We start from the raw sequence: 283,710 nt of genomic DNA on the forward strand, positions 1-283,710 counted from the left end.
CAACAGATATCATGTCTGACCATTGGTAACTGGTTGTAATTTGACAATGAGAACTACAATGAAGAGTAATGGCAAGTCACCTTTCCATGGCGAGCCGAGGTCTTCTGAAAGAGGCTAGAGCTTGAAATGGGATCACAATATGATGATCCTAAAAGCTTACAGCCATGCATTATTTTCCATCTTTATACACTAACAATGTATACAGGCGACTGCAAAAAAATATTTGCTTTAATGGTCTAGAAAAAGATTTATATGTGCATGTTCATATTCGAATCTAACACTTGCATGCCAAATCTGGGAATTGTCTAATTTGAAGCCTCACCAATTTGTGAAAAGAAGGAAGTGAGATCAGTATTTAAAGGCATGATAGAAAAATCTAAGAGCTCTTTTCCCATAACTAGTCAGAGGATCCACTTTTAGTTTGAGTTGAGAGCTAGCTATCTACCTTCAATTTCTTGTCGCTTCGAAGTTCATATCCCTCTTTAACTCCATAGCTGCTAATCTTGGGTTATTAGTTCAAATGTTGCATCCTTTGATCAATTTTTATGGTACTTTTGTGCTATTATTTATTAAATCTCTCTTGGATGGTTGTTCTACCTTACTAGTTGTTGAGGGGCCTCTTGCTCTAATTAGCTCTCTTGTTCCTTTAAAAGCTTCACAAAAGTGTTGGTCCCCTGGGGTTGTTGCCCATATTGTATTCGAACATAATGATATGTTTTGTAATTAGGCACCTTGCACGCTCATTGCAATACAATCTCTGGGGTAATGATATTTTTTGTAATTAGGCACCTTGCACGCTCATTGCAATACAATCTCTGGGGTAATCTAGACACTTGCATTCTTTGGAAGCAATTCTTCTGAGGGCAGTTCTAAATACACCCCCCCTATTGCTCAGGACACCCCCCAAAAATTAAAAAAAAATTAAATACTCTCTACACCCCCCCATTTGCTAAGGACACCCCTAAAAAATTAAAAATTCCTAAATTACCCCCACCCTCCCCACCCCCCACCTCCCCACCCCCCGCCTCTGCCTCCTCCTCCTCCCCCCTCCTCATCCTCCTCCTCCCCCTCCCCCTCTTCCCGCCCACCTCTGCCTCCCCCTCATCCCTCTCCCCTCCTCCTCCGCCCCGCCTCTGCCTCCTCCTCCTCCCCCCTCCTCATCCTCCTCCTCCCCCTCCCCCTCTTCCCGCCCACCTCTGCCTCCCCCTCATCCCTCTCCCCTCCTCCTCCGCCTATTCACCCTCCTCCTCCTCCTCCCTCCTCCCTCCTCCTACTCCTCCACCCCTCTACCTCCGCCCCCCGTCCCCATCCCCTCTTACTCTGCATCCCCCTCCGCCTTCTCCCCCTTCTTTGCCTCCTCCTCCACCCCCTATTCCTCCCTGCTCCCATTCCTCCTCCTCCTCCTACCCCTCCTCCCCCTTCTCCTCCACCTCCCCCTCCTCCTCCTCCTCCTCCACCTCCCCCTCCTCCAACTACCCCTCCTACCCCTCCCCCCTCCGCCGCCTCCTCCCCACCCTCCTACCCCTCCTCCCCTTCCCTCCGCCGAACAGAAGGATTCTGTTCGGTTGAGGGTTGCCGAACAGAAGCCTTCTGTTCGACACTGGATCGCCGAACAGAAGCCTTCTGTTCGGCACCGTTCAGCCGAACAGAAGCATTTTGTTCGGCGATCCAGTGCCGAACGGAGCACGAAACGGAGGAGGAGGAAGGGGGGTGTACTGAGAAAATTTCAAGGGCAATATGGTAATTACACTAAAGGTTAGTTTGGGTATTTTTTTTTTAATTTTTGGGGGGTGTCCTGAGCAATAGGGGGGGTGTATTTAGAACTACCCTTCTTCTGACTGCATCCTGATGCCACTTCAATGGCCTTGGCTCAGTCTAAATTAAGGTACGATGTATCAAAACAGGTAGATGTACCGGTCGCTTATCGGACCAGGATGGGACTGTTTTGGACCGGTATCGAACTGACGAATAGAGAAGCGCTGCGGAAGGGGGTAAAAAAAAGAATCCGCGAGCATGCGCGGCCGCGTTAGATGCCACTGAGTGGTTTAAGTGCCACTTTGTGGCATTAAAGGCCCTGCGGGAACCCCCCGTGTTGCCCTGTGCGGAGAATCGCACGCGAGCGGAATCATGCGCGGAAACCGCGCGCCCCTGTGGGCGTGCTGCTCAGCGTGGAGAACCACACGCAGGCGCGCTGTCCTGGTGCGAACCGGGCGATTCGATTTAGTTCTCCGGTACTGGGCTTGTACCGGTGCAAACCGGTATGGTTTGCACGGGTACAGTGGATTTATCGCTCAGTTCCGGCCTCTTCGGGGTCGAAACCGTTTTTCACAGTCAAACTAGACGAGTCAGAGATCAGACTGGTCCGGTACGGGCTGAACGGGCTGGTATAGGCCAGTTCAGCATATCATGGTCTAAACAAATAAATTTGGCTTAGGATTGGAATTGGCTTTGGCTTATGACGGAAATTAGCATTGATTCACTTGGAGTTCAAACCAATCAAACATCCAAAATGACAAGTATTCTAGTGAAAGCCAATTCTCGCTGCCCACTTCCAGGTAACCAAAGAGGACAACTAATAATAAAACTCAAGTGGGTTGAGTCAGATCAAGAGAATGAAACCTCCACCAAATTTGTTTAATAAACTACCTACTTTGATGCAACCCAATCCAAGATAAACCTTAACGAACCTAACCTAAACTTTCCTCAAGTATATAATCTCCATATTTCCAATCCAAATGTAGTTTGGATCAAGTTAGGTTAAGCCGAGCTCAGTTTGGTCGACATCTTGCGAGCTTAGGGTACAGGATGGGTGAGCTGGAAGATGTATGGATCAAATTTGGTTTAGTTTTAGGTGGGGTCGGATTGAAGGAACTTTTAACCAAACCCAATTTGACTTTTGATCAGATTGATGGGTAACAATCGGACCCAGTCTGAACCCATAGTACAGATCTGTGAGGTTGGTTTGGATTAACTTGGCCCTGGTTGCACCCACAAGAATCAAACAGCCCTAGACTGAACCACAAATCCATAGATAAGGGAGAGCATTTGTGACCTAGGTGGCTAGGTTGGTGTTCTTAGGGGAGTTGGGTAGGCCCTTGGTGGCGGCATCCTACTGGGAGAGAGTGAGGATATAAGAGAGGTTTATACATATCTCTAATCTTCGTATTCCACTATATTTTCGCTGTGCAACTTTGATTTAAACTCACCAAAATTCTCTAGGTTCACTAAGTGATTTCCGACCAAGTTGAAATTGAGAAGATCCAAAAGTTCAAATTTTTTAGGTAGAACTAGAGCAAAATTTTCTCTATCCTTTCTTTGCCTCGAGCACATCCAATCAAAATTAACCCTCGAGCCAATTTTCATATTTGAAGCCATTGCATATATAGAACCCTAGCCAATTGTCACAATTCTTAGTGATTTTAAACCTAAATTTTGATACTGATCATAAACCTAAGCTCTGGTACCATTTCTGCCATACCTTAGCATATGGTTGGTCAGCCGATCGATTGGATCAAGCCAGTGTAGATGGACTAGATCTCACAATATACATACATACATGTGTGTATATGTATGCGTGTATATAAACCCTTCATACTTGTTGAAGAAATTTGGAGTGATCATGGACTTGGGTCAAGCCTTTGTCCGGACATTTATTTGACCATTCTAGAGACTGCTACAGTGTTAGCTGCAGATCATGCACAATGATAAGAAGATACACGCTGCTATTTGCATATCAAGTGAGCATAAGAGCACATAAATGTCATCTTGCTTGAAATGATGCACAATTTGCCGCTAATGTTGCATTGGATTTGGAATATCAAATGTTATATTCTCTCTCTCAAAAAACTCGTAAGAAGTATCAAGTATCTAAAAACCCTAGATTAAAGAAACCAAAAGCAATTGTATGGTAACTCATAATCTCTATCCAAAAAGTCACTCAAGAGGTGACACACTTCTTGGTACCATTTCAAAATGAACAATGAAATAACAACACACCAGCTGAGCGATATTTCTTACTAATCAAAGCAATTTCACAGATTTGTAATTTACTACCGTGTAAAAATGCAATACCAATTTTCCTCAAGAATCACAGAAGACATGGTACCAATCTTGCCTTTTCCATGAGATCTGTACCACTTGATCAGGAGCCTGACTTGAAGCCTAAATACATGGCAAGAGTGAAATGAAAGCAATAGGAATAGTTCTTAAAAGAGCTACCCTCAACTCTTTTGTGATATCGTGCATTCATCATCCATACAAACGTGATTCATGGCCATAGCCAGCAATAAACTGCAAAAAAAGACACCATCTGAGATCCACTACATCAATAGCTGAACCACATTTTTCTTCTTCGAGCTGCGCTTCACCTTGATCAAATGGTTCAACACCTTCGCATACCGGGTCACCAATCCAGCCATTTTGGCTCCTTCCATGCCCTCGCCTTGCTTTCTTACTATGGGGAGGCTCTTCTCTCCTCCTCCTCCTGCTGCCGCTGCCGCCGCTGCCATGAGCTTCATACCATCCACATTATCTCGAACAGTTCCACTCTCAGCCTCAGTTCCATTCTCAGCCTTCTCTGCATTGCTTTCTTTCATCAGCTCCTTCAACGAAACACGATGGAAGCCATCGTTGTTCTTCTTCTGCAGCTCCTTGTCTTCATCCTGAGAGCTCTTGGTGGTGGTTGTGGAAGTGGGCTTCCTAGTTCTTCTGGACATGCTTGGGTCGTATCGGCGTTGCTTGATTGGTTCGCATTGGCTCGCCATTGTCCTCGATGCAAGAAGACCACCTGAGCATCTGCTTGTGTGCTCTTTCAGGAGGGCAGGAGCTATAGAATGCTTTATGTGTAACTTAAAGCTTAGGTGAGGTGGGGCAAGTTGCTTCACAAAAGGTCGGGTGTCTGTTTCAAATGGTCAAGTTAAATGAAAGATCAACATCTCTTTAGAGCTGTTGGCTGAATTAAGAGTGAGACTGAAGTATCCTAGATACAGATGGGACATACTTTGGTGCATGAGAAATATTATAAACTTAACCATTTCATCCACTTAAAGAGTATTATCAAGTCATTTATTCTATTCACCTACAGCTTTATATAGTCATTCGTCACAAGATTGGAATTTCTGAATAATTTGGCAAGAAGGAATTTGAAATTTGGGTACATGCAGAAAGTAGTCAAAGTTGGGGGACACCCCCCCCCCCCCCCCCCACAAAAAAAAAAGAACAGAAGATTAGGTGGGGGAATAGAAAATGGATCCATAAAGCATGTAAGACATTAATGACAACAATTAAAAAATCATCGACCAATAATCTTATCAGTCTACTATACTTCAAAAAAAAAAAAAAGCCACGACATATGTAAATTTTTGAACAATCTGTGAATAATTTGTTTGCAGAAATAGTTACAGCAATCGTTAAGCTATGATACATTCAATCACCTGAAGAAATATAGTGACCGTTGTTGTGTGCAATTTTTCCTCAAAAGAATCTAACAACCCAATCCTTCTATATATGTAGATCAACTTTAAAAGGTTTCTTGTCATCTGATGGCAGTTACAGTACTCAATTTTCGACAAACTTTATTTCAGAAATTCTTGATTCTAATGTGTTGTGATGCTAATAATGGTACTAAGGATATAGGATCCACCCTCTCTGTTTCTTATTTAGAAGCACAGAAGATTATATACTGACCGATATGACCATATTTGAACTATGGCCCCCAAAGAGGGTGAACCAAGGGCTAGAAACATGAACATTAGAATCAAATTAAAGGCCAAAAACTGAAAAACAATCCTTGTCACTCTCCCAAATTTGATGTTCACCTGTCCATTCTTTTTCACAAAAACTAAGATCTACTCGACTCCTCCCCCACCTTCCAGATTGTTGCATCTGATTTAACAATGACTTTGGAGTTCTTTTCTTGCTTTTCCACTCAAATAGAAATGGAGACTTAAAATGCAATCTTGAATCTGATAGTTTATTCCTGATGTTTCAAGAAACATCATATATTTGAGGGTCTAAGATCCAATGCAACACCACCAGCCAATGTCCATCTTGTACGAATAGGAATATGACCTTCAATTGACCGTAAAGGTAATGTGAAAATACAAAAACTCTTCATTGTCTATAAATGAAACCATTATCAATTCCAAGAACAAGAGAACTAAGCACAATTGTTTAATTGCTGCAGTTTGAAAAGAAATTTAAATGCTTTAGGATGCTAGCTGATTTATTATGCATCTGGTCTATCATCTTTTTTTCCTTGTGGAAAAGATTATCTTCAAATAACGAAGTTTAGAAACTGTTTCAATTTGTAGACAATCAACACTCAAGACATCAAAAATTTAACATCATGACAGTCATAGTTCTCAGAGACGAGTAATGGAGGAAAATTTAAGGAAATTGGCTAGTCCAAATAGCTGAAGTACCATGGTGCCTTTGAACCAATCATATGCTTGAATTCATTCTTGACCATGGTGTGTCCAGTTACTAATATCATAATCAATAAATTTTTCGATTTCTGACACTGGTCCTAGGTTCCTGATGAGGGTCTTCTATCATCCTCTACTCAAACAATATATTTCACAAAGAATATAGAAACCAATCTTAAGCACAACTGTAAAAGTTTAAAGTCCTCAAACATGATGTTGAGCTCAAATAATGCAAGCACACATTCGGAAGTTTGTGTGCCACTTATAGAATGTTTAGCTCATCAAGAAAACAAGTTCACAACAAAAGCAAGGCCATTCTGATACATTTTAATAGCACATAGACATTGTTTTCTGATTCTCTCTTGCAATAGTCATGCTACAAGTCAGAGTCCTTACCTGGAAAAACATAAAGGAACAAACTATTTACAGCTAAAAACAAATTCGGTTGCTTATCATAGATGTATGATGTAATGATCATCAGAAGGGCTGTATCCAGCTTCTCAAACTATTGCAGGAAATTTTCTTTCTATGATCATAAATTTCGCCAAATTCTCTGCATTAGCTTTCTGGTTATCAGGAAGCTGATAACTTTATCTGGCAAAACGCATAGTCCACTCAGCAGCTATTTCATCATGTTTAGCTCTATCTGACAAATACAAACAAGCAATGCTTGATACTAACGGGTTATCTGCAAGGATGGAACACAATGTTTTAAAAGAGAATATCCAAATCCAAGATTCTTCATATGACTAAAGGATACACTCAAAATCAAAGATCAGAGACTAAAAGAAAACAATAGCACATACATGGATCAGGATTGGTGATGATTGATTTAATGGCCAGCAGCACCTTTGAAATTGTCAGAGCAGGACTCCAACCATCTTTCAAGATGTCCAGATTTAGATTTCCAGCAGAGTTGACATTACAGTGGTATATCCGAGTTTTAAATGTAACCTGAAAAAGCAAAATGATCAAATTGGGATCACAATCAAAAGATGAAAGAAAGTTAATGAATGGCATGAAGAATGTGATAGAAAGTCTCCAATGCAATTACAGATAAAATGAAAACTATTAGAAATAGCCCACTATTAGAAATGACAGGTTTCACTCTATTTACTCCCTTGAGTAACATGGCACTAAAGCAGAAGATCTTTATTCTATCCTTTGCCACTAAATCAAGATGCTAACAACATGCAATCTATATACTGCTCCGGCATTCAATCTCTCACTTTCTTATTTCTCTGCACAGGGAGAAGATTCCTACCAGCTCGGGTCTATTCAATTTTATCTTATTCCTGCTAGCCAAGGATAAGCAAGAAAAGTAAACACCAGTCTCTAAATGGCAAAGTCATGAGTAAAAAATGCAGCCAAGAATAAGCTATACCCTGAATTATGGTAGATCTTTGTTTCTAGTGAAATATCAACCTTGTTGAACTTCTTTCTCGGAGAAAGAAACGTGAAGATAAAGAGAGCTGAAGAAAACTTTGATCCTCTGACACCTGGCCAACTCCTCTGACTGAATAATTCACCAGAATGATCATGCATTTAAAATCATGGAACCAACCACTAATAACGGTGAACTGATTAGAATTTTTGACTCCAAAGTAAAAGCTAAAATCTATTTCATCTTGCTGACAGGCATTTCAACTGAGAGGTCCATCCTACTGCTTTTTCAACCAATTACTTCTCCTAGGCTTTGATAGAATGAGGTGGAGAAGTCAACAGCCAGAAACTTCTCAGATTTTACTGCTGCAAATCATTGCAGAAGCACCGAAACATTTCCATTTCATCTTCTTTTAATCGACGATATCTGAAGGACTTTTCTATGTGCTTTAAGAACTTCCAATATTAGAAAATGATTTGGAACAGAAACTGCAGTACAGAGTTTTCTTAAATATGGTAAAGGATATCAACCAAACAAAGAATAAAATAAGGCTGCACTCAACCTGAAGGTTGAAAAACTTAATATTGGGATTCAAGAAGCACTTTCTAAAACTAATATGACTTTCTTTGACTGAGAAACCTAACAAAACTTCATCAGACATCCTTTAAAGTGGTAGATTAACCCAACAAACACCCAAAAATTTGAAACAACCATACACCTATAAAACTTTCAATCCTAAAAATTGCTGATCTACAAGAATTCATTAATATTATGTTGATGCATCATATACGATCAGCAAATCACTAGGTAGGGGAAACAAAAGAGAGATAAATGCTATGTTGTTAAATCCAAGTAGATCTATTTTTTGAAATGAGAATTGAAGAAATTCAGATGATACAATATGACAACATCATATTAAAGTACTGTTATATAACCAAAAATTTTTAAGATATCATTATATGACATGACTTTCATGGAAGTGAAAACACGTTGTTTAGTTTCCAGTTCAATTTTCTCATACCTTGGGGGGATTGAATGGATAATCAGGTGGAAACATGATGTCAAGAAAAAATATTCCACCTTCATATGGAGAACCTACATACAAGAACAATACCAGCTAAATAACCCATAGTTGAATCCTTCTAATATTTCATTTTCTTATATAATATTTTTATATAAATCACAAGCGAAAGCAAACATAGAGTAGAGATTAGATGATATTAATGCATTTCATGGTATACATAAAAAAACAAAAAAAAAAGTTAAAAGAACCAAACTATGTAAAACTGACAACAACTCATCCATTGTGCAAAGCTTAGGAATACCATATTAACTGATTTTGTTGCCAAGGTTAATGAAGCAGTCAGCAGGGCGGGTCGACATCGAGCATCCTCGAATCAACATCAACATCACTGGTGGCCATAAGTGCACTCCTCTACTTGCTCCCCACTTCCCAATGTCATCCTCTTGCTCGGTATTGTCAACGGCTATGGTGCTTAGGAAGCCGGTGGAAGAAGACATCCCCTCACTTATGGCTCACCATTGCCCTCTTTCTCGTCTTGATCATTCTTTGTAATGGAAGAATTTGTCCAAAAAGTTGGCATTTTTAGGTGTTCTAAACCCACTCTCTAATATCATAACATCCATATCTTTGCAAACAAATAGATCCCTTGTAGCATTCTTCAGCCTTTATCTTCTTCTTCCATTCCCCTTTTCTTCCTCATTTTCTTCCCCTTTTCCTTTCCTCTTTTGCTTTTCCTTTCTTTCCACTGCTTCTGCCGTCATTATGTTTGGGTCTTCATACTCCTACTTTGTCTTTTCCGTTATATTTAGTCCAGTGCTGATCATGGGCCGGGCTTGGGCACAAAGAAGATCAAATTTTAAATAGGCCTGGCCAGAAGCCCGACTAAAAATAAATAGAATTTAGGCCTGAGGTCTGGCCGGTGATCAGCTATAATTTAGTCGTTATTTTCCTTCTTTTATTTGATTCTACACTCCTTTTCTTACTTTATATGTTTCCTCCTTTACCCAACCTTCCCTTCCTGCACAGGAACACATATTTCACAGTTTGCATACTCCTTTTTGTTTTAATTGTCCTGATTTGTGTTTTCCTCAATTCTCTATTTATAAATTAATGTCACGAAATCATAAGTTCATATTGATTCATCTCAGCTTCTATCATGTTAGAATGGTTTATTTAGTTATTTATAAATTCCCCACCCCACTCCCTTTTTTGGTGAAGTAAGATGGCATATGTCACCAACCAGGAAAGCGTCCCCACCAACTAGAGAACATCTAGACACCTCGACAATCTTGCAAGCTACAAACTGTAAAGTTTAGTTTCCTGGTAGAAATACATCCATGAATAGACATGAAGCAAGCAAAACATTAATTGAATTGTGATGCAGGAAACATTTTAGGTAGAATGAATCACCTTGTTCTTCACGTTTTCAACTATCCTTGCCAAAAGGTGAAAGTGTGAAGTAAAATGTGGTAAATTCCTGGTAATAAAAAAAAATAAAGAAAACCTTATTTCCTTAAATAGAGTCAGCTATAGGGGTTCTGCTTCAGCATTTTTTTTCATATCGAAACCCACGTATAGATAAAAGAAGTATAGGGCATTTTAAGGCATCATTTACTGCAAATGGCAACACCCATCTTAGGTTTTATAGCCAATAAATCATGCTTTAACTAGTACACGAATAATTCCCCAGATCAAAACAGATAAATAGTCTGAAGTAATACCCATAACCCATAAATTAAGCAAAAAACTAAGGAATAAAAATATTTTCCTATGGAAATGAACATACTAAGTTGAAATACATTCAAGCCATAACTAATATAAGCCATCAAAAACCCTAGTCCCATTCTTCTATGGGGAGGGGAGTTAGCTTAAAAGACTGTATTTTGGGACTAAAATTGCAGCTTTAACTCCAAAATTCGAGTGCACTAATTCATCGAAATATTCGAGGGTGCGGGGGTCCTCAATTGAAGAAGAGGCGGAGGTGAGAAAGGGGTTAGAGTACAATAGAATACCTTGAGGTCCGATCATGGTGGAGACCCAGTGGTAGAGATTGTCGCCCTTGGGCCCGGCGGAGCAATCGGCGGGGGGATCGGCGTTGAGCTCCAGCATCTCCTTCTGAATCCTCTTCCCCGACGATGTCACCGACGTCATCGACGGCCACGGCCCGCCGCCTCCTCCGACGCCGGAGCTCGGGAGGCTAGTGGAAGAAGACATCCGTCGCTCCCCACTGCCCCACCGGAACCACCTCCCTGATACCTTCGCAGATAAAAAAAGATGGAGCGAGTCATAACGGTGGAGGAAAAATGGTTTATAATTCTAAAGATTAGGGGTTTACGTGTAATAATGTAGCTATTAAGTTTTAACTAGTGCCGGCACGTCACCTGCCGAGACTAGTACAAATTTGGACAGCAGCCTGGGACTTATCTGTAATTATAGTAAGGTTTTGAGGTTAAGTGTAAGAAATGCAAATGCGAGTTTGAACTGGCACAGGCTGTGGCAGGAGCAGACAAGCAAAAGACATTTCTAATTATGATACATTATAGATGGATAAACAAGGATACAAACTTTGAGTTTAAGGTAGTCCTTGGCACGCCGCTTAAGGAATCCAATTCAATTATTGAGTTCGAATTGGATTCGGCATGTTGCTCGAGGGGATTAGTTAAATTTTTGACAGAAGTGATTTCACAAATGATCACTTACTTGTTTTGGCGACATCGAATAATACCTCAAATCAACTTAGTATAAGGAATGAGTTCCTGTATTGTGTGCGCCCTGATTTCTCGCAGATGACCTCCTCCCATCTGCTTTCCTGATATCAGGAGGAAACAATGGCAATGAAGATTTTATAAATAAAAATGAAAGTTTGTTTATCAGGTTTCATAAATAAATAAATAAATAATGGGAGCAAATTCTTCACCAAATGGAGAAAATGACCATTTAAGTTCTTCTCTTATTGCACTGAGAGAGAGCACATTTATCATGTTTTTATGTCATTGGCACTCATGCATGTGAGGTCGCAAATCTTGCTTATAAAAGTGGAATATAATTATATTCATGTTAGATGGAAAAACTACATGTACTTTAATGAAACTATTCTGAGTTCTGAAAATGTATGAAATTGCTCTCCAGCTTCTCTTTCAGGGTCAGACTAAATGATACATTCATCTCAGTGAATCTGTTCTTAGTTACCTTCCCTGATACATTTCTCTCCAGTAGGAGATTTATTTAGGTGATGCAGAATTGATACAAGCATTATTTGAGCAAGCAACATATGTCTAGGTCTTCCATCAAAAAAATTGAATGTATGGTGCCCCTTAGCACATCTCTTGCTGATATATTTTGTCATTCTTTGTAACGTAACTCATTTTAAGAAGATCTCAAAATGTTCAAATACCTTTTTTTCCAAATATAATATTGCATGTGTCTTAGAAGCTTTTTACAAGATCATAGGAATAACTGAATTTTTAAACAGTATTCGGCATACGCACTACACTAGATTGTCATCGAATCAACCAGTGAAATGCTTTTTATTGAATTTTTTGTTTGTGATATTTTTTCCTTAATTCAGATTGATGAATATGCTAGCATTTTTTAATGCATGTGCCTCTTGTTTCTCTCCCTCTCTACTAAAAGCATTAATGGAGAGTCAATTGGGTGAGCCATGCAGCTCTATGCACTTGGACTTTCTCTATTGCATTCTTCATATTTCTGTTAACTTTGAAGCTATGGAGTGCAACTATAAGAAAAAAAGGGTCAAGCTGTCTTTCTTTTAAAGAATGATTGAACTTAGTATAGCGTACTTTGGCAGCAGTTGAGAAAAAGGTGGAATTGCACCTTGAACTGTAAGTCCATAGCTCTCTGATTTGTTGGTTCACTTGGTTTGTGCTTGTTATTCATAGTTCGTTCTTTCTAAATGATCTGGTTTCTCTTGCAGTAGGATGAACACCTCCGGATTTTACTTATAGAACTTAAGATGAAAAATTATATATATTTATCAAAAGTTCTATCAAAGTATTCAAGCTAAATAATACACAAACATCTGAGCATAAAGTTAGGGCACATAAATTAAATGAACAAATCTTCATGCAGAAATCTAATCCTCGTCCTTTCATGTTCGACCAAACTCCATTGTGAAGCGTGTCTCGGTCGTCCCAATTTGCAAGTCACTTGTAATTAGAGAGTCATGTAAACTATATTCTTGAATTTGTTTTATAGTTGACAGTTGATGCCTTTTCCTATTTTATTTAATTTCTCCCAGTAAACTTTAAACTACAAAAAATTTACTGCTGTCTCATAATTTTCTTGAGAATGCACTACCATGGTTTTTTTTCTGGAGACCACAATGACTTTTTTGCATTGCCTTATATATTCTTGCTAAATAGTTAATAATATTTACACTGTCCTCTTCTTCTATATTTGCAGTTCATGTTTAAGTGGTATCTAGAGTATGAGAAGACTCATGTTTAAGGAAAGCTTTGGAGTATAGAGAATAGTGGTGATGGAAAATACTTGTTTCTCGAGCTGAAATAACAGTTGCTACTTCATGAATCAAAAAATGAGTTTGCAGCTAATCATCATTTTGTGAAGCCCATCCCATGAGCTTAAACTGGAATTTCTCATAAGATTCTGTAGGACCGTCCTCCCATACTTGGCCATGTCTAACAAATAGCAGTTTTTCTTGTTGTATATGGCCAATATAACCAATCATCCGAGACACGAATTTGAAGTGGAAATATTATAATCCAGTGCTGTCTTCAGGTATAATTTCCACACCAACTTGTACCTCCTACAGCACCTAAAGCAAATAGCAACAAGGAGTCAACATCTTGAGTCTTCTCCGTGTATTTTTTTAATGCTTATGGCACTCATCTTTTCGTCAGTGGGGTTACTGCTTGATCTTGTTTACAGTCTAACACCAGCATCAATCCTGAGTACTCATTAGATTAAGAATTAGAGTCAGACTTTCTCTTGCTTATATGACCAAATGATATTGATAGGCTTCACCTAGCCATTAAAATGACCCCTCTTATTTCATATGGTAAAATATGATATTTCAACCTGGATTTATCTTGATGCAACTGTTGCCGAAGACAGCTTCCAAAATGCTTTAAGAGCAATGTCAGGAGGATCAGAGTCCAAACCGATCCCAGGAACAGTTCAAACTCTAAATGACAATTTGAGTGACAGAAAGTAGAAAGAAAGTTTAAGTGCTTGGACAGTGAATACAGGTGCAAATGCTTGGAGAGTTGGATATAACAACAGCATTTAATGTATACATAGAGATAAAAGGATAACAAATCATACGTAGTGATGCAGGTTCTCTGCAATGCCCTAGCTTCTAAAAGGTCACCCAACAGTAGAGGCACCTGCCCAAGGATGCTCTACTGCCCTTCTAGTTTTGCAAGGCTTCCTCCTGGATCCAAGGCTTCTAGAAATAATCTGGCTCACTTTTGTATATGAATGTCGCATGAAAATCCACTGCAGATGAAGATACTTCCATGCGCCAGCTGCACTGGAGGCCCTTATTTCTAGGATACGCAGTTGAGCTGCATGAGCCCATTTTAAGTGGGACTCTGATGTGTGCTCATATAGTCGTCCAGTCCAATGCAGGAGAAAGGACTCAAAACGGGACAGCTTAGTTAAGGGCACAATGAACTCGCTCCAGCAGCCGAACAACCCGATTGACAGAGATAAACAAATGCTGCGTCTCTGAAGTTGAAGCTCTCGTACTCTGCAAGCCAGATGATGCAAGCACAGCTTCTTGCTGCATGCTAGTTAGCTCCAAGAACTGGGCAAGCATGTCTCCATCAAGCATGGTTGGCACTCCCACCTGCATTGCAGCATTAAATATTGATGACATATAAATCAAATACATGATGGGATTGTAGATGCTAAGCCACAGGAAATAATAAAGCAACCATATCAGAAAGAAACAGGAAGCATTCGGAGTCTAGTACAGTCTTGTAATCATACCGGTAACCCACGCCCACGGAATTCCTTGTGGTCATTTCCTAGGATTGGAGCAGTCAATGGATGAACTGCAAGTCTAGCTTGAACAGCTTCTAACAATTCGTGCTCCTCACTGCATGATCACATCATACTATCAGGGATTGACATAAGCAGATCAGAAACGAAAACCCAAGTCCTCAATGAGGAATTGTCTTTTATGTAAGTTATCATCAAAAAGTTATCTAGGATAAGAAAACAGAAAATAGCAGCCACTTCCAACAAAACTACAGCACAATGACAACCCCCTAAAACAAGGAGATTTTTTGATGAACTTAAAAGCAACAAGATGTGCAATACTTATTTCATACGGTTATCATGCCTTATTATACCTCATTCTCCAACCGTTCTATTATGCTATGATGGTGGACATGCATACTTTTTACAGGCATAAATGCCCTTCATTATGTGGATCGAGTCCCTATTGAACTCAAATAGACAAGAGTCCTTTACCTTCTTTAACATGATCACATCCCCCTCATCTTTGCTACGGCTGACAACCTTCTTCCTTCCTTCTGGCCAACTAACAAGACCTAGCTTTTATCGAGCTTCTCAATAGCACTAACAATCTCTTAGGCTTATAAGCAACCCTTTCCCACTATGCTATAACATTAAATAAATGCATGATTTTTTCCAATATATTTCCCACTCTAAACATGTCAAGGAAATGAAAACTAATGTCTAATTCTATGGCAAATGTGCATCAAATTTTAAACAGTCTGTCATTTATTTGAGAACGTGGTGTACGCATTGAAGAAAACCCTTTGCTCTTGCCATGCTATATACAAAATAACAAAAGTAAAACCAACTGAGCAACTAATGAGGGTACAAGGAACAAATGCCCATATTATCCATCATGTTTAACACTTAAATAAACTCTGATGCCTATGACAAAACTAAGATCTTAACTGAAATAGTGCAAAGCATATACTGGTTGGACACGTTATGTTATTTTCAAAGCATGCATTTAAAAATATTTTTTCCTGGTATGATAATGGAGATACACGAAAACTAGGAATAATTAATTTTACCTCGTAATAGGAATGAGGATCCATACACTTCCAAGCAATGAACTTGCCACAACACTGTTGTAGGCAGATTCTAAGACTACCTCCGCACCGTCACAACCATTCAATACATCATCCACTGGAAGTTTGTACGAAAATGAAGCCTATAACCAATTAAGAAATTAAGTATTAAGAACATAATTTTGAAAATAAAGAGGATAAAGATACAAACACCCAACTCCTCACCAAAGTACAAATGAAATTATGCCTATTCCCCCTTTCAGCATTTCTTTATTGCAAATCACTGACAGTTAATACACAAGCTATTACAAAGACCCCACAGAGCTACAAGGACAATAAATGAAGCCTTGCAGAAACATGCCAGCTTTGTTTCATACAAATGCCAAACGAGTTGGGGGGGGATAATTTTTTTAATTTCACATCGATTTTGTTTCATTTTCAAGTGTGGCCAGGTATATCACTGGAGAAAGCTATCACCATCCAAGAACATCAAGTAGAAAGATAAGCAAGTGCAGACCAGGTAGCTTCTGCTATTTCTCACAGTACCGAGGTTAGATATGTATTAAATTGAATTCATATTTCTACCCTGGCATATCCACTAACACAAAATTATATCCTCTCTTATTGCCAGTGATGGTTAATCATGCTCAGAACCATGTAGCTGTTTTTTCCCATTTCCTTGTCACCCAGCAATAGTTATCTCACTTTGTTTTTGCTTGGTGGAAAGATAGAGCAATTGTTCTGCAGAAACGTTAACAATTCAGAGAAGAACTTCATATAACATTTTATTCGGGAACTTCGGTCCAGTTTTAGGTAATATGCCACATTTAGAAACCAAGAGAACTTGCAAAAGTCAGTGAAAGAAATATTTCTGTACACGAAAACCATAATGATCAACTCAAATATTAATTCTTAAGACCAAACTGAGAAATTTTTATATAACAAATTATGAAGAAGGTTAGCAATTGACTTAAGCCACTTCTAATGGCTCAATTATAGGCTAAATCAAGCTTAAATCAAATGAAAAACAAATTCCCGTTGATCCCTGTTATTGCAAAAAAACTTACGAAGAAGATTGGCCATTGACGTAGCCACTCCCAACAGCTCAATTATGGCTCAACCAAGCTTAAAACAAATAAACAACAAACTGTGGTTGATCCCTGTTATTGGGTCAAAATTAATTTTACCGAGTCTAAGCAAGCCCTAGCTCAATCAGGTTCATCTCTCGGAGTGTGCGTGCATGCGGCACACCTACACACACATAGTCAGCCATTGAAACCAATTATTAGGCCCTGATTTGAATCTAGCACAATTTAAGGGTATCAAGCTGTTTGAGATAGGCCTGTGCTCAGCTCAGCTCGCAATTAGATGATTAAGATCAATCAAATAGGAAGCAGCCCAAGCTTGTCCGGCACATTTCAACCAGCTAAACTATAAGCCCCTGTGGATCTCTAAATGCAATTTCTTTTGGAAGAGTGGATAGAAAGAGGAGATGTTTGCTCTATCTCCCCTGTGGTCCCTTGTTGGGGGTGGGGGTGGGGGGGGGGGGGGGGGGGGGGGGGGTGTTCTTTATAAGCAAAGCTTGATCAAGCACAGCTTGATACATCCCTAATTATGAACCTCAGTTAATTACATCCCTAACAATGGCCGAATATTCCACTTCTACGGGTCCCCAAGTAGAAGACATTGAACCTCAACTATTCTTATTTGGATTCTGTTGTCATTTTATGAATGCCACATCATGCTATATCAGATGGATGAAGCTAGTAAGGTCTCCTAGAAGAAACAGGTTGAAATGAATGCGACTCAGCCAACCACTTCAAACACTCAATATGAGCGTAATTGAGATGGTTCAGAGACACTGCAATATCTGTTCTAAACAAAATAGTTTGGTCTTGACCAAACCTACAAAACTCACACGAATTCAGCACACACAGACACGTATGTGTATACACATACACATTTATATAAACAATATACATACACACACACATATATATATACACAGAAAGGCATATATACACATATATACAGATACACACAAACAGATGGATGGACAGACTCATGGCTGCGATATTATTAATACCTGGATTTCTCCAAAAAGATAGTATATAATTACTAATTTCTTGTGATTTGTGAAATAGTGAATCTGGTCTTAGATGGAAAAATTGATTTTAGTTCTTATTTCTGATAAGAGCATGGGCAGTTCTTATATTGTTTAAAAGTTATTCTGCGATATGGTAAGTTAAAAAAATCTTTTAATAAGTTTGGTTCATTTTTCCTTATTTATCTTTTGGACTCCTTGGAATCCCCTCTCTCAGGACTCTTCCTTGGAAAAGGCAACATCATAGGGAGAAAAAAATGATACAGGAATTAAATGAAAAAAATGAATGAGAAAAACAGCATCTTGATTCCCTAACTCAATAAAAACTCGCATTCTCGACTATGTTGGGTTCACAGTCACTTATTTTTATTTTATTTATTTTTTGATATTTTCTGAAACTCCAATTCCAAAGTCTCAATCAATCAATTAAAAAACTCTGGGTGGAGTTAAAAATAGAAATATATCATGAATCCAAAAAAAAGAGAGAAAAATATATATTACACAAACCATTCAAGTTAAAACCAGAACTTAAAAAATAAACCAGATCCCAAAAAAATGGAATTACGTTCATTTTATAGTGTTTCCCCTTTTAGTTCTTCTATTTTCCAATCAGAGTGAATTATTAGTTGTTTGCGTTTTTTCTTTTTTCTTTTTTAACTTTCCTCTTGCAATACTGGCCGGTATTTTGGTTGTTTATGCCTTGTATATATCTTGGTCCTTTCCTTCTATATCCATCATTATTGGAGTCTGAATTCTTTTTATTTTGTTGTTTATGATATTTATTTTCCTTTCCCATTCATCTGATTAGGAGTTTTTTTTATTTTCTTTTTATTTCCACTCATGCCACTTAGGAGCCTGATGTGTTTTTTGCCCTGTGAACCCAGAAGCTTTCCGTTTCCCATCTCATGTGATAACATGTAACAGAAAAATTGCAATGGACGGTCACAGCTATTGGGGAAGAGTTTCCATTATATATGTATCTACATATACACATACATATGTGCATATATATGCGTATACATGGACACACACACACATGATCTTTTTAATTATACACCTAACAGGCAAATCATTTCTTCTAAACGGAAATATAGCTTAAAAATCTATAAAAATCACGAAAGAAGTTACTTGCCCAACCTGTATGAATTTTCAAACCGACACAATTAGTAGTAAAAATCCCCAGACTAAAATTATAAGAAAATGTGCAGATTCTACTAGGCTACTGTTACTTCCAACTTATGCAAGACTTCAAAAAAAATCCAGGCTATTCCATTCCAGTCAAAATGAGAAAAATTCTACTGAAACTCAAGCACACCTGAAGATATCTAAGACATTTCCATCAATTCCAGATAATATATGGAACTAATAGTTACTAGTCAAAATTATACTAAATTTTTCTTCATGGCAAAAAAGGATAATGCTCAATAGAATAATGTATCACTAATCCATATGCTGTAAGCTGTGAAGAAACATAGGAGATGCATGTCATCTAACAACATAAAAGTAACATACTAGAGTGGGCAAGATTTTTTTAATGAAACAAAATGGTCATCAAATATACCATTCAAGGTGGATTTCCATCTAGTTTGCATTATACGTACCACAGCAGCTCAAGCATGGCTTCCAAACAGCACGACCATTGTATATGCAAACAGCACAAAATCTCTAAAAATGTTTCCTAAATCTTTGACAATATAAATGTAACTATATAACTTTCCTGGCCTTCGGATCTCTGATATTTCTCGAAAACAAAAGTAGCATTAAATCCAAGCTCTAAATTAATTCATCAAAATCACCCTGAATTCTAGCTCTTTTTAATTCTACTTGGTCGAAGATTTAAGTTGATTGAAAAAACTAAGAGATATACATACATAAATACATACATATATATGTGTGTGTGCTTGTTTATATATCCATCATTTTCATTTTATACAAAGCCAATTCATTTATCAAAATTCAAGAGAACCAATAATAAGATGCAAGGGATTGGATTACCTTCTGGATGCTCATAACAGTCTCTCCCATGTAAAATGAACAATTTAGCGCTAGGTTTTTTTCTGGGCTTCCATTCACTGCAATATAAAACCAAAATAAGCATCAGCATGACGTTGTCACCAAGTATGATATGCCCAACATGTAAACAATAAACTTCGCGAGTAGCTGAGGATTAACAAAACCAGAATGGAAAGTTACACTTACGCATTATTATGCAAAAAGGGCATTACAAAGTAATTAGATGGCAATGGAATGCAAAGGAACAAAAAAAACAATTGTAGCTTCTATCAATATTTTACAGACTCATCCTTACTCGCATAATTCAGCATTTGGCTTAGATTTCGTAGAACACCTTTAATTATAATATGCTACACTGCAAACTCTTGGATTCGGGCCATGAGAGGCCCACTCCAAATCCTAAAGACATCCTCCTCTTAGAAAATATAGAAAGAAGAACATATTCCACTTATCATAAATAATTTCTTTAAATTTTTAATTATTATTGAAGTCCGTAGTGAGAACACTACAAGCAGAGACATCTGGGTAGAGAATTTTCACTTTATTGTGTTTGTTAGGAATCATAGTCTCAGAGAATTTCCCATAGAAACAAGAAAATCAAAGCAGCAGTCTGCAAAAGCAATTTTTCCATAAGGATAATTAAGGTGAAGTAAAAGTTTTGGTGACTCATGCAAAGATAGTTACCTGGGAGGGTCAGATGTACGCAGCCCCACCAAAGATCCAAGCATTGCATGAGTCACCTGGGAAAATTTTTACATTTATCTCTTGCTTGGGATCATAAGGATTCACCTGAGATCAAGTTATCTTCTAAGGTCGAGAAAGCAGTTCTGGTTTATTGATTGTACTGATATATGCTCATATGTATAACTTGCAAACACATAATGTTCATTTAATGCTGCTTACAGAATCAGAGGATACAGTGGTTTGTGTGTTAGAAGAGTGGACTCTGGCATGTGTTATGCGCATGATGGAGAGGATGTTTTGATGGAAGGAGAGGATGCGTACATCTGACCCTCCCTAGACCCCATACGTAGTGGGAGCCTCGTGCACTAGGATGCCCATTTTTCAGAGACTTTCTGCTTGTGAGAACTTTACAAAGCAAAAGGTCATGTTTAATTGTGGATTATATTTAGCCCTGGATACAGGTAAAGTAAGGGACAAAAAGGGGGTCAAATGGAGGAATAATGAGGAATAAGTCTATTTTACAATTTTCACAGAATAAACCTATTCTATTTCAAGGGATAAACGAGCAACAACACGAAAAGTTACCCTGCACCAACTTTTCTTATTCCAGCACCAAGTAATGGTGTTTAGCAGGACAGGACATAATAAAATGGAAGAAGAAGTCACGCTCACGCCCAACCATTCCAGTTTATTTTGCAACCAAATGTTGCCAAAGAGAATGCTGGTCCTGGGTTACGTTAGGCCTCCTGAATTCAGAGATCCATGAGATCTGACCTTAATTTTCCCCTATTTTCCAAAACCAAAATATATTTCTCAAACCACTTTCTATTTGGTTTTATAAATTAATCATCTTCGTCTGCAAATCTAATTGATCTAGTACAAGGAATTTGAACTTCAGGTGAAAATTCTAGCAATTTTTCATAAAGTTGTGGAGTTATATTTTGTCTTGGTTCTTTAGAAACATGCTTTGCAGTTTTCGCACACCCCTGCATTTGTCAACTTTTAGAATTCAGATTGTCATGTGTTAGATTGCTTTTCACATTGAAAATGATGAATCACACATTACAACATTTTTACATTTCCATGTTTCTTTTAGAATTTTTAAATAGTCTTAACAAAAACAACAAACTTTATATAACTCCGATCTCAAGCAATATAAAATGCTTTAACATGTTTTTATTTTCTTTACTTTTGTTTATCTTTATATCCAATAATCAACTAATATTATCTTGTAATTTTTTTATTTATTTTTCAGCATCGCACAGAGAGAAGAGAGAGAAAATACCATTTATATGCATCCGAAGGAAACAATAACACCAATGCAGAGAATGAAAAGAACAAGAGAATATATGACATCATTATGAGTAGTTTTCAACAGAAGCATTTTTATCTGCTCGAGTCAACAAGTAGAAGCATTTTGGGGAGGAAAAAAAAAGCAAGCAAACTTTTCATTTTATTGCACATGTATTTTCAAGGATAACAAAGACAATTTTATTGCACATGTATTTTCAAGGATAACAAAGACAATTTTATAGCACAAACTGACAAGACCAGTTTAAAAAATTGCATGAGACACAAAGGTGTAAAGCATCATATACCTTCTAAGTTATTTGTGCATGACAGAACAGATATATTCCCTCTACGATCTGATACTACAGCAGTGTCACAATCCATAAGAGCACAATCAGCAACCAACCTCTGAACAGGATCAGAATATAATAGCTCCAGTTTCTTAAGATCCTAAAAAAAAGAACCGACATGGCAAAGCTTGTTTAACCCAAGGAGCCAGAACCTAGACTAAAAATGGACCCAAAAAAAAAATCCAAACCTTGAAAACATTTTAATTATGAAAGGGAAAAGTAAATTATGTTGTAGGACACAAGAAAACATGTCTTAATGAAAATTTCAGAAGATACAGCATACCTCATGATAAGAATAGAAAAGGATACCATCACGACAGTCACCAACTGCTATTCTAGTAAAATGAGTCTTCAAACAAGTTATAGTAAAGCGTGTCCTTGCCAAAGAAAACCTTCTCAACCGCTGAGGATTGTCATTCACAAAACCATAAACAAAGAGCTGTTGAAGGAAAGGTTATCCATTAGCTAAACTCATATAAGTTGAGAGAGAGTGTGTGCGTTTGTCATATTCACTGCCCTTAACAACAAAACTACATGGTTCCTCACATGAGCTGCAAAATTAATATCAGTCCAGTTACAGGTGAGAACTTATCCCGACAGCTATTACCTTAGTATTCAAATTAAAACTTTCTCTAATCATCTATCATCTTGAAAATGATATCTTACAATATTACCCGCAGATGCCACGACATATCGGTCAAGATATGGACAAACAGAGAGTACAGCACCAGATAATGTATTTTGAAAAATTAACCGCAACTGCACTGCTCCCATTTCTTCAAGTTGAATTCCTTCACAGCAAGTATCATTCGGACTGCTGCAAAGACTGCTGCTTGATAACTGTTCAGTTGCATAACCAACAATTTCATGGAATGGTGAACCAACTCGGGATGAAGAATTCAAAGTTGAACAGTAGATCAACGAGCTGCCTTCTGAAGAACTTTGTGCACTATCCAAGCTCAGCACAATCAAGCGTCCCTTGGCACTGTTGCAAGCACAGTAAGGTTAATCAACTGATTAAATGTTATAAAACTGCATTCGCTCGATAATAATATTTCATGAAGGTAAAAAAGTCTTAATGGTAACGGAGGAGGATTAGCACTAGCAACAAATATTACCAAATATATCATACAAATTATGAACTCTTCTGATGAAACTTATAACACAGCTGTGTAAATGATCTAAATTTACATAAAAAGGTGTCAAAAAAAATGCTGGGAAAGAAATAAGAAATGATGGCAGGTGAACAGCAGCTGCCATCTAATATTTTCTCATGTCAATTACAGTTGCCTGTGCAATACACTCCCAAGCAAGCAGCAGCAGCAGTTGGCATGAGAAAAAAAGCATAAACTGGACCTTGCACACCAGCATACAACCTGTCAAGATGACCACATTGCCCCTGTTTTTAAAGGGTACCAAGTGCATAAGTGTATAGTGGCTCTACATGCTGATGAACATGCATTTTTTGCAGCTGGAAGAGGAAAGGACAAATGAGAAGAAACAGTCCTGGAAACCAACCTTTCAGCTTCACCACTAGGCATAATAGTCCTGCCAGCAGACTGACTGGTCCCAACAACCAACACTTGCTCATTTCCTACCCTCACTATTTGCATGCATTTTGCTGTTTCCCCATGTTCACACTTAAATTTTGAAAGCAGTGTCCCACTGAGAGGATCTACACGGCATATGTCTGACGAGCATGTAGCATCAGTTAGTCCAGTCCTCATCACCAACAATGTTTTACTTTCACTATGATATAAAACTTTCCGTGGTGTGCCCCCAATGGGGAACTTCTGCACATTTAGTCTCTTGCTATGAACCATTTCAACCTGCAAAACAAAGAAATCAACAATAGAAACATAATATTGCTTCTATGAGAATATAGGTCGAAAACACAAAGGTACAGTAATAACTAAGAAGTGATCGGCAATAAGACCAGTCTGTGTCTTCAATAATGAATGACAAGCAGCTTGTGCTTTAATACTAGAATAGTTACTTCAGAAGATGATATTATTCTTCTGCCACAGATCTGGTTAATATATATACATAATATCTGACAACACAATGATATGTCAGCAACTTTCATTTGGAAAAGTTCTATTTATTGTATGGATTTATTTTAGGATCTGTGATTAAATTTCCTTTTGGGGATTTTTTCAAGATTTAGTAATAATATTTTTCATGATATGTGTGTCTTGCTTGAGTAGTACACAGTTGTGCATAATTTCCTAAACTTGAGCAATACATTTATATAAGAGTAGGACTTCACACAAAAGCACAAGTCCAACACTACCCTATAATCCCCCCTATCATCTCTAGCCACTATTCACTATACCCAGCCCCTGAGGGGAAACCTTTTTCAAAACATGGGATGAAAGGAGGTGCATCCTAATGAGGTTTGGAGGATAAGAGCTCACTTTTCCACATTTGTGATCTTGCAAAGCCTCTATTAAATGCTCTACTACCCTGAAATTGTCAGAGAAAACATGTATTTTTCTATCTCATGAATTAACATTAATTGCATTCTTGTGTTTACATTGATCCATTGCACATGCATGTTCACCGCAGGCAAGCCATGCCAGATATGCAGGGGGGGAACCTACTTTTGTTTCTTTGCTCACAAGGAAACAAACCCTTGATTTTCAGCACAGTCTACACTTGATTCCTGACACTTCTAACTATTCTTATTTTAAGCATGATTAACGACAAAAAAAATATTATTCTAAAATCAACCTTGATGCAGTGACAGAACATTTGTGAATTACTCACTTGGAGGACCATGTCAGAGATGCCAGGAGGAAATCCAAATTCTTTTCTTCCAAGCATAAGGAGCCAAGTTCTCAATCCCATACCTACACCTGCTTCTAATGCTTCTTACTGCTGAAATATTCTTCTAAAACCAAACTTAGCGCAATAAAGACTATGGTACATAACCCACCTGTGGGACACCACGTACTATTGGTAGTAAAAACAAAATCACCTAAATTGCAAAAAAAGGCAATTGTTACAAATTTGGCATGTATTTTTTTAGTTACTTCCAGTAAATATACATACAAGAAGCTCCTCCTTCAATGCACTTTTTTTAAAAAAAAAAATAACATTGATTCCCTATTCTTGCAGAAACTGCTCCAATGTATGGTTGGGTTCAGGCTACCAGATGTTACTAAAATCTTAGATTTTCACACAGAATTAAGCCAACATAACAAGGACATACAAAAGGACTAGAAGAGAAATGAAAAATGGAAGTCTCACAATCACAACGTAAATTGTTAACCATTTGTATTTAAGTAACTTAAAGGATGTTTAATGAATTAAAGATAATTTCCAGTTATTTGGTCAAGACATATTTGGTTTTCAACCCATGCTAGGTGAGAATGTACCATTTCCTGTGGTTAGCTATTCCATGCACTTCCATATTTATCTAACGATATCTAAGATAATTGTGCCTAGAATGGTTTTTTTTTCATCAAGCTCTATTTATCAACGACAGAACTCCCGGTTTTTCGGAGGTGACTATGTACCAACAAAACTGAGAAAGTGGAGGAGCGGCGCCTCAGCTTTCGAACGGTTTTTACATAAAGCAAGAGGAAAACATTTTCCCATAATAAAGTTGCTCAAATACAATACAAAAAATCCCAAGAGGCTATGGAGATGCATTTGGATGAATACATGGTTATTATATGAATCATTCAACAAAAACATGACAGCGTATGAATAGGTTCTAAACTAGTTGCATTACAAAGCATTCAACAAAAACAGCGTGCTGAGGAATGTGGGTTGTACCATGTACTGTGTTCCCATGATATGAATGCTCTTATATACTCAAAACCTTGATCAAAAATATGTTACCTACATCCTCATAGATTCTTTAAAATGGTGAAACCAGATTGCTCCAAAATCCAACATATTAAACAGGGGGGAAAAATAAGGAAACAAAGGAAATGAAATCTAGTTATACCTATTAGCTAACTACAAACTGTCTAAGAAGCATCACATGTACTTGGAAAAACCTTTGCATTGTTACCAAACTTAGATGAGCTTGATTTTCTAAGTTAGAGGCCTAAAGGCAGTTCATTTGTCTACTCTATTACAATTGAAATTCTTGTGGTTGGACACATCCTAGGCTCAGTTCCACTTTCTTTTATTGTTACTGTGTTTGTCTTTCGAATAGTGTCTTTGCTCCCTGTCTCCCACTTCACTAGTTCCTTCAACATACCCACCATGGGTGGTCAATACATGCCCCAATCTAGAGTACATGATATGAAGTATATCCTGCAGCAAACTAAGTTAGCCGAAGCATCAAGAATCAAGATTATTGACTATAATAGGTCATTTCATAGAGTACGAGAAATTTAGAACCTCTTTAGCTACCCAAGACGGTCTTACTTCAAGTTCATATTATATCGATACATGCATTTGGTTTGAACAATTGCATTTATAAAATATGCTACCTTTTTTTTTACTTTTCGTATATGATCTTGACAGATGTCTTACAGATTTGTGCAATCGTTTTTTAAGTATTATATATAAACAGCATTGATGCATCATTAACTTTGATTACTAATGAAACTCAAAGTATGCATACATTCACACCATGTCCAAATCTATACAGCCATGTTGTTACATCGTATTTGTAGAGTTCACAGAATCCAACACCCTAATCAAGTGGCAAGCCCTGACACTGCTGCAGCCATGCAGCATGGCAAACAATATGCATTAGATGGAACTAATAAAAATATGACATCAAATAGTATTCCAGTACCAACCCTTTAATTGTTGGAAAAAAAAACAAAATTACAATTTCTGAATCTTCCAAATTTCATTTACATATATGATACCACCAAATGATGTATATTTACCATGTATTAGACAGAACTAATAAATTTACAACATCAAATACTACTAGTTGTTTGCATGTTCCGTTGTGCTCGTAGCAACCAAGAAGATAATTTGGCACTCAGCAGGGAAAACTGTACCAACCAATCAATACCTAAGTGTCACGCTTATGGAGTTAATGAAGAGGGATCTAGATGGAGTTCAGAAGGCCTACAAATGAGCAGAAATAATCTCAAATGTATATTTTGCCAGTTCGTAGATATACATTATATGTAATGATAGGGTAAGGACAAGCATATAGCTCAAAAGGAAATGAAAAAGGCCTATTCTTAGCAATTTAAAACAAAATTAAAATTAGTACATAGGGTTCTCACCAAATGTAAGCTGTTCTCTGCAACAAATAAAATTCCCTTGGGGCAGTCGACAGAACACACCGGGGTCACATGAGTTGCAGGCTGAAACGAAATAGATGTATATGCAAGGCTGTGTCGTGCGGAATGCAATAACCAAGGCCTATCACTGAGAATAATAATGTCTGCATCAAGTGAATCATGCAGAGATACCAAAAATACAGGAGTAATCCCAATGCGACGGATGGCAATCAATTGTAAAGGAACTGGCACAGGGTTTTCAGCATTCTCCATCATCTTACCAAGTGAATATGTAGACATGGTTTTCAGTAAGGAACTTTCAACTTCCCTAAAGCAAGAACTACCAAATTGGCCCTGTCTGTTTGATTCTAACTGGGAAAATGTAGAGATTGCAGGCCACTCAAACCGAAGTAGCATTCCATTTCTCAGACCTGAAAGAACATAGGGCCGATCAATTGATACAAGTCTAACATCTTCAGGGATGCAACCACTAATAGGGCTTCCCAGTATATTATTTATTGAGATGCTTCCAATAGCAAGGACTCTGAAGGCTCCTTCAGGGGAAAATGAAAGAATTTCCACTGACGGTTTATGTGTACCAATGACAAAAAGCTTCCTGATTTCAACTTTACTTGAGAGACTGGCCTCATGATCCTTGTGAGACAATCTAACTTGTGAAGCTAAAAGCTCATGGTTGACATGTCCTCTTGGTATAGATATGCAAGATACTTCATGCTGCAGTCTCACATGCTGAATCTCAAATATTTCATAATGATAAGCTGAAAGTGATCTGACCCCAAGGATATATAGAAAGCAAGGATTAGAAGTAGCTAAAATTATCAGATTGCATCCAACTGCACCCATGCTGATGGTCACATTATCCGGATACCAATAGGTGCAAATTGGTGCAGAAAGAGGGATACCTTCAGAATGAGCAAATGTAGTGGGCAAACAAAGTCTTACACCAGTCCTGTGAATTTGCACAAGCAACCCATCAGCCACCATACCGCAGGCCAAAGTGCAAACATCAGACTGAAAACCAATAGCATCACTGACATCAATAAAGCTTAAACCAACTGACAGTACTCTAGTTTCTTCAACAAAAGACAACACAAGAAAAGAATGGTAAGAATCACTTTCTTTCATCCTCAGTGTCCATGTACCAGTTACTCCTTGATAAATCGGGGCAGTCCTTAAAAGCTTTTCTACACTAATACCACTTCGAATAATTCTTAATGATCCCTCAGGACTCATTCCACAACAGGCAAACATTTGATCCTGTTTTTCATCATGGTAATCAGCAACAGATAAATCCAGAATTGGTGCTATGTTTTGAATGGGACTTCTGTAAAGCAACCTACCATGCTCCAACTTGAGGACCATCCCATCTCCCATCTCTACAAGCCCTGCAATTAATCCACCATTGACCCATAGCAGCGCCTTGCAAGGCAAACCCTTGTAGAGACAGTCAGATAAATTAACTCTGACTCCCTCGGTGTCGACATTAATTTCAATTATATACAGTTCCCCTGTGTCCAAACAAAAGATCAACTTTGAACTCATTGACTCACCAGGTTCCCAACTCCATGAACACACATGCTTGCGATATAAATTTCCTTTACCACTTCCACTATCAATGCTCATAGGGTCATCATCCTTGACCATACAATCAGCAGAATCTCTCAATTCTAGCAAAGCACAAGCAGCTACATTAAACATACCTTCATCATCAACATCAAGTCCTCTACATGATTCCTCGATAGAATTTCGCTCTTCAATAACACTAGGTAAATTTAAGTTAATCCTGTGAATACATAAGATATTTTCTGGGTCTCTAAAATCCATTAAAAGCACATCACCGGTCCTAAACAGAAATGCAAAGCCAGAAAGATGAGGCACCGCAGATATACTAAGTGCAAGAGGTCCAGGTTCTGGAAATCGAGATAGAAAATGAATAGTATGCGTCCGAGAGTTACATCCAAACAACATCAAGTCATTCATGGCAGAGACTTTCCTGCAGTGAAAATTTCAAAACCTTCTGCAGTCAGATATGTTCAACTCTTAATGTAGACATTGTATCAATAACATTGAAACAGTAGACAAACTCCTACAAAGGCAATCTCACACAATGTCAGCGGAAAAATGGCACCCAGAAACACAATGCAACCAAACCACACCTGTGCATTATTATTGCCAATACAGGATCATATCCTTCCATGCTTAGATGACTGGTGCCATTTGAAATGAAGCTCATGCTCCAAATTGTACCACGGATGCTAGTCATTGATGTATCCCTTGTAGTGCTCATCTCTCCTTCATTTTCTGGTGGATAGAAGATTTTCTGAAATTATGACATGAGATCTTCAAAATCTGAAATGAGTACTATAACATATTAGATGGACCAGACTTAAGAAATTGTTCAGTCTACACATAATACACCATTTAGGTTGATCAACTGATTCACAATTACTGACCTCACCAACAACATTGCTTTCAGCAGATTTAGACACAGAAAACAGGGCAAATCGGTCTTCATATGCACTAACAGCAACAAAAGAACCTCTGAAAAACGAAAATGAAAGCTAAGTGATTTCCAGTATCGACTTGAGGCGCTGAAAAAGGGATGCCATTAACCTAAACCTAAGAAATGAAGAGAAAAACATTGTCTTTTTTAACATGAGTAGACATCCTATTTCCAAAGATAAGTACCTACCACAACTACCAAGATTGAAATACTTCACCATGCTTGTTCAGCATTAAAACAACAAATATGAAGACACTGTGAAATGAAAACATTGCTATTGGAAATTAGAGTCCAACATTTTCAGAATACTTAAACAAAAAATGTATGAAGTTTTTAAAACCGAATTAAATACCATTAAGTTTATTTCATCAAAAAGAAGAAAAAAAATAACATGTCTACGAATACATTGCTACAGGACCTGAGCTTGAATAATGTCATTTCCAAAATACCCTTTGCATATACAGCTAGATACTCTGCTAACACAGTTACTGGTTGCTAGTTATATAGCAGAGGAGCCAAAAAGCTTATAGAGACTCATTAGAGAGTATCCTTGTGCCTTAGTCATTGCTAGCCAAATTCGTAACTGTACCATTCAACAGTGACAATTTATAAAATATTTTATTATTTATCTGACATCCTTGATTGATTCAAGCTCAGCAAGCAATTTATGTCTAGCTTCCCACCTCCATTCCTACCCCCAAAACACAAATTCAAGTTTCACCTTTTTTATTTCAGTTGTCCCTCATCATTTTATCCTATGTTAGGGCAAGTTTTTATTCTAGCTGATGACACTGTTCTTGATATGTTATGATATTTTTCCCTGCTCATACCGCTTTAAAAGTTACATCATACACATGGTGTCCTACTTGCACCGTTCAAATGCACTTACTTGCTCATACATGGAACCGACCCCGATGAAATCATTCATTCATCTCAGCAATTATGACTCATGCTTCTAAATATTGGAGCCAGAGATTGTATCCCATACCTATGTAAACTTATGGAGACTTAATACGTATGATCAGCCCACACATGTTCAACACAGAGAGGTAAATTCAGTTACCATTTATCCCTCTCCATGTCAGTAACCTTTGCTACTCCTTGCAGAACCCAACAACATATTGTTGATCTGGAAGTTCATACAATAGCAATGAATCATGGGATTATTGCTGTCACCTTGAGGAGGTTTAAAATATAGTTTATGCTATGTTATAATGGATAAATAATGCTAATACATCATAATTAGACTGGGAATAATTAAACACATGTTAATAGTCAGTTAATGCAGAGTGAAATCCAATACAAGTCATTTGACCACCTCGTTATGAAGGAGTTCAACTAGAATGTGCCAAGTCTTCCCCGTACGAAATGCCTACTGCCGAGTATTTTAGAAAACTGATTTCCAAAGAGAAAATAAAACAGAAGAAAGGTCGGGAAGAAACTTACTCAGGATGAACCGCTAACATTCTTCCCAATTGATGTCTCGAGTTTCCTGGTTTGGATAATTCAATGTGCGTCATCGCAAAGAACCTATACCAAATCAGCGTACACCAATAATTAATTATAGTTCACCTTATGAAAGAAATTTAGTGGAAGTGCACACACCTCAAGATAATAAAGATATATCTCGTAGCAAAATGGATTAACAATCACATTTGAAGAATATAGTGCAAGCTAACCTGTGCATCTCCGAACAAAAGGTAAGAAAAGAAAGCTTTCCAGAATCTGAAAGAACAACTAAAAGGTCTTTCCCTTGTTCCTGTAAGACATAAGCAGTATTTTATCAAGACAATGGATAGAATTCTTTATACACAAATAAAATATTGTGTATGATAATGTATTTATATGTTAACGCCTCAAAACAAAGCCGCTAGTTCATAAAATAAATGCTATGGAGCATAAATTACAACGAAACCTGAGGCATAGCGTCACGAAATTTCTCATTCCACCGCAGTACAGCAAGATCTTTTATCGTGCCAAATACACTTTGCTCGCAGATTGATTGCACAATTCCATCTTCGCCGACTACTACCAATTCAAGTGATGTCTCCTGAAAACATTTGTACATTACAAAGAATGGTCACTATAAGCATCAATAATGCTTTCTCTTACAATCAAAACTTACAGAGGAAAGAGGGCATTGAATGGGCTATGTTTCTTTTAGCAACACACAATTTCATAATAAACATTCATTTGCTTAAGTTGGTCATCGAAGTGCCTGGTGAGTTGTGACAATTTCAGTCTTTAAAACTTCTGTAATACAGTTCTGTGAGTGAACTATGGCAAAAAAAGACATTTGCATGCGTGCAATTATAATATCACATGGCACTCAGCAATCAAAGTCCAATAACTAACACCAATAGCCAGTTTTACACTGGACCAGATATTGTTGGCTGAAATAAATAGCACCGCCCAGGGGGGTTACATATCCTTTTGGAAAAATGAACGGTTTACATATCCCCATCGTACAAATAATTAACCTACATAAAACCAGCATCACACCCTATGTTTCTATATCTTGTGAGCAAAAAGGGGCAGCAACAAGACAGTTCCTGGTTTAGGCAGCAAGGAGTAAATTATACTGTGCTTGGATTTTCATCTCAAGTCAAATTTCGAAGATTTTATGCCTTTAAGAGTCTGAATACCCTCACCTTCTTCAGCAACTTGGTTCAACGTTATAAGAAACGAACAAATTACAATGGCACAACAACATAAGAGGGGCAAACAGAATTAATTAAGGCGGCATATACAATTATTCATGAAATAAAACCAAAGTAAAACGAATCAAAGTGAATAGAGAGCAGATAAAGATAACTGCTAGCGGGGCTTTGTGAATCAAGGATTCATGAAGAAACAACCGCTAGTACACATTAAGAACATGACCGAAGGAGAAACTGGTATGAAGAGGACCATGGTTGAGTTCGAGAAAATCGAAGATCTAGATCAAAAAGGGGGGAAGGAGGCACCTTTCCGAAGACGACGTCGAAGGAGGAGGGGGAGCGGAGGTGGCCTTGAACGGCCTGGAGGACGGCGCTTCCCCTGAGGACGCACTTGGCCAGGTAGTGGACGCCGCCGCCGCCGACCGGGGCCTGCGGCCGCGACTGGCTTCCGGCTGGCAACTCCTCTTCCTCCATCCTCGCCATCTCCTCTCTCGATAGATCAATTGATCTCCGGAGGAGGGGAGGGTTTCGATGGAATGAGAGTTAGGGTTCGGTTGGTAAGAAGCTGGAAACAAACTTCGGGCGAAAGAAATACCGGCTTGGACTGGTAGGAGGCCCCCGTTGCTGTCCACTTAGATCACGCTGTCCATCGAAATCATCATCCGTCCATTCGGACGGGCCCCGTGATGCTGGATTACTTCGGGTCCCAACGTACAGGCGTAGTCACAGTCACGGTGAGTCGCGCGGATTCCCTCATCGCGGCTTCAAGTTCTCACCTATTTGCGTCCGATTAAAAATCATCCACCGTCCATTTACAGCAGTTCATGTACATACCGTCCGCTAAGAAATGGGAAGAGTTGATCGGTTCATGCCCATAAGAATTTCTCGTGCTACATGGCAAGGGGATTGATGCAACCGATCAAAGCATGTTCAATGTCTATTAGACAAGAGAGGAAATCAAATAACCCCATATTTCTGAAACTGCCTTGGCCTCAGTGAGTTGTATCTCACCCAGTAATTTTCAATTATATTTAAGCTTCTTTCTAAATGATAGAAATTAACTGCTTATTGGGTTACCTTTTTGTTGGAATGATAAAAATGAGTAAGAACAATTTTCTACTTCTAAATTTAGAGTTTCGCCCCTTTTCCCAGTATCATCTTTCCAATGATTGCTTTAAGTTTTAGTTTCACATTTTTTACATTTTTAGTGTTGATTTTTTCTTAATGCACTGTAATCTTTTCCATACAGACTGATCATTTTTCATATACATATACAAAGCCTGATCAATTTGACAGAACTATTCAATTGTCCATGGCAGCAATCATTTTAACATAGCAAAGTGATTAACATCAATATATGCTAAGAGAAATTAACAGATAATGAACTGTGGGTTCTTAACTAGGAAAATTGTAACATTCTTTAGGCACCAACACATTCCAAGCAATGGTTAAGCCGGTCCTGCGCATGCAATATATGGCAGTTTTTGAAATTATTAGGCTCTTCACTAATATAGCCACAAGTAGCAGGTATAAAACAAGTAAAAATGAGTTGTGATTAGGTTGAAGTATGTCTTGACAAGATCCTCTGCTCTTGCCCGGTCCATTCCTAGCAGCGAACCATGCTCATTAAAGATTGTTTTACGCCAACGATCTTGGGTCATCAGTTTTTGACTGCGCTTCTACTATGTGTGGATGAATCTCAAGCTGCCAAGGGAAACAAACTCATAATCGCTCATTGTATCCAGATGTGGCAGAAAATGTAATTCCTACAATAAACTAAATAACTTTTACTTGGCTATATAAGCGGAAATATAATGTACTCAGCGTAGAAGAGGTTCCAAATAAACCGATAGAATTGCGAAATTGCTTCCTGCAAAACAGAAAAAAAGAATTACATCGTATGGCGAGATGATAGTATATATGTTAGGTTTTGACTGTCTAGCGAATAATGAAACTATCTGGAATTTAATTGTGTATGGTAACTATGTAGTATGCACTTACAATCAAGAGCATCACCCAGCTAACTTTGTCCAGTAATTAGACAAGCAGTAAACCCAAGAAAAGGCAAAAACCATGCATGTACACCCGAATGTCTTTTGTTGGGAAGGCTTCCTTAGTATATTTTACGCATTGTTGGACTGACATATTTGTTCAATCGAATATAGGAAATATGTGATCAGAATTTGGATTCTCATATCCTTCAAATTTTCAAAAGAAAAAAGTCAGATACATATTGATCCTATACTCATGCTTTTCAGATCTTTCACTTCAACCTACAGTACGTAAATGATATTGATAAAAGATTTCATGGCCCAAATCAGATTTTGTAACACAGATTACAGTCAAGAAAATTTTTTTTAAAAAAAAGAAGTCTTCTAGAGTATAAAGGCCCGCTTAAGGAGTGTTTGTAAATTACAGGACTTCATTTTTTTTGTTGGTTATGCTTGTACAAAAAAATCACATGCCTCCTGAATAGCACAGCTCAAATGGAAGAGTTTAATGCTGCAGTATCACTATCCCATTAAAATAACTAATTTTGTATAGTCTTATATCTTCTACAGGAAAAACACTGGGAGAAACAAGACATCAAATGACAAGGATTCAATCTGGGAATCTCCATCAAGTGGTGAAAACCATATGAAGTTGGAGATTACCTGTCATTTCTCTGTCCATCAAAAGATCACTTTCTAGGGTCTGAAGGGGAAATAAAAAAAAAAACTCTTTTCTTAGCGACTACTGTTGCTTCTCCACTGATGCAAGATGGGAATCAGTTGCCAATAACTACTGACCTTTATGTTCTTTCTTTCTGCTAGCAATTTATTTAGCTAATGAAAGAGAGAGAGAGAGAGAGAGAGAGAGAGAGATCTTAGCATGCTTTACCATGCTTCTCTTCTACTGAATTTATAGGTAAAATCGAGATATTTGCACTTCTTGTGATGCATTAAAATGTTAATCCCTAATGCAGTCCCACATAAATAACATCACAGTAACACATAAATAATACCATTATTCCAATTCTTCATAAAACACAGCATATATAGGTAACTGAGAAAATGCACCTATCATGGAAAAAAAAAAAAAACTGTACCTTTGTATACTTCGCTTGTTCCAGAACCCATGCCTGAAACCATATGCACCAAGAAAAATAAAGTTAGTCCATTAAAAGATTGCCAACTGTTATTTAATAAAAGAAGGATACCCTTGAGCATATACAAATGCCACGTGAGTTATCAGGATGTATGCTGATTTTTCATAAGTAGGGGTTGCTGTGGTTTCAACATGAATAATTTACAGTGTGCATCATGGGAGCATTGGCCATGACAAGAACCAAGTAATTCTGTTATTACTTAATGTGGTTGAAAGTAGCAAAAACAGTGTTGCAATCATTACATCCACGGATGATCTCCAGCATTAGCTTCAGAACTTTTTTTTCAAAGGGTTTTTTGTTGTTTCGATTGTTGGATCCACTTTGTGCAGATATTTGTTTTTGCAGATTGATAAGGTTGCAAAAGCATTAATTCTGAAGGATTTGTACTTTCTATACATATTATTATGTTTCTCATTTGGCATTAATATAGTTCATCATTTCTTGCTAGTATGCTGGTTACCAACAAAAAAATAGCATGAAAATTTTAATTAGCAGCAATCCTTTTTAATTTTAAGAATCTCTTTTGCCATTCCTAAATTAATTTTTGATCAAATAATTTCAAATATTAATATATAAGCCTTTTTGTCCTGGATGAGAAAAGAGAAGAAATTTGTTCTTTACTCATGGAAAAGCAATAAGAAAAATTAGCACTGTTGATTATTGCCCTCGCCACTTCACTACATCAACTCTCATACAATGTATGCACTAAATAGAAAAAGTCGCAGGAAGCAAATCATGCAGATCCTGGGGCATAGTGAGGCACTACTCAGGGAAATATATATGTAATGTATGTATGCACTAAAGTTAATAAAACATTCAAGAAAAGACCTGGAAAATCAACCCTAATGCAAAGATAGCGTGCGCCGGCACCATGATGCTGCGCCTGAAAACCTGCAATGCAAAAGGACAGCTTTCAAGCCATGATTTTGAAAAGGGATGGTTGTTTAATTCAGTTTGCATATCTCCAGAATAAAATATCACAAAGTGTTCAGCTTCAAGCACCGGACCTGATCCAATAAAAAAACTGACAACCGAGGAAATCACTTCTTATGTTAACTTTGTCATCTATTACTCTTACATGGACAAAAACTCCCAGATTCTAGACCATTTGAAGAAAAACCATCCCGATATTAGGTACTAGAACAATTAAATAGATCAAGGAGAAATCAGAACCCACAATAAAGGGTTCAAAAAGAAATATGTTCACCTGAGGCATATAAATTGCCACAAGAATAGCACCCAAATAATTTGCCAGCAAAAGCCCAGAACCAAGAAATGCAATATTTCTGACTCCAAGCCTTGTTGCCAAGGTTGATATTTGAAATCTACAAGAAGAATGAAAAGCATGAAGCCAGAAAAAAAAACACTTAAAGTATATACAACCACAGCAAACATAAAATTGCATGGTACAAATATTCAATATACAACAGACAGTATCTTGAATTCTTGATTGTTTATAATCAAAAGAAAGAAATATGGAAATATTGCTGAAGCACCGTCTACCTGGTATGCCACATGTGGCATTTTAAGTTGCAGGAAGCCTAAATTATTGGGAGTGCAAATGGTATTTTGTTCTAGAAAATAACTTGTCCACATGGGTGAATGTTAGATGTGGTTGGCTTCCAACCAATTTAGGTTGATGAGTTGAGATGGTATTTTCTAAGCATGCAACAGATCTTTGTCTCGCCCAGCATAATCAAAGACAAAGCTTTCAATTGCATTTAAGCTCAATCAATAAACCAAAATCACCTAGCTTAATAAATAGAATGGATTCATGGCACCACATTCTGCACTATAAAAGATGAAATGACAATCCAAAAGGCAAAAACAGGATTTTACTCTATATCACGAAAGAATTAATCAGGAAGATTCAAGGTGCGGACACTAAAGATATTATAAAAAAATAAGATGGGGAGAAAGAAGCATGAAAACATGAACAATCAAGCAGGCAACAGCATCTGTTATCAAGGAAAAAACTTGAAATTTAAGGTTAAGGACCAAGAAGTAAGAACTTACTGGGACATGCAGGCAACATATACAATAATGGTATGCAAACCTAAAGAGCATGTGCCCACACTAGGTGCACATGAATATACAAGCATAATGCATATCAAATGATGAAAAAGTAGATAAATAAAAGAATTCAACAACGACAACATAACAAACATATCTAATGCATGTATATCTGTAATAGGCTATTATGCTAATATCTGTCACTGCCACATAAGTCAAGCAGGACAAAGACCAAATACTGACTTTTATATAAATTTTCTGTTCTTAATGAAAATTTGGCAAGGATCTATCAAGTGACCCGTTAATAGGCACTGCAAGAGAACTATTCTAAAACAGGAAAATGGTTGCTTTATCAATTTGATAACAAGACTGGACTTTGAGAAATTTATGAGGGCAGAAATGCAACACAGCTGCAAAATGACATGAACAAGCAGGCATCTCATGCAATCCACGACTACAGGGCATTCCAAGTGACTCACTTGCGGTCCCCCTCGACATCTGGAAGATCCTTGGTTATAGCAATAACCAAAGCAAATACCGTGACAAAGGTTGTGATGAAAGCAACAGGTGAGCTGCAGATAGAAAGACATTACATGGAGTTAGACATCACCATGATCTCTAGATGCATCTGCAGTGAGATGCACAAGCTACTTTTACCTGTTTGTTTGATAATATATGGGTATTAATTTGAGTATGTTATACATTTAAATTTGAACTTATAATATAGGTTACCTAGCAATATTTCAAAACAACGAACAGATTTTTACCTCCATTTGAATGTAAGACCCAATGCAGCTCTAGTAGCATAATATACACCAAAATTCAGAAGAAAACCACGTACCTATGAAAACATGATTAGCAAAAATACGGAAAAAAATGATCAGGATAAGCATTGTTCAGGTGATACTAATAAATCAAGTCAAATCCTAAAAAACAAATTATTAGAATATAACAGGCAAATACATCCATAAGGAAGTGGAATGGCATTTCTTTTGTACTTCGTCCAAGAATTCTCTCATATAATTTCAATTTTACCAATTCATGAATCAAAATAAAGGGCTAAATTACTTTTTCATGCATAATACATTGCAAATTTCTCAAATGGTTCTGCTGTTTTTATCACTTGTCGCATTTATGAGGTTAAAAATGGATAAAAACCACTTGATGTAAGACAAAAGCTACGCAAGTTTGAAAAAAAAGTGATATGCTAAAAGGTTTTATTAAAATCAAGTAACTAAGAAAGAAAGATTTTAAAAATTCCAGTAATTCGAATTAGAACAGGTTCAGATAAACATTAGAAAAGCAAAAAAGAGACAAAAAGATAGAATAGACAATGACGGAAATCCAACAATATGCATCTACAAAAAGTAAGTAACAAAAACCCAGCATAACACCATTTCTAATATTGCTTTTAGGGGGAAAAGTCATCAAGTAGCTTGCAGATTCACAAGGCATTGTGGTTTTAGAACCAATGATGCAAAACTGTCAATCCACACTCCACCATATCAGGAGTTATAGATACCAACTGTACAGATTGCATGGTACACGTGCACAGTTGTATACATCCTTGTGTCGGATGTATCTGTTGTAATAAACTGTTTCACTATTTGCTCACTAACTGATTATTTCATCCATTTGCATTGACCCCAACACTTGTTCATCCAGTATCATTCTTTGATCATGTTAAAAAAATTGACTGCAGCTTTGTTGCACTCAGAACTTTAGAATGAATAAGAGTAAGCATACATTCAGGAGGAAACAAGAGAAAAATGAATTGCAAAGCATACCGTGGCAATAATAAGAAATGCCACAACAGGATATCTCTTTAATCTAAATGGAGGAACAGAATATATAGTGCCAAGGAAAAGTCCCAGACAGTAGAGAGAAGAAATGAATGACCCAAAGTTCCATCCAACGATCAGGAGGCCAGCAGCTGCAAAAAATAACACCAAAAACCACGCTGACTCAACTGAGAGGTCCCCTGCAGCTATAGGCAAATATGGCTTATTCACCCTGTAACAGCAAGAAAATGATAAGCATGCATATATGGATAAATATAGATTGTTGCATCAATTGAGGGCTTTCAGGAAGCGCATAGGAGAAACAGAAGGTATTTGCTAAAGCAGCATAAGGTCAAAACAGAAGATCTCATGCGAGTTCTTTGACTTACGAAGAGTACGACACATATATGGAGTTGAACAGCACTTATGCACATAAGGTAAAATGCACGAATATAGTTCAACATACTTGTCTATTCCAATATCATAAATCTGATTGATTCCAACAATATAACCATTGCCGCAGATAAGTGCTATAAGTCCGTAGAGTGCTTTGAATGTCAACCGCCAATTTATCAGCTCCGGGCTCTCTATCAGAGCTCTTGCAACCAAAGCTCTGTCATCAAGCAAAGATGTACAGGAGAGAAGGGTACAACAATCAGAACTAGAAAGAGCTGCAAGCAAGAATGATGTTAAAGAAATCAATGATTAAACGATATTAGCTCGGCCAAGATTTTAATTACTTACATGGAACCCAAAGCAGTCCCACGGATGGTATGAGGCCTTAAAAACCTCCAACATGAATCTCTCAATTCTGAAATTTTTTCTGACAATGGATTAGACCCAGCAGCACTAGCTTGAGAACACGCCTGACCACGATACCAAGTTAATTTGAGCTTTCTTCTTCCATTATAGGAATTCTTTTAACAAAAAGTTTATATAACTAATTTCATTACTTTCTTCCCCTTTTTTTATGTGTCACTAACAATAATTGGTAGTTGTATCCTGATTCTTCTCGGGGAAAAACATAAAAAGACTAACAATAATTGCAAGTTGGAACATCTATTCAGCATGCGGCAAAGTAATAATCCGTTCATCGATCCTCCAACCAAGTAAGAGCATGACCCGAGAATCGAGTACATGCTAGAAATTTGAATGTTCGAGGGCGAATGCGGGGTACCTTGATAGAGAAGCGCGTCTGGCGTCCGCCAGCATGGGCTTTGCTGAGAGAAACGGCGCGCGAAACGGAGAAAGGATTCGAGAGAGCGCGGAGAGAAGCGATTGCGCTGGCGGGGAGAAGAGGAGGCCGAGGGCGGTGGAAGCTGGCCAAGTGGCGCGCGGTAGTGAAGCGAGGACAGGAAACTGGACGAGAGCCGGGATGAGAGGAGGGAGAGGTCGGTGAGAAGGAGGAGGAGGAGAGAGCCATGGGGGAGAGCTTGGAGTACTCTCGTCTCGCCTTATAATTGCGTTGCTCTGCCTCTCATCCGCACAGCGGGAGCTGCCGCTCCTTTAGCGGACCTGATCTTAGTTGGGCGTTGGATGAAATGCTCTCTGTCCAAACGTGGATCCAATAACATGGCTTCATCATCAATCCGTTACAATATTATTTAATTTTTTTAATTGCGTAAAATAAAAGAAATAACAGGATCAACGCACTTTTTCTCGGTTCCTAAAGCAGGATAAACTGCCATAAATGCCTATAAAAAAAAAAAAAGTAACGAAAAGCGATCCATATGAAAATCCTATCATGCAGAGTTCAGGAATATTCGAGTTCTAGATTTAGTTCACTCACTCAGGACCAGAGAGTAGAACCATCTTGTCATCGAGTTAGATCAATTTTCAGTCAATGCACAAGATTTACTGTAAATCGACGCCTCGGAAAATTAGTATGGTACAAAGAACAAATTAAGTGAATTAACTCCTGATTTCAGTCATAAATAGAGTCCACCTGAGCTCAGAAGGAAGCATTCCAAGTTCAAATTAGCAATGGGATTAATTCGTTGTCATACAAACCCGATGCGTGCATCGAATTGATAGACGCTTTCTTCGTTTTACAAATTTGAGATGCCACCACCAAAAAGTATTGGAGCTTAACCTGAGAGACGCCACCCGTATGTCCAGTTTGAGAATTCAAAGCTGGAAAGGTATCAACATTTGCTCTTACTCAAAATTTACAGGCACTGTAGGAAGGCATTCAAGCCAGAGGAGAAACTGCATTCAGACATGCAAAGCCCTAAGAGTGTGAGGATGAAGGAAGAACTCACAGATGATGCTATTAGGAACCAAGTCCCCAAGGGAGGACTTTTCTACAGAGTCAGCGAAGGGGTTTTTATTGACTCAGTTTCCTGCCGAGTCTCATGCATTTCTGTACCAGGTCCAAACACTAGAACAAGCATATCAAATTCCAATTCCATATTGTTGCTTCGCATTCTACTCTGATTTCTACTTACATCATATCTTATTCCTGTAAACCATGTATGCCGTGAGATTCTCCATGATGGAACTGCAGCTTGTAGCATCAGGGATCAAAATCAACCGTGTCATAAGCATTTCTCAGGCGCTTCAACAATATTACTCTAAACACAACCTGAAGATGGCCAGGGATGATACCGGCCTAAAGTGCAGTTGTTCAATGCCAAAATATAACAGCAAGATCCCAATTACAGAGCACCAAATAATTTTGACTAGAGAGGGCAGCGATAAATCTTGGCCTAAGAAATATTTGCAAAGTCGTTGATCTGTCTCCCAACAAATTCATAAATTGAAGCCTGTGATTTGTAGCACAAATAGGAAACATAACATTTTTGTAGCACAGGGTCTAGTTTCAGAAACCTTCATAAGAGCAAAAACTAAGCTAAATCCAAAACAAGAAACAAGCGAACCATGTTGCACTTTGGCTTTGTAGCGACAGGCAAAATCCAAAAACCAGTGCTAGTACTAAATGGAAAACATAATAAAAGGCAACAAGATGCTCCATTTTAGAAACATCCCATGAATGTAGGCATGATTAGACCATGCAGTACCATCAGCGCAGCCTCCTAGCTTCCCTTTCGGACTCGAGAAGGGTAAGGACATCACCTTCCCTAACTGGGCCCTTCACGTTCCTCATGATAAGTCTATTTTGATCATCCAAAAACTTAACCCTGACCTGGGTCACCTGACCTCTTGATCCGGTCCGGCCCATCACTTTAACCACAACAGCAAGCTTAACTTGAGTATCCATGCTGCATACACACAGGTAACATGCAACACAATCAAATATAATTATAGCAGATAAAAATTTTCAAATGTGTTATATTAAAAAAATGAGAAATGGATTCCAATGATGAGAATAAATTAAAGAAAGAGGGGAGCTGAGCTGACCTGAACACGAATTTTAGTGAAATAATTTACAGTGACAGAAATATGTTCACGAAAGCTAGAAAGAAATAGAATAACAAGTAATACAAATGGGTCGTTATGAAAACATAGCAGGCAATGCACTATCAGATCTCGTGCTATTGGCATGAGCACTAATATTCAGTGGCCTTATGCAGCAGACAAATGTCATGCATGTTCGTGCAAATTTATAGGCAAATACATGGCTGGACTTTGCTTACTGACTACAGAATCATGACATATGATTTATCCAGCATGTCTAAATGGTCTTAACTACAATTTTCTATACTTAATGTGATTCTAAATGCAAATTCTACTTGCACCCATAGTCAATCTAAATGGTTTAAATATCTTGAAAAGCAAGCATTGCAATATCAAAATTATTAGACCATTGTTATAATGCGCACTACAATTTTCTTACATACTTGATCATTTTAGAGAATGCTTTAGACCATTTTGCACCCAATACCATCTAGTAATTCTAAAATAAAGACTGTAAATATTAACAGTATCTAAGATAGAAACAACAGAAGCAACAACAGATGGGGCTGCAAAAAAAGAAATATTGAATCTCTATCCTATTCTCCTGAAAAACTATACAATGTTCTAAAACATGTTACCTGTCAAAAGCCATGTTTCAATTCTTACAAAGAAATATTAGTAAATGTTGCATCCAGAATTATTCACACGTACCCTCACTTCTCTCCAGAGACTGTCCAATCATTAAAAGATATAAAGCAAACTTCTGAATGCCGGAAAATTCTAAAATTGTAGCTCTTAGTTTAGACAACGTATTTTCTGCTTAAAGTCTGGTCACATTTTGTTGGGCACAAAATGCTCGGGAAAATTATATATGATGGAGTTCAGAGAATTGCAGGAGGATGGTTTAAATTGATCTGACCAATCTAAAAGGAAATTGAAAGCCAGTGAAAAAATCATGGAAAAGCATACTAAGTCGGGAATTATATATGACGGCAACCAAAAGCTCTCCACATAAAAATTGCATGACAACAGATTGTTTCCTATTACATTAACTTTTAATTGTCTGGCACTACAATTATCAAGTTTCATCCATACAAAGAAAGCATGCCGCATCATGAATATATAGACATGCACGAAACCAAAATTAACGTTGCTACAAAAAAGAACCTGATCATTTTTTTAAACATGTAAATACGTATAGATATGGTGAAATAGTAATTCTTGAACCTAAAATTCATTTCATAGCAAGCAGTTCCCTGCATTAGCCCCTTTATAGGTGAGATTTTCAGCCTGAACAAAGCTACTACCTACAATGTTTGCAGCAACTCTTTACAGAAGTAAATTTATCCTTGGATCAACCCCGACACTCAAGATAGAAAAGGGAGGTAGAAAGTTTAAATTGTATTGCATAAGGTGAACCATGTTGATTATTCATGTAGTCAAGCAATGACTTGATCCAACAAGTGTTTGTTTTAGAAAAACACTGATTGGATGAATAGCATATTACATACCCACTAGCAAGCAATTGGCTAAAAAGGAAAAGTAGGCCAGAATCTAAAGTAGTTGGAAAATCCTAAGTAAAATAGGATGAACCTATTAACCTTTGATGACGTTTTTTTGGAAAAAAACTTTCCTCCTAGCTGAAAAGAAAATCGGAAATTTTTGATAAAGCAGAGACCCGGAGGAAGGCCAAATCTGCAATAATAAATCCTTCAAGCATCGATCTGTCTATACTCTAAATACTAGCAAGGAATCTACAATCATCAACACAAAGATACAAATTGGGCTATCACATAGGTCGATCCAAATTAAGCAAAGAGCAGAACTTTAATATATAATCGGTATCTACCATGGAGCCAATTGATTTCTAGCCTTGAAACAGTCCCTAACTCGTAAGCAAGTAATTAACCAATCATTATGTAAGCAATCCGATCCACCACCACCCAAGAAAAGAAAAACACACCGACCAAAACAAAATAAAAGAAAAAGAAAGTTGGGGAAAACTCATAAATCTGACTGTAAGATAATCTATAGATCCATACAAACACCAGAGCATTAAACACTATACATCCAGATCAACTGATCAGTTAAAAAAAAAAGAAGCAGCTAAAGTATCAAATTAATCTAAAATAAACTAGAAATGAATATGAGAAAAAACGAGAGATATTCCGAATCACGGCGATCAAAAAATTGTGTTTTGAGAGCAAAAACGAGGGTTTATTAGGGTTTAGAACGATCTACCAACCTCTCTAGTAGCGAGGAAGCGCCGAGGCGGTAGGGTGCTCGAGAGTTGCAAGGCGGCCACGAATAGGTGGAAAACCCTAGTTCCGGAGGCACATATGTACTGGATTTTCGAAGCCTTAACCTTCGATTTCCGAGAATTGACGAGTCTGCCCCTGCAACGCGGCACCAGCACGTGCCTGTCCGATGTGAGATCAGGCACATGAACCCCATAAATTGAGCGGTAGCCACCAAGATAGTAGCCTAGTGGTAAGAGGGCGATAATTCCGCCCAAGTTGCCCGGATTCGAAATGCATGGGCGTCGATTAAATTAGAAAACCGGATGCGGCACGCCCGGATGTCTTGCTGGCGGTTATGCTTTCCTTCCACTTGTACTAAGGTGGCGCTGGGGTGACGTACCCATACGTGTGGCGATGAGCCCAGTGGGATGAGCTCACGGGTCGGAGAAGGCACGCGAAACCTACGACCTGTATCGAACATTTCCTGGTGGAAGGGGGGCTCAGTGGGGGCTGCTACGCGGGTGGGCTGGTCCCTCCCCCTCCCCTCCTATTCATTTACCGAAAAAAAGAAAAAAAGAGCGGTATCCAAAAGAATTTGAAGTCTGAGTTGTTGGATATGTACAGATAAAATATTTTAGGACATAGGTTTTGAAACTTTGGCTTACTTGATGGGCCGCTTACTTGATGGGCCGGAATGTAAGCTCGAGATGGAAAATTGGCGACCCTACAGTCCTTTTATCTGTGGTCTAATACTTCTCTTGTGGTCTGACATAATTTGGACCTTCTTTGCTCTAATTTTTCTGTTTTGCTTGATGATATCCTTATATAATTCGACAAGTATAATGGTTGAGGAACCCATTATGATGTTGTTATTTAAAATTTTGGTGGGTGCATGAACTATGGATACAATTCTATTTATTTGGTTGATCGAGCCATCAGGATAGACTCGTTTTTAAAAAGATACTAACAAAATAGCTTCAAAATCAATAGTTTTTATTTTGCACGTAGAAATTTTTTCATGAAATAGGTTTTAAAATATTGACTTAATCATTATGGGCTAGAACTTCAATAACTTGATATAAGAAATTGGTAGACCGTATATAACAACTATAAAGAGTAAAAATAAATGTGCTACTTTTTTATTAGCTAGTCGATTTTATGATTTTATGAACTAGCGTGTCTTTTGTTTTGAAATTAAAAACAACAATAATGTTTCTGGGAAACAAGTTCAGCATTTTTTTTCTTTGAAAGAACGGGAAAAACTTCAAAAGAATGGTGGCACAAATTTAATCTATTTTATTTTTATCTTTATTTTGGTATTACCATTAATTATGATCCTATCATTACTATCGGATGTTTGCGGGCATGCAAGCATGTCAAGAATGATTGAGTTGAAGTTTGATCAAGCTTGGCTTGAAATCAATTTCAATCTTGTTTGTTTTATTTGTTATTTAATCAAGCTTACTTTGAGCTTAATTTGAATTAAGCAAAACTCCGGTATATCTCAATTAGTTTGGTAATATTTACCAAGTTAAAATAAACTTCTATAACACTTCAAAATTAGCTTAGTTAAAACTTAATTCAACCTAAGCTCAATTTAAGTTTGGCCCACACTTAAACTAAGTTGTGCTCAATTAAGCTTAGTTCAAGCTTGATTTAATAGTTGATTATCTGGTAATTGAACCAATGATCAGCTTCTGAATTAGATCTAATGATTAATTATATAATAATTAATATATTATAACATAATATAACAAATTCCAGTCGTGTCAATCTAAATCTAATTGAATTATATCCTAATCAAATTTGATTCGAGGATATTTGAAGTTGATCTCGTGCTAAATTTGAGCTACTTAGGTCATTTGATAGTTGTAGAGTTGATCAAGTCATCGTCAATCAAATCATCTCCAATGATTGGAGCTTTTGATTTTTTTTTGTTTTAAAAAGATATTGAAACAACTATGATGAAGATTTTCTCTGTCCTCCTGCCAAAGCAGTATGGAGATAGAGTACGGCCCTGTTTGGGGGAGCTGTTGACAGTAGAGCTGTTAGAAGTAGAGCTGTTGGAAGTAGAGCTGTCTGAAGTAGAGCTGTTATAAAAAGCTGTTTGCTATTTGGTAACTACATTCGTAAAGTGCTGTTGTACTTTGTTTTGTGTTTGGTAAACAAACTGAGAAAGTACTTTTGTATGATAAAATTACTATAAAGGACATTGCATAGTATTATACAACAGAACATAATAAAACATAACATAAATTAATACATAAATATACGATATAGTATAATATTATTGTAATATAAAATAATATTATGTTAATATAGCATAATAGTAATATAATTATTAGAGTAAATTAATATTTGGTAATATAACATAATATTAAATTATTTAACATAACATATTAATGTATTATGATATAATATAATATATATTATATTTATAGTATAATACAATAATAAAAGTATAAAATATTATAATTATTAGTATAAATTAATTTCTCATAATATAACATAATATTAAATTATTTAAAATAACATATTAATGTATTATAATGTAATGTAATATAATACAATATTTATAGTATAATACAATAATAAAGGTATAAAATATTATAATTATTATTATAAATTAATTTTCCATAATATAACATAATATTAAATTATTTAAAATAACATATTAATGTATTGTAATGTAATGTAATATAATATAATATTCATAGTATAATACAATAATAAAGTTATAAAATATTATAATTATTAGTATAAATTAATTTTTCATAATATAACATAATATTAAATTATTTAACATAACATATTAATGTATTATGATATAATATAATATGATATTATATTTATAGTATAATACAAAAATAAAGGTATAAAATATTATAATTATTAGTATAAATTAATTTTCCATAATATAACATAATATTAAATTATTTAACATAACATATTAATGTATTATGATATAATATAATATGATATTATATTTATAGTATAACACAAAAATAAAGGTATAAAATATTATAATTATTAGTATAAAATAATTTTTCATAATTTTCCATAAAATAATTTTTCGCAGTCCAGGGGCTCTTCTTCGTGGTCCACGCTCGAGGAGGACCTCAGCGTGGGCCACAAGGTTGATGATAAAAAAAAAAAAACAATAGATTGATTTTGGAAGGTATGGAAAAGGATTAAAAAAATTTTCTTATAAAATGTGGTTCAAGAGATGCATACAAAAATTGAAAAGAAAAATACCTTTTCTTATAGAAGGAAGTTTGACGGCTAGGGTTCTTGGCTCCAGCAGATTTTTAGGTTTATAAAGGGACAAACTATGTAATTATGTTATTTTAATATGGGTATTTTTGTCAAAAATACAGCTTTCCGAAAAAGCTGAAACAGCTTCCTCTCAAAAGCTCAAAATTGGAGCTTCCTCCCAAAAGCTGTTTTCAGCTTCCCGCAAAAGCTGAAACAGCTTTTTGAAAAATTTACCAAACACAGTTTTTCATCTAAAAGTACTTTTGGAGGGCCAGAAAGTGCTTTCTGGCCCTCCAAAAGCTCTCCCAAACATGGCCCGCAATGCGAGAATTCATCAATACGGGTTTAAATTCATTTCTTCCAATTCTTGCAAGCATCCGAGAGATAGATATTAATGGTTAGACATTTTCTAGGATAAAATGCCAAAGGCCTCTCTATTCATTGACGTTATGTGCCAAATTAAAACACTACTTTTTGTCCATTTGATTGCCTTTCGGGTGAGAATATGCTCACCATCCCACTCTTGGAACCAAAAATTGGTAACATGAGATAGGTAGAATTGGGTAGAGGTTCAATTAATTATTACGGACTCTTGCTTCTGCCACCTACTTAGGATGGTTAAAGTTGTGCTCTGTTTCCATAGAAGCTCTGTACATAGGAGTTTCCCTATGGAGCCAACTTAAGCCACAACCAACTGTAAAGCTTGAGCCACCCATACAAACGAGCCTAAAATAACATCTTCTTCAGTGCAAATAGAAATCACTTTATAGTTTGTTTCTTCCTTCCCTCGGCTATGCATCTTAATCTATCCTCTCCTTTCTATTTCCATCCATTCTGCTTCATAACAGCTATGACCTCTTCCTAATTATATCGGCAGTGTCTCTCCTCTTTCATAACCATTCCACTCTTTTGTCATATAATTTACATCATTCATACAATTGTGCCTATTTCTGTGTGCTGTTCGCTATCTTTTGTTTGACATTTTTTTCTCTAATACCCTACGAGGCTTTGTTAATTTTCACTCATATTGATGCTTATTTTTTAAGAAAGCATATGCACAAATCAGTACTCTCAGAACCAACTTTCTTATCGAGTACGTAGGTTTAAATGTGAAAGTCTAGTCAAATAATTGAAGTGTCAGACACGCCAGCAGCATCAATTTTAGCTTCTTTTTGTTTTTTTGTTTTTGGAGTAAATGAGGGAGTAAGGTTCTTCCCCAAGTATTATTATCGAAGCTTAATTAATTTGTTTTTGTTTCATTAGAAACCCATAAATATCTACATATTCCATGCATGATACATCCTTACAGTCCCCAACCCAATAAAGATAAACAATGACGATCGAGATAATTATAACAGCAATGATATATATCAAAGTACGCAGTAGAAATCCTAATTAACGTTCATCCGTGTACCAATTGCTCTTCATCTTTGGTCCTGTAGGCCCTTCCTCCCCTAGCACTTCATCAGGGAGTCTCTCGACCATCTTCCTCAGTGCAGCCTTGAGCTTCCCAGGTAGCAGCTTCGCCACCTTGTTGATCTCCTTCGCAACGTCGTAGGTGATCTTCGGACCCCACTCCCGCTCGTAGTTTAGCCATGGCGGCTCCGTGACCGCGGACCCCATGTATTCCGCCGCCACCACCTCAAACCTCTCCCCAGTGTCCATCCTATTCTTCCCTTTCGCAGTGTCATTCCTTATACCAATCCCAGACGTAGAATTCCCTTCTAGGACTAGTCCTGCCTTTGAATAATTAGCATGGCCATGCAGCGAAGAATAGACCACAGGCTTGTTCCCTCCTTCGAACTCTAGCTGTGAGGCCTCCACCCAAGTTCCAGCGCTGTGCTCCGAGAAGTAGACCCTCCATAGTTCCCCACTAAAATTGCTCACCCTCAAGGTGACATGCTCCCAATCACTCACATGCTCGCCTATCCTCCCTAATGAGAGGTTGATTGGCCCCACCTTAGCCTTTGCAGGCCCATTGAAGGGATAAAAGATCCATATAGCTATGTCTGTGAACGTCGCACCGAGCATCGGCTTGACATGGAGATAGACCTTCGAGCTCGGGATATCGCCTTTCTTAACTTCATCTTTCTGTCTGCTTTCGTCCGCGGGAAGGTCCATCCAGTAGGCGCCATCGTTCGAGCCTCCCTGGGGGAGGTTCGAGCCATTCGATGCGATTGGAGCGGGATTTGGGTTCCCTTTCTCGTAGAGCAGCGCGCCGTTGTCGAAGAACCAGCTTACCGAGGAGGGGAGAAACTCCTCATCCGGGTGCAAGTAGATCACTGGGGAGTAGGCTTGCATTATGGCTTGAATCTGGCCGAGGTTGGGCATGGAGTAGTCGAAGTTGGAGTCTTTGTTCTTCAGACAAGCTACGGTGGAAGAGCCGGGAGAACCATTGGCTTGGGCCTTGAACGTTCCCACCCACACGCCAAGGGCTTGGATGCCCCTTTCGGCTGGCCTCAGGCCACTGACACCGAATCCATCCTTGTCCCATATCAATTCCTCGTCCTCGCATGCGTCGGTGAGGTCGGCACGGACGCACCGGACTTCGTCTAGGGATGGCTTCTCCGACGAGTTTGTGACAAGGAGGCCAACGGCTTTATAGCCTTCGGGTGGTGCTGGTAGCCAGAAGTAGCCATTGCCATCTTGCTTAATGTTGGAAGACTCGCTGCTCCACAGGAGCGTGTAGTCCACGGGCTTCGCGAGGGTTCCTTCACAGCTCGTGTCCCTTCCGACGAGGACCCAGCCGAAGAGAGGCCGGTTGTTGGGTTGGGCGTAGCAGCCTAGAACAGAGAAGCCGGTGGGGATCGGCGAGGGCACGAAGAAGGTGGCCCCACTGTCATCTTGGCCTCCTTCGTGGGTAGCCCACACCTTTGTGAACGTAGAGACTTGGCAGACCTCTAGGCCTCCAAGATCTATGATCCCCTTGGCAAATCCGCCACCTGAAGCAATCCAAATTCCAATCGTATTACAAAAGAAAAAACAACGATGATCGAAGATGGCTTACAAACCAAATGCATGCAGTGCAGCTATATATAAGCTTATCATAGCTAGGTTTAATTTTTTACCTGGTGGCCAAGATGGTGGTGGAGAGGGTAGCTTGAAGGAAGAAGACTCAACGGGCAGAAACCTCGTTTCCAAGGAGGTGGTGGGGAGCGCAACGCAGTTTCCCATGGTCGGAGAAGTTGAGACTTCTGAAGGGGCATTAGTCATGGAAGGAAAGGATATAGGTGGGAACGGAAGCATATGCTTTCTTAAAGTTGTAGTTGATCTAATTATCGATTAGTTGCTCTTTCCATGGAAATTCGATATAAAGCTAATTAAGCTTGTGCTAGGACTGATTCATTCTATTTCTAAGAGTATAAGTAACAGAGAAGGTGGCTGTAACGTGCACGGAAGATTGCTTCCACGTCCTAAGTTGGTTGGGAGCTGGCCGAAGCTATTGCTCACTTGGAGCTTTTGGTTTTCTTGCCTTCCTAGCTACTTGTTAGGGAGTGCTTTTAAGCTTCGAGAGTTCTTCCTGAGCTTCTGTATTTGGATTATAGATTGAGTGATAACCAATATGTATGGCATAGCATAATCCTAAGGAACATCTTTGTTGAGATGGCGACAGCAGAGTATCGTCTATTTGACTATACTTGTTGAGAAGTTTAGGAATCTAGAAGTGTGGCTGGATGCGAAGCACTTGTTCCTTTAATGGTGCTTATTTACAGGATCTCCTTTACTGGTTTAGTGCTGGGGTCCTACTAAAAGGTCACCTTTGGGTGATGGGAGATTAATTAGCTGATAATAATGAACTTAAACATCTGCTAAAATTGCTTTATACCAAGAGAAAGTACGATTTTTGCTTTACTTTTTCTCTTTAGTGTTCTCAATTTTGAGCTTAGTTGGATCCACTGTAAGTCGTTTTCTAATTGCACGAACCATGTTGGGAATCTTGAGCTGGCCCTGATCACTTTACATTGACCTAGTTAACTTTGCAATGGTATTGTCCTTCATCAAAAAAAAAAAAAAACACTACGCAATGGTGTTGTCCCATGTTGTTTTGTCTATTAATTTGTCATGCTGTTTTCCAGTGCCACCGGGCTAGGAAGATCTGGAGTCGAGCAGGGTTTTCCTTGGAGCTCTGGTGTCATGCGGCGTCCTTTCTGGAGGCACTGGGACGTTTGGCGGGAGCCCCGCAGTTTAAACCGGAGGCGGTGAGGACGACCTATATTGCCTACCAAATATGGCTTGTGAGGAACTCATGGACGATCGGGGAGTCAAACCCCTCTCCGAGGGTGGTGATGGAGAGGGCGAGGCTGCTAGCAGTGGAGATCTGTCAGGCAGACCTTTCGGATAAACTTTTGATAGCTCGGAACATTTAGGGCTCTACTTTTGCTCGTAGAGTGCCCCGTATAGTGTTTTTCACCTGGGAGCCTCCACCTCCGAGTTTCCTCAAGGTCAACTTCGATGGTTGCGTTCTGCAGGACAGTGCGAGGGGGGGTGTGGGCTTTATGATTAGAGGCCCGGACTCCAGGGTGGTTGCTACTGGGGGCTGCCAGCTGTTTGACACTTCGGTGCCTGGGGCGGAGTTGAGAGTGACATGGGCCCTGTTTGGGAGAGCTGTTAGTAGTAGAGCTTTTGGAAATAGAGCTGTTGGAAGTAGAGCTGTTTGAAGCAGAGCGTTTATAAAAAGCTGTTTGCTGTTTGGTAACTACATTTCTAAAGTGCTGTGGCACTTTAACATATGTTTGGTAAACAAACTGAGAAAGTACTTTTGTGTGACAAAATGACCATAAAGGACATTACCAGTATTATACAACAAAGCATAATAAAATATAATATGTATTAATACATAAATATATGATATAGTATAATATTAATGTAATATAATATAATATTATTATAATATAGTACTATAACATTATGTATTATAGAATAATAATTTAATATAATATTAAATTATTTAACATAACATATCAATGTATTATGGTATAATGTAATATAATATTATATTTATAGTATAATACAATAATAAATATATAAAATATTATAATTATTAGTGTAAATTAATTTTTCATCCTTCTAATGACCATTTATCTCTCTAACAAATTTTCTAGCTAGGTGATAAAATTGGTTAAATAATTACTAATATTTTTATTTATTTATTTATTTAGGCCAGATTATTTGCCACTCACTCATTATTTTTCTATTTATTTATTTATTTATTATTTTATTTCATTGAAATATAGAGGGGTCGCCGGCCATGGGTGGTGGCCGGCATGGTGGCTGCCACCATGGGCAGCCACGAGCTCCCAAAAAAAAAAAAAAAAAAAGAAGATGAAGAAGGAACAGAGGCGGCAGAGTTGAGAGGAGGAAGAAGATAGAGAGGAAGAGGGAGAGGATGGATGAGAGAGGAAGAGGCGGGATGAGGGTTTTGGGGAAAAAAAGTGTGATTTAAATGGGGTATTTTGGTCCAAAAAACAGCTTCCCGACAAAGCTGAAAACAGCGTTTTCGGAAAGCTCCAAATTGGAGCTTCTCCCCAGAAGCTATTTTCAGCTTCCCGCAAAAGCTGAAACAGTTTTCCGAAAATTTTACCAAACACCATTTTTTATCTAAAAGTACTTTTGGAGGGTCAGAAAGTGCTTTTTGGCCCTCCAAAAGCTCCCCCAAACAGGGCCATGGTCTAGTTTGTGCTATGTGCGGCATGCTCTGCAGGTGAGGATGGTGATCTTAGAGGGCGACTCTGCGACGATCATTGGGTGGTTCAGCGGTCTTCAGGGGGGATTGGCGATTATCACCCATTGTTGAGAGATATCCGGGCCATGGTCCGAGATGGGATAGCCATTCAAGCAAAGCATATTTTCTGTGAGGCCAATGGGACGGCCGATCGGGTGTTTTTTTTGTTGCCAATCATTCTGGGGGACACCTATGGGTGGGTGAGGCGGAGTTGCTTAATGCTCTCCGAGATGTACTGCTTTTTGATTTTTTTTGCTGTAGTCGTACTCGTATAGTATGATTCTTTCGGTTTACCAAAAAAAAAAAAAAAAAAAAAAAGAAAAAGGGGGGGGGGGGGGGGGGGGGGAGCAAACGCTTTATGAACGACTTCCGTTCTTTATCTTCCCTCCAAGTGTTTTATTTGAAAAGATCCATGCCAAAACAACTAATGAAGATGACAGCTTATCTATATCCTGAATTGATTAGACAACATGCGAACAAATATGTCATGAAGTACAAGAAATGAACCGCTCCAAGGCACGCCATGGTGGACAGTTTGAGTGGAGCAAGTCGACCATTGACTTGACGCATAAGTCTTCTTGTTACGTTGATACCCTCGAGACACCATAAAACCTCATGGAGCCGTCTGAAATGCACTCATGTATATAGCTGGGTCTGTTTTTTTGACCTGAGCGCAAATCTTGTGCACCTAGTCATGGACCTTCTTAATTTCCCTCTCTCTCTCTCTCTCTCTCTCTCTCTCTCTCTCTCTCTCTCTCTCTATCTATCTCTCTCTCACACACACACACGCACATACACAGAATGAACATGGAACTTCTCCCAATCGCTGAGGAGGAGAGTGACCGGCAGCCAAAGCCCCCTTATTTGATGACCATGAACAAACTCTTCTTCTTGGTACTCAAACAATTGAACATGCAACCTCACCCAATTTCTAAGGAGTTACCATTGAGTAAAGTGACCATGAACAAATTAAATCCACCAACTCCCTGCGAAGACTTCTGAATGACCCAATAAGTGAGAAAATCTTCAAAAATTTCACCTCCTTAAACTTCCTTTAGATCATATTTGGTATCTTATGACCAAGATCTCTCTTTCTCTCTGAAAAGAATTCCTCCTTTTTAGTTGGCGTACAATTTCTTTCTCCTTTGGTAATAATTTAAAAAACGTAGTCCCCAAGGGCCGAAAACTTATCCTTCAGCTCCAACAACGACATATATATAGTATAACAACTCGGGATCTCATCCAAAAAAAGCTAACCGAAAGATATTATTTAGATTTCTTGATTCTGTATAAGTACCCAAGATCTACCCAGCGAATAACTGATGTGGGACTAGATACACGCCCGTACGAATACTCGTATACACCTTCCATTTAAGTCCTGACAGTTTAGTCAGGCTAAAAATTCAAAAACATTCAAATCTCATCAGAAGTATTACGATTGGCCTGTGGTCAATCCCAATAGATTCGTGCTGCAGTGTTTTCTAATCCATATAGGTTATGCGTTGAGTCCCCTTTGATACCATTTGTAATAACTCAGGATCTCGCCCAAAAAAAAACTAGTCGGAATGTATTATTTGGATTTTTGATTCTGTATAAATACCTGAGATCTACCTAGTGAATAACTAATGTGGGACTAAACACATGCTGCATGAGTCCTCACATGTAGGGCGCAACACAATATGAATTGGATATCGGTATGTCTAATAAAGCTACTACCTTCCAAATAATCTCTTTGGAAGGAGTTTAGATTTGATTTTTAGCATCATACATGAGAGTTAGGTTAGGTGAGACAAAGCACTTAGTTCCATTTAAACTCCATAACTGTGGCTATCCAATTTTTTCCTTATCGTGTTTAATCAATTATGGAATGCAATGAAGATTTCTTGTACTGGCTGCCAATTGTCAATCCAAAACATAAGTACGACTAGATATATCAAATTCATGGCTCCCCTTCCAAGAAAAGAAAAATCTTAGATAAACAAAGGTATGGAAAGAAGAAATCGACAATAAATTTTATCGGTCTAGTGTTTTAATCTCTCTAAAAATGTCCTTGTTTTTTTTGTTTTTATTTAATGGATTCTTTGTTGCATTGTGGCTCAAATATATATTACTTGCCTTCAAGTCTATATTGATATAATTTCGTATTTTTCCAATCAAATTTTTGGTTAATTGCATAACATAATAAAGTTCCACAAAAAGACCAAGCATATTCTGGATACCAGCTGTCAGCATATAATTCCAAAAATTTACATAAATTTTATTCAAAAATGCTAAAGATCATCCATTTATAATTTTGCTATATTATCAATTACATACTGAAGAGGTTGATTAGCTAAATAATACCCAAAACTTATATTGGATAGAAATTATATTCTACACAGCGTGCACCATATGCCGCCGATTACAGTTGTTTATTTCTGTGGACCTTATTCATTAAGCACTCTTCTCAATATACTGCTATAGAAACAAACAGTAATGATTGATGGCATGTATAGCCATATGATGCACACTGTGTAGGTTATAATTTCTCTATATTGACATCAGCTGCCTCTTGCACCATAGGCTTAGTGAATCGGATAAATAATATTTGAAAAGATTGATCGATTTCTAGTAGTACTGAATTTGGTGACCAAAGCAATTTGATACAAATAAAGACTTAGGAAGATTGAAAGTCAGTAGTTGGTTTATCACCGGCAATGAGGACAAATTTTCTCGCCATGACCTTAGCTACCTAAAGAGGCCGTCCTCAATTCGTTTTTGGAAAGAAACAACTCCCCTTTCCTATAAAGTTTTTGGCGAAACAAATCCTGAAAGCTTTGAAAGGCATGATCCTGATAAATAAAACCCAAAAAAGCCCAAACACATGGTCAACAGCTAATTTCCAGCGAGCCCAAACCCCGCGGACATCCCAGACCCAATCCAAAGCTGAAAAAGCCACCCGCCCCTTTTCCTTCCACTTCCCCTCCAAACTCCCATAATTTGCTCTCGAACCCTAACGATAAAAAGCCAAGAAACTACCCACTCCTCGACCGAGCGAGCGGGGCGAGCGAGAAAGCGAGCGGCCCGACGACGACCTCGACTCCTCTCCTCTCCTCTCCTATCCCCGTCCCCGTCCCCAAAACCCTAGCACCCGACCGCGTCCTCCGGCGATGGACCACCAGCAGCAGCAGCAGCTGGCGGCGATCCTCGGCGCCGACCCAGCGCCCTTCGAGGCTCTCATCGCCCGGCTGATGTCCTCCGCCAATGACCAGCGATCGCAGGCGGAGTCCCTCTTCCACCTCTGCCGCGACCTCCACCCCGACGCCCTCGCCGCCAAACTCGCTACCCTCCTCCACTCCTCCCCCCACCTCGAGATCCGCGCCATGTCCGCCATCCTTCTCCGGAAACTCCTCACCCGCGACTCCTCCCCCTCCCCCGCCGCCGGCGACTCCTCCTCGCCGTCCTACCTCTGGCCTCGCCTATCCCCGGCCTCCCAGGCCTCGCTTAAGTCCCTCCTTCTCGCTTCCGTCCAGCGAGAGGACGTCAAGTCCATCGCCAAGAAGCTCTGCGACACCGTCTCCGAGCTCGCCGCCGGCCTCCTCCCCGATGACGCCTGGCCCGAGCTCCTCCCCTTCATGTTCCAGTCCGTCACCTCCGACAACCCCCGCCTCCAGGAATCGGCCCTCCTCATCTTCTCCCAGCTCGCCCAGTACATTGGCGACACCCTCCTCCCCCACCTCCCCACCCTCCACTCCGTCCTCCTCTCCTCCCTCTCCCACCCCACCTCCGCCGATGTCCGGATCGCCGCCCTCGGCGCCGCCATCAATCTCGTCCAGTGCCTCCCCTCGGCTGCCGACCGCGACCGCTTCGGCGACCTCCTCCCCGCCATGATGCGCACCCTCACCGAGTCCCTCAACTCCGGTAAGGAGGCCACCGCCCAGGAGGCCCTCGAGCTCCTCATCGAGCTCGCCGGCTCCGAGCCGCGCTTCCTCCGCCGCCAGCTCCCGGACGTCGTCGGCGCCATGCTCCAGATCGCCGAGGCCGATCGCCTTGAGGAGGGCACTCGCCACCTTGCTGTCGAGTTTGTGATCACGCTTGCAGAGGCGCGGGAGCGCGCCCCAGGGATGATGCGCCGGCTCCCTCAGTTTATCGGGCGGCTGTTTGCCGTGCTGATGAAGATGCTGCTCGACATCGAGGACGAGCCCGCCTGGCACAGCGCGGATGCTGAGGATGAGGATGCTGGGGAGACCAGCAACTACAGCGTCGCCCAGGAGTGCCTCGACCGTCTCTCCATCGCCCTCGGAGGGAATACCATTGTGCCGGTCGCGTCTGAACTGCTCCCAGCGTACCTGGCCGCCCCCGAGTGGCAGAAGCACCATGCTGCCCTCATCACTCTTGCCCAGATTGCTGAAGGTTGCTCGAAGGTATCGTAACCTTCAAAAGAAGATATTTGATCTAAGTAAAAATAAACTTCTTTTATACGAGTAACTGGTGGCATAAAATGGAATGGTGCTCCAAGCTCTGAAAGCAGCATCTTTGTTTATTTCATTCCTTCGGGTATTTCTTTTCCTCTTTATGCAGGTGATGATTAAGAACCTGGAGCAAGTGGTGAACATGGTCCTCAATTCATTCCAAGATCCCCATCCCCGTGTGCGCTGGGCGGCCATAAATGCTATTGGGCAGTTGTCTACGGATTTGGGGCCAGATTTGCAAGTCCAATATCACCAGAGGGTGTTGCCTGCATTGGCATCGGCGATGGATGACTTCCAGAATCCCCGTGTTCAGGCAAGTAATTTAGCAAGCCTGATGAGCATAAAATATCTCTGCAGTATAGATTACAGGAAACTATCTTTATTGAATCAAATATTGCCTTAGTTAAATACTTCTAGTAGCTTGAGCTCAACAATATCATCAACAATTGTAATGTGACCACCTTGAGTCCCATTGGTCTACCAAGCTTACCTCTTGAATATGATAAAATTCATGTTAATTATCCGTTGCGTGCTAGCTTGAAAAGTGACTTATGAAGACATCATTTTTTTAGTTGTATTTTTTCATTTGGTTGAGAAATATTGGCGAATTGTATTTTGAATGTAACTTGGAAACTCGATCTTCCTTTCTTTGTTTCAAGTCTTCTCCCCAATGCTTTAAAAAGATAAGAGTGTGAAATCTTGAAACATGTTTTCCATGCTGGTTTTTGGTATATTTTGTTGGAAATAAGCTATAGAATCTTTGCAAGCGATGGAAAGCCTAAGAAAAAACTGTAATAGAATTTTTATTTCTGGCTATAAATCATTTGTCCACTTGGTGGTTCTTTTCAGGAAGAGCTCAAGTTCAGAAGCAGGTCAGTCACTGATTATTTATTAGCCTTGCTTGTTCCTCCTTGTCTTTCCGTTCCATTTTACTTGACCCTGCACAAACCATGTCTCTTGTGTATAATTTTCGCTGTTCCTCTGGCTTTTCTCAAAAATTTGGCTCCATGTTGCCCTTGTTGGATGTATTCATCATTGACGATAGTAATTGAGCTACAATGGTTTGTTACAAGCAATGATGAGGTAGCGTATTCCATGAAGCCAAGTATTGGATGATAGTGTATCGTATGGGCTGGTTTTGTTCTGGTTCCAGACACAAGTACACTCTGTATCCGTATGTAGTTGATTCACAGGGAACTCCCCACCCCTTGCACGGATCTTATAAGAATTGCTCTGCTATCCATGCAGTCTAATTCTGCTACTTAATTTTTTTGTCTTTATGTGCTTCTGTCTTTATTTATTGAATTTCAAATTCCAGGGATAATCTTTTTGTGCGAACCAGTTCTTAATAAACATGTGTTTGATTGATGCCACAGGCGCATGCTGCTTCAGCAGTCTTGAATTTCAGTGAGAATTGCACACCAGATATTTTGTCACCTTACTTGGATGGAATTGTTAGCAAGTTGCTTGTACTCTTGCAGGTTATTTTCATATTTGCTTTACTTTGTTCAACTTTGCATATGCATTTTGTTTTTGTTCTTCTGGAGTTGTTAGAAAAGGTTTGTAAAATGCAAAATGTTTTATTCAGAATGGGAAGCAGATGGTGCAAGAGGGAGCTTTGACAGCTTTAGCATCAGTTGCTGATTCGTCACAGGTATTTGCTGAAGGCACTTTTTATTAGATTGCCTATTCTATATATATTTTCTAAATGGTTTATTCTGACATGACATATTCCTGCAGGAACAATTCCAAAAATATTATGATGTTGTTATGCCTTATCTCAAAGCTATCTTAATGAATGCAACTGACAAGTCCAAACGGATGCTTCGTGCCAAGTCTATGGAGTGCATAAGTTTGGTTGGAATGGCTGTGGGCAAGGAGAAATTTAGGGATGATGCTAGACAGGTAGAAGACTTTTTTTCCTCTCTAAAAATTATTGCCTTCATGGATCATCCAATTCTAAAGGTGTCTGCAATTCATGGTATTGGTGACCACTTTTATGGACTGTAGCTCATTTGTTATCATTATATTTATACCTTAAATTATTTATATAATATTTTTCTCCTATAGATCGTCTAAAGTTGAACCCAGTCTCCAAGAAAAGTTATTCCCAACTTTTCTGTGGAGACAGCATGTTAGTGCTTAAGAATTTTGTGAATTGTGATATTTTGACTTTGAGAGGTATCTTATGTTTTAGAATGTAGCATTACCTGCAAGATGAACTTTAACAACTTTTCAACAAATTAAGGTGCTATAGCTTCTTGTTTGAAAATGTTGAGAAGATTAAAGCAAGACTGTCTTATTCTGCAATGGTGTAAAACTGCAGCCTTGTCTTGGCAGTGCAGTTGTTTACTAGCTCTTCTTATGGTTATTTTTCCAAAACATGTGAAAAATTTTAGTTCCTTGTTTTGTTTGATGCCTTGTTACTGCTATGAAGTTAATGATTTAGTAGTAATGCTAGAAAAGTTTACATGTACAAAGTAAAGCTAACATGTGGGCGCCTACACAACAGTTTAAATAAGGTCAATCTAGACTCGATAACTGAGTATCCGGCACCGATGATTTGAGCCATTGGATATGACCTACTATCTCTAAACTGTTTACTGTTAAAAAGTCATGTGATTTGGAAATCTTTAATCTATATCATTGTTATAATTCTTTTGTAGTTTTAGTTATGGATTTGTTGGTCATCCTTACCTCTTATCTTCATCCTTTTTCTGTTTTTAGAGTCTTATCCATGTCTTCAACTGTTGAATCTGCAAGTTCAGCTGATGATCTTATGGTATGTTAAGCATGATTATCGCACTCATTAAACTGAATATTTCATGCTAGGTAATGGAAGTGCTGATGACATTGCAAGGATCTCAAATGGAGACAGATGACCCAATAACAAGTTATATGCTGCAGGTATGTTTAAGACCCCATAGCTTGAAATAGTACATGGACAGCTCATATGTCCCATTGTTTATTCCTTGTTTTGTGTCATAGGCCTGGGCAAGACTATGCAAGTGCTTAGGACAGGATTTTCTTCCATACATGAGTGTTGTAATGCCTCCATTGCTTCAGTCTGCTCAGTTGAAGCCTGACGTAACCATTACCTCTGTGGATTCTGATGAGGATATAGAAGAATCAGATGATGAAAGGTTTGTTTTAAGTGCTGAAACTCCAGTTTAAATATTTATTTTGGAATTTTTGGCAGCTACTGCAGTAGATTTGCAAATTGGTCCATCTTTCTGTTATGAAAACTTTATTTCTGACCCTTCTTTTTGGAACTGGGCCCACTCAGACTGGTTACTGGTATAAAGCGTGTGGGGTTAGGACACCTATAAACACAATCAGTTTGTGGTACAACCACCCTGAAGTTAATACTTGAACTTTGCAATTTCCATGTAATGAAAAAACATACCTCACCTTCATTAGGGGGAGTTCGCCTAAGTAGTTATATCCCCCTGAAGGGGATATAACCTTAGGCTCATCCCCTTCGGTATAACACCTTTGGTGTTATACCTACGGGGCCCTCAGATTTGAAATCCTTCGGGTTTCTAATCTTCGGCTTCGGGAAAAGAAACCCTTCGGGTTTCTTATCGACTTCTGTTTTGCAAAACCAAGGAAGCATTTCTCGTAGTGCAACACCAGAGGTCTCGCATGCTTTTCCATGATGTAGCAGAGATCTCTGTGTTTGGAGAACACCACAATGCAGCAGCTGAATATTCTTGGAAAAGATCTTTCTAGTATAACATAGCAGCATACTCAACTGACTGTAAATGAAAACTAAAGGATGAAACTTTCTAACATTGTATGTGTTGAATGCTAAGCAATTATCATGCATGATGAAGCTCCAATTGAGGTAAAGCCTGTAGATACATTCCTTGCTTCTTTGGCTGTGACATAGTAGCTAAAGTTCCTCTTTGGAGAGACTCCAAGCTCAGACAGTAGGAACATATATATATATATATATATATATTAATTTTGCAATTCTGGCAAGCCCTTTGAGGTTATGTCACCTCTAATTAGTTCAGAACTTGAGCCAACCACTTCAGTGTTGGCTCTTTAATTAGATTCTGTCTGGATGAAGCCCTTGATCTATAAGTTCAAATGCAGCAAGTTTCAACTCTAAAATTCTTTTCAAACTTTGGGTATTGAATTTGGTATTGTCCCACATCACCAACCAATTGATAAAATATAGCAGCTAAAACCACATGTTTTAAAGTCCCTATATAACTAAAACATTTCACTTGGTGATCTAGTGCTTATAATACTGATGAATGATGATGATGATGTAATAATGTCGATCTAATTTCTCACTTCAAGACACAAACTCTTTAAAATTTTTTTTCTAATAGGTGCAGTTTTGCAGTTGTTATTGGTTTTAACTAATGTTTTTTTCCTTGCATTACAGAAATATTTGGTTTTTCTTTCTTTATATGTAATAGACAAATAACTTAGAATGACTCGTCATTTTGGTTAAATACATCAGGCATACATGTATAAGTGTTATAGTGGGTATATTAACTAATCATATACATATAATTGTATAGCTATTTGACATTGCATTTGGAATTTGAGTATTAGTGATTTTTTGAATCCCAACTGCATGCCGTCACTTGTCACGTGATGATGTGACACATGTTTCCATTTTAATCTATCATGCTTGCAAGGCAAGTGCTGACTTTTTTCCACATCAACTATATCTATCACATCTTATTGCCTAGTTCACCTGTTAATACCGATCAAATATACAACTTACACAAACTGTATGACCTGCACTTTGTCACTTTACTATGAGGATTCTTCTGGGCTTTCTTTTTTGGCTTTCTTGACACCACCCTGTTTCTGATTGGGTTGTATCAACATTTTGAAATTGGTCAAATGTGGGCATGACACAACTAGCCTCTTCCTCAACCAAAAATGTGCTAGCATGACTCCAAAACTTCATGCAGAAGAGTCATATAGTTGATACGAAACTGACTCGTTGCTCCTCAATTTACATTGTACAGGTTGCCCAATTGAGAAGCAACATGAGAATTATGCATCAGTCTGTAACTTCTGTGTTTGAGCTTATGGTGTAACCAAAGAATTTCTTACCATATGCTTTATCTGGTTATGGCAAACCTGTCCTTAGCAATCTGGTTTTCAATGAAACCATGATGATAATTTTGTATGAACTTGTTTTGCAAGAACTAGAACAGAAAATCCTTGTGGTTGTGTAGTAAATGGTGACCCTCAAAGTAATTTTTTGTATTGTGCAAATTTCAAAAGACATTGTGCATGCAGGTTGCATAGTGTGGTGCTGTGCAACCGAAAAAAACTAGAAAAGAAAATAAGATCACGATTAAAAATGACCTGATGAACATCTTAAATGTAATAAATCCATTCTCATCTATGCTATCTGTCTTAATAAGATATGCTGTTCATTGTATGCCATCCTTGTCTTGTAAGAACCTCCATACAGTATTGCAATGTGTACTTTTCCAAAACTCCCTTGACAACTTCCATTTTTTATAGCTTTAGTGTTATGAACCTCATGCTTTTCCTTAATTTACATTTGTTCTGCTATGATTCCCCTCTCTTCTACTAAGCTAGTTTCCTGTCATGCCCAACATGATCTGTGTGATATCCTAGGATATGGAATTTGCATGGTGTTATTTGATATTAAGATATGCGCAACACATTCACTTGACTCGTATATTAATGCAGCATCGAAACCATCACTCTTGGTGATAAAAGGATTGGTATTCGGACTAGTGTGCTGGAGGAGAAAGCCACAGCTTGTAACATGCTCTGTTGTTATGCTGATGAACTCAAGGAGGGTTTCTACCCATGGATCGATCAGGTTGGTTATGATCAGTGTTTATACATTTCCTTTATTAGGCCTTTATCTAATTGAATAAATGCGTCTATTTAAAAAGAAATGATCCTGTAACCTACAAATTAATCGCAGGTTGCTCCTACTTTAGTACCGCTTCTCAAATTTTATTTCCATGAAGAAGTCAGGAAGGCTGCTGTTTCTGGTATTACTGTACATTTGTTGTTTGCAATCTTATTTTGGCATAAGTTTTTCTTCTAATGATCCAATGTGATTTTATTTACCTCCAGCCATGCCAGAACTACTTCGCGCAGCAAAGCTAGCTGTGGAGAAAGGGCTGACTCAGGGTCGTAATGAATCATATGTTAAGCAGTTGTCTGACTATATAATTCCATCTCTCATTGAAGCTTTGCATAAGGTTATCCTACAACTCTCTATTTAACAACACCTCTGTATTTGCTGATGTCCGAGAATTTTATTTTATTTCTGTACTTATATTTGTCTTTTGGAATGATATCTTTGATTATAGGAGCCTGAAACAGAAATTTGTGCATGCATGTTGGATTCATTGAATGAGTGTTTACAGGTTTGTCTTCTACCTTAGCCTATTTCTTTCCATCAATTTTTTTTAAGAGCTTCCTCGCTATTTTGTTTTCTTAATACTGTAGTACAATTATTTGTATTGTCAACTTTGTCAGTATCCCCTAACTGCTTCAGTCAAGTCTATTATATTAACCAGATGTCTTATTTTTTGTGAGCAAGAAAGTTTTCTGTTCTAGGGAGAATTTAGTGCAAGTTGACTTGTTCTAAACTGCATGCTCTTGGGGCTGAAGAGTTCTGTTACTTGCATCTATTGCTAACATAGAAGTTCTTGTGTGATAAGAAGTTTACTAATTACGAACATTGTCTACTGAGGAAAGTTGGTAAATCAGTGTAAAACGTGGTTTATCTGAAGAAGGCCACTAGCTTTAAGCTATTTTTATGATCTGTGTTGATGTGTCATAGAAGCTTAGCTAGTTTTGGTCTTGTTACAATCTGTGTAGTTAAATATAATCATACTTCTACAGGTCATTTTGGCTTGAAGATGTGGAAAAACTTACATATAATCTAAGCTAATCCTTCCTTATCAATCCCTAGAGATGCTAGAACTTCTAATAAATGGAAAAAAGAAATTGGGCTGTTGTACCAGATCTTCCCTATCTGAAATTTGCTCTCCTTTAACTTATTATGCAGTGGGACGGTTTGTAGGAGATCGCAATGGGTTGAGCTACATATTAGAATTTAATACTTGTTTAGTGTGATCTGACCCATTGCTCATGGATGGGCATTGCCGCATTATTGCATGAGCATGGATGGGCTATACTTATGCAGTTATACCCACATTAAAGTGTTTGTTGACTTTGCTCAATGCATGATGTCATGGCCTTGGTAATACAAAGTGATTGGTTGGACTATTAATGCATTCTGTCATGGCTTTGGTTAAGTCATTATTCTCAAAAACAGATCCTTGGTAAAGCAAAAGAATTTTTTTTTTGGGTACATTTTTTTTTGTACAAGCAAAAGAATTTCAGTGGTAAGATTTTTGCCTTCTCTTTTTGGCTAAGAAAATATTTTGTACCTAACACAATATGTATGCCTTGCATTACCTTTGGATCAGTGAGTTATGGAGGCCTGTTTTAACTGGGAATTAAATGTTTTGGAATGGCTTAATTTGGATCTGGTACAGTATATGTAACTATTAATATTTGAAGTTTTGATGGCCATCCGACTTTGACCATTATTTTGCTATCAAGTAACCAATTTTGTTGCTGTTCCAAAAGCAATAAGAATGTACAAAGGACTGGATAAGGCTTCTAGGAACCTTAATTTGAAGCTTCTCGCATGCATTGGAGATTCTTAAAACAAACTTCAGCGAAGAGGTTATCACATTGGCTATGGTGATCTTAGTTTTTGTTCTAAGATGACACCTTTTTAAGATTGCAGATATGTCGGCATCTTAAGCTTTTTTATTGCAAAATATTTGAATTCCATGCTGTTGTTAAACTCCAAATGCCACTACTTCGTTGAACCTTTTATTTTAACAATCATTACTTGATCTTCGTGTTATGCTTTCTCTTAGATTATGTTCTCTTTCTCTTTCTGTCTGTTTCTCTCTCTCTCTCTCTCACATGCACACACAAATTTTGGAGCTTGTCAAATATGATAATGTCTTGATATTACTATAAAAAATTCAATTGCAACATGCAGTTTTATCCCCCCTTTTTTTGTTTTTTCAGCTCTCTGGACCACTTCTTGATGAAGGCCAGGTGAGAAGTATAGTGGATGAGATCAAGCATGTGGTTACAACAAGCACGACTAGGAAAAGAGAAAGGGCAGAAAGGACAAGGGCAGAGGACTTTGACGCTGAGGAAGGAGAATTACTTAAAGAGGAAAATGAACAAGAGGAAGAAGTCTTTGACCAGGTCTGCCATAACACAGTCATACTTCTGTGTATGCTTAGCAAATTACTCCTTGTGAGCTTTGCCCTTGACATGATCATTTATATATTGTGAAACTTGATCGTTGTCCTGTGTTTTTCTTCCTTTGTGATTTTTTCTTCAGGTTGGTGATTGCTTGGGCACTTTGATCAAAACATTCAAGGCTTCTTTTCTGCCATTCTTTGATGAACTTGCTATGTATATAACACCAATGTTGGTAAGTCCTGAAAAGCATGCCACTCGTATTTATATTAAAATTTTATATGTTGGGAAGATGGAAATGTTTTACTTGATCAGCCTCCTCTTTAAGGTCTGGGAATTACTTATTGTGGTGGACCTTTCTGTTATCATTTATGCTGTTAATTTGGATGCCAATAATAAATTGCAACCACTTTTGTGAAAAACATACAATTTGCTTTTCCTTGGCTATATCTTCATTCATGTTTATGCCAGCTGTGGTTATACTTATATTGCTCATAGAAGTTTTTTGACTGTTATGGGATCACTAGAATGCTTTATGATCAGTGATATGTAGACCATCACCATACACCCACATGCTAAGTCACCTGGAAACATCAAAAAAGCTAGCTCCATACGTTGACAACTTTTCATTTGCATATTTAACCAGCCTCTTTTTATCAGATTTATATAATTTGAGTGTATGCAGAAATTGGGACATCTCCAGTTCCTTTACATAGCGTGTCCTATATGTAAACTTGGATTTTCTTAATTCAATGTTATTATCCATTTGCGCTGAACCTGGTAGTCAAAAGCAGTACTTGCCGTTGGCTTGGTTATCTTTATGCTTGTGGCCATCCTAAGATATTTAGGTAGAAGATTCAATTTCCTGTACTTGTTATTTTATTCCTTTTCTATTTTGCTTTGGTACCTTTAAAATTCAATGCTGTTTGCAATGTTCTTAACCCTGTTTGTATGAAATAACCTTTAGTTATCAGATAAAAGAATGCTTCTGTTTCTGAATTCCTCAACCAATGGTTAGAACAGTAAATCAGTAAATTTCTTCAACAGGATTTTTTTTCATGGTCTGTATATATATGCAGGGAAAGGATAAAACAGCTGAGGAGAGAAGAATTGCCATTTGCATTTTTGATGACGTTGCAGAACAATGTCGAGAAGCCGCTCTGAGGTAAGTTTGTTTCTTGAACTCAACTGTTTGGAAAGTTAGGCTTTTAATCTAGTATTTTTTGTCTAATGTTTTCTTTTTTTTCATTGAGCAGATATTATGATACTTATCTTCCTTTTCTATTAGAAGCATGCAATGATGGGAATGCGGATGTTAGACAGGTTTGTAATCCCTTCGCTAACCCTATTCCTCTGCACTACCTTAGAGCCCACACGTGCATACATACATACAACTTTACTTTGATAAATCACCCATAGATATCCATCAGCGTTTCCAAGTTAGTAGGTTAATTTCAAGAAGTAATTGTCTTCAGGCTGCTGTTTATGGAGTTGGTGTTTGTGCTGAATTTGGTGGCTCTGTGTTCCGACCGCTTGTTGGAGGTATCCCAATAGAATTAAATTTGTGAATATTTTGCATGTCTGTTTGCTTCCCTTCGGTGCGGTATTATTAATATTGTTTGTATGATTTTCTTTTCCCTTCAACAGAAGCTCTCTCAAGGCTAAATAATGTTATTAGACATTCTAATGCACTGGATTCAGACAATGTGATGGCATATGACAATGCTGTTTCAGCTCTCGGAAAAATTTGTCAGTTCCACAGGGATGGTATTGATGCAGCTCAGGTATTTCTACTTTCAATTATTCTCTCTTCCCTATCCTCTCTCTCTCTCTCAACATAATTGAAAAGCTTGTTCTCACAAAGGATGTAGCCATTAATCAGAACAAACGACACTGAGTGATATAAATAAACTATCCTGCATATTCGAATAAGGTTTGTATTTGTCGTTCCAATAATGCAGTGACAAATTGTGATGGCTAATGACTAAATGAGATCTGACTCATTAACATCTTCTCTTGAAAATTTGCTGTTCGAGGCATCTATTTATGTTGAGGAAGGATCAAAATGCTTGTTTTATCTTAATGTTTTCTACTAAATTAATTTTCTTTTAGATTTTTAAAAATGGATATTTTTCGCAATGCTTTGATGTTTTATTAATGTCATTGTTATTATTTTTTTGAGTGTATTTAAGATTTCTAAGGTTGTTGGTTTGTACTGTGACTAAATCTTCCATGCTTGATCTTAAATTGTGATGGCTAATGACTAAATGAGATCTGACTCATTAACATCTTCTCTTGAAAATTTGCTGTTCGAGGCATCTTGCTATTTGCTATTTATGTTGAGGAAGGATCAAAATGCTTGTTTTATCCTAATGTTTTCTACTAAATTAATTTTCTTTTAGATTTTTAAAAATGGATATTTTGCGCAATGCTTTGATGTTTTATTAATGTCATTGTTATTATTTTTTTGAGTGTATTTAAGATTTCTAAGGTTGTTGGTTTGTACTGCGACTAAATCTTCCATGCTTGATCTTAAATTTTATCAAGATGTGATGGTGTTGGCACTGTTTGCTTGATACGTTGGAAATTGTTTGAATGACACCAAATAGATGTGATCATTTTGTTGAATCTTGCTATTAGTCAATTGACTAGGAGGCGATCTAGGACTAGATGTAAAGTTCAGTAGCTCGCCTGTAAAATAAATTGACTAAGATCATATGTAAAATTCAGTATCTAGCCTTGGAAAAAAATCTAATTAGGCCTGTCTGAAGGATTGCAGTGTTGTATAGACTTCATTTCTATCAGTGACCATATTTGCGGCATAGGTGACCATATTGTCATGACCTCTAGCTGAACTGTGTTTCCCATTCCACAATTTCTGGATTTGGCTGCAAGTGGATCAGGCCAGGTCAGGTTCAGGCTTGGGTTACTCAAGACCTGTATTGAAGTGGCTGCCTGCCCAAGATTTAGACCCAATTGCAAAGCATTCACTCGGTTGGTTGTGTTGGATCCAATTTCAGCTCAAGCCCAAGTCACATCTAACTTGATGAACTGCAGCTTGATTTTTGAATTAATTTTTGTTGATTTCGGCTGGGCTCCATTCATGTCCTGCTGGCCAAATTAATTCTGCATTATCCAAGCCTAATGTAAAAGAAGTTTCAGATCTTTACTTTAGGACCATACTCAATCCGAAGGTCTGAATTTGGTTCATAGGCAGGATAATGATCAGGGAAGGATCCAGGCTGGCTGACCCATTTTCAAACTAAAAGCATTTTGGTTATTGTATGTGAAGGGTTTTATCCTAATGAGCTTTGGCAGCATTTGATGTTTGATTTTTCTAGAGTTTTACCCAGAGAGGCATGTAACTACAGTCAATGTTGACCAGACCTTTTTAATTAAAAATAGTTGTCATTGTCTCTAGCTTTCTTTTGCTTTTGTCATGAGTAGAACCATAATTCTATATCTACATGTTCATTTTCTGTTCAAACTGTGCTCAGTTTTCCCTCCTCACTCTCTTATTTTTTTTCAGCATACAGGAGCACTATATTATAGTGCCACTTTAATTTACTCAAACTTTCTTTGTTAAAGTCCCTCTTTAAAATGTTTTTTCTTTTTCTTTTCCACCTCCTTTTTCTCTTATTTAGTCTAAACAAAGTCTGAGGTACTGGGTGGGGGCATTAAGGGAGAATATTCTGTGCAGATCAGCACACTGAAAAATTATTGGAATTATGTATATTGAGGCAATGGCAAGTCTTATGAGAAGTTGTGAAGAGGTGGATTTCTAGTCCTAGGAGAGTTTATGCTAAGGTTCAAAAAGAAACCTGTATGTTCTGATCTAATAAGTTGGGTAGTAAAAGGGGTCCAAAAGAAATGGATGGGTGCGACTAATATAAGAATGTTGATATGGATATATTGTAAAGTTAGGATGGATGAAGCAAGGCCAAGCAAACTAGAGGAGTTAAAGGGACACGAGTTTGAGCACAAAGTGGTGGGAACTGATTGTGATGGTATGAACATGCCCAATGAAGTTTTGAGAAAAACTCCAATTAGGAAAGGAGCTTGAATGGTGTTGAAGAGCCTAGGAGGATGAGCCTAGGATGCATGGATGGGAAAAATCTGAGAATATTGGTTAAAGAAGAATCATAGAATCAACACCAAATAATTAGGAAAAGGCTTGATGTTAATGGCTGTGCCTGTAAGTGCTGTTTTTAAATGTTTTTGAGGATGCATGCTTCGCGATGCTTCAAGTTTCTTGATAGCAAGTTTTGCTGAAATGCGAAGTTGATCAGGCCATTACTCTGTTTCAACCTTGTAAATAATAACACGTGCAAGCTGCTGTGCTTGTGTGCACACATTTTGCGGCCAAGATTGAGCATTTTAAAGGGCACAACTGACTAGTGTGATTGTTTGCAGAGTAAGGTTCTCGGCCTTGGAAATCAATATATTTTTCAGTCATTTTTCTGATTTCATTATTTCCTTTCATGACAACCCTTTATCCATGGGATGACTCACCTTTTTTTGTTTGACAATTTGTCTGTTGGAATGCAAAATAGGCAATACCACTATTGGTATCTTTTTTTTGTCATGACAACCTTTCATGCTTGCCAGGTTGTTCCTGCTTGGTTAAACTGCTTGCCAATAAAAGGTGATTTGATTGAGGCCAAAGTTGTACATGAGCAGCTTTGTTCAATGGTTGAAAGGTAAGTGCATGTATTTGCTTTGTTTATCTGACTTGTACAGGTTTTTATATGATAAATATTCTGTCATTTATTTTCTTGTGGTGAAAGTCTAATGATTGACAGGTCATGTCTTGTTCACAGGTCAGATAGGGAGCTTTTGGGTCCTAACAATCAATATCTTCCTAAAATCATTTCTGTATTTGCTGAGGTAATCTCCTTCCTCTGCTCTGCTATAAAGCCTTGGGTTTTGCTGCCACACTTATTAATTCATGAACTAATGATTATATATGTGATCCACCCATTGTTTGCTAACTTTGCTGGTGGTCCTCAATTTTGTTTAAAATTCTGTCTTTTTTTTTTAAAGTGCTAGTTATACTGCGCATTCAGATGCACGTTTCTGCTAAAGGTTTTAGATTTGGATAATTTAACTAAAAGCTGAATTCAGAAAAGATCTGAAAATAATTATCTGATAATTAACTTTTTTAAAATTTTCTATGCATTCTATCTCACCTTTGCTTCTTGGTTTAGAGATATCTTCCCTTGAAAGTTCTGAGGGTCCAAATGTACTGAGATATCCTTTTTAGATGTTTTTGGAGTCCCTTATGCTATAAAAATCTAGTGTGCTTTAAGCCTTTTAAAAGAGAAATTTATTTAGGGTTAGAATTGGAAAAATTTGAAAATTAAATTGCTTTTATATAGTTTTAACTTTCAAGGATTTGAATATGCAATAAAAGATGGAACACTAATTAGTTTTTGTTCTACATCAGCAAATGGTCAAGGTACTAACTGATTTGTTGAAGAATAAAGCTTGTTAATATCCCAATTCTCCCATCCCCCCCTGCCTCCCTCCCTGCATGTCCACACCCTGAAATTGGCTGTTCTGCCGTGTAGGTCTTATGTGCAGGAAGGGATCTGGCCACGGAACAAACTGCTGGCAGGATGATTAATCTTTTGAGGCAGCTCCAACAAACACTGCCACCATCTGTCCTTGCTTCAACCTGGTCTTCCTTGCAGCCTCAGCAGCAGCTTGCATTGCAGTCGGTCTTGTCATCATAGTTTTTCCTTTGAGTCGGTTGTCTGGTTATAGTACATCTTTTATCATTGCAATCCATTCTTTGTATGTCCTTAAATTTGTCAAGTCATGTCATCCATTAGCGTATTGTTTGCTTGCGGTTGATATATTATTGTTCGGCGAGAGATTTTGTGATTTTGGTGTAGAGTGTGTATATTATAGACCATAAAATGCATGTTTATATTATTGGCTAGAGTGGTAAAAGTGAGTGGCTATAGAATGCTCCTGGTGGAAAATAGTTCTGCAACAATTTTGGTGCTTGATCTTTTATTTCTCTATTGAAGTGTGAAAATCATCCTTCTGTATGTAATTGTAAGTTCTTCAGACTCTCCTGTATTTATGGGATTTGTATGTTAAGCAAAATTTTGGAAGCGTACCTTCTTTGGCAAGGAGGAATTGGTTGGTCATACAGAACGTTGCTTTATGGGGTCTTGCTGGTTAAAAAATTGGTTGCATTTTTTGGAACACTCGCGTTCGGGTGTGCATAGCCAGATGATATCAGGTTATCTATGGATGCTAAAACATCTGAAAGGATGAATGATTCTCATAAGAGATACGTTCGAAATTGGGCTTATGTTGGACGTGGAGAGCTCAAGTTATGACTTTTGTCATGCCTAGTTCGCTCTTTCCACGTATGGTGTTCCACAAGCCCGTTGTCTATCGCAAGGTGAAAGGCAGATGTTTGCCTGTGCTCTTTAATTTTACATTTGTTTACAGAGTCTTGTACTTAATAAAGCTTCTATCATTGCAGAGATTAGAAGTAGATTCATAAGATCAATGGCTTTGAGCTGCAACAGGTAAATAGTTTCGGACTAGGGAGGATAACATCTTTGCAATTAGAAAATGGAAGGTGCCAACTTATTCTGATTGTGGGGTTCCATGGTGGATGTACCAGAGATCTGAATTTGATTACCTACTTCATCGGATTTTGGTTTGTAAAAATAAGCGGAGGGGAGGGGATTTTGGTTTGTAAGTGTTTACATGTTAGTGAGGGCGATTCCTCTTGCTTTGTATGGTTCTACAAACTGAGAGTCATCAGAAAAAGGTTTTCCAAAGTTTGGAAGTTGCATCTTTACATGCTCAATTTGCTAAACCTGGAAGCCTTGCAAGTCGGCAGGCCGCTCCCATAACGTTTTATATTTGTTTCTATGCTCTCAGAATATTTGAAAATTTCACTCTGGGAATCTAGTCATATGTTGGAGTTGAGCAATCAGTGGTCAGCAAGGAAGGATTTAAGGCCATACTGGAGGTTGGTTGCCTTGACAGTAACGAGCATGCTAGATGAACTTGGTAGCCCTGAATAGTCCACATTCTATGGATTGTTTATGGTGCAGCAGACCTGAACAAGTTTAGTATCTTTCTACTTTGAATGCTCGAACCAGCATAGCGTTTCGCATCTATGATAATTCTTCGTTTCGATTATCTTCTCGGTGGAGCTATTCTAGTTATTCGCTAGGTATAATTCTTGTTAATAATATATTAGTTTCATGAACTCTTATCACATTTAAAATTTGAGAACATCTTCAGCTAATAGCTTCCTACGGTTCTAACGCCAATCCCCATATAATAAAAAAAATAGTGAATGTTCAGATTTTCCTCTGTCACGATGTGAACATATCCATCATCTGACTTTATGTATCAGTTCGGTTTGCTTGGAGCTTTTACTGCGTGTTGGTAGTATGGCTCGGTTCAATCAAGCATGGCAGATTGATACTATTTTCAGAAAATTAACCAATAAAGCAGATTCATTTTTAAGATTACTATTTCAGTCCACTTCTTTCTTCAATTTGGGGATAAAAAAAATAATAGATGCTGAGAGGGCTAGGATTCATCTATAGACTCCATCCCGGGAGTGGCGTTATTGAAGGCAACCCATTTATGGGCGCCCACATGGACAAAATTGAAAACAAACATGGTAATGAGAAATGGTCTTCTAGCCTACAATCCAAGAGGAATCTATTTCTTCGACTCACATGAGTCTACGAATGGAATTAGAAATACCGAGGCACAATGAAAGCAACGCATGGGGCCTTATTCTTCTATTTAGTCCATGCCTCGAAGAAGACCAAGCAGGAACCACCTCACCCTAAAATATATTATCATTAGATTAAACTATTCTTAATTATGGCGATTATAGTTTAAACAAAGCTCAGAGAGAATTAACAAATGCCACTCACGATGGTGGGAGAGGGTGGCATGTTCTAATAAACGAGGCGTGCACGATAGATTCGTAACAACTGCTGCAAGTTGCACCAGATGCTCAACGGCGACGTTCCACTGCCAATTTGAATAATAATGAGTTTGTCAGAGTTTGTCCTGAATAATTAAATTATTCAGCTATAATTTAAATATTATCATAGATATTTTTATTACTATTATTATTACTATTTTAAATTAAAATATCTTGAGTTTTTTCCCATGTTGTTCTTTTAATTTTCTTCTAATTTTATTATTTTATTTTTTTATGAGAGTGGAGTTATCTTGATGCTCATTTCGAAATATTCTGGAAAGAATTTAGATCCGACAATTTCGTAACACTTCTTCTCTTTTTTTTTTTTAAAAAAAAAAATAATAACAAAAGGTTCATTGATCGTCTCATAAAATTATTTCCATTGACTATCTTCTCAAAAAAATACTCTCAAGATTTGATCATAGGATCTTTTTGTACAGAAGGGTGATGTAAGCAACTATTTAGAATTTTTTATTACAAAAAAATAAAATACTATTTTTAGTTAAAAATAAATAAAGAAACATTATTTTATATGAAAAAAGTCAGACAAATAATTTAATCAAAAGTTACCATTTTATTTAAAGTTATTTATTTTAATTTTAAAAATTTCCTCTTTTTTTTGACCCAACAAACCTAACCCTAGGCGCATGGCTATTGGTGCGAGTCATTCATAACAGCGACGGCCGTTATTACGGCATCCACCCGCGTACCGCGCGGCAAAAGACGTTGTCCCTTTCTTCTTCGGTTCTTTAGGAATGTAGACCCTACCGTCCTTAGGTGCATCCATGTCGTCGGGTACCGTCGAGCGCTCCCATGTCGCCAGGTGGCAATTAATCGTGCTCCCATGACTTGGTTCCTGTTCCGGGTTGACCAGGCAATTAAAGCACTAGTGGAGTGGGAGAGACCAGCATCTTTGCTTAGATATCTCTTTTTTTCATTTGATTAATATATGGTAAATGGTTCTGGGTTTTGAAGCTGTCCATGGAGTGTGGGCTTTGATTTGAGATCCAAGTGTCGTAGTTGAAGGGTTCTTTGCCCGCTCACCGCCTAGATTCTGATCTAGTATTCAATTTGAGATTTGGAAAATTCAAAACATCAACTCAGTATCAGCTATAATGCGAGTTACGATGGAGGTTGTACATTAGCTTGTAGCTACCATGGTTTGAGTTTGAATAGCTCAAAATGATCAAATAGCTGAAATATAACTTCATTCGACTACAATTAATCAACAGATGCTGTACCATGTAGGTTATAATATCTACAACTACGGGAATTGATTTAGCTTTTATATTTGGTTCTCGTCTCAAATGCTCATCGTTAGCGTTTTTTTTATTTTTTTAAGAAATTAGCTACAACATAGAGCTCTAATGTAGATACATCGATAAGTATCCGACACAATCAAATCACGAATACGACGAATCCATATCATTCTGCCATATAAAGTGCCAACCAATTAACTGCACTATTGTCCTCTCTATAGGTACACTTGATCAAGCAACAGGTGCACCGAGCCATAAGTCCACAACCTTGATTCAAGGAACAAAAGAAAGTATACTTAAAAAAAAAAAAAGAAGATTACTTAGGAAATTTAGAAAGAGAACAGGAAATTAGAAAGTATCAAGTGGGACTAGAATGCATGCTGTTTCGTGAGAAGGACTACTTAAACCATCATACAAGCTATTCTTGAATGGACCACCAAAATATGATCTTCATTGCATGCAATGCTCCTAGTTAGGTCTTTGAGTTTTTTTATATACTGGGCAACGGCTCACCAAAAAATTGACGTGCATTCGATGTCATGCTTTTAACTAGACCTTAGAATTTCTATATTTACCTTTTTTCTTTTTGTTTTGGGTTTTGTTTGCTTGCTTGGGTCAAATAACACTCAGTCTCTTGCATGTATGACCAAGACCAAGCTAGGCTGCGAACATGTCCACCACAACATTCCTAAAAGGCATTGAAACAAACTCCTCCAAGTGACAAAATGCATCATTGTCTCCTTGAGAACTCAGTCATCCTAAAGCTCCATAAATTCCAAATTGCTACCAGACAGAGAGGTCAGAACAAGCCCTCTACTATCTTCCCGTTGGATATACTCCCCTCCTTCCCTCCCCTTCCCTTAAATTAAATCCTCCCCCCTCCCCTCTCTCCCTACAGCCAAAATCTTGTGCTAACAACCACTTCAATCATGGAGCCCCTATTCCAGCAACAAAGGCAGCATCAAGTCCCAGTCTCCAAGCCCACCAAGTTCAAGGGCAGGAGCGAGAGCAGCAGCAGCAGCACAAAATTCATCGGCGTCAGGCAAAGGCCCTCAGGGAGATGGGTGGCAGAGATCAAGGACACCACACAGAAGATTAGGATGTGGCTGGGGACCTTCGAGACCGCCGAGGAGGCGGCCCGAGCGTACGATGAGGCCGCCTGCCTCCTCCGAGGGTCCAACACCCGCACCAACTTCACCACCCACGTCCCCTCCGACTCCCCGCTGGCCACGAGGATTCGCAACCTCCTCGACCACAAGAAGCTCGGAAAAGCTGGATCTCATCCTCGACCCACCAAGCATTCTCCAAGCTATTCTACTGCTGTACCTACTGCTAGTCTCAGTACCAGCACTAGTTCATGCACCATCACTGCCGAAAGCAGCAGCAGCAACGGTGCTTCCGCTCTTGGCCATGATAAGAAACAAGTAAAACAAATAGCTGATGAAGTCTATAGGCCATACTTCAGCAACGGTGCAGAAGAGCTTGAATTGGGCTCTTCACCATCGGATAATTCATGGGCGTTCGAATCTGGATTCGACCACCTCCCTCCGTTCGATGGATTTGAGTTGCCCAATGGAAGCTCGGAGCTGTCAGAGTTTGATAGGATGAAGGTGGAGAGGCAGATATCGGCATCACTCTATGCAATGAATGGAGTTCAGGAGTACTTGGAGACAGTGCATGATCCCTCTGATTCTTTATGGGACCTTCCCCCTATATGTCACTTGAGTTGCAGGACTTGATGGTCTGGTCATCTACCTTCTCTTCTTCTTCTTCTTCTTCTCTCTCTTTTTCTTTTCTTTTTTTTTTCCCCCTATGAAAACACTTTTTGTGTTTTACATATATGGAGATATCTTGATGGGTAGGGGGTGTAATGCACAAAACAAAGTTTTTAGAATTGAGTACCCGAATTCATTTTGATGTGGAACTTCAGTTGTGCTGGGAACTTCCTTTCCTTTCATCTCATACATTTAGTAAGAAATTAGGTGTAAATGCTTGTCAGCATATTAGTTCCTTTTATTTCTTTATTCATCGGCGATGATCGGGGTTGACATCAGGTTGAGAGCTGATCAAATGTCATTTTAGAGCTCAGATCATATATTTGATTTATTAGCTGACATATAGATGGAATATGGATTGCTGGTAATTGGTCTTTCGGATGACTGACATCAGATTAATTCAGGCTAGTGGTGGCTATTAAATTGGCTGTAACTTTTGCTCAGCCAGACCAATATTTTGTTAATAAGATCCAGTATAGTTTGCAAGCCGAATGAATTAGCTTTTGTTAATGAGAACTTCTATATGATGCAGTAGTTAAGGCATGATGCAGAATGAGACATAGATGATCTGTCCTAAGAAGTGGTAGTTGGTAAGAACGCCAAACCACTGAGTCCTACTCACACCAACAGGACCTTCAGTGCTACATCATTCTGATTGCTAAATAAAGAGGATGTTATTGTGGAGGTAGTAGTGAAACAATTATCAGCCAAGGATTCTCTCAAAGTATTGTCAATCCAAGAACATGTTCATGTCCATTGTCTTAGATAAAGGATTAATGATGGAGGATTGCATGCTTCAAATTACTTCAACATGCTAATGTGGAGAGCGAATAAGATACAAATTTTGAGGTTTTTCTTTTTCCTGCGCTCTTAGAAACCTAGTTTCAGAAGCAAATGTTTATGAACACCAAATAATGGAACTCTCCTCACCTTCAGGTAGAAATCAGCATCCTACGGGTTTATAACTCAATTTTAGGAAAAAAATCTTCCTTGAAGGAAGAAGAGATGCCCCTTTTAACTTTGTAAGATCCCGGGCAAAATGGGGAAAAAAAAACATTGCATTACATAGATGATAGACATCCTTTGACAGCTCTCACCATAATTTTAGAGCTAATCTGAATGCAACCATTCTCTAAATTCCATAAATAAGAACTCCAACCCTACTCAAACTCCTGTTAAAATATATTTGGTATAAATAATAAGAAAATATTCTCTACATAAACTAAATTAATCTGATAAGTGTCCTCCTCTCCTAGAAGGCTGGTCCTCCTTTTCGAACTCTTTATATATGAGTGCGATATGAGAAGATCATGAAATACTGCCCTCTGTAATTAAAGCCGCTGCTCTTGGATTGGTACCAAGGCACAAAAACCATGCTTGAAGTTATTTTTGACCTTGTGGCATCCAATACGTTATGCGTTGAACTCCCTTGCTCTCGAACTAAACTGCTACATGATATTTTGAGTCTTGAATCTAGAAGCCCGTGAGCTACAAAAGATGCCTCCATGGTCTCTCTTGAGCTCATTTTTATAGCAAGTGGTCCTTTATGACTGTGGTCCTCAACTGCTTTTAATTTATTAAAAAAATTGGCTTTTGTGAGCTAAGTGACTTGCTTGATAGGATCTATTATTTTCATCCTTTTGCTATCTCACCTTTCTCGTCACATTGGGAGAGCTTCCAATGATTTTTACACTACTAGGGGTCACATTAGGAGAGCTTTCAATGATTTTACACTACTAGAGGTGGCAATCAGGTCGGATCGGATCAAATATAAAATAAGTAAAAAAAATCTATGAACACAAACCAAACCTGCTCATTAAATTCTAATGCCAACATGATCTTGCAAATAGGATTATAACCTAGTGCTTGCACCCCTCTTCCCTCCATAGAAGGTTTGATGTTTGAACATCAGAAAGTGCTTCACCAGGTGATTGATATGGCTAATTGTTCCGTGGCTTTGTCTAACGATAATGATGCTCGCAGCATGACATGGCTTGTTAGGATTGTCTCCAATACCACTTGATTAATAATCCAGAGAATTGCTACTCACCTGTATATAAGTATTTCAGAGAAAAGGCGGAATAAATCTCCCTTCATTGAGTAATATTATGGTCGCAATCACTTGTCTCAGCAGAGTAGATTTCTAAATAATTTAGTTGTCCAATAATTAAATTTTCACATTTCAGAACTCCACAATGGAAGATGGAGAATAGTCGGTTTAGTTTGGAAAACTGCTCCGAATTTGACCTGTCAGTCATCCCTTTCACTGGTCTTAGCTTAGCTTCAAGATTCTTTTTGCTGCCATTTTTTTCTCTCCAAGATGACCAACTTCTGACAATAAAACATAAATCATGAATAATGTTTCAAGAGCCGGATACAATTGCTATCGAGCCATATCCAATTGGATTTCCATCTATCTTACTTCAACAAGAAACTTACTGATTAAACACGGACTCCTTGAACTAGGAATTGGAGCTATTGCACAAAAATCCCAATGAGTCGGAGCATAATTTTTTCACTCATAATTTTTTTGCCCTCTTCTTGCTCTCTCTTGTTTGTTGCCAATTACATTGCATTAGCCAAATTTCAAGCTACAATTTAACTTCCCTTACAGCAGTCATTTATCCAATTCAGACCTGGTAATCCCCAAGTCAGCAATCACCAAGTCCTGGATCAGAATGATGGGAAAAATAAAAACACAGCATATCTCATAACACTGCTGAATCTGAAATAACTGAAGAATATAAAAGGCCACAGATAACTTCAAAAATAAAGAGAGCACAATACAAAGCAAGAAACCATATTAATCGTGTAAAACAAGAGTATAATGCACAAACAGCGAAGGACACAGATAAAAGCCACAAAAACACCACTCCCTAATTAACGATTCCAGCAAATCAATAATCTTCTCCGTCGTCCAAATCATCATCTGCACCCTCTGCCCCAACTTCCTCGTAGTCCTTCTCAAGGGCAGCCAAATCCTCTCGGGCTTCAGAAAACTCCCCTTCTTCCATCCCTTCTCCAACATACCAGTGAACAAATGCACGCTTGGCATACATGAGATCAAATTTGTGGTCAATTCGCGAAAACACCTCTGCCACCGCGGTGTTGTTGCTGATCATGCAAACAGCCCGCTGCACCTTGGCCAAATCGCCGCCCGGGACCACCGTGGGTGGCTGATAGTTGATTCCACACTTGAAACCAGTTGGGCACCTTGACAGTAAAACAATGTAGTCAGTTCCATAGTCCATGTAGTTGAATCTCGCAAAAACAGATCGACAAGAGGAAAGGGGAATGCAATTGTGGAAACTCACCAGTCGACAAATTGGATGGTTCTCTTGGTTTTAATTGTTGCTACAGCAGCATTGACGTCCTTGGGTACGACATCTCCACGGTACATCAAACAACAGGCCATGTACTTTCCATGCCTTGGGTCACACTTTGCCATCATGCTTGAAGGTTCAAACACCGCATTTGTGATTTCAGGCACTGAAAGCTGCTCATGGTATGCTTTCTCAGCAGAGATAACAGGGGCATATGAGGAGAGCATGAAATGGATCCGGGGATAGGGTACGAGATTGGTCTGGAACTCAGTTATATCAACGTTAATGGCTCCATCAAACCTTAGAGAAGTTGTCAAGGAGGATATGATCTGCGATATCAAACGGTTCAAGTTGGTGTAAGTTGGCCTTTCAATATCCAGGGACCTGCGGCAGATATCATAAATCGCTTCATTGTCCAAAAGAACTGCAACATCTGTGTGTTCGAGCAAGGAATGAGTAGAAAGAACACTGTTATATGGCTCGACGACTGCTGTAGAAACCTGCAATCAAAAATGACTACATTAAGAAGTCCGCTCTGCAAAGCCAAAGACGATGATAGCAATAACCACCAACCTAGTGGTAAGTAGCTACCGCCACAATGGCTCTACTCACCATACCCACACGTCCTTGTGCCCATAGATGGCCCCGAGTGCAGGTATGTGCATGCCCACAGGCATACGTTTTAACCTAAAATAATAAATATAACAATTTTATATTTGGAGGTCTTCCATTGGCAACTATCAAAGCTGATCCAAAGACAACTCAGAATTTGGAGGGTTTCAGTTTGGCAGCATGTTTTCCCATATGACACTAAAGCTCTGACAGCTAGACTCTGAAAAAGCTATAGATAAAATACTTTTTATTAGTTGTTACACCTACTGAGCTACAATATGTCACAACTGAAAAATCTTACCATCCCAGAGATTTTACTAATGAAAAAAAAAAAAAACTTTGCCAGTATGTTTCAGGTTTGGTAATACATTAAGCATTAAATTTTCAATAGTCTATTTCTAAACACCAAAAATGCATTTGTCAATTAATGGTAGACATTTTGGAAATCTGTTCTCTAATTTGTTCATGCACTTTAATGGCTCATGATATACCTCTAAGTCACTAACTAACATGTCGTTAATAAGCTCTCCTCAAGCAAGTCTTCCACCGCCACAGACTCTCACAAGATTATGGAGTTATAAAGCCTCAAAGGATGCATAACAAAAGACTATTGACAAAAAGGTACATCAGGATGAACAGCACAAGCTCCTCGATGGTATCATAAAGAAGAAGCTTACATAACAGGTCAAACATTTGATGAGACACCAACACTTAGAGAATTCAAACAACATATTATTACCTGTGGGGAAGGATAGATGGTGAAGCCAAGCTTCGACTTCTTCCCATAATCTACAGACAAACGTTCCAACAACAAGGAACCCAAGCCAGACCCAGTGCCACCACCAACAGCGCTGAAAACTAGAAAACCTTGCAAGCCAGTGCAGTTGTCTGCCAATTTCCTGACACGATCGAGGCAGAGATCTACAATTTCCTTCCCCACTGCAGCCCATAAACACAAACCAATAAAAGCCAGAATCAAGAGCAGACAAGACTTTCTTCTAATAGCATCTAAAAGATTACCAAGCTTATATATTCTACCTGTGTAGTGTCCTCGAGCAAAGTTATTAGCAGCATCCTCCTTCCCAGAAATGAGCTGCTCTGGATGGAAGAGTTGGCGATAAGCCCCAGCTCTAATTTCATCGATCACGGTGGGCTCCAGATCCACAAATATGGCCCTAGGCACATGCTTGCCGGCACCAGTCTCGCTGAAGAAGGTATTGAAGGCATCATGTGCAATGCCTACCGAAGTATCACTGCAGGGAACATCAAAGCTCAGAGCATCAGCCAAACCACCCAGTTCATAGAAAGAACACACCAGAGGATTCCAAGACACTCGATAGCATCTTCAAATCATTCACTATTAGCAAAACTTAAAACACTTCCACTCTACCCATGACCATCAAAATCTTTTTTTTTTTTTAATCAACGATGGCCAAATTGTTGTACCTCTGCGCTGTTATTTATTATGTCAATAAAAAAGCCTCCTTTGGGCAATAGATGATAATGATCTTTCAATATCACATCCTGAACCAAATTCCTCGCAGAGGAAACCAATAATAACCGCCAACATCTCATTCAACTCAGAAACTGAAGAGATTGGCAATATTCCTAAAATAGACGAATTTAACAACATATTTCTCAGCTAGCTTCGAGTAATTAGAGACCGACCGTTCTCCAATTGCAAAATAAAAAAAAGAAGAGGCTGAAATTGATGGTAAAAGATGCGGGAAATGTAACCCGCCCCCAACCCCGCGGACGCAAGGGAGAGTTTTGGGCCTCGTAACAATCCAAAATTAGCCTTCTCAACTCCTCATTAGATCCATTGGAGTAGACCGTGATCGAAGCAAATTAAACACAATCAAAGCACAGAACCATAAAGAAGAGAAGTTTAAAGGAGATATAGACGAAATTTCAACACAAAATAAACCTGGGCATCATGCCATCTGGCTGGATGCCATGCTCGAGACAGTAGAGCTCCCAGCAAGAATTCCCCACCTGAATCCCCGCCTGCCCTATATGGATGCTTATAATCTCCCTCATCTCTACCCTCCTCCTCCTCCCGAGATCTCACAAACCCTAACCCTAGATTTCCCTCTCCCTCTCCCTCTCCCTCTCCACCCGCGAGATAGATAAAAAAAAAGAGAAGAAGTTAAAAAAACGCGCCCGCGAGACTTTGTTTCGCTCGGAGAGGATTTTTAAAGAAGGAAACGACGAGAAAGATGAAAAGAACCGGGGCCCACTTATTATTAACCGGATTTCATTATTGCTTTGAAGTCCGCAACTGGCCCCACCGCGTTCGGTCGGCTCACCGCCGTACAGAAAAGACCACACCACAGCCCTTATTCCCAGGATCTTTTCAAGTCACATCATGGCAATTTTATCTTAGTATGGGGGCAGTTTGGGGAAATGAATGCCATGCTGGCGGTGAGCTGTTACCCCCTGTTTTCTTCGAAGAATTACGAGAATACCACCACCGTGGTGATATTTTCCGTTTGTATCTTTCCGTGAATCCACAATTGGATCACCCACCGCACAGATCTGAAAGCGATCGGAACTCCGTCATCCCTCCCGTGCACACATCTCAAATCGACGAGTGGGTGATCCAATGGTGGATGGTGAATCCTTTCAGAACCGCAGGATCGATGGACCATGGTACGGTATCGCACAACAGGTGTAAGTTGGGGAGCATGAGCTGGATGGCAGGCCATTGGTCTATCACGATGGATCGATCTGGGCCGTTTGTTTGGAGGGATCATCAGGACTGCGACCCACCTACCGCCTTTTGATTGGGGGACAAGGCGGAGCGTGAAATCAAGAGCGTAGCGACAAGATGAGCTCCGACTCACCCACCCAATCATCACGGTGGAATGTGGCCCGCCGGTGACTAATTAGAGTTTAATCATGCCCATAAGTTGGAATTTTACTTCACAATATGAGTCCAGATTAGGTTTTGATGCCGTGTGCCTGCAACAAAACATTTATTACTAGAAGTACATTAGATGAACCCTTTGGTGGCAAGGATGTCATTAAGTGGTTAGGCATACAATAATTATACTCCCCATTCTTTAGGGCACGGTGAAATTACCTTTTTTTAAGCTTTCAAAACCCCCTCCAAATATCTATTTTTATATAAATATTTTTCTAAATACCCTCATAAAATATTTATTTTGTTATTTTTTTCTTTTATTTTTGTTTTTACGGATGTACTGACGCCATGTAATACCATTAAAAATTAACGATTTCAAATTAAAATAATTAAAATATTCTTAATGAGTAGCTGTGCAAAAAAAATATTTATAAAACAATCGAAACGAAAAAATAATTTCAAATTTTATTTTATTTTTAATTAAAATAAATATAGTTTTTATTAAGGATGTTAGAAGAATAGTTATATTAGAATCGTTTTTTTAGAAAACAGTGATTTATGAGAGTATTCACATAAATTTAATTTTTTTATAAAAACATTTATGCAAAAAAAATCTAAAAAAAATAGTGCCGATGTACCAAGTAAAGCTAGGCATAGAAGTCCCACAAAATGTAGCACCACCTCTGCATGCTCTAAGATTGCACGACGGGAGTATCAAAAGTTGATACTCCTGCAAGTCAAGTTAGTTGCTGCAGAAGAGCATACACCATTCTTAGAATTGGTTCATAGCAGGAGAATAAAACAGGCCGCAGATCAAGCTTGCTCCTAAACCAAAAAGTCTAGTTCAGGATTAGGCAGCCATTAAATAACATGCTTTGTAGTGAGAGGCTGCCGTGTTCATCATTAAATGTAGTATTACAATTAGCATCGACATCAGCTCATTCTAGAGAATCAGTATCAGTATCATTCAGCAAATAAAGATAGCACGTCAACCAAGCACCTGATGCTGAAACACTAATTAGGTTTCCATATTAGGACCAGGCCTTACGAGTTCTACGATCAGTTGACATGAGTTTTAGGTTGCTGCCAGGCTTCCATTCATTAGATTGTTTCCTTCTTTTCCCCTCTCATTACATTTTGTTTCTCAAACAAATTAAACTAAAAAAAAAAATACAGGTTCGAACAGTTTATATAGAGGCAAGTTCATAAAGAAGCTAACAGACCTGCTAATTCTCCAGCAAAGAGGCTAGACATTTTGCTTGAGAGCATTTAATGATGGGTAGAAGGTCTTTTAACTAGGCAATGACTGAAATGATACAAGAACACCAGATATATCAATGGAGCTCCTTAAGAGGAGGCACATGGAACTGCCTCCAAGCCACTTAACCTGAGAGGGAAAAAGCACATAAAAGTCACGTCCATCGAGGGGCAGGTTGAGTGAAGTACAAATTTACTGTTCAACAACAAGAGGGGAGCAAAGACAACTAGCAAAACCAAATGAAGAAACAGTACTGTTTCAAGTGAGAAAATGCAAACAGCTCTTCACATGAAGATGATAGCAAACAAAAGAATAGCTAACTTGTAAAAAGGAAGCCACTGCATGGAGTAAGTGGACTCTATTTAATTATAAATAACAATTTCTGAGGTAATCTTAGAGTATTTTCAAGTTTCAACAGGTTAATGATTCTAGCGTGCTGATTATGCAAGTCTTCTGATTATTATTATTATTGATGTAACAGGCAAAAGAAAGCTAAAATCACAATTTTAAACAACTTTGATACAATGTGAAGAAAAATGCCTACTCTAGCACCTGATTGTCAGAGATTTTCATGGGTAGATTGCACTGCAATTACTTCAGCATTTTAGTTACATTTGACCCAACAGAATGGAAAATTGGCATGGTCGCACATCATCGCTACTTTCTATTATACAGTTGGTGAATAGTGATATATGGTCCAAGTGAAAATACTACTTCCTACTTAAGCTACTGCTGCTGCAGATGTTGCTGCTAATGTTCCTAATATTGCTGCTCCTACTACTGCCACTGCTGCTGCAATTGCCATTGCTATTGCTGTTTCTGCTGTTGCTGCTCCTACTCTTCAAGCTATTGCAAATGCTACTGCTGATGCTCCTGCTAGTCCTATTGCTATTCATGATATAGCGTCAAAGTTTTCATCTCAACCAATATCACAGCTTAAGATAGCTTGTATTAGTATCAGGCAGTCTCCAATATGATATAACCCATATTTCGCCCCATATTATATCGGCTAATATAGAGCAACGTATTTCAATATCAGCCGAAATGATATTTAAATATTGGCAAAGATTTCCTAATACGCATTTCTAGAATTTTAAATCAATATTCTAATTATTAATTATTCAATCACTTCGTTAAAATAGAAGCTATTCAGGGCTCACTCTCTTAACCTATATCTCAAAAATATTGGTTCCTGCAATACCAGCTGAGATCTCAAAAATCTCGTCACTTTTCTGTTCTTTCCAAATTTCCTATCCTGGCAAAAATAAACTAGGATCTTGGTCCATTTTGATATAGGACAACCTCTACAATGGCTGAGATCTCAGTAATTATAAACCTTGTATTGGATTCAATGCTGTTATAAAGTGCTCCTACGGCTCCTTCCTGTTGCTCCTACTGCTACTATTGATGCTCCTATTGCTAATGCTGCCTGCCAGTCCTGCTCCAGCAGCTGCTACTATTCCTAGGACCAGAGATGCGATCGAAATGCAGATTAATTCACTTCAGGAATAGGAAAGAACTTGTTCATACATTTCACTGATAAACCCCAATTAAGATAGGCAGAACTTCTGAAAAACATCTAACAAACTGCAACCATCGAAGATTATAGATATACTGCATTTTTGATGAGGCTCTTTCATACTCCTTGCGCGTGTCATAATTAGCATCTTACCAACTAGTACAACTTCCTATTAAGCGTTTTCTCTTAGTTACGTTCAAAGTTTCTCAGAATTTATGGGACGCCAAACTTACTATAGTCGTCGTGCAACATCTGAAATAGAGTGGAAAATGTATACCTTTAATTGAAATTGGAAGAGGCATTTAGAGTCTTCTAGTATTGGTAGCCAACCAAAAACTCACCTAGACCCACAGTAGGTGCAAGAACGTAAAACATGGGGAATGTTCTCATCTTCATGAGAATAAAGCTTACAGAATTCCATCCTTTCCTCCTTCTAAAGCATTCTAATAGATGAGAAGGTCTACCAGGATCAGAACCATATTGAAGGCTTGATTAAAACAAGCCAACAATTTTTAACCCACTTCTAGCTGACTCTGAAGGCATGCTTCACGATTTGCAATGATGGGAAAGGAACACTCCAAACAAAGAATATCTTAGCTTTGTATGCTGAAAAACTTCTATTGCAGATTGCATTGTTTTTAAGAGTGATAGCAAAGTGAGTGCTCCTCAAATTCCTTAAATAATAAATACCTTTTTCAAGAGCAGTAGACCAACCCAAAGTCTCAATCTCTCAACTGGGACATCCACCTTAAAAATGACAAGACTAGAGAGAATATTCTCAAGCTTAAGATTAATCCTTCTTATGCCATATTATCCCTTTACTGACCTCGAATCCCACTTCACTTCTGATGCTGTCACTTTATAAGATATGCCTCCAGAAGGGTTATCTAGTCGGAACCAGATGCGTTCTAGACCTATATATTTTACAATATCTAACTCTGAAAAACTTCTTCCATATGGGCTATACACTCCTTGATCACGCCACCATATACATTACCTAACGATCACTGTGACTAAATAATTGAAGGCCTCATTAACATATGAAGCTACTGTGGGTAACCATAACAGTGAATCATCACTACAATTTAAGTCATAACATATGAAGCTTTTGGAAAGCCTCACCTCACCACAAGGCGAGATGTGCATTGATTTAAGTCATTTTAAATGATGGATTCCTTCCTCTTGAACACAAGCAAATTCTCAACATTCAATAAGCACAACTTCTAAAAGAATAAATCCTGACCTTCTTTTTCTCGAGCTCCGATTTAATGCTTAAATCACAACAAATGTACGCAATCACAGTCATAAACATTAAATTGAGCTAAAAGTTTCGACAAAGCAATTATTAGTAATTCTACAAATTCCAATATAAAGACAAATTTCTGTCTTACCTCTCTTGGAAAAAATTTCTGTTGAACAAACCAGCCCACATAGTGTTGATCAACCCAAGACCCGCCATCAGTATCCCTCCAACCTCAGTTCATCAACAGCATCCAACTGCCTCAATTCCTCTTCTCCCGCCTCCGGCAGCCCCACCTCGTCGCTCGAATTCAACCTCACCACCTCGCTCGCATCCGACCTCAGCTGCTCGTTAGCATCTGGCCTTTCCCCCGGCTTCACTGGCATCGGCCCTCGCCTCCTTGCCGGAGTCCGGCCTCGCCTCGTCGCCACCGGAGTCCGGCCTGGTGAACTTCCCGTCGACTCGGGGCCTCAGGTCCAAATACACCTTCCGGGTCTCGTAGCTGACCGTCTTCTCGAACTTGCGGCTCTTCCGCTTCTCCTTGCGCCTCATCACGCTCGCCACCGGCCCACCGGTCGCCGCAAAGCCGGCCGACCGCCGCCTCCGCTTTCCCCCGCCGTAGCTGGAGCCGGCCGCCCCGTTGGCGCCGTCATCAGGATCACCGGCGGAGGGGGCCTCCTCATCGGACCACAGCTGCACGACGTGGTGAGGGTTGGCGTACGGGCAGGGATAGGCGTTGGAATTGGGGTTAGGGTTGGGGTTTGGGGGGACGGCAACGATCCAGTTGTGGCCGTGGACGAGGGCGGCGCAGCCGGTGCAGAGGAAGGACCACTCGACGCGGCAGAAGGGGATGCCGGGGACAGATCGGCAGGACTCGCACTCCCTCGGGGCAATCCGGCCGCCGAGCTCCGGCCGGATTCCGCCGCCGCCGCCGCTGGCCGCCATCCACCGGGGTCTCTTCTTCTCCGCTAGGCTCAGGTGGGCGTTTAGGGGACGCGAAAGGGTAAACTGGATACCCCCACACGCCTACGTGGAGCGCTATCAGACCACAGAAGGGGCGAGGGAGGAATGGGAGTTCGCTTTTATGAGTCCAATGCTTTTGGCGTCCGTAAAGCAGAGGAAGACGGCCATTCTCTTAAGTTTGTTTCTTTTCGTTAAGTTTTCTTCTTCCTCTTCTTTTCTTTTTTTTCTTTCTTTCTTCTTCTTCTTCTTCTTCTTCTTTTTGTTCTAACAATAATTTATATAACTCTAGCATAAGTGCATCCCGCCAAATTAAAAAAATATAAAAAATATAATAAAGACAGGAGCCCTAATGTGGGCGTCCATAAAAATAAGAATCTTGATCTCTGAGATACGATAGCGTATGTACAAATGGTTCGACTTGAATGACATAAACTAATGGGCTTCCATAATGACTAATTGCTTCCGGCCAAACCAACCACTTAATGTTTATTATTTCAAGGTTACCGTTATCTTGATCGTGCATATATTTATCGCTGCTGCGTACTAAATGTTTACTCAAATCTACCAGCAGGAAGTCACAGAATCAGATCTCACATTTTGTGCTTGTCTCATAGACCACAAGTATTTATTAACTCTATGTTAGTGTTTATTACTCAACACTAAATGTTTATTCCTTACTAACTTTTTCTTACCCTTCTGTATTGCTATTTGTTGTGAAGCATCCTTGACCTGACCATTATATTACCGAACTTTTGTTGCTTATTTGTATAAATTTAGTGCTTATTGTTTTAAACTTAATAGTTATCATTTCAAGGTTACTATTTACCCTGATCATGTAGGTATTTGTTGCTCCGTATTAAGTATTTACTCAAATTTGCAAAGAAGGATGTAGGAGATGAGGTCACTTTTTATGCTCATCTCGTAGACTACAAGTATTTCTTAGCTCCATGTTAGAGTATTTGTTTCCGAACACTAGTTATTTAATCCTTGATGAATTTCTTTTTATCCTTCTTCATTGCTATTTACGCTGAAGTAGGCCCAACCCAACCACCATGTTATGGGACTTTTGCTGCTTATTTGTACAGCTTTACGTTTACTATTCTAGACTTACTGTTTAAAATCATTTCAAGTTTATTGTTTTATCCTTGCCATGTAGATCTTGACCACTACATGCTTTGAGTCCTCTCAGATCTGCAAAATAGAAAATCAGAGATGAAACCTCACTTGTTTACTTATCTAGTAAATTGTAAGTCTTTACTTAATCTATGTTAGTATTGATTTCTCAGTACTGACTATTTATTCCTTGCTAGGTGAGGACAATATATATATATATATATATATATATATATATATATATATATATATATATATATATATATATATATATATATATATATTATATGTGTGTGCGTGTAGGTCTTGAAGAATATATTAAAGCTATCGATATTCTCAACATCCCGTTAGACATGAGAGAAATATGGAGACGATAAAAAAGAGAGCAGAATTATCTCGAAGAATTTTCTTTTGCTAGCTTAGGACTTTCTTCAAGGTTGGATCCAAAGTCAGAAGAAATCAACTATAAGAGAAAGAAGAAAAGAGTCCAGAGAAAAATACTGAGAGGAAAATAACTTAAGAAACGGATGAGAGAAATAGCATTTGTAGGGGCAAATGATAATAGGCACAAAGAAAAAAAATTTAAACATTTTAAACATTTCAATTTTCTCCAAAAATAATAATAATAAATTTTTTTATTTTTTACCTGAGAATTTTTATTTTTTACCTGAGAAGACCATAAATAAAAAAAAGTTTTAAAGGAAGGAGCTTACATTTGAAATCATGTTTTTTTTTTTGGTATTCTTCAAAATTTATAAAATTTCCAGCCATTGTGATTGTTGATGTGCCTACCAATGTCACAACAGTAGGGGTCTTGGCTAGGATAAGAGTGGGGGGAAGGGGCAAAACAAGAAATGAGAGGATAGAGAGAGGAGCTGAGAAGCAAGAGGAAGGGGTAGTTCTAAATACACCCCCCCTATTGCTCAGGACACCCCCCAAAAATTAAAAAAAAATTAAATACTCTCTACACCCCCCATTTGCTAAGGACACCCCTAAAAAATTAAAAATTCCTAAATTACCCCCACCCTCCCCACCCCCCCGCCTCTGCCTCCTCCTCCTCCCCCCTCCTCATCCTCCTCCTCCCCCTCCCCCTCTTCCCGCCCACCTCTGCCTCCCCCTCATCCCTCTCCCCTCCTCCTCCGCCCCGCCTCTGCCTCTTCCTCCTCCCCCCTCCTCATCCTCCCCCTCCCCCTCCCCCTCTTCCCGCCCACCTCTGCCTCCCCCTCATCCCTCTCCCCTCCTCCTCCGCCCCGCCTCTGCCTCCTCCTCCTCCCCCCTCCTCATCCTCCTCCTCCCCCTCCCCCTCTTCCCGCCCACCTCTGCCTCCCCCTCATCCCTCTCCCCTCCTCCTCCGCCTATTCACCCTCCTCCTCCTCCTCCCTCCTCCCTCCTCCTACTCCTCCACCCCTCTACCTCCGCCCCCCATCCCCATCCCCTCTTACTCTGCATCCCCCTCCGCCTTCTCCCCCTTCTTTGCCTCCTCCTCCACCCCCTATTCCTCCCTGCTCCCATTCCTCCTCCTCCTCCTACCCCTCCTCCCCCTTCTCCTCCACCTCCCCCTCCTCCTCCTCCTCCTCCACCTCCCCCTCCTCCAACTACCCCTCCTACCCCTCCCCCCTCCGCCGCCTCCTCCCCACCCTCCTACCCCTCCTCCCCTTCCCTCCGCCGAACAGAAGGATTCTGTTCGGTTGAGGGTTGCCGAACAGAAGCCTTCTGTTCGGCACTGGATCGCCGAACAGAAGCCTTCTGTTCGGCACCGTTCAGCCGAACAGAAGCATTTTGTTCGGCGATCCAGTGCCGAACGGAGCACGAAACGGAGGAGGAGGAAGGGGGGTGTACTGAGAAAATTTCAAGGGCAATATGGTAATTACACTAAAGGTTAGTTTGGGTATTTTTTTTTTAATTTTTGGGGGGTGTCCTGAGCAATAGGGGGGGTGTATTTAGAACTACCCAAGAGGAAGTCATGCATTAATGGGGGATGGAAGAGAGGGGAGTGGAGCGGAGGAAATAGCGTTGCCGGCAATATTGGAGGTGGAGCGCAGATTAAAGGTGGCGAATGGAAAAAGGAGAGAAGGAGACAAGGAGGCAAGGATTTTTAAAGAGAAATGGAGAGCATGATTTTTGAAGAGAAATGGATGGAGAGAGAGAGAGAGAGAGAGAGAGAGAGAGAGGAGAGCAAGATCCTGCATAGGGGCATCTATATGAGAATCTGTGCGGATGTGTGTTTAATCCCACATCGATTATTTACTTGGTAAATATTGGATATTTATTTAGAATCAAGAAATCTAAATAATAATTTCCGGCTAGATATTTTGGATGAGGTACTGGGTTGTTACAAATGGTATCAGAGCGGATCCAACTGTGGACTAGAAAACGAGGACATCAGAGCTTGAATGAAGGAAGTATGTGAGGATCCGTACAGTTTCCATCTATTTTATCCGTCTTATTTTCTGATTTATTGGGTGATATCGGTTGTGTGCGAGATGTCCCATATTCAGCAGGCCAAGTTTCCATGTAGTGCTAACATATACCATTATGTTCCCATGAAGGATTTGTGTGCAACATTTGGAAATCAAGGAACATCCAAGGGTTGCAATTTTTGCCGGCTACGGTCACATAGAAAGAGAGGGGAGGGCCATGCTCACATGCTCGAGCTACAAAAAGGCAGGAGAGGGCTCGGTGAGAGATCCAGATTGGCGAAGTAGAGAGAGAACGAAACCAGCGGTGCAAGAAGAAAAGACCACCGGAAAATAAAACCGGAACAAAACGAAGAGCCGCAATTAGAGAAAGAGAGAGAGAGAGAGAGAAAAAGAAAGCGCCTTCCTCTCTCTCGCCTCCACCCCCATCCCTCGCCTCCTCCCTTCCTCCCTTGCTCCATGGCCGTCTCGCCTTTCCCACTCCTCGTCTTCCTCTGCATCGCCTCCGTCTCCTGCCCCCGATCCTCCGCTGCGGCGTCGGCGACGGCGGCGCCTCTCTGCCCTCGATCGGACATTCCCGTCCTCGACGTCGTCAGATCGCAATGCCCTCTCTGGATCGAACCGTCTTCTTCTCTGGAGGTAGGGTTTTGCTTTCCTCCTTGTAGGTGCTTCTACGTATGCCTAAAATCCCCGCCTCTTGTGTATCGATTTCGATTCTCTTTCCGTGGGATTTTGTTTCTCCGAAAAATCGCGGCTTGGTCATGCTAGTTCGATTTCATCGTGGGTAGTTGTTGAAGGGTGGGAGCTTTTTGGAGATTCTTTGGGTTGTTCATATGGTTTTGATTTTGGGGCTTCTAGGAATTTGGCGTCACGAGGTTTCTTGGATTGAGGTCTTGGTTTCCGCATGAGTGGATTCTATTTCTATAGGTTCTAATTTTATTGGAGTGAATGGGCAAAAGAATCCCACTCCCGGCATGTGCGTATGCGGTTCTTGGTGTCTTAATACTTTTTTTTTGGTAAATATCTTAGTACTTTTCATGTTATAGTTTTAGATATTTGGAAAAATTTGGAGTTGGCCGGCAGGGAACATGGAAATCTTCTTGTTACGCCTGAAAACATAATATGGCATGCATTGCTTTAAAGTATAGCTGTTAGAGAAGCATCAAGATCATTCGTGGACTCACCAACCCCTTCTTAATTTTTGTCTCTATAAAAGAGTTTATTTTCATTCTATTTGAGATAGTTTTATTGGGAAGTACGTCTCCTAATAACTCTTGTTTCCCGGATTATGACTGATTTTCCTAATTGTGTTTTTGTATCCATATTCTTTGATACGTGTAATTCCCATGCATGCACAGAAAAAAAAAAAAAACTGAATATTTTGCATGAGTCTCATGCTCGCTGTTTAGTTAGCAAAATTTGAGCCTTTTGGATGCCATTATTAGCTATACAAGGATAAGGTGCTAAAACATTTAATTCTAAACTGGAAAATAACTGGCGACATGTTATAGTAGAGTTGAGAAGTGGAGGCTGAGGAAGGATGACAAAAAGACATGAAAAACCAAAGTGGCAACCTAGATTTCATGTCTTTCAGTTATTGAGGTACAAGCAACCAGAGACCGAAACATACTAACTTTAGTACTTTCCTTATATAAAAAAGTTGCAGCACCAGGAACCCCCAAATGGTCAAGATGCGTATGCTGCTGCTATCATGATCTGAAATTTCTTACAGCTTTTTCATGATCTTCTTTTCTAGTTGATCTTTATTTGCTGTTGTGATCAAGCCGGTTATGCACCACGTGCATCATTAGCTTGCCACAACCTCGACCAAATCCAGATTCATCATTATTAACAGCGATAACTTGCTTTCAGATATACATGGACATCATTCTATTGAGTTTTTTGGGAAAATATCTCATTAAATAAAAAGCCTTAGGGGGATTGGAGATTTGGAGTACAGGGCATAAGCCTCAGACAATGTGATTCTAGGGCATTAACTGTCACAGGATACTCCGTACCAGCAGCTATCTCTGCAGAGGGGCATGGAGCTGGACTCCTCTGGCTAAGAATCAAAATAGTCTGACTTCGAACTCTAGAGTTTGGAGAAGAAGAGAGGAATTTCATAGGTTAATATCTTTAAATAGTACACATTTGCCATTTCTTTCAATGCTTAATTTATTTAGGAGGGGTGTTTCTTATTTTCCAAAGGGATACTGAACACAAACATATAAAGCAATTGGTGTGTCAGAAATCAATGTGATGTTCACATTTCGCTTTGCAGAAGTTAAGTCTTAAGTCGGTGAACCCGGCCAAAAGAAAGCCATGAGGCTTTAAGGTCCGAGCTATTAAGATTGAAGACGTGCTTCTAAAACAAGATGAAACGCTTGTAAAAATATCGAGATTGTTCCACTGATTCTTTTGTTTATATTGTTTCTTTGTATTATACATGCATTTCTTTGTCACATGACCATATAATAGACTTCCCATGAATGAAAAGAGAAACAAACTACTTTTGTCACATTGCTCATTTTATTATGCTTTAAATCATATATGTAGTTAATAAACATACAAATGGTTTTCATGAATTTCCTTATTTAGACAAGGTTAATATGCTAAAACCAAGGTTTGCCAAATCGGTGCGTATCGCCCTGTCTTGGTACTAAACCGAAACTTAGTATGGAGGGCATACCAAGTCTCGTTACTCTGAACTGATCCCTATGCCATGCATATTGATACTATACTAGCATGATATTTGTACGGGGTTCGGTACCTAGATGGCAACCTTGGCTAAAATGTTCAATCCTCATTTAGAAACCACCGGCAGCATGCTCTTGTACAGTTGAGAAGAGATGATGGTGAAATAGAGATTTGGACAAAAATAGTACATTTTATTTCATCTTCCTCAAATATCATATTACCATTTTAATTTTCCATTTTAGTATTTATGAAGTTGGAGATTCAACTCCAGCTAAGTTATGACCTCCCCCAACAATGAGGTTCTTTTCTACTCTCAGAAATTTAAATCGGAGCTTTAATACCTTTGTCCTTTTATATCAAAGTTCAACATCCAAGCACCCCAAAGATGATCAGAACACTATGCTGCTGCCAGATTGACTTAAGGATGCTTTGGAGCCACCAAAGCTTATTTTAAGCATTATCATTGGTGTATTTGGATGCATTGTTTAATGTCATAATGACATGTTCGGGATGGATCATGCCTGAGCTTATAATAATTTGTTCTTGCTAATCTTAATAGGTGTTGCTATTGGGCTGACCATTTGCATTTCATATGAGTTGTTCAGGCATCAGCTGAGTCAAATTTCAAGTTAATGCATTATTAATAGTATGGATATTCTCTCTTTGTATGTAAATGGTTTCATTTTTTAAAAAAGATTTTTGAAAGATATCCTCCCAGCATTTTTGCACTACACCATTCATATCAAGTATTCTGGTGTTATATGTATTTTACTTTTTTGATGCAATTTGCTTTCAATAAGGAAAATATGAATTATTTGGCAGTACATGTTTCATTCATTAGTTATATCCAATGCTGTTAAGATCAGGATTGACTCATAAATCATGGAGGGGGCTAGGTCGGATTGGATTGGGCCGTGATTTGGACTGTAGATCATAAAATTTTTCTGATTTCTTTGAGAAAGTCTTAAATATAAAAGAAAACAAAATTTGAAATATGACTTAACTATAAAGTGGATGAATGAAGAATCAAAGGCATATATACAACAAGTCCAGTTCACTAATTTAGGTCTATATATTTAGTATTGATAATGAAACAAACATTCTGTTTGGTTTTTAAGGTATTTATACAATACACCATCATGATTTAATTATCCTTTTATGTAGAGTGCTATAGAATAAACAAGGATAGGCCTTTAACATATGGCTGTATTTTTTAACTGTAAACTCCAATAACAGACTTTTATTTCACTATCTTGGATTTATTAATGTTAAGTAATTTAAGAATCACGTAGTCAAAGAAAATCTAGAAAATGGACCTCCACATGATGTAAATGTAATAACATAATCATACTGGATCCTGTGATCCAGAAGAATGTATAGTTCTTCACTTGGATCTAAATCTTGTGATCCTAAACTAATCCTGATCCAAGGATAGGATCCGGTTCATTTAGGGCCATTTTGATTTGTATCATAATATCGGAATCATGAATTATAAGATTTTAACAACAATGGTTATATTTTACAAACAGAAATTTTATCACCACCAGAATGTAAGATTGTTGTCATAGTTTCTCAAATTGAAGGAATGATGCTTCATAGACTATGGTTTATAATTTCATTATCGGATCATTGGAAACACAAATATACAATATTCATTATTGTGTCACCGATACCAATAAATTCTTAATGTTGACCATTTCTTGCCTATTCTAGCTGATGTCCTGCACTGTTGCTATTGTTTGTTGATATTTTCAGCCTTAATTGGTCCGAGTGTAGATTGAATGGTTTGCCAGAACAGTTGTACTTTGGCGTTCTTTACCGTCTTGGGACTCTAATGTTACGTGATGCCTTGACCTGAACTTAGAGATTTTTTGCAATTTTCTACTCTTAATTTGGAAGATGCTTCCTTTTCATCTTCTGCTATATGTCAGATTTCTTCTTGTAATTTTGTTTATTTCTTTTATTTTCTTTCTATAAGTAATCTTCTGTTTCTTTTGTATAACAAATCTTATAATTTGAGATCTGGGTCAACCCACCACCAACAACATATAATCGATCAGGTCAACTCCAAACCTGTTATTCATAAAAACCCATCTGAACAGCTTGGGACAGAGATCGGATGGCCAGCAGGCAGCAGGTGAACTAGTTCCATATTTAAAGGCATACTCTCCATCTCGTAGCCCCCCAATCCTCAAGTGTGCGTCACAGATGTGAAAACAAATGGTTTCAATCATGTTATGTCATTGATCATGTTGTGAAGTGCCCTTTTATGGTCAAAGATGCTAAGCTAGCAACTTGGCACATTCGCTCTCACTTGGTTTATTTGCTCATTTGGCCTCTAGCTCCCCCAACTATGTACTAGAGCAGATTAACTATTTGTGTACCAATATTATAACAAACTTATGCATATTACATGCACATAGTCTTAGGAGCTATTATAAGAATGGAGCTCGATAATTTGATTTATCTATCTTTAAAGGAAAGGGCTTTGTGTTTCCCTACCTCTCTAACTCCAAGAGGCCAACATGCTCAACCTTTTTCTCTTCCTAAGCTATTTGTCTTTCTTTCCCAGTTTTACCCTTTTCAATGGTACAGCCTAATAAAACGAGAGCATATTTATTGCCAATCTATTTTATTCATAATTTGACGAGAGAGTTGGACTAAATATGTCTCCAATTAAATCATAGTAGAAGTCCATCATTTGATGCATCAGTCATTCATAATTCGCTCTAAACTAAGAAACTTCGTGCACTGATATCACAACCATCAGAAAGGAATCATGTGTGACATTGTTCAAATAAATAAAAGGAAATGGAATCTTCAGTGTTTTAAAAATGCGGTGCATAAGGCTGCATATGCGGCTGTAGATGCGGTTGCGGTCCCTTGACCATAGCGCACTGCGTATATGCGGTTACTACATGCAATCATTCTGCATAAAGGCCGAAGGGAGTCCACCTAATACTATGCTGCCGTACTTGTGGCTCATTTAGCATTTTATGGCTGCATATGTGGCCCACTTAGCATTATGGGGCCAACTGTGTAGCCCACTCTAATATGGTCTTGTTCGGATGGAGTATGTTCAGACTAATGATTAGGTTGGATTTAGGTTTCCATTATGTTATAATTATTGTTATTGGTATTAACTAATAGGCAGTAATTGTTAGTTGTTATTGCTATTAATATTGATATTGTTTGCCCCCAAAAAATATTGCTATTATTATTATTATTTTTATTGCCCTTAATATATTTTATTTATTTTATATAATTAAAAAAAATACTATCCATATATGCACTTGTATATGTGGCCTGTATAATGCATATGCACTTTATGGTCCCTTAACGCATCTGCTTTTTAAACTGGAGGTATAGAATGCAATTAATTAGTGGCAGTGCAGTCCAGAAAGTTTAGGTTATCCATTGGGGGAATGTTTTGACTTTCCAACTATTCAGGAAATAAATGAAGAACATTTTAAAGATACTTTCATGTCCACATTAGTTTGTCTATGGTTTCTCGTTGTTTTTGCTCTGTCTTGTTCCGTTGTTTCCGCTGAGATCCCCTCCAGTAGTCCTCAGAGAGTATACTTTTCTTTTGACATGGTTTGTTTGACTTGGTTAAAAATGAGATGGTTGTTTTTGAAGTGGTTTCTGTAAGTTAACTTTGAATGCTTGTTTTTCGGGGCAAGATCAACCATAAGCAGACTCATCTCTAAGCCTTGTTGTCATATTGTTAGATATTTCAAATATACAAAATATCTTTGTTTTGGTTATTCCTTATGTGCAATAATCACTTCAAGTTGCCTTGTTCTTGAGATTATCAGAGGACTGTCAAGTTTATACCAAACATCACAATGCAAACTGAAATGTAGTTGGCCTATAATCAACTTTTTTCCTTTTATTTCCTGTTTCCCTTTCATATAATAGGGAGTTGGTTTTGCAAGGCACCTTTCCATGGTATCTTTATCAACAGCAAGCTGCAGTTTTCATATTAATGATGATGAATTTATGTGCAAGGTTACTTTGCAACTCTTTTGTTGGTTATGGAGAGATCTGAAGTTACTCTTTTTTTGAAGGTGAATGGTGAGACACTTGAGCAAGAGTTGAGTCACAGCCAGAGAAGTGCGTATTACTCTGTTTTCTTCTACGCCTCATGGTGCCCATTCTCCAGCAACACTCGACCCATTTTTGATGCCCTCAGCTCCATTTTTCCTCAAATAAAACACTTAGCAGTTGAACAATCTTCTTCCATGCCAAGGTACGTGTAAAGTTATTGTACCTGTAATGTTTGTTGCATTAAAATATACATGATCGGTTTTCTGAGCACGACATTTTCTCACATGCCATGCAGTGTATTCTCAAGATATGGGATTCACAGTTTTCCAGCTATACTATTAGCCAATAGGACAGTGATGGTTCGATACCGTGGCTCAAAAGACCTCAACTCTCTTGTGAGTTTCTACAAGAAAACTACAGGTGGATCCCTTGTGCTTTTCTAAATTTCTTCCAATTGATTTGTCTTAATCCACATAATTCACGTCTGTTGTTTATGACTCTATAATCTGTATTCAAAAGTTACTTAAACTTGAAGGCAAACCAGAAGCAGATCTTTGAGTATGCCAACTGGCTCAGTTGGTAAAGTCACCGGTGTAGTCTGTCTTCAAGAGTTTTCAAAACTTGAAGGCAAACGAGAAGCTATATCTTTGAGTCCGCCAACTGGCTTGGTTGGTAAAGTCACTGGGTGTCGACACCCAGTGACCTGGGTTCTAGAGCTGCCCTTACATGATTTGTGGCAGGTTCTTGCAACCTTGCACTCAAGGCAGGGTTTTATCTCTCGTTTTGCTTAGGGTACAAGAGTGATTTGATTGGCCTGAAACAAACAGTGTCCTGGTTTAACTTAAGTTGTATTGGTGGTCATAGATAACCTGTTTCTGTTCTTCTTATACTCATAAACAGTCCGAGATTCAGAATTTTCTGGATCTTTATAACTTCCATGTGATGCACGCATCAGCTGATGGAAGAAAGGTCATCAGACTGTTTCTGAAACCCTTCCAGGTACATCTCATTCTTATCTGCACTTATACTCTTCTGCTTTCCGGATGCAGGTTTTGATCCTGTTTCATTTTTTGCTATTGAACCGCCCAGCAGTTCAAGAAATGCAAGATCCCTCTGGCCAGTGGAGGGATCTGCAAAGGAACTGATAGCCCACGAACCTTACATCGCAATTAGTTTTCTTTTTATCTGTCTAAAGGCAATCCTGCGGTTCTTCCCTGTGATCTTCATCCACCTCAGAGCTTTCTGGGTTTCACTCGCCTGGCATCTGAACTTGGGGATCCTGGGCGAATGGAGCCAGCTTTTGGAGCGAGCACAACATGTATTTGATATCAAGAAACTGTGGAGCAGGCTTAGGCTCTGCAATAAGTCAAAGAACTTTCAGAAGGGGGCGAACAATGCTCGGGCCTGGGCTTCATCCGTTGCTTCTGTCTCACTGGGCGACTCGTCTGCCTCAAGAGTGACCCCTCCAGGCTCATGATTTTATCCTCATTTAATCAAAGCAATGGGTGGTTGGAGTAGTCTTCATGTTCTCAAGGAGCAAATTAATCTCATCAGTTTCCTCGTGTTATGTATCACTGTTTGTACCTGTTCCTCTTCTGTTTTGGGATTAGGGACATGGGGAAGCATCATAGCATGTAAATCTTTGGGAACGTCATGTTTTTGTATATTAAATATATTGTGGAAAGAAAAAGCATTTAAAACAGTAATGAAGATTTATGAGCTATCATATGCTATATCATTCTTGTGTGGCTGAACTTTCATTGATGTTTGACGTACATACTTATATTAATTATATAAGCTTTTTGATAGTCGGTTTATGATTTCATGATATGTGCATCGATTTCTTGTGATTTTCAAATTCATATTACTATTGTATTGGTATGGATGTGTAGAGATTTTTACTGGGCTATAAATTTCACTTCCTTTTTTTTTTCTCTTTTCAGAGGCGCAGGACACATAGACTTGGAAGGATTGGGGGCAGAGTTCGAGTGTCAGAGTCATTAGTCAGTTAGATAGTTTACTTTGATATTGTTGAACATTAAAAGTTTTTGTAATTAAATCAAATTGATTATCTAAACATGTTAGATTTGTCTATTTAAATTAATTAAATTAATTGTGAAGTTATCAGATTTTTGTTCATCATAGGCCTTGCATGATCTTTAGGGTACTACTCTAGAGCTCATACGGCCGGTCGCATACCGGACTTGGGTGCTGGGTTTCAAGGCGTGACAATTCCTTGTTATGGGGACAATTCAATTTAAGTTGCTAGAGATGCATAAATTAAACCAATGTTTAGTGGATACGCTTATTGCATGAATGCAAGAGAGAGATCTATTTTTCCTTACGATGCCAAAAAGGAAAAGCTACTTAAATCAAATCAAGTCAAGCCAAACTGGCACAAATGGAAGCCAACGAGCCGCTACATGGGACAGCAGAAAGGATGAGGTTTTGGTTGATCTGGGGAGTAGGCATACAATTAGTATTCTTCCTTGACCGAAATCCGGCATTAACAACTTGTCTTTGTAACGGAGCCCGAGTTATTAATGTGGTAATTAAGTAGTACATATCAAGAGATAGAAATTTAGTGACCGCATTTTACTCTCTTCCGCACGACGCACGGTGCATTTTATCATTTAATAAGCAAAATACACATACTTTCGCAATCATGCAACTCGTGCCCACATTTGGGTCTAATTCTTCCAATGGTGGCGTCTGTCTCACACCGCACGTCCAGTTCGGGGTTTCTACGGACAATTGGGACTTTTCCCAGGACCCCCATAGAAGAAGTGAGTTCCCAAATCTTCGGAATTGGGGGCTCGGACCACATCATAGCAGTTGGGTGATTCAGCGATCGAGGTAATCTCTGGAGGTTGTTTTATATTTAAGGACTCGTCAAGTATGTGAATGTTCCCGCACAAACTCGCCTTGCGCAAACCTTCTTTTCCAAAATGGCCACTGCCCATCACTGTAGAGGTGTGCTCACTACTTATATTTAAGTTTATAGTCTCTGCTCAAATGCTTGACTAAGGAAGCAGGCCAGTAGCCGACGTCCAACTTGTTCCCAAATTGTAACCACCAATTCCCTGTTTTTTGATCCTGACAAATGCAGACCATATAAATATTTATTATTATGTATAGGTGAAAAGTAAAAATGTAATTGAATAAAACTACTGTAATTTTTCTACACTGTGATTTTGCCAGTGTGCACAAGAAATAACGAAGAACGAGTGGTATCCTTTGTTCCTTCCTGGTGTTTTCGTATAAAAATCATGCGAGCATTGTTTTTACCTTATAGACAACAACAAGAATACCATATTGCTGACCATCATAGTTAGAAACGGGCTTGAGGGAGGAGCCCAACGCTACCTTGTTGCTGACTTGAACAAACGCAGAGCAGAGCAGGTTGTAGCAGCCTGTTTGACGATACCGATCATTCTGAAATTTTATAGAACAGTATTAGAAGCCACCTAATTTTTATCAAAAAGAAGGATGTCCATGGCACCTCATTAATTAGCTTCATATAATTGAAGAAAACACAGCAAAAAAGCTCAAGAAAAAGACAGTCCAATTATTACTATTTTGTTTTAAAAAAAACTCATGGAAGGCAAGGTAGGAGAGAACAAGAACACGAGGAAAGAAGAAATTAATAGAAAGAACTCATAGAGGACAAGAAAAAATGAGGGAATATTTACTTACAGTCCAGTAAGTAAATAGTCTCGTTCTATTATCTCCATACAGATTTGGATATACCTGATATTTTTTCATACCAAAGAGCAGCCAGCTAAAGTTAATGCAGGAAGAGAAGAGAGGACTTTCATAATTCCACATAATTAAAACTGCATTCAGTTTAGTTAAAATTAAAACAATAGCATCCATGCCAGCCAGCTTCGACGGTATTGAGAAATTCCCAAGGCCCCCCAAACAACCAGAGCTGAGTATTGCTGAACTCGAGGGGATCATGGACGTATGGGTTCCACACACTCATGAATACCGACGTCCCATAGTGCTGTCCATTCGCAACAGCAAACGAATGCTGCTCAAAATGACCCACTAACAAACGTAAATGAGAAAGGCCAAGGAGCAGAGGAAGGAAATGGAAAAGTAACTAAGAGCTACTTCCAAAGCTGCTCATTTTTCATATATTTTCAGGAGTACATACCTCATGTATATAGCCATCATGCGATACAGAAACATCATTAGGTATTGCACCGTGGCTTTTCTTCCCATATCTTTCGATGGAGCTGGCCCTCAGCAAATCATCCTTTCTCGTCCTTCTAATAGGGATGGTGTCATTGGGGCACCTCCCATTTTGATGCCAAAGCTGAGTTATGGAGCTAGTTTCCTTTTCCACCTTGTTCGCGTCATATAGGCTAAATGGGTTGAAACTTGGTCTCATCTGAAAATTTTGCATAAAGTGGAGACAAAGTAAAGAGACCATCAGGTGTAAACATTAAGTGAAAGGGGTAGAATTTGCGGAGAAGAGAGAGTGAGGGGGGAAAGAGAGCACACCTGGATAGTGTGGTTTTTGAGTAAAGGATGATCAAAGGCAGGCTGATGAGAGATATGGACGCAGTCTATGATATCTCCATCTGGGCTCTTTTTTAAAGAATAAAACAAATTAACACTAAAACAAATTAAACCAGAAATTAAGACTCATTGTAGTGCAAATTGCTACACGTACATAAGTATAATAGAAGAGGAAGTTTATTAGATATTAATTAGGATTGTACCGAACGAATAAAGTACCAAAAGAACTTTTATTTTTTTATGTTTTTTTGGTACAATAGCGCCTTACACAACACGCGTATGAGTGCAGCCAATTTTTGATAAAATAGTGAGATAGAATAAAATAAAAACATAATTTTCTAAATTTTCGATAAGGGTCCTTTACTTGCAAATTTCAGTTGAAGAGAACTAATATGCAAAAGAAATAGGAGAACTAATTTGAGAATAAGAAATATCTAGGAAGAAAAGTAAAAACTATGAAAGAGGACTCGAGATCATACCAATAATAGAGAGCATAGCTCAAGAATTTTTAATTCCCAAAGAATTACAAGGAACAATTTTTCCTCTATAAATCGGATGACACTACTACGAGTAAACGAAAGATATCAACTTTTTTTTTAAAGGCGCACAACAAAATTCCTGATTAAAAAATAAATCAAAAGTTCTAATTTTGGGTTAAGAAATCATGCAAGCATTTTACAGAAATAGGTTTTGCTACACTGCTTTATAAAATGTTGTAATATTTTTATAAATTTTACCATTCATTGTACAGTAGATGATCCAAAATTTTCCTCGACGGGGAAGTTGCTATGAGTGGGCCCAGGGGGGGGGGGGAGAGAGAGAGAGAGAGAGAGAGAGGAAGCCATCCACATTCAACAAAAGATAATCGAAAATTAATTACTGATTAAGATAAATTTTTTCCACTAACAAGGAATGACTACGATGAGTCCCTATATTTTACAAAAAATTATAAAAAAAATACTGTAGCAATTCCTGAAAGCGGTTTTACTAATTATGTATAATATGGGAAGAAAACCACGTAAACCCATAAAAGATGAGGCAAAAGAGATCAAACCTTGATGCTCTTGATAGCAGGCTTATTTAATCGCTTGAGGTGTCGTTGCAACTCCTAATGCTGTCTTGTGGTGCGCACCTTAGCCTGGAACACAATAACAATGTCATTACTAAAAATAGCACCACCAAGCCATGGCTCATCCTAACATGTGTTGCCATGGTCCCTTTCTTCCAACTGCTTAATGAAGGTGGAAAATAAATATGCCATCCAATACTATAAAAGAAAGTTTCATTTCCCTACATCATTATATATCAAATAATATCTTACTTTATTTACATGCCCTGGATTCTCCTTTCACGAATTAATTGGAATGGTGTATCTTACCCTCAAATAAATAGTACATCAATTATCTCCCTTTTCTCCAACCAAACAGTTAAAATTTAAATATCTTTCCATTAGCAACAGAATCAAGATTGAAGAGACAATCATATGAAATATAGTCGGGCACTGCTTGCCAATGATATCAAATAATCTAGTATAATTTGTTTTTCTTAACAATTTATGATTAACTGGACTAAAATATCTTGGACCAATAAAATTTTATAAATACTATATTTGTGATTTTTAATAGTATTTGCCGCGCATATCATCTTTCCCTTGACATGATTATGGTCAGTTAATGCTTGGGGTTGATTTAGAATTTATAGTCATTTGTACTATTTTTAATAATGTTTAATCCTTGTTTGGGCCCATTTACTTTTGGATGCTGTACTACACTTTGTTCTTTTCAACATCGTATATGAAGTTGATAATATATGATTACGTAATTACGTAAAACAAATATGCACATGACATGTAATAGAAAAAGCCATTACCACTTCCACCAAATAGTTTTTTGCTAATAATGTGAAGGCCCACATTTGAGTTGGGCCAGCCTTTGAGCAAGGGCGGCCCAACACATGCAAAGGGGAGGGAGTCTCCCGATTGAAATTCCTCCCTCCCCTGTTTCGGAAGTTTTTCCTCTCCTCCCGAATCCACCGGAGGGAGTTATAGGGTGATAAAACCCTACCAAAATCTCCTCCCTCTCTTCCTAGGGCATCAACCGAGAGCCCTTCCACACACACAAAAAAAAAAAAGAAAAAAAAAGAAAAGGGAGATTGGAGTTCTTCCTTGCCGCGGGAGGAATCGACGCGGTTGCCGTCGATCCGGTCGGGAGGACCTCGCCGGAGGCAAGGTGAGCACCTTCTTCTCCTCCTTCTTCGTTTTTGGCCCTTGCTTCTTTGGGAATGAGGCCGGAAAGCCTCCGGAATGATGGAGAAGCCGAGCCGGTTCGGCCTTCTCCTCTTCCGTTCCGGCCGGCCCGCCGTCGCCGGGCGTGGCACCACCGGCACGCCACAGACCGACGACCATGGAGCGTCGCCGGCCGTGGGCCACCTACGGCCGAGCCCCCTTCTCCCCTTTCCATCAAGAAGGAAGGAAGAAAGAGAGAGAGAGAGAGAGCCAACTCTCTCTTCTTAATATTTTGTTGACGGGAGGAAGAAAGAAAGAGAGAGAGAGAGAACAATTGTTTGTTTTTCTCCCTCTCTAATTGCTCTCTTTTATTGCTTTGTTTTCAGGGAAATCATGGACTGATGGTTAATCCTGAGGTGTTAGATACTGGTGGACCCTTAAGAGGATCCATAGGGAGTTTTGGATTTTTATATGTCTTGGATAATTTTTAATGATAACTTGGTTCTGTAGGGGAACAATATGTTGGACGAGAGGACGTTGAGCAGGGTTCTGCGCATCTCGGTTCATAGATCGCCGTGAGGGCGGGTGATTAGTTGTCTGAGTTTTCAATAAAGGGTAAGAATCCTTGTACGCCAATCCTACATGATATAAATATTTTGCACTATATATATGTTTGATATGCTATGATCCAGACAAAGCAAAATGGTTTTTATATTTAAATTGTATTTTGATCGTCTTTGCTTGTGATTGGTATAATGATGGATGCATGCATGCGCATAACCTACACCTGCAAAAATTCGACTGATGGATGTGGTGCTCTAAACTAACTATGTGATATTGGTTGCCCCGTCACGGGCTGGAAACGTGACCGTGGTTAGTTTAAAGCCGGAAATAAATATAAAGAAATTGATGTGTGGATGTAAACTGGATTGTATGAAAAGGGACTTTGGGTTTATCTTGTTATTATGGCAGGCCCCGTCACAGGCTGAAAAATGTGGTACTTTGGTAGGCCCCCTCACAGGCTAGAAATGTGGAACTATAATGTGCAGGCTGTGGAGTGATTGATTAAAACCCTATTTGATTTTGATGAGCTCAAAGCATTTGAGTATATCTCTTGTTTACTAATGAATTCAATTAAGTGTTTCAGTGAAAATCTTGTCTAAGTGTCTCTAGACTTAGTTCATAATTGTTGGGGGGAATAAAGTTTCCCCCCAAATGATATAAATGCCCCTAAGAAGCCGTACAACCTCCGACCCCGGACAGCCGAAGTCAGCGTCCGACCTCGGAACGCTCGGCCACAAGACGACCGACCCCGAAACCTCCGACCTAAGAGAAACCCCGATGTCCGAGGACCGTACTCTAACACCCCTCCGGCATTTATTGCGCATGGCCGCTGTAATCTTCCGGCACACTCAACAATAAATGCGGATCTCCGGCTTACTCCACCATTAATGCGGATCTCCGGCTTACTCCATAATAAATGCGGATCTCCGACTTACTCCACAATAAATGCGCATGGCTCCTGACATCTACGGATCCCCAGCTCTCCACGGCAAATCGACCCAGCAGGGTCTAGTCGACTATGATAAGTCTCTGATCTCGGCCATACCGCCGACATCAGTGCAATGATTCGCCTGACCGAGCGCCGACCTGAACAACATGCCAAGCCGTACTACGGCCTCGCCCTGTTACATCACAGGTAAACCGACCCCCGCATATAAAAGGGAGCCTTGGCCTCTCAAGAGGGGATAGGAACATTCATACACCCAAAAATCACTGTTTATCTCCTTCTCCCCATTATTTGCCCCCTTCCTGACTTGAGCGTCGGAGGGCCGGCGCCGGAGAACCCGGCCACCGGTTCGTGTGCAGGCACCCGGACGGAGGACGCCGCCAGCCAACGGATCGCCGCCCCGCTGCGAGGACCTGCTGTTCCTTCTCTCCGACCGCCCCGGACGGAGGACGCCGCCCGCCGACAGACCGCCGCCCCGCCGTGAGGACTAACAGTCGCTCCCTCTCCTCGACCGAAGATTGCCCCCGGGTCCAATTTCCAGCAACAGTTGGCGCTAGAGAAAGGGCCCGAGTAGCAGTCATGAAGTTGAGAAGTAAGGAAGCCTCTAACGTCTCCCGGCGTCCCCCGCAAAGTCCTGGACACTCCGTCCAGAATTCTCCAACTCCGGCTGACCCAGCTCCTCAGGTCCAGCCGGAACAGTTCAATGCCTTGGTACAGCAAGTCCAGGCCCTGGCCGCCACCGTTCAGGGCCTGCGGCGCGTGGAGGCTTTACCGGCACTTCCCCCGCAGGCCCAGGCCCCGCCGGAGTGTCTCCCCAACGGCCCGGTTCTCCCCAGCCAAAATTTGCATGGCTCCTCCAGAGCCAACAATGGAGAACGAGCTTCTCCCCGGAGAGAGTTACCGGGAGAAGGTTTCGACCGGAGACCCCAACTTTTTGAGGCGGAGTCAGCCCCGGATCACCGTGAGCTGGCGCAAACCACAGCGACAATCCCACGGGTGGGGGAGCTCGACCGAAAAGTTGAGCATCTGGAGCGCCAGATTGCGGCACTCCACAGCAAGAAGGCAAGACAGGAAGGGGACTTTGAGTTCACTACCAAGTCCCCCTTCTCCCGCCAGATCGAGGACGAGCCAGTTCCCGCGAGGTTCAAAATGCCTCAGGTGGAGCCCTACAGCGGAATCACCGACCCCCTCGACCACTTGGAGAGTTATCGGGCCCTCATGGCCCTATAAGGGTCCTCGGAGGCCATACTCTGCAAGGCCTTCCCAGCAACCCTCCGAGGGACCGCTCGGCTTTGGTTCTCTGGTCTGAAGCCGAACACGGTGTCCTCTTTTGAGCAGCTCGGCAGGCAGTTCGCCACCAACTTTGCTGCCAGCCGGCGCCAGCGACGGACATCAGACTTCCTCCTGGACATCAAGCAGAAGGAGGGGGAGTCCCTCAAAGAGTACCTGGACCGCTTTACCGCCGCCACATGGGAGGTTCGCGAGCTAGACCAGTCGATAGCCATGTCGGCTCTGAAGACTGGGGTCCGCTCCTACCGATTCCTCTTCTCCATCGAGAAGAGCTTCCCGGCCGACTTCACCGAAATGCTGGCCCGAGCCCGGAAGTACGCCAAGGCCGAGGAGGCAGTCGCCTCCAGGCGGGGGGCAATCGAGCCCACCTCGAAGAAGCGGAAGAAGCGCCGCGAGGAGCGCGGTCGACAAAGGAGCCGGTCTCCCCGCCGAGAGAAGAATCTTCCCAGACTGAGGAGCCCGCCCCGTCAGCAGGGGCGACCTCAGCAGAGGACACCTCCTCGTCCGAGGTCTCCACCACGGCCCCGGACGTACCAGGCGAGGTACGAGAACTATACACCCGTCAATGCTCCTCGGGCCGAGATCCTGATGGAAATTGAGGGTCGGGACTTCTTCCGACCCCCGCCTCCTATGCGAGACACGGGATTTCCCCGAAATTTCAGGAAGTACTGCCGCTTCCACCGAGATCGCGGGCACGACACGGAGGACTGCTTCCAACTTCGGGACGAGATAGAAGCGCTCATCAGACGGGGAGTACTCAACCGGTTCGTGAGGAACCGACATGAGGAAAGGAGGCCAGCGGAGAATGTCGCACCAACCGAAAATCCTGGCGGCAACAGGCCTATCGCCGGCACCATCAACATGATTGGGCGGACCTCGGCAGGAACAGCCGCCCAGGGAGCACCCCCGAAGCGCCCACGCACTGATGAAGTCATCTCGTTCTCGGACGAGGACTTAGAAGGGGTCGAGACCCCTCACGATGACGCTGTGGTCATCTCAATGATTGTAAATAGGTTTGATGTAAAGCGTGTCCTAGTTGACAATGGAAGCTCAGCCAACATTTTGTACTACCATGCCTACCAAAAAATGGGGTTGACAAAAGGACACCTCCGGAGAATCAATGCCCCGCTGGTCGGGTTTACCGGAGATGCGGTCCCGGTTGAAGGTGAGGCTAGCTTCCTTGTCACAGTTGGCCTCGCCCCCCGGGAGAGCACTGTGAGGATGGACTTCCTGGTGGTCCGTCTGCCCTCGGTCTACAACGCCATCCTTGGGCGCCCAGGGTTAAACGCCCTTCGAGCCGTGGTTTCAACTCGTCATTTGCTCATGCGGTTCCCCACCGGCCAAGGAGTGGGCGAGGTCCGCGGAGACCAACTGGTCGCCAAGCAATGCTACATGGCGGCCCACACAGTAAAGCAACCAGCCGAGGCACCAGACCGCCCGATGGGCCCTTCACTGCCCATAGAAACCCTCGATGCGAGGGACACCCTCTGGAAGAAGCAAGTAGAGCCCGGTGAGCTCCTTATTCAAATCCCACTACAAGAAAATTTTTCCGAGCTAACCGTGCAGGTTGGCTCCGGCCTCGGCGCCCATGAGAGGAATCGCCTCGTCAGCTTCCTGCGGGACAACGCTGACGTCTTCGCCTGGTCGCCCGCGGACGTGCCAGGAATTGACCCCGAGGTCATGGTCCACCGACTCCAGGTGAGGCCAACCAGCAGGCCTGTAAAGCAGAAGAAAAGAGGCTCCGCCCCTGAGCGACAACGAGCTGCGGCCGAGGAGGTGGACAAACTCCTCGGAGCCGGCTTCATCCGGGAGGTCTCCTACCCGGATTGGCTCGCCAACGTAGTCCTCGTAAAGAAGGCCAACGGAAAATGGCGTATGTGCGTGGACTACACCGACCTGAACAAGGCCTGCCCAAAAGACAGCTTCCCTCTCCCGAGCATCGACCAGCTCGTCAACTCCACTTCAGGACACCAACTGCTAACTTTTATGGACGCCTTTTCAGGATACAACCAAATCCGAATGGCGCCAGAAGACGAGGAGAAGACGGCCTTCATCACCGACAAGGGCACCTACTGCTACAAGGTGATGCCCTTTGGCCTGAAAAACGCTGGGGCCACCTATCAGAGACTGGTCAGCCAAATCTTTAAAGACCAGATCGGCCGGAACATGGAAGTCTATGTGGACGACATGCTGGTAAAGAGCCAAGCGGCGGAACACCACATAGCCGATCTCAACGAGACATTCGCCAAGCTCAGAAAATACCAAATGAAACTCAATCCGGCGAAGTGCGCGTTCGGGGTCACCTCGGGCAAGTTCCTGGGTTTCATAGTGACCCAACGCGGAATTGAAGCCAACCCGGAGAAAATCCGGGCACTGCAAGAGATGTCGCCTCCAAAGACAGTTAAGGAGGTGCAGCGGCTCGCGGGGCGGGTAGCCGCCCTGGGAAGGTTTGTTTCTCGATCAGCCGAGCGTTGCCTCCCCTTCTTCAAGAGCCTCAAACGGCCGAAAGACTTCCGGTGGACAGAAGAATGCCAGCAAGCCTTTGAAGAGCTTCGGAGCCTTCTGGCCTCTCCCCCGCTGCTCACCAAGCCCCAGAAGGGCGAAATTCTTTACTTATATCTGGCCGTCTCCCCAGCTGCAGTAAGCTCGGTCCTCGTCCGGGAAGAAGACAAGCTCTAAAAGCCGGTCTATTACACCAGCCGGGTTCTCAGGGATGCTGAGACCCGATATTCTAAACTTGAGAAGACCATCTTCGCTCTCATCATCTCGGCTCGGAGACTCAGGCCTTACTTCCAAGCCCACACGATAGCTATATTAACCGACCAGCCTATGAAGCAGATATTGCAGAGGTCGGATCGTGCGGGGAGGATCGCCAAATGGGCGGTCGAGCTCGGGGAATTCGATCTAGAATATCGGCCCAGGCCGGCTATCAAAGCTCAGATACTCGCCGACTTCATCGTGGAGTGCACCCTTCCGGACGACCCCGAGCCGCCATCTGAGTCCGTGGAGGAGACCCCGAAGCAGCCATGGGTCCTGCACTCGGATGGGTCTTCGACCCCGGGGGGCAGCGGGGCCGGACTTATCCTCACCAGTCCAGATGGAGTGGTGGCCGAGCAAGCTCTGCGCCTCGAGTTCCCGGCCTCGAACAATGAGGCCGAGTATGAGGCTCTCATCGCCGGGCTCAAGCTGGCGAAAGAACTAAAAGTGGGAGACCTGACGGCCTTCAGCGACTCCCAGCTGGTGGTGAACCAGGTCCAAGGAGATTTTGAAGCTAAAGAGCCATCCATGCAAAAGTATCTCCAAAAGGTGCGGGAACTCACATCTGCCCTGAATTCTTTCAATATTCAGTATATTCCCAGAGCGGAAAACCTCAGGGCAGACCAGCTATCCAAACTGGCCACCTCCCGCATGAGCGAGCTTCCCAAGGGAACAGCGCTCGAGTATCTTCGGGTCCCCAGCACGGAGGAACCCGAGCCCACTATGTGCATCGACTCCGAGCCAAGCTGGATCGACGGGCTCGTCTGCTATCTTCAGGACGGAACTCTACCTCATGACGAGACGGAGGCTCGCCGAATCAAGCGCCAGGCTCCCCGGTATGTCTTGTACGAGAATAAACTCTATCGACAATCATTTACTTCTCCCCTTCTCAGATGCCTCCGCCCCTCCGAGGCGGACTACGCCCTCCGAGAGGTCCATGAAGGGATCTGCGGAAATCACCTGGGGGGTCGAGCCTTGGCCCATAAGATCCTGCGGCAGGGATACTACTGGCCCACACTCCAGAAGGATGCAACAGATTTCGTCCGCAAGTGCGATCGGTGCCAACGAAACGCCAATATCCAGCGCCGACCTTCAGCTCTGCGGACCTCCATCATCGCCCCCTGGCCATTTGCCCAATGGGGGATCGACATCCTGGGGCCCTTTCCCCTGGCCACCGGACAGAAAAAGTTCCTGGTCGTCTCCATCGACTACTTCACCAAATGGGTCGAGGCCGAACCTGTTGCCCGGATCACCGAGCAAAAGATGCGGGACTTCGTGTGGAAGTCTATAATCTGCCGATTCGGACTACCCCGTATCCTTATATCTGACAATGGTCGACAATTTGACAATGTTCATTTCAGGAAGTTTTGCTCTGAGCTCGGCATTGATCATCGCTTCACCTCGGTTGCCCATCCCCAGACAAACGGAGAAACTGAGGTAACTAACCGAACTATTTTGCAGGGACTCAAAGCTAGGCTTGATCGGTCCAAAGGACAGTGGGTCGAGGACTTGTACAATGTCCTTTGGGCGTACCGGACCACGTTCCGACTGCCCACGGGAGAGACCCCCTTCAACCTAGCATACGGCACTGAGGCCGTCATCCCATTGGAGATCGGCTTGCCTTCTCCGAGGGTGGAGCATTACGACCCCGATACCAATTCCTCCCAGCTCAGGAGCAATTTGGACCTCGTCGAAGAGACAAAAGAGGTCGCCCGGGTGCGCATGGCGAGATATCAACAGCGAACGGCCCAATACTACAACTCCAGAGTTAAGCCCAAGCTCTTCAAAGTAGGGGACCTCGTCCTCAGGAAAGCCGAGGCTTCTCAACCAACCGAGCAAGGAAAGCTCGCCCCAAACTGGGAAGGACCGTATCAAATCGTCCGGGTACAACGGCCAGGGGCGTACAAATTGAAGTTCCTGGAAGGGACTCTGATCCCACGAAGCTGGAACTCCGAGAATTTACGAATGTACTACCAGTGAAACCCCAAGGGGTTCAAGATAATCAGGATAATGGACTCAGCTCCTTTTTCTGCAAATATTTCTCTCATTTTGATGACTGTAATCCTCTTCTAATATTGGGTCGTCTGTGATCCTCAGATCCCCCGGCCAAAATCGGGATGCCTCGAGGCTCGACCGTAGAGTCCCAAACTCCCTCGACCTCGGAAAGAATCGCAGGACGGTGAAACGTCGACTGGTGCAAGATTCCTCGACTAAGGTCGAGATGCCCCGAGTGTCGACAGTGCGTGCCCAGACCCCTCGACACTTCGGAAAGACGGGGTAGTACCTTCGCAGTCCCCCGTGGCGCTCAACACCAACAACGGGGTAGTACCTTCGCGGCCCCCCGTAGCGCCTCCTCGACTAAGGTCGGGATGCCCCGAGGGTCGACCGTAGAGAACCGGACTCCCTCGACCTCGGGAAGGCGCCGTGAGGGGTGGAAAGGGTGGCTCCACCCGGGGCGCCACAAAGTGGACCCCCGGGAGCGGTCGACGATCTCCGATCCCCGAAGCGAGCGATCCCTCGACTAAGGTCGGGATGCCCCGAGGGTCGACCGTAGAGAACCAGACTCCCTCGACCTCGGGAAGCGTCGCCGGTCGGTAGAGCGTGCCCAGACCAGCCGACCTGACGAACGATCCCTCGACTAAGGTCGGGATGCCCCGAGGGTCGACCGTAGAGAACCAGACTCCCTCGACCTCGGGAAGGCGCCGTGAGGGGTGGAAAGGGTGGCTCCACCCGGGGCGCCACAAAGTGGACCCCCGGGAGCGGTCGACGATCCCCGATCCCCGATGCGAGCGATCCCTCGACTAAGGTCGGGATGCTCCGAGGGTCGACCGTAGAGAACCAGACTCCCTCGACCTCGGAAAGCGTCGCCGGTCGGTAGAGCGTGCCCAGACCAGCCGACCTGACGAACGATCCCTCGACTAAGGTCGGGATGCCCCGAGGGTCGACCGTAGAGAACCAGACTCCCTCGACCTCGGGAAGGCGCCGTGAGGGGTGGAAAGGGTGGCTCCACCCGGGGCGCCACAAAGTGGACCCCCGGGAGCGGTCGACGATCCCCGATCCCCGAAGCGAGCGATCCCTCGACTAAGGTCGGGATGCCCCGAGGGTCGACCGTAGAGAACCAGACTCCCTCGACCTCGGGAAGCGTCGCCGGTCGGTAGAGCGTGCCCAGACCAGCCGACCTGACGAACGATCCCTCGACTAAGGTCGGGATGCCCCGAGGGTCGACCGTAGAGAACCAGACTCCCTCGACCTCGGGAGGTATCACAGGTCAGCAAAGCGTCCACGAACCCGCCGACCTGACGTGAGATCCCTCGACCAAGGTTGAGGCGCTCCGAGGTCCGACCATAGGGTCTTAAGCCCCCTCGATCTCAAAAAGGGCTACAAATCAACAGAGCCTCCCAGATCCTCTCAACTCCGGCAGGAGTCGCCGGGTCCATGGGAAGCCCGAGCCCTTTTTACAAGTCAAAAATGACTCCGGAGGTCGACGAGGAAGGGAAGCGACCTACTCCACCATGCGAAGCATGACCCCGAGAATGCAAGAGGTACACCCAACTAGACGCCCTCCTTGTCAAATTTTATCTACATATTGCCGAGCGGGATCTCGTCCAATGTTGGAGTCTTATTTTGCCCCAAAGCCGGGCTTCTTCGCTGGGTCGGCTTAAGACCGACCTCCCAACCTCATTATGCCTGCTCTGTTCGTCAAGTCTCCGCAATCCGTACTAAGGCTTCATAAAGTAGGGCCCAACTTGGCTCTTCTAAGTAAACTCCGACGTCCAGCTGAAAAAGTGGTCCCGGCCACGAATGTACCAGCCAAGCACAGGTACCAAGGCAATCTTTGGGAATCCCAGCCTTGTTCACCGAAATCTCGGCAGGGTCCGAGAACGATAACTATGAAAACCTTCGGCAATAACTTGTTTATTAGCCCGCGCTCCCTATGAGAGGTTCGGAGTTGAGTTCGGAAACCCGACTAAACTCCCCGAATAGCGGCACGAATAGACCTATTCCGGTCCCACTTGAAGGGCTAAGGCCCGATCTCGGTGCCTTAAGATTTTCCTAAAGGCCAAACATGGCAACTCCCACGACTCTAAGATCCGAGTTATAGGACTTAGAGAAATTTTCTAGAAACCTAAGCTCGGAGCTCCCTTTGGTCGAGACGACTGGAATCCGAGAAGGCTAAGATATAGCTAGGGAAAAGGGCAGCTTCGTTAAGCAGCCCAAAGATTAAAATACGAAGTTAGAGGTCGTCGAGGCGGTTAGCTAAGGTTCTAGCCTCATCCACGACAACAGAGGGAAAGATGAACACAGAATGACAAAAACATTTCTTCATTAACAAAGGGCCGGAAGGCCAATTACAAAATTGGAAGTCGGCCACTCAAGGGCCGACCCCGGATACAATGAAAAAGAAAAGAAAAATATGCTAAGTCCTAAGCGGCGGGAGCCACATCCGGGGGGTCATCCGGCACATTGATGACCTCATGATCTTCCTCCGGAACAGGCTCGGGGCCGGGAGCAGGAGCTTCGGGCGCCGCCTCCGGGACAGCATCGATCTCGGCCGCCGGAGCCGCCTCCATGACACCGTCCGCCTCGGCTACCCCCGTCGAAGGCTCGGCGGGGTCCTGCTCGTATATTCCCGCCTCGGACGTCAGGATGGCAGGAAGGGCTTGCACGTCGGACCCCCAGCCCCGGTCCTCCCTCGGACGGACCGTCGAGAAGTCGTACTGAGGGCAGTACCGGCGCACCTGCTCCCGAAAGTTCTCGAAGCCTCGAAGGAAACCGTCGACCGTCTCCTCCTCCAACATGTCGCGGAACTCTTGCGACTCTTTGAAGAGTTCCACAGCATGCTCGGCTCGTTCGAGGGCCCTCCTCTCCCGGGCCTCAAGTTGCCCGAGTCGGAGGCGGAAGACCCCCTCCTTATACTCGAGGGCCGCGACCCTGGCCCGGACCTCCCCTAAGCGCGCCTCCGTGCCGCGCATGGTTGCCCTGGTCAGGGCATGAGCCGCCTTCTCCTCCTCGAGCGCCCCCACCATGGCAAGGCGCTCAGCCTCGGTGGCTGTCCACCGAGCCTCGGCCGCGGCCAACGCCGCCTCCAGCTCGGCGACTCTTTTCTTGGCCGGCTCCAGTTGCTGGCCGAGCTGTTGAACTTCTTCTCGATACCCATGGGCGATGAACGCCATGGTGTCGAGCTCGAGAATATGCTGAAAAGAAAGAAACGAGGGTATTGTGAGTTGAAAAGCACATATGTACGCTAAAAACTCGGGGAAATTAAGAAGGAAGCTTACCCGGGCGGTGTTGCAGTAAGCACTGCCGACGACCTCCTCCAGCGAAATACCCCGGAACACGGCCCGGTCCGCTGGAAGCACCGCACGCCGCAACATGGAGCGTGCGACCTCGGCATCTTGAAAGGCCGAGCGCCCCTCGGGAATAGAAGAGTCCGGCTCGACCGACTCTTCTCGGAAAGCCCGGAAAGAGCTTGGCACGATCGAACCCGAGGTCCCGGAGCCGCTCGCCTCGGTGCCTCGGGTAAGCCCGGGTCCTGGCTGCTGCGGCCGGACCACGGATGGCTCCCCCCGCTGGGCAAGGGGGGTAGGGCAAGGAGGGGCCGACGGGCCCGCATCACCAACAACCCGCTCCCGCCTCGGGTCGGCTGCAGGGGCCCCCGCCTCGGGGCCACTCGTCCCGGCCGACGAAGAAGCGCCGTCCGTCCTCGCCCTCTTCCGAGGCTGGGGCACAGCACCCCCGGCCTCGGCCTCTCGCCTCCTCAGGCGAGAGAAAAGTGATGTGTTGCTGGTCGGCATGCGTGGAATATCTGAAATCAAGAATTTTGTTAAGAGTCAGACCAGTGACCGTAAAGACGGAGAACAAGAAATAAATAAATAGAATAATGCAACCGCCCTTACCCTCGGGGCGCGCCGAGCTCAGACCCACGCTCGCCAGGGCGTCCTCCCGCAGGAGCTCGGTCAGGTCGTTGCCCCTCCCGAGGGCTCGCAAAGAGTCCAGGGTCCTCAGCTCCCTCCCCGTGGGCTCGGAGAGTTTGTTGAGGGCCTTCAGCCGAGGGTGTCCCCACCTTGGCTCGAACCCCCAAGGCGCCGCAGACGCCAGAAAGAAAAACTTCCTCTTCCACTCGTGAATCGAGGAAGGGGCGCCCCGGAAGAGTGACATACCGCCCCGAAAGGCGAAATATAACCACCCTACGTCCGCCGGGTTTTTCTTTAACAGAAAACACCGGCGAAAAAGGCCTACCGAAATCGGGATCCCGTGCCCGAGGCACAGGGATAAAAACCCGATTATGGTCCTCCATGAGTTCGGAGCCAACTGCGCCGGGACGAGCTGGTACTCGGCCAGCAAGTTGCTCACGAACTCATGGGCGGGAAAACGCAGGCCCGCCCAAAGTGTCTCGCGGTAAACCGCGATCCGACCTGGGGGCGGCTGCGTCACCCTGTCTTCCGGCCCTGCGGTTTCAAGGCAAAACCCGGGCTGGAAGAAGAAACGGGAGCGGATTAACTCCAGCTCCTCTTCCGACAGACTCGACCCAACCTCTTCGGGATCGGAACCCATTCTCACGGAAGAGTGGAACAAAAGTTAAGAGTAGAAAATGGAAGTTGACGAGGAGGAGAAAAGAGGAAACCCTAGTGAAAACAGGAAGAAAACCTACTGGACATTGCCGGAAATCGCTCCGGGCACCACCAGCAAGATTCAGCTGAGGGAGGAAGCAGGGGGGAAAGACGACGAAAATAAGAGGCAGCCAAACAAGACCTTTAGGGCAGACTCGTGGGGTTTATATAGACCCCCCTGACGGCCCAGATCGACGGGGTCGGTTCCCATCCCCCCGACCGGGTTGCGCCACGTGTCGACCTCGGAAGCCGAGGCACCGTATTCACTCCGGTTTAATAAATCGGATACGAAATCGAAGCGTTGTCCCATCGGATCTCGGGGCCTCATCATGGGTCCACAGAATCAAATCGTCTTGAGGAACGAGCGGACGTAACCCCCGCTCCCCTCGTTTAATAAGATCTGGGACACGTGGAGCCCCGATGAGGCCTCCACTTCTTCGGAATTATGATCCAGTAACATGAAATCGAAAGCGTCCGACCTCGGGTCGCGCCGCGTGTCCGTTTCAAACCCCGTAACGGCACACTCATTAATGAGCCAGAAACGTCGATTACGGAATCGAGACACCGCCTCGACGAGCTCGAGGTCCCCCATCATTAATCCGCCGTAAAATGATCCTGGCGATTCAAGAAGCATGATGATACGAGCTCCATCATTAGCTCACCGAATAAAGCAGCCTCGAGATGCCAAAGGGCGCATATCTCACCATGAAAGCTCCGGAAAGCACAAGGGGGCGGGCGAGACCTTCCCCCCAACCTTAGTGACAGACTTTACTTCCCACGTCCGAGCCCCACAAGCCGCTCGAACTCGAAAGTCGGGGGGTAGTGTTGGGGGGAATAAAGTTTCCCCCCAAATGACATAAATGCCCCTAAGAAGCCGTACAACCTCCGACCCCGGACAGCCGAAGTCAGCGTCCGACCTCGGAACGCTCGGCCACAAGACGACCGACCCCGAAACCTCCGACCTAAGAGAAACCCCGATGTCCGAGGACCGTACTCTAACACCCCTCTGGCATTTATTGCGCATGGCCGCTGTAATCTTCCGGCACACTCAACAATAAATGCGGATCTCCGGCTTACTCCACCATTAATGCGGATCTCCGGCTTACTTCATAATAAATGCGGATCTCCGACTTACTCCACAATAAATGCGCATGGCTCCTGACATCTACGGATCCCCAGCTCTCCACGGCAAATCGACCCAGCAGGGTCTAGTCGACTATGATAAGTCTCTGATCTCGGCCATACCGCCGACATCAGTGCAATGATTCGCCTGACCGAGCGCCGACCTGAACAACATGCCAAGCCGTACTACGGCCTCGCCCTGTTACATCACAGGTAAACCGACCCCCGCATATAAAAGGGAGCCTTGGCCTCTCAAGAGGAGATTGGAATATTCATACACCCAAAAATCACTGTTTATCTCCTTCTCCCCACTATTTGCCCCCTCCCTGACTTGAGCGTCGGAGGGCCGGCGCTGGAGAACCCGGCCACCGGTTCGTGTGCAGGCACCCGGACGGAGGACGCCGCCAGCCAACGGATCGCCGCCCCGCTGCGAGGACCTGCTGTTCCTTCTCTCCGACCGCCCCGGACGGAGGACGCCGCCCGCCGACAGACCGCCGCCCCGCCGTGAGGACTAACAGTCGCTCCCTCTCCTCGACCGAAGATTGCCCCCGGGTCCAATTTCCAGCAACAATAATATTTTGGATAAGTTAAGAAGTCAGCCTGAACCAAAGTCTAAGACTCGAGTCGACTCCAGAGTATCACGAGTCGACTCCAAGCGTATCAAGTTCACTAGCACGGGCTCGAGTCGACTCCGGATAAGTACGAGTCGACTCCGACTTAGAACAGACAGACGAACAGAAAGCATCAACTCAAAACCTGTCAGCGAGTCGACTCCTGAAGTGCGCGAGTCGACTTCGATGTTCACCGAGTCGACTCCAGGGTAGCAAGAGTCGACTCCAAGGAGCCACAGGCAGAAAAGTCAGAGAGCAGTTTTCGGGTCTGAGATTCGAGTCGACTCCAGTGGAACGCGAGTCGACTCCGATGGTTGGCAAGTCGACTTCAAAGAAAGTGAGAGTCGACTCTCAGAGGAACACAAGGAAAAAGTCAGAGAACGTTTTTCGAACTCTGAGATTCGAGTCGACTCCCGTAATACGCGAGTCGACTCCGAGACTCCGCGACCACAAAGAAGACAGAAGACCAATTTACTGTCTCTGAGATTCGAGTCGACTCCCAGACAGCTAGAGTCGACTCCAAGGCAGCTCTACATCAAAAAGACAGAAGACAGTGTTTCGGAAACTGAGAGCCGAGTCGACTCCGGGGAAGTTCGAGTCGACTCCAAGACTGGACGAGGCAAAAGACAGAAGATAGGGAGTTCGGGCTCTGAGCGCCGAGTCGACTCCCAGGATTGTCGAGTCGACTCGAGTGGACCAAATTCAAAAATAGATCCACGGACTCCATGGGATGAGCCGACTCCGAGAAAGCCAAGTCAGCTCCAGAAGTTGGCGAGTCGACTCCAGGTCAAGACGAGTCGACTCCCAGTCTAAGAGGCTACTTTAATTCAAATCCGAAATAGTTGCCGAGTCAACTCCAGAAAAGCATGAGTCGACTCCCGCTACAGCCGAGTCGACTCCTGATCGCGCGAGTCGACTCCAACCCACCAACGGACACATTGTCAGGGTGTACAGAGTGTGCAGAACGGGCAGAAAAAGCTCTCTAACGGCTAGTTTCCGTGGGGGTTGGTTTAAATAGCCACAGAGGACTGTAGCAAAGAAGAGAACAACCATTCCACTCCAAGTAATCAAGCTTTCAATCTCTGCAACTTGTTCTTCAACGAAAAAGAGGGAAGAGCAGCATTAACTGCATCCACCTACTTCTTCCCAACATTGAAAGAGCCTCCTCCTGCATTCAAGTCGGCTACACATTCAAGAGGAGACCCGAAGTTCAAGAAGCCCTTCCTCTTCTCCAACTTAAAAGCGTTTGAGGGCTCTTAACTTCGTTATTGTTCATATTGCCATTTATCTGCTTTTGAGAAGCTGTATTTTTCTGTTTGTTCTTTTCATCTACACATTGTCTTTGCTTGGTTCAATCGGGGGATTGAATCAAGGGTATAGAGGTTGGTTGGTGAGCCGAGTGTAAAACCAACGTGTAAGGGTTCGATTGTGATCCCGGGAAAACAATTGGGGTTGGTTCTAGTCGGTGAGCCTGGAAAAACCGACCGAGTTCGTTGTGAGCTCGTAAAACAACAAGTTTGGTTGTGAGCTTGGAAAACAACTGGCTGTAATCCAAGGGGTTATAGTGAATTCCCAAGTGAGACTTGGGGAGTGGACGTAGGAGCAAGGGTTAGCTCCGAACCACTATAAAACTTGGTGTTTGTGATTGATTGTCTCTCTTTCTCTTACTCTCATATCACTCACAGCACATAGCAATTAATCGAACAACTTGCAATAGCTTTAATTAGTCATCCACATCGTTTCAAATTGTAAGATTATTTTAAAACCCAATTCACCCCCCCTCTTGGGTTGTCTATCTGGGCAACAAGTGGTATCAGAGCCTAAACTCTTCCACCCAAGAGTAAAAGATCGAAATGACAACCCCATTTGGATCTTCCCACATTGAGGGTCAGTCCACCCAAAGACCCCCATTCTTTAATGGATCCGACTACTCATATTGGAAGGCTAGGATGAGAATATTCATCCAAGCCCAAGACTATGAGATGTGGACCATTGTAGTAAATGGGCCATACATCCCATCCATATTTGTAGAGGGTGTCACGGTACCCAAACTAGAAAAGGATTGGGATGAACATGACATGAGAAAGGCACAACTAAACTCTAAAGCTATGAATGTGCTTTATTGTGCCTTAGATAGAAATGAATTCAATAGGGTCTCAACTTGCAATTCTGCAAAAGAGATTTGGGACAGACTTGAAGTGACCCATGAGGGCACGAATCAAGTCAAAGAATCCAAAATAAATATTTTGGTTCATAAGTATGAACTATTTAAAATGGATTCTAATGAAACAATCACAAGCATGTTCACTAGGTTTACTGACATTGTCAATGGCCTAAAAAGCCTTGGCAAGAACTATACTAACAGTGAGCTTGTCAGGAAAATCCTTCGTTGTCTACCAGGGTCATGGGAAGCTAAAGTGACGGCAATCCAAGAAGCCAAGGACTTGAACAAGTTACCACTTGAGGAGCTTCTTGGATCCCTAATGACGCACGAGCTAACCATGAAGCAACACAACGAGGAAGAGTCCTCCCATAAAAAAAAGGTAATAGCTCTTAAATCTACTTCATCTAACAAGGACTTGTCTTGCAGTAGCAGCAGTGAAGAAGAAGAACATGAGGAAGATGATGGTGAGGCTCTTCTTGTGCGCAAATTCAGAAAATTCATCAACCACAAGAAGTCCTATCATCAAAGGAGAGGCCCCTCAAATTCCTACCGCAAGGACAAAGGTAAGGAAAGGGAAAATGAGGGGATTGGCTGCTATGAGTGTAAAAAATCGGGACACATCAGAGCTGAGTGTCCCTTACTAAAGAAGGGCAACAAGTACAAGAAGAAGAAAGCCCTCGTCACCACCTTATCGGACTCCGACGCATCATCTTCATCATCGGATGAAGAACAAGAAGAAAAGGCCAATTTGTGCTTCATGGCCAATGAAAATGAGGTAACATCTGAATCACATCTCGATTTTTCTTTTGATGAACTTTATGATGCATTTAATAAATTAATGATAGAATATAAGGCCATAAATCTTAAGAATAAAGAACTAAAAATAGCTAAACAATCATACATACTTAAATGCGATAAACTAGTTAAGGATAAGGACTGTATCACCATAGAAAATCTAGAACTTAAGACAAGCAACCAACTCTTAATTAAGAAAACTAACACCTTAAGTAAAGATAACGAAGAACTAACTAAGGAATTTTCAGAACTTAAAAACCATAAACAAATCTTAAACAAGGATCTCACAAAAGAACTAAATGATCTAAAAGCAGAAAATCAAACACTAACTAAAGAACTTAACAAATACAAACCTTTGGTTGAAAAATTTACATATAGTTCTGAAAAGTTAAATATGATACTAAATAGTCAACGAGCAGTATTTAATAAAGCGGGTTTAGGATATAAACCAAGAAATAAACAAAAACTTCTTAGTAACTTCTTTGTTAAAGCTGGGGAAAGTAAAACTAAGAAAATAACCTGCTTTTGTTGTGGAACTATAGGTCATAAAGCAAATGTGTGTAATTTTAGAAAAGGTAAAACAAAAAGAAAAATTAAAAGGGTATGGGTTCCAAAAGGAACCAACTTGACTAACCATGAAGGACCCAAGAAAACTTGGGTACCTAAGATGATATGATTTGCTTGTGTAGGAGTGTTTTGTAGCCAAGGTCAACAAAAACTGCTGGTATTTGGACAGTGGCTGCTCAAGACACATGACGGGTGACAAGGATCAATTTTTCACCCTTGAAGCTAAGAAGGGAGGTGCTGTGACTTTTGGAGACAACAACCAAGGTCACATCATTGGTATTGGTAAAGTTCAAATTACCCCTTCTACTTTTATTGATAATGTTAGATATGTTGATGGTCTTAAGCATAACTTATTAAGCATTAGTCAATTATGTGATAAAGGGTATGATGTTATGTTTAAACCATCACTATGCATTATAACAAACCCTAATGACAATAGTTTAGTTTTTTAAAGGAATTAGACGTGGGAATGTGTATGTTGTAGACCTTGAAGATCTTGCCAAACATAACCAATGTCTAGTTGTTAATGAAACTAAGGATAATGATGCTAGCTGGTTATGGCTCCGTAAGTTAGGTCATGCAAGCATGGACACAATAACTAAACTAGTTAAAAGAGATTCCGTGATAGGTTTGCCAAAATTAAAATTTGAGAAGAACAAAATATGTGAAGCATGTCAATTTGGCAAACAATCTAGGAACTCATTTAAATCCATAAAATGTGTCTCTACATCTAGACCTCTAGAATTATTACACATGGACCTATTCGGACCAACTAGAACCACTAGCCTAGGTGGAAATAAATATGGTCTAGTTATTGTAGATGACTATTCTAGATACACTTGGGTTATGTTCTTAGCACATAAAGATCAAGCTTTTTCAGTATTTAAAAAGTTTCATAAGGAAGTAACCAATGCTAGAGATACTTCAGTAATAGCCATTAGAAGTGACCATGGTACCGAATTCGAAAATCAGTCATTTGATGAGTTTTGTAGTAAAAAGGGGATAACCCATAATTTTTCTGCACCTAGGACACCACAACAAAATGGAGTTGTGGAGAGGAAAAATAGAACTCTAGAGGAAATGGCTAGAACTATGTTAGTGAAAGTAACCTCCCTAAGTACTTTTGGGGAGAAGCCATTAATACTTCTTGTCATATATTAAATAGAGTTCTATTGAGACCCATCATAAAGAAAACACCTTATGAACTTTGGAAAAACAGAAAACCAAAAGTTAATTACTTTCATGTTTTTGGATGTAGGTGTTTTGTTCATAATAATGGGAAAGATAATCTAGGTAAATTTGACTCTAAATCTGATGAGGAAATATTCTTAGGTTACTCTACAACTAGTAAAGCCTATAGAGTCTTTAATAAAAGAACCTTAGTTATAGAAGAATCTATACATGTTGTATTTGATGATTCTAGTGACATCTCCTCTAGTAAGAAAGTTAACTTTGATGATGATGCTGAAATTCTTGAAGAAAAGATAGATGAGATGACATTACAAGATGATAATCAAAAATTGATTGAAGGAGCATCATCAAGCCAAGAGGCTATTGTGAATCATGGGCTAACTAAAGCTTGGAGGTATGCTCACGGGCATCCTAAGGAACTAATTCTAGATGATCCATCTCAACCGGTTAGGACTAGAGCATCTCTTAGGAATTTAAATAACCATCTAGTTTTCGTCTCACACTTTGAGCCCAAACATATAGAAGAAGCCGAAAATGATGTAAATTGGATAAATGCAATGCAAGAAGAATTAAACCAATTTACTAGAAACAAGGTATGGAATCTAGTAGAGAGACCTTCTGAATATCCGATTATAGGTACTAAATGGATTTATAAAAATAAACTTGATGAAAATGGAATTGTTATAAGGAATAAGGCTAGATTAGTAGCAAAGGGTTATAATCAAGAAGAAGGTATAGATTTTGATGAAACCTTTGCTCCTGTAGCTAGACTTGAGGCTATTAGATTATTATTAGCATATGCATGCTCTAAGGATTTCAAACTATTTCAAATGGATGTAAAAAGTGAATTTTTAAATGGGTATATAAATGAGGAGGTATATGTAGAACAACCTCCTGGTTTTGAAAATCATCAATACCCTAATCATGTATATAAACTGAACAAAGCACTTTATGGTTTAAAACAAGCACCTAGAGCATGGTATGAGAGGCTTAGCAAATTCCTACTAGAACATGAGTTCTCTAGGGGTAATGTAGATACAACACTATTTCTGAAAAAGAAAAACCAAGATATGCTACTAGTACAGATTTATGTTGATGATATCATTTTCGGTGCTACTAACAATCGCCTCTGCGAAGAATTTGCTGATTTGATGCAGAGTGAATTTGAGATGAGCATGATGGGAGAGCTGAACTACTTCCTCGGGCTTCAAATCAAACAGTCTGAAGGAGGCATCTTCATCAATCAAGCCAAATATATCAAGGAGATGCTCAAGAAGTTTGATATGGAGGGAAACAAGTCAATCAGCACCCCCATGAGCTCATCATGCAAATTAGACCAAGATGAATCAGGTAAATCTGTAGATCAGAAACTATATAGAGGTATGATAGGATCTTTATTGTATCTTACTGCAAGTAGACCTGATATTATGTTTAGTGTCTGCATGTGTGCTAGATATCAGGCTAATCCTAAGGAATCACATCTAGTTGCAGTTAAGAGAATTTTTAAATACTTAATAGGAACTAAGAATATAGGGTTATGGTACTCTAAAGAATCTAGCCTAAACTTAATAGGATACACAGATTCAGACTTCGCTGGATGTAAGCTTGATAGAAAAAGTACCAGCGGGTCTTGTCAATTTCTAGGAGAAAACCTAATCTCATGGTTTAGCAAGAAACAAAACTCGGTTGCATTATCTACTGCTGAAGCTGAATATGTTGCAGCCGGGAGTTGTTGTGCTCAAATCTTGTGGATCAAACAACAATTAGAAGATTATGGCATTAAACAAGATAAAATACCTATTAACTGTGATAATACAAGTGCCATTAATCTAACTAAAAATCCAATTCAGCATTCAAGAACTAAACACATTGAGATAAGACATCACTTCATAAGAGATCATGTACTGAATGGTGATGTGACACTACAATTTGTTTGTACTGATGATCAATTAGCAGACATTTTTACAAAACCCCTAAGTGAAGAGAGGTTTAGTGTGCTTAGGAGGGGATTAGGAGTGATTGATCCATCCTAGTGGTAGTTTCCACTAGATTCGTTGATTTTGATGATTAGATTGTGGTTAAAATAGAGTTTCTTTTCAATGATCATCAAATCAGATCATAATTTAGTGATTTTCCCTCATTCAGCACGAACATAACATGATTTTAGGTGCGTGCCAAAGTTAGAGACGACTCGAGTAAGTTTCAGAGTCGGCTCCTAAGGGGGAGTCGACTCGCGCATTTGCGGGAGTCGACTCGCAAAGATGGCAGCAGAGGGGGAGTCGACTCTCATATAGTCGGGAGTCGACTCGAGGTCTACAGGCGCATAAGGAGAGTCGACTCGCGCATATTCTGGAGTCGACTCGAGGTCGAGTCGACTCGCGACTCAGTGGAGTCGACTCGCAGTCGGGATCCGACTTTTTAACCCTAACTTTGTCGTTTCGAAAACACTTCTTTCTCAGCCGCCACTGTTCACAAGCCCTAGAGCCGACTCCTAGGTCGTCCCCGGTCGTCCCAAAGGCCTTTTTCCGTCGATTTTTCACCGTCCCTTAGGGTTTTCCTCCCTTCCTAGGTCGTCCCCGGTCGTTCCCAAGCCTTCTCCATCGACCTTTCACCATCCTTTAGGTTTTCATCCCGTTCTAGGTCATTATGCCGCGTAAAACCGTAGTCCGGAAGAGGTCCCGACCCGAGGCTGGTCTCGAGAGGCGCTCCAAGGCTCGGCACGATCCCGCGAGGCCACAACCTCCGGCTCGTTCCCCGCCAAGGGCAGTTCCCGCGAGGCCATTAGCCGGGAAGGCCGTCACCACCGGGAGATATGTCGACTTCGACTATCTCTCCCGGGAAGGGTTCACTATAAGTGATAGACTTAGGGCCCAGGGCTTAGAGTACTTCCTCACCTTAGATCTTCCCACATATCCAGGGCTCATTAGAGAGTTTTACGGTACCGTCCATCGGGGAGATGGGGGTATCGAGGGCACGGTAGCCGGTGTCCCTCTGTTCATTACGGAGGATCTTATTGCCCACATCCTCCACCTTCCACTAGTAGGGGTGGCTCCCACACATCCCGAGGACAGGGTTGAGGCCCTTACGGCCGTTCTAGGGCATCCACCCCAGTCACCCTTAGACGAGGTATCCGCTAGCTCACTTCTGATTGAGATGCGGATCCTACTAAGTATATTGTCTAGGTCCATCTTCCCTAAGACCGGAAGATTTGACTTTGTATCTGAGAGAGACCTAGCTCTCATGTTCTACATGCTTCATGACACCCCAATCAACTTCTCCAAACTCATATATCGATACATGTGTGAGCCACTAGACAGACCTAGGCTCACTTTGCCCTACGGTATGGTCTTCACCTTGTTATTTAGGGAGTACGAGATTCCTATCCCTGAGGGGGAACCCTTTCGCGCATTGCGATGGACTGATCGCACGCGTGCAGGGACCCTACACAGGATGGGGTTTCGGAAGAGAGAGGGGACATGGGTTAGGAAGTCTTCCATCACCACACAGACCACCAGACCTTCCCCCAGTCCTGAGCCAGACTCTGACCTTCCCGACTTACTAGACTTTCCATCCACTTCTGCTCCTACCACCTCCGCCGGACCCTCCTCCTCGGCTCCACCATCCATGGAGGTCCGCATCGCTCCTGAGCAGCTCCGGGAGCTGCGGCAGGAGATAGTCCGAGATCTGAGGGATGAGTTGCTTCGGGAGCTCCGAGGTTCGGTGCCTGCTCCCTCTCCCGCTCCATCTTCAGCATTGGTCCCTTCCCTGACGGCCGTGACTGACATGACGGCTCATGTGCGGGAAGAGATCTACAACATGAGGACTTTGCTCCAGGCCTAGTTTTATAGCATGAGTGAGGTCACGAGCACCACTCGACAGATAAGGGAGGACATCGGTCGTGACATGCACACCACTACCGAGGGGGCCGAGCGCTTGTCGAATGTGCTCATCGACAAGCTGGACGCACTTCAGACGTCGGTGACTGAGCTCTCTACTACACATAGCAGAGCCACTTCGTCCATTATCACTCAGCTCGGGCATGTTACAGATGCAGTCACCCTCCTTATGGAGCAGAGCAGATTGAGAGGAGGAGCTACATCCTCGAGAGGAGGAGCCACGTCCTCAAGAGGAGGAGATACATCCTCGAGAGGAGGAGCCACGTCCTCGAGAGGAGGAGATACATCTTCGAGAGGAGGAGCTACATCCTCGAGGAGACCATAGCTACTTTTTGTGTTTTGTTTTGACTGTATTGTTTTGCCTTATTTTTTGTACTCTCAAATGTATTTACATGCAAATCAATACAATGAGTAGCCATATTTTCTTCAATTCTGTGCCATTTGATGATTGATTGGTTGTGCCATTGATTGTGTGTGCTTACCTTCTTTTTGATACGATGACAAAAAGGGGGAGAAATATGTATAAAATATATGTAAAAGGAATCAATGAAAATCAAAAAAACTGTTAAAACACACAAAATTTGTTCTAAGTGGATTTGGTACCTCGAGGCTCATTATCTCTCTTTTGGGGCTCCTAATGGAGTAATCTCCAGAATCTATTCAAGGGATATTCAGAGATTAGCTGAATCCTACTCAAGAACAAATTGACAGATTTTCCCTCTAAAAACAAAAAATTCAGTTCAAAAACTTCAAAGCATTAAAAGAAAATTCAGAGAATCAAAACATAGTAGAATGCATATGTTGAGGGGGAGAATCTGAATATTAATCAAGCTAAATCATTAAAGATATATAAGCCAAACAATTGATTGTATAATATGAAGGCTTATATAATTCCAAATAAAAGGGGGAGCTTTAACTCCGAAATTTATTGTTTCACTCCTTTCAAGCTTGGATAAATTGAATTACCAGACATTTGAATTCAATTATGGATTTTATTTCATTGTTTATTGAGCAATTCACTTTACATATACTCAATGTTTTGTCATCATCAAAAAGGGAGAGATTGTGGAGTGATTGATTAAAACCCTATTTGATTTTGATGAGCTCAGAGCATTTGAGTATATCTCTTGTTTACTAATGAATTCAATTAAGTATTTCAGTGAAAATCTTGTCTAAGTGTCTCTAGACTTAGTTCATAATATTTTGGATAAGTTAAGAAGTCAGCCTGAACCAAAGTCTGAGACTCGAGTCGACTCCAGAGTATCACGAGTCGACTCCAAGCGTATCAAGTTCACTGGCACGGGCTCGAGTCGACTCCGGATAAGTACGAGTCGACTCCGACTTAGAACAGACAGACGAACAGAAAGCATCAACTCAAAACCTGTCAGCGAGTCGACTCCTGAAGTGCGCGAGTCGACTCCGATGCTCACCGAGTCGACTCCAGGGTAGCAAGAGTCGACTCCAAGGAGCCACAGGCAGAAAAGTCAGAGAGCAGTTTTCGGGTCTGAGATTCGAGTCGACTCCAGTGGAACGCGAGTCGACTCCGATGGTTGGCAAGTCGACTTCAAAGAAAGTGAGAGTCGACTCTCAGAGGAACACAAGAAAAAAGTCAGAGAACGTTTTTCGAACTCTGAGATTCGAGTCGACTCCCGCAATACGCGAGTCGACTCCGAGACTCCGCGACCACAAAGAAGACAGAAGACCAATTTACTGTCTCTGAGATTCGAGTTGACTCCCAGACAGCTAGAGTCGACTCCAAGGCAGCTCTACATCAAAAAGACAGAAGACAGTGTTTCGGAAACTGAGAGCCGAGTCGACTCCGGGGAAGTTCGAGTCGACTCCAAGACTGGACGAGGCAAAAGACAGAAGATAGGGAGTTCGGGCTCTGAGCGCCGAGTCGACTCCCAGGATTGTCGAGTTGACTCGAGTGGACCAAATTCAAAAATAGATCCACGGACTCCATGGGATGAGCCGACTCCGAGAAAGCCAAGTCAGCTCCAGAAGTTGGCGAGTCGACTCCAGGTCAAGACGAGTCGACTCCCAGTCTAAGAGGCTACTTTAATTCAAATCCGAAACAGTTGCCGAGTCGACTCCAGAAAAGCATGAGTCGACTCCCGCTACAGCCGAGTCGACTCCTGATCGCGCGAGTCGACTCCAACCCACCAACGGACACATTGTCAGGGTGTACAGAGTGTGCAGAACGGGCAGAAAAAGCACTCTGACGGCTAGTTTCCGTGGGGGTTGGTTTAAATAGCCACAGAGGACTGTAGCAAAGAAGAGAACAACCATTCCACTCCAAGTAATCAAGCTTTCAATCTCTGCAACTTGTTCTTCAACGAAAAAGAGGGAAGAGCAGCATTAACTGCATCCACCTACTTCTTCCCAACATTGAAAGAGCCTCCTCCTGCATTCAAGTCGACTACACATTCAAGAGGAGACCCGAAGTTCAAGAAGCCCTTCCTCTTCTCCAACTTAAAAGCGTTTGAGGGCTCTTAACTTCGTTATTGTTCATATTGCCATTTATCTGCTTTTGAGAAGCTGTATTTTTCTGTTTGTTCTTTTCATCTACACATTGTCTTTGCTTGGTTCAATCGGGGGATTGAATCAAGGGTATAGAGGTTGGTTGGTGAGCCGAGTGTAAAACCAACGTGTAAGGGTTCGATTGTGATCTCGGAAAAACAATCGGGGTTGGTTCTAGTCGGTGAGCCTGGGAAAACCGACCGAGTTCGTTGTGAGCTCGTAAAACAACAAGTTTGGTTGTGAGCTTGGAAAACAACCGGCTGTAATCCAAGGGGTTATAGTGAATTCCCAAGTGAGACTTGGGGAGTGGACGTGGGAGCAAGGGTTAGCTCCGAACCACTATAAAACTTGGTGTTTGTGATTGATTGTCTCTCTTTCTCTTACTCTCATATCACTCACAGCACATAGCAATTAATCGAACAACTTACAATAGCTTTAATTAGTCATCCACATCGTTTCAAATTGTAAGATTATTTTAAAACCCAATTCACCCCCCCTCTTGGGTTGTCTATCTGGGCAACACAGGCTCCGCCACAGGCTGAAAATGTGATACTTTGGCAGGCCCCCTCACAGGCTAGAAATGTGGAACTATAATGTGCAGGCCCCGCCACAGGCTCAAAATGTGATACTTTGGTAGGCCCCATCACAGGCTAGAAATGTGAAACTATATTGTGCAGGCCCTGCCACAGGCTGAAAATATGATAATTTGGTTGCCCCACCACAGGCTGAGAAATGTGACCGAGATTTGACCCAAAGTCGGAAAGATAATTAATCTGGATCAAGTTGAAGAAAAGGCATTGAAACTATAATACAGGTTTATAAGCTATTATATGCTATATCATTCTTGTGTGGCTGGACTTTTATTGATGTTTTATGTACATACTTATATTGATTATTTGAGCTTTGATAGCCGGTTTATGACTTCATGATATGTGCATCGACTTGTCGTGATTTTCAGATTTATATTATTATTGTGTTGGTGTGGATGTATAGGGATTCTTACTGGGCTGTAAAGCTCATCCCCTTTTCTTCTTTCTTTTTATCAGAGTTGCAGGATGTTTAAATTTGGATGGGATGGGCGCAGAGTGCAAGTATCAGAGTCATTAGCTAGTTAGTTTGTTTATCCTTCTTTGATGTCGATGAACACTTGAAGATCTTGTAATTGAACCAAATTGATTATCTGGACATGTTGGATTTGTCTATTTGAATTACTAAATTAATTGTGGATTTATTAGAATTTTTGTTTATCATAGGCCTTGCATGATCTTTAGGGCACTGCTCTAGGGCTCATGCGGCTGGTCGCGTACCGGACCCAGGTGCTGGGTTCGGGGCGTGACAGAGTGGTATCAGAGCTTAAGGTTTAGGTATCCTAGGGTTTAGATTCATGTGAGTGTGAGTGGGAAATTATGATCGAAAAACTATCAGAGCCTTGGTTTATAATCACCTGAGATTGTAACAGGAATGATAATGTAATCTAAGGTTTAAGACCACTAAGGACTGTGGCCTTAGTGGCATTAGAGTTTGACATTTAAGATCATTGGGAATAGTGACAAAATTGGAATTTGAGCATATGTTTAAGATCACTCGGGATTGTGATAGGAATGAAATCAGAGTTTAAGGTTTAAGACCACTGGGGACTGTAGCATAAGTGGCATCAATGTTTGAGGTTTAAGATCATTGGGATTAGTGACAAAATTAGAACCAAAGCATAAGATTAAGATCACTTGGGGTTGCGACAAAAATGTATTATAGCTTAAGATTATGATCACTTGGGATATGACAAAAGTAGTAGAATTAAATTCAATGCTTATGATGTAAGTATTGGGTTTGATATTCTACAAGTATACAAGGACCGGATAAATTGTCTTTGATCATGATAAAAGAGGATTAGACCTAAGGCAAGTATAGGAAGGTTAGCCTTGGCATATTGGTTATGTCATGTTTAGATGTTGTGTAAGTGACCTGAAAGTTCAAACATGATATGGATTGTAGATGTGATAGTACTTTTGGTTTTGCTAATTATTAGAGTGGGGTTTGTACGTAGATCTTTCATAGTATTGGAGTGAGCTAAGAAGATTTCATAATATTGAAAGGAATGTTCTTCGAAGTTGAATATGTATGTGGATTATATCTGGTATTGGCATGTTGAATATTGTAAATAGATCTATTTCCTATTGATATATTTGATTTTATTTGGAGGCTACTGAGTTGGCATATTGATGAGGGAATTCTAATTATTTGAACTCATATATTTGGATTGGGCTACTGAATTTTTCTTATAATTGTTGGAGACTATTGGATGTGTTAACTTGAACTAAAGTCTAGATTTATGATCTAACCAGGAATCTTTGCCATTGAGTAGAGATTTAGATTTTGAGATGCTTATGTGAGTTATTATATGTAGCATTGATCATACATATTAAGAATCTTGGTGAAGAAAGATTTGAAGGTTGATAGAGTTAATTTTTAATCATAGTGATATTGGCTCAGTGACTTTTAACCCATTGAATTTGAAGTAAATTCTTTTGGAAGGAAGGTCAATCTAAATTATGTAATTGAATTGCTAAGGAATCCAGAGTTAATTAAATCTGGATATTTTGGATTCTAAGTTGTGGAGATCATGTAGTGACCTTAAACTTGATTAATGGCTTGAGGGTTAGTTATGGATTGTATACTCTACATAAATTTCAATTAAAGTTTTGAAATTTGGATTTTCTATTCCTAGTGCAAAGTGATATTTCAGTCATAAATCATTTAGAGACCTTAGAGTATTTAATGGATTAAATCAGAGTGCACAGCGGAAGTGTGGTGGTTTGAGTTATTTTGAAATTGGTTAAGGACATTAATATTTGATCTAAAAGGTATTATGATGGAACACTTGAGTTAGTTTCTAGTAGAGGAGAATGGTGTTGATTCTATGGATAATCTAGAGGTAGCTATGTAACTTTCACCAATGGGTTCTTCTTTTGTTGACAACTTTTGGAAGAAACTTGGGCATCTTAAATCTAGTGTTAACGGTTGATGATTCCTTGGTTGGGCTTAGACCTGGAATGTTTTAACATGAATCTCCTATTTGTTGGGATGATGTGGGCGAGAGAAAACTATTATGCCCAAAGATAGTGCAACAGACCATAGATAAGGTGCAAGTGATCAGAAAACAACTTCGTACAACATAAAGTCGTTAAAAGAGTTATGTTGATAATAGAAGGAGAGAACTGAAATTTTAAATTAGGGAATCATATTTTCTTGAGAGTGTCACCCACTAAAGGAGTGATGAGATTAGAGGTTCATGGTAAATTGGGCTCTAAGTATGTTGGTCTGTTTGAGATTTTGGACAAGGTTGGAGATGTGGCATATCGACTAGCTTTACCACCGGCTTTATCCAGTGTGCACAATGTTTTTCATGTGTCAATGTTGATGAAATACATCCCAAATCCGAGTAATGTGATAGCATATGAGCCATTACATCTTTATGAGGATTTGACCTATGAGGAGTTCCCCCCATGAATTGTGGACAGAAAAGATCAGGTACTACGACATCAAACCATTCCTTTTATGAAGGTGCGATAAAACAATCATACGGAAAGAGAGGCTACTTGAGAGCTCGAAAAAGAGATGAAGGTCAAGCGTCCACAACTATTTGAAACCTCAGGTATACTAATTTCGAGGACGAATTTTTTTTTTTTTAGGGGGGGAGAATGTGAAGGCCCACATTTGAGTTGGGCCAGCCTTTGAGCAAGGGCGGCCCAACACATGCAAAGGGGAGGGAGTCTCCCGATTGAAATTCCTCCCTCCCCTGTTTCGGAAGTTTTTCCTCTCCTCTCGAATCCACCGGAGGGAGTTATAGGGTGATAAAACCCTACCAAAATCTCCTCCCTCTCTTCCTAGGGCATCAACCGAGAGCCCTTCCACACACACAAAAAAAAAAAAAGAAAAAAAAAGAAAAGGGAGATTGGAGTTCTTCCTTGCCGCGGGAGGAATCGACGCGGTTGCCGTCGATCCGGTCGGGAGGACCTCGCCGGAGGCAAGGTGAGCACCTTCTTCTCCTCCTTCTTCGTTTTTGGCCCTTGCTTCTTTGGGAATGAGGCCGGAAAGCCTCCGGAATGATGGAGAAGCCGAGCCGGTTCGGCCTTCTCCTCTTCCATTCCGGCTGGCCCGCCGTCGCCGGGCGTGGCACCACCGGCACGCTACAGACCGACGACCATGGAGCGTCGCCGGCCGTGGGCCACCTACGGCCGAGCCCCCTTCTCCCCTTTCCGTCAAGAAGGAAGGAAGAAAGAGAGAGAGAGAGAGAGAGCCAACTCTCTCTTCTTAATATTTTGTTGACGGGAGGAAGAAAGAAAGAGAGAGAGAGAGAGAACAATTGTTTGTTTTTCTCCCTCTCTAATTGCTCTCTTTTATTGCTTTGTTTTCAGGGAAATCATGGACTGATGGTTAATCCTGGGGTGTTAGATACTGGTGGACCCTTAAGAGGATCCATAGGGAGTTTTGGATTTTTATATGTCTTGGATAATTTTTAATGATAACTTGGTTCTGTAGGGGAACAATATGTTGGACGAGAGGACGTTGAGCAGGGTTCTGCGCATCCGGGTTCATAGATCGCCGTGAGGGCGGGTGATTAGTTGTCTGAGTTTTCAATAAAGGATAAGAATCCTTGTACGCCAATCCTACATGATATAAATATTTTGCACTATATATATGTTTGATATGCTATGATCCAGACAAAGCAAAATGGTTTTTATATTTAAATTGTATTTTGATCGTCTTTGCTTGTGATTGGTATAATGATGGATGCATGCATGCGCATAACCTACACCTGCAAAAATTCGACTGATGGATGTGGTGCTCTAAACTAACTATGTGATATTGGTTGCCCCGTCACGGGCTGGAAACGTGACCGTGGTTAGTTTAAAGCCGGAAATAAATATAAAGGAATTGATGTGTGGATGTAAACTGGATTGTATGAAAAGGGACTTTGGGTTTATCTTGTTATTATGGCAGGCCCCGTCACAGGCTGAAAAATGTGGTACTTTGGTAGGCCCCCTCACAGGCTAGAAATATGGAACTATAATGTGCAGGCCCCGCCACAGGCTGAAAATGTGATACTTTGGCAGGCCCCCTTACAGGCTAGAAATGTGGAACTATAATGTGCAGGCCCCGCCACAGGCTCAAAATGTGATACTTTGGTAGGCCCCATCACAGGCTAGAAATGTGGAACTATATTGTGCAGGCCCTGCCACAGGCTGAAAATGTGATAATTTGGTTGCTCCACCACAGGCTGAGAAATGTGACCGAGATTTGACCCAAAGTCGGAAAGATAATTAATCTGGATCAAGTTGAAGAAAAGGCATTGAAACTATAATACAGGTTTATAAGCTATCATATGCTATATCATTCTTGTGTGGCTGGACTTTTATTGATGTTTTATGTACATACTTATATTGATTATTTGAGCTTTGATAGCCGGTTTATGACTTCATGATATGTGCATCGACTTGTCGTGATTTTCAGATTTATATTATTATTGTGTTGGTGTGGATGTATAGGGATTCTTACTGGGCTGTAAAGCTCATCCCCTTTTCTTCTTTCTTTTTATCAGAGTTGCAGGATGCTTAGATTTGGATGGGATGGGCGCAGAGTGCAAGTATCAGAGTCATTAGCTAGTTAGTTTGTTTATCCTTCTTTGATGTCGATGAACACTTGAAGATCTTGTAATTGAACCAAATTGATTATCTGGACATGTTGGATTTGTCTATTTGAATTACTAAATTAATTGTGGATTTATTGGAATTTTTGTTTATCATAGGCCTTGCATGATCTTTAGGGCACTGCTCTAGGGCTCATGCGGCCGGTCGCGTACCGGACCCAGGTGCTGGGTTCGGGGCGTGACAAATAATGCCTTACTAGATGGGCAATGAATATATCAAATAATGAACACCATTCTTATTATCTGACCACATTATAGCAATATTACATAAAACAGTTATTTTTGAAAATTCATTTATCTGATAATGGGACTCTCTCAAGAGTATCATAATAATGGTTATGATATTGTAATAGGGATCCTTCTAAATCTTGTAAAGCCAAAAAGATAGCATAAAGAAAAAAAGCCTAGCTAATTGTCATGTATCACTAAAAGCAAATAACAGATCAAATTTTTCCTTAAGAGTCCGAGTGGCTATTTGGAGTTCATATCTTTTCCTAAGATTTTGAATAGCTGTGCAGAATTCTAGTTGATTATGTATCGCTTCTTCCTTAGAGAAAGACGATCAAACAATTTCCAATCATGCTCCTTGCTGATCAGATCATCCATATAGGATAAAAAAGGAAATTTCAGATATTTGCTAACTTTCTTTTTCAACAAGGTTTCGATTCCAGTATGATTTCGTTTATTTTTTTCGTATTTTTGTGGTGTATTCTTATATACTATCTTAAGATGGAGTTGGCGATTAGTTTCTGAAAAAATACCAATAAAAATATTTTTTTACCAGTATATGTAAGTGCAGATTCCCAACAATAAACTATTTAACCTGGTGTTTCGAACCCAAAATTTTTACCATTATATGTAAGTAACAATAAACTATTTAACCTGGTGTTTGGAAACCTTGATTCCTTAATTTGGACAAGAAACCATTGACCACCAAGCTATGACATGAATTCTTTTCTAAAATTAGGAGTTTATTTTACTCATGCATATATTTCAAGCCACAATGGTCATTGTACTTTGTGATATTTCATATTTTAATCACTATTTCTTGTAAAAATTCTTTTCTCTTTGATAAAACTGAAAAAATGAATAAATTTTATTTTTGTTACCTATGATATTTTCAAAGCTTTATTTTTAAAAATATCTAACAATTAGCTTCTCTATTTTCCTATATTCATACATAATTTTTCCTACAAGCTCTCTAAGAATAAAAATTCATGATTATTTTCATTTATACTATATTCAGAGGTAATGATGATGTTTGATGCAAAGAACATCAACATCCTTATATCATATTTTATCTTAAATAATTTTTATTGTTAATATTTTAATACATGTTCGGTCCAACTAGTGATGATATACTAGCTTATTGTAAATAACTTTGTCACAAGTATTCCAACCAGGAGAGATTTGATAACTAGCGCAATGTGTATGAAAGCATATTTGATAGCATTGGAGCAACTAGATCAAAGAAGCTTTGTAAAAAAATTAATAATTTCAGGTTTATCGGCAATATTCCAAAATTCTATATATTATAAGATTATTTACTAGCATATTAGTTAAATGCTATTGTTCGCACCACATCCAAACCAATTTTTGTGATTCGAAAGCCAATCAACAACAAATCTCAGAAAGCCATCCAATACTGATCGAGTGATAGCAAGTCTTCAAAAGGAACATTTAGGCATGCCAAATAAGAGATTTTGGAAGGATGTTAATCTTCAAGTACAAGGTGTAGACTAAGAATTGATCAGTAGGATAAATTAGTACTTGACTAGCAGGTTAAAATTGTGCCTATCCACCAAGTTGCACGTCAACCACTTGCCAAGTATCAGAGCAGACCGAAACATCAAGATTTTAGGCTGAAATACTAAGGATGCAGGGCGATACATCAAGAAGGGTGTGGGCCAAAATACAAAAGTTTCAGGCTGAAACACCAAAGCTGCAAATAGAGATAACAATAATTTAGGTTGAAACATCAAGGGTTTAGGTCGAAACACCAGTAGGACAGGTGAATACACCAAGTGGGGTGTAAGATGAAACACCAAGGGTTCTAGCTAAAACATCAAGGGTGTAGGCCGAAATGCCAAATGTTTAGGTTGAAATACTAAAGGTATCAGCCGATACAACAAGGGTGCAGGTCAAGTGACTGAATTGTGAATCGAGAGGGGTGAGAACTATCAACCTATGAAGATTATCTTTAATGGAGCAAAGTCTAAGAATGGTGGTTAACCAGTAGTTACCACTATCCATGGTGTGGGATCGAAGAGTAGTCACACTACCCAGAACATGAGAAAAGTATTGGCGCTATCTATCATGCATAGTAATAGTAGCCCATATGGTACACAATAGTAAAGACACGTCAAAATTGAGTTGTGGCATCCATCTTACTAGTACCTAGGACATGAGTAGAGTGGTACCACTACCTACTATACATGGTGATAGTGGCCCATGTAGCATAGAATAGTAAGGACAAGCATCAAGATTAAATAGTGGCACGTACTGCAATAGTAGATGTCAGCAATTTATAAATATCAGATTATAATGCTGAAGGCAAGACTCTTAGCCAATCAATGAAGGGAGGTTATTGAGAAGGGAGGGGCCTGGTAACGGAGGAGGAAATCGAAGGGATGCGAGTGCAGGAGACACATAGGAGGGGAGAAAGGTGGTTGGGTGGTGGTGGTGGTGGTAGTGTTAGGTCAGGGAGGAAAGGACATTAGAGGGGCGCCATGCCAGCCAAGGGAGATATTTGGGGGCGGGGGCGGGGGGCGCATTGTCATGTTGTAACAACTCAGGATCTCATCCAAAATGATTAGCCGGAAGGTATTATTTGGGTTCCTTGATCATGTACAATTACCCAAGATTTACCTAGTGAATAACCGATGTGGAACTAAACACACGCCAGTACGGATCCTCACATACTCCCCCGTTCAAGCCCTGACGTCTTCGTCAAACTAAGGGCCCAAATCCATTCAAATCTATTCACAAACACCACGATCGGCCTGTGGTCAGCCCTAATGGAATGCGTTGCAGTGTCTCCTAGTCCACATAGGTTATGGGCTGGTCTACTCTACTATTTATGGTAACAAATTTATCCAGCGAATAGCTAATGTGGGACTAAATATACACTCGCACAGGTCCTCGCACATGCCTTAAACCTAACACCCGAATTCGACACGCGATGCAACTGCACTCTCTTTAGGGCAGAGTCTTAGAGAAAATGCTAGGCCTGAAAATTTAACATAACCTCAATATCTGTAATCAACAATGATTTCAATTCATACTGAATAAAAAAGTTGGCCCAATTACAAAATTTGATTATCCAACTAGTATCAATGATGCTCTATCTAATCATTTTCTTCTTCTGTGATCTCAACTATAGCCATGCACTATGCAACCTGCCACTCTAAAAAAAAAGAGAAGAAGAGAGTTGTGAGCTTTACAACCTAGTAAAAATTTCAATCCGCTACACCATAATAATAAGAAAATAATCAATTAACAATACCGGATAAATAAAAATCATATCAATACTCGAAAAGCTTATAAATAACGTACACATAAGTTCTTATTATCATCTTTTCAAAGAAGCATATACAGACACACACACACACACATATATATATATCTTATATATAACCAATTGTTCAACAATAATTTTTTATGTCATGTTATCTATTTTTCATTAACTTAATTTTCAGGTTTCTTAATTATTTTTTTTTAATTTTTAGGCCCTGTTTATTATCAATCCGACGACTTGCCGGCCAAATTCAGGATGAAAACAATGGCCTAACAGCCAAAAGGAGGAGATAGAAGAGAGGAGTCAGCAACAAGGACTTACCTCCGGCGAGCTCTCTCGGCCGGATCAATGGTGACATTTCCGAGCAATCCCCCATGGTAATATACTCAAAAATCCTCTCAAAATTAGCAGCAGACTTGATAATCCATGGGGTGTCTTGAAGGAGGGATGAGGTCCCTTAAATAGACATGCAACTAGGGTTTCCTAGCCTTCGACAAAGTCCAAGAGGTGCCGAAGTCAGTCTCCTCTTCTGACTCAAATAGGGGAACATCGTTCCCTTCTTCTTCCTTTTTTTTTCTCTCTTTCCGCCTATTTCTATAATGGGTCGGGCCAAAGGGCTGGGTCTTACCTATACAGGTGATTGAAGGGCTGTGAGGGTAGGATCAGTGAGATGCGGTGAGGGAGAGGGCATACATCCCTTTCCGAGGCGTTGCTAATGAACGACCATCTATCCTGAAGAAATGGCGCACCATGTTTCTGGCACAATGGTAGAGCTCACAATGCCTCTCGTTCTGCCCTCTCCTGTTTCACCTGCAACAAATAAAAGTGACCATTAGTAGCATAAACTTAAGCTGGAAAAAAATAGTAGGCTCAGTCGTTTAACAAGTCATTCATCAGATACTCCATTTATATCAGTCAAATGCACCACATGCCAATTGCTAGAATTAAGTACCATAATCCAAAGGAAATTTGGCGATGTCCAGACTGTTACAATCAAATTTTGACGACAATTTCAGATACAACGCCATGTTGATCAAAGGTTGGGTCTTCATGATGTCACAAAAAAAATAACAGTGATTCCAGTTGTTGAAGATGAAAAGACTAGTGTGAAGAAAGAGAGAATGGACTAGAGATGGGGGTGAAAGAGGTAGAAACCATTTGGTAATTCGTAGTTGGAAGAGAGAGGCTTTTCTTTGCCATGAATCCAGCATATGCAAGCAAATGAAGGACTACCTAATGGAGGCATGTGACTCCATCTGTTGGTGATGTAATGAGATTTAGTATAGAAATGGATATTATATAGCCTCTTTTTTTTCGATTGCATTTCTTATTTCTTTCTCAAGAAGAATGAGAGAAGGAAGCACACATCACCAAATAGGGAATGCATTAAACTCATTTCTTTTTATTAGACTCAATGGAAAGGTCTGATAGGCATACCTCAACCTGTGCACTGAATTTTAATAGTAGCGAAACCAAAGCACTTTGCTTACATGAAACACAGACTAATGCCAGTGAATATATATATATATATATATATATATATATATATATATATATATATATATATATATATATATATATATATACATATATATATATATACACACATATAATAAGCATAGAATATAGCTCACTACAAGAAAATTGGGCATTAGCGATGCTTTTTTTGGCCTTTAGCGACGCTTTTAAGCGTCGGTAAAAACCATCCCGACGCTTTCCTAAGCGTCGGTAAAGCGTCGCCTATGCTACAGTGGGGAAAATATTTTCCGACGCTTCCAAAAGCGTCGGAAATTAGCGACGCTTTAAAGCGTCGTTAAATGTGATTTTAACGACGCTTTAAAGCGTCGTTATAATATTATTTTTTTTAAAAAAATTTCGTGATTTTAACGACGCTTTAAAGCGTCGTTAGAATATAATTTTTTTTTAAAAAATTTTGTGATTTTAACGACGCTTTAAAGCGTCGTTATAATATTATTTTTTTTAAAAAAAATTTCGTGATTTTAACGACGCTTTAAAGCGTCGTTAGAATATTATTTTTTTTAAAAAAAAATTTAAAAAATTTTTAAACTTTGTTTTCAAAATCAAAAGTATTGAGCATCTAGATGTTCATAAGTATATCTTCCTCACTACAGAGATGAAAGGTGACATAAGAAAAGCCATCAAAATTGTTAAACTGTATACAAAGAATTGTTCACAGAGTTTGGTACCTCAATTCAGGATTAGGTAACTCTAATGATTCACAAATTGCTGCACTAGCCCAACCTTTCTAATTTATTTAAGAGCTTCCCTGCAGTACCATGAAGCTTGACACAGAGTGGCTGGACCAATAGTTCAGATCCAACAATGGGAAAAGCAAAGATATAAAAGAGCTGGAGCATCTAAAAATTGTTTCTGTGATTAAAATCAAATCTCACACACCATTTAGTTAAATGGTGTACATTTCGCATTCCCATAGCTGTTTTTTGAAGTATGGGGAGATGAGGATGTTAGAGTGGGCATGCAATGAGACTAGGAAGAATGAAGTTGTCAATAAGGTAATACTGACCACTACCACCCAATACTTTCATTGTTGGTTGTCAATACCACCCCCTATCAATTGCCATATTACCTTCTAAAACAAATGCAACCAATAACACAACTTCAGTCTTACCTCAAGTAATACTCCTTTTTTTTGATGAGTCTGCTAATAATAATTGATAGTACAAGAGCTAGGGACTACCTTTCCTATAACAATTGCAGGATTGAAGAGAGTATGGCTCACAGGGGAGAACACCTCGATTCCAGATAGAGAGGCAAAATCCTACAAGGCTTAGTTAATGCGGCATCTTATGCAATATTTTCTGAAAAGGCGATACCAAATATAATAAGAATATAATCTATTTGTTGTTATATTAATATAATCAAATATAAAGAACATTAAGCACACCAAGTTTTCAAATTGACTGGCCATATGTTCATCTAGAAGGTTCAGCAAATTAAATGGATACCTCAATGCTAGCAAATTAAATCTTCCTACACCATTTCGCTTCGCCTGGAATCGCTATTTATCGATTGATTCATTGGTTGTCGATCCATCCAGCACGGGAAGAAATACAGTGGAATCGCTATTTTCACAATGGTGGAAGTTTTGCCTGAACCAAATCCAGTGGTGGTCATCCTCCAAGCCGAAGGATTTCCATAACAAGATTCTCTCTCTCTTTCTTGTGGGCTATTAAATTATTTTCATATTGATTATTGATTGTGTGGCTTGATTGTTAGTGCTCGATGATTTTGATAATTTACTTGAATATACAAAAAGAAAAAAATATTTTTTTTTGTTGTCCACCAATTGTTTGCGATTTTTTTTTTCATAATTGCTTTTGCCCAACAAGATGGAGAAACATAAAGCTACGCCCTTCTACGTAAAATTAGGATTTCTACCAGGACCCCATAGTAGATGTAACCATTGTTCTTATGGTGCACATTATAGCAGTTGGATCGCGTAGCGAAAGTGCGAATCCCTCGAGGAGCTTGAAGATGGTTGGACTTATCAACTATTTGAATGTTTTTGAAGTAGCTCGCCTTGCCAAAACCTTCTTCTGGGAAATGGCCATTGCTCATCTTCATGGAGGTGTGCCGACCATTTGAATTTAAGTTCACAACCTCCCCTCCCCAGTGTATCTCTGAGGCCAGTACCCCATTGGAGATTGATTTCCATACTGCAGCCAACAATTCCCCGTTTTTGGATCCTGCTCAAAAATAAAAACCATATGAACATTCATTAGTATTGATAGATGAGAAGTGAAAAAGCAATTAAATATGACTATTGTGCTTTTGCTATATTGAGAGCTTGTGAGTTAGGACAAGAAATAAACACCTTGTGAATCTTTTGCTTCTACCTTCCAGAGAGACAAAGTGATTTCATATTGGCATCCACCATAGCTAGAAATCGGGTAGATGGTGGCACCTAATGCTATCTCTTTGTTGACTTGAACGAACCCAGAGCATGGTAGGTTGTAGCAGCCTACTGATTTATAACCGTCAGCCTAAAATTTCATGGCAAAATATTAGAAGCCTTCTAATTTTTCATAATTTTTGCCTAATGTCATTTATCGAAATCAGGAATGTCTGTGGCGCCTCATCTCTATCATATAATTGACCAGAAAGAACCTAAAAAACTCAAAATAATGAACAATCTAATTCCCTCATATTTGATAAGATAAATTTATTAAAAAACTCTTGGAAGATAAGGTAGGAGAACATAAGGAAAGAGGAAACTAATAGAAACAACACATAAAAAACATGGGAAAAAGAACGAATGTTAACTTACGGTCCAGAAAGTAAATAATCTTGTTTTATTATCTCCATACAAAATTGGATATACCTGAATTTTTTTCCACACCAAAGAGTAACCAGATGAAGTTAATTAATGCATGAAGAGAGAACTTTCAAAATTTCATATATTTAAAACTACTATCTATTTATTCAAAATTGAAACAATAATATACATGCCATCCAGCTTTGATGGTATTGAAAAGTCTTGTAGGACCCCCAACAATACAAAGTTGAGATAGACTGAACTCATTTTTCTGTTCCAGCTTCAGGTTCCACACATTTATGGTTGCCTTTGCCCCATAGTACTTACCTCCCCTTACGTAAACAACCGCATGCTACTTAAGAAAACCCACCAACAAACACAAATGAGAAAGGTTAGAGATACTTCACTCCAAGGTCACTCTTTTTCATAAATTTTAAAAATTATATACCTCATGTCCATTGTTATTCCAGTTGGATTCTATAGAAGTTGGATTTGGGATTGTCCTACGCCTGTTCTTTCCAAATCTTTCGATAAAGCTGGCCCTTAGCACATCGCCCTTCTTAGTCCTCCTAATAGGGATGGTGTCCTCTAGGCACCTCCCATTTTGATGCCAAAGTTGAGGTATGGAGCTAGTTTCCATCTTTGATGCCACCCTCTTCTCATCATATAGGCCTAATGGGTGGAAACTTGGTCTCATTTGAAGATTTTGCATAAAGTGGAGATAAAGTAAAGAGACCGCCAGGTGTAAACATTAAGTGAAGGTGAAGGATTTGAAAAGAAGAGTGTGTGGGGGGGGAAGAGACCACACCTGGATGGTGTGGGTTTTGAGGGAAGGATGATCGAAGGCTGGCTGATGAGAGATATGGACATAGTCTATAAAATTCCCATCCGGGATCTTTTTAAAGAAACAAATATTGGAGCAAATGAAACCACAAATTAAGAAGCATTGCAGCGAAAAATGCCAAAAAAATAAGTATGATGGAAGAGGAAAATTACAGTAGAAACTTGATAGGATTAAACTGAACAAACAAAAAAGGTGAAAACAAAAAAATTTCAAAATACATTTCCGATTAAAAATAATTTAGAAAATCTTCTTAAAACTCTTTTAGAATGAACAAAAAATATTTTCTTACCAAAAAATCCAAAAAAAAATGGAAAGAATAGTGGGATAGTAGAGGTTGATGCTTTTGACAGGCTTATCCAATCGGATCAGGTGTTGCTGCACCTCGAACTGCTCGATTGTAGCCCACGCTCTGGCCATGATGCACGATAAGCAAATCATCACCAGCAATAGCGCGACCAGGCCGTGGCTCACACTATTGTGCACCTCCATGGCCCCTTTTTTCAAACCCTTTTCAATGAAAATAAAAACATATGCTATCCAATATATATATATATATATATATATATATATATATATATATATATATATATATATATATATATATATATATATATATATATATATATATATATATAACAAACTTCTTTTTCCTCGTTGCCAATTATATATCAAAGAATATCTTACATAAATTAAATCCCACAGATTCTGCTTAATTTTGTGCATTAATTGAAAGAGCTTATCTGATCAAATTAATTGTCCATCAATTGTTTCCTCCATGCTGAAGGATTTCCATAACAAGATTCTTTCTCTCTTTCTTGTGGGCTATTAAATTACTTGAATATACAAAAAGAAAAATATTTATTTTTGTTGTCCATTGATTGTTCACGATTATTTTTTCATAATTTTCTTTGCCCCACAAGATGGAGATACAAAAACCTACAACCTTCTACGTACAATTAGGATTTATACTAGGACCCCCATAGTAGAAGTAACCATTGTTCTTATGGTGCACATTATAGCAGTTGGCTCCTGAAGCGAAAGTGCGAACCCCTCGAGGAGCTTGAAGTTGGTCGGACTTATCAACTATTCGTATGTTTTTGAAGAAGCTCGCCTTGCCAAAACCTTCTTCTGGGAAATGGCCACTGCCCATCTCCGTGGAGGTGTGCTGACCTTTTGAATATAAGTTCACAACCTCCCCTCCCCATTGTATCTCTGAGGCACTATCAGACAGATGAGGGAATAAGGAAGAAGGCCAGTACCCCACTGGAGATTGATTCCCATACTGCAGCCACCAATTCCCCGTTTTTGGATCCTACTCAAAAAATGAAAACCATCTGAACATTCATCACTATTTATAGGTGAAAAGTGAAACTGTGATTAAACATGACTATTGAAGTTTTGCTATGTTGAGAGTTTGTGAGTTAGGAGAAGAAATAAACATTTTATGAATCTTTTGTTTTTACCTTCCAGAGAGACAAAGTGATTTCATATTGGCGTCCACCATAGCTAGAAATGGGGTAAATGGTGGTTCCCAATGCTACCTCCTTGTTGACTTGAACGAACCCAGAGCATTGTAGGTTGTAGCAGCCTGATTTATAACCGTCACCCTACAATTTCATGGAAAATATTAGAAGCCTTCCAATTTTTCATAATTGTTGCCTTATGTTGTCTGTCGAAATCAGGAATGTCTGTGGCACCTCATCTCTATCAAATAATTGATCGGAAAGAACCAAAAAACTCAAAATAATGAACAATATAAGATAAATTATCAAAAAACTCTTGGAAGATAAGGTAGGACAACATAAGGAAAGAGGAAACTAATAGAAACAACACATAAAAAATATGGGAAAATGAAGGAATGTTAACTTACCGTCCAGAAAGTAAATAGTCTTGTTTTATAATCTCCATTCAACATTGGATATACCCGATTTTTTTTTCCAAACCAAAGAGTAACCAGATGAAGTTAATTAATGCATGAAGAGAGAACTTTCAAAATTTCATATAATTAAAACTACTTTCTATTTATCCGAAATTGAAGCAATAATATACATGCCAGCCAGCTTCGATGGTATTGAGAACTTCTGCAGGACCTCCAAGAATCCAAAGTTGAGACAGACTGAACTCATCTTTGTTTTCCAGCTTCGGGTTCCACACATTTATGGTTGCCTTTGCTCCATGGTACTTATCTCCTGTTACATAAGCAATCGCATGCTACGCAAGAAAATCCACCAACAAACACAAATGAGAAAGGCGAAAGAGTAGGGGAAGGAAATGGAAGGGTTAGAGATACTTCGCTCCATGGTTACTCCTTTTCATAAATTTTCAAAACTATGTACCTCATGTCCAATGCTATTCCAGTTGGGTTCTATAGAAGTTGGATTTGGGATTGTCCTATGCCTCTTCTTTCCATATCTTTCGATAAAGCTGGACCTCAGCACATCACCCTTCTTAGTTCTCCTAATAGGGATGGTGTCCTTGGGGCACCTCCCATTTTGATGCCAAAGTTGAGGTATGGAGCTAGTTTCCATCTTTGATGCCTCCCTATTCTCATCGTATCGGCCTAATGGGTGGAAACTTGGTCTCATCTGAAGATTTTGCACGAAGTGGAGACAAAGCAAAGAGACCGCCAAGTGTAAACATAAAGTGAAAGGTGAAGGACTTGAAAAGAAGAGAGAGTGTGGGGGGAAAAAGAGCACACCTGGATAGTATGGTTTTTGAGCGAAGGATGATCGAAGGCTGGCTGATGAGAGATATGGACACAGTCTATGATATCCCCATCCGGGCTCTTTTTAAAGAAACAAACATTAGAACAAATAAAACCACAAATCAAGAAGCATTACAGTGAAAAATGCCAAAAAATAAGTATGATAGGAGAGAAAAATTACAGTAGAAAAAAAATAAGTATGTTAGAAGAGAAAAATTACAGTAGAAACTTGATGGGATTGTACTGAACGAACAAAAAAAAAGAGAGGAGAAAACGAAAAATATTTCAAAATAGATTTTTGATTAAAAAGAATTTAGAAAATCTTCCTAAAACTCTCTCAGAATGAGCAAAAAATATTCTTACCTAAAAATCCAAACAAAAAATAATTGAAAGAATAGTGGGATGGTAGACCTGGATGCTTTTGACAGGCGTATTCAATCGGATCAGCTGTTGCTGCACCTCGAACTGCTCCATTGCAGCCCACGCTCTCCCCATGATGCACGATAAGCAAATCATCACCAGCAATAGTGAGACCAGGCCATGGCTTACACTAATGTGCACCTTCATGGCCCCTTTCTTTCAAACCCTTTTGAATAAAAATAAAAACATATACCATCCAATATATATATATATAACTGCTTCTTCCTCGTTGCAGTTTATATGCCCAAATATATCTTATTTTAATTAAATGCCACAAATTTTCCTTTCATGAATTAATTGAAATATCTTATCTGATTCTTGAATTAATAGTCCATCAATTGTTTCCTCCTTCGCCCCTTATATAATTAAAATTTAGATCTCTTTCTATTTGAAACACAATCAAAATTGAAGAGAGAGTCTTATGAATTTTAGCCCAACACTACTTGCCAATGATGAGAAATAATCTCTTATAATCATTTTTCTTGCCAAAAAAAATGATTAACTTGATCAAAATGTCCTTGACCAATAAAATTTTGTAAATATTATAGTTATGATTTTTAATAGTATTTGTCATGCTATCATGTTTCACATGAAACAATTATGGATTGCCAATACTTAGGTGGCTTGGGAGTACATTCACTGCTGACGAGGCGAGAGGTCATGGTGGCGAGACATGCCGCTAGGTACATTATGGAGCTGGACAGCTTATAGAGTGCCCTCATGAAGAGCAAGTATGGCTCACATTCGATGGTAGCCGACTTCAGGGTTGGACGCCATAGCTCCTTCACCTGGAAGGAGACTTGTGCCTATGCACTGATGGTGTTACCCGCAATCAGATGGACGATTGGTGACGGACAATCCTTTGATGTGATGGAGGATGCCTGGGTGACCGAGCAGCCATTAGGGTGGATGCCGACGATGGTGGACTCGGCGAGATTGTCAGGGTGCAGGGGTAGTGAACTGATTACTCCTGGTACGAGCAATTGGAATGAGGCGCTGATCTAGGAAGTCTTTAGGGAGTAGCTAGCTGAGAGGGTCCTGGAGCTTTCGATCCAGACTGAGGAGGGGGTGGACAGGCTGGTATGGACTCCGATAGGGAGGACGAGGGTGCATGTTAGGGATATGCGGGTAGTGATGGGGGGAGACTATCCAACAAATAGAGGACAGGTGGATCTGGAGGCTGCGCATCCACCTTCGAGTGGCTTTATTCATCTGGAAGGTGACTAGGGGCTACCTTCCAACCTGTAGTATACTAGCTAGGAGGGGCATCAGGACGATCCCAATATGTGAGGATTGCCTTGATGAGGAGACCATTAGTCATGCTCTTCTTTGCTGCCCTCGAGTGACACTGGTGTGGAGGAGCGCGACACTATATGTACCGCGAGGTTGGGGATCGGCGGAGAATTTACTACATCATCCATAGGCATCCATGCAGAGACCGGTGATGGTGGAGTAGAGCATCACCTGTGCTTACTTGGCTTATCATATTTGGTTAGATAGGAATGCCCACATCTTTGAGGAGAGGAGGTTACCCCCGCGAGCTGTGGTGACAGAGCTATCCGTCATGCATTTGTGATCATCGATACTACTAGGGCGACTTCACTTGGGGGGACTAGGGACACCTGGGGTTTCCATATCGCTGTCATAGCACCCAAAGTCATTCTTGTCACTTGGGAACCCCCACCCCCTAGTCACCTCAAAGTAAACTTCGACGGTAGTGTGCTAGCAGGAAGAGATAGATGCGGGACGGGGTTCGTGATCTGAGATCACAGTTGCCGCCTGATTGCTATAGGAGGACGGTACATCTGTGGCACAACAGTCATAGGAGCGAAACTCAGGGCGACATGGGAGGGCATCATCTATACGAGGATTGTTCTAGAGGTTGGTGAGATCACCCTGGAAGAAGACTCTGTTATGGTGATCGATTGGATTCGGAATGCTGTGTGATAGGTTGACAGTCATCCTCTCCTTAGAGACCTATTTTACTACCTATGCATACTCTAATATCTAGAAGATAGCTTTTGCCTGTCTCAAGCTTTCTAGCCATGTTCTTACTCGGTGGAGTTCGTACATAAGGAATAATGATATTTCTAATTCGACATGGAGCAAATTCAAGAACCTAATCAAGAAGCAGCTCTACCCAATTGGTTATGAGAGGATCGGTGGATCAAGTGACAGTAACTATGGTAGAAGTTTGATCAATTTGTCTAAGACTACAGCACTGAGTTCTATAAACAAGCTATATGATTAAGAATTTTCATTGATGATCGTACATATTTCATAAAGTACGTTGGAGGTCTCCATGAAAGTATCCAAAAAAAACTGAAACTCTTCAAAATTGAAACATCGACGAAGCCACCATGAAAGCCATAGGGATTGAGGAGAAGAATCAACCTAAAGACGACAAGAAGGGTAACAAGTTCCAAAAAAAAAAACACTACAACAAAAATTATTGTTGACCGCAAATCGCTTGTGGCATTTCTTACTATATGCCATTAAAAATCTTTCTTTGTTGCACTATAGTATAAATGTCGCTGTTTTCCAATAAGTATTTGTTTTATTAGTGGTACTTTATTGTAAATACCATTATAATTTTGTATCTACAGTATATGATTTGAAGTGATGGAAACTAGAACTACTATTATGGTATTTAACTAATATGCCAAAAAATAATACCATAATTTGTGGGATTTTAGAAGATTGCCCTAAACCTTAAATTGCTAATTTTTATAGGGAGCCTCGGTTTGGTAACATGGAGGCCATCAAATATGTTATTGTACATATTATGGTAGTTATTCGAATCTCTCATGATTAAAAACTTTTGCAGTAAAAATATTTATAATAAATCAGCATATCTTCTTGGTAATACTATATAAAGGTTACTGGTCCGATCGAGCTTGCATTGACATATTAAAAATAAAAACTTATTTAAGGCAAATATATATATATATATATATATATATATATTAACATTTTTTCATCAAAATCATTATTACTTTTATTATAGCATTAATAAAAATGATCAAAAATTAACTATTCTAAAAGAGTTTGGAAAAAAATTATATATGAATATAGTGACACATAAAAGTTAAGTTTTAAATATTTTCAACAATAAAACTTCGAAAATACATAAAGAATAAAATATTCATTTTTTTATTTTCTAAAAAAGATAAGGATTTTTAAAAATAATGATTAAAATGTGAAATATTAAAATGTACATCAAATAATTATTTAATGATATGAATATATGTTAATAAGTTAAATGAATTGTTCTTATGTACTAAGAATACAAGTTGTAGCTTGGTGGATAAGAGCTTGCCATTTAACTAAGAAATCATTGGTTTGATTTCTTTCTTCGTTTGAATTCTGGTTTATACATTTATTTTTGAGAGTTTTTTTACTAGCATATATAAAATGCTAGGATCACAACTTTAAGGGCACTTACATATACCAATAAAATACAAATTTTTTATTGATATTGTTTTGAAAATGCCAACAATTAATTGTTGATACCATCTTAAGATGGTACATAAAAAAATACCACAAAAATGCCGATAAAGTATTGGCATCATTTTTATATTGGCAACTTTTTTTTTTTGCTTATGGTGGCACTTAAATATGCCGCTAATAACAGTTTTTGTATAGTGAAGCGGCAGAAATCCAGATCAGTAAGAGGAGAAAAGTAGGAAGCATGTCAATACAACTTAGAAAAATTATTGTAGCCACTACAAACCTTCGTAGGTATATCAAGAAGTATTGGAAGCTTTACCATAGTTGCAACCATAGAAGAAGAAGTCGTAGCATGATGAACCAAGAAAAAAAAAAAGAGGCAATCCTCAATGCTACAGAGATTGAATACAAGCAAACTCAAAATTAAGCTTGATGGTGAAAAAACCCAAGATAGTAACTAAGGTGGACCTAGAAGCATGAGAAAAACTCTTTGCTTGAAGATCCAAGTAAAACAAAGCATCATTAAAGCTATTGTAGATCCTAGAGGCCAAGAGGACATTTGATCTTCGAAAATTGGTTCAGAAGCTGAGGGTGCAAACTAAGTCCCATCCATATCCCTATCCTCTTGGTTGAATTCAGAAAGAAATTAAGTTAAAGATCAACAAACAATGTACCTTTACATTTACCATAACTAAAAAAATATATTAATTGTGAGAACCCGTGCGAGCATATATTTAATACTATATAAAGCTTCCAGTAGAGCTGTCGTGGAGTAGTTGAAAAGTGAAGATAAGACCTTCTATTTCACAAGTGGCAGAGATACTAAGAAATTCAAAAAATACTTTCTGACTAGCTATTTTTGGATGAGATTTTGAATTGTAGATAACTAACTAAACCAATTAAAGATCTATTTTACTACTTATATATACTCAAATATCTAGAAAATAGCTTTTGCTCGTCTCAAACTTTCTAGCCATGTTCTTGTCCGGTAGAGTCCGTACAGAAGGAATAATGATATCTCTAATTTGATATAGAGCAAATTCAAGAACCTAATCAAGAAGCAATTCTACCCATTTGGTTATGAGAGAATCGGTGGATCAAGTGACAGTATCTACGGTAGGAATATGATCAATTTGTTTGATTGTAAGCACTTCTTAAAATCCTCATCATCCCCTCGAGTTAGTCATGCAATAATAAATGCTCATGGGGATCAGTTATGAGATTGTGCCATTTGATCAACAGATCCATCTTAAATAGGTAATTAACATGACATCACCACAGCCTGGGATTCAAACAATCTATTTATAACTAATAACAACTGCTTATTCTATATTACCCTTCAATAATCATGCAGTCTTCCCATAAGAGCCAGCTTTGCCAGACTGATATCTGAAAATGCTTGAGAATGCAGATTTCTGTGATGATTGCCAAAAACAAGCAAATAAAAGATAAAGCATCCTAAAAAGCAGATAACAAAAACCAAAAGCAGCATCCAATGTCACTGCTGCATTTTATTTTATTTGTTGCAATTTAAACAAAGGAGCATCCTTGCAAGATATCTCATAAAATGGTTCGCTGATAGAGAAAGGCTTTTCTTTGCCATGAATCCAGCATGTGCAAGCAAATGAAGGACTACCTAATGGATGCATGTGACTCCATCAGTTGGTGATGGAATGAGATTTAGTAATAGAAATGGATATTATATATATTTTTTTCGATTGCATTTCTTATTTTTTTCTCAAGAAGAGAGAGCAAGAAGCGCACATCACCAAATAGGGAATGCATTAAACTCATTTCTTTTTATCAGACTCAATGGAAAGGTCTGGTAGGCATACCTCAACCTGTGCACTGAATTTTAATAGTAGCGAAACCAAAGCACTTTGCTTACATGAAACACAGACTAATGCCAGTTTTGGGTGAATATATATATATATATATACATATAATAAGCATAGAATATAGCTAGACATAGTTAATGCAGCATCTTATGCAATGTTTTCAGAAAAGGCGATACCAAATATAATAAGAATATAATCTATTTGTTGTTATATTAATATAATCAAATATAAAGAACATTAAGCACACCAAGTTTTCAAATTGACTGGCCATATGTTCATCTAGAAGGTTCAGCAAATTAAATGGATACGTCAATGCTAGCAAACTTTCAAACAGCTCATCATTAGAATTAGAATTTACAGTAAAAATCTGTATAAACTACATAATGCAACTCCAATAAATAGGCAGAGAAGCAAAAAAGGTTGTCCACCTAGAAGGTTTGAAGAGGCCATTTGCAGAAGGATATCATCCACGTCACATAAACAAAAATTCCGAGTTACTGCCAGAAGCTGATTGAAAACAACTCGAGGTAAAATTTGCTCATAGAAACACTTACCAGAGCCAACATGTCTTTAAGATAGCTTCTAAATGGCGCCTGCAATGCCTGCAAAGACCGAAAAAGTGGTTGGTATTGGCGATTAAGATAGATGCGAAAGGCAAAACTTCATAACCAAACTGAAACAATATAAACATGGATTTTATTTCAATAAAAGTAATTGGTGCATAAAAAAATAAGATCCTCATGGCTAAGGATCACTTGCAACAGTTATGTACTGCCAAACGAGAAGTATCCCAACCTATCAGCAGCACCACCTTGAAAGTATAGTTGATACATATGTAGGGAACAAAAAATGAGTCATAAAAGGCATGTAGTTATGGTTGTCTAGATACATATAGACATTATTACATGAGTTGGATATTTCATAACAAACAAAATGATTTGATGCCCCACATTTGGATGTCCTATGCAAGTATTTTCCATATTCAAAAAAAATATATAGGGGCGGTATAGTCTACAAAAGCACAAAAAAAAGGGTGGAGAACAAGAGCTGATTTACATATATTCTTTAAAATAACTTTTATGAATAAAGCCAGAACAGTTAGCCCATACAGAGAAATGCCATGCAGGCATATGTCTGGATCAAATGATTTCTCTACATGAACCTAAGTAAGACCATCTATACCTCATAATTATGTTCTTCATGTTTCCTATATAGTAAGTCTCTTAAAAAAGTGTTACTAAACAAATTGATTTAGGCTCTGTTTTGTGCCAAGAAAGTGAGAAAAGAAGATAAATCAGCAGAAGAAAAGAACAAGGCAAGAAAATGAAGTATTTTCTCCCATCTGATTAAATAAAAAATTTTAAAAAAAAAGTTGTTGAAAAGTGGTTAAGATATGTTTATCTTAAGCCGCTCACCTACATTTCACTTTCTCTCAAAATCACTACCTTCAAAACAAAAAATGTTTGCCATGTTTAGAGAATACCTGGCCCTATATTTTCTCTTTGATTTTCTCTTGAAAGAAGAGCTTCTCCCACCTCAAATCGAGTAAAAGTTTTTGGTGAAAAAAAAATGGAGATGGAAAGGATGTTGAAAAATGAGTCATGTGAAACCAACAAAACTTTCATAAGTTCAAGCAGCTTCAGGCACTTGAAAGCACAAGCAAAACACAACACCACAGGACAGGTTAGCAAAAGCTGGTAAATGATTCACACCGTGTGTAACATCCTGAATTCTTGAGAATCTGACAATCTGATATCAACATCAACTTAACTAAAAGGATCTCAGAAAATAATAATTACTTCTGGGCACATTTTTTGTTTCCTCTGTTTCCTATACATCATTCAAAATCACCAAAAACCTATCTTCCGGATATCATAGCTCGTCTAAACTAAAGATGCATCGAATTCCAAAAGAACCCTTAACAATTCAATCATTTTATCAACGCATACCTTCATTAACACGAATCAAGAACCACATGACAGCTCTGTAAATCTTCTTCAGATTACTAATATAGAAAACGAGCAAAGGCAAAAAAGGGAACATCGAAAAATGATCAGACCTGCAAGTCCTCGGGCAAATACTCGTGCTTCAGTGAGAGATCCATGGCGCGCTTAAGGCGCTGGTTCCTCGCGTCCGCCACCTCGCGCGGGAGCCGGGCCAGCGCCTCCTTGATATCCGGATCGTACATAGGATCGTAGAGATCATCGTAACACGCAACCCTAAATCGAGAGATAAACAAAATTATAAAACACACACACACATAAAACAAAATAGAATCTGTTGCTGGAAACTGGATTCGGGGGAGGCCGTCGGCTGAGGAGGAGGAGCTCCGGCGAACACTAGCGGGCGGCGACCCGTCGGCGAGCGGCGTCCTCCGTGGGGGGCCTGCAAAAAGCCGGTGGCCGGGGTTTCCAGCGCCGGCCCTCCGATGCTTAAGTCAGAGGAGGGCTTAATTTTGGAGAAGGAGAGAGGAGGAAGATATATTCTGCTGGGCTTTTTCTGAGTCCAACCCCCCGGGAAGGAGGGGTCCCCTTTTTATAGGGGGTCGGATTACCTGTGATGTGATGGGGCGAGGTTGCCGTACGACTCAGCACGTCGCTTGAGTTGGTGCGCGACCAGGTGAATTAATGCCTTGATGTCGGAGGCGAGGCCGGGATCAGAGAGTTGTCACGGCTGACCGAACGCTGCCGAGCTGATTTACCGTGGAGGACTTAAGATCCGTAGATAATAGGAGCCACGCGCATTAATTGTTGAGTGAGCCGGAGATATACATTAATTGTTGAATGAGCCGGAGATATACATTAATTGTTGAGTGAGTCGGGGGTTTGCAGAGATCATGCGCATTAAATGCTGGAGGCGGTGGCAGGGTATGGCCCCGGACTTCAGAAGGGTGCAACCGCGGTAGGTGGGCGGCGAGGTCGGACTTCCGAGGTTAAGAGCCCTGAAGCTAGACGCTTGGTGGGGCGCTAGGTCGGGCGTATTAATTGTGGAGTAAGCCACCTAAGGCGTGATCCTGCGTCGGTCCGTAGGGGAAAGTACCCACAGTGGACAGTTGGTGGAGTCCGACTCCCGGGGTCGGGCGCTCTTCGGGTCGGACGTTCTGAAGTCGGGCATCAAGTTCGGCCGCCCGAGGTCGGCCGTCATCCGGTCCCGTACCGGCAAGGTCCTCATGTACTCGGGGGAACTTGCATTCCCTCAACAGAATCCATCAAATAAAGGGATCCACAATTCGGGATCAGAAACCCTAGGAGAGAAAGATGGAGATCCATAGGGACTACCGTATTTCTTGAGGCGCTTGGAGAGGGCCTTGTAGTGCTGGGCGGCGAGCCAGTTGCGGCGGGGGTTGAGGAAAAAAGATTGCAACCACGACGACGACGACGACGACGCCATTCCTACACCATTTCGCTTCGCCTGGAAACGCTATTTATCGATTGATTCGTTGGTTTTCGATCCATCCACCACGGGAATGCGAAGCGCGAGCTTACGGGCTTCACTGAGTCCCGGCCTGGGCTCAATCTTCGGAGATTGAGTCCTGCTAGGTCTATAGGACTAGGGTGGCAATGGATTGGACCAGGTCAACTTTGAATTATAGACATAAGATTCTGATCTATATGTAACATGATGCTACATTGGATCAGGAACCCTGGAGTCATATTCATCTCCAGGTCAACATTTCTCACCTGATATCCCTTTGACTTGTGATTTGATATATTTTATAAAGCCCAGTCCATGATGGACCTAATCTTATGTGCTTAATTTATCATTTTGTAATTCTCAGTTATTTGAATGAATGAGGTTTAAGTTACACTTGATGTAACTCCAGTAGAATTATACTTTTTTTTTGAATTGGATGATAGGATCCCATATCAATGATCCAAGCTACTGGATATGATCCACCACCTACTACTTACATAATAAAAATTATGTGATTCGAAGTTCCTTATTCGATGTATCCAATAATCAATTAATTCATGTTATTTAAAGTATTGAAAATTTGACCATTTGATGTATACGCTACAAGACCCCTAGTCATATGATCTTAGTGCGTAAATAATTTAGAGATGATAGATTATATCCAACAGCTCGGATGATCAATGTGGAACTCTCATCATCCAATTTTGAAAAAGAGTGTAATTCTATAAATCTTACACTAACACTAGGTATAACTTAACCTTTATCTTGTTTCTATTGCCAAAAAAAAAACAAAGAAAAGAAAAGAGGCCATTCAAAATTTTTTATCTAAATTCATCACTCAACCTAATATAGGCAAATCATTATGTAATACGCGACCTTACATATATGACTGCTTTTGTTATTTAATGGATCGGTGAAAAAATTTAGTGTTATTATTTTCCTCTTTGAGCCATTGGATCCTTGACTTTTGCTGGCAAAAGATTTCCTACATACATAAAATTATTATTATATAGCTGAAGCAAGTTCAATAACTTCATGTGCTCTTGCCGATTGAGGCCTCCATTTTAAGCCTCCTTGGTTTGAATTTCAAGAATTTCGTTATCATGATTTGCTCCCTTCTTGAAAATGTTGCGAGCATTCTCACGGTTCCATCTTCCAGGGCCTTCTTTGGTATTTTTTAGCATCAAGGCTACTCGAACCCATGGAGAGTAATGGCCATAGCATCTCCAGGCTTGTCGAACCACTTCCTGAATTCCTCTGCAAGGCAATCAGATTTTTTCAAAGCAAAATGGACCAATAATATTAAGGAACTTATCCTAACCATCAATTAAAATTGGACAATGATTAGAAGCATAGAAAGCCACATGACATTGACACACCTCCTTTGATTCGGGAAATAGATCCATCCACTCGTCCGAAGGTAGCACACAGTATAATATTTCTTAAACACGAGCAAGATGCGATTTATTGTTGCACCGGGTGTAATCTGGACCCTCAAAACCCAGGCCAATAAGACCATTAGGTTGAAAGAATTTTTTTAAATTCCTTAATATTTATGTCAATATATGAAAGGCCTTGCATTGCCACTAATAATACAGTTAAATTTATCATCCATTAAATTGATGTCAAAGAATTAAATGATATATCACACTCTAAACATGATCTTCTAATATCTTAATCCAAAGTGTAGTTTTTTGTTTTTTTGAATGCAGAAGCACTGGCAAAATATATTGAAATTTTTTTTTTTTGTTTTTTTTGAATGCTGAAGGATTTCCATAACAAGATATTCTCTCTCTTCTTGTGGGCTATTAAATTACTTGAATATGCAAAAAGAAAAATATTTATTTTTGTTGTCCATCAATTGTTCACGATTATTTTTTCATAATTTTCTTTGCCCAACAAGATGGAGATACAAAAACCTACGACCTTCTATGTTGTACAATTAGGATTTAAACCAGGACCCCCGTAGTAGAAGTAACCATTGTTCTTATGGTGCACATTATAGCAGTTGGCTTGTGTAGCAAAAGTGCGAACCCCTCGAGGAGCTTGAAGTTGGTCGGACTTATCAACTATTCGTATGTTTTTGAAGAAGCTCGCCTTGCCAAAACCTTCTTCTGGGAAATGGCCACTGCCCATCTCCGTGGAGGTGTGCTGACCTTTTGAATATAAGTTCACAACCTCCCCTCCCCATTGTATCACTGAGCCACTATCAGACAGATGAGGGAACAAGGAAGAAGGCCAGTACCCCACTGGAGATTGATTCCCATACTGCAGCCACCAATTCCCCGTTTTTGGATCCTACTCAAAAAATGAAAACCATATGAACATTCATCACTATTTATAGGTGAAAAGTGAAACTGTGATTAAACATGACTATTGAAGTTTTGCTATGTTGAGAGTTTGTGAGTTAGGAGAAGAAATAAGCATTTTATGAATCTTTTGTTTTTACCTTCCAGAGAGACAAAGTGATTTCATATTGGCGTCCACCATAGCTAGAAATGGGGTAAATGGTGGCTCCCAATGCTACCTCCTTGTTGACTTGAACGAACCCAGAGCATCGTAGGTTGTAGCAGCCTGATTTATAACCGTCACCCTACAATTTCATGGAAAATATTAGAAGCCTTCCAATTTTTCATAATTGTTGCCTTATGTTGTCTGTCGAAATCAGGACTGTCTGTGGCACCTCATCTCTATCATATAATTGACCCGAAAGAACCAAAAAACTAAAAATAATGAACAATATAAGATAAATTATTAAAAAACACTTGGAAGATAAGGTAGGAGAACATAAGGAAAGAGGAAACTAATAGAAATAACACATAGAAAATACGGAAAAATGAAGAAATGTTAACCTACCGTCCAGAAAGTAAATAGTCTTGTTCTATGATCTCCATTCAACATTGGATATACCTGATTTTTCTTCCACACCAAAGAGTAACCAGATGAAGTTAATTAATGCATGAAGAGAGAACTTTCAAAATTTCATATAATTAAAACTACTTTCTATTTATCCGAAATTGAAGCAATAATATACATGCCAGCCAGCTTCGATGGTATTGAGAACTTCTGCAGGACCTCCAAGAATCCAAAGTTGAGACAGACTGAACTCATCTTTGTTTTCCAGCTTCGGGTTCCACACATTTATGGTTGCCTTTGCTCCATGGTACTTATCTCCTGTTACATAAGCAATCGCATGCTACGCAAGAAAATCCACCAACAAACACAAATGAGAAAGGCGAAAGAGTAGGGGAAGGAAATGGAAGGGTTAGAGATACTTCGCTCCATGGTTACTCCTTTTCATAAATTTTCAAAACTATGTACCTCATGTCCAATGCTATTCCAGTTGGGTTCTATAGAAGTTGGATTTGGGATTGTCCTATGCCTCTTCTTTCCATATCTTTCGATAAAGCTGGACCTCAGCACATCACCCTTCTTAGTTCTCCTAATAGGGATGGTGTCCTTGGGGCACCTCCCATTTTGATGCCAAAGTTGAGGTATGGAGCTAGTTTCCATCTTTGATGCCTCCCTATTCTCATCGTATCGGCCTAATGGGTGGAAACTTGGTCTCATCTGAAGATTTTGCATGAAGTGGAGACAAAGCAAAGAGACCGCCAAGTGTAAACATAAAGTGAAAGGTGAAGGACTTGAAAAAAAGAGAGAGTGTGGGGGGAAAAAGAGCACACCTGGATAGTATGGTTTTTGAGCGAAGGATGATCGAAGGCTGGCTGATGAGAGATATGGACACAGTCTATGATATCCCCATCCGGGCTCTTTTTAAAGAAACAAACATTAGAACAAATAAAACCACAAATCAAGAAGCATTACAGTGAAAGATGCCAAAAAATAAGTATGATAGAAGAGAAAAATTACAGTAGAAACTTGATGGGATTGTACTGAACGAACAAAAAAGGTGAAAACAAAAAATATTTTAAAATACATTTCCGATTAAAAATAATTTAGAAAATCTTCTTAAAACTCTTTTACAATGAACAAAAAATGTTTTCTTACCAAAAAATCCAAAAAAAAAAGAATAATTGAAAGAATAGTGGGATGGTAGACCTTGATGCTTTTGACAGGTTTATCCAATCGGATCAAGTGTTGCTGCACCTCGAACTGCTCGATTGTAGCCCACACTCTAGCCATGATGCAAGATAAGCAAATCATCACTAGCAATAGCGCGACCAGGCCATGGCTCATACTATTGTGCACCTCCATAGCCCTTTCTTTCAAACCCTTTTCAATGAAAATAAAAACATACACCATCCAATATATATATAACAAACTTCTTCTTCCTGGTTGCCTATTATATATCAAAGAATATCTTACTTAAATTAAATGCCACAGATTCTGCTTAATTTTGTGCATTAATTGAAAGAGCTTATCTGATTATCAAATTAATTGTCCATCAATTGTTTCCTCCATAATGAAGGATTTCCATAACAAGATTTTCTCTCTCTTTCTTGCGGGCTATTAAATTACTTGAATATACAAAAAGAAAAATATTTATTTTTGTTGTCCATCGATTGTTCACATCATCCTTCTTGGTCCTCCTACTAGGGATGGTGCCTCTTCTTTCCGTATCTTTCGACAGAGCTGTCTCTCATCACATCATCCTTCTTGGTCCTCCTAATAGGGATGGTGTCCTTGGGGCACCTCCCATTTTGATGCCAAAGCTGACGTATGGAGCTAGTCTCCATCTTTGAAGCCACCTCATTCCCATCATCTAGGCCTAATGGGTGGAAACTTTGCCTCATCTGAAGATTTTGCACAAAATGAAGACAAAGTAAAGAGATCCCTAGGTGTAAATATTAAGTGAAAGGGGAAGGATTTGAAAAGAAGAGAAAGTAAGGGGGAAAGATAGCACACCTGGACAGTATAGTTTTTGAGTAAAGGATGATCAAGGGCTGGCTGATGAGAGATGTGGACACAGTCTATAATATCTCCATCCGGGCTCTTTTTAAAAGAAAAGCAAATAACATAACAAATGAAACTACAAATTAAGAAGCATTGCAGTGAAAAATGCCAAAAATAAGTACAATAAAAGAGGAAGATATATTACAGTAGAAACTAGATGGGATTGTAGTAAATGTACGAAAATAATATTTTTTTTTATTTTTTAAAAAGTGACAGAATAAAATGCTAACAAATTGGAAAAAGAGCGTAGCTCAAGAATTTTAATGCCCAACTAAATACAAAGGAATGATTTCAACTTTACAAATTAGATAGCACTAGGGCGAGTAAATGAAAGATAACAATTTTTTTAAAAGGGGAACAATAAAATTCCTAGTTTTATGCAAGTATTGTACAAAAATGTTTTCTTGCTATCGTGCTTCCTAAAATATTACGTATAATAATTAAAAATAATAAATAGATAACCAATTAACAACCAAGTTAAATTTCATCCACTAATAAGGAACGGCTAGGATGTCTCTATATTTTGAGAAAAAAATAAAAAGGTAATATATCAATTTCTAAAGAATATTTTCCTAAATAGAGACAATATGGGAAGAAAATCGTCTGATCCGTGAAAGACGACACAAGATTAACCAAAAAAAAAGTAAGAGAGAGAGAGAGAGAGAGATCAAGATTCCTTCTAAAAGATTATATTAAATTAAATAATCTAAAAAATTCTAACCAAATTAAGGTTCTTCTTTAAGTAGATAAATAAATAAATACTTTGTAAAATAGATTTTATTGAAAAATAATTCAGAATATCTATCCAAAACTCCTTTGGAACGAAAAAAAAATCTTTGACCCTAAAAATCCAATAAAAATCTAAGAAAAAAAATGAAAGAATAGTTAGACGGCAAATCTTGATGCTCTTAACTGCAGGCTTATTCAATCGCTTCAGATGCTGCCGCACCTCTGTTTGCCTACACCATAGCCTTAGTGCACCACAAGGAGATCATCACAAGCAATAGCACCACCAGTCCATGGCTTATGCCAACGTGAGCTTTCATGGCCCTTCTTTCGACCTTTTTTTCAATGAACTAATTAGAAAACCAAACATACCATACAATATATGAACAAAAATTTCTTCTCCGCCATTGTCATTTATATAGCGAAGTTTATCATATATCAATCAAGATTATCAAATTAACGGTGCATCAATTATTTTAGATTTCTATCCCTTAGCAACGCAATCAAAATTGAAGAGACAACCATATGAATTTTAGTCCAACACTACTTGCCAATGATTTCAAATAACCTATTAGCTGTGGTGTACTCTTGGCACATGTCATGCACCAATTTGCTATTTATGTCAGCAACAGCATGCATGCTTAACTTGATTGTAAGATGGTGGATTCATTTAGATGAGTATTTAACGTGTTTATCAAAGGCAAACTAACTTGAAAGGAGGGGGTTCAGAGTGTAGCTTTGTGTATCCTATAGCTTCTTACCAGCTGGTGCGTACAATTATCAACCCTGTGTTAGATGTATGCCCTAGAAGCCAATCTGGCTGACACATTGTTAATTCTAGGGACATAATTTTGTACTTGACTATTTATTATTGAATAAATAAAAGGCATCTTTTCATTCATATTAATTATGTGTCTATGAATCGTCCAAAAAATTAATAAGATGATGATGCATATTCTCAAGAGTTGAGAATTTGAGCCATGTATCATTGGTGATTAATTTCTAAATGCTCCTGATCAATGGATCATCACGAGGACGGTGATCGATCCGATCAGTGCACAGATCACTTTCCTTCTGGATGGACGAGACTTGAGTCCAGAGTGTAGGGACACTGAAGTGATAGTGCAGGTGCTTGTTAGAGAACAAGGGTACTGAGCGTGACCAAGACAAGAAGTTACTTGGACGTCTATCCACTCGTCAGTGACTTGCTTGATGTTGCAGTAGTATGACTGGTCCTTTGACCTGCGGTGCTTCGGCTACTTACAGTGAGGTTATTGTAGTTTGACTACACGTATACATGGTCTCTAGTCATATGGGTCCTTGTAGTGTAGATTGGCTGCAGTAAGTTCACTGTAGGAGTAGGGTATACACTTACATGGAATCTATCGACCTTGATAGAAGAGGAGTGATCCTATGTGATTTGTTAGACTGAGTTCTAAGACCTTGGCCAGGGCAGTAATATAAAGTGGAGAAAGAGTTTTCCACTATCGAACTCGAGTCAAATAAATCTTGACATATGACAGACGAAGGGGTTTGACGAGTTATCCATGACCTCCGTCCTGTAGGGATCCACGATAGAAGGACTGTATCACATGATAACTGCACCTAGAGGTTCATCATTCTATTCTGCTGGGTAGCCACTACATGCTGCTAGGTGTCACTGGTGGATGGTGGGACTCATAGGGATTATCTCGATGATCGATAAGCCCTAATGAGTAGAGTTAGAATCGTTCCGACCCATTGAAAGGAGTTTTCAATGATATTGTGATAGAGATCACAATATATCTCACTACCAGTCAGAGTAGAACCTATGGGGTCACACACACTAGAGGCATTGACCGATCCGATGGTTGAATCGTGATTAGAAATCACAAGTAATCAATTCGATTAATAATAAGCTGAAGAAGGAACAAAGAGAATTAATTAATTGGACTTAAAATAAGAGTCCTACTTGGAGTAGGATTCCTAGAGTCCTAATTAAATTAGGACTAGAAATCCTACCTGGACTGAGATTCCTACTTGGACTGGGATTCCTACTTGGACTGGAAATCCTATTTGGAGTAGGACTGGGATTCCTACTTGGAGTAGGATTCCTACAATCCTAATTAGATTAGGAGTTTTGAATTAAATTTGGATTCCTACTTGGAGTAGGATTCCTAGAGTCCTAATCGGATTAGGACTTCGAATTCAAATTAGAGTCCTAATTGGATTAGGACTAGAATTAAACAAGTCCTAATTGGATTAGGATTTCTTAAGTCCTAATTAATTATTAATCTAATGAATCAACATGACTCCTAATTGGATTAGGATTGAAGAGTTCAATTGAGTCATGGTTCATTCAAGTTCTAATTGGATTAGGACTAGCATAGATTGAACCCAATTGATTCATGATTTGGACTAAACCAAATAGGAGCCCTAGATGCCTTTATCAGGCTTTGAAAGGAGGTACCCTAATGATAAGTGAAGCCCTCCTCCTCTCCATCACGTGGCCACCCTCCTCTCCTCTCTTTTCAGCCACCAACAACAAAGGGAAGAAAAGGATCTTGGTGGCCTCCTTCTTCCTCCACCGTTTGGTTCCAACGCAAGGAAGAAAAAGAAGGCTGCAGGGCTTCGTTCCTCTTCTTCTCTTCATCCTTCTTCTTCCTCCTCCCAAGCACAATCAAGGATTGATTGAAAGGGAGGATATCAGCCATCAAAGTTATCTCTGCAAGGGAGCTAGCACCCCGGGGAGATAGAAAGCTTGGATCGGTTTTCTGCTTCGTGTGGATACCCGTAGAGGCCGGGCACTTGAACGGCTTCAAGCGAACCTTCATCCTAAACCACGATCATCAGTTTGTGGTGATCATCTACCCGCACAAAGGTGAAGATATGATCTTCTAATGCTATTTAAAAGTTTTTAATCCTTATCTATCTACGAACGATTTTTAAACAACGTTCATGCGATGAACGGTTAATCCCGCACATGCCTCTTCCGCTACATCTGAATTTTTTAAATTTCAGCGGCATGATCGGGATTTTCTAACAGTGGTATCAGAGCCTAGGCTTCGTAGATTAAGGTAAGGATTAATTATTAGTAGGCTTATTAGATCTGAAAATTGAAAGATCATGCATGCTGAAAATTTTCTGCATGCAGATTTTTTCTAGGGTGCTGATTTTTGCATGCTGATTTTTATATGATAAGATGATGATTCTAATTGCATTGTTAATGAGATTACAAAGTTTAGAATCATGATTAGCATGATCAGCAACCTATGTCATGAGATAATCAGTTAGTTTTCAGATCTGAAAATTATAATTGCTGTATGTGGTGATGATCATAGGATTCAAACCCTTTTGGTATTAAATGTAAAGACCTGCGATGTGATCTGCAATGTCATGTAATTTTTTAGATGCTTGCATGCATCTTATTTGATGTTTTGAGAGGCCTGCGTGCCTCCTAAAAAAAGATGTAATTTATTATTATTTTTATTTTACATCTGGTTGTATTTCTGTGATGTGATGTACGTCAACGATCAAGTTGAAGACAAGCATGAGATGAACAGGGGTCTAAGCGGTTGATGGCGATTAGATCAAGAGTTGGTCAAGGATCGAATCAAGAAGGCTTGGAACCAATTCAAGAGTTGAAGACCAATTGATCGATTGACGTGCATGTGCTTGTAATACGACCTAATTAGAATCCATGATCATCACCTATTTAAAGTTTAGCTTTATTTTGATGCTGCGATTATAACTGCCTGTGATGTGCCGTTTGCATGTGATGTGAATGAAAGCTGGGTAGATAGGTTTACATGTGATGTAACAAACCCAATTGAGACCTAAATTAAAACCTCCTCAATCAAGTCGAGAGGGAACCAACATGAGCAAGTCATATTAGACTAATTGATTAATTGGTGTCTAGGAAAGCATGAAAGGTGGTTACTTAATTAGGACCTTACTCTCTGAGTAAGGGGAGCCTCCCACCTGCTTACCTGGCCAATTGTTCGATTATCTCTTATGAAGAGCTCAAGTTGCAAACACTAAGACCCGATTAACCAATATTAAGTCAATAGGTCTTCCACTGTAGTAGAGCTGCTAAGGCCTTTCTGATGTTGATTTGTCTCGGCTGGATACAGTGGTCAAGTTGCATCGGGGGGCTGGACCTCTCTATAGACATGAGATGTTGTAGGGTAAAGGTGGGGTTGGGCACCAATAACTGTTAGGTGAGGACCCAATGACGACTTTATTCCTACGGTTATACGGTGGGTCTGACTTAACTAAGAAATGAGACCAATAACTGTTAGGTGAGGTTTTCATGGCTTAGAGACCAAGTTATACTGCAACATGCTTGAGAAGCATTGTACAAGAGTTGTACATTCATCAATCTATGTGTCACCAATAACTGTTAGGTGAGGTGGCATGTAAATCGGTGGGACCGCAGTACCCACTAGAACCCTAGTCGTGTGGGATTTCCGTTTTCCTACCAGGGGAGTGTGAGGAATTCGAGAAAATAGTGGGAGTTACATTTGTTCTAAAAGACCTTAGAATAGATTAGGATCAAGTACAAAAGTCTAACTAGAATCTTTACTCTCTGAGGATTATAAAGTCAGCTTCTAGACTCTTAACTCATATCCTATAGAACAACCGTTTGACCAAACTCAAGTATAAAGATTGGCTCAGCAAATTTCAAAAAAAAAAAATCGTTTTGAATTATGAGAAATTCGGATACATGCTAGACCATGGAATCCCCGTGTTACCAATCCGTCCGATCACTGATCAGCGTAAGACGCTTGTTAAGTGGAAGAACAATGACAATAAAGTTAGGTGTTGCACAATGGCATCCATGTCCAATGCATTACAATGCCAGCATGAGAACATGAAGACTGCCAGGGACATATTAAATCACCTACAAGAGTTGTATGGTGATCAGAGTCACGCAGCTCGGTTTGAAGTGTCCAAGAGGCTCTTCAAAGCCAAGATGCACGATGGGCAGTATGTCCATGATCATGGTTTGACCATGATAAAGGACTTAAAGAAGTTTGAGAAGCTCGGCATGACCATACACAAGGAATTACAAACGGATCTGATCCCACAATTCCTTCTAGCTTCATATGAACAGTTTATAGTAAATTACCATATGAACAAGATTGTATGCACCAAAATAGAATTGTTAAATAAATTGGTAACTAACTTAGGGACCTTGAAGAGGTTCAAGGGGCATCGTTTTCGCTGTCAAGTTGATTTCTACTTCCAAGAGAGAGTCTATTTGGAAGAAGAAAAAGCCTGCGAAGAAACAGAAGACCGAGAAAATGCCAAATGAGGAAGTTCCAAGAAAAGGCCAATTGCAAGGAAAAATGTTTCCATTGCATCATGGACGGCCATTGGAAGAGGAACTGTCCTACATACATGGGAAAGCATAAAGAACATAAAGGGTGATAGACCTTCAGAAGGTATATCAGAAATGCTCAAGATACTTAGGGACTGTTACCTATTGCTAGCAGAAATTTGATTTCTGTATTTTATTTAGCACAGAAAGATTTTTATTTGAAAAATAAATTGATTCAACATGATTTTATGATTGACAGTCTCTATCACATACATATGGATGTATCTGTGAATATATCTGAGCAAACAGTGAATACCATAGGATCTAATAGATCCAAAAATGAGATAAATCTAAAGTATTTGTGGCACCTCAGGCTTGGCCATATAGGAGAAGACAGAATAAACAAATTGGAGAAATATGAGCTTTTGGGCTCATTGACTTTCGAGTCATATTTGATTTGTGAATTCTGCCTTCAAGGAAAGATGGCCAAATTATCCTTTGTAGGACACAGGGAGGTCCACTAAAATACTTACCCTAGTACACACTGATGTGTGTGGCCCATTCGATGTGCAGGCTAGGGGTTGTAATTTTTTACTTCATTTTACCGATGATTACTCACGGTATGGATATGTGTATGAGACACAAATATGAAACTTTTGAAAGGTTCAAAAAGCTTAGATATGAAGTAGAAAAATAAGCACAAAAACTCATTAAGGTTCTTCGATCAGATCGAGAAAGTGAATACCTTAATGGAGAGTTTCGTGATTATCTCAAGGAGAATGGTATAGTTTCATAATGGACTCCTCCTGGTACACCTCAGCTCAATGGAGTGTCAGAGAGGAGGAATCGGACTCTATTGATATGGTCCAGTCCATGATGAGCTTCACTGATCTACCTTTGTTTCTTTAGATAGATGCCCTATTTTCAGCTATTTACTTGTTGAATAGAGTTCCCTCTAAAGTCCATTCCTACCGCACCATATGAGATATGACATGGTAAGAAACCAAGATTTGGGGATGTCCAGCCCACGTCAAGAGACTACAGGCAAACAAGTTAGAGGCTAGGACCATAAGTGCTCGTTTTATAGGATATCCTAAAGAGTCATTAGGATACAATTTTTACGTCTCAGAGGATCACAATGTGTTTGTGAGCCGTCATGCCATCTTCTTGAAAAACCAGTTTATCCTTGATAGAGGCAATGGGAGGAAAATTGAGCTTGAAGAGAAAGTCTCTGAAAAGCAACGAGTCATGGATTCTATCGAACCCATTCATACAGAGCCACTACACGATGTCCCTCGACCACCTCGTAGATCTAGTAGGGTCTCCCATCCTCCCGATAGATACTTAGGTATACTAGAAGAGGATACCAAGGAAATGTTCCTAGTGGGAGATAGGGATCACACGCAGGATCCCAAAACCTACGACGAGGCGATATCTGATATCGATTCCGAGAAATGGCTGGAAGCCATGAAGTCAGAGTTAGACTCCATGCATTCCAACCAAGTCTGGACCTTAGTAGATCCACCAGAAGGTATTGTACCTATTGGATGCAAATGGATCTACAAAAGGAAGATAGGTTCGGATGGAGAGGTAGAGACCTATAAGGCAAGGCTTGTGGCGAAAGAGTATAGTCAGCGCGAGGGCATTGACTATCAGGAGACCTTTTCACCTGTAGCCATGCTAAAATCCATCCGAACATTGCTTGCCATTGTAGCATTTCATGATTATGAAATCTGGCAGATGGATGTGAAAACAGCTTTTCTGAATGGATATCTTGATGAAGACATCTATATGGAACAGCCTTTGGGTTTCACTTTCAGTGATGGAGATCACAAGGTCTGCAAGCTGCAAAAGTCCATCTATGGACTAAAGCAAGCATCTCGGAGTTGGAACACTCGTTTCGATGATGCAATCAAAATGTTTGATTTCATCAAAAACGAAGAGGAACCATGTGTTTACAAAAGGGTTAGTGGGAGTGCTGTTATATTTCTCGTACTGTACGTGGACGACATCCTCCTGATAGGGAATGATATTCCCATGCTAACCTCGGTCAAGGTCAGGTTGTCAAAAAGGTTCTCCATGAAAGACCTTGGGGAAGCATCCTATATTTTGGGAATAAAGGTCTATAGAGATAGATCTAAAAGGATGCTTGGCCTATCACAGAAGATGTACATAGAGGAAGTGCTGAAAAGGTTCAGCATGGAAAACTCTAAAAGGAGTCTCTTACCCCTAAGGCATGGAATTAATCTCTCCAAGAAGATGTGCCCCAACACATCTGAAGAGATTCAACGCATGAGCAAGATCCCCTATGCATCAGCAATAGGGAGCCTCATGTATGCCATGCTATGTACATGACTTGATATAGTACATGCTGTGAGTGTCACGAGCATATGTCAATCAGATCCAGGCAAAAAGCACTGGATAGCTGTGAAGAACAGTCTTAAGTACTTGAGAAGAACTAAGGACATGTTCTTGGTCTTTGGAAGAAGATCAGAGTTGAAGGTAGAAGGATGCACACATATTGATGATAGAAAGTCCACATCAAGATATGTGCAATGGTGGTTCAGTAAGTTGGAAGAGTTTCAAAACAACCAATCATTATAGATTCTACCTTAGAAGCTGAATGTTAAGCCGTATCTAAGGGTGCAGTGGAAACCTTCTAATTAAAAGTTCATTGCAGAGTTAGGTGTAATGTCATTAGATGTCATAACACTTTACTGCGATAACATTGGCACCATAGTACTAGCTATGGAGCCAAGGTCTCATCAGAAGTCCAACCACATAGAGCGGCGCTTCCACCTCATACGCGACTATATTGAGAAGAAATATGTAGAGGTGCAGAGAGTAGACTCCGCGGATAACATGGCAGACCCGTTCACTAAGCAGCTAAGTCAGCAAAAGACTGAAGCCCACCTTGAGAAGATGGGGCTTAGATATATGACTGATTGGCTTTAGTGCAAGTGGGAGATTGTTAGATGTATGCCCTAGAAGCCAATCTGGCTGACACATTGTTAATTCTAGGGACATAATTTTGTACTTGACTATTTATTATTGAATAAATAAAAGGCATCTTTTTATTCATATTAATTATGTGTCTATGAATCGTCCAAAAAATTAATAAGATGATGATGCATATTCTCAAGAGTTGAGAATTTGAGCCATGTATCATTGGTGATTAATTTCTAAATGCTCCTGATCAATGGATCATCACGAGGACGGTGATCGATCCGATCAGTGCACAGATCACTTTCCTTCTGGATGGACGAGACTTGAGTCCACAGTGTAGGGACACTGAAGTGATAGTGCAGGTGCTTGTTAGAGAACAAGGGTACTGAGCGTGACCAAGACAAGAAGTTACTTGGACGTCTATCCACTCGTCAGTGACTTGCTTGATGTTGCATTAGTATGACTGGTCCTTTGACCTGCGGTGCTTCGGCTACTCACAGTGAGGTTATTGTAGTTTGACTACATGTATACATGGTCTCTAGTCATATGGGTCCTTGTAGTGTAGATTGGCTGCAGTAAGTTCACTGTAGGAGTAGGGTATGCACTTACATGGAATCTATCGACCTTGATAGAAGAGGAGTGATCCTATGTGATTTGTTAGACTGAGTTCTAAGACCTTGGCCAGGGCAGTAATATAAAGTGGAGAAAGAGTTTTCCACTATCGAACTCGAGTCAAATAAATCTTGACATATGACAGACGAAGGGGTTTGACGAGTTATCCATGACCTCCGTCCTGTAGGGATCCACGATAGAAGGACTGTATCACATGATAACTGCACCTAGAGGTTCATCATTCTATTCTACTGGGTAGCCACTACATGTTGCTAGGTGTCACTGGTGGATGGTGGGACTCATAGGGATTATCTCGATGATCGATAAGCCCTAATGAGTAGAGTTGGAATCGTTCCGACCCGTTGAAAGGAGTTTTCAATGATATTGTGATAGAGATCACAATATATCTCACTACCAGTCAGAGTAGAACCTATGGGGTCACACACACTAGAGGCATTGACCGATCCGATGGTTGAATCGTGATTAGGAATCACAAGTAATCAATTCGATTAATAATAAGCTGAAGAAGGAACAAAGAGAATTAATTAATTGGACTTAAAACAAGAGTCCTACTTGGAGTAGGATTCCTAGAGTCCTAATTGAATTAGGACTAGAAATCCTACCTGGACTGAGATTCCTACTTGGACTGGGATTCCTACTTGGACTGGGAATCCTATTTGGAGTAGGACTGGGATTTCTACTTGGAGTAGGATTCCTACAATCCTAATTAGATTAGGAGTTTTGAATTAAATTTGGATTCCTACTTGGAGTAGGATTCCTAGAGTCCTAATCGGATTAGGACTTCGAATTCAAATTAGAGTCCTAATTGGATTAGGACTAGAATTAAACAAGTCCTAATTGGATTAGGATTTCTTAAGTCCTAATTAATTATTAATCTAATGAATCAACATGACTCCTAATTGGATTAGGATTGAAGAGTTCAATTGAGTCATGGTTTATTCAAGTTCTAATTGGATTAGGACTAGCATAGATTGAACCCAATTGATTCATGATTTGGACTAAACCAAATAGGAGCCCTAGATGCCTTTATAAGGCTTTGAAAGGAGGTGCCCTAATGATAAGTGAAGCCCTCCTCCTCTCCATCACATGGCCACCCTCCTCTCCTCTCTTTTCAGCCACCAACAACAAAGGGAAGAAAAGGATCTTGGTGGCCTCCTTTTTCCTCCACCGTTTGGTTCCAACGCAAGGAAGAAAAAGAAGGCTGCAGGGCTTCGTTCCTCTTCTTCTCTTCATCCTTCTTCTTCCTCCTCCCAAGCACAATCAAGGATTGATTGAAAGGGAGGATATCAGCCATCAAAGTTATCTCTGCAAGGGAGCTAGCACCCCGGGGAGATAGAAAGCTTGGATCGGTTTTCTGCTTCGTGTGGATACCTGTAGAGGCCGGGCACTTGAACGGCTTCAAGCGAACCTTCATCCTAAACTACGATCATCAGTTTGTGGTGATCATCTACCCGCACAAAGGTGAAGATCTGATCTTCTAATGCTATTTAAAAATTTTTAATCCTTATCTATCTACGAACGATTTTTAAACAACGTTCATGCGATGAACGGTTAATCCCGCACATGCCTCTTCCGCTGCATCTGAATTTTTTAAATTTCAGCGGCATGATCGGAGTTTTCTAACGCCCTGAGCTGGTATGGGATGGGGCGATGACGGGCGTCGATCTCGCCCGCAAATGGAGGAGAAGAAAGGAAAGAGGTGACTGGCTCCGGCGAACAGGGAGGGAAACTCCTCCCCTATTAGTCGGGCAAAATAAGAAAGAAAAGGATGTGATTCGTTTCATGGTTAGCCATTTAAATAGATAAGCAAAAGATAACCATTTAACAACCAAGGTGAATTTCATCCACTAACAAGGAATGGCTAGGATGAGTCTCTTTATATTGACAAAATAATAATAATAATAATAATATATCAATTCCTAAAAGATATTTTGCTAAATAGAGACAATATGTGAAGAGAACCGTGACCGAAAAGACGACACAAGTGCTGCCACACCTCCACTTGCTAGATTATGGCCCGCACCATAGCTTCGGTACCGTGCACCACAAGAAAATCATCACACATCATGGTCAGCTCTTAAGAAACCGTGTTGCAGCGTCCCTCGAGTACACATAGGTAATGGACCGAGTGCGCTCTAATACCATGTATCACAATGCAAGATCTCACCCAAAAAAGCTAACCAAAAAGTATTTTTTTGATTCCTTAATCCTGTATAAGTACGCAAGATCTTTTTGGCGAATAACCGATGTGAGACTAAACACATGCCCACATGATTCCTCACAATTTAATCCATCCCTCCCAGCTGGTGGCTCGATCAAGAATCCCCTGCCAAGAATGGCAGGTCGCTCGAGGTTGTTGGTCTTCAGAATCCTCCTCGCTCGCTACCGAGGATGGAAAACCGGGTGGGAAGAAAATGGAATGGAAACTGAGGAGGGAACCAGCCCATTTCAGCTTGGGATGGCAGTCATGATACGGCACTCGATAGCAATGGACGTAGAAGGAGGATAGAGACAGCCCATACTAGGTCGAAGGAAAAGGCCAGAAAGAAGCATTGTTCAGTTGCAAGAAACTATGGGAAAAGAATATTTCCCTTTATATTTGAGATCTCTTTGGCTGTCCTATGTCCAAATTATGGTCAGTAAAAAATCAGTGCGCTTTGTACGTAGTTTGCTTCCTGTTGTGGCGAAGAAAATCTGAATTTAAATGCGTCCAAATTTGCGTGATTCTTAAATATCCGATAGTGGAAGGAAGGCCAAAGAGGAGAGACCGTGAGTTATGGACGATTTATAATATCCCTAGGGACCTCATTAACTTTCTGTTGGAAAATGTGATCTCGGCCTGTTAAAATCCTTTCGATGAAATCTTCCAGCATCCAAATACTCCCTTACAGAAGCATGAAGCTGTCTTATTGGCGGTACATGCATGATGCATGCACCGTCCTTATTGCTTTCCTGACGCTGGATTCCTTAGGTCGTTCTTATTAGAAATTAACCTTATAATTACTACGTTCGGTGAGAAGGATGGTCCGTTCGTCAAGTCTCCGGGAGTACCAGCTTGGAGTGGAATAGCTCGAGAGGTGCCGGTCTCCACTGCTTGTTTCTTTTCTTCACTGTGGATTTTTTGTGGGGGAAGGAAGACATGGACTGCTGAATGCCCACCGTTCACACTCGCTTTGACGAGCTATTTGACGTAGGTAGCTGTTGCACTATAGCATATTTTACTACTAATTACGACGTGAAATATTGTTACCCTTATCCCTATATAAAACTAGAGACAATATTGGGGCAGGATGTCCGATTTCAGTGTGGAATCAAGGCTACTCGAACCCATGGAGAGTAATGGCCATAGCGTCTCCAGGCTTGTCGAACCACTTCCTGAATTCCCCTGCAAGGCAATCAGAATTTTTCAAAGCAAAATGGAGTAATAATATTAAGGAACTTATCCTTACCATCAATTAAAATTGGACAATGATTAGAAGCATAGTAAGCCACATGACATTGACACACCTCCTTTGATTCGGAAAATAGATCCATCCACTCGTCCGAAGGTAGCACACGGTATAATATTTCTTAAATACGAGCAAGATGCGGTTTATTGTTGCACCAAGTGTAATTTGGATCCTCAAAACCCAGGCCAATCAGGCCATTAGGTTGAAAGAATTTTTTTAATTTCCTTAATATTTATGTCAATATGAAAGGCCTTGTGCTGCCACTAATAATACGGTTAAAATTGTCGTCTATTAAATTGATGTCAAAGAATTAAATGATATATCGCACTCTAAACATGATCTTCTAATATTTTAATCCAAAGTGTAGTTTTTTGTTTTTTTGAATGCAGAAGCACTGGCAAAATATATTGAAAAATTATTTTAGTGGATCATATTTTCTCTAACTTCAACTCATGCTTCTGGATTTTTTTTTTCGGTTTTGAAAAGAAATGGCCAAATTGGAGTTCAGAACCATGGAAATTGCTGAATTTTAGACTCAGGGAAGAAACCAAAATCAAATCTGAAACCGAGTTCTCAAACCTTGGTTGACACTTGATGCTCATACTACCCAAGCTCGCTTATTTATCTGGTTAACTTGTGCTAGTTTTCTCAGTCTCCCAAAGCCTTTTTCACCCTTGTCTTTTGTTAAAAATGTGGGAAGCTCAATCTGAAATAGAAATGCTAGCTTGGATTCAGGAAACATGATGCTAAATTCAGGATGCAAGCCCCTTTCTGAATTGAACTTGTGTGCGTAAAATATTTTAGTTGAAGGATGGCACAAACCATTGTGCAGTACTGTATGAATCATTTGTGATAGGTACACACAGAATAAGGCAAGCTGAGTTACAGCCCAGTGGTTCACCCCTCTACTTGAGAGGGGGTTTTGGGTTCAAAGCTTTGGAGGTATTTCCCAGGCGTACCATGATCATCAACTTGGAGAAATGGGTCAGCTAGAAGCTCTCTCGCAGGATGGAGACTATGATGAAGCATCCTCCCCTCAAATTGTACTAAAGGTTCCCTCCAGCAGGCTGTTCCTCTTGTATTGCCTCGGTTTCCTTTTTCTGATGGAGACTATATGATGAGAAACCTGCAGCTTTGAACTATGCTACCTTGCTGCACTCTCATTCTTTTCAGATTTTCTTTCTTCCGAGTCTCCTCTTCGCTGTCTCTCTTGCTAAGGAGTGGTTCTTGCGTGCCGGAACACCTCCTTTGTTACTCCTTTGAAAATCCTGTATACTTTCTCTACTCCGTTGTAACTTCACAATTTTGTTCTGAATAAATTTTGGTGGGTAATGTGGCACATCCCAAAAGAGTATATGTCCTCCAATTCATTGTAAAGCATGCATTAAATGTCAACTTTTGCTTTCTAAATACAAATTAATTTAGAGTCTTAACCTGGCACTGCATGGTTAGCACTCCCAATCCAGCGACCTGTCCTTCCTAATATTTTCCGAGACAAGCAGAATATGGAACCTGTCATGGGCTGTAAAAATGTGCCGTGACAGAGTAACCATTGATTGTTTATTCTCGTTGTGCATTCATTGTTCGCAATTATATATTCATGATTGTATTTTTCAATGGACAACTGGGATTTCTACCATTGTTGTCAATGTGCACATTAAAGCAGCTGGATTGCGTAGTGGAAGGGGCAATCCCGTGAGGAGCTTGAAGATGGTTGGACTTATCAACTATTTGAATGTTCTAGGAGTAGCTCGCCTTGCCAAGACTTTCTACTGGGAAATGGCTGCTACCCATCTCTGTGGAGGTTTGCTGACCATTTGAATTTAAGTTCACAACCTCCCCTCCCCATTGTATCTCTGAGGCACCGTCCGACAGATAACGGAACAAGGAAGAAGGCCAGTAGCCCAATGGAGATTGATTCCCATACTGCATCCACCAATTCCCCGATTTTGGATCCTGCTCAAAAAATGAGAACCATATAAACATTCATTATTAATTATAGGTGAAAAGTTAAAAAAGTAATTAAACATGACTATTGTAGTTTTGCTACACTGAGAGTATGTGATTTAGGACAAGAAATAAACATCTTGTGAATCTTTTGTTTTTACCTTCCAGACAGACAAGGTGATTTAATTACTACAAGAAACCTGAACATTAGCGACGCTTTTTTTTTTTTGGCTATTAGCGACGCTTAAAAGCGTCGGTAGAGTGGAAAAATATTTCCCTTCCAATTTAGCGACGGTTTAAAGCGTCGCTCTTTCCCGACGCTTTAAAGCGTCGCTCTTTCCCATTTACAAAAAAAATTACCATTTGCGGTCTGCATCTTCTCCTCCATTCAGAAATACAAACAACCTTCCTGATCGGTACCTTCATTCCATCCGTGCAGAGTGGTTGGGTTTGGCTATATAAACAATTTTTTTTTCCAGATCCGCCGATGTGGGACTAAAATGAGGTGATTTTTTGGCTTCCGACGACGCCTTTTAACGACGCTTTTAAGCGTCGTTAAAAGTGTCGTTAATTACATATTAACTTCGACGACGCTTATAAGCGTCGTCATTAGCCGACGCTTTTAAAAAGCGTCGGTAAATGTTGACGAAAAATTTTTTTTGCCGACGCTTGAAATAAGCGTCGGCAAATAAGAGTCGGTAATGTCCTTTTTTTGTGTAGTGTCATATTGGCGTCCACCATAGCTAGAAATGGGGTAGACGGTGGCACCCAATGCAATCTCCTTGTCGACTTGAACGAACCCAGAGCAGAGTAGGTTGTGGCGGCCTGTTGAATGATAACCATCATCCTGAAATTTTTAGGGTAAAATATAAGAAGACACCCAATCTTTATACTTTTTATAAAAACAACTCATATAGGACAAGAGAAAAATGAAGGAATATTAACTTACAGTCCAGTAGGTAAATAGCCTTGTTTTATTATCTCCATATAGAAATGCATACACCTGATTTTTTTGGGGACCAAAGAGCAACCAGCTGAAGATAATTAATGCATGAAGAGAGAACTTTCAAAATTTCATATAATTAAAACTACTTTCTATTTATTCAAAATTGAAACAATAATATACATGCCAGCCACAGCTTCGATGGTATTGAGAAGTTCTTCAGGATCCCCAATAATCCAAAGTTGAGACAGACTGAACTCATTTTGCTGTTCCAGTTTCGGGTTCCACACATTCATGGTTGCCTTTGCTCCATAATACTTATCTCCCTTTACATAAACAATTGCATGCTGCTCAAGAAGACCCACGAACAAACATAAATGAGAAAGACGAAGGAGCAAAGGGAAAGAAATGGAAAAGTAAGAGATACAAAGCTGCTACTAAGATACATGGTCTCTATTTATATTAGTGAGGTCTGCTCTCGAACAATCCACATCAAATTCCCCCTTCAGTTAAAATAAAACTTAGCTCTCAAATTAGATATCACTAGTTGAAATAAATATGAAAAAAAACTAAAATCCTAAAAGAGATAGATCTCTTCTTCTATATTGACTTTGCTTTCAGTCGCTCTATCTAATTTTTCCTAAATCGGAACATACGGCTGGTCAAAATCTATCCCAAAAAGAAAATTTTTGATTTGATCGGCCCATTTCGTATTCCAAACAATAAAACTGGTCCTGACCATCCATTTCAAACAGTAATCCATTTGAAAAAAAAGACACATCATCTAAATCGAGTATTGTATGACCAAGTTATAACTCCGAAGTTTGACACATGATTTAGCTTCTCGATGCGATCTCACTACTGGACCATGTCTAGTCTAACCTATAGTGGCCAAAGTAGTTCACATTGAGTTTGATAATCCTCCTGGATCAGAGAGTTTGTTTGAAGATTGCATGGTAATTTTAACTCCAATTTTACTCAACTTTTAGGTGGTGAAACCTGGTAGTTTGTTCTTCAACTTTAATGGCTTGCCGCGTTGATTTCACCTCTTGTTTAATTCGATTTAGCATACCCACTTCAAGAGATTTTCTTGGCTTTTTGTTAAAATTCCACCCCATATGTGATGATATTGATATATGGGGATCTCTAGCTTTAGAAGAAATGCGCTCTATATTCCCAATATTTTCACAATGGTGGAAGTTTTGCCTGAACCGAATGCAGTGGCGGTTATCCTCCAAGCCGAAGGATTTCCATAACAAGATTCTCTCTCTTTCTTGTGGGCTATTAAATTATTTTCATATTGATTATTGACTGTGTGGCTTGATTGTTAGTGCTCGATGATTTTGATAATTTACTTGAATATACGGAAAGAAAAATATTTATTTTTGTTGTCCACCGATTGTTCGCAATTATTTTTTTCATTATTGGCTTTGCCCAACAAGATGGAGATACAAAAAGCTACGCCCTTCTACGTACATTTAGGATTTCTACCAGGACCCCCATAGTAGATGTAACCATTGTTCTTATAGTGCACATTATAGCAATTGGATCGGGTAGCGAAAGTGCGAATCCCTCGAGGAGCTTGGAGATAGTTGGACTTATCAACTATTCGTATGTTTTTGAAGAAGCTCGCCTTGCCAAAACCTTCTTCTGGGAAATGGCCACTTCCCATCTTCGTGGAGGTGTGCTGACCATTTGAATTTAAGTTCACAACCTCCCCTCCCCATTGTATCGCTGAGGCACTATCGGACAGATGAGGGAGTAAGGAAGAAGGCCAGTACCCCACTGGAGATTGATTCCCATACTGCAGCCACCAATTCCCCGTTTTTGGATCCTACTCAAAAAATGAAAACCATGTAAACATTCATCTCTATTTATAGGTGAAAAGTGAAACTGTGATTAAACATGACTATTGTAGTTTTGTTATGTTGAGGGTTTGTGAGTTAGGAGAAGAAATAAACATTTTATGAATCTTTTGTTTTTACCTTCCAGAGAGACAAAGTGATTTCATATTGGCGTCCACCATAGCTAGAAATGGGGTAAATGGTGGCTCCCAATGCTACCTCCTTGTTGACTTGAACGAACCCAGAGCATTGTAGGTTGTAGCAGCCTACTGATTTATAACCGTCACCCTACAATTTCATGGAAAAATATTAGAAGCCTTCCAATTTTTCATAATTGTTGCCTTATGTTGTCTGACGTCGAAATCAGGAATGTCTGTGGCACCTCATCTCTATCATATAATTGACCAGAAAGAACCAAAAAACTAAAAATAATGAACAATATAAGATAACTTATCAAAAAACACTTGGAAGATAAGGTAGGACAACATAAGGAAAGAGGAAACTAATAGAAACAACACATAGAAAATACGGAAAAATGAAGAAATGTTAACCTACCGTCCAGAAAGTAAATAGTCTTGTTCTATGATCTCCATACAGAAATGGATCAACCTGATTTTTTCCACACCAAAGAGTAACCGGCTGTAGTTAATTAATGCATGAAGCGAGAACTTTCAAAATTTCATATAATTAAAACTACTTTCCATTTATCCGAAATTGAAGCAATAATATACATGCCAGCCAGCTTCGATGGTATTGAGAACCTCTGTAGGACCCCCAAGAATCCAAAGTTGAGACAGACTGAACTCATCTTCGTGTTCCAGCTTCGGGTTCCACACATTTATGGTTGCCTTTGCTCCATAGTACTTACCTCCCCTTACATAAACAATTGCATGCTACTCAAGAAAACCCACCAACAAACACAAATGGGAAAGGTTAGAGATACTTCACTCCAAGGTTACTCCTTTTCATAAATTTTCAAAACTATATACCTCATGCCTATTATTATTCCTGTTGGATTCTATAGAAGTTGGATTTGGGATTGTCCTACGCATGTTCTTTCCAAATCTTTCGATAAAGCTAGCCCTCGGCACATCGCCCTTCTTAGTCCTCCTAATAGGGATGGTGTCCTCTGGGCACCTCCCATTTTGATGCCAAAGTTGAGGTATGGAGCTAGTTTCCATCTTTGATGCCACCCTCTTCTCATCATATAAGCCTAATGGGTGGAAACTTGGTCTCATCTGAAGATTTTGCATAAAGTGAAGACAAAGTAAAGAGACTGCTAGGTGTAAACATTAAGTGAAAGGTGAAGGACTTGAAAAGAATAGAAAGTGTGAAGGGAAGAGAGCACACCTGGATAGTATGGTTTTTGAGCGAAGGATGATCGAAGGCTGGCTGATGAGAGATATGGACACAGTCTATGATATCCCCATCCGGGCTCTTTTTAAAGAAACAAACATTAGAGCAAATGAAACCACAAATTAAGAAGCATAACAGTGAAAAATGCCAAAAAAAAATAAGTGTGATAGAAGAGAAAAATTACAGTAGAAACTTGATGGGATTGTACTGAACCAACAAAAAAGGTGAAAACAAAAAATATTTCAAAATACATTTCTGATTAAAAATAATTTATAAAATCTTCTTAAAACTCTTTTACAATGAACAAAAAATGTTTTCTTACCAAAAAATCAAAAAAAAAAGAATAATTGAAAGAATAGTGGGATGGTAGACCTTGATGCTTTTGACAGGTTTATCCAATCGAATCAGGTGTTGCTGCACCTCGAACTGCTCGATTGTAGCCCACACTCTAGCCATGATGCAAGATAAGCAAATCATCACCAGCAATAGTGCGACCAGGCCATGGCTCATACTATTGTGCACCTCCATAGCCCTTTCTTTCAAACCCTTTCAATGAAAATAAAAACATACACCATCCAATATATATATAACAAACTTCTTCTTCCTGGTTGCCTATTATATATCAAAGAATATCTTACTTATATATCAAAGAATATCTTACTTAAATTAAATGCCACAGATTCTGCTTAATTTTGTGCATTAATTGAAAAAGCTTATCTGATTATCAAATTAATTGTCCATCAATTGTTTCCTCCATAATGAAGGATTTTCATAACAAGATTTTCTCTCTCTTTCTTGCGGGCTATTAAATTACTTGAATATACAAAAAGAAAAATATTTATTTTTGTTGTCCATCCATTGTTCACATCATCCTTCTTGGTCCTCCTACTAGGGATGGTGCCTCTTCTTTCCGTATCTTTCGACAGAGCTGGCTCTCATCACATCATCCTTCTTGGTCCTCCTAATAGGGATGGTGTCCTTGGGGCACCTCCCATTTTGATGCCAAAGCTGACGTATGGAGCTAGTCTCCATCTTTGAAGCCACCTCATTCTCATCATCTAGGCCTAATGGGTGGAAACTTGGCCTCATCTGAAGATTTTGCACAAAGTGAAGACAAAGTAAAGAGATCCTGTAAAGACCTGAAATTGGGCCCGTTCTTGGGCCCAATGAACTGAAGTCGGCAATGGATGCCGACTTCAGTCTGTTCATCGTGGTCTTCCCACGATGAACACGCCGGCCGAACGGCCAGCGGGATCTCCGCCCCACCCCCCCTCTTCCCTCTTCCCCTCTCTCCCTCCCTCTCTCTCTCTCTCTCTCTCTCCCTTTCTCTTTTCTCTGAGAGCCCATCCCTTCCCATCCCTTCCTCTTCTTTTTCCCCTCTTTTGAGAAGATCGCCGGAGCCTCGTCGTCCCCGGAGCCGCCATCGCCGCCGGGGAAACACTCGTCGACGACCGGAGGTGAGCAAGACAACATAGACCTATTTTTTTTGGATTTAAGGGGAGAGAAACGATGGGAATCAGTGGGTTTTACTTCCCCTGTTTCGGGGAAGTTCCTTTTTGGGAGATTCGGCCGGCCGACGGCGGCCGGCCGGGGTCAATTCGGGCCGAAATAGATTCGGCCGGAGGTGGATGAACGGGGGCCGGGCCTTCCAGCCCCGGCCTCTCTCTTTCCTTCCCTTCTTCCTCCTTTTCTTCCTCTCCTTCTCCTCTTCTTCTTCTTCTCTTTCGCCGCTCGTGATGGTGGGGTAGCCGACGGCGGCTAGCCGAGCGCCGCCGCCGAGGGCCACGGTCGACCGCCGAGGGCCGACCGGAACCACCAACAACCCTCCTCCCTTCTTCTCCTTCTTCTTCTTCTTCTTCTTCTTCTTCTTCTCTTCTTCTTCTTCTTCTTTATTCAGCCTGGGTTTTTTCCTTGCTTTGAAATCCGTGCCTTAAGGGTGAACCAGACTTTGAACCGGGTTTAAATTGTGAACCGGTTCCACCTATTCCATGAATGGGTTTTGTTATGGTCTGATCAGACCTGGTTTGGGTTGGGCTAGGGATCTGTGTTGGGCTGAGTTGGACCTAATTGGATCTATGGGCTGGGTTGGTTTGGGCCCGAGATTTGATCTGGACCTGTAATCTGGTTTGGTTCAGTTGGGCCTAATCTGTGTTGGGCCACAATTGGTTTTGGGTTTAAAGAATTCTGCTTTTTGGGATTTAGTCTATTTATTCTTAGGGTCTATGCTTGATTTTGGGAGCCCATTCTTGGATCTTTGAACTTAGGAGTTTAAGGGGTTGGAATTAGTTTAAATTATGTTTCTAAATTAATTAAATAATTAATATTTATGTTTAATCTGGGGTTCGTGATATCTGTGGCAGGGATTTTAAGCAAACCCAGGTAGGTGACCTATTGCTTTAAAGTAGAATTTTAACATGTATCATGCATATGTTGATGTATGATTTATTATTGGCATTATATGTTAGAATTAGAATTAAGCATTTAATTTCATAAACTATTAAATTATTATTGGCATTATGTGTTAGAATTAGAAATTAATATTTAATTTCATAAACTGTTATGTACTTTACTATTGGGAGTTTGTTCATGACTTGAGTTGGAAAGTTGATTTATTGATTTTTAAAATCCGCGTGACTATAGTCTAGGCCCCGCCAATGGGATGATACGTTGGCCCTGTCGACTTGTACTGAGGAACTAGTTCCGACACCGCGACCACCGGTGATAGAATAGTGGCGGCACAGGGGTGCATTTTGCTCTTCGGAGCGGCTCAGTGGAGCGTGAGTTTGGCACCAGGGGGTGCGGCACAGTGGTGCGTTGGCTCAGTGGAGCGGCTCTTCGGAGAGTTGTATTGGCACTTCGGTGTAACCATGCCACTGGGTGATGTGGCCGTAGTCATGCGGTTGAGTTATTTTGAGTCTCGGATCGGGTTTACGGATTGTCGTGTGAATTTTTGGATTCATAAGTTTTAGCTGCTTTTTATATGCATCATGACATGTTATATGATGACTTTATTGCATGAAATCAAGCCCTTTTGCCTGTAAACTCCTAGGTGCTCGCTTTGCTTTAAGATTTTTGTTCTCTTTACGGCAACTCCTTCTAGTGATTGCACTAGGCCTAACAGACAAGATAATTAATCGACCAAAATCTTCTCCTCCACCCTGTGAATTATGTCAATTTTCTATCCCAAATTCCGACCATTCCTTTTTAATTTCTTCATCCATGTATAGGCCAAGTTCCAAAGATGTTAGCTATTATTTTGCTCTCTCTCTAGAAGTGGCATCCTACAAGGCATGCACTATATGGCGAATCTTAGCCGCTCATTTCTGTACTGGTGTATTGAGATGAACACTTGACGAATAGAGTCTACCGGATCGAGCTGAAACAAAATCTTGGAATCGAGTCTCAACTTTCTAAGTTCTTCCCACACATAATGTGAAGTAGTCCGTATGCCTATTTCCATCGACAACAAAGTATTTAAGATAAAAAAACTGCGATGCTTAGGTCTGTGTATTCTATTGGCCCGGCCTTTGTGGTTGCCATGTCCTAATAAATGCTGGCCTAAGCAAGCCTTGGTCGTACGTAGGACGAGGCAGTAGCGCCACCGGCTAAAACTGCCCCAACTCCTCCATATTATGAACAGTAACGCGTTATTGATGTGATCAAAGGTCCATGGATCTTATACTCACGTTAGAGTAATATAAATGCCGTTTTTTACCAAAAAAAAAAAAAAAAGGTCCATGGATCATATGGTTCACAGCCTTTAAGACCATCAGGATCATGGCCTGCCAGTTTTGTGGATCTTAGCGACCCCTCTTTTACTTTAGCTAATGCGTGCACTTTTGGGAGATGTATCCTATATTGATGCTGAGATCAAGAGAGCCATGGAGGATGCTTCACAAAAAGGACAGTAGAATCTGTGCTTGGAAAATGTTTATCTTGTTTCTATTACCAAAAAAACAAAAGAAAGAAAAGAGACCATTCAAAATTTTTTATCTAAATTCATCACATGACCTAACATAACTAATCTTAATTCATTACATCGAACTTACATATATGATTGCTTTTGTTATATAATGGATCGGTGAAAAAAATTTAGTGTTATTATTTTCCTCTTTGAGCCATTGGATCCTTGACTTTTACCCACAAAAGATTTCCTACATACATAAAATTATTATTATATAGCTGAAGCAATTTCGATAACTTCATATGCTCTTGTTGATTGAGGCCTCCATTTTAAGCCTCCTTGGTTTGAATTTCAAGATTTTCGTTATCAGGATTTGCTCCCTTCTTGAAAATGTTGCGAGCATTCTCACGGTTCCATCTTCCAAGGCCGTATTCTTTAGCATCAAGGCTACTCGAACCTATGGAGAGTAATGGCCATAGCGTCTCCAGGCTTGTCGAACCACTTCCTGAATTCCCCTGCAAGGCAATCAGAATTTTTCAAAGCAAAATGGAGTAATAATATTAAGGAACTTATCCTTACCATCAATTAAAATTGGACAATGATTAGAAGCATAGTAAGCCACATGACATTGACACACCTCCTTTGATTCGGGAAATAGATCCATCCACTCGTCCGAAGGTAGCACACGGTATAATATTTCCTAAATACGAGCAAGATGCGGTTTATTGTTGCACCAGGTGTAATTTGGATCCTCAAAACCCAGGCCAATCAGGCCATTAGGTTGAAAGAATTTTTTTAATTTTCTTAATATTTATGTCAATATGAAAGGCCTTGTGCTGCCACTAATAATACGGTTAAACTTGTCGTCTATTAAATTGATGTCAAAGAATTAAATGATATATCGCACTCTAAACATGATCTTCTAATATTTTAATCCAAAGTGTAGTTTTTTTGTTTTTTTGAATGCAGAAGCACTGGCAAAATATATTGAAAAATTATTTTAGTGGATCATATTTTCTCTAACTTCAACTCATGCTTCTGGATTTTTTTCTTTCGGTTTTGAAAAGAAATGGCCAAATTGGAGCTCAGAACCATGGAAATTGCTGAATTTTAGACTCATGGAAGAAACCAAAATCAAATCTGGAGTTCTCAAACCTTGGTTGACACTTGATGCTCATACTACCCAAGCTCGCTTATTTATCTGGTTAACTTGTGCTAGTTTTCTCAGTCTCCCAAAGCCTTTTTCACCCGTCTTTTGTTAAAAGTGTGGGAAGCTCAATCTGAAATAGAAATGCTAGCTTGGATTCAGGAAACATGATGCTAAATTCAGGATGCAAGCCCCTTTCTGAATTGAACTTGTGTGTGTAAAATATTTTAGGTTGAAGGATGGCACAAACCATTGTGCAGTACTGCATGAATCATTTGTGATAAGTACACAGAATAAGGCAAGCTGAGTTACAGCCCAGTGGTTCACCCCTCTACTTGAGAGGGGGTTTTGGGTTCAAAGCTTGGGAGGTATTTCCCAGGCGTACCATGATCATCAACTTGGAGAAATGGGTCAGCTAGAAGCTCTCTCGCAGGATGGAGACTATGATGAAGCATCCTCCCCTCAAATTGTACTAAAGGTTCCCTCCAGCAGGCTGTTCCTCTTGTATTGCCTCGGTTTCCTTTTTCTGATGGAGACTATATGATGAGAAACCTGCAGCTTTGTGTTAACTCCCTCCGACTTTCTTCCAGACTCGTCACGGAGCTCCAGGCACATGGGTTCCGTTTCTCCCTAACAACCTTCAAACAAACTCCCATCCAGAATGTTCCCAGGAGAGTTATAAAACCTCCGTCTCACGTCCTCTCATGTATTCAGTTGAATGAAATGTAATCCTGTTATCTTCTTCATCCATTCCTCACTCCTTCTTCTTCTTCAACGTACTCCTGTAACTGGAGCTTCTGTGCCAGTTACTATTCATCAATGTGCCGGGGTATAATAGTCCAGGTTAATGATTCTTTCATGGTATCAGAGCAGAAATCCTCTCTGTGTGTTGGTGAGCTCCCGACAACCTCTCTTTTTCTCATAGTTCATGTCATCCGACTCAATTATCCTTGAAGTGGTCTTACCTCCTCTCGACGACGAAGCTATGGCATCTCCTGGATCAACAAACAAATCCACCGATGCTCACAGAAGTTTCTCCAACTCTGCTATCTCCCCAAATTTAAAATTCCTCATCACAAGGATTCAATCCTTGGTTCCAACCCAACTCACAGCTGAGAACTATCTTACCTGGCGCTCACAAATCACTCGTGTCTTCAAGGCGAGTGGGTTTCTCACCTTTCTAGATAATACAGCACCCTCAGCATCTTTCAATGATTCTGAGGAATTCGACAATTGGTTGTTTACAGACCAATTTTTATCCACTGCGCTGTATTCTACAATCTCCCCTTCTCTTCTTCCTTTTGTAGTCAACTTAGAACACTGTCACCAGATCTGGAGAACTCTTGAAAATCGTCTGAATTCAGCCACTCAGACACACATTATCCAGCTAAAGAATGAACTGCACAATATTCGGAAGAACAATTTATCAATGCAACAGTTTCTTAATGAGGTCCGATCCAAGGTTGATGCTTTGGCAGCCGCGGGATCCAATCCAGAAGCAGAAGATGTTATTCTCTACATTCTAAATGGCTTACCAACCTGCTATGACTCCTTCGCCACTGCCATTCGCACTCGTTCTTCATCCATTACTCTTGATGAACTATACGCCCTCCTCTGTAGTGAGGAAATTATCATGCTGTCTAAAGAAAAGCAATACTCTGCTCCTGATAATTCTTTTGCTTTAATAGCAACCAGAGGACGAGGCCGTGGCCGTTACTTCTCATCCTCTCGGGGACGTGGTCGCTCAAGAACCGGTGGCTGGTCTCCATCCTCTCCCAGCAGAGATTCCACACCTTTCATCGAATGCCAGATCTGTCATAAACCCGGGCATTCCGCAGCTCGCTGCTGGTTTCGTATGGACCCCAGTTATCAAGGTCATCCTCGCCAATTCACTCGACCGCAAGCTCACCTGGCTCACTCCTCTACTGGCTCTTCATCTGGCGAGTGGATCATTGACAGCGGAGCTTCACTACATATGACTCCAGATTCTTCCTTGGTTCATCAACCCAGCTCCTACAATGGCTCAGACAAGGTTATACTGGGAGATGGTTCTTCCACGGACATTACTCATACAGGATCAGGTATCCTTCCCACTCCATTACACACTTTTCACCTACCTACGCTTCTACACACTCCACACATATCGCATAACCTTCTCTCTGTCCATAAACTAGCTTTAGATCATAACTGCATCCTCATCTTTGATTCCTCTGGTTGTGTCATCAAGGACAAGCACTCCAACAAAACTCTATTCCAGGGACGATGCTCTGACGGTCTCTACAAAATCCCTTTCACATTCATCCAGTCATCTCCTACAGCCTATACAGCGTCTACATCTCTTCCATCTTCAATCTGGCATCTTCGTTTGGGTCATCCGGCCAACAATACACTGCAACATCTCTCCAGCACTCTTCGTCTTCCTCAGTCAAACAACTATTCTTCCCTCTGCGAGCCCTGTTGCATGGCCAAGAGCAGTCGTCTTCCATTCACTCTTCACTCCCGGACTACAACAGCACCACTAGAACTAATCCACTCCAACGTCTGGGGTCCCTCGCCTCCAAGCTCCGACAATCCCATTCGATTCTATGTGTTGTTTGTGGATGACTTTACACGTTATTCGTGGGTCTATCCTCTTGCTCGCAAATCGGATGTATTTGATAAATTTTTACTTTTCAAATCTCTTGTTGAACGACAATTCAGTAAGCCCATTAAATGTTTTCGCTCTGACGGAGGGGGTGAATTTGTTAATAACCGATTCCACTCTCTCTTCTCCTCTCTTGGCATCGTCCATCAACTCTCTGCGCCATATACCCCAGAACAAAATGGAATAGCCGAACGAAAACACAGGCATTTACTTGAAATTACCCGTAGTATTCTTATTCATTCCTCCCTACCCACAATGTTCTGGATTGATGCTCTGCTCACAGCTACGTATCTCATTAACCGATTGCCTACTTCGACACTCAATTTCCAATCTCCATTCGAAGCCCTTTTCAAACACCCTCCAGACTATAACTTCCTCCGAACATTTGGTTGTCAAAGCTATCCCTGGCTTCGTCCTCAAACCCATAACAAACTATCCCCCCGTTCCACACCGTGCGTCTTCATTGGCTACTCTCCAAACCACAAGGCCTACAGGTGCTATAACCCAGCTACGGGAAAGGTCATTATCTCCAGGCATGTCCGCTTTGATGAATCTAAATTTCCTTACTCTTCCGTTCGTTCCACCATCTCAGCACATCCTCCTCTTCTTCCTTTTCCCTGTCTTGTACCACCCTCCTTATTACCTCACAATTCACACATCACTCCTATTGCCTCTCATCCACATGTCCCACAGCCAGCAACTTCCGATCCCATTTCTATTGTTTCACCACAACCAGAGGATCGCGTCTCCTCCTCCTCCACAACCGCATCACCTCCACCACTAGTCCGTCACCACATGATCACCAGACAGCAAACTGGTTCCCTTAAACCCAAACAAATACTCTCACTCCTCAGCACCTCACCAGAACCATCTGAACCAACCTGTTACACAAAGGCAGCCACAGATATGCAGTGGAGAAGAGCCATGTCTACAGAATTCGACGCCTTACTCAGTCAACACACCTGGGATCTGGTACCTCGGCCTCCCTCTCAACAGGTTCTCGGATGCCGATGGACATACCGAATCAAGAGGAATTCAGACGGGTCCTTAGCTCGGTATAAAGCCAGGTTAGTCGCCCAGGGGTTCAAACAACAATTCGGCATAGACTACACTGAAACTTTCAGCCCCGTTGCCAAATTCCAAACCATACGACTCCTCCTGGCTCTAGCAGTTACCAAACACTGGCAGGTCAGACAGCTCGATGTATCTAATGCGTTTCTTCATGGGAAACTAGACGAGCTGGTATACATGGAGCAACCACAAGGCTTCAGTGATCCTCAGCACCCAGACCATGTCTGCTTGCTTCGGAAAGCCATCTATGGTCTCAAACAGAGTCCCCGGCAATGGTTTGCTACCTTCTCCAATTTCCTTCTGCAACATGGTTTCAAATCCAGCGTTGCCGACCCGTCTCTGTTCTTCTCCCACCAAGACAATGCTTCAATCTACATTCTCATCTATGTGGACGACATCTTGCTCACAGGAGACTGTCCCCAGGCCTTAACAAATTTATTTCTTACACTACAAGGTCAATTCCAAATGAAAGACCTGGGCCAATTGTCTCATATCCTGGGTATTCAAGCTACATTTTCTACTCATGGCGTCACACTCAACCAACAATCCTATGCCCTGAAACTTCTACACAAGGCAGGCATGCAGGATTGCAAACCAGTGGCATCACCTCTTCCTTTAAAACTACCTATCTTCCCCAACAGTTCGGCTCCATATTCCGATCCTACACATTACCGATGTCTCACTGGATCTCTACAATATCTGACTACTACCAGACCGGATCTTTCCTTTGCCGTGAACTATCTGTGTCAATTCATGCATAAGCCACTCGAGATACACTTTCAGCTTCTCAAGAGGGTACTTCGCTACATCAAAGGCACTGCTGCTCTCAGTCTCTTCTTCAAACCCGGCTCTCTTCAGCTTTCTGCCTTCTCCGACTTAGACTGGGCAGGGGATTTCAATGACCGGCGATCCACCACAGGATTTTGCATCTATCTAGGTCCCAACTTAATCTCATGGTATGCGAAGAAGCAACCCACGGTCGCCAGGTCCTCCACTGAAGCTGAATACCGAGCTCTCGCAGTCACTGCATCGAAAATCATCTGGCTTCGCCGCCTGTTATTTGAGCTTCAAATACCACCCGGTGCACCAACTCCCTTACACTGTGACAACATATCAGCTTTAGCCTTGGCATCCAACCCTGTATTTCATGCTAGAACTAAGCATATTGAAGTCGACTATCACTTCGTAAGGGAGAAAATTCACTCAGGCGAACTATGCACAGCTCACGTCGCCTCCGATGATCAGCCAGCCGATATTTTTACCAAGGCTCTCTCGACTTCCCGCCATCGTAATCTCTGCACCAAGCTGATGCTGCTTTCCTCACCATCATCTTGCAGGGGGATGTTAACTCCCTCCGACTTTCTTCCAGACTCGTCACGGAGCTCCAGGCACATGGGTTCCGTTTCTCCCTAACAACCTTCAAACAAACTCCCATCCAGAATGTTCCCAGGAGAGTTATAAAACCTCCGTCTCACGTCCTCTCATGTATTCAGTTGAATGAAATGTAATCCTGTTATCTTCTTCATCCATTCCTCACTCCTTCTTCTTCTTCAACGTACTCCTGTAATTGGAGCTTCTGTGCCAGTTACTATTCATCAATGTGCCGGGGTATAATAGTCCAGGTCAATGATTCTTTCACTTTGAACTATGCTACCTTGCTGCACTCTCATTCTTTTCAGATTTTCTTTCTTCCGAGTCTCCTCTTCGCTGTCTCTCTTGCTAAGGAGTGGTTCTTGCATGCCGGAACACCTCCTTTGTTACTCCTTTGAAAATCCTGTATACTTTCTCTACTCCGTTGTAACTTCACAATTTTGTTCTGAATAAATTTTGGTGGGTAATGTGGCACATCCCAAAAGAGTATATGTCCTCCAATTCATTGTAAAGCATGCATTAAATGTCAACTTTTGCTTTCTAAATACAAATTAATTTAGAGTCTTAACCTGGCACTGCATGGTTAGCACTCCCAATCCAGCGACCTGTCCTTCCTAATATTTTCCGAGACAAGCAGAATATGGAACCTGTCATGGGCTGTAAAAATGTGCCGTGACAGAGTAACCATTGATTGTTTATTCTCGTTGTGCATTCATTGTTCGCAATTATATATTCATGATTGTATTTTTCAATGGACAACTGGGATTTCTACCATTGTTGTCAATGTGCACATTAAAGCAGCTGGATTGCGTAGTGGAAGGGGCAATCCCGTGAGGAGCTTGAAGATGGTTGGACTTATCAACTATTTGAATGTTCTAGGAGTAGCTCGCCTTGCCAAGACTTTCTACTGGGAAATGGCTGCTACCCATCTCTGTGGAGGTTTGCTGACCATTTGAATTTAAGTTCACAACCTCCCCTCCCCATTGTATCTCTGAGGCACCGTCCGACAGATAACGGAACAAGGAAGAAGGCCAGTAGCCCAATGGAGATTGATTCCCATACTGCATCCACCAATTCCCCGATTTTGGATCCTGCTCAAAAAATGAGAACCATATAAACATTCATTATTAATTATAGGTGAAAAGTTAAAAAAGTAATTAAACATGACTATTGTAGTTTTGCTACACTGAGAGTATGTGATTTAGGACAAGAAATTAACATCTTGTGAATCTTTTGTTTTTACCTTCCAGACAGACAAGGTGATTTCATATTGGCGTCCGCCATAGCTAGAAATGGGGTAGACGGTGGCACCCAATGCAATCTCCTTGTCGACTTGAACGAACCCAGAGCAGAGTAGGTTGTGGCGGCCTGTTGAATGATAACCATCATCCTGAAATTTTTAGGGTAAAATATAAGAAGACACCCAATCTTTATACTTTTTATGAAAACAACTCATATAGGACAAGAGAAAAATGAAGGAATATTAACTTACAGTCCAGTAGCTAGGTAAATAGCCTTGTTTTATTAACTTCATACAGAAATGCATATACCTGATTTTTTTGGGGACCAAAGAGCAACCAGCTGAAGATAATTAATGCATGAAGAGAGAACTTTCAAAATTTCATATAATTAAAACTACTTTCTATTTATTCAAAATTGAAACAATAATATACATGCCAGCCACAGCTTCGATGGTATTGAGAAGTTCTTCAGGACCCCCAATAATCCAAAGTTGAGACAGACTGAACTCATTTTGCTGTTCCAGCTTCGGGTTCCACACATTCATGGTTGCCTTTGCTCCATAATACTTATCTCCCTTTACATAAACAATTGCATGCTGCTCAAGAAGACCCACGAACAAACATAAATGAGAAAGACGAAGGAGCAAAGGGAAAGAAATGGGAAAAGTAAGAGATACAAAGCTGCTACTAAGATACATGGTCTCCATTTATATTAGTGAGGTCTGCTCTCGAACAATCCACATCAAATTCCCCCTCCAGTTAAAATAAAACTCAGCTCTCAAATTAGATATGACTAGTTGAAATAAATATGAAAAAAAACTAAAATCCTAAAAGAGATAGATCTCTTCTTCTATATTGACTTTGCTTTCAGTCGCTCTATCTAATTTTTCCTAAATCGGAACATATGACCGGTCAAAATCTATCCCAAAAAGAAAATTTTTGATTTGATCGACCCATTTCGAATTCCAAACAATAAAATTGGTCCGGACCATCCATTTCAAAAAGTAATCCATTTGAAAAAAAGACACATCATCTAAATCGAGCATTGTATGACCTAGTTATAACTCCGAAAATTTGACACATGATTTAGCTTCTCGATGCGATCTCACTACTGGACCATGTCTAGTCTAACCTATAGTGGCCAAAGTAGTTCACATTGAGTTTGATAATCCTCCTGGATCAGAGAGTTTGTTTGAAGATTGCATGGTAATTTTAACTCCAATATTACTCAACTTTTAGGTGGTGAAACCTGGTAGTTTGTTCTTCAACTTTAATGGCTCGCCCTGTTGATTTCACCTCTTGTCTAATTCGATTTAGCATACCCACTTCAAGAGATTTTCCTGGCTTTTTGTTAAAATTCCACCCCATATGTGATGATATTGATATATGGGGATCTCTAGCTTTAGAAGAAATGCTCTCTATATTCCCAATATTTTCACAATGGTGAAGTTTTGCCTGAACCAAATGCAGTGGTGGTCATCCTCCAAGCCGAAGGATTTCCATAACAAGATTCTCTCTCTCTTTCTTGTGGGCTATTAAATTATTTTCATATTGATTATTGACTGTGTGGCTTGATTGTTAGTGCTCGATGATTTTGATAATTTACTTGAATATACAAAAAGAAAAATATTTATTTTTGTTGTCCACCGATTGTTCGCGATTATTTTTTTCATAATTGTCTTTGCCCAACAAGATGGAGATACAAAAAGCTACGCCCTTCTACATACATTTAGGATTTCTACCAGGACCCCCATAGTAGATGTAACCATTGTTCTTATGGTGCACATTATAGCAATTGGATCGTGTAGCGAAAGTGCGAATCCCTCAAGGAGCTTGGAGATAGTTGGACTTATCAACTATTTGAATGTTTTTGAAGTAGCTCGCCTTGCCAAAACCTTCTTCTGGGAAATGGCAACTGCCCATCTTCGTGGAGGTGTGCTGACCATTTGAATTTAAGTTCACAACCTCCCCTCCCCAGTATATCTCTGAGGCACCGTCTGACAGATGAGGAAATAAGGAAGAAGGCCAATACCCCACTGGAGATTGATTCCCATACTGCAGCCACCAATTCTCCGTTTTTGGATCCTGCTCAAAAATGAAAACCATATGAACATTCATTAGTATTGATAGATGAGACGTGAAAAAGCAATTAAATATGACTATTGTGCTTTTGCTATGTTGAGAGCTTGTGAGTTAGGACAAGAAATAAACACCTTGTGAATCTTTTGCTTCTACCTTCCAGAGAGACAAAGTGATTTCATATTGGCATCCACCATAGCTAGAAATGGGGTAGATGGTGGCACCTAATGCTATCTCCTTGTTGACTTGAACGAACCCAGAGCATTGTAGGTTGTAGCAGCCTACTAATTTATAACCGTCAGCATAAAATTTCATGGCAAAATATTAGAAGCCTTCTATTTTTTCATAATTTTTGCCTAATGTCATTTATCGAAATCAGGAATGTCTGTGGCGCCTCATCTCTATCATATAATTGACCAGAAAGAACCTAAAAAACTCAAAATAATGAACAATCTAATTCCCTCATATTTGATAAGATAAATTTATTAAAAAACTCTTGGAAGATAAGGTAGGAGAACATAAGGAAAGAGGAAACTAATAGAAACAACACATAAAAAACATGGGAAAAAGAACGAATGTTAACTTACCATCCAGAAAGTAAATAATCTTGTTTTATTATCTCCATACAAAATTGGATATACCTGAATTTTTTTCCACACCAAAGAGTAACCAGATGAAGTTAATTAATGCATGAAGAGAGAACATTCAAAATTTCATATATTTAAAACTACTTTCTATTTATTCAAAATTGAAACAATAATATACATGCCATCCAGCTTTGATGGTATTGAAAAGTCCTGTAGGACCCCCAACAATCCAAAGTTGAGATAGACTGAACTCATTTTTCTGTTCCAGCTTCAGGTTCCACACATTTATGGTTGCCTTTGCCCCATAGTACTTACCTCCCCTTACGTAAACAACCGCATGCTACTCAAGAAAACCCACCAACAAACACAAATGAGAAAGGTTAGAGATACTTCACTCCAAGGTCACTCTTTTTCATAAATTTTAAAAATTATATACCTCATGTCCATTGTTATTCCAGTTGGATTCTATAGAAGTTGGATTTGGGATTGTCCTACGCCTGTTCTTTCCAAATCTTTCGATAAAGCTGGCCCTCAGCACATCGCCCTTCTTAGTCCTCCTAATAGGGATGGTGTCCTCTAGGCACCTCCCATTTTGATGCCAAAGTTGAGGTATGGAGCTAGTTTCCATATTTGAGGCCACCCTCTTCTCATCATATAGGCCTAATGGGTGGAAACTTGGTCTCATTTGAAGATTTTGCATAAAGTGGAGATAAAGTAAAGAGACCGCCAGGTGTAAACATTAAGTGAAGGTGAAGGATTTGAAAAGAAGAGTGTGTGTGGGGGGAAGAGACCACACCTGGATGGTGTGGGTTTTGAGGGAAGGATGATCGAAGGCCGGCTGATGAGAGATATGGACATAGTCTATAAAATCCCCATCCGGGATCTTTTTAAAGAAACAAATATTGGAGCAAATGAAACCACAAATTAAGAAGCATTACAGCGAAAAATGCCAAAAAAATAAGTATGATGGAAGAGGAAAATTACAATAGAAACTTGATGGGATTATACTGAACGAACAAAAAAGGTGAAAACAAAAAAAATTTCAAAATACATTTCCGATTAAAAATAATTTAGAAAATCTTCTTAAATTTCTTTTAGAATGAACAAAAAATATTTTCTTACCAAAAAATCCAAAAAAAAAAGGAAAGAATAGTGGGATAGTAGAGGATGATGCTTTTGACAGGCTTATCCAATCGGATCAGGTGTTGCTGCACCTCGAACTGCTCGATTGTAGCCCATGCTCTGGCCATGATGCACGATAAGCAAATCATCACCAGCAATAGCACGACCAGGCCGTGGCTCACACTATTGTGCACCTCCATGGCCCCTTTTTTCAAACCCTTTTCAATGAAAATAAAAACATATGCTATCCAATATATATATATATATATATATATATAACAAACTTCTTCTTCCTCGTTGCCAATTATATATCAAAGAATATCTTACATAAATTAAATCCCACAGATTCTGCTTAATTTTGTGCATTAATTGAAAGAGCTTATCTGATTATCAAATTAATTGTCCATCAATTGTTTCCTCCATGCTGAAGGATTTCCATAACAAGATTCTTTCTCTCTTTCTTGTGGGCTATTAAATTACTTGAATATACAAAAAGAAAAATATTTATTTTTGTTGTCCATTGATTGTTCACGATTATTTTTCATAATTTTCTTTGCCCCACAAGATGGAGATACAAAAACCTACGACCTTCTACGTTGTACAATTAGGATTTATACCAGGACCCCCGTAGTAGAAGTAACCATTGTTCTTATGGTGCACATTATAGCAGTTGGCTTGTGGAGCGAAAGTGCGAACCCCTCGAGGAGCTTGAAGTTGGTCGGACTTATCAACTATTCGTATGTTTTTGAAGAAGCTCGCCTTGCCAAAACCTTCTTCTGGGAAATGGCCACTGCCCATCTCCGTGGAGGTGTGCTGACCTTTTGAATATAAGTTCACAACCTCCCCTCCCCATTGTATCTCTGAGGCACTATCAGACAGATGAGGGAATAAGGAAGAAGGCCAGTACCCCACTGGAGATTGATTCCCATACTGCAGCCACCAATTCCCCGTTTTTGGATCCTACTCGAAAAATGAAAACCATATGAACATTCATCTCTATTTATAGGTGAAAAGTGAAACTGTGATTAAACATGACTAATGTAGTTTTGTTATGTTGAGAGTTTGTGAGTTAGGAGAAGAAATAAACATTTTATGAATCTTTTGTTTTTACCTTCCAGAGAGACAAAGTGATTTCATATTGGCGTCCACCATAGCTAGAAATGGGGTAAATGGTGGTTCCCAATGCTACCTCCTTGTTGACTTGAACGAACCCAGAGCATTGTAGGTTGTAGCAGCCTGATTTATAACCGTCACCCTACAATTTCATGGAAAAATATTAGAAGCCTTCCAATTTTTCATAATTGTTGCCTTATGTTGTCTGTCGAAATCAGGAATGTCTGTGGCACCTCATCTCTATCATATAATTGACCGGAAAGAACCAAAAAACTCAAAATAATGAACAATATAAGATAAATTATCAAAAAACTCTTGGAAGATAAGGTAGGACAACATAAGGAAAGAGGAAACTAATAGAAACAACACATAAAAAATATGGGAAAATGAAGGAATGTTAACTTACCGTCCAGAAAGTAAATAGTCTTGTTTTATAATCTCCATTCAACATTGGATATACCTGATTTTTTTTCCACACCAAAGAGTAACCAGATGAAGTTAATTAATGCATGAAGAGAGAACTTTCAGAATTTCATATAATTAAAACTACTTTCTATTTATCCGAAATTGAAGCAATAATATACATGCCAGCCAGCTTCGATGGTATTGAGAACTTCTGCAGGACCTCCAAGAATCTAAAGTTGAGACAGACTGAACTCATCTTTGTTTTCCAGCTTCGGGTTCCACACATTTATGGTTGCCTTTGCTCCATGGTACTTATCTCCTGTTACATAAGCAATCGCATGCTACGCAAGAAAATCCACCAACAAACACAAATGAGAAAGGCGAAAAAGTAGGGGAAGGAAATGGAAGGGTTAGACATACTTCGCTCCATGGTTACTCCTTTTCATAAATTTTCAAAACTATGTACCTCATGTCCAATGCTATTCCAGTTGGGTTCTATAGAAGTTGGATTTGGGATTGTCCTATGCCTCTTCTTTCCATATCTTTCGATAAAGCTGCACCTCAGCACATCACCCTTCTTAGTTCTTCTAATAGGGATGGTGTCCTTGGGGCACCTCCCATTTTGATGCCAAAGTTGAGGTATGGAGCTAGTTTCCATCTTTGATGCCTCCCTATTCTCATCGTATCGGCCTAATGGGTGGAAACTTAGTCTCATCTGAAGATTTTGCATGAAGTGGAGACAAAGCAAAGAGACCGCCAAGTGTAAACATAAAGTGAAAGGTGAAGGACTTGAAAAGAAGAGAGAGTGTGGGGGGAAAAAAGAGCACACCTGGATAGTATGGTTTTTGAGCGAAGGATGATCGAAGGCTGGCTGATGAGAGATATGGACACAGTCTATGATATCCCCATCCGGGCTCTTTTTAAAGAAACAAACATTAGAACAAATAAAACCACAAATCAAGAAGCATTACAGTGAAAAATGCCAAAAAATAAGTATGATAGAAGAGAAAAATTACAGTAGAAAAAAAATAAGTATGTTAGAAGAGAAAAATTACAGTAGAAACTTGATGGGATTGTACTGAACGAACAAAAAAAAAGAAGGAGAAAATGAAAAATATTTCAAAATAGATTCTTGATTAAAAAGAATTTAGAAAATCTTCCTAAAACTCTCTCAGAATGAGCAAAAAATATTTTTACCTAAAAATCCAAAGAAAAAATAATTGAAAGAATAGTGGGATGGTAGACCTTGATGCTTTTGACAAGCGTATTCAATCGGATCAGCTGTTGCTGCACCTTGAACTGCTCCACTGCAGCCCACGCTCTCCCCATGATGCACGATAAGCAAATCATCACCAGCAATAGTGAGACCAGGCCATGGCTTACACTAATGTGCACCTTCATGGCCCCTTTCTTTCAAACCCTTTTGAATAAAAATAAAAACATATACCATCCAATATATATATATATATATATATATATATATATATATATATATATATATATATATAAAACTGCTTCTTCCTCGTTGCAGTTTATATGCCCAAATATATCTTATTTTAATTAAATGCCACAAATTTTCCTTTCATGAATTAATTGAAATGTCTTATCTGATTCTTGAATTAATAGTCCATCAATTGTTTCCTCCTTTGCCCCTTATATAATTAAAATTTAGATCTCTTTCTATTTGCAACACAATCAAAATTGAAGAGACAGTCTTATGAATTTTAGCCCAACACTACTTGCCAATGATGAGAAATAATCTCTTATAATCATTTTTCTTACAAAAAAAATGATTAACTTGATCAAAATGTCCTTGACCAATAAAATTTTGTAAATATTATAGTTATGATTTTTAATAGTATTTGTCATGCTATCATGTTTCACATGAAACAATTATGGATTGCTAATACTTAGGTGGCTTGGGAGTACATTCACTGCTGACGAGGCGAGAGGTCATGGTGGCGAGACATGCCGCTAGGTACATTATGGAGCTGGACAGCTTATAGAGTGCCCTCATGAAGAGCAAGTATGGCTCGCATTCGATGGTAGCTGACTTCAGGGTTGGACGCCATAGCTCCTTCACCTGGAAGGAGACTTGTGCCTATGCACTGATGGTGTTACCCGCGATCAGATGGACGATTGGTGACGAACAATCCATTGACGTGATGGAGGATGCCTAGGTGACCGAGCAGCCATTAGGGTGGATGCCAACGATGGTGGACTCGGCGAGATTGTCGGGGTGCAGGGGTAGTGAACTGATTACTCCTGGTACGGGCAATTGGAATGAGGTGCTGATCTAGGAAGTCTTTAAGGAGTAGCTAGCTGAGAGGGTCCTGGAGCTTTCGATCCAGACTGAGGAGGGGGTGGACAGGTTGGTATGGACTCCGATAGGGAGGACGAGGGTGCATGTTAGGGATATGTGGGTAGTGATGGGGGGGGAGACTATCCAACAAATAGAGGACAGGTGGATCTAGAGACTGCGCGTCCACCTTCGAGTGGCTTTATTCATTTGGAAGGTGACTAGGGGCTACTTTCCAACCCGTAGTATACTAGCTAGGAGGGGCATCAGGACGATCCCAATATGTGAAGATTGCCTTGATGAGGAGACCATTAGTCATGCTCTTCTTTGCTGCCCTCGAGTGACACTGGTGTGGAGGAGCGCGACACTATATGTACCGCGAGGTTGGGGATCGGCGGAGAATTTACTACATCATCCATAGGCATCCATGCAGAGACAGGTGATGGTGGAGTAGAGCATCACCTGTGCTTACCTGGCTTATCATATTTGGTTAGATAGGAATGCCCACATCTTTGAGGAGAGGAGGTTACCCCCGCGAGCTGTGGTGACAGAGCTATCCGTCATGCATTCGTGATCATCGAGACTACTAGGGCGACTTCACTTGGGGGGACTAGGGACACCTGGGGTTTCCATATCGCTGTCATAGCACTCAAAGTCATTCTTGTCACTTGGGAACCCCCACCCCCTAGTCACCTCAAAGTAAACTTCGACGGTAGTGTGCTAGCAGGAAGAGATAGATGCGGGACGGGGTTCGTGATATGAGATCACAGTTGCCGCCTGATTGCTGTAGGAGGACGGCACATCTGTGGCACAACAGTCATAGGAGCGAAACTCAGGGCGACATGGGAGGGCATCATCTATACGAGGACTGTTCTAGAGGTTGGTAAGATCATCCTGGAAGAAGACTCTGTTATGGTGATCGACTGGATTCGGAATGCTGTGTGATAGGTTGACAGTCATCCTCTCCTTAGAGACCTATTTTACTACCTATGCATACTCTAATATCTAGAAGATAGCTTTTGCCTGTCTCAAGCTTTCTAGCCATGTTCTTACTCAGTGGAGTTCGTACATAAGGAATAATGATATTTCTAATTTGACATGGAGCAAATTCAAGAACCTAATCAAGAAGCAGCTCTACCCAATTGGTTATGAGAGGATCGGTGGATCAAGTGACAGTATCTATGGTAGAAGTATGATCAATTTGTCTAAGACGAAGGGTAACAAGTTGACCTAAAGCCATAGGGATTGAGGAGAAGAATTAACCTAAAGACGACAAGAAAGGTAACAAGTTTCAAAAAAAAAAAAAAAACACTACAACAAAAATTATTGTTGACCGCAAATCGCTTGTGGCATTTCTTACTATATGCCATTAAAAATCTTTCTTTGTTGCACTATAGTATAAATGTCGCTGTTTTCCAATAAGTATTTGTTTTATTAGTGGTACTTTATTGTAAATACCATTATAATTTTGTATCTACAGTATATGATTTGAAGTGATGGAAACTAGAACTACTATTATGGTATTTAACTAATATGCTAAAAAATAATACCATAATTTGTGGGGTTTTAGAAGATTGCCCTAAACCTTAAATTGCTAATTTTTATAGGGAGCCTCGGTTTGGTAACATGGAGGCCATCAAATATGTTATTGTACATATTATGGTAGTTATTCGAATCTCTCATGATTAAAAACTTTTGCAGTAAAAATATTTATAATAAATCAGCATGTCTTCTTGGTAATACTATATAAAGGTTACTGGTCCGATCGAGCTTGCATTGACGTATTAAAAATAAAACTTATTTAAGGCAAATATATATATATATATTAACATTTTTTCATCAAACTCATTATTACTTTTATTATAGCATTAATAAAAATAATCAAAAATTAACTATTCTTAAAGAGTTTGCAAAAAAATTATATATGAATATAGTGACACATAAAAGTTAAGTTTTAAATATTTTCAACAATAAAACTTCGAAAATACATGAAGAATAAAATATTCATTTTTTTTATTTTCTAAAAAAGATAAGGATTTTTAAAAATAATGATTAAAATGTGAAATATTAAAATGTACATCAAATAATTATTTAATGATATGAATATATGTTAATAAGTTAAATGAATTGTTCTTATGTACTAAGAATACAAGTTGTAGCTCGGTGGATAAGAGCTTGCCATTTAACTAAGAAATCATTGGTTTGATTTCTTTCTTCGTTTGAATTCTGGTTTATACATTTATTTTTGAGAGTTTTTTTACTAGCATATATAAATTGCTAGGATCACAACTTTAAGGGCACTTACATATACCAATAAAATACAAATTTTTTATTGATATTGTTTTGAAAATGCCAACAATTAATTGTTGATACCATCTTAAGATGGTACATAAAAAAATACCACAAAAATGCCAATAAAGTATTGGCATCATTTTTATATTGGCAACTTTTTTTTTGCTTATGGTGGCACTTAAATATGCCGCTAATAACAGTTTTTGTATAGTGAAGCGGCAGAAATCCAGATCAGTAAGAGGAGAAAAGTAGGAAGCATGTCAATACAACTTAGAAAAATTATTGTAGCCACTACAAACCTTCGTAGGTATATCAAGAAGTATTGGAAGCTTTACCATAGTTGCAACCATAGAAGAAGAAGTCGTAGCACGATGAACCAAGGAAAAAAAAAAGGAAAAAAAGGCAATCCTCAATGCTACAGAGATTGAATACCCGAGCCCAAACAAGCAAACTCAAAATTAAGCTTGATGGTGAAAAAACCCAAAATAGTAACTAAGGTGGACCTAGAAGCATGAGAAAAACTCTTTGCTTGAAGATCCAAGTAAAACAAAGCATCATTAAAGCTATTGTAGATCCTAGAGGCCAAGAAGACATTTTATCTTCGAAAATCTGGTTCAGAAGCTGAGGGTGCAAACTAAGTCCCATCCATATCCCTATCCTCTTGGTTGGATTCAGAAAGAAATTAAGTTAAAGATCAACAAACAATGTACCTTTACATTTACCATAACTAAAAAAATATATTAATTGTGAGAACCCTGCGAGCATATATTTAATACTATATAAATACTAAGGAATTCAAAAAATACTTTCTGACTAGCTATTTTTGGATGAGATTTTGAATTGTAGATAACTAACTAAACCAATTAAAGATCTATTTTACTACTTATATATACTCAAATATCTAGAAAATAGCTTTTGCTCGTCTCAAACTTTCTAGCCATGTTCTTGTCCGGTAGAGTCCGTACAGAAGGAATAATGATATCTCTAATTTGATATAGAGCAAATTCAAGAACCTAATCAAGAAGCAATTCTACCCATTTGGTTATGAGAGAATCGGTGGATCAAGTGACAGTATCTACGGTAGGAATATGATCAATTTGTTTGATTGTAAGCACTTCTTAAAATCCTCATCATCCCCTCGAGTTAGTCATGCAATAATAAATACTCATGGGGATCAGTTATGAGATTGTGCCATTTGATCAACAGATCCATCTTAAATAGGTAATTAACATGACATCACCACAGCCTGGGATTCAAACAATCTATTTATAACTAATAACAACTGCTTATTCTATATTACCCTTCAATAATCATGCAGTCTTCCCATAAGAGCCAGCTTTGCCAGACTGATATCTGAAAATGCTTGAGAATGCAGATTTCTGTGATGATTGCCAAAAACAAGCAAATAAAAGATAAAGCATCCTAAAAAGCAGATGACAAAAACCAAAAGCAGCATCCAATGTCACTGCTGCATTTTATTTTATTTGTTGCAATTTAAACAAAGGAGCATCCTTGCAAGATATCTCATAAAATGGTTCGCTGATAGAGAGGTAGAGCTCCCAATGCCTCTCGTTCTCCCCTCTCCTGTTTCACCTGCAACAAATAAAAGTGACCATTAGTAGCATAAACTTAAGCTGGAAAAAATAGTAGACTCAGTGGTTTAAAAAGTCATTCATCAGATACTCCATTTATATCAGTCAAATGCACCACATGCCAATTGCTAGAATTAAGTACCATAATCCAAAGGAAATTTGGTGATGTCCAGACTGTTACAATCAAATTCTGATGACAATTTCAGATATAATGCCATGTTGATCAAAGGTTGGGTCTTCATGATGTCACAAAAAAAAATAACAGTGATTCCAGTTGTTGAAGATGAAAAGACTAGTGTGAAGAAAGAGTGAATAGACTAGAGATGGGGGTGAAAGAGGTAGAAACCATTTGGTTCGTAGTTGGAAGAGAAAGGCTTTTCTTTGCCATGAATCCAGCATGTGCAAGCAAATGGACTACCTAATGGATGCATGTGACTCCATCAGTTGGTGATGGAATGAGATTTAGTAATAGAAATGGATATTATATATATTTTTTTCGATTGCATTTCTTATTTCTTTCTCAAGAAGAGAGAGCAAGAAGCGCACATCACCAAATAGGGAATGCATTAAACTCATTTCTTTTTATCAGACTCAATGGAAAGGTCTGGTAGGCATACCTCAACCTGTGCACTGAATTTTAATAGTAGCGAAACCAAAGCACTTTGCTTACATGAAACACAGACTAATGCCAGTTTTGGGTGAATATATATATATATATATATATATATATATATATATATATATATATATATATATATATATATATATATATATATATATACATATAATAAGCATAGAATATAGCTAGACATAGTTAATGCAGCATCTTATGCAATGCTTTCAGAAAAGGCGATACCAAATATAATAAGAATATAATCTATTTGTTGTTATATTAATATAATCAAATATAAAGAACATTAAGCACACCAAGTTTTCAAATTGACTGGCCATATGTTCATCTAGAGGGCTCAGCAAATTAAATGGATACGTCAATGCTAGCAAACTTTCAAACAGCTCATCATTAGAATTAGAATTTACAGTAAAAATCTGTATAAACTACATAATGCAACTCCAATAAATAGGCAGAGAAGCAAAAAAGGTTGTCCACCTAGAAGGTTTGAAGAGGCCATTTGCAGAAGGATATCATCCACGTCACATAAACAAAAATTCCGAGTTACTGCCAGAAGCTGATTGAAAACAACTCGAGGTAAAATTTGCTCATAGAAACACTTACCAGAGCCAACATGTCTTTAAGATAGCTTCTAAATGGTGCCTGCAATGCCTGCAAAGACCGAAAAAGTGGTTGGTATTGGCGATTAAGATAGATGCGAAAGGCAAAACTTCATAACCAAACTGAAACAATATAAACATGGATTTTATTTCAATAAAAGTAATTGGTGCATAAAAAAAATAAGATCTTCATGGCTAAGGATCACTTGCAACAGTTATGTACTGCCAAACGAGAAGTATCCCAACCTATCAGCAGCACCACCTTGAAAGTATAGTTGATACATATGTAGGGAACAAAAAATGAGTCATAAAAGGCATGTAGTTATGGTTGTCTAGATACATATAGACATTATTACATGAGTTGAAAATTTCATAACAAACAAAATGATTTGATGCCCCACATTTGGATGTCCTATGCAAGTATTTTCCATATTCAAAAAAAATATATAGGGGCGGTATAGTCTACAAAAGCAGAAAAAAAAGGGTGGAGAACAAGAGCTGATTTACATATATTCTTTAAAATAACTTTTATGAATAAAGCCAGAACAGTTAGCCCATACAGAGAAATGCCATGCAGGCATATGTCTGGATCAAATGATTTCTCTACATGAACCTAAGTAAGACCATCTATACCTCATAATTATGTTCTTCATGTTTCCTATATAGTAAGTCTCTTAAAAAAGTGTTACTAAACAAATTGATTTAGGCTCTGTTTTGTGCCAAGAAAGTGAGAAAAGAAGATAAATCAGCAGGGGAAAAGAACAAGGCAAGAAAATGAAGTATTTTCTCCCATCTGATTAAATAAAAAATTTTAAAAAAAAGTTATTGAAAAGTGGTTAAGATATGTTTATCTTAAGCCGCTCACCTACATTTCACTTTCTCTCAAAATCACTACCTTCAAAACAAAAAATGTTTGCCATGTTTAGAGAATACCTGGCCCTATATTTTCTCTTTGATTTTCTCTTGAAAGAAGAGCTTCTCCCACCTAAAATCGAGTAAAAGTTTTTGGTGAAAAAAAAAATGGAGATGGAAAGGATGTTGAAAAATGAGTCATGTGAAACCAACAAAACTTTCATAAGTTCAAGCAGCTTCAGGCACTTGAAAGCACAAGCAAAACACAACACCACAGGACAGGTTAGCAAAAGCTGGTAAATGATTCACACCGTGTGTAACATCCTGAATTCTTGAGAATCTGACAATCTGATATCAACATCAACTTAACTAAAAGGATCTCAGAAAATAATAATTACTTCTGGGCACATTTTTTGTTTCCTCTGTTTCCTATACATCATTCAAAATCACCAAAAACCTATCTTCCGGATATCATGGCTCGTCTAAACTTGAGATGCATCGAATTCCAAAAGAACCCTTAACAAATCAATCATTTTATCAACGCATACCTTCATTAACACGAATCAAGGACCACATGACAGCTCTGTAAATCTTCTTCAGATTACTAATATAGAAAACGAGCAAAGGCAAAAAAGGGAACATCGAAAAATGATCAGACCTGCAAGTCCTCGGGCAAATACTCGTGCTTCAGTGAGAGATCCATGGCGCGCTTAAGGCGCTGGTTCCTCGCGTCCGCCACCTCGCGCGGGAGCCGGGCCAGCGCCTCCTTGATGTCCAGATCGTACATAGGATCGTAGAGATCATCGTAACGCAACCCTAAATCGAGAGATAAACAAAATTAAAAAAAACACACACACACACATAAAACAAAATAGAATCCATCAAATAAAGGGATCCACAATTCGGGATCAGAAACCCTAGGAGAGAAAGATGGAGATCCATAGGGACTACCGTATTTCTTGAGGCGCTTGGAGAGGGCCTTGTAGTGCTGGGCGGCGAGCCAGTTGCGGCGGGGGTTGAGGAAAAAAGATTGCAACCACGACGACGACGACAACGCCATTCCTACACCATTTCGCTTCGCCTGGAATCGCTATTTATCGATTGATTCGTTGGTTTTCGATCCATCCACCACGGGAATGCGAAGCGCGAGCTTACGGGCTTCACTGAGTCCCGGCCTGGATTAAAGCCCAGTACATGATGGACCTAATCTTATGTAAGGCTGCAAATGGGTCGGGTCGACCCGAGATCCGACTCGGCCCGACCCGCGTAGATCCGACCCGATCCGAATTTTAAGACCCGTGAGTCTGGGTCGGATTCTAAAATTGGACTCGAATCATTTTCTAGGTCGGGTCTAGGTTCGCCGAACGGACCCAATCCGACCCGAATGGATCCGAAGAGATAAAGAAAGAGGGAAAAAAAGCAAAAGAGAGTTTTTTTTTTTTTTTGTGGGTCGTGGCACTATTGGTCCGTGAAGATCCTCTCTTGGTCTATTACACTGTTGATACCTCTGGTGTCTCGGTAGCAGGCTTTTTTTTCCTTTTTTTTCCTTCTGTTTTTTGGTTTCTGTTTTTTTAACTTTTGCAGGGAGGAAGTGAGGGAACACCAAACTGAATATGGGTCATGTGCCAGTTTTCTGCAATGGAATTGGATTTTGGAAGGTCTGGGATTTTTTTTGTCCTCGTGAGAGGGGAGCCGGGAGACACCAAGTTCCGTCCAATCAGTCATATGGACAAAAAATAGTGTGATATGAAATTTGGCTTGTAGACCGGCTTAGTCAAGGGTCATCTATTCTGACTGGAGGTCAATTGCAAGTCTTTCAAGTCATGGGTCACCCAGCACCTCATAATTATGATATGACCAAATTAAATTTGCCCAAATTCTTTCCCAAAAGCACAAAAAAATGGACCCCATTTGGACCCGAACCCGATCCGACTCGGATCCGGACCCGACCCGGACCCGATTTGGACTCGACCCGATCCGACCCGATCTTTAACTAGGTCGGGTCTGGGTCCAAAATTAGGACCCAAACAAAAAACCGGATCGGATCGGGGTCACCCAGAACCCGACCCGACCCGACCCATTTGCACCCCTAATCTTATGTGCTTAATTTATCATTTTGTAATTCTCAGTTATTTGAATGAATGAGGTTTAAGTTACACTTGATGTAACTCTGGTAGAGTTATACTTTTTTTTCGAATTGGATGATAGGATATCATATCGATGATCCAAGCTATTGGATATGATCCACCACCTACTACTTACATATTAAAAATTATGTGATTCGAAGTTCCTTATTCGATGTATCCAATAATCAATTAATTCGTGTTATTTAAAGTATTGAAAATTTGACCATTTGATGTATACGCTACAAGACCCCCAGTCATATGATCTTAGTGCGTAAATAATTTAGAGATGATAGATTATATCCAACAGCTTGGATGATCAATGTGGAACTCTCATCATCTAATTTAGAAAAAGAGTGTAATTCTATAAATCTTACACTAACACTAGGTATAACTTAACCTTCATCTTGTTTCTATTGTCAAAAAAAAAACAAAGAAAAGAAAAGAGGCCATTCAAAATTTTTTATCTAAATTCATCACTCGACCTAATATAGGCAATCTTAATTCATTATGTAATACGCGAACTTACATATATGACTGCTTTTGTTATTTAATGGATCGGTGAAAAAATTTAGTGTTATTATTTCCCTCTTTGAGCCATTGGATCCTTGACTTTTGCTTGCAAAAGATTTCCTACATACATAAAATTATTATTATATAGCTGAAGCAAGTTCAATAACTTCATGTGCTCTTGCTGATTGAGGCCTCCATTTTAAGCCTCCTTGGTTTGAATTTCAAGAATTTCGTTATCATGATTTGCTCCCTTCTTGAAAATGTTGCGAGCATTCTCACGGTTCCATCTTCCAAGGCCTTCTTTAGTATTCTTTAGCATCAAGGCTACTCGAACCCATGGAGAGTAATGGCCATAGCATCTCCAGGCTTGTCGAACCACTTCGAATTCCTTTGCAAGGCAATCAGAATTTTTCAAAGCAAAATGGACTAATAATATTAAGGAACTTATCCTTACAATCAATTAAAATCGGACAATGATCAGAAGCATAGAAAGCCACATGACATTGACACACCTCCTTTGATTCGGGAAATAGATCCATCCACTCGTCCGAAGGTAGCACACAGTATAATATTTCCTAAACACGAGCAAGATGCGGTTTATTGTTGCACCGGGTGTAATCTGGACCCTCAAAACCCAGGCCAATAAGGCCATTAGGTTGAAAGAATTTTTTTAAATTCCTTAATATTTATGTCAACATGAAAGGCCTTGCATTGCCACTAATAATACAATTAAATTTGTCATCCATTAAATTGATGTCAAAGAATTAAATGATATATCGCACTCTAAACATGATCTTCTAATATCTTAATCCAAAGTGTAGTTTTTTGTTTTTTTGAATGCAGAAGCACTGGCAAAATATATTGAAAAATTATTTTTTTTTGTTTTTTTTGAATGCTGAAGGATTTCCATAACAAGATATTATCTCTCTTTCTTGTGGGCTATTAAATTACTTGAATATGCAAAAAGAAAAATATTTATTTTTGTTGTCCATCAATTGTTCACGATTATTTTTTCATAATTTTCTTTGCCCAACAAGATGGAGATACAAAAACCTACGACCTTCTACGTTGTACAACTAGGATTTAAACCAGGACCCCCGTAGTAGAAGTAACCATTGTTCTTATGGTGCACATTATAGCAGTTGGCTTGTGTAGCAAAAGTGCGAACCCCTCGAGGAGCTTGAAGTTGGTCGGACTTATCAACTATTCGTATGTTTTTGAAGAAGCTCGCCTTGCCAAAACCTTCTTCTGGGAAATGGCCACTGCCCATCTCCGTGGAGGTGTGCTGACCTTTTGAATATAAGTTCACAACCTCCCCTCCCCATTGTATCATTGAGGCACTATCGGACAGATGAGGGAGTAAGGAAGAAGGCCAGTACCCCACTGGAGATTGATTCCCATACTGCAGCCACCAATTCCCCGTTTTTGGATCCTACTCAAAAAATGAAAACCATATGAACATTCATCACTATTTATAGGTGAAAAGTGAAACTGTGATTAAACATGACTATTGAAGTTTTGCTATGTTGAGAGTTTGTGAGTTAGGAGAAGAAATAAACATTTTATGAATCTTTTGTTTTTACCTTCCAGAGAGACAAAGTGATTTCATATTGGCGTCCACCATAGCTAGAAATGGGGTAAATGGTGGCTCCCAATGCTACCTCCTTGTTGACTTGAACGAACCCAGAGCATCGTAGGTTGTAGCAGCCTGATTTATAACCGTCACCCTACAATTTCATGGAAAATATTAGAAGCCTTCCAATTTTTCATAATTGTTGCCTTATGTTTTCTGTCGAAATCAGGAATGTCTGTGGCACCTCATCTCTATCATATAATTGACCAGAAAGAACCAAAAAACTAAAAATAATGAACAATATAAGATAAATTATCAAAAAACACTTGGAAGATAAGGTAGGAGAACATAAGGAAAGAGGAAACTAATAGAAACAACACATAGAAAATACGGAAAAATGAAGAAATGTTAACCTACCGTCCAGAAAGTAAATAGTCTTGTTCTATGATCTCCATACAGAGATGGATCAACCTGATTTTTTCCACACCAAAGAGTAACCGGCTGAAGTTAATTAATGCATGAAGCGAGAACTTTCAAAATTTCATATAATTAAAACTACTTTCTATTTATCCGAAATTGAAGCAATAATATACATGCCAGCCAGCTTCGATGGTATTGAGAACTTCTGTAGGACCTCCAAGAATCCAAAGTTGAGACAGACTGAACTCATCTTTGTTTTCCAGCTTCGGGTTCCACACATTTATGGTTGCCTTTGCTCCATGGTACTCATCTCCTGTTACATAAGCAATCGCATGCTACGCAAGAAAACCCACCAACAAACACAAATGAGAAAGGCGAAAGAGTAGGGGAAGGAAATGGAAAGGTTAGAGATACTTCGCTCCATGGTTACTCCTTTTCATAAATTTTCAAAACCATGTACCTCATGTCCAATGCTATTCCAGTTGGGTTCTATAGAAGTTGGATTTGCGATTGTCCTATGCCTCTTCTTTCCATATCTTTCGATAAAGCTGGACCTCAGCACATCACCCTTCTTAGTTCTCCTAATAGGGATGGTGTCCTCGGGGCACCTCCCATTTTGATGCCAAAGTTGAGGTATGGAGCTAGTTTCCATCTTTGATGCCTCCCTATTCTCATCGTATAGGCCTAATAGCTGGAAACTTGGTCTCATCTGAAGATTTTGCATGAAGTGGAGACAAAGCAAAGAGACCGCCAAGTGTAAACATAAAGTGAAAGGTGAAGGACTTGAAAAGAAGAGAGAGTGTGGGGGGAAAAAGAGCACACCTGGATAGTATGGTTTTTGAGCGAAGGATGATCGAAGGCTGGCTGATGAGAGATATGGACACAGTCTATGATATCCCCATCCGGGCTCTTTTTAAAGAAACAAACATTAGAACAAATAAAACCGCAAATCAAGAAGCATTACAGTGAAAAATGCCAAAAAATAAGTATGATAGAAGAGAAAAATTACAGTAGAAACTTGATGGGATTGTACTGAACGAACAAAAAAGGTGAAAACAAAAAATATTTCAAAATACATTTCCGATTAAAAATAATTTAGAAAATCTTCTTAAAACTCTTTTACAATGAACAAAAAATGTTTTCTTACCAAAAAATCCAAAAAAAAAAGAATAATTGAAAGAATAGTGGGATGGTAGACCTTGATGCTTTTGACAGGTTTATCCAATCGGATCAGGTGTTGCTGCATCTCGAACTGCTCGATTGTAGCCCACACTCTAGCCATGATGCAAGATAAGCAAATCATCATCAGCAATAGCGCGACCAGACCATGGCTCATACTATTGTGCACCTCCATAGCCCTTTCTTTCAAACCCTTTTCAATGAAAATAAAAACATACACCATCCAATATATATATAACAAACTTCTTCTTCCTGGTTGCCTATTATATATCAAAGAATATCTTACTTAAATTAAATGCCACAGATTCTGCTTGATTTTGTGCATTAATTGAAAGAGCTTATCTGATTATCAAATTAATTGTCCATCAATTGTTTCCTCCATAATGAAGGATTTCCATAACAAGATTTTCTCTCTCTTTCTTGCGGGCTATTAAATTACTTGAATATACAAAAAGAAAAATATTTATTTTTGTTGTCCATCGATTGTTCACATCATCCTTCTTGGTCCTCCTACTAGGGATGGTGCCTCTTCTTTCCGTATCTTTCGACAGAGCTCGCTCTCATCACATCATCCTTCTTGGTCCTCCTAATAGGGATGGTGTCCTTGGGGCACCTCCCATTTTGATGCCAAAGCTGACGTATGGAGCTAGTCTCCATCTTTGAAGCCACCTCATTCCCATCATCTAGGCCTAATGGGTGGAAACTTGGCCTCATCTGAAGATTTTGCACAAAGTGAAGACAAAGTAAAGAGATCCCTAGGTGTAAATATTAAGTGCAAGGGGAAGGATTTGAAAAGAAGAGAAAGTAAGGGGGAAAGATAGCACACCTGGACAGTATAGTTTTTGAGTAAAGGATGATCAAGGGCTGGCTGATGAGAGATGTGGACACAGTCTATAATATCTCCATCCGGGCTCTTTTTAAAAGAAAAGCAAATAACATAACAAATGAAACTACAAATTAAGAAGCATTGCAGTGAAAAATGCCAAAAATAAGTACAATAAAAGAGGAAGATATATTACAGTAGAAACTAGATGGGATTGTAGTAAATGTACAAAAATAATAATTTTTTTATTTTTTAAAAAGTGACAGAATAAAATGCTAACAAATTGGAAAAAGAGCGTAGCTCAAGAATTTTAATGCCCAACTAAATACAAAGGAATGATTTCAACTTTACAAATTAGATAGCACTAGGGTGAGTAAATGAAAGATAACAATTTTTTTAAAAGGGGAACAATAAAATTCCAAGTTTTATGCAAGTATTGTACAAAAATATTTTCTTGCTATCGTGCTTCCTAAAATATTATGTATAATAATTAAAAATAATAAATAGATTACCAATTAACAACCAAGTTAAATTTCATCCACTAATAAGGAACGGCTAGGATGTCTCTATATTTTGAGAAAAAAATAAAAAGGTAATATATCAATTTCTAAAGAATATTTTCCTAAATAGAGACAATATGGGAAGAAAATCGTCTGATCCGTGAAAGACGACACAAGATTAACACAAAAAAAAAAAGTAAGAGAGAGAGAGAGATCAAGATTCCTTCTAAAAGATTATATTAAATTAAATAATCTAAAAAATTCTAACCAAATTAAGGTTCTTCTTTAAGTAGATAAATAAATAAATACTTTGTAAAATAGATTTTATTGAAAAATAATTCAGAATATCTATCCAAAACTCCTTTGGAATGAAAAAAAAAATCTTTGACCCTAAAAAACCAATAAAAATCTAAGAAAAAAAAAATGAAAGAATAGTTAGACAGCAGACCTTGATGCTCTTAACTGCAGGCTTATTCAATCGCTTCAGATGCTGCCGCACCTTCGTTTGCCTACACCATAGCCTTAGTGCACCACAAGGAGATCATCACAAGCAATAGCACCACCAGTCCATGGCTCATGCCAACGTGAGCTTTCATGGCCCTTCTTTCGACCTTTTTTCAATGAACTAATTAGAAAACCAAACATACCATACAATATATGAACAAAAATTTCTTCTCCGCCATTGTCATTTATATAGCGAAGTTTATCATATATCAATCAAGATTATCAAATTAACGGTGCATCAATTATTTTAGATTTCTATCTCTTAGCAACACAATCAAAATTGAAGAGACAACCATATGAATTTTAGTCCAACACTACTTGCCAATGATTTCAAATAACCTATTAGCTGTGGTGTACTCTTGGCACATGTCATGCACCAATTTGCTATTTATGTCAGCAACAGCATGCATGCTTAACTTGATTGTAAGATGGTGGATTCATTTAGATGAGTATTTAACGTGTTCATCAAAGGCAAACTAACTTGAAAGGAGGGGGTTCAGAGTGTAGCTTTGTGTATCCTATAGCTTCTTACCAGCTGGTGCGTACAATTATCAACCCTGAGCTGGTATGGGATGGGGCGATGACGGGCGTCGATCTCGCCCGCAAATGGAGGAGAAGAAAGGAAAGAGGTGACTGGCTCCGGCGAACAGGGATGGAAACTCCTCCCCTATTAGTCGGGCAAAATAAGAAAGAAAAGGATGTGATTCGTTTCATGGTTAGCCATTTAAATAGATAAGCAACAGATAACCATTTAACAACCAAGGTGAATTTCATCCACTAACAAGGAATGGCTAGGATGAGTCCCTTTATATTGACAAAATAATAATAATAATAATAATAATATATCAATTCCTAAAAGATATTTTGCTAAATAGAGACAATATGTGAAGAGAACCGTGACCGAAAAGACGACACAAGTGCTGCCACACCTCCACTTGCTAGATTATGGCCCGCACCATAGCTTCGGTACCGTGCACCACAAGAAAATCATCACACATCATGGTCAGCTTTTAAGAAACCGTGTTGCAGCGTCCCTCGACTACACATAGGTTATGGGCCGAGTGCGCTCTAATACCATGCATCACAATGCAAGATCTCACCCAAAAAAGCTAACCAAAAAGTATTTTTTTGATTCCTTAATCCTGTAAAAGTACGCAAGATCTTTTTTAGCGAATAACCGATGTGGGACTAAACACATACCCACATGATTCCTTACAATTTAATCCATCCCTCCCAGCTGGTGGCTCGATCAAGAATCCCCTGCCAAGAATGGCAGGTCGCTCGAGGTTGTTGGTCTCCAGAATCCTCCTCGCTCGCTACCGAGGATGGAAAACCGGGTGGGAAGAAAATGGAATGGAAACTGAGGAGGGAACCAGCCCATTTCAGCTTGGGATGGCAGTCATGATACGGCACTCGATAGCAATGGACGTAGAAGGAGGATAGAGACAGCCCATACTAGGTCGAAGGAAAAGGCCAGAAAGAAGCATTGTTCAGTTGCAAGAAACTATGGGAAAAGAAGATTTCCCTTTATATTTGAGATTTCTTTGGCTGTCCTATGTCCAAATTATGGTCAGTAAAAAATCAGTGCGCTTTGTACGTAGTTTGCTTCCTGTTGTGGCGAAGAAAATCTGAATTTAAATGCGTCCAAATTTGCGTGATTCTTAAATATCCGATAGTGGAAGGAAGGCCAAAGAGGAGAGACCGTGAGTTATGGACGATTTATAATATCCCTAGGGACCTCATTAACTTTCTGTTGGAAAATGTGATCTCGGCCTGTTAAAATCCTTTCGATGAAATCTTCCCGCATCCAAATACTCCCTTACAGAAGCATGAAGCTGTCTTATTGGCGGTACATGATGCATGCACCGTCCTTATTGCTTTCCTGACGCTGGATTCCTTAGGTCGTTCTTATTAGAAATTAACCTTATAATTACTACGTTCGGTGAGAAGGATGGTCCGTTCGTCAAGTCTCCGGGAGTACCAGCTTGAGTGGAATAGCTCGAGAGGTGCCGGTCTCCACTGCTTGTTTCTTTTCGATCTTCACTGTGGATTTTTTGTGGGGGAAGGAAGACATGGACTGCTGAATGCCCACCGTTCACACTCGCTTTGACGAGCTATTTGACGTAGGTAGCTGTTGCACTATAGCATATTTTACTACTAATTAAGACGTGAAATATTGTTACCCTTATCCCTATATAAAACTAGTAACAAGAATATTGGGGCAGGATGTCCGATTTCAGTGCGGAATCAAGCCCTTTTGCCTGTAAACTCCTAGGTACTCGCTTTGCTTTAAGATTTTTGTTCTCTTTACGGCAACTCCTAGTGATTGCACTAGGCCTAACAGACAAGATAATCGACCAAAATCTTCTCCTCCACCCTGTGAATTATGTCAATTTTCTATCCCAAATTCCAACCATTCCTTTTTAATTTCTTCATCCATGTATAGGCCAAGTTCCAAAGATGTTAGCTATTATTTTGCTCTTTCTCTCTAGAAGTGGCATCCTACACGGCATGCACTCTATGGCGAATCTTAGCCGCTCATTTCTGTAGTACTGGTGTATTGAGATGAACCCTTGACGAATAGAGTCTACCGGATCGGGCTGAAACAAAATCTTGGAATCGAGTCTCAACTTTCTAAGTTCTTCCCACACATAATGTGAAGTAGTCTGCATGCCTATTTCCATCGACAACAAAGTATTTAAGATTAAAAAACTGCGATGCTTAGGTCTGTGTAATCTATTGGCCCGGCCTTTGTGGTTGCCATGTCCTAATAATTGCTAGCCTAAGCAAGCCTTGGTCGTACGTAGGACGAGGCAGTAGCGCCACCGGCTAAAACTGCCCCAACTCCTCCATATTATGAACAGTAATGCGTTATCATAGTATGATGTGATCAAAGGTCCATGGATCTTATACTCACGTTAGAGTAATATAAATGCCGTTTTTTACCAAAAAAAAAAGAGTCCATGGATCATATGGTTCACAGCCTTTAAGACCATCAGGATCATGGCCTGCCAGTTTTGTGGATCTTAGCGACCCCTCTTTTACTTTAGCTAATGCGAATCTGTGCTTGGAAAATGTTTATCTTGTTTCTATTACCAAAAAAAAAGAAGAAGAAAGAAAAGAGACCATTCAAAATTTTTTATCTAAATTCATCACTCGACCTAACATAACCAATCTTAATTCATTATGTAATACGCGAACTTACATATATGACTGCTTTTGTTATATAATGGATCGGTGAAAAAAATTTAGTGTTATTATTTTTCTCTTTTGAGCCATTGGATCCTTGACTTTTACCCCCAAAAGATTTCCTACATACATAAAATTATTATTATATAGCTGAAGCAATTTCGATAACTTCATGTGCTCTTGTTGATTGAGGCCTCCATTTTAAGCCTCCTTGGTTTGAATTTCAAGAATTTCGTTATCAGGATTTGCTCCCTTCTTGAAAATGTTGCGAGCATTCCACGGTTCCATCTTCCAAGGCCGTATTCTTTAGCATCAAGGCTACTTGAACCCATGGAGAGTAATGGCCATAGCGTCTCCAGGCTTGTCGAACCACTTCCTGAATTCCCCTGCAAGGCAATCAGAATTCTTCAAAGCAAAATGGAGTAATAATATTAAGGAACTTATCCTTACCATCAATTAAAATTGGACAATGATTAGAAGCATAGTAAGCCACATGACATTGACACACCTCCTTTGATTCGGGAAATAGATCCATCCACTCGTCCAAAGGTAGCACACAGTATAATATTTCCTAAATACGAGCAAGATGCGGTTTATTGTTGCACCAGGTGTAATTTGGATCCTCAAAACCCAGGCCAATCAGGCCATTAGGTTGAAAGAATTTTTTTAATTTCCTTAATATTTATGTCAATATGAAAGGCCTTGTGCTGCCACTAATAATACGGTTAAAATTGTCGTCTATTAAATTGATGTCAAAGAATTAAATGATATATCGCACTCTAAACATGATCTTCTAATATTTTAATCCAAAGTGTAGTTTTTTGTTTTTTTGAATGCAGAAGCACTGGCAAAATATATTGAAAAATTATTTTAGTGGATCGATCATATTTTCTCTAACTTCAACTCATGCTTCTGGATTTTTTTTTTTCGGTTTTGAAAAGAAATGGCCAAATTGGAGCTCAGAACCATGGAAATTGCTGAATTTTAGACTCATGGAAGAAACCAAAATCAAATCTGGAGTTCTCAAACCTTGGTTGACACTTGATGCTCATACTACCCAAGCTCGCTTATTTATCTGGTTAACTTGTGCTAGTTTTCTCAGTCTCCCAAAGCCTTTTTCACCCGTCTTTTGTTAAAAATGTGGGAAGCTCAATCTGAAATAGAAATGCTAGCTTGGATTCAGGAAACATGATGCTAAATTCAGGATGCAAGCCCCTTTCTGAATTGAACTTGTGTGTGTAAGATATTTTAGTTGAAGGATGGCACAAACCATTGTGCAGTACTGTATGAATCATTTGTGATAAGTACACACAGATTAAGGCAAGCTGAGTTACAGCCCAGTGGTTCACCCCTCTACTTGAGAGGGGCTTTTGGGTTCAAAGCTTGGGAGGTATTTCCCAGGCGTACCATGATCATCAACTTGGAGAAATGGGTCAGCTAGAAGCTCTCTCGCAGGATGGAGACTATGATGAAGCATCCTCCCGTCAAATTTTCCTAAAGGTTCCCTCCAGCAGGCTGTTCCTCTTGTGTTGCCTCGGTTTCCTTTTTCTGATGGAGACTATATATATGATGAGAAACCTGCAGCTTTGAACTATGCTACCTTGCTGCACTCTCATTCTTTTCAGATTTTCTTTCTTCCGAGTCTCCTCTTCGCTGTCTCTCTTGCTAAGGAGTGGTTCTTGTGTGCCGGAACACCTCCTTTGTAACTCCTTTGAAAATCCTGTATACTTTCTCTACTCCGTTGTAACTTCACCATTTTGTTCTGAATAAATTTTGGTGAGTAATGTGGCACATCCCAAAAGAGTATATGTCCTCCAATTCATTGTAAAGCATGCATTAAATGTCAACTTTTTGCTTTCTAAATACAAATTAATTTAGAGTCTTAACTTGGCACTGCATGGTTAGCACCCCCAATCCAACGACCTGTCCTTCCTAATATTTTCCGAGACAAGCAGAATATGGAACCTGTCATGGGCTATAAAAATGTGCCGTGACAGAGTAACCATTGATTGTTTATTCTCGTTGTGCATTCATTGTTCGCAATTATATATTCATGATTGTATTTTTCTATGGACAACTGGGGTTTCTACCATTGTTGTCAATGTGCACATTAAAGCAGCTGGATTGCGTAATGGAAGGGGCAATCCCGTGAGGAGCTTGAAGATGGTTGGACTTATCAACTATTTGAATGTTCTAGGAGTAGCTCGCCTTGCCAAGACTTTCTACTGGGAAATGGCTGCTACCCATCTCTGTGGAGGTTTGCTGACCATTTGAATTTAAGTTCACAACCTCCCCTCCCCATTGTATCTCTGAGGCACCGTCCGACAGATAACGGAACAAGGAAGAAGGCCAGTAGCCCAATGGAGATTGATTCCCATACTGCATCCACCAATTCCCCGATTTTGGATCCTGCTCAAAAAATGAGAACCATATAAACATTCATTATTAATTATAGGTGAAAAGTTAAAAAAGTAATTAAACATGACTATTGTAGTTTTGCTACACTGAGAGTATGTGATTTAGGACAAGAAATAAACATCTTGTGAATCTTTTGTTTTTACCTTCCTGACAGACAAGGTGATTTCATATTGGCGTCCACCATAGCTAGAAATGGGGTAGACGGTGGCACCCAATGCAATCTCCTTGTCAACTTGAACGAACCCAGAGCAGAGTAGGTTGTGGCGGCCTGTTGAATGATAACCATCATCCTGAAATTTTTAGGGTAAAATATAAGAAGACACCCAATCTTTATACTTTTTATAAAAACAACTCATATAGGACAAGAGAAAAATGAAGGAATATTAACTTACAGTCCAGTAGGTAAATAGCCTTGTTTTATTATCTCCATACAGAAATGCATATACCTGATTTTTTCGGGGACCAAAGAGCAACCAGCTGAAGATAATTAATGCATGAAGAGAGAACTTTCAAAATTTCATATAATTAAAACTACTTTCTATTTATTCAAAATTGAAAAAATAATATACATGCCAGCCACAGCTTCGATGGTATTGAGAAGTTCTTCGGGACCCCCAATAATCCAAAGTTGAGACAGACTGAACTCATTTTGCTGTTCCAGCTTCGGGTTCCACACATTCATGGTTGCCTTTGCTCCATAATACTTATCTCCCTTTACATAAACAATTGCATGCTGCTCAAGAAGACCCACGAACAAACATAAATGAGAAAGACGAAGGAGCAAAGGGAAAGAAATGGGAAAAGTAAGAGATACAAAGCTGCTACTAAGATACATGGTCTCCATTTATATTAGTGAGGTCTGCTCTCGAACAATCCACATCAAATTCCCCCTCCAGTTAAAATAAAACTCAGCTCTCAAATTAGATATGACTAGTTGAAATAAATATGAAAAAAAACTAAAATCCTAAAAGAGATAGATCTCTTCTTCTATATTGACTTTGCTTTCAGTCGCTCTATCTAATTTTTCCTAAATCGGAACATATGACCGGTCAAAATCTATCCCAAAAGGAAAATTTTTGATTTGATCGACCCATTTCGAATTCCAAACGATAAAATTGGTCCGGACCATCCATTTCAAAAAGTAATCCATTTGAAAAAAAGACACATCATCTAAATCGAGCATTGTATGACCAAGTTATAACTCCGAAAATTTGACATATGATTTAGCTTCTCGATGCGATCTCACTACTGGACCATGTCTAGTCTAACCTATAGTAGCCAAAGTAGTTCACATTGAGTTTGATAATCCTCCTGGATCAGAGAGTTTGTTTGAAGATTGCATGGTAATTTTAACTCCAATTTTACTCAACTTTTAGGTGGTGAAACCTGGTAGTTTGTTCTTCAACTTTAATGGCTTGCCCTGTTGATTTCACCTCTTGTCTAATTCGATTTAGCATACCCACTTCAAGAGATTTTCTTGGCTTTTTGTTAAAATTCCACATCATATGTGATGATATTGATATATGGGGATCTCTAGCTTTAGAAGAAATGCTCTCTATATTCCCAATATTTTCACAATGGTGGAAGTTTTGCCTGAACCAAATGCAGTGGTGGTCATCCTCCAAGCCGAAGGATTTCCATAACAAGATTCTCTCTCTCTTTCTTGTGGGCTATTAAATTATTTTCATATTGATTATTGACTGTGTGGCTTGATTGTTAGTGCTCGATGATTTTGATAATTTACTTGAATATACAAAAAGAAAAATATTTATTTTTGTTGTCCACCGATTGTTCGCGATTATTTTTTTCATAATTGTCTTTGCCCAACAAGATGGAGATACAAAAAGCTACGCCCTTCTACATACATTTAGGATTTCTACCCGGACCCCCATAGTAGATGTAACCATTGTTCTTATGGTCCACATTATAGCAATTGGATCGTGTAGCGAAAGTGCGAATCCCTCGAGGAGCTTGGAGATAGTTGGACTTATCAACTATTCGTATGTTTTTGAAGTAGCTCGCCTTGCCAAAACCTTCTTCTGGGAAATGGCCACTGCCCATCTCCGTGGAGGTGTGCTGACCTTTTGAATATAAGTTCACAACCTCCCCTCCCCAGTATATCTCTGAGGCACCGTCTGACAGATGAGGAAATAAGGAAGAAGGCCAATACCCCACTGGAGATTGATTCCCATACTGCAGCCACCAATTCCCCGTTTTTGGATCCTGCTCAAAAATGAAAACCATATGAACATTCATTAGTATTGATAGATGAGACGTGAAAAAGCAATCAAATATGACTATTGTGCTTTTGCTATGTTGAGAGCTTGTGAGTTAGGACAAGAAATAAACACCTTGTGAATCTTTTGCTTCTACCTTCCAGAGAGACAAAGTGATTTCATATTGGCATCCACTATAGCTAGAAATGGGGTAGATGGTGGCACCTAATGCTATCTCCTTGTTGACTTGAGCGAACCCAGAGCATTGTAGGTTGTAGCAGCCTACTAATTTATAACCGTCAGCCTAAAATTTCATGGCAAAATATTAGAAGCCTTCTATTTTTTCATAATTTTTGCCTAACGTCATTTATCGAAATCAGGAATGTCTGTGGCACCTCATCTCTATCATATAATTGACCAGAAAGAACCTAAAAAACTCAAAATAATGAACAATCTAATTCCCTCATATTTGATAAGATAAATTTATTAAAAAACTCTTGGAAGATAAGGTAGGAGAACATAAGGAAAGAGGAAACTAATAGAAACAACACATAAAAAACATGGGAAAAAGAACGAATGTTAACTTACGGTCCAGAAAGTAAATAATCTTGTTTTATTATCTCCATACAAAATTGGATATACCTGAATTTTTTTCCACACCAAAGAGTAACCAGATGAAGTTAATTAATGCATGAAGAGAGAACTTTCAAAATTTCATATATTTAAAACTACTTTCTATTTATTCAAAATTGAAACAATAATATACATGCCATCCAGCTTTGATGGTATTGAAAAGTCCTGTAGGACCCCCAACAATCCAAAGTTGAGATAGACTGAACTTATTTTTCTGTTCCAGCTTCAGGTTCCACACATTTATGGTTGCCTTTGCCCCATAGTACTTACCTCCCCTTACGTAAACAACCGCATGCTACTCAAGAAAACCCACCAACAAACACAAATGAGAAAGGTTAGAGATACTTCACTCCAAGGTCACTCTTTTTCATAAATTTTAAAAATTATATACCTCATGTCCATTGTTATTCCAGTTGGATTCTATAGAAGTTGGATTTGGGATTGTCCTACGCCTGTTCTTTCCAAATCTTTCGATAAAGCTGGCCCTCAGCACATCGCCCTTCTTAGTCCTCCTAATAGGGATGGTGTCCTCTAGGCACCTCCCATTTTGATGCCAAAGTTGAGGTATGGAGCTAGTTTCCATATTTGAGGCCACCCTCTTCTCATCATATAGGCCTAATGGGTGGAAACTTGGTCTCATTTGAAGATTTTGCATAAAGTGGAGATAAAGTAAAGAGACCGCCAGGTGTAAACATTAAGTGAAGGTGAAGGATTTGAAAAGAAGAGTGTGTGTGGGGGGAAGAGACCACACCTGGATGGTGTGGGTTTTGAGGGAAGGATGATCGAAGGCTGGCTGATGAGAGATATGGACATAGTCTATAAAATCCCCATCCGGGATCTTTTTAAAGAAACAAATATTGGAGCAAATGAAACCACAAATTAAGAAGCATTACAGTGAAAAATGCCAAAAAAATAAGTATGATGGAAGAGGAAAATTACAATAGAAACTTGATGGGATTATACTGAACGAACAAAAAAGGTGAAAACAAAAAAAATTTCAAAATACATTTCCGATTAAAAATAATTTAGAAAATCTTCTTAAATTTCTTTTAGAATGAACAAAAAATATTTTCTTACCAAAAAATCCAAAAAAAAAAGGAAAGAATAGTGGGATAGTAGAGGATGATGCTTTTGACAGGCTTATCCAATCGGATCAGGTGTTGCTGCACCTCGAACTGCTCGATTGTAGCCCATGCTCTGGCCATGATGCACGATAAGCAAATCATCACCAGCAATAGCACGACCAGGCCGTGGCTCACACTATTGTGCACCTCCATGGCCCCTTTTTTCAAACCCTTTTCAATGAAAATAAAAACATATGCTATCCAATATATATATATATATATATAACAAACTTCTTCTTCCTCGTTGCCAATTATATATCAAAGAATATCTTACATAAATTAAATCCCACAGATTCTGCTTAATTTTGTGCATTAATTGAAAGAGCTTATCTGATTATCAAATTAATTGTCCATCAATTGTTTCCTCCATGCTGAAGGATTTCCATAACAAGATTCTTTCTCTCTTTCTTGTGGGCTATTAAATTACTTGAATATACAAAAAGAAAAATATTTATTTTTGTTGTCCATTGATTGTTCACGATTATTTTTTCATAATTTTCTTTGCCCCACAAGATGGAGATACAAAAACCTACGACCTTCTACGTTGTACAATTAGGATTTATACCAGGACCCCCGTAGTAGAAGTAACCATTGTTCTTATGGTGCACATTATAGCAGTTGGCTTGTGGAGCGAAAGTGCGAACCCCTCGAGGAGCTTGAAGTTGGTCGGACTTATCAACTATTCGTATGTTTTTGAAGAAGCTCGCCTTGCCAAAACCTTCTTCTGGGAAATGGCCACTGCCCATCTCCGTGGAGGTGTGCTGACCTTTTGAATATAAGTTCACAACCTCCCCTCCCCATTGTATCTCTGAGGCACTATCAGACAGATGAGGGAATAAGGAAGAAGGCCAGTACCCCACTGGAGATTGATTCCCATACTGCAGCCACCAATTCCCCGTTTTTGGATCCTACTCGAAAAATGAAAACCATATGAACATTCATCTCTATTTATAGGTGAAAAGTGAAACTGTGATTAAACATGACTAATGTAGTTTTGTTATGTTGAGAGTTTGTGAGTTAGGAGAAGAAATAAACATTTTATGAATCTTTTGTTTTTACCTTCCAGAGAGACAAAGTGATTTCATATTGGCGTCCACCATAGCTAGAAATGGGGTAAATGGTGGTTCCCAATGCTACCTCCTTGTTGACTTGAACGAACCCAGAGCATTGTAGGTTGTAGCAGCCTGATTTATAACCGTCACCCTACAATTTCATGGAAAAATATTAAGCCTTCCAATTTTTCATAATTGTTGCCTTATGTTGTCTGTCGAAATCAGGAATGTCTGTGGCACCTCATCTCTATCATATAATTGACCGGAAAGAACCAAAAAACTCAAAATAATGAACAATATAAGATAAATTATCAAAAAACTCTTGGAAGATAAGGTAGGACAACATAAGGAAAGAGGAAACTAATAGAAACAACACATAAAAAATATGGGAAAATGAAGGAATGTTAACTTACCGTCCAGAAAGTAAATAGTCTTGTTTTATAATCTCCATTCAACATTGGATATACCTGATTTTTTTTCCACACCAAAGAGTAACCAGATGAAGTTAATTAATGCATGAAGAGAGAACTTTCAAAATTTCATATAATTAAAACTACTTTCTATTTATCCGAAATTGAAGCAATAATATACATGCCAGCCAGCTTCGATGGTATTGAGAACTTCTGCAGGACCTCCAAGAATCCAAAGTTGAGACAGACTGAACTCATCTTTGTTTTCCAGCTTCAGGTTCCACACATTTACGGTTGCCTTTGCTCCATGGTACTTATCTCCTGTTACATAAGCAATCGCATGCTACGCAAGAAAATCCACCAACAAACACAAATGAGAAAGGCGAAAGAGTAGGGGAAGGAAATGGAAGGGTTAGAGATACTTCGCTCCATGGTTACTCCTTTTCATAAATTTTCAAAACTATGTACCTCATGTCCAATGCTATTCCAGTTGGGTTCTATAGAAGTTGGATTTGGGATTGTCCTATGCCTCTTCTTTCCATATCTTTCGATAAAGCTGGACCTCAGCACATTCTTAGTTCTCCTAATAGGGATGGTGTCCTTGGGGCACCTCCCATTTTGATGCCAAAGTTGAGGTATGGAGCTAGTTTCCATCTTTGATGCCTCCCTATTCTCATCGTATCGGCCTAATGGGTGGAAACTTGGTCTCATCTGAAGATTTTGCATGAAGTGGAGACAAAGCAAAGAGACCGCCAAGTGTAAACATAAAGTGAAAGGTGAAGGACTTGAAAAGAAGAGAGAGTGTGGGGGGAAAAAAGAGCACACCTGGATAGTATGGTTTTTGAGCGAAGGATGATCGAAGGCTGGCTGATGAGAGATATGGACACAGTCTATGATATCCCCATCCGGGCTCTTTTTAAAGAAACAAACATTAGAACAAATAAAACCACAAATCAAGAAGCATTACAGTGAAAAATGCCAAAAAATAAGTATGTTAGAAGAGAAAAATTACAGTAGAAACTTGATGGGATTGTACTGAACGAACAAAAAAAAAGAAGGAGAAAATGAAAAATATTTCAAAATAGATTTTTGATTAAAAAGAATTTAGAAAATCTTCCTAAAACTCTCTCAGAATGAGCAAAAAATATTTTTACCTAAAAATCCAAACAAAAAATAATTGAAAGAATAGTGGGATGGTAGACCTTGATGCTTTTGACAAGCGTATTCAATCGGATCAGCTGTTGCTGCACCTCGAACTGCTCCATTGCAGCCCACGCTCTCCCCATGATGCACGATAAGCAAATCATCACCAGCAATAGTGAGACCAGGCCATGGCTTACACTATTGTGCACCTTCATGGCCCCTTTCTTTCAAACCCTTTTGAATAAAAATAAAAACATATACCATCCAATATATATATATATATATATATATATATATATATATATATATATATATATATATATATATATATATATATATGCTTCTTCCTCGTTGCAGTTTATATGCCCAAATATATCTTATTTTAATTAAATGCCACAAATTTTCCTTTCATGAATTAATTGAAATGTCTTATCTGATTCTTGAATTAATAGGCCATCAATTGTTTCCTCCTTTGCCCCTTATATAATTAAAATTTAGATCTCTTTCTATTTGCAACACAATCAAAATTGAAGAGACAGTCTTATGAATTTTAGCCCAACACTACTTGCCAATGATGAGAAATAATCTCTTATAATCATTTTTCTTACAAAAAAAATGATTAACTTGATCAAAATGTCCTTGACCAATAAAATTTTGTAAATATTATAGTTATGATTTTTAATAGTATTTGTCATGCTATCATGTTTCACATGAAACAATTATGGATTGCTAATACTTAGGTGGCTTGGGAGTACATTCACTGCTGACGAGGCGAGAGGTCATGGTGGCGAGACATGCTGCTAGGTACATTATGGAGCTGGACAGCTTATAGAGTGCCCTCATGAAGAGCAAGTATGGCTCGCATTCGATGGTAGCTGACTTCAGGGTTGGACGCCATAGCTCCTTCACCTGGAAGGAGACTTGTGCCTATGCACTGATGGTGTTACCCGCGATCAGATGGACGATTGGTGACGGACAATCCATTGACGTGATGGAGGATGCCTAGGTGACCGAGCAGCCATTAGGGTGGATGCCAACGATGGTGGACTCGGCGAGATTGTCGGGGTGCAGGGGTAGTGAACTGATTACTCCTGGTACGGGCAATTGGAATGAGGTGCTGATCTAGGAAGTCTTTAAGGAGTAGCTAGCTGAGAGGGTCCTGGAGCTTTCGATCCAGACTGAGGAGGGGGTGGACAGGTTGGTATGGACTCCGATAGGGAGGACGAGGGTGCATGTTAGGGATATGCGGGTAGTGATGGGGGGGGAGACTATCCAACAAATAGAGGACAGGTGGATCTGGAGACTGCGCGTCCACCTTCGAGTGGCTTTATTCATTTGGAAGGTGACTAGGGGCTACTTTCCAACCCGTAGTATACTAGCTAGGAGGGGCATCAGGACGATCCCAATATGTGAAGATTGCCTTGATGAGGAGACCATTAGTCATGCTCTTCTTTGCTGCCCTCGAGTGACACTGGTGTGGAGGAGCGCGACACTATATGTACCGCGAGGTTGGGGATCGGCGGAGAATTTACTACATCATCCATAGGCATCCATGCAGAGACAGGTGATGGTGGAGTAGAGCATCACCTGTGCTTACCTGGCTTATCATATTTGGTTAGATAGGAATGCCCACATCTTTGAGGAGAGGAGGTTACCCCCGCGAGCTGTGGTGACAGAGCTATCCGTCATGCATTCGTGATCATCGACACTACTAAGGCGACTTCACTTGGGGGGACTAGGGACACCTGGGGTTTCCATATCGCTGTCATAGCACTCAAAGTCATTCTTGTCACTTGGGAACCCCCACCCCCTAGTCACCTCAAAGTAAACTTCGACGGTAGTGTGCTAGCAGGAAGAGATAGATGCGGGACGGGGTTCGTGATCTGAGATCACAGTTGCCGCCTGATTGCTGTAGGAGGATGGCAAATTCAAGAACCTAATCAAGAAGCAGCTCTACCCAATTGGTTATGAGAGGATCGGTGGATCAAGTGACAGTATCTATGGTAGAAGTATGATCAATTTGTCTAAGACGAAGGGTAACAAGTTGACCTAAAGCCATAGGGATTGAGGAGAAGAATTAACCTAAAGACGACAAGAAGGGTAACAAGTTTCAAAAAAAAAAAAACACTACAACAAAAATTATTGTTGACCGCAAATCGCTTGTGGCATTTCTTACTATATGCCATTAAAAATCTTTCTTTGTTGCACTATAGTATAAATGTCGCTGTTTTCCAATAAGTATTTGTTTTATTAGTGGTACTTTTTTGTAAATACCATTATAATTTTGTATCTACAATATATGATTTGAAGTGATGGAAACTAGAACTACTATTATGGTATTTAACTAATATGCCAAAAAATAATACCATAATTTGTGGGATTTTAGAAGATTGCCCTAAACCTTAAATTGCTAATTTTTATAGGGAGCCTCGATTTGGTAACATGGAGGCCATCAAATATGTTATTGTACATATTATGGTAGTTATTCGAATCTCTCATGATTGAAAACTTTTGCAGTAAAAATATTTATAATAAATCACCATGTCTTCTTGGTAATACTATATAAAGGTTACTGGTCCGATCGAGCTTGCATTGACATATTAAAAATAAAACTTATTTAAGGCAAATATATATATATATATATATATATTAACATTTTTTCATCAAACTCATTATTACTTTTATTATAGCATTAATAAAAATAATCAAAAATTAACTATTCTTAAAGAGTTTGCAAAAAAATTATATATGAATATAGTGACACATAAAAGTTAAGTTTTAAATATTTTCAACAATAAAACTTCGAAAATACATGAAGAATAAAATATTCATTTTTTTATTTTCTAAAAAAGATAAGGATTTTTAAAAATAATGATTAAAATGTGAAATATTAAAATGTACATCAAATAATTATTTAATGATATGAATATATGTTAATAAGTTAAATGAATTGTTCTTATGTACTAAGAATACAAGTTGTAGCTCGGTGGATAAGAGCTTGCCATTTAACTAAGAAATCATTGGTTTGATTTCTTTCTTCGTTTGAATTCTGGTTTATACATTTATTTTTGAGAGTTTTTTTACTAGCATATATAAATTGCTAGGATCACAACTTTAAGGGCACTTACATATACCAATAAAATACAAATTTTTTATTGATATTGTTTTGAAAATGCCAACAATTAATTGTTGATACCATCTTAAGATGGTACATAAAAAAATACCACAAAAATGCCAATAAAGTATTGGCATCATTTTTATATTGGCAACTTTTTTTTTTGCTTATGGTGGCACTTAAATATGCCGCTAATAACAGTTTTTGTATAGTGAAGCGGCAGAAATCTAGATCAGTAAGAGGAGGAAAGTAGGAAGCATGTCAATACAACTTAGAAAAATTATTGTAGCCACTACAAACCTTCGTAGGTATATCAAGAAGTATTGGAAGCTTTACCATATATAGTTGCAACCATAGAAGAAGAAGTCGTAGCACGATGAACCAAGGAAAAAAAAAAGAGAAAAAAAGGCAATCCTCAATGCTACAGAGATTGAATACCCGAGCCCAAACAAGCAAACTCAAAATTAAGCTTGATGGTGAAAAAACCCAAAATAGTAACTAAGGTGGACCTAGAAGCATGAGAAAAACTCTTTGCTTGAAGATCCAAGTAAAACAAAGCATCATTAAAGCTATTGTAGATCCTAGAGGCCAAGAAGACATTTTATCTTCGAAAATCTGGTTCAGAAGCTGAGGGTGCAAACTAAGTCCCATCCATATCCCTATCCTCTTGGTTGGATTCAGAAAGAAATTAAGTTAAAGATCAACAAACAATGTACCTTTACATTTACCATAACTAAAAAAATATATTAATTGTGAGAACCCTGTGAGCATATATTTAATACTATATAAATACTAAGAAATTCAAAAAATACTTTCTGACTAGTTATTTTTGGATAAGATTTTGAATTGTAGATAACTAACTAAACCAATTAAAGATCTATTTTACTAGTTATATATACTCAAATATCTAGAAAATAGCTTTTGCTCGTCTCAAACTTTCTAGCTATGTTCTTGTCCGGTAGAGTCCGTATAGAAGGAATAATGATATTTCTAATTTGATATAGAGCAAATTCAAGAACCTAATCAAGAAGCAATTCTACCCATTTGGTTATGAGAGAATCGGTGGATCACCTTGAGATTGTGCCAGTATCTACAGTAGGAATATGATCAATTTGTTTGATTGTAAGCACTTCTTAAAATCCTCATCATCCCCTCGAGTTAGTCATGCAATAATAAATATTCATGGGGATCAGTTATGAGATTGTGCCATTTGATCAACAGATCCATCTTAAATAGGTAATTAACATGACATCACCACAGCCTGGGATTCAAACAATCTATTTATAACTAATAACAACTGCTTATTCTATATTACCCTTCAATAATCATGCAGTCTTCCCATAAGAGCCAGCTTTGCCAGACTGATATCTGAAAATGCTTGAGAATGCAGATTTCTGTGATGATTGCCAAAAACAAGCAAATAAAAGATAAAGCATCCTAAAAAGCAGATGACAAAAACCAAAAGCAGCATCCAATGTCACTGCTGCATTTTATTTTATTTGTTGCAATTTAAACAAAGGAGCATCCTTGCAAGATATCTTATAAAATGGTTCGCTGATAGAGAGGTAGAGCTCCCAATGCCTCTCGTTCTCCCCTCTCCTGTTTCACCTGCAACAAATAAAAGTGACCATTAGTAGCATAAACTTAAGCTGGAAAAAATAGTAGACTCAGTGGTTTAAAAAGTCATTCATCAGATACTCCATTTACATCAGTCAAATGCACCACATGCCAATTGCTAGAATTAAGTACCATAATCCAAAGGAAATTTGGTGATGTCCAGACTGTTACAATCAAATTCTGATGACAATTTCAGATATAATGCCATGTTGATCAAAGGTTGGGTCTTCATGATGTCACAAAAAAAAATAACAGTGATTCCAGTTGTTGAAGATGAAAAGACTAGTGTGAAGAAAGAGTGAATAGACTAGAGATGGGGGTGAAAGAGGTAGAAACCATTTGGTTCGTAGTTGGAAGAGAAAGGCTTTTCTTTGCCATGAATCCAGCATGTGCAAGCAAATGAAGGACTACCTAATGGATGCATGTGACTCCATCAGTTGGTGATGGAATGAGATTTAGTAATAGAAATGGATATTATATATTTTTTTTTCGATTGCATTTCTTATTTCTTTCTCAAGAAGAGAGAGCAAGAAGCGCACATCACCAAATAGGGAATGCATTAAACTCATTTCTTTTTATCAGACTCAATGGAAAGGTCTGGTAGGCATACCTCAACCTGTGCACTGAATTTTAATAGTAGCGAAACCAAAGCACTTTGCTTACATGAAACACAGACTAATGCCAGTTTTGGGTGAATATATATACATATAATAAGCATAGAATATATATATATATATATATATATATACATATAATAAGCATAGAATAAAGCTAGACATAGTTAATGCAGCATCTTATGCAATGTTTTCAGAAAAGGCGATACCAAATATAATAAGAATATAATCTATTTGTTGTTATATTAATATAATCAAATATAAAGAACATTAAGCACACCAAGTTTTCAAATTGACTGGCCATATGTTCATCTAGAAGGTTCAGCAAATTAAATGGATACGTCAATGCTAGCAAACTTTCAAACAGCTCATCATTAGAATTAGAATTTACAGTAAAAATCTGTATAAACTACATAATGCAACTCCAATAAATAGGCAGAGAAGCAAAAAAGGTTGTCCACCTAGAAGGTTTGAAGAGGCCATTTGCAGAAGGATATCATCCACGTCACATAAACAAAAATTCCGAGTTACTGCCAGAAGCTGATTGAAAACAACTCGAGGTAAAATTTGCTCATAGAAACACTTACCAGAGCCAACATGTCTTTAAGATAGCTTCTAAATGGTGCCTGCAATGCCTGCAAAGACCGAAAAAGTGGTTGGTATTGGCGATTAAGATAGATGCGAAAGGCAAAACTTCATAACCAAACTGAAACAATATAAACATGGATTTTATTTCAATAAAAGTAATTGGTGCATACAAAAATAAGATCTTCATGGCTAAGGATCACTTGCAACAGTTATGTACTGCCAAACGAGAAGTATCCCAACCTATCAGCAGCACCACCTTGAAAGTATAGTTGATACATATGTAGGGAACAAAAAATGAGTCATAAAAGGCATGTAGTTATGGTTGTCTAGATACATATAGACATTATTACATGAGTTGGATATTTCATAACAAACAAAATGATTTGATGCCCCACATTTGGATGTCCTATGCAAGTATTTTCCATATTCAAAAAAAATATATAGGGGCGGTATAGTCTACAAAAGCAGAAAAAAAAGGGTGGAGAACAAGAGCTGATTTACATATATTCTTTAAAATAACTTTTATGAATAAAGCCAGAACAGTTAGCCCATACAGAGAAATGCCATGCAGGCATATGTCTGGATCAAATGATTTCTCTACATGAACCTAAGTAAGACCATCTATACCTCATAATTATGTTCTTCATGTTTCCTATATAGTAAGTCTCTTAAAAAAGTGTTACTAAACAAATTGATTTAGGCTCTGTTTTGTGCCAAGAAAGTGAGAAAAGAAGATAAATCAGCAGGAGAAAAGAACAAGGCAAGAAAATGAAGTATTTTCTCCCATCTGATTAAATAAAAAATTAAAAAAAAAAGTTGTTGAAAGGTGGTTAAGATATGTTTATCTTAAGCCGCTCACCTACATTTCACTTTCTCTCAAAATCACTACCTTCAAAACAAAAAATGTTTGCCATGTTTAGAGAATACCTGGCCCTATATTTTCTCTTTGATTTTCTCTTGAAAGAAGAGCTTCTCCCACCTCAAATCGAGTAAAAGTTTTTGGTGAAAAAAAAAAATGGAGATGGAAAGGATGTTGAAAAATGAGTCATGTGAAACCAACAAAACTTTCATAAGTTCAAGCAGCTTCAGGCACTTGAAAGCACAAGCAAAACACAACACCACAGGACAGGTTAGCAAAAGCTGGTAAATGATTCACATCGTGTGTAACATCCTGAATTCTTGAGAATCTGACAATCTGATATCAACATCAACTTAACTAAAAGGATCTCAGAAAATAATAATTACTTCTGGGCACATTTTTTGTTTCCTCTGTTTCCTATACATCATTCAAAATCACCAAAAACCTATCTTCCGGATATCATAGCTCGTCTAAACTTGAGATGCATTGAATTCCAAAAGAACCCTTAACAAATCAATCATTTTATCAACGCATACCTTCATTAACACGAATCAAGAACCACATGACAGCTCTGTAAATCTTCTTCAGATTACTAATATAGAAAACGAGCAAAGGCAAAAAAGGGAACATCGAAAAATGATCAGACCTGCAAGTCCTCGGGCAAATACTCGTGCTTCAGTGAGAGATCCATGGCGCGCTTAAGGCGCTGGTTCCTCGCGTCCGCCACCTCGCGCGGGAGCCGGGCCAGCGCCTCCTTGATGTCCAGATCGTACATAGGATCGTAGAGATCATCGTAACGCAACCCTAAATCGAGAGATAAACAAAATTTAAAAAAACACACACACACACATAAAACAAAATAGAATCTGTTGCTAGAAACTGGACCCGGGGCGGCCGTCGGCTGAGGAGGAGGAGCTCCGGCGAACACTGGCGGGCGGCGATCCGTCGGCGAGCGGCGTCCTCCGTGGGGGGCGTGCAAAAAGCCGGTGGCCGGGTTTTTCAGCGCCGGCCCTCCGATGCTTAAGTCAGAGGGGGGCTTAATTTTGGAGAAGGAGAGAGGAGGAAGATATATTCTGCTGGGCTTTTTCTGAGTCCAACCCCCCTGGGAAGGAGGGGTCCCCTTTTTATAGGGGGGTCGGATTACCTGTAATGTGATGGGGCGAGGTTGCCGTACGACTCAGCACGTCGCTTGAGTTGGTGCGCGACCAGTGAATTAATGCCTTTATGTTGGAGGCGAGGCCGGGATCAGAGAGTTGTCACGGCTGACCGAACGCTGCCGAGCTGATTTACCGTGGATGACTGAAGATCCGTAGATAATAGGAGCCACGCGCATTAATTGTTGAGTGAGCCGGAGATATACATTAGTGAGCCGGAGATATACATTAATTGTTGAGTGAGTCGGGGGTTTGCAGAGATCATGCGCATTAAATGCTGGAGGCGGTGGCAGGGTATGGCCCCTGACCGGACTTCAGAAGGGTGCAATCGCGGTACGTGGGCGGCGAGGTCAGACTTCCGAGGTCAAGAGCCTTGAAGCTAGACGCTTGGTGGGGCGCCAGGTCGGGCGTATTAATTGTGGAGTAAGCCACCTAAGGCGTGATCCTGCGTCGGTCCGTAGGGGAAAGTACCCACAGTGGACAGTTGGTGGAGTCCGACTCCCGAGGTCGGGCGCTCTTCGGGTCGGGCATTCTGAAGTCGGGCATCAAGTTCGGCCGCCCGAGGTCGGCCGTCATCCAGTCCCGTACCGGCAAGGTCCTCATGTACTCGGGGGAACTTGCACTCCCTCAACAGAATCCATCAAATAAAGGGATCCACAATTCGGGATCAGAAACCCTAGAAGAGAAAGATGGAGATCCATAGGGACTACCGTATTTCTTGAAACGCTTGGAGAGGGCCTTGTAGTGCTGGGCGGCGAGCCAGTTGCGGCGGGGGTTGAGGAAAAAAGATTGCAACCCCGACGATGACGACGATTCCTACACCATTTCGCTTCGCCTGGAATCGCCATTTATCGATTGATTCGTTGGTTTTCGATCCATCCGCCACGGGAATGCGAAGCGCGAGCTTACGGGCTTCACTGAGTCCCGGCCAGGGCTCAATCTTCGGAGATTGAGTCCTGCTAGGTCTATAGGACGAGGGTGGCAATGGATTGGACCAGGTCAACTTTGAATTATAGACATAAGATTCTAATCTATATGTGACATGATGCTATATTGGATCAGGAACCCTGGAGTCATATTCATCTCCAAGCCAACATTTCTCACCTGACATCCCGTTGACTTGTGATTTGATATATTTTATAAAGCCCAGTCCATGATGGACCTAATCTTATGTGCTTAATTTATCATTTTGTAATTCTCAGTTATTTGAATGAATGAGGTTTAAGTTACACTTGATGTAACTCCAGTAGAATTATACTTTTTTTTCGGATTGGATGATAGGATCCCATATCAATGATCCGAGCTGCTGGATATGATCCACCACCTACTACTTACATAATAAAAATTATGTGATTCGAAGTTCCTTATTCGATGTATCCAATAATCAATTAATTCATGTTATTTAAAGTATTGAAAATTTGACCATTTGATGTATACGCTACAAGACCCCCAGTCATATGATCTTAGCGCGTAAATAATTTAGAGATGATAGATTATATCCAACAGCTCGGATGATCAATATGGAACTCTCATCATCCAATTTTGAAAAAGAGTGTAATTCTATAAATCTTACACTAACACTAGGTATAACTTAACCTTTATCTTGTTTCTATTGCCAAAAAAAAACAAAGAAAAGAAAAGAGGCCATTCAAAATTTTTTATCTAAATTCATCTCTCGACCTAATATAGGCAAATCATTATGTAATACGCGAACTTACATATATGACTGCTTTTGTTATTTAATGGATCGGTGAAAAAATTTAGTGTTATTATTTCCCTCTTTGAGCCATTGGATCCTTGACTTTTGCTGGCAAAAGATTTCCTACATACATAAAATTATTATTATATAGCTGAAGCAAGTTCAATAACTTCATGTGCTCTTGCTGATTGAGGCCTCCATTTTAAGCCTCCTTGGTTTGAATTTCAAGAATTTCGTTATCATGATTTGCTCCCTTCTTGAAAATGTTGCGAGCATTCTCACGGTTCCATCTTCCAAGGCCTTCTTTGGTATTCTTTAGCATCAAGGCTACTCGAACCCATGGAGAGTAATGGCCATAGCGTCTCCAGGCTTGTCAAACCACTTCCTGAATTCCCCTGCAAGGCAATCAGAATTTTTCAAAGCAAAATGGAGTAATAATATTAAGGAACTTATCCTTACCATCAATTAAAATTGGACAATGATTAGAAGCATAGTAAGCCACATGACATTGACACGCCTCCTTTGATTCGGGAAATAGATCCATCCACTCGTCCGAAGGCAGCACACGGTATAATATTTCCTAAATACGAGCAAGATGCGGTTTATTGTTGCACCAGGTGTAATTTGGACCCTCAAAACCCAGGCCAATCAGGCCATTAGGTTGAAAGATTTTTTTTAATTTCCTTAATATTTATGTCAATATGAAAGGCCTTGTGCTGCCACTAATAATACGGTTAAAATTGTCGTCTATTAAATTGATGTCAAAGAATTAAATGATATATCACACTCGAAACATGATCTTCTAATATCTTAATCCAAAGTGTAGTTTTTTGTTTTTTTGAATGCAGAAGCACTGGCAAAATATATTGAAAAATTATTTTTTTTGTTTTTTTTGAATGCTGAAGGATTTCCATAACAAGATATTCTCTCTCTTTCTTGTGGGCTATTAAATTACTTGAATATGCAAAAAGAAAAATATTTATTTTTGTTGTCCATCAATTGTTCACGATTATTTTTTCATAATTTTCTTTGCCCAACAAGATGGAGATACAAAAACCTACGACCTTCTACGTTGTACAATTAGGATTTAAACCAGGACCCCCGTAGTAGAAGTAACCATTGTTCTTATGGTGCACATTATAGCAGTTGGCTTGTGTAGCAAAAGTGCGAACCCCTCGAGGAGCTTGAAGTTGGTCGGATTTATCAACTATTCGTATGTTTTTGAAGAAGCTCGCCTTGCCAAAACCTTCTTCTGGGAAATGGCCACTGCCCATCTCCGTGGAGGTGTGCTGACCTTTTGAATATAAGTTCACAACCTCCCCTCCCCATTGTATCACTGAGGCACTATCGGACAGATGAGGGAGTAAGGAAGAAGGCCAGTACCCCACTGGAGATTGATTCCCATACTGCAGCCACCAATTCCCCGTTTTTGGATCCTACTCAAAAAATGAAAACCATTAGTATTGATAGATGAGACGTGAAAAAGCAATTAAATATGACTATTGTGCTTTTGCTACATTGAGAGTTTGTGAGTTAGGAGAAGAAATAAACACCTTGTGAATCTTTTGCTTTTACCTTCCAGAGAGACAAAGTGATTTCATATTGGCGTCCACCATAGCTAGAAATGGGGTAGATGGTGGCACCTAATGCTATCTCCTTGTTGACTTGAACGAACCCAGAGCATTGTAGGTTGTAGCAGCCTACTGATTTATAACCATCAGCCTAAAATTTTATGCCAAAATATTAGAAGCCTTCCAATTTTTCATAATTTTTGCTTTGTGTCGTTTATCGAAATCAGGAATGTCTGTGGCGCCTCAACTCTATCATATAATCGACCAGAAAGAACCCAAAAAACTCAAAATAATGAACAATATAAGATAAATTATCAAAAAACTCTTGGAAGATAAGGTAGGACAACATAAGGAAAGAGGAAACTAATAGAAACAACACATATAAAATATGAGAAAATGAAGGAATGTTAACTTACCGTCCAGAAAGTAAATAGTCTTGTTTTATAATCTCCGTATAGAAATGGAGCAACCTGATTTTTTTCCACACCAAAGAGTAAACCAGATGAAGTTAATTAATGCATGAAGAGAGAACTTTCAGAATTTCATATAATTAAAACTACTTTCTATTTATCCGAAATTGAAGCAATAATATACATGCCAGCCAGCTTCGATGGTATTGAGAACCTCTGTAGGACCCCCAAGAATCCAAAGTTGAGACAGACTGAACTCATCTTTGTTTTCCAGCTTCGGGTTCCACACATTTATGGTTGCCTTTGCTCCATGGTACTTATCTCCTGTTACATAAGCAATCGCATGCTACGCAAGAAAACCCACCAACAAACACAAATGAGAAAGGCGAAAGAGTAGGGGAAGGAAATGGAAAGGTTAGAGATACTTCGCTCCATGGTTACTCCTTTTCATAAATTTTCAAAACCATGTACCTCATGTCCAATGCTATTCCAGTTGGGTTCTATAGAAGTTGGATTTGCGATTGTCCTATGCCTCTTCTTTCCATATCTTTCGATAAAGCTGGACCTCAGCACATCACCCTTCTTAGTTCTCCTAATAGGGATGGTGTCCTCGGGGCACCTCCCATTTTGATGCCAAAGTTGAGGTATGGAGCTAGTTTCCATCTTTGGTGCCTCCCTATTCTCATCGTATAGGCCTAATAGCTGGAAACTTGGTCTCATCTGAAGATTTTGCATGAAGTGGAGACAAAGCAAAGAGACCGCCAAGTGTAAACATAAAGTGAAAGGTGAAGGACTTGAAAAGAAGAGAGAGTGCGGGGGGAAAAAGAGCACACCTGGATAGTATGGTTTTTGAGCGAAGGATGATCGAAGGCTGGCTGATGAGAGATATGGACACAGTCTATGATATCCCCATCCGGGCTCTTTTTAAAGAAACAAACATTAGAGCAAATAAAACCACAAATCAAGAAGCATTACAGTGAAAAATGCCAAAAAATAAGTATGATAGAAGAGAAAAAATACAGTAGAAACTTGATGGGATTGTACTGAACGAACAAAAAAGGTGAAAACAAAAAAATATTTCAAAATACATTTCCGATTAAAAATAATTTAGAAAATCTTCTTAAAACTCTTTTACAATGAACGAAAAATGTTTTCTTACCAAAAAATCCAAAAAAAAAAAGAATAATTGAAAGAATAGTGGGATGGTAGACCTTGATGCTTTTGATAGGTTTATCCAATCGGATCAGGTGTTCCTGCACCTCGAACTGCTTGATTGTAGCCCACACTCTAGCCATGATGCAAGATAAGCAAATCATCACCAGCAATAGCGCGACCAGGCCATGGCTCATACTATTGTGCACCTCCATAGCCCTTTCTTTCAAACCCTTTTCAATGAAAATAAAAACATACACCATCCAATATATATATAACAAACTTCTTCTTCCTGGTTGCCTATTATATATCAAAGAATATCTTACTTAAATTAAATGCCACAGATTCTGCTTAATTTTGTGCATTAATTGAAGAGCTTATCTGATTATCAAATTAATTGTCCATCAATTGTTTCCTCCATAATGAAGGATTTCCATAACAAGCTTTTCTCTCTCTTTCTTGCGGGCTATTAAATTACTTGAATATACAAAAAGAAAAATATTTATTTTTGTTGTCCATCGATTGTTCACATCATCCTTCTTGGTCCTCCTACTAGGGATGGTGCCTCTTCTTTCCGTATCTTTCGACAGAGCTGGCTCTCATCACATCATCCTTCTTGGTCCTCCTAATAGGGATGGTGTCCTTGGGGCACCTCCCATTTTGATGCCAAAGCTGACGTATGGAGCTAGTCTCCATCTTTGAAGCCACCTCATTCTCATCATCTAGGCCTAATGGGTGGAAACTTTGCCTCATCTGAAGATTTTGCACAAAGTGAAGACAAAGTAAAGAGATCCCTAGGTGTAAATATTAAGTGAAAGGGGAAGGATTTGAAAAGAAGAGAAAGTAAGGGGGAAAGATAGCACACCTGGACAGTATAGTTTTTGAGTAAAGGATGATCAAGGGCTGGCTGATGAGAGATGTGGACACAGTCTATAATATCTCCATCCGGGCTCTTTTTAAAAGAAAAGCAAATAACATAACAAATGAAACTACAAATTAAGAAGCATTGCAAGGAAAAATGCCAAAAATAAGTACAATAAAAGAGGAAGATATATTACAGTAGAAACTAGATGGGATTGTAGTAAATGTACAAAAATAATAATTTTTTTATTTTTTAAAAAGTGACAGAATAAAATGCTAACAAATTGGAAAAAGAGCGTAGCTCAAGAATTTTAATGCCCAACTAAATACAAAGGAATGATTTCAACTTTACAAATTAGATAGCACTAGGGCGAGTAAATGAAAGATAACAATTTTTTTAAAAGGGGAACAATAAAATTCCTAGTTTTATGCAAGTATTGTACAAAAATGTTTTCTTGCTATCCTGCTTCCTAAAATATTACATATAATAATTAAAAATAATAAATAGATAACCAATTAACAACCAAGTTAAATTTCATCCACTAATAAGGAATGGCTAGGATGTCTCTATATTTTGAGAAAAAAATAAAAAGGTAATATATCAATTTCTAAAGAATATTTTCCTAAATAGAGACAATATGGGAAGAAAATCGTCTTATCCATGAAAGACGACACAAGATTAACCAAAAAAAAAAAAGTAAGAGAGAGAGAGAGAGAGATCAAGATTCCTTCTAAAAGATTATATTAAATTAAATAATCTAAAAAATTCTAACCAAATTAAGGTTCTTTTTTAAGTAGATAAATAAATAAATACTTTGTAAAATAGATTTTATTGAAAAATAATTTAGAATATCTATCCAAAACTCCTTTGGAACGAAAAAAAAATCTTTGACCCTAAAAAACCAATAAAAATCTAAGAAAAAAAATGAAAGAATAGTTAGACGGCAGACCTTGATGCTCTTAACTGCAGGCTTATTCAATCGCTTCAGATGCTGCCGCACCTCTGTTTGCCTACACCATAGCCTTAGTGCACCACAAGGAGATCATCACAAGCAATAGCACCACCAGTCCATGGCTCATGCCAACGTGAGCTTTCATGGCCCTTCTTTCGACCTTTTTTCAATGAACTAATTAGAAAACCAAACATACCATACAATATATGAATGAAAATTTCTTCTCTGCCATTGTCATTTATATAGCGAAGTTTATCATATATGAATTAAGAGTACCAAATTAACGGTGCATCAATTATTTTATATTTCTTTTCCTTAGCAACACAATCAAAATTGAAGAGACAACCATAAGAATTTAGTCCAACACTACTTGCCAATGATTTCAAATAACCTATTAGCTGTGGTGTACTCTTGGCACGTGTCATGCACCAATTTGCTATTTATGTCAGCAACAACATCCATGCTTAACTTGATTGTAAGATGGTGGATTCATTTAGATGAGTATTTAACGTGTTCATCAAAAGCAAACTAACTTGTAAGGAGGGGGTTCAGAGTGTAGCTTTGTGTATTCTATAGCTTCTCACCAGCAATTATCAGCCCTGAGCTGGTATGGGATGGGGCGATGACGGGCGTCGATCTCGCCCGCAAGTGGAGGAGAAGAAAGGAAAGAGGAGACTAGCTCCGGCGAACAGGGATGAAAACTCCTGCCCTATTAGCCGGGCAAAATAAGAAAGAAAAGGATGCAATTCATTCCGTGGTTAGCCATTTAAATAGATAAGCATTTAACAACCAAGGTAAATTTCATCCACTAACAAGTAATGGCTAGGATGAGTCTCTTTATATTGACAAAAAAAATGATATATCAATTCCTAAAAGATATTTTGCTAAATAGAGACAATATGTGAAGAGAATCGTGACCGTGAAAGACGACACAAGTGTTGCCACACCTCCACTTACTAGATTGTGGCCCGTCCCATAGCCTCGGTACCGTGCACCATAAGAAAATCATCACACATCATGGTCAGCTTTTATGAAACTACGTTGCATTGTCTCCCTAGTCCACATAGGTTATGGGCCGAGTTCACTCTAATACCATTTGTCACAATGCAAGATTTCACCCAAAAAGACTAATCAGAAGATATTTTTTGGATTCCTTAATCCTGTATAAGTACCCAAGATCTCCTTGGTGAATAACTGACGTGGGACTAAATACACGCCCGTATGTTTCCTCACAATTCAACCCATCCCTCCCAGCTAGTGGCTCGATCAAGAATCCCCTGCCAAGAATGGCAGGTCGCTCGAGGTTGTTGGTCTCCAGAATCCTCCTCGCTCGCTACCGAGGATGGAAAACCGGGTGGGAAGAAAATGGAATGGAAACTGAGGAGGGAACCAGCCCATTTCAGCTTGGGATGGCAGTCATGATACGGCACTCGATAGCAATGGACGTAGAAGGAGGATAGAGACAGCCCATACTAGGTCGAAGGAAAAGGCCAGAAAGAAGCATTGTTCAGTTGCAAGAAACTATGGGAAAAGAAGATTTCCCTTTATATTTGAGATTTCTTTGGCTGTCCTATGTCCAAATTATGGTCAGTAAAAAGTCAGTGCGCTTTGTACGTAGTTTGCTTCCTGTTGTGGCGAAGAAAATCTGAATTTAAATGCGTCCAAATTTACGTGATTCTTAAATATCCCAGAGTGGAAGGAAGGCCAAAGAGGAGAGACCGTGAGTTATGGACGATTTATAATATCCCTAGGGACCTCTTTAACTTTCTGTTGGAAAATGTGATCTCGGCCTGTTAAAATCCTTTCGATGAAATCTTCCCGCATCCAAATACTCCCTTACAGAAGCACGAAGCTGTCTTATTGGCGGTACATGATGCATGCACCGTCCTTATTGCTTTCCTGACGCTGGATTCCTTAGGTCGTTCTTATTAGAAATTAACCTTATAATTACTACGTTCGGTGAGAAGGATGGTCCGTTCGTCAAGTCTCCGGGAGTACCAGCTTGAGTGGAATAGCTCGAGAGGTGCCGGTCTCCACTGCTTGTTTCTTTTCTTCACTGTGGATTTTTTGTGGGGGAAGGAAGACATGGACTGCTGAATGCCCACCGTTCACACTCGCTTTGACGAGCTATTTGACGTAGGTAGCTGTTGCACTATAGCATATTTTACTACTAATTAAGACGTGAAATATTGTTACCCTTATCCCTATATAAAACTAGAGACGATATTGGGGCAGGATGTCTGATTTCAGCGTGGAATTAAGCCCTTTTGCCTATAAACTCCTAGGTACTCGCTTTGCTTTAAGACTTTTGTTCTCTTCACGGCAATTCCTTCTAGTGATTGCACTAGGCCTAACAGACAAGATAATCGACCAAAATCTTCTCCTCCACCCTGTGAATTATGTCAATTTTCTATCCTAAATTCCAACCATTCCTTTCTAATTTCTTCATCCATGTATAGGCCAAGTTCCAAAGATGTTAGCTATTATTTTGCTCTTTCTCTCTAGAAGTGGCATCCTACACGGCATGCACTATATAGCGAATCTTAGCCGCTCATTTCTGTACTGGTATATCGAGATGAACACTTGGCGAATAGAGTCTACCGGAACGAGCTGAAACAAAATCATGGGATCGAGTCTCACCTTTTTAAGTTCTTCCCACGCATAATGTCAAGTAGTCCGCATGCTTACTTCCATCGACAACAAAGTACTTAAGATAAAAAAACTGCGATGCTTAGGTCTGTGTATTCTATTGGCCCGGCCTTTGTGGTTGCCATGTCCTAATAAATGCTGGCCTAAGCAAGCCTTGGTCGTACGTGGGACGAGGCAGTAGCGCCACCGGCTAAAACTGCCCCAACTCCTCCATATTATGAACAGTAACGCGTTATCATGGTATGATGTGATCAAAGGTCCATGGATCTTATACTCACGCTAGAGTAATATAAATACCGTTTTTTACCAAAAAAAAAAAAAATGTCCATGGATCATATGGTTCACAGCCTTTAAGACCATCAGGATCATGGCCTGCCAGTTTTGTGGATCTTAGCGACCCCTCTTTTACTTTAGCTAATGCGTGCACTTTTGGGAGATGTATCCTATATTGATGCTGAGATCAAGAGAGCCATGGAGGATGCTTCACAAAAAGGACTGTAGAATCTGTGCTTAGAAAATGTTTATCTTGTTTCTATTACCAAAAAAACAAAAGAAAGAAAAGAGACCATTCAAAATTTTTTATCTAAATTCATCACATGACCTAACATAACTAATCTTAATTCATTATGTAATACGCGAACTTACATATATGATTGCTTTTGTTATATAATGGATCGGTGAAAAAAATTTAGTGTTATTATTTTCCTCTTTGAGCCATTGGATCCTTGACTTTTACCCACAAAAGATTTCCTACATACATAAAATTATTATTATATAGCTGAAGCAATTTCGATAACTTCATGTGCTCTTGTTGATTGAGGCCTCCATTTTAAGCCTCCTTGGTTTGAATTTCAAGATTTTCGTTATCAGGATTTGCTCCCTTCTTGAAAATGTTGCGAGCATTCTCACGGTTCCATCTTCCAAGGCCGTATTCTTTAGCATCAAGGCTACTCGAACCTATGGAGAGTAATGGCCATAGCGTCTCCAGGCTTGTCGAACCACTTCCTGAATTCCCCTGCAAGGCAATCAGAATTTTTCAAAGCAAAATGGAGTAATAATATTAAGGAACTTATCCTTACCATCAATTAAAATTGGACAATGATTAGAAGCATAGTAAGCCACATGACATTGACACACCTCCTTTGATTCGGGAAATAGATCCATCCACTCGTCCGAAGGTAGCACACGGTATAATATTTCCTAAATACGAGCAAGATGCGGTTTATTGTTGCACCAGGTGTAATTTGGATCCTCAAAACCCAGGCCAATCAGGCCATTAGGTTGAAAGAATTTTTTTAATTTCCTTAATATTTATGTCAATATGAAAGGCCTTGTGCTGCCACTAATAATACGGTTAAAATTGTCGTCTATTAAATTGATGTCAAAGAATTAAATGATATATCGCACTCTAAACATGATCTTCTAATATTTTACTCCAAAGTGTAGTTTTTTGTTTTTTTGAATGCAGAAGCACTGGCAAAATATATTGAAAAATTATTTTAGTGGATCATATTTTCTCTAACTTCAACTCATGCTTCTAGATTTTTTGGGGAAATTACTTTCCCATCCCTCTAAAGACTCCACTGTAACAAAAAGTCCTTGTTAAAGTTCCCCTTTTTTTTTCGGTTTTGAAAAGAAATGGCCAAATTGGAGCTCAGAACCATGGAAATTGCTGAATTTTAGACTCATGGAAGAAACCAAAATCAAATCTGGAGTTCTCAAACCTTGGTTGACACTTGATGCTCATACTACCCAAGCTCGCTTATTTATCTGGTTAACTTGTGCTAGTTTTCTCAGTCTCCCAAAGCCTTTTTCACCCGTCTTTTGTTAAAAGTGTGGGAAGCTCAATCTGAAATAGAAATGCTAGCTTGGATTCAGGAAACATGATGCTAAATTCAGGATGCAAGCCCCTTTCTGAATTGAACTTGTGTGTGTAAAATATTTTAGGTTGAAGGATGGCACAAACCATTGTGCAGTACTGTATGAATCATTTGTGATAAGTACACAGAATAAGGCAAGCTGAGTTACAGCCCAGTGGTTCACCCCTCTACTTGAGAGGGGGTTTTGGGTTCAAAGCTTGGGAGGTATTTCCCAGGCGTACCATGAAAGGTTTCTAAATCCCTGTATACTCAGTTGAAGAGTGTTTCAGAGAGAGAGAGAGGTTTCAGTGAGAGAAAGCAAGAGCTTTTCATTCTACCACAGAATGCCATACCGTCAGAGTTTATTACAGTGTCTTATGTAGTAATCAAGAACAGGTCGGTTGAACCGGAACTGTTACAACTGATTCAGTTCCAGCCAACTGATTCAGGTAAGGAAAAGTTCTAGAACAGTGATCATTCAGGATCATTCAAGACCCCCCGTCAAGCTGAGGGATCGCACGAACGTGAAGCTTGGAGCAGAGGAGATGATGCCATTGAGAAGAGTGAGCTTTGGTGAACAAATCCGCTGGTTGGTCGACAGAGGATATGTGATGTAGTTTGACTTCACCAGAGGTCACCTTCTCCCGAATGAAGTGATAGTTGATTTCTATATGCTTCGTCCGTGCGTGAAAGACCGGATTAGCAGCCAGGGCCAAGGCAGAGACATTATCACACGAAAGTGTCGTGGGATTGGTAGGAGAAATGTGGAATTCACTCAGTAGTCGGCGAAGCCAGATGATTTCAGTGGCTGTAATGGCTAACGCCCGGTATTCAGCTTCCGTAGACGAACGAGCAACTGTAGGTTGCTTCTTGGAGGACCAGGAGATGGGATTGTCACCGAAAAAGATGCAAAAACCAGTTGTGGACTTGCGATCCGAGGGATCACCAGCCCAGTCCGAATCACAATAGGCGGTGAGAACAAAGGAACTGGGACGGTAGAGTAGTGAAAAGTTCAGGGATCCTTTCACATAACGAAGCACTCTTTTAAGCAACTGATAGTGAGTGATCAATGGTTTATGCATGAATTGACAGAGGTAGTTTACTGCAAAGGTAAGATCTGGTCTAGTGATAGTTAGATACTGAAGTGATCCGGCAAGTCTACGATAGAGTGCAGCATCAGGAAATAATGTAGAATCTGTAGAGAGACTCGCGTACTTTGTAGGTAAGGGAGAGGACACAGGTTTACAATGCTCCAACCCAGCGCGTTGTAGAATGATGTTGGCATAGTGTTGCTGATGAAGAGAGACACCATGAGAAGAGAAGGCGAACTGTACCCCTAAGAACTGAGACAAATTTCCCAAGTCTTTAACTTTGAACCGGAGCTGAAGGCGAAGTAGAAGATCAGCAGTTGCCTCCGGATTATTGCCGGTTAATAGAATGTCATCAACATATATTAAGAGGTAGATGTGAATACTTTTGCAGGTGAAAAGGAACAGAGATGGATCAGCCTTGCTAACAGTGAAGCCTTGCTCAATCAGGAAAGAGGAAAAGGTAGAGAACCATTGACGTGGTGCCTGTTTTAATCCATACAGGGCCTTCTGAAGAAGACATACATGGTGTGGAAAGGTTGAGTCGACGAACCCCTGCGGCTGTTCCATAAACACCTGTTCGTTGAGTGTACCATGGAGGAAGGCATTGGAGATGTCTAGTTGTCGAATAGTCCAGTTAGAAGACAGAGCAACAACAAGAAGGACGCGGATTGTTTGGAACTTGGCAACCGGACTGAAAGTTTCAGTGTAATCTACTCCAAACTCCTGATTGAACCCTTTGGCAACCAAGCGCGCTTTGTAGCGTGCAATGGATCCATCTGAATTTTTCTTGATTTTGTAGGTCCACCGACACCCGAGAACACTTTGATCTGTCGTTCGGGGAACTAGTCTCCAAGTTTGCTGATCCATAAGAGCATTGAACTCCGTAGACATTGCCTGACGCCAATTAGGATCGAGGACGGCAGTGGAGTAGCAGGTGGGTTCAACAGGAGAAGAAGTAGTTGTGTGGAGAGAGAATATTTCCTTGGGTTTTAGTGACCCAGTTTGTGATCTGGTGATCATAGGGTGTCTACCTGGTAGTGGAACAGAAGAGGATGTGGGAACGGTTGTGGAAGGTAGTGAAGAAAGGGAATGTGAGTCAGTATGAAGGATAGTATGGGATGAAGAAGTGTCAGAAGGTAACTGAGCAGTGTCCGTTGCGGGTGAAGAAGAGGAAGATTGTGCTGCTGAAGAACGAAATGAAGGAGGACTATCAGAGAAGTCCGGAACCAGCAATGGTGTAGGTAGCACTGGTGTATTTGAAGAGGAATTAGACACCGAAGAGAAAGGAAAGATGTGTTCATCAAACTGAACATGCCTGGAAATGAAGACACGATCTGTTTTAGGATTGTAACATCGATAGCCCTTGTGTTGAGTAGAGTATCCAAGAAAAATACAGGGAAGGGAGCGTGGCGCCAATTTGTTGTGTTGGTAAGGCTTAAGCCATGGAAAGCATTGACATCCAAAAACGCGAAGTAGAGAGTAATCCGGAGGATGTCCATGAAGAAGCTCAAAAGGTGATTTGTGATGTAAAGTGGGAGACGGTGCGCAGTTGATGAGAAATACAGAGGTTAGAAGAGCTTCTACCCAGAATGACGCCGGTAGGGAAGAAGTGATTAGAAGACTGCGAATAGATTCTAGGATATGCCTGTTCTTTCTCTCGGCAACCCCATTTTGTTCTGGAGTATGGGGAGACGACCGTTGATGAAGGATGCCAGACTTAGAGAATAGGGAGGAAAATTTGCTGGAAGTGAACTCACCGCCGCTGTCTGAACGGAACACCTTAATAGATGCCGTGAATTGATTTTCAACCATGGTCTTAAAGTGTATGAATATGTCGATTACATCTGATTTGTATTGAATTGGAAAGACCCAGGTGAATCTTGTAAAGTCATCAACAAAGGAAACATAATACTTGAAACCTTGCTGAGAGGAGACAGAGGAAGGTCCCCAAACATCTGAATGAATGAGTTGAAGAGGAGCTGTAGTAGTATGGGTTGCCTTATGGAACGGTAGTCTGCTGCTTTTGGCCATACGACAAGCCGAACAGGGAGAAGTGAGCTGCTTGGTGCGAGGGATGAGCCTTCTGGCCATAAGAGTTCGAAGCACTGCAGACCCCGGATGACCAAGTCGTTGATACCATTTATCCAGTGAAGTAGTAGCAGTAAGAAGAGCAGTAGAACCAGAGGAAGAAAGATGAAGATTAGAAGTAGGAGGTTGAGAAAACTGAAAGGGGAACCTGTATAACCCATCAGTGCAACGACCTTGAAGAATCGTCTTGTTGGTGATATTGTCCTTGATGGAGCATCCAGAAGAATTGAAGATCAGTGTGCAGTTATTATCACAGGCAAGTTTGTGAACCGATAATAAATTATGTGAAATACCAGGGGTGTGAAGAACTTGAGACAATTGAAGGTTGTGAGACGGTGTTTGAAGAATTCCTGTACCGGTGTGTTGAATCGGAATGGTAGAGTTGTTGCCTAAGGACACATGCTCATGACCCTGATACGGTGCAAAGTTCTGGAGAACAGACGGATCAGGAGTCATATGAGAGGTAGCCCCGCTGTCAACAACCCAGTCGGAGGTTCTTGAGTGCTCAGATGAGTTAGCCAGCAAGGCCTTCTGAGTAAAAGAGGAATGAGACAAATCAGAAGAAAAGGTAGGATCCATCCTGTGCCAGCAGTTGATTGCTGTGTGACCACGCTTAAGGCAAATTTGGCATTCTGGTACATTCCTTGAGTCTTTGCCTCGACCTGACGGAAACCAATGGCCGGATCGACCACGGCCACGACCTCTGAAAGAAGGCTCCCTGCTAGCAGAGTAGAATCGACCTCTTCCTCTCCCACGGATAGAAAGTAGTGCCAGATTAGTGTCAAAAGTAGTTGACTGCTTATCCTTAGCTGTTTGGATGATTTCCTCACTGCTAAGAAGAGCATATAGCTCTTCCAGATCAAGTGAAGAGCTTCGAATTCTAATAGCCGTGGCAAATGAGTCATAGGAGGAAGGTAAACCGTTCAGAATGTGTAGTATAATATCCTCAGTATCAGGCTTAGACCCGGCAGAGGCAAGTGCAGTAACAATATTCCTAACTCGAGTCAGGTATTGTTGCATAGAACTGACATTTTTCCTAATGCTGTGAAGCTCATTCTTTAGTTGAATGACATGGGATCTTGATACAGAGTTTAATCGACGTTCTAAAGTCGACCAGATCTGATGTGTGTGTACCAGATGTGTGACAAATGGTAGAATTGATTGGGAGATGGTCGATTGCAGGGCTGATGCCAAGAACTGATCAAGGAATAACCAGTGATCAGAGACAGTTGAAATACCTGAGGTCGAGGAAGAAGGATCATCAAGAAAGGCGTAATATCCGCTTGCTTTGAACAGTCGGGTGATCTGAGCTTTCCAGGTGAGAAAATTCTCTGCGGTGAGCTGAGTGGGAACCAGGGAATTTATGCGAGAGATGAGGAATTTCAGTTTGGGTGGTATAGTAAGATCTTCTGCATCCCCTGTATCATCCCTTGATCTCGTAGTTTCCATGGAGTCTGGGTCGGTTGGTTCATCAAGCTCTGGTAGGACAACCTCTAAGATGAATGAGTCGGAAGACATGGATTGTGATGAAGCTGCAGCTCTTCATTGGTTGATTGACAGCAGAGTGGGGAACTACGTCTTGATTTGAGGAGTGAAGTGTCAGATCTTTGAGAGCATCCGACGACTATTGGGAAGAAGGAGGGTGGGAATTTGATAAGAGGAAGAAGGAAGGTAGCCTGCTCTGATACCATGAAAGGTTTCTAAATCCCTGTATACTCAGTTGAAGAGTGTTTCAGAGAGAGAGAGAGAGAGGTTTCAGTGAGAGAAAGCAAGAGCTTTTCATTCTACCACAGAATGCCATACCGTCAGAGTTTATTACAGTGTCTTATGTAGTAATCAAGAACAGGTCGGTTGAACTGGAACTGTTATAACTGATTCAGTTCCAGCCAACTGATTCAGGTAAGGAAAAGTTCTAGAACAGTGATCATTCAGGATCATTCAAGATACCATGATCATCAACTTGGAGAAATGGGTCAGCTAGAAGCTCTCTCGTAGGATGGAGACTATGATGAAGCATCCTCCCCTCAAATTGTACTAAAGGTTCCCTCCAGCAGGCTGTTCCTCTTGTATTGCCTCGGTTTCCTTTTTCTGATGGAGACTATATGATGAGAAACCTGCAGCTTTGAACTATGCTACCTTGCTGCACTCTCATTCTTTTCAGATTTTCTTTCTTCCGAGTCTCCTCTTCGCTGTCTCTCTTGCTAAGGAGTGGTTCTTGCGTGCCGGAACACCTCCTTTGTTACTCCTTTGAAAATCCTGTATACTTTCTCTACTCCGTTGTAACTTCACAATTTTGTTCTGAATAAATTTTGGTGGGTAATGTGGCACATCCCAAAAGAGTATATGTCCTCCAATTCATTGTAAAGCATGCATTAAATGTCAACTTTTGCTTTCTAAATACAAATTAATTTAGAGTCTTAACCTGGCACTGCATGGTTAGCACTCCCAATCCAGCGACCTGTCCTTCCTAATATTTTCCGAGACAAGCAGAATATGGAACCTGTCATGGGCTGTAAAAATGTGCCGTGACAGAGTAACCATTGATTGTTTATTCTCGTTGTGCATTCATTGTTCGCAATTATATATTCATGATTGTATTTTTCAATGGACAACTGGGATTTCTACCATTGTTGTCAATGTGCACATTAAAGCAGCTGGATTGCGTAGTGGAAGGGGCAATCCCGTGAGGAGCTTGAAGATGGTTGGACTTATCAACTATTTGAATGTTCTAGGAGTAGCTCGCCTTGCCAAGACTTTCTACTGGGAAATGGCTGCTACCCATCTCTGTGGAGGTTTGCTGACCATTTGAATTTAAGTTCACAACCTCCCCTCCCCATTGTATCTCTGAGGCACCGTCCGACAGATAACGGAACAAGGAAGAAGGCCAGTAGCCCAATGGAGATTGATTTCCATACTGCATCCACCAATTCCCCGATTTTGGATCCTGCTCAAAAAATGAGAACCATATAAACATTCATTATTAATTATAGGTGAAAAGTTAAAAAAGTAATTAAACATGACTATTGTAGTTTTGCTACACTGAGAGTATGTGATTTAGGACAAGAAATTAACATCTTGTGAATCTTTTGTTTTTACCTTCCAGACAGACAAGGTGATTTCATATTGGCGTCCGCCATAGCTAGAAATGGGGTAGACGGTGGCACCCAATGCAATCTCCTTGTCGACTTGAACGAACCCAGAGCAGAGTAGGTTGTGGCGGCCTGTTGAATGATAACCATCATCCTGAAATTTTTAGGGTAAAATATAAGAAGACACCCAATCTTTATACTTTTTATGAAAACAACTCATATAGGACAAGAGAAAAATGAAAGAATATTAACTTACAGTCCAGTAGCTAGGTAAATAGCCTTGTTTTATTAACTTCATACAGAAATGCATATACCTGATTTTTTTGGGGACCAAAGAGCAACCAGCTGAAGATAATTAATGCATGAAGAGAGAACTTTCAAAATTTCATATAATTAAAACTACTTTCTATTTATTCAAAATTGAAACAATAATATACATGCCAGCCACAGCTTCGATGGTATTGAGAAGTTCTTCAGGACCCCTAATAATCCGAAGTTGAGACAGACTGAACTCATTTTGCTGTTCCAGCTTCGGGTTCCACACATTCATGGTTGCCTTTGCTCCATAATACTTATCTCCCTTTACATAAACAATTGCATGCTGCTCAAGAAGACCCACGAACAAACATAAATGAGAAAGATGAAGGAGCAAAGGGAAAGAAATGGAAAAGTAAGAGATACAAAGCTGCTACTAAGATACATGGTCTCCATTTATATTAGTGAGGTCTGCTCTCGAACAATCCACATCAAATTCCCCCTCCAGTTAAAATAAAACTCAGCTCTCAAATTAGATATGACTAGTTGAAATAAATATGAAAAAAAAAGAAAATCCTAAAAGAGATAGATCTCTTATTCTATATTGACTTTGCTTTCAGTCGCTCTATCTAATTTTTCCTAAATCGGAACATACGACTGGTCAAAATCTATCCCAAAAAGAAAATTTTTGATTTGTTCGGCCCATTTCGTATTCCAAACGATAAAATTGGTCATGACCATCTATTTCAAAAAGTAATCCATTTGAAAAAAAGACACATCATCTAAATCGAGCATTGTATGACCAAGTTATAACTCCGAAAGTTTGACACATGATTTAGCTTCTCGATGCGATCTCACTACTGGACCATGTCTAGTCTAACCTATAGTGGCCAAAGTAGTTCACATTGAGTTTGATAATCCTCCTGGATCAGAGAGTTTATTTGAAGATTGCATGGTAATTTTAACTCCAATTTTACTCAACTTTTAGGTGGTGAAACCTGGTAGTTTGTTCTTCAACTTTAATGGCTTGCCCTGTTGATTTCACCTCTTGTCTAATTCGATTTAGCATACCCACTTCAAGAGATTTTCTTGCCTTTTTGTTAAAATTCCACCCCATATGTGATGATATTGATATATGGGGATCTCTAGCTTTAGAAGAAATGCTCTCAATATTCCCAATATTTTCACAATGGTGGAAGTTTTGCCTGAACCAAATGCAGTGGTGGTCATCCTCCAAGCCGAAGGATTTCCATAACAAGATTCTCTCTCTTTCTTGTGGGCTATTAAATTATTTTCATATTGATTATTGACTGTGTGGCTTGATTGTTAGTGCTCGATGATTTTGATAATTTACTTGATTATACGGAAAGAAAAATATTTATTTTTGTTGTCCACCGATTGTTCGCGATTATTTTTTTCATAATTGTCTTTGCCCAACAAGATGGAGATACAAAAAGCTACGCCCTTCTACATACATTTAGGATTTCTACCAGGACCCCCATAGTAGATGTAACCATTGTTCTTAAGGTGCACATTATAGCAATTGGATCGTGTAGCGAAAGTGCGAATCCCTCGAGGAGCTTGGAGATAGTTGGACTTATCAACTATTCGTATGTTTTTGAAGAAGCTCGCCTTGCCAAAACCTTCTTCTGGGAAATGGCCACTGCCCATCTTCGTGGAGGTGTGCTGACCATTTGAATTTAAGTTCACAACCTCCCCTCCCCATTGTATCGCTGAGGCACTATCGGACAGATGAGGGAGTAAGGAAGAAGGCCAGTACCCCACTGGAGATTGATTCCCATACTGCAGCCACCAATTCCCCGTTTTTGGATCCTACTCAAAAAATGAAAACCATGTAAACATTCATCTCTATTTATAGGTGAAAAGTGAAACTGTGATTAAACATGACTATTGTAGTTTTGTTATGTTGAGGGTTTGTGAGTTAGGAGAAGAAATAAACATTTTATGAATCTTTTGTTTTTACCTTCCAGAGAGACAAAGTGATTTCATATTGGCGTCCACCATAGCTAGAAATGGGGTAAATGGTGGCTCCCAATGCTACCTCCTTGTTGACTTGAACGAACCCAGAGCATTGTAGGTTGTAGCAGCCTACTGATTTATAACCGTCACCCTACAATTTCATGGAAAAATATTAGAAGCCTTCCAATTTTTCATAATTGTTGCTTTATGTTGTCTGACGTCGAAATCAGGAATGTCTGTGGCACCTCATCTCTATCATATAATTGACCAGAAAGAACCAAAAAACTAAAAATAATGAACAATATAAGATAACTTATCAAAAAACACTTGGAAGATAAGGTAGGACAACATAAGGAAAGAGGAAACTAATAGAAACAACACATAGAAAATACGAAAAAATGAAGAAATGTTAACCTACCGTCCAGAAAGTAAATAGTCTTGTTCTATGATCTCCATACAGATATGGATCAACCTGATTTTTTCCACACCAAAGAGTAACCGGCTGTAGTTAATTAATGCATGAAGCGAGAACTTTCAAAATTTCATATAATTAAAACTACTTTCCATTTATCCGAAATTGAAGCAATAATATACATGCCAGCCAGCTTCGATGGTATTGAGAACCTCTGTAGGACCCCTAAGAATCCAAAGTTGAGACAGACTGAACTCATCTTCGTGTTCCAGCTTCGGGTTCCACACATTTATGGTTGCCTTTGCTCCATAGTACTTACCTCCCCTTACATAAACAATTGCATGCTACTCAAGAAAACCCACCAACAAACACAAATGGGAAAGGTTAGAGATACTTCACTCCAAGGTTACTCCTTTTCATAAATTTTCAAAACTATATACCTCATGCCTATTATTATTCCTGTTGGATTCTATAGAAGTTGGATTTGGGATTGTCCTACGCATGTTCTTTCCAAATCTTTCGATAAAGCTAGCCCTCGGCACATCGCCCTTCTTAGTCCTCCTAATAGGGATGGTGTCCTCTGGGCACCTCCCATTTTGATGCCAAAGTTGAGGTATGGAGCTAGTTTCCATCTTTGATGCCACCCTCTTCTCATCATATAAGCCTAATGGGTGGAAACTTGGTCTCATCTGAAGATTTTGCATAAAGTGAAGACAAAGTAAAGAGACTGCTAGGTGTAAACATTAAGTGAAAGGTGAAGGACTTGAAAAGAATAGAAAGTGTGAATGGAAGAGAGCACACCTGGATAGTATGGTTTTTGAGCGAAGGATGATCGAAGGCTGGCTGATGAGAGATATGGACACAGTCTATGATATCCCCATCCAGGCTCTTTTTAAAGAAACAAACATTAGAGCAAATGAAACCACAAATTAAGAAGCATAACAGTGAAAAATGCCAAAAAAAATTAAGTGTGATAGAAGAGGAAAATTACAGTAGAAACTTGATGGGATTGTACTGAACAAACAAAAAAGGTGAAAACAAAAAATATTTCAAAATACATTTCTGATTAAAAATAATTTAGAAAATCTTCTTAAAACTCTTTTACAATGAACAAAAAATGTTTTCTTACCAAAAAATCCAAAAAAAAAGAATAATTGAAAGAATAGTGGGATGGTAGACCTTGATGCTTTTGACAGATTTATCCAATCGAATCAGGTGTTGCTGCACCTCGGACTGCTCGATTGTAGCCCACACTCTAGCCATGATGCAAGATAAGCAAATCATCACCAGCAATAGCGCGACCAGGCCATGGCTCATACTATTGTGCATCTCCATAGCCCTTTCTTTCAAACCCTTTTCAATGAAAATAAAAACATACACCATCCAATATATATATAACAAACTTCTTCTTCCTGGTTGCCTATTATATATCAAAGAATATCTTACTTATATATCAAAGAATATCTTACTTAAATTAAATGCCACAGATTCTGCTTAATTTTGTGCATTAATTGAAAAAGCTTATCTGATTATCAAATTAATTGTCCATCAATTGTTTCCTCCATAATGAAGGATTTCCATAACAAGATTTTCTCTCTCTTTCTTGCGGGCTATTAAATTACTTGAATATACAAAAAGAAAAATATTTATTTTTGTTGTCCATCGATTATTCACATCATCCTTCTTGGTCCTCCTACTAGGGATGGTGCCTCTTCTTTCCGTATCTTTCGACAGAGCTGGCTCTCATCACATCATCCTTCTTGGTCCTCCTAATAGGGATGGTGTCCTTGGGGCACCTCCCATTTTGATGCCAAAGCTGACGTATGGAGCTAGTCTCCATCTTTGAAGCCACCTCATTCTCATCATCTAGGCCTAATGGGTGGAAACTTGGCCTCATCTGAAGATTTTGCACAAAGTGAAGACAAAGTAAAGAGATCCTGTAAAGACCTGAAATTGGGCCCGTTCTTGGGCCCAATGAACTGAAGTCGGCAATGGATGCCGACTTCAGTCTGTTCATCGTGGTCTTCCCACGATGAACACGCCGGCCGAACGGCCAGCGGGATCTCCGCCCCACCCACCCTCTTCCCTCTTCCCCTCTCTCTCTCTCTCTCTCTCTCTCTCTCTCTCCCTTTCTCTTTTCTCTGAGAGCCCATCCCTTCCCATCCCTTCCTCTCTCTCTCTCTCTCTCTCCCTTTCTCTTTTCTCTGAGAGCCCATCCCTTCCCATCCCTTCCTCTTCCTTTTCCCCTCTTTTGAGAAGATCGCCGGAGCCCCGTCGTCGCCGGAGCCGCCATCGCCGCCGGGGAAACACTCGTCGACGACCGGAGGCGAGCAAGACAACATAGACCTATTTTTTTTGGATTTAAGGGGAGAGAAACGATGGAAATCAGTGGGTTTTACTTCCCTTGTTTCGGGAAAGTTCCTTTTTGGGAGATTCGGCCGGCCGACGGCGGCCGGCCGGGGTCAATCCGGGCCGAAATAGGTTCGGCCGGAGGTGGATGAACGGGGGGCCGGGCCTTCTAGCCCCGGCCTCTCTCTTTCCTTCCCTTCTTCCTCCCTTTCTTCCTCTCCTTCTCCTCTTCTTCTTCTTCTCTTCCACCGCTCGTGATGGTGGGGTAGCCGACGGCGGCTAGCCGAGCACTGCCGCCGAGGGCCACGGTCGACCGCCGAGGGCCGACCGGAACCACCAGCCACCCTCCTCCCTTCTTCTCCTTCTTCTTCTTCTTCTTCTTCTTCTTCTTCTTCTTCTTCTCTTCTTCTTCTTCTTCTTCTTCTTTATTCGGCCTGGGTTTTTCCTTGCTTTGAAATCCGTGCCTTAAGGGTGAACCAGACTTTGAACCGGGTTTAAATTGTGAACCGGTTCCACCTATTCCATGAATGGGTTTTGTTATGGTCTGATCAGACCTGGTTTGGGTTGGGCTAGGGATCTGTGTTGGGCTGAGTTGGACCTAATTGGATCTGTGGGCTGGGTTGGTTTGGGCCCGAGATCTGATCTGGACCTGTAATCTGGTTTGGTTCAGTTGGGCCTAATCTGTGTTGGGCGACAATTGGTTTTGGGTTTAAAGGATTCTGATTTTTGGGATTTAGTCTATTTATTCTTAGGGTCTATGCTTGATTTTGGGGACCCATTCTTGGATCTTTGAACTTAGGAATTTAAGGGGTTGAAATTAGTTTAAATTATATTTCTAAATTAATTAAATAATTAATATTTATGTTTAATCAGGGGTTCGTGATATCTGTGGCAGGGATTTTAAGCAAACCCAGGTAGGTGACCTATTGCTTTAAAGTAGAATTTTAACATGTATCATGCATATGTTGATGTATGATTTATTATTGGCATTATATATTAGAATTAGAATTAAGCATTTAATTTCATAAACTATTAAATTATTATTGGCATTATGTGTTAGAATTAGAAATTAATATTTAATTTCATAAACTGTTATGTACTTTACTATTGGGAGTTTGTTCATGACTTGAGTTGAAAAGTTGATTTATTGATTTTTAAAATTCGCGTGACTATAGTCTAGGCCCCGGCAATGGGATGATACGTTGGCCCTGTCGACTTGTACTGAGGAACTAGTTCCGACACCGCGACCACCGGTGATAGAATAGTGGCGGCACAGGAGTGCATTTTGCTCTTCGGAGCGGCTCAGTGGAGCGTGAGTTTGGCACCAGGGGGTGCGGCACAGTGGTGCGTTGGCTCAGTGGAGCGGCTCTTCGGAGAGTTGTATTGGCACTTCGGTGTAACCATGCCACTGGGTGATGTGGCCGTAGTCATGCGGTTGAGTTATTTTGAGTCTCGAATCGGATTTACGGATTGTCGTGTGAATTTTTGGATTCATGAGTTTTAGCTGCTTTTTATATGCATCATGACATGTTATATGATGACTTTATTGCATGATGTTGCCTACTGAGCTGTTAGCTCACTCCTACTATTTACATTTTTGCAGGTGATGATATATGATTATGGGGATTACGGGATAGAGTGATCATGATGTAATTAGCTTGTAGATATAGACTTTCTTTTGACTTATGTATATATGGACATTTGATATGAAAACTGGAATTTATCTTTAATTAGTTATTGATGGTTGATTAGATTTATCTGCCTTGCGTGCCTGCGGGGTCCGCCCTGTAGGTGCGCGGCGTCTGCTCGCGCCCCGGGCCCCCGGGTTCGGGGCGTGACAGATTTATTGGTATCAGAGCATAGGTTAAAGATCACTAGGGACATTAAAACAGAATCATAATAAATATAATAATAAATAATAATAATAATAAACTTAGGAATATAGGGACACATGTAAAGAAATGAGAGTGGGGTAGAAAATCTTATGGGTGGGTGGATCCAACACTAATGATGTGTTATTAAAAAAAAAAAAACTTAGGAATATAGCGACACATGTGAAAAAATGATAGTGGGGTAGAAAATCTTACGGTGGATGGATCTAACCCTGATGTTGTGTTATTTGTGTATGTATCAGCATGCCGCCCCGCCATGCACGTGTGGCACCTCGCCGCCTGATCGAGACTATCGGGAGTGATCCAGCCACTTCTCATCCGACTGAGAGAGTCTAGGAGGACGAGACTGATCAGACAGTACTGGACGGACCAGATCATGGCCAGGAGAGCAGGATGGGAGAACCGACCCAGGTGATGGAGCTGATCAGAGAGGTTGTTGGGTTAGTTCGGCAGCAGAGGGGACCACAGCAGCTATTTCCCTCTGCTAGTTCTTCAGATCAGGGGAGGAGTATAGCAGAGTTCAGGAAGTTGGCTCCTCCGGCCTTCAAGGAAACTACCGATCCCCAAGAGGCCGAATGTTGGATAGATGAGATGGAGAAGGCCTTCAGGGCCATGGGTTGTATTGAGGAGGAAAAGATCAGATTTGCCACCTATATGCTTCAGGACCGGGCTCATCATTGGTGGGAGTCTGTGGAGAGGACCATGATGCAGGATGCAGGATCAGTAACCTGGCCGGGATTCCGCATGGCCTTCTACTCCAAGTATTTCCCTTCCAGTCGTATCAGGGAGCTGGAGAGGGAGTTTCTGAGCCTCTCTCAGGGGAGTATGACTGTGGAAGACTATGAGGCTGAGTTTGATCGATTGTCCCGTTTTGCACCATCTCTTGTCCAAGACCCTAAATCTAGGATGAGTAGATTTGAGGAAGGACTGAGGCCTCGCCTGCGTCAGGGTTTAGCTGCTGTTCACTCGACTGATTATGATGACCTAGTTGACAGAGCTAAAAATATGGAGATCATCTGGAAGGAAACACATGATGCTCAGAAAGGGAAGTCGAAGAGGACCAAGGACTTTGATTCTGATGGTGAGCGGCATCTGCGCCGACCTATGCAGTTCCGTCCAGGAGCAGGGCAGCGAGTTCCATATGGGAGGACTGCACCGGATCGCAGGGGGATATCAGGAGTGTGCTTCAGGTGTGGCCGGACTGGACATAGAGCTGTTGAGTGTCTTCAGACACGGCCTGGTATTGGAGCATGTTTCAGGTGTGGTCAGCAGGGCCACCGGATAGCTGAGTGCCCTCAGACTCAGACTGTTTCTGGAGTTTGTTTCGGGTGTGGTTAGCCGGGTCACAGGATTTCCAGTTGTCCTCGTACTAGACCTGCGCAGAGGCCACCGAGTTCTGTAGCTCCTCAACGACAGATTTCCTTCACTCCAGTACAGGCTACCCAGTCAGCTATCCCCAGGCAGCAAAGGGGAGGAGGATCTCGTACCCAGGGACGAGTTTATGCACTGACTCAGCAGGATGCTCAGGCATCCAACACTGTAGTGACACGTACACTGTTGGTATCTTCCACTTATGCTTATGTGTTATTTGATTCTGGTGCTACGCATTCTTTTATCTCATCTTCATATGTCCATAAGTGCGATTTACACTACTCTTCCTTAGAGAGGGAATTATGCATTAGTACTCCAGCTGGGGGTACGATGACAGTTAGTCAGATCTGCATTTCCTGCCCAGTACTAGTTGAGGGTAGAGATTTGAGAACTAATTTGATTGTTATGAATCTGCATGATTTTGATGTAATCTTGGGTATGGATTGGTTGGCTGCATACCACGCTACCATAGACTGTTTTCTGAAGAGGGTGACCTTCCGGATCCCGGGTATTGATAAGTTCAGTTTTATGGGTGATGACTGGGGTGTCTCTTCTCAGGTAGTATCTGCTATGCAGGGCATAAGATCTCTTAGAAAAGAGTTTCCTATCTTTATGGCCGCAATTGCAAATTCTGAACAGTCTGAACAGAGAATTGAGGATATACCAGTAGTCAGTGAGTACCCTGATGTCTTTCCTGATGATCTGCCAGGCTTACCTCCTGATAGAGATGTCGAGTTTGCTATTGATATAATCCTTGGTACTGCACCTTTGTCTAAAGCTCCTTATAGAATGGCCCCTGCTGAACTAAAGGAGCTAAAGGACCAATTACAGGAGCTATTGGATCTGGGTTTCATTCGACCTAGTGTCTCTCCTTAGGGTGCCCCAGTATTATTTGTAAGGAAGAAAGATGGTAGCATGAGACTGTGTATTGATTACCGGGAAATCAATAAAGTGACTATTAAGAATAGGTACCCTCTACCCCGGATTGATGATTTATTTGACCAGCTTCAAGGTGCTCAGGTATTTTCCAAAATTGATCTTCGATCTGGATATCATCAGCTGAGAATAAAGGAGTCTGACATAGCCAAGACTACTTTCCGTACCAGGTATGGACACTATGAGTTCCTTGTGATGCCTTTTGGTTTGACTAATGCACCAGCAGCATTTATGGACCTGATGAACAGAGTGTTTAAGCCTTTTTCTGGATAAATTTGTCATAGTATTTATTGATGATATTCTGATATATTCAAGGAGTCAGGCAGAGCATGAGCATCACTTGAAGATTGTTTTGGAGACTCTGAGGCAGAATCAGTTGTATGGTAAATTAAAGAAATGTGAATTTTGGTTGGACAGGGTGATGTTTTTGGGGCATGTTATCTCTAAGGAAGGAATTATGGTTGACCCAAAGAAGATTGAAGCTGTGGTTGATTGGAGCAGACCGAGTAATGTGTCTGAGATTCGCAGCTTCCTTGGACTAGCCGGTTATTACAGAAGGTTTGTGGAGGGCTTCTCTAGTATTGCTGGACCCCTGACTCGACTCACTCGCAAAGAAGTGAAGTTTGAATGGTCGGATCAGTGTGAGAAAAGCTTCAAGGAATTGAAACACCGTCTAATATCAGCACCTATTCTGACCCTACCAGCTACCGGTACTGATTTTACCATTTACAGTGATGCATCCAAGAAGGGTTTGGGTTGTGTGTTAGTGCAAAATGGGAAGGTTATTGCTTATACCTTCCGACAGCTTAAGCCCTATGAAGAGAATTATCCCACTCATGATCTTGAGCTTGTAGCTGTGGTTTTTGCCTTAAAGATCTGGAGACATTATCTGTATGGAGAGACATGCCAGGTATTCACTGTTGCTGGTGGTCCAAACCGAGAACGATTGGCACAGCGGTGTGAACGAAATTCCGTCTGAGTTGTCTTGGTTGGTGTTGATTGCGCTCCACCTTCCACCGGAAAACCTGCAAGCAAGCCTCGCACCACCACTGGGGTAGTGGGGGCCCTCCGACGATCAAGTCAGAGGAGATTGGAGGAGAAGGAGAGATAATAGTAGCAAGTAGGAGAATGCTCTGGAAGTTCTTGCTTACCCCCCCTTCTCCCTCCAGCCGCATATATACCAGGCTGGGGGGTCTTTCAGGGGGGTTCGTTATCGTGGGGCACGATGGAGCTGCCACTGACACGGCCGTTACAGGGCGTCGTGGGGCAGCGCTGGGTACGGACATGACAGGGCGTAGTGGAGCTCCGCCTTGTACGGCCGTTACAGGGGATCGTGGAGCAGCGCCAGATACAACCGTTGCAGGGAGTAGTGGAGCAGGAGGCTGCGGCGTGCCTCTGGGGAATAGCCTGTCATTGTCGAGAGATGTCCGACTCGGGGTCGGGCTGCGGAGCCGAAGATGTCCGACTCGGGGTCGGATTGCTGGATCAAGGGGCTGCCGACTCGGGGTCGGGCTGCGGAGCCGAAGATGTCCGACTCGGGGTCGGATTGCTGGATCAAGGGGCTGCCGACTCGGGGTCGGGCTGCGGAGCCGAAGATGTCCGACTCGGGGTCGGATTGCTGGATCAAGGGGCTGCCGACTCGGGGTCGGGCTGCGGAGCCGAAGATGTCCGACTCGGGGTCGGATTGCTGGATCAAGGGGCTGCCGTAGTCTTCCTGGGCGCGCGTGCCGGTCACGTGGGGCATGGTGGCTAAGTTCTCCCGTAACAGTAGCCCCCCACTTCCGAGCCTGGAACCAGAAGGGGAGCGGGTGAAGGGAGTGATGCTTCGTGATTGCCGCCATCCCTCGGAGAGGCGCGCGCGCTTCGAGCTCCCCGCCTTCTTTATGGCGTATGGCGGTTGTTGCTGACCTGGCAGTCTGAGGATTTCGGCGGACATCCTTCCTTAATGGCGTCGATTCGCCTTTGGGGCGCGAGCGACCCTTCGGCAGCCAGGCGTCCTCTGGCGTCACCGTGGTGTCACCCACCTTTCCGCCTATTTAACCGGGGGCCCTCCTCCGTCCGCCTTTCTCTTTACAAACATCTCCGAGTTTCTCCTTTGCGCTGTCGTCATTGCCGTCGGACTGTCCGCTTGCTCCTCCTTTGATGCTCTCGGAGCCGTTCTTCCTTTTCTTCCGGTGAGTTGCCCCATTCTTCAATTTAAGGCTCTCCATACTTTCTCCTTTTGTATTAGGGTACTCCAGTCGTTCCGGTCCTTTCCCCCTTCTTGACCCCGTCCTGACCGTAGATTCACTGGCCATTAGGGATGGGCGAAGTGAGAGCAGACCGCATTAAGTCGGAGCTGGTCGCTGAAGACCTAGATAGGTTCGTGGCTCGATATCACCTTTCCGAGGCCTGCAATGTTACGCTCCCGGGGCCTGAGGAGAGTATGTCCCATCCTCCTCCAAGGAAGGTCGCCATCAATGAGGGCATTCTTCAGGCCGGGTTTCGCTTTCCCCCCTCGGACTTAGTCGTTCAGGTGCTTCGGGGTTTAAGAGTGGCGCCGACGCAACTGGTGCCGAACTCATGGCGCGCCCTGACGGCCTTTCAGGTTCTCTGCCGCATGCACGAGGTTCCCGCCACCCTGAATGTCTTTTGGGAATGCTACGGCCTGAGCGGCCACCCCCAGGACAAAGGGTGGTGGTGCTTTGCGGCGCGGCGAGGGTGCGGCCTCGTCAAGGAGGCTCCTACCTCCATTCACGGCTGGAAGGGGCGCTTCTTTTTCGTTGACGCAGATCCCTCTTGGGGAATCAGGGCTACCTGGGAGACGCCGATGAAATCCCCGATTGGCCTATCGAGGTTGTCGAGGGAGGAATCCGATGGCGTCGCCGTCTTGAAGGGGTTGGTTGCCGAGGGCCGGCTCCCCCCGGTGGCTCACCTTATTTCCGAGGATACCTTGGTGAACGTCGGTCTGAGCTCGGTCCCCGCTGACCGTGAGCCCGCCACCATTTCTTTTTTAGCTCTTTTCTCCTATTTCGTTTCTTCTTTCCTTCAGTTTCTCAGCCTCCGACCATCTTGTCCTTTTTGCAGAGATCGACGACATCATGCGGTCGGACAAGGCAACGGCTGTCGGTAGGACGTCCCTACTGGAAGCGGTCCGGAGGAAGAAACGAGCTCCTCCGAGCGGGGCCCCTCCGGCGAAGAAGTCCCGCCGGCAGGCGACTCCGACGCCGACAGACGGGTCCGGACCCACCGATCAGGGGGACGCCGCGGGCGCGGACCGGCAGTTGACGCTATATCAGCCCTCCGATGCCGAGACTACCGTTTCTCCGGAGGCATCACCCGGGCGCGCCCGAGATGGACGGGTCGGACGTGATCGGTCCCCAGCCCAGCCTTCGACTTGGTCGGCTCCGGATGATACGAGGAGGGACGCACCGAGGCCCCGGCCGAGCGGGACCCTGTCAATTCCAGGGGCGGTCCCCGCCCCGAGCATGGTCAGCATGACTCTTCCCCAAGCGATGGGTAAGGGTAAGGCTGCAGAACCACCGTCCGACTCCGGGGAGAAGTCGGGGTCGGCCTTCACTTTCGCCGGCGCCCGAAACCTCATCGAGACGGTGCTGCTGGAGAAGGACCGCAGGCGGGTCCGGGAGATGAGGGTCCCTGACGTTGGGGCTGCCAGCTGCGTCTGTCTCATGTCGGTGAGTGTTCTTTTGGTCGCTTTCATCATTTATAGGCTCTGTTGATCCCCGCCTGACGCCCTCGTTTTTCCTATCTCTTAGCTCGCCCAGTACATGATCCGCCTGGAGGAGTGCTACGAGGAACAGGCGAGGCTTCTGGCGAGGGCCGAGAGCCAACTGAAGGCAGTAGAGGAGGGAGGTCAGGCTGCGGCGGGGAGGACGACCAGGGACCTCGAGATGAGGCTCCAGGTGGCCGAAGAGCGGGCACTCGGCTTCGTCACCCTCGAGAAGCAACTGTTGGAGGCTCAGGAGCAACTCAAGGTTGCCTCGGGTCTCGAGGGCGAGATCAAGAAGGCGGAGGAGCGGGCCGAGAAGCAGTCCCGGAAGGCTGCCGACTACCGGGAGGGGTGGGAGAAGGCCCAGCGGTCAGCCGACAACGCCCGCAACCGAACCCGGTCTCTTGAAGCCAAGCTGGGCGAATTGGAGTCGGCCTTGGAGAAGTTCCGCGCGAGCGACCAGGAGCTTCATTCGCGCCTGGAGGAGGCTGAGGCTGCTCGCATTGCTGCCGAGGCGAAGCACAAGGAGGCTCAGGCTGATCTGCTGAGGGTCTCCTCCGAGGCGGACGACCGGATTGTGGCGAAGATCTTGGAGGCGAAAGCTCAAATTATGGAGCGGGCAGAGGCGGCGCTGGCCGAGAAGAGTGCGGAAATCGGGCGTCAGGCGGTACAGGCTTATCGTCAGTCCGCCGAGTTCACCCGTGATATGTCGGAGGCGGTACAGGCCTATCGTCAGTCTGACGAGTTCGTCCGTGACATGTCGGACGCGGGGTCCGACTCCTTTATCTTAGGCTTCGAGGAAGGCCTGACAAGGGTGTCGGCTAAGTACCCCGAAATTGTCCTGAGTGGGATCTCTCTTCTAGACTCCTCTCCGGCGCCATTGCCCGCTGATTCTCCAACCGCCTCCCTACCCCCTGCGGACGTGCCCGGCGTTCCCGACCCAGAGGTTCCTCCAAGCTGACCTTCTGTATTTTTGTTCTTTTCTTTGTGTGTTGGCGTTTTGCCAAGTTGTATGGGTCTCGGCCCTGAAACAATGAAAGTTAATGCAAATAGAGTTTCTTCATTTCACTTTCGTCCTTCTTCTTTTTAACTCTTGGTAGCGTCTCGGTGACTCCCGACTCTTGAAATTCTTCTGGCGCTAGGCCAGGTATCTGAGGGTTAGGCCTCAGGGAATTCTTCCGGCGCTAAGCCAGGCATCCGAGGGTTAGGCCTCAGGAACTTCTTCCGGCGCTAAGCCGGGCATCCGAGGGTTAGGCCTCAGGAAATTCTTCCGGCACTAAGCCAGGCATCCGAGGGTTAGGCCTCAGGAAATTCTTCCGGCGCTAAGCCAGGCATCCGAGGGTTGGGCCTCAGGAAATTCTTCCGGCACTAGGCCAGGCATCCGAGGGTTATGCCTCAGGAAATTCTTCCGGCACTAGGCCAGGCATCCGAGGGTTATGCCTCAGGAAATTCTTCCGGCACTAAGCCAGGCATCCGAGGGTTAGGCCTCAGGAACTTCTTCCGGCGCTAGGCCAGGCATCCGAGGGTTAGGCCTCAGGAAATTCTTCCGGCGCTAAGCCAGGCATCCGAGGGTTAGGCCTCAGGAAATTCTTCCGGCACTAGGCCAGGCATCCGAGGGTTAGGCCTCAGGAAATTCTTCCGGCACTAGGCCAGGCATCCGAGGGTTAGGCCTCAGGAACTTCTTCCGGCGCTAAGCCAGGCATCCGAGGGTTAGGCCTCAGGAAATTCTTCCGGCGCTAAGCCAGGCATCCGAGGGTTAGGCCTCGGAAACTTCTTCCGGCGCTAGGCCAGGCATCCGAGGGTTAGGCCTCAGGAAATTCCGCTCGTTGGTCGGCCAAGGCTGGCGCAAGCCGAGGCGACCGGTCGGGGCTTCAGGCTAGTCTGCTCCCGGGATGATCATCGGATTAGCCTGGCATCCGAGGGCCAAGCCTCAGGAGATTCCGCTCGTTGGTCGGCCAAGGCTGGCGCAAGCCGAGGCGACTGGTCGGGGTTTCAGGCTAGTCTGCTCCCGGGATGATCATCGGGTTAGCCTGGCATCCGAGGGCCGAGCCTCGGGAAATTCCGCTCGTTGGTCGGCCAAGGCTGACGCAAGCCGAGGCGACCGGTCGGGGCTTCAGGCTAGTCTGCTCCCGGGATGATCATCGGGTTAGCCTGGCATCCGAGGGCCGAGCCTCGGAAAATTTCGCTCGTTGGTCGGCCAAGGCTGGCGCAAGCCGAGGCGACCGGTCGGGGCTTCAGGCTAGTCTGCTTCCGGGATGATCATCGGGTTAGCCTGGCATCCGAGGGTTGTCAGGCCTCAGGAAATTCTGCTCGTTGGTCGGCCAAGGCTGGCGCAAGCCGAGGCGACCGGTCGGAGCTTCAGGCTAGTCTGCTCCCGGGATGATCATCGGGTTAGCCTGGCATCCGAGGGCCGAGCCTCGGGAAATTCCGCTCGTTGGTCGGCCAAGGCTGGCGCAAGCCGAGGCGACCGGTCGGGGCTTCAGGCTAGTCTGCTCCCGGGATGATCATCGGGTTAGCCTGGCATCCGAGGGCCGAGCCTCGGAAAATTCCGCTCGTTGGTCGGCCAAGGCTGGCGCAAGCCGAGGCGACCGGTCGGGGCTTCAGGCTAGTCTGCTCCCGGGATGATCATCGGGTTAGCCTGGCATCCGAGGGCCGAGCCTCGAGAAATTCCGCTCGTTGGTCGGCCAAGGCTGGCGCAAGCCGAGGCAACCGGTCGGGGCTTCAGGCTAGTCTGCTCCCGGGATGATCATCGGGTTAGCCTGGCATCCGAGGGCCGAGCCTCGGGAAATTCCGCTCGTTGGTCGGCCAAGGCTGGCGCAAGCCGAGGCGACCGGTCGGAGCTTCAGGCTAGTCTGCTCCCGGGATGATCATCGGGTTAGCCTGGCATCCGAGGGCCGAGCCTCGGGAAATTCCGCTCGTTGGTCGGCCAAGGCTGGCGCAAGCCGAGGCGACCGGTCGGGGCTTCAGGCTAGTCTGCTCCCGGGATGATCATCGGGTTAGCCTGGCATCCGAGGGCCGAGCCTCGGAAAATTCCGCTCGTTGGTCGGCCAAGGCTGGCGCAAGCCGAGGCGACCGGTCGGGGCTTCAGGCTAGTCTGCTCCCGGGATGATCATCGGGTTAGCCTGGCATCCGAGGGCCGAGCCTCGGAAAATTCTGCTCGCTGGTCGTGCGCCTGTCGCTTGCCGCCCGACGGGATTTCTCCGTGGCCAGCTGCGATCGTGTTTCTCCTCCTCTCCAAGCGTTGCCTGGGGAACACCAGATGGGCATTAAATGCTAATTGAGGGGTTATCTGGGAAATCGGATCGCCAGTTGCTGCTTGCGAGGAGTGTCAGTTAAGCGGCCGCGATACGCGCGTTCTTCGAGGCGGATGCGGCCTGGGCGCGAGCGGAGATACGTGGACCTAGGTGTACAGGCCACCCGGAGTGTCCTGCACAAAGAATGCGATTAAGGAGAATGACGCTTAGGAAATCGCGGGAAGATACGCCTCGAGAACCGGATCGGCTCCGGATTCAATGCGCCCGCATTTATTGGAGCCACCCGCATCGAAACGACCGGGGGGCCGCAGTTTGGCTATAAACATAGGTGCAGGTGCGATGGAGCCTGCCAAGCCGGAGCTGTTCAGATTGCCATGGATCGTGGGTCTCCTCTCCGGCGCATGGTTGAGAGACCCCTATCGAAGGAACGGGAGGCGCGCCCTTCGCGACTTCCGCCAACTAGCCGTTTCATCTGGGATCAACAAGGAGGTTCTCCCCGGCGGAACTCCGCTCTAGGCGTTTCATCCGGGATCACGTCTCCCCTCCTTGAAGTTCAGCCTCCCGATTGAGCTCCGCACCAGACGCTTGATCCGGGACCGCGCCTCCATATGCTCTTCTCCCTTGTATTCCTTCTCTCCCCTAACACTGGGGAGGACCGGAATATCCCTTGGAGGTGGCGTTCCCCTGGAGGCAGCGGGAGCTTCTTCTGCGGCGGCTCCTCGTCTTTTTCGTGAGGCGTGGACGGCGCCTCTGGGTAGGAGCAGTGTGGACTTCTCCTTCGTCCACTTCTTTTTCATCCGCGCCGGCTCTTCGTCTTTTTCGTGAGACGCCGATGGCGCCTCCGGTTGGAAGCACCCACTTCCGGCGGGATTGCAGCCGCTTCGGATGGAGGTTTCGGGATCCCAGATCTTCAGCTCCTCGGAGTCTCCACCTCTTCTTTACTTTCTTTACACCCTAATTCCCCTCTGGAAATTCCTTGTAATCACACGAGCACGCCATTGTAACCAGAAATTATTGAAATGAAAAGTGTTATACATTTTTGAACTGTCTTTCTGGCATTGTCGTTCTACTGGTAATACATCCGCAGGTTAGCGGAATTCCAGCTCCTTGGAATTTCTCGACCATCTAGGGCCTCCAACTGGTAGGAGCCAGGTCGGTTTACCCAGCGAACCCTATACGGGCCTTCCCAATTTGGCGCTAGCTTCCCACCTTCCGCAGGTTGAGATGCTTTAGCTCGCCTTAGCACCAGATCTCCGATTCTGAAAAGCTTCGGTCGGACCTTGGAGTTGTAATATCGGGCCACCCTCCGCTGATACATCGCCATCCGAACCTGCGCCATTTCCCTCGCTTCTTCCAAGAGATCCAGGTTCCCTCGGAGTTGCTCCGAATTGGCCTCGGGTCGGTGCGCGGCCACCCGAGGTGAGGGGAGTCCGAGCTCCACGGGGACAACGGCTTCCGTGCCATAGGTTAGGCTGAAAGGCGTCTCCCCGGTAGGGGCCCGATGAGTGGTCCGATACGTCCAAAGGACATTCTCGAGTTCTTCGACCCAAGCTTGCCCCGTCCGACCGATTCGCACTTTGATTCCTTGGAGGATTGTCCGATTTGTGACTTCGGCCTCGCCGTTGGTTTGGGGATGCGACACAGATGTGAACCGATGCTCGATCCCGAACTCCTCGCAGAAGTCACGGAAATGCTTGTTGTTGAACTGTCGACCATTATCCGAGATGAGGACCCGAGGTACCCCAAATCGGACAATGATGTTCTTCTTCACGAACTTCCGGACTTGCGCCTCCGTGATAGTGGCCAGTGGCTCTGCCTCCACCCACTTGGTGAAGTAGTCGCTTGCAACAATCAAAAATTTCCGCTGAGCTGAAGCGACGGGGAATGGTCCGAGAACACGCCTGAGCTGAAGCGAAGGGGGGTGGATGTTTTGTGCAACAATTGTCTGGACAAGCTCATCTTTTGGAAGGCCTTGTAAAACAAAATATCAGCTGAGCTTCCACTATCCACAAGAACACGCCTTACATCATAGTTTGCCATAGTGAGGGAGATCACCATGGCGTCATCGTGGGGGGACTGAACCCCCTTTACATCTTCATCACAAAAAGTGATTACATTACCGACCCTCTGCCTCTTTGCGACGGCTGCCCCTGACGCTTCAGTCGAGCCCCCTACGTTCCTCTCGGGCCGGGGGAAGCCCCCAGTGATAGTGTGGATCACGCCCGCGACGGGTCGATTCTGCTCCCGAGGCTCCTGAGGGGCCGGGTCGGCCGGACGCGGGTCTGCGGGGGAACGTCGGTCGTTCACATATCGACCGAGACGCCCTCGGCGGATGAGAGCCTCGATCTCGTCCCGAAGCTGGGAGCAGTCTTCGGTGTCGTGGCCGTGGTCCCGGTGGTACTCACAGTACGCCCGAGAGGGCCTCCTCCCAGGAATCTTCTTCATCTGTCTCGGGACCGGGAGGTCCTCCCGCCCCTTGATTTCCATGAGGATCTGGGCCCGGGGAGTCAGGAGAGGAGTGTACCGGTTGAAATGTTGGGGCGGAGAACGAGGGCGTAAGGCGCCGTGGTTCCTCGCCGGCGACAGGCTTCTGCGCCGACGTTGAGGCGTCGGGCTCCTCCTCTGGCGTGCCTCTTTTCGCCTTTTCTTCCCGAGCTTTGGAAGGATCTCGGCGGCCTCCTTGCTCCGGTGGGCGGCCGCCTCCTCGGCGTCCGCATACTGGTTCGCCCGGGACAACAGCTCCGGGAAGCTCCGCGGCAGGCGTTTGTCCAGGGAGAAGGTGAGTCTGCCCTTTCGGAAGCCACGCTTCAGGGCTGAAAGAGCCACCTCCTGGCTCAGGTTCCGGACTTCCAGCGTAGCCTTGTTGAAGCGGGTAAGATAATCCCGCAAGCTTTCTCCCTCGTTTTGCCGGACATCAAAGAGGGAGTCGGAGACCAGTCGCCGCCGGCTACTGACGGCGAAATGGGTGATGAAGAGGCGAGTAAACTGGTCGAAGGACTGGATTGAGTTAGCCTCCAAGCCGGCGAACCACGCCCTTGCCGGGCCACGGAGGGTCGCCGGGAAGGCCTTGCAGAGGAGAGGATCTGATGCTCCGTGGAGGAGCATAAGGGTCCTGAAACTCTCGACGTGATCCCGCGGGTCCGCCGCCCCGTCATAGGGCTCGATCGCCGGCATTTTAAACCCCGGCGGATTCGGGGTCCGCAGGATCCTCGAGGCAAGCGCCGGCTGGGAGGAGATCTCCAAGTCGGCGAAGGGATCTTTGGAGTGGCCCTTCAGGACCTGGAGTTGTCGGTGGAGATCGTCCACCCGTCGGTCCAGGGAGCGCGACCGATGGGTGGGAGACAAGGAGCACCGAGAGGGGGACCGACTGGAGCGCGGGTTCCTTGAGGACTGGGGGGTCTGGGAACGCGCCCGGGCCCGCCTCTCGTACCCCGCGCAGCTCCGATGGGAAGGTCCCGGCAGAATGGACCGTGCTCGAGAATCTTTCTCGCGCCGGCGCTCCTCCCCATGGGAGAGGAAGGAGCGCGGGTTGAGGAGGACAGGTGAGCGCTCAGGGAGCAGCGACTCCTGGGCCCGCTGCGGCGCCCGAGACACCACACCCTGCAGGTTCTGCACTGCCTCCGCGAGGGTGCGAACCTGCTGGGCTAACTGGTCGAACTGAGCGGCTTCGACCATCTGAATGGGAGGTGGAGCGGTGGAGTGTTGCTGAGAATGTGTTGGAGACGCAGCGGCCTCCCGGCCGGAGGCGCGAGAGGCCCCGCGACCGGAGGCATTGGAAGCTCCACGACCACCTCGCCGTGCCATTACGATCGCTCTGAGATTCGGTGCCCTTCCTCTAGCGCCAACTGTTGCTGGTGGTCCAAACCGAGAACGATTGGCACAGCGGTGTGAACGGGATTCCGTCTGAGTTGCCTTGGTTGGTGTTGATTGCGCTCCACCTTCCACCGGGAAACCTGCAAGCAAGCCTCGCACCACCACTGGGGTAGTGGGGGCCCTCCGACGATCAAGTCAGAGGAGATTGGAGGAGAAGGAGAGATAATAGTAGCAAGTAGGAGAATGCTCTGAAAGTTCTTGCTTACCCCCCCTTCTCCCCCCAGCCGCATATATACCAGGCTGGGGGGTCTTTCAGGGGGGTTCGTTATCGTGGGGCACGATGGAGCTGCCACTGACACGGCCGTTACAGGGCGTCGTGGGGCAGCGTTGGGTACGGACATGACAGGGCGTAGTGGAGCTCCGCCTTGTACGGCCGTTACAGGGGATCGTGGAGCAGCGCCAGATACAACCGTTGCAGGGAGTAGTGGAGCAGGAGGCTGCGGCGTGCCTCTGGGGAATAGCCTGTCGTTGTCGAGAGATGTCCGACCTGCCGTAGTCTTCCTGGGCGCGCGTGCCGGTCACGTGGGGCATGGTGGCTAAGTTCTCCCGTAACATTCACTGATCATAAAAGTTTGAAATATCTCTTCACTCAGAAGGAGCTGAACATGAGATAGAGAAGGTGGCTGGAATTACTGAAGGATTATGATTTATCTATACATTATCACCCTGGGAAGGCAAATGTGGTAGCAGATGCTCTAAGTAAAAAATCTTCAGAAAATGTTGCAGCCTTGATTACTACTCAGAGAAATATCCTGGAGGATCTGAGGAGGGCAGAAATAGAGGTATATCTGCAGATGCTATCCTGAAGTTGGCAAACTTGCGAGTCCAGCCTACACTCATTGACAGAATTAAGGCAGCGCAAGTGGATGACTCTCGGCTTCAGAAGATCAAGAAAGATGTTGAGTCTGGATCTCAGCCTGATTTTCATATACATGAGGATGGCTCATTGAGGTTCATTGGCAGAGTTTGTGTTCCAGATGATCCTAGTCTGAAGAAGGAAATTATGGAGGAGGCTCACAGGGATATACAGTGCATCCTGGTAGTACAAAAATGTATAGGGATCTGAAAGTTGTGTTCTGGTGGAACAATATAGAGAGAGAGATTGTCCAATTTGTATCTCAATGCTTAACTTGTCAGCAAGTTAAGATTGAGCATCAGAGACCAGCTGGTATGCTTCAGCCCCTTCCGATCCCAGAGTGGAAGTGGGAGCATATTACTATAGATTTTGTGTCAGGGCTACCTCGTACCCTCAGAGGTAATGATTCAGTCTGGGTGATTGTAGACAGATTGACCAAATCAGCACATTTTCTAGCATTTAAGACTGGGATGACACTAGAGAGATTTGCAGAGTTGTACATTGAGCAGATCGTGCGGCTGCATGGAGTTCCAGTATCTATAGTGTCTGACAGAGACTCCCGATTTGTGGCTCATTTCTGGGGCAGTTTGCACAAAGCTTTGGGAACCACTCTTAGCTTCAGTACAGCTTTTCATCCACAGACAGATGGGCAGTCCGAGAGGACCATTCAGATTCTAGAGGATATGCTGAGAGCTTGTTCTATTGATATGAGGGGTTCTTGGGATCATCATTTGTCGTTGGTAGAGTTTGCTTATAACAATAGCTACCAGGCAAGTATTCAGATGGCTCCTTATGAGGCGTTGTATGGTAGAAAGTGTAGATCACCTATCTGTTGGGATGATGTGGGGGGAGGAAAATTCTGGGTCCAGAAATTATTCAGCAGATAGTGGAAAAGGTTCAGCTAATCAGAGAGCGACTTCGGGCAGCTCAAAGCAGACAGAAGAGTTATGCTGATATTAGGAGGCGGGATCTGGAATTCCAAATCGGAGATCATGTTTTTCTCAGAGTGTCCCCTTCTAAAGGGGTGATGCGATTTGGAGTTCGGGGTAAGCTCAGCCCGAGATATGTGGGACCATTCGAGATTCTCGAGAGAGTTGGAGCTGTTGCTTATAAGCTGGCACTTCCACCTGCTTTATCGGGGGTCCATTCTGTTTTCCATGTCTCTATGTTGAGGAGGTACATTGCTGATCCCAGACATGTGATCGAAGTGGCACCGTTGCAGCTCCGAGCAGATCTTTCTTATGTTGAGCAGCCTATCCGTATAGTGGATAGGAAGGACCAAGTTTTGAGGAGGCGCATGATTTCTTATGTAAAGGTGCAGTGGAGCAATCACAGTGAGAGAGAAGCTACCTGGGAAATGGAGGAGGAGATGAGAGAGAAGTTTTCTGCCTTGTTCTCTGATTGAGGTATGTTTTAATTTCGAGGACGAATTTTTTTTTTTAGTTGGTTAGAGTGTAAAGACCTAAAATTGGGCCCGTTCTTGGGCCCAATGAACTGAAGTCGGCAATGGATGCCGACTTCAGTCTGTTCATCGTGGTCTTCCCACAATGAACACGCCGGCCGAACGGCCAGCAGGATCTCCGCCCCACCCCCACCCCTCTTCCCTCTTCCCCTCTCTCCCTGATCTCTCTCTCTCTCTCCCCCTTTCTCTTTTCTCTGAGAGCCCATCCCTTTCCATCCCTTCCTCTTCCTTTTCCCCTCTTTTGAGAAGATCGCCGGAGCCCCGTCGTCGCCGGAGCCGCCATCGCCGTCGGAGAAACACTCGTCGACGACCGGAGGTGAGCAAGACAACATAGACCTATTTTTTTTGGATTTAAGGGGAGAGAAACGATGGGAATCAGTGGGTTTTACTTCCCCTGTTTCGGGGAAGTTCCTTTTTGGGAGATTCGGCCGGTCGACGGCGGCCGGCCGGGGTCAATCCGGGCCGAAATAGGTTCGGCCGGAGGTGGATGAACGGGGGGCGGGCCTTCTAGCCCCGGCCTCTCTCTTTCCTTCCCTTCTTCCTCCCTTTCTTCCTCTCCTTCTCCTCTTCTTCTTCTTCTCTTCCGCCGCTCGTGATGGTGGGGTAGCCGACGGCGGCTAGCCGAGCGCCGCCGCCGAGGGCCACGGTCGACCGCCAAGGGCCGACCGGAACCACCAGCCACCCTCCTCCCTTCTTCTTCTCCTTCTTCTTCTTCTTCTTCTTCTTCTTCTTTATTCGGCCTGGGTTTTTCCTTGCTTTGAAATCCGTGCCTTAAGGGTGAACCAGACTTTGAACCGGGTTTAAATTGTGAACCGGTTCTACCTATTCCATGAATGGGTTTTGTTATGGTCTGATCAGACCTGGTTTGGGTTGGGCTAGGGATCTGTGTTGGGCTGAGTTGGACCTAATTGGATCTGTGGGCTGGGTTGGTTTGGGCCCGAGATCTGATCTGGACCTGTAATCTGGTTTGGTTCAGTTGGGCCTAATCTGTGTTGGGCCACAATTGGTTTTGGGTTTAAAGGATTCTGATTTTTGGAATTTAGTCTATTTATTCTTAGGGTCTATGCTTGATTTTGGGGACCCATTCTTGGATCTTTGAACTTAGGAGTTTAAGGGGTTGGAATTAGTTTAAATTATGTTTCTAAATTAATTAAATAATTAATATTTATGTTTAATCAGGGGTTCGTGATATCTGTGGCAGGGATTTTAAGCAAACCCAGGTAGGTGACCTATTGCTTTAAAGTAGAATTTTAACATGTATCATGCATATGTTGATGTATGATTTATTATTGGCATTATATGTTAGAATTAGAATTAAGCATTTAATTTCATAAACTATTAAATTATTATTGGCATTATGTGTTAGAATTAGAAATTAATATTTAATTTCATAAACTGTTATGTACTTTACTATTGGGAGTTTGTTCATGACTTGAGTTGGAAAGTTGATTTATTGATTTTTAAAATCCGCGTGACTATAGTCTAGGCCCCGCCAATGGGATGATACGTTGGCCCTGTCGACTTGTACTGAGGAACTAGTTCCGACACCGCGACCACCGGTGATAGAATAGTGGCGGCACAAGGGTGCATTTTGCTCTTCGGAGCGGCTCAGTGGAGCGTGAGTTTGGCACCAGGGGGTGCGGCACAGTGGTGCGTTGGCTCAGTGGAGCGACTCTTCGGAGAGTTGTATTGGCACTTCGGTGTAACCATGCCACTGGGTGATGTGGCCGTAGTCATGCGGTTGAGTTATTTTGAGTCTCGGATCGGGTTTACGGATTGTCGTGTGAATTTTTGGATTCATGAGTTTTAGCTGCTTTTTATATGCATCATGACATGTTATATGATGACTTTATTGCATGATGTTGCCTACTGAGCTGTTAGCTCACTCCTACTATTTACATTTTTGCAGGTGATGATATATGATTATGGGGATTACGGGATAGAGTGATCATGATGTAATTAGCTAGTAGATATGGACTTTCTTTTGACTTATGTATATATGGACATTTGATATGAAAACTGAAATTTATCTTTAATTAGTTATTGATGGTTGATTAGATTTATCTGCCTTGCGTGCCTGCGGGGTCCGCCCTGCAGGTGCGCGGTGTCTGCTCGCGCCCCAGGCCCCCGGGTTCGGGGCGTGACAGATCCCTAGGTGTAAATATTAAGTGAAAGGGGAAGGATTTGAAAAGAAGAGAAAGTAAGGGGGAAAGATAGCACACCTAGACAGTATAGTTTTTGAGTAAAGGATGATCAAGGGCTGGCTGATGAGAGATGTGGACACAGTCTATAATATCTCCATCCGGGCTCTTTTTAAAAGAAAAGCAAATAACATAACAAATGAAACTACAAATTAAGAAGCATTGCAGGGAAAAATGCCAAAAATAAGTACAATAAAAGAGGAAGATATATTACAGTAGAAACTAGATGGGATTGTAGTAAATGTACAAAAATAATAATTTTTTTATTTTTTAAAAAGTGACAGAATAAAATGCTAACAAATTGGAAAAAGAGCATAGCTCAAGAATTTTAATGCCCAACTAAATACAAAGGAATGATTTCAACTTTACAAATTAGATAGCACTAGGGCGAGTAAATGAAAGATAACAATTTTTTTAAAAGGGGAACAATAAAATTTCTAGTTTTATGCAAGTATTGTACAAAAATGTTTTCTTGCTATCGTGCTTCCTAAAATATTACGTATAATAATTAAAAATAATAAATAGATAACCAATTAACAACCAAGTTAAATTTCATCCACTAATAAGGAACGGCTAGGATGTCTCTATATTTTGAGAAAAAAATAAAAAGGTAATATATCAATTTCTATAGAATATTTTCCTAAATAGAGACAATATGGGAAGAAAATCGTCTGATCCGTGAAAGACGACACAAGATTAACCAAAAAAAAAAAGTAAGAGAGAGAGAGAGATCAAGATTCCTTCTAAAAGATTATATTAAATTAAATAATCTAAAAAATTCTAACCAAATTAAGGTTCTTCTTTAAGTAGATAAATAAATAAATACTTTCTAAAATAGATTTTATTGAAAAATAATTCAGAATATCTATCCAAAACTCCTTTGGAACGAAAAAAAAAAATCTTTGACCCTAAAAAACCAATAAAGATCTAAGGAAAAAAATGAAAGAATAGTTAGACGGCAGACCTTGATGCTCTTAACTGCAGGCTTATTCAATCGCTTCAGATGCTGCCGCACCTCCGTTTGCCTACACCATAGCCTTAGTGCACCACAAGGAGATCATCACGAGCAATAGCACCACCAGTCCATGGCTCATGCCAACGTGAGCTTTCATGGCCCTTCTTTCGACCTTTTCTCAATGAAGTAATTAGAAAACCAAACATACCATACAATATATGAACAAAAATTTCTTCTCCGCCATTGTCATTTATATAGCGAAGTTTATCATATATCAATCAAGATTATCAAATTAACAGTGCATCAATTATTTTAGATTTCTATCCCTTAGCAACGCGATCAAAATTGAAGAGACAACCATATGAATTTTAGTCCAACACTACTTGCCAATGATTTCAAATAACCTATTAGCTGTGGTGTACTCTTGGCACATGTCATGCACCAATTTGCTATTTATGTCAGCAACAGCATGCATGCTTAACTTGATTGTAAGATGGTGGATTCATTTAGATGACTATTTAACATGTTTATCAAAAGCAAACTAACTTGAAAGGAGGGGGTTCAGAGTGTAGCTTTGTGTATCCTATAGCTTCTTACCAGCTCGTGCGTACAATTATCAACCCTGAGCTGGTATGGGATGGGGCGATGACGGGCGTCGATCTCGCCCGCAAATGGAGGAGAAGAAAGGATGTGATGTGACTGGCTCCGGCGAACAGGGATGGAAACTCCTCCCCTATTAGTATGGCAAAATAAGAAAGAAAAGGATGTGATTCGTTTCATGGTTAGCCATTTAAATAGATAAGCAAACCATTTAACAACCAAGGTGAATTTCATCCACTAACAAGGAATGGCTAGGATGAGTCTCTTTATATTGACAAAATAATAATAATAATAATAATAATATATCAATTCCTAAAAGATATTTTGCTAAATAGAGACAATATGTGAAGAGAATGGTGACCGTGAAAGACGACACATGTGTTGCCACACCTCCACTTACTAGATTGTCGCCCGTACCATAGCCTCGGTACCGTGCACCACAAGAAAATCATCACACATCATGGTCAGCTTTTATGAAACTACGTTGCAGTGTCATCCTAGTCCACATAGGTTATGAGCTGAGTTCACTCTAATACCATTTGTCACAATGCAAGATTTCACCCAAAAAGACTAATCAGAAGATATTTTTTGGATTCCTTAATCCTGTATAAGTACCCAAGATCTTCTTGGCGAATAACTGACGTGGAACTAAATACACGCCCGTATGTTTCCTCACAATTCAATCCATCCCTCCCAGCTGGTGGCTCGATCAAGAATCCCCTGCCAAGAATGGCAGGTCGCTCGAGGTTGTTGGTCTCCAGAATCCTCCTCGCTCGCTACCGAGGATGGAAAACCGGGTGGGAAGAAAATGGAATGGAAACTGAGGAGGGAACCAGCCCATTTCAGCTTGGGATGGCAGTCATGATACGGCACTCGATAGCAATGGACGTAGAAGGAGGATAGAGACAGCCCATACTAGGTCGAAGGAAAAGGCCAGAAAGAAGCATTGTTCAGTTGCAAGAAACTATGGGAAAAGAAGATTTCCCTTTATATTTGAGATTTCTTTGGCTGTCCTATGTCCAAATTATGGTCAGTAAAAAGTCAGTGCGCTTTGTACGTAGTTTGCTTCCTGTTGTGGCGAAGAAAATCTGAATTTAAATGCGTCCAAATTTACGTGATTCTTAAATATCCCAGAGTGGAAGGAAGGCCAAAGAGGAGAGACCGTGAGTTATGGACGATTTATAATATCCCTAGGGACCTCTTTAACTTTCTGTTGGAAAATGTGATCTCGGCCTGTTAAAATCCTTTCGATGAAATCTTCCCGCATCCAAATACTCCCTTACAGAAGCATGAAGCTGTCTTATTGGCGGTACATGATGCATGCACCGTCCTTATTGCTTTCCTGACGCTGGATTCCTTAGGTCGTTCTTATTAGAAATTAACCTTATAATTACTACGTTCGGTGAGAAGGATGGTCCGTTCGTCAAGTCTCCGGGAGTACCAGCTTGAGTGGAATAGCTCGAGAGGTGCCGGTCTCCACTGCTTGTTTCTTTTCTTCACTGTGGATTTTTTGTGGGGGAAGGAAGACATGGACTGCTGAATGCCCACCGTTCACACTCGCTTTGACGAGCTATTTGACGTAGGTAGCTGTTGCACTATAGCATATTTTACTACTAATTAAGACGTGAAATATTGTTACCCTTATCCCTATATAAAACTACAGACAATATTGGGGCAGGATGTCCGATTTCAGTGTGGAATCAAGCCCTTTTGCCTGTAAACTCCTAGGTGCTCGCTTTGCTTTAAGATTTTTGTTCTCTTTACGGCAACTCCTTCTAGTGATTGCACTAGGCCTAACAGACAAGATAATTAATCGACCAAAATCTTCTCCTCCACCCTGTGAATTATGTCAATTTTCTATCCCCCAAATTCCAACCATTCCTTTTTAATTTCTTCATCCATGTATAGGCCAAGTTCCAAAGATGTTAGCTATTATTTTGCTCTCTCTCTAGAAGTGGCATCCTACACGGCATGCACTATATGGCGAATCTTAGCCGCTTATTTCTGTACTGATGTATTGAGATGATCACTTGACGAATAGAGTCTACCGGATCGAGCTGAAACAAAATCTTGGAATCGAGTCTCAACTTTCTAAGTTCTTCCCACACATAATGTGAAGTAGTCCGCATGCCTATTTCCATCGACAACAAAGTATTTAAGATAAATAAACTGCGATGCTTAGGTCTGTGTATTCTATTGGCCCGGCCTTTGTGGTTGCCATGTCCTAATAAATGCTGGCCTAAGCAAGCCTTGGTCGTACGTAGGACGAGGCAGTAGCGCCACCGGCTAAAACTGCCCCAACTCCTCCATATTATGAACAGTAACACGTTATCATGGTATGATGTGATCAAAGGTCCATGGATCTTATACTCACGTTAGAGTAATATAAATGCCGTTTTTTATCAAAAAAAAAAAAAAGTCCATGGATCATATGGTTCACAGCCTTTAAGACCATCAGGATCATGGCCTGCCAGTTTTGTGGATCTTAGCGACCCCTCTTTTACTTTAGCTAATGCGTGCACTTTTGGGAGATGTATCCTATATTGATGCTGAGATCAAGAGAGCAATGGAGGATGCTTCACAAAAAGGACTGTAGAATCTGTGCTTGAAAAATGTTTATCTTGTTTCTATTACCAAAAAAACAAAAGAAAGAAAAGAGACCATTCAAAATTTTTTATCTAAATTCATCACATGACCTAACATAACTAATCTTAATTCATTATGTAATACGCGAACTTACATATATGATTGCTTTGTTATATAATGGATCGGTGAAAAAAATTTAGTGTTATTATTTTCCTCTTTGAGCCATTGGATTCTTGACTTTTACCCACAAAAGATTTCCTACATACATAAAATTATTATTATATAGCTGAAGCAATTTCGATAGCTTCATGTGCTCTTGTTGATTGAGGCCTCCATTTTAAGCCTCCTTGGTTTGAATTTCAAGAATTTCGTTATCAGGATTTGCTCCCTTCTTGAAAATGTTGCGAGCATTCTCACGGTTCCATCTTCCAAGGCCTTCTTTGGTACAAGGCTACTCGAACCCATGGAGAGTAACGGCCATAGCGTCTCCAGGCTTGTCGAACCACTTCCTGAATTTCCCTGCAAGGCAATCAGAATTTTTCAAAGCAAAATGGAGTAATAATATTAAGGAACTTATCCTTACCATCAATTAAAATTGGACAATGATTAGAAGCATAGTAAGCCACATGACATTGACACACCTCCTTTGATTCGGGAAATAGATCCATCCACTCGTCCGAAGGTAGCACACGGTATAATATTTCCTAAATACGAGCAAGATGCGGTTTATTGTTGCACCAGGTGTAATTTGGATCCTCAAAACCCAGGCCAATCAGGCCATTAGGTTGAAAGAATTTTTTTAATTTCCTTAATATTTATGTCAATATGAAAGGCCTTGTGCTGCCACTAATAATACGGTTAAAATTGTCGTCTATTAAATTGATGTCAAAGAATTAAATGATATATCGCACTCTAAACATGATTTTCTAATATTTTAATCCAAAGTGTAGTTTTTTGTTTTTTTGAATGCAGAAGCTCTGGCAAAATATATTGAAAAATTTTTTAGTGGATCATATTTTCTCTAACTTCAACTCATGCTTCTGGATTTTTTTTTTTCTTTCGGTTTTGAAAAGAAATGGCCAAATTGGAGCTCAGAACCATGGAAATTGCTGAATTTTAGACTCATGGAAGAAACCAAAATCAAATCTGAAACCGAGTTCTCAAACCTTGGTTGACACTTGATGCTCATACTACCCAAGCTCGCTTATTTATCTGGTTAACTTGTGCTAGTTTTCTCAGTCTCCCAAAGCCTTTTTCACCCGTCTTTTGTTAAAAATGTGGGAAGCTCAATCTGAAATAGAAATGCTAGCTTGGATTCAGGAAACATGATGCTAAATTCAGGATGCAAGCCCCTTTCTGAATTGAACTTGTGTGTGTAAAATATTTTAGTTGAAGGATGGCACAAACCATTGTGCAGTACTGTATGAATCATTTGTGATAAGTACACACAGATTAAGGCAAGCTGAGTTACAGCCCAGTGGTTCACCCCTCTACTTGAGAGGGGGTTTTGGGTTCAAAGCTTGGGAGGTATTTCCCAGGCGTACCATGATCATCAACTTGGAGAAATGGGTCAGCTAGAAGCTCTCTCGCAGGATGGAGACTATGATGAAGCATCCTCCCGTCAAATTTTCCTAAAGGTTCCCTCCAGCAGGCTGTTCCTCTTGTGTTGCCTCGGTTTCCTTTTTCTGATGGAGACTATATATATGATGAGAAACCTGCAGCTTTGAACTATGCTACCTTGCTGCACTCTCATTCTTTTCAGATTTTCTTTCTTCCGAGTCTCCTCTTCGCTGTCTCTCTTGCTAAGGAGTGGTTCTTGCATGCCGGAACACCTCCTTTGTTACTCCTTTGAAAATCCTGTATACTTTCTCTACTCCGTTGTAACTTCACAATTTTGTTCTGAATAAATTTTGGTGGGTAATGTGGCACATCCCAAAAGAGTATATGTCCTCCAATTCATTGTAAAGCATGCATTAAATGTCAACTTTTGCTTTCTAAATACAAATTAATTTAGAGTCTTAACCTGGCACTGCATGGTTAGCACTCCCAATCCAGCGACCTGTCCTTCCTAATATTTTCCGAGACAAGCAGAATATGGAACCTGTCATGGGCTGTAAAAATGTGCCGTGACAGAGTAACCATTGATTGTTTATTCTCGTTGTGCATTCATTGTTCGCAATTATATATTCATGATTGTATTTTTCAATGGACAACTGGGATTTCTACCATTGTTGTCAATGTGCACATTAAAGCAGCTGGATTGCGTAGTGGAAGGGGCAATCCCGTGAGGAGCTTGAAGATGGTTGGACTTATCAACTATTTGAATGTTCTAGGAGTAGCTCGCCTTGCCAAGACTTTCTACTGGGAAATGGCTGCTACCCATCTCTGTGGAGGTTTGCTGACCATTTGAATTTAAGTTCACAACCTCCCCTCCCCATTGTATCTCTGAGGCACCGTCCGACAGATAACGGAACAAGGAAGAAGGCCAGTAGCCCAATGGAGATTGATTCCCATACATCCACCAATTCCCCGATTTTGGATCCTGCTCAAAAAATGAGAACCATATAAACATTCATTATTAATTATAGGTGAAAAGTTAAAAAAGTAATTAAACATGACTATTGTAGTTTTGCTACACTGAGAGTATGTGATTTAGGACAAGAAACAAACATCTTGTGAATCTTTTGTTTTTACCTTCCAGACAGACAAGGTGATTTCATATTGGCGTCCACCATAGCTAGAAATGGGGTAGACGGTGGCACCCAATGCAATCCAATAGGACAAGAGAAAAATGAAGGAATATTAACTTACAGTCCAGTAGGTAAATAGCCTTGTTTTATT

The 283,710-nt window shown here is 40.8% G+C and overlaps 22 protein-coding genes and 9 pseudogenes across 33 annotated transcripts; 5 read left to right on the forward strand and 26 right to left on the reverse strand.

Annotated features, from left to right (window-relative positions):
- Positions 1-4,184: 4,184 nt before the first annotated feature.
- Positions 4,185-6,963, reverse strand: LOC149752767 (uncharacterized). Its single transcript, XM_089925178.1, has 2 exons — positions 6,822-6,963; positions 4,185-4,897 (listed from the first exon to the last, which is right to left on the reverse strand). The coding sequence occupies exons 1-2, from the start codon at positions 6,901-6,903 to the stop codon at positions 4,320-4,322; spliced, it is 660 nt and encodes a 219-aa protein (XP_089781304.1). The 5' UTR covers positions 6,904-6,963; the 3' UTR covers positions 4,185-4,319.
- On the reverse strand, positions 6,601-11,132 carry FUS9 (Ubiquitin-conjugating enzyme family protein). The gene is made up of 4 exons (XM_039120312.3): positions 10,846-11,132; positions 8,831-8,904; positions 7,232-7,379; positions 6,601-7,113 (listed from the first exon to the last, which is right to left on the reverse strand). The coding sequence occupies exons 1-4, from the start codon at positions 11,045-11,047 to the stop codon at positions 7,016-7,018; spliced, it is 522 nt and encodes a 173-aa protein (XP_038976240.1). The 5' UTR covers positions 11,048-11,132; the 3' UTR covers positions 6,601-7,015.
- Positions 11,133-14,014: 2,882 nt separating this feature from the next.
- On the reverse strand, positions 14,015-33,973 carry LOC103712080 (Cleavage and polyadenylation specificity factor (CPSF) A subunit protein). Of its 8 annotated transcripts, none has more exons than XR_016396344.1 (15): positions 33,006-33,973; positions 31,955-32,089; positions 31,719-31,798; positions 31,486-31,569; positions 29,990-30,077; positions 29,693-29,856; positions 27,519-29,529; positions 23,827-24,137; positions 22,983-23,293; positions 22,592-22,747; positions 22,267-22,408; positions 19,967-20,043; positions 15,871-16,010; positions 14,807-14,915; positions 14,015-14,663 (listed from the first exon to the last, which is right to left on the reverse strand). XR_016396344.1 is itself a non-coding variant. In XM_089925179.1 (15 exons), the coding sequence occupies exons 6-15, from the start codon at positions 29,821-29,823 to the stop codon at positions 14,469-14,471; spliced, it is 3,591 nt and encodes a 1,196-aa protein (XP_089781305.1). In that variant the 5' UTR covers positions 29,824-29,837; positions 29,990-30,077; positions 31,486-31,569; positions 31,719-31,798; positions 31,955-32,089; positions 33,006-33,973; the 3' UTR covers positions 14,015-14,468. The 8 variants fall into 8 exon arrangements, 5 of the variants coding, with proteins under 5 accessions (XP_089781305.1, XP_038973265.3, XP_088559999.2 ...); XR_016396343.1 differs by having other exon boundaries at positions 22,916-23,293; XM_089925179.1 differs by having other exon boundaries at positions 22,975-23,293; positions 29,693-29,837.
- Positions 33,974-34,069: 96 nt separating this feature from the next.
- On the reverse strand, positions 34,070-42,222 carry LOC120105149 (homogentisate prenyltransferase). 3 transcript variants are annotated; one of them, XR_015968546.2, is made up of 12 exons: positions 40,819-42,222; positions 40,386-40,507; positions 40,108-40,254; positions 39,648-39,873; positions 38,628-38,701; positions 38,340-38,432; positions 37,055-37,172; positions 36,676-36,738; positions 35,788-35,820; positions 34,701-34,897; positions 34,491-34,569; positions 34,070-34,403 (listed from the first exon to the last, which is right to left on the reverse strand). XR_015968546.2 is itself a non-coding variant. In XM_089925180.1 (12 exons), exons 2-11 carry the CDS (start codon positions 41,062-41,064, stop codon positions 34,495-34,497), a joined length of 1,197 nt encoding a protein of 398 aa, XP_089781306.1. In that variant the 5' UTR covers positions 41,065-41,774; positions 41,903-42,222; the 3' UTR covers positions 34,070-34,403; positions 34,491-34,494. The 3 variants fall into 3 exon arrangements, 2 of the variants coding, with proteins under 2 accessions (XP_089781306.1, XP_038973272.3); XM_089925180.1 differs by lacking the exon at positions 34,701-34,897 and having other exon boundaries at positions 40,819-41,774; positions 41,903-42,222; XM_039117344.3 differs by lacking the exon at positions 34,701-34,897.
- A 155-nt stretch (positions 42,223-42,377) lies between these two features.
- LOC103717642 (small ribosomal subunit protein eS28) lies at positions 42,378-45,341 on the reverse strand. Its single transcript, XM_008806103.6, has 2 exons — positions 45,244-45,341; positions 42,378-42,862 (listed from the first exon to the last, which is right to left on the reverse strand). The coding sequence occupies exon 2, from the start codon at positions 42,859-42,861 to the stop codon at positions 42,664-42,666; it is 198 nt and encodes a 65-aa protein (XP_008804325.3). The 5' UTR covers position 42,862; positions 45,244-45,341; the 3' UTR covers positions 42,378-42,663.
- Positions 45,342-49,729: 4,388 nt separating this feature from the next.
- LOC120105138 (hypothetical protein At1g04090-like) lies at positions 49,730-51,831 on the reverse strand. Its single transcript, XM_039117295.3, has 2 exons — positions 51,562-51,831; positions 49,730-51,435 (listed from the first exon to the last, which is right to left on the reverse strand). The coding sequence occupies exons 1-2, from the start codon at positions 51,737-51,739 to the stop codon at positions 49,889-49,891; spliced, it is 1,725 nt and encodes a 574-aa protein (XP_038973223.3). The 5' UTR covers positions 51,740-51,831; the 3' UTR covers positions 49,730-49,888.
- A 5,249-nt stretch (positions 51,832-57,080) lies between these two features.
- LOC103717643 (uncharacterized) lies at positions 57,081-73,053 on the forward strand. 2 transcript variants are annotated; one of them, XM_008806104.6, is made up of 20 exons: positions 57,081-58,618; positions 58,776-58,979; positions 60,043-60,147; positions 60,255-60,320; positions 60,407-60,571; positions 61,499-61,573; positions 61,655-61,809; positions 64,364-64,499; positions 64,608-64,677; positions 64,763-64,890; positions 65,002-65,058; positions 66,749-66,934; positions 67,074-67,166; positions 68,011-68,096; positions 68,188-68,254; positions 68,407-68,473; positions 68,579-68,715; positions 71,540-71,631; positions 71,752-71,818; positions 72,502-73,053. In XM_008806104.6, exons 1-20 carry the CDS (start codon positions 57,365-57,367, stop codon positions 72,664-72,666), a joined length of 3,375 nt encoding a protein of 1,124 aa, XP_008804326.4. In that variant the 5' UTR covers positions 57,081-57,364; the 3' UTR covers positions 72,667-73,053. The 2 variants fall into 2 exon arrangements, with proteins under 2 accessions (XP_008804326.4, XP_088560001.2); XM_088703875.2 differs by having other exon boundaries at positions 57,192-58,618; positions 71,734-71,818.
- Positions 73,054-76,975: 3,922 nt separating this feature from the next.
- On the forward strand, positions 76,976-77,952 carry LOC120105139 (ethylene-responsive transcription factor ERN1 pseudogene; annotated as a pseudogene).
- A 2,700-nt stretch (positions 77,953-80,652) lies between these two features.
- On the reverse strand, positions 80,653-84,093 carry LOC120107145 (tubulin alpha-1 chain-like). Its single transcript, XM_039120321.3, has 5 exons — positions 83,809-84,093; positions 82,920-83,134; positions 82,621-82,820; positions 81,261-81,769; positions 80,653-81,159 (listed from the first exon to the last, which is right to left on the reverse strand). The coding sequence occupies exons 1-5, from the start codon at positions 83,919-83,921 to the stop codon at positions 80,844-80,846; spliced, it is 1,353 nt and encodes a 450-aa protein (XP_038976249.1). The 5' UTR covers positions 83,922-84,093; the 3' UTR covers positions 80,653-80,843.
- A 1,515-nt stretch (positions 84,094-85,608) lies between these two features.
- Positions 85,609-89,874, reverse strand: LOC103717645 (uncharacterized). Its single transcript, XM_008806106.6, has 2 exons — positions 88,916-89,874; positions 85,609-86,134 (listed from the first exon to the last, which is right to left on the reverse strand). The coding sequence occupies exon 1, from the start codon at positions 89,707-89,709 to the stop codon at positions 89,116-89,118; it is 594 nt and encodes a 197-aa protein (XP_008804328.1). The 5' UTR covers positions 89,710-89,874; the 3' UTR covers positions 85,609-86,134; positions 88,916-89,115.
- A 3,611-nt stretch (positions 89,875-93,485) lies between these two features.
- LOC120107136 (5'-adenylylsulfate reductase-like 5) lies at positions 93,486-101,710 on the forward strand. Its single transcript, XM_039120304.3, has 4 exons — positions 93,486-93,896; positions 100,025-100,206; positions 100,300-100,424; positions 101,054-101,710. Exons 1-4 carry the CDS (start codon positions 93,717-93,719, stop codon positions 101,479-101,481), a joined length of 915 nt encoding a protein of 304 aa, XP_038976232.3. The 5' UTR covers positions 93,486-93,716; the 3' UTR covers positions 101,482-101,710.
- A 1,153-nt stretch (positions 101,711-102,863) lies between these two features.
- LOC120104001 (protein neprosin-like) lies at positions 102,864-142,041 on the reverse strand. Its single transcript, XM_089925355.1, has 8 exons — positions 141,966-142,041; positions 141,335-141,398; positions 104,514-104,628; positions 104,164-104,400; positions 103,875-104,037; positions 103,701-103,840; positions 103,293-103,439; positions 102,864-103,100 (listed from the first exon to the last, which is right to left on the reverse strand). Exons 1-8 carry the CDS (start codon positions 142,039-142,041, stop codon positions 102,987-102,989), a joined length of 1,056 nt encoding a protein of 351 aa, XP_089781481.1. The 3' UTR covers positions 102,864-102,986.
- Positions 142,042-144,290: 2,249 nt separating this feature from the next.
- On the reverse strand, positions 144,291-146,643 carry LOC103717665 (protein neprosin-like; annotated as a pseudogene).
- Positions 146,644-147,011: 368 nt separating this feature from the next.
- Positions 147,012-149,353, reverse strand: LOC120105134 (protein neprosin-like). The gene is made up of 7 exons (XM_089925362.1): positions 149,270-149,353; positions 148,853-148,939; positions 148,491-148,739; positions 148,205-148,365; positions 148,025-148,079; positions 147,618-147,761; positions 147,012-147,466 (listed from the first exon to the last, which is right to left on the reverse strand). The coding sequence occupies exons 1-7, from the start codon at positions 149,351-149,353 to the stop codon at positions 147,101-147,103; spliced, it is 1,146 nt and encodes a 381-aa protein (XP_089781488.1). The 3' UTR covers positions 147,012-147,100.
- A 10,485-nt stretch (positions 149,354-159,838) lies between these two features.
- LOC113460944 (protein neprosin-like) lies at positions 159,839-163,076 on the reverse strand. Its single transcript, XM_039117348.3, has 7 exons — positions 162,040-163,076; positions 161,664-161,750; positions 161,302-161,550; positions 161,015-161,176; positions 160,837-160,890; positions 160,430-160,573; positions 159,839-160,278 (listed from the first exon to the last, which is right to left on the reverse strand). Exons 1-7 carry the CDS (start codon positions 162,241-162,243, stop codon positions 159,910-159,912), a joined length of 1,269 nt encoding a protein of 422 aa, XP_038973276.3. The 5' UTR covers positions 162,244-163,076; the 3' UTR covers positions 159,839-159,909.
- Positions 163,077-180,191: 17,115 nt separating this feature from the next.
- On the reverse strand, positions 180,192-182,647 carry LOC103723770 (protein neprosin-like). The gene is made up of 7 exons (XM_039122788.3): positions 182,413-182,647; positions 182,035-182,121; positions 181,674-181,922; positions 181,416-181,577; positions 181,240-181,293; positions 180,826-180,972; positions 180,192-180,674 (listed from the first exon to the last, which is right to left on the reverse strand). The coding sequence occupies exons 1-7, from the start codon at positions 182,566-182,568 to the stop codon at positions 180,309-180,311; spliced, it is 1,221 nt and encodes a 406-aa protein (XP_038978716.3). The 5' UTR covers positions 182,569-182,647; the 3' UTR covers positions 180,192-180,308.
- A 9,994-nt stretch (positions 182,648-192,641) lies between these two features.
- On the reverse strand, positions 192,642-194,125 carry LOC120109055 (protein neprosin-like; annotated as a pseudogene).
- Positions 194,126-195,087: 962 nt separating this feature from the next.
- On the reverse strand, positions 195,088-197,343 carry LOC103699476 (protein neprosin-like; annotated as a pseudogene).
- Positions 197,344-197,797: 454 nt separating this feature from the next.
- On the reverse strand, positions 197,798-200,125 carry LOC148702376 (protein neprosin-like; annotated as a pseudogene).
- A 4,542-nt stretch (positions 200,126-204,667) lies between these two features.
- LOC120109054 (cytochrome b-c1 complex subunit 7-2, mitochondrial-like) lies at positions 204,668-208,171 on the reverse strand. Of its 2 annotated transcripts, XM_089925182.1 has the most exons (5): positions 207,941-208,157; positions 207,648-207,805; positions 207,071-207,122; positions 206,142-206,189; positions 204,668-204,908 (listed from the first exon to the last, which is right to left on the reverse strand). In XM_089925182.1, the coding sequence occupies exons 1-4, from the start codon at positions 208,047-208,049 to the stop codon at positions 206,170-206,172; spliced, it is 339 nt and encodes a 112-aa protein (XP_089781308.1). In that variant the 5' UTR covers positions 208,050-208,157; the 3' UTR covers positions 204,668-204,908; positions 206,142-206,169. The 2 variants fall into 2 exon arrangements, with proteins under 2 accessions (XP_089781308.1, XP_089781307.1); XM_089925181.1 differs by lacking the exon at positions 207,071-207,122 and having other exon boundaries at positions 207,941-208,171.
- Positions 208,172-210,610: 2,439 nt separating this feature from the next.
- Positions 210,611-213,092, reverse strand: LOC149752768 (protein neprosin-like). Its single transcript, XM_089925183.1, has 7 exons — positions 212,817-213,092; positions 212,441-212,527; positions 212,079-212,327; positions 211,792-211,953; positions 211,616-211,669; positions 211,209-211,352; positions 210,611-211,057 (listed from the first exon to the last, which is right to left on the reverse strand). Exons 1-7 carry the CDS (start codon positions 213,018-213,020, stop codon positions 210,689-210,691), a joined length of 1,269 nt encoding a protein of 422 aa, XP_089781309.1. The 5' UTR covers positions 213,021-213,092; the 3' UTR covers positions 210,611-210,688.
- A 6,788-nt stretch (positions 213,093-219,880) lies between these two features.
- LOC120108454 (protein neprosin-like) lies at positions 219,881-221,119 on the reverse strand (annotated as a pseudogene).
- A 969-nt stretch (positions 221,120-222,088) lies between these two features.
- Positions 222,089-224,673, reverse strand: LOC120108459 (protein neprosin-like; annotated as a pseudogene).
- A 70-nt stretch (positions 224,674-224,743) lies between these two features.
- LOC120108452 (protein neprosin-like) lies at positions 224,744-227,024 on the reverse strand. Its single transcript, XM_039122059.3, has 7 exons — positions 226,869-227,024; positions 226,492-226,578; positions 226,135-226,377; positions 225,848-226,009; positions 225,670-225,723; positions 225,264-225,407; positions 224,744-225,112 (listed from the first exon to the last, which is right to left on the reverse strand). Exons 1-7 carry the CDS (start codon positions 227,022-227,024, stop codon positions 224,744-224,746), a joined length of 1,215 nt encoding a protein of 404 aa, XP_038977987.3.
- A 4,164-nt stretch (positions 227,025-231,188) lies between these two features.
- Positions 231,189-234,410, reverse strand: LOC103699425 (cytochrome b-c1 complex subunit 7-2, mitochondrial-like). The gene is made up of 3 exons (XM_089925184.1): positions 234,249-234,410; positions 232,743-232,790; positions 231,189-231,532 (listed from the first exon to the last, which is right to left on the reverse strand). Exons 1-3 carry the CDS (start codon positions 234,375-234,377, stop codon positions 231,464-231,466), a joined length of 246 nt encoding a protein of 81 aa, XP_089781310.1. The 5' UTR covers positions 234,378-234,410; the 3' UTR covers positions 231,189-231,463.
- Positions 234,411-237,359: 2,949 nt separating this feature from the next.
- Positions 237,360-241,772, reverse strand: LOC120108456 (protein neprosin-like). Its single transcript, XM_088703876.2, has 9 exons — positions 241,400-241,772; positions 240,454-240,540; positions 239,648-240,341; positions 239,270-239,356; positions 238,908-239,156; positions 238,621-238,782; positions 238,443-238,496; positions 238,031-238,177; positions 237,360-237,891 (listed from the first exon to the last, which is right to left on the reverse strand). Exons 3-9 carry the CDS (start codon positions 239,849-239,851, stop codon positions 237,523-237,525), a joined length of 1,272 nt encoding a protein of 423 aa, XP_088560002.2. The 5' UTR covers positions 239,852-240,341; positions 240,454-240,540; positions 241,400-241,772; the 3' UTR covers positions 237,360-237,522.
- A 9,351-nt stretch (positions 241,773-251,123) lies between these two features.
- On the reverse strand, positions 251,124-253,663 carry LOC148702378 (protein neprosin-like; annotated as a pseudogene).
- A 177-nt stretch (positions 253,664-253,840) lies between these two features.
- Positions 253,841-256,164, reverse strand: LOC120108449 (protein neprosin-like). Its single transcript, XM_039122057.3, has 7 exons — positions 256,005-256,164; positions 255,627-255,713; positions 255,266-255,514; positions 255,008-255,169; positions 254,832-254,885; positions 254,418-254,564; positions 253,841-254,266 (listed from the first exon to the last, which is right to left on the reverse strand). Exons 1-7 carry the CDS (start codon positions 256,158-256,160, stop codon positions 253,901-253,903), a joined length of 1,221 nt encoding a protein of 406 aa, XP_038977985.3. The 5' UTR covers positions 256,161-256,164; the 3' UTR covers positions 253,841-253,900.
- Positions 256,165-259,480: 3,316 nt separating this feature from the next.
- LOC149752769 (uncharacterized) lies at positions 259,481-260,404 on the forward strand. Its single transcript, XM_089925370.1, has one exon. It carries the CDS (start codon positions 259,481-259,483, stop codon positions 260,402-260,404), a length of 924 nt encoding a protein of 307 aa, XP_089781496.1.
- Positions 260,405-264,795: 4,391 nt separating this feature from the next.
- On the forward strand, positions 264,796-265,973 carry LOC149752770 (uncharacterized). The gene is made up of 3 exons (XM_089925157.1): positions 264,796-265,047; positions 265,129-265,907; positions 265,946-265,973. Exons 1-3 carry the CDS (start codon positions 264,841-264,843, stop codon positions 265,971-265,973), a joined length of 1,014 nt encoding a protein of 337 aa, XP_089781283.1. The 5' UTR covers positions 264,796-264,840.
- Positions 265,974-282,787: 16,814 nt separating this feature from the next.
- Positions 282,788-283,710, reverse strand: part of LOC149752771 (protein neprosin-like) — a 2,118-nt pseudogene continuing 1,195 nt past the window's right edge.

The sequence above is a fragment of the Phoenix dactylifera genome, chromosome 9 (assembly GCF_051530095.1).
Source record: "Phoenix dactylifera cultivar Ajwa chromosome 9, Ajwa_hap1_PhDact_Kaust_v1.1, whole genome shotgun sequence".
Classification (NCBI taxonomy): Eukaryota; Viridiplantae; Streptophyta; class Magnoliopsida; order Arecales; family Arecaceae; genus Phoenix; species Phoenix dactylifera.

What these genes read in the sequence shown, in the direction of transcription:
- LOC149752767 (XM_089925178.1), bottom strand. Translation starts at nt 6,903, where the DNA reads ATGATCATTACATCATACATCTATGATAAGCAACCGAATTTGTTTTTA. An exon ending in GTTCCTTTATGTTTTTCCAG is followed by an intron (nt 4,898 to 6,821) that starts GTAAGGACTCTG and finishes CATTTGAAACAG; the next exon opens with ACACCCGACCTTTTGTGAAG.
- LOC120104001 (XM_089925355.1), bottom strand. Translation starts at nt 142,041, where the DNA reads ATGGCGTTGTATCTGAAATTGTCGTCAAAATTTGATTGTAACAGTCTG. An exon ending in TCAAAAACCACACTATCCAG is followed by an intron (nt 104,401 to 104,513) that starts GTGTGCTCTCTT and finishes CAAAATTTTCAG; the next exon opens with ATGAGACCAAGTTTCAACCC. An exon ending in CGAAGCTGGCTGGCATGGAT is followed by an intron (nt 103,841 to 103,874) that starts GCTATTGTTTTA and finishes AACTGAATGCAG; the next exon opens with TTTTAATTATGTGGAATTAT.
- LOC120105149 (XM_089925180.1), bottom strand. Translation starts at nt 41,064, where the DNA reads ATGGCTCTCTCCTCCTCCTCCTTCTCACCGACCTCTCCCTCCTCTCAT. An exon ending in AGACGCGCTTCTCTATCAAG is followed by an intron (nt 40,508 to 40,818) that starts GTACCCCGCATT and finishes TATCGTGGTCAG; the next exon opens with GCGTGTTCTCAAGCTAGTGC. An exon ending in TGGCAATTTATATGCCTCAG is followed by an intron (nt 36,739 to 37,054) that starts GTGAACATATTT and finishes TTTGCATTGCAG; the next exon opens with GTTTTCAGGCGCAGCATCAT.
- LOC149752769 (XM_089925370.1), top strand. Translation starts at nt 259,481, where the DNA reads ATGGAGCTGATCAGAGAGGTTGTTGGGTTAGTTCGGCAGCAGAGGGGA.
- LOC103699425 (XM_089925184.1), bottom strand. Translation starts at nt 234,377, where the DNA reads ATGTACGATCTGGACATCAAGGAGGCGCTGGCCCGGCTCCCGCGCGAG. An exon ending in ATTTGCCCGAGGACTTGCAG is followed by an intron (nt 232,791 to 234,248) that starts GTCTGATCATTT and finishes CGGTCTTTGCAG; the next exon opens with GCATTGCAGGCACCATTTAG. An exon ending in TTAAAGACATGTTGGCTCTG is followed by an intron (nt 231,533 to 232,742) that starts GTAAGTGTTTCT and finishes TATTTGTTGCAG; the next exon opens with GTGAAACAGGAGAGGGGAGA.
- LOC120108452 (XM_039122059.3), bottom strand. Translation starts at nt 227,024, where the DNA reads ATGAAGGTGCACAATAGTGTAAGCCATGGCCTGGTCTCACTATTGCTG. An exon ending in GGAATAGCATTGGACATGAG is followed by an intron (nt 226,010 to 226,134) that starts GTACATAGTTTT and finishes TTTCTTGCGTAG; the next exon opens with CATGCGATTGCTTATGTAAC. An exon ending in TCACTTTGTCTCTCTGGAAG is followed by an intron (nt 225,113 to 225,263) that starts GTAAAAACAAAA and finishes TTTTTCGAGTAG; the next exon opens with GATCCAAAAACGGGGAATTG.
- LOC149752770 (XM_089925157.1), top strand. Translation starts at nt 264,841, where the DNA reads ATGGTCAGCATGACTCTTCCCCAAGCGATGGGTAAGGGTAAGGCTGCA. An exon ending in GCTGCGTCTGTCTCATGTCG is followed by an intron (nt 265,048 to 265,128) that starts GTGAGTGTTCTT and finishes CCTATCTCTTAG; the next exon opens with CTCGCCCAGTACATGATCCG. An exon ending in CTGACAAGGGTGTCGGCTAA is followed by an intron (nt 265,908 to 265,945) that starts GTACCCCGAAAT and finishes TCTCTCTTCTAG; the next exon opens with ACTCCTCTCCGGCGCCATTG.
- FUS9 (XM_039120312.3), bottom strand. Translation starts at nt 11,047, where the DNA reads ATGTCTTCTTCCACTAGCCTCCCGAGCTCCGGCGTCGGAGGAGGCGGC. An exon ending in CACCATGATCGGACCTCAAG is followed by an intron (nt 8,905 to 10,845) that starts GTATTCTATTGT and finishes TCTTGTATGTAG; the next exon opens with GTTCTCCATATGAAGGTGGA. An exon ending in CATCACCAATCCTGATCCAT is followed by an intron (nt 7,114 to 7,231) that starts GTATGTGCTATT and finishes CCATCCTTGCAG; the next exon opens with ATAACCCGTTAGTATCAAGC.
- LOC113460944 (XM_039117348.3), bottom strand. Translation starts at nt 162,243, where the DNA reads ATGGTGTATGTTTTTATTTTCATTGAAAAGGGTTTGAAAGAAAGGGCT. An exon ending in GGAATAGCATTGGACATGAG is followed by an intron (nt 161,177 to 161,301) that starts GTACATAGTTTT and finishes TTTCTTGCGTAG; the next exon opens with CATGCGATTGCTTATGTAAC. An exon ending in CCATCGAAGCTGGCTGGCAT is followed by an intron (nt 160,891 to 161,014) that starts GTATATTATTGC and finishes AAGAAAAATCAG; the next exon opens with GTATATCCAATGTTGAATGG.
- LOC103712080 (XM_039117337.3), bottom strand. Translation starts at nt 33,182, where the DNA reads ATGGCGAGGATGGAGGAAGAGGAGTTGCCAGCCGGAAGCCAGTCGCGG. An exon ending in ATGTTAGCGGTTCATCCTGA is followed by an intron (nt 30,078 to 31,485) that starts GTAAGTTTCTTC and finishes TTCGTTTTTCAG; the next exon opens with AGGTTCTTTTGTTGCTGTTA. An exon ending in CTGTTATGAGCATCCAGAAG is followed by an intron (nt 16,011 to 19,966) that starts GTAATCCAATCC and finishes AATTGGTTATAG; the next exon opens with GCTTCATTTTCGTACAAACT.
- LOC120107136 (XM_039120304.3), top strand. Translation starts at nt 93,717, where the DNA reads ATGGCCGTCTCGCCTTTCCCACTCCTCGTCTTCCTCTGCATCGCCTCC. An exon ending in CAATCTTCTTCCATGCCAAG is followed by an intron (nt 100,207 to 100,299) that starts GTACGTGTAAAG and finishes CATGCCATGCAG; the next exon opens with TGTATTCTCAAGATATGGGA. An exon ending in TTTCTACAAGAAAACTACAG is followed by an intron (nt 100,425 to 101,053) that starts GTGGATCCCTTG and finishes TTCCGGATGCAG; the next exon opens with GTTTTGATCCTGTTTCATTT.
- LOC120109054 (XM_089925181.1), bottom strand. Translation starts at nt 208,049, where the DNA reads ATGGCGTTGTCGTCGTCGTCGTGGTTGCAATCTTTTTTCCTCAACCCC. An exon ending in CAAGCGCCTCAAGAAATACG is followed by an intron (nt 207,806 to 207,940) that starts GTAGTCCCTATG and finishes CTCTCGATTTAG; the next exon opens with GGTTGCGTTACGATGATCTC. An exon ending in TTAAAGACATGTTGGCTCTG is followed by an intron (nt 204,909 to 206,141) that starts GTAAGTGTTTCT and finishes TATTTGTTGCAG; the next exon opens with GTGAAACAGGAGAGGGGAGA.
- LOC149752768 (XM_089925183.1), bottom strand. Translation starts at nt 213,020, where the DNA reads ATGGTGTATGTTTTTATTTTCATTGAAAAGGGTTTGAAAGAAAGGGCT. An exon ending in CCATCGAAGCTGGCTGGCAT is followed by an intron (nt 211,670 to 211,791) that starts GTATATTATTGC and finishes GGAAAAAATCAG; the next exon opens with GTTGATCCATCTCTGTATGG. An exon ending in TCACTTTGTCTCTCTGGAAG is followed by an intron (nt 211,058 to 211,208) that starts GTAAAAACAAAA and finishes TTTTTTGAGTAG; the next exon opens with GATCCAAAAACGGGGAATTG.
- LOC103717645 (XM_008806106.6), bottom strand. Translation starts at nt 89,709, where the DNA reads ATGGCGGCCAGCGGCGGCGGCGGCGGAATCCGGCCGGAGCTCGGCGGC.
- LOC120108456 (XM_088703876.2), bottom strand. Translation starts at nt 239,851, where the DNA reads ATGGTGTATGTTTTTATTTTCATTGAAAAGGGTTTGAAAGAAAGGGCT. An exon ending in TCAAAAACCATACTATCCAG is followed by an intron (nt 239,157 to 239,269) that starts GTGTGCTCTTTT and finishes CAAAATCTTCAG; the next exon opens with ATGAGACCAAGTTTCCAGCT. An exon ending in GACTATTTACTTTCTGGACG is followed by an intron (nt 238,178 to 238,442) that starts GTAAGTTAACAT and finishes ATAAAATTTTAG; the next exon opens with GCTGATGGTTATAAATCAGT.
- LOC103717642 (XM_008806103.6), bottom strand. Translation starts at nt 42,861, where the DNA reads ATGGATACTCAAGTTAAGCTTGCTGTTGTGGTTAAAGTGATGGGCCGG.
- LOC120105138 (XM_039117295.3), bottom strand. Translation starts at nt 51,739, where the DNA reads ATGCTTCCGTTCCCACCTATATCCTTTCCTTCCATGACTAATGCCCCT. An exon ending in ACCACCATCTTGGCCACCAG is followed by an intron (nt 51,436 to 51,561) that starts GTAAAAAATTAA and finishes GGATTGCTTCAG; the next exon opens with GTGGCGGATTTGCCAAGGGG.
- LOC103717643 (XM_088703875.2), top strand. Translation starts at nt 57,365, where the DNA reads ATGGACCACCAGCAGCAGCAGCAGCTGGCGGCGATCCTCGGCGCCGAC. An exon ending in TAACAAGTTATATGCTGCAG is followed by an intron (nt 61,574 to 61,654) that starts GTATGTTTAAGA and finishes TTTGTGTCATAG; the next exon opens with GCCTGGGCAAGACTATGCAA. An exon ending in AGGAAGAAGTCTTTGACCAG is followed by an intron (nt 66,935 to 67,073) that starts GTCTGCCATAAC and finishes TTTTTTCTTCAG; the next exon opens with GTTGGTGATTGCTTGGGCAC.
- LOC103723770 (XM_039122788.3), bottom strand. Translation starts at nt 182,568, where the DNA reads ATGGAGGTGCACAATAGTATGAGCCATGGCCTGGTCGCACTATTGCTG. An exon ending in TCAAAAACCATACTATCCAG is followed by an intron (nt 181,923 to 182,034) that starts GTGTGCTCTCTT and finishes CAAAATCTTCAG; the next exon opens with ATGAGACCAAGTTTCCACCC. An exon ending in CCATCGAAGCTGGCTGGCAT is followed by an intron (nt 181,294 to 181,415) that starts GTATATTATTGC and finishes GGAAAAAATCAG; the next exon opens with GTTGATCCATTTCTGTATGG.
- LOC120108449 (XM_039122057.3), bottom strand. Translation starts at nt 256,160, where the DNA reads ATGGAGATGCACAATAGTATGAGCCATGGCCTGGTCGCGCTATTGCTG. An exon ending in AATCTGTCAAAAGCATCAAG is followed by an intron (nt 255,714 to 256,004) that starts GTCTACCATCCC and finishes TTCTTTAAAAAG; the next exon opens with AGCCTGGATGGGGATATCAT. An exon ending in TCACTTTGTCTCTCTGGAAG is followed by an intron (nt 254,267 to 254,417) that starts GTAAAAACAAAA and finishes TTTTTTGAGTAG; the next exon opens with GATCCAAAAACGGGGAATTG.
- LOC120107145 (XM_039120321.3), bottom strand. Translation starts at nt 83,921, where the DNA reads ATGAGGGAGATTATAAGCATCCATATAGGGCAGGCGGGGATTCAGGTG. An exon ending in CCAGATGGCATGATGCCCAG is followed by an intron (nt 83,135 to 83,808) that starts GTTTATTTTGTG and finishes TGTTCCCTGCAG; the next exon opens with TGATACTTCGGTAGGCATTG. An exon ending in CCATCTATCCTTCCCCACAG is followed by an intron (nt 81,770 to 82,620) that starts GTAATAATATGT and finishes TTTTGATTGCAG; the next exon opens with GTTTCTACAGCAGTCGTCGA.
- LOC120105134 (XM_089925362.1), bottom strand. Translation starts at nt 149,353, where the DNA reads ATGGGGAGAGCGTGGGCTGCAATGGAGCAGTTCGAGGTGCAGCAACAG. An exon ending in CGCCTGTCAAAAGCATCCAG is followed by an intron (nt 148,940 to 149,269) that starts GTCTACCATCCC and finishes TTCTTTAAAAAG; the next exon opens with AGCCCGGATGGGGATATCAT. An exon ending in ACCATCGAAGCTGGCTGGCA is followed by an intron (nt 148,080 to 148,204) that starts TGTATATTATTG and finishes AAAAAAAAATCG; the next exon opens with GGTATATCCAATGTTGAATG.